Here is a 288,358-nt window from a genome sequence, read left to right as displayed (position 1 = left end):
GGCATCGCTCTGCAACAGCTGCATCATGAGGGTGCATAGCATTCCTCCCATGTAGGGCCAGCAGGTGCACTCAGCTAGACTGACCCAGCTCCCAAGAAAGAGCAGAAAGAGACCCTTGGCATAATTTAGCTGTGGGCAACCTGTAGTGTTTCCATCTGGGCAGGCCTGATTCCTTGCTCCGTGACCCAGACTGGAACAGCCTGCAGCAGGGGCTTGATTTATGGAAGAAAAGGGAATAATAATGCAGGACAATAGCAGGAAATGATTGTTTAATTAGCAGCTGACCCCTGGACAAACAGACATGTCTGCTCTCTGCCTGTGCCTAGTTTGGAACTACGTTCCATATGCAGTTGTGGGGGAGGGGAGGTGGCAGCCTGGTTATTCAGACTGACCATGGGTCTGGGGAGAAGGAGCTGGGAATTCAGGGGACTGCACAGTGCGCAGGGCCCTTCTTGCGCACGATCAGTGCAGAGCGAGGGCGGGAGCTTGCTTTTTCCGGCCCAGGCCATGCTGCTGCTTTCCAGATTCCTGAGGCACATACTGAGGCGACTGGGACGTTTACTCCCGTTGTCCAAATCTCGCTCCCAGCTGTGGGTTGTTACAGTAAACGCAGGAAGCCTGTGACAAGGTAAAGAGCCCTGATAAAGCCTTTTTGCCCTTGCCAGGAATCTACTGCTGCCTCCTGCACTGCCAGGCCGAGCACTGAGGAACTCATCCCACCTCCACCTTTGCCTCTGGGTCTTGTGCCTCAGCCACGTCTTTGTTTATCCCCCATGGGAGTACGGATGAGCCCGCTTCCTCTGCTGCAGTTTCTCTAGACACACATGCTGCTCTCTGTGGAGCACACTACAGCTACTCTGAGGCTCCTGTCCCAGGGGTTTGAACACCCAGTTGCAATGCAAAGACCTCAATTGTTTCCTGTTCTGGGCAGCAGGCTGAGAAAGCAGACACCAAACAGACCCTTGAAATATGTGTTAACTCCTTATGCTGAACAATCTATTCCACCTTGTATTTAGTTGTGGCACTCAAAGTACCTTTCCCAGACCTGAAGAAGAGCTTGGTGTAGCTCGAAAGTTTGTCTCTCTCCCCAACAGAAATTGGTCCAATAAAAAACATTACCTCATCCACCTGCTCTCTTTAAGAGAGAAGATGCCATTTGTGATGCCAGGAACTAGTCTGAGTCCTACCAAACTCATTTCACATAGGCCATCCAACAGCCATCAGATGCAAATGGCCACAGCATTGTCCTGCGTGTTAGTGCCGATTGAAGTCAAGGGACATTTGGTGTAAAAATCTCTGATGGGATACGGCCCACAGGCGGCTTTGAAGCACTGACCTAGGGATGAACCGATCAATATCTCCTCACCAGTCCCCTGAGCCAGCTCCTGCCAATCCCCTTTGGCACTTTACCAGCTCTCACACATTTTGGTGCTAGTGAAAGGATAGCTCCGGAGCCAGGGCTCCCATCCAAAAACAGGGCTGGTTTTCAGAGCAAACATTAGCCAGGGTTCCCGCTGGCTGGGAGCCGCTATGTCAAGGGTGCCATAATCCAACCCCTGTGTGTTTCACAGAGCTGGCTACGGGATTTCCAGGTGCCTCTGAGCCACTTCTCTGGAATCCGGCCAACGATCAACTGCAGAAGACCAGCCACGGCTGCCCTGATGAGCTCTTCAGGGCACAGAGACTGAGTTACTCATGATCCCGCTGGAAGTAGACAGTGAGTCAACACTGCCGCAAATGGCTTGAAACACACCCCGCTCTAAAGCAAACACTGGCTGTCCGGACTGGCATAGTAACGGTGCAGCATGAGCAGGGGCAGCTTGATCTGAGTGAAGTGGTGTGCTAAGCATTTCCTCCCATGGCTGGAGCTCTGTGGGCTAACAATAGTGGGTCTCCTCGCGTAGATCAGCTGCCACAGCTGTACCCACAGGGCTGTTCTCAGTGCTCTTGGCTTGTGTGTGTCACGTGCAAGTGCTGAACATGGAGGGAACTTTCAGAGAGACATAAACCTGTGACCGTGTGCCTGGCGAATGACGGCTGGCTTTGCAGGTGCTCTAGACTCAAGGAGGGGCAGCCATCATCTGGCTGCACGGCGCTGGGAAGCACATGGGAGGGATGTTGGCTAGCATGCCTGGCAGCATGAGAAGCTTCAGAGAGGGTGTTTCTGGGCAGGATGATTGTGGGGCTGTGACTCCAACACTCCTCCTCCCCACATGCCACCACTGCACCTCTGAAGTACTGGGCTTCCAATACTACGTTAAGACACCTATGCATTCCCCATATTCTGAGGCTGTTCAGTGGCCTGCCTGGGCCCCAGAGTAAATCAGAGCAGCCACAAGGCAGCTCTAACTTATGCTCTGCCTCCGGTGGGCCTCTGCATAACTGGGAATAAAGCCCTTTGTGTCTTACACAGGCATTGTGCCTTTAGGCTTTTCTGCTCAGGCACTGCACCTCCTCTCCCCTTCCCCTCCCCCCCTTACCCTCTGCTTCTTTCTGTGAGGAAGCATAATTCAGCCCTGCATTAGTAGATAAAGGCTTGGAGACAGGGAAGTCATTTACAGGTACGAGTTTCCTTGTGCAAAAGTCTCCGCCTCTAATAGGAATTACTGTACAGGATCCAACCATTGGTCCATCTAGTCCAGTATCTTGCTCCCCACAGCAGCCAATAGGGAATGCTTTAGGGTTTTACCCACACCCAGCTGTACCTGGGCTAAAAATTTCCTCCTGACCCCTGTAGGCTGCCCATGCCCTAAAGCCTGAGATCAGAGCGTCCTTATCATTTCTCCCCACTCCCTTGCCTCTTGTGTTTATGAACTGCCTTGGGATAGACAGACACAGGATGTTCTAGCTAATCAGCTCTTTGAACGCTTCTTGCTCTGCTGCCCTTAGCTGCTAAAGTTCCTTTATGGGCCTTTTCTCCACATCCTCCTAGAGCTGGGCTCAGCATGCAAGTTCCCGTTTCAAACTTCAGCACATCTTTATTTAAAGTACAAAGGACTGCAGGATCAGCCACTCAGGTGGGGATGCTGGGATCGGACAAGGCTCTGGCCACCCCCACCCCTTTATCCTAACACTTTTCCCCGTCACTTCCCTAGCACACACAAAGGGCCTTGTGGTTGGAGGCACAATGAGCCGAGAGGCAGGGACTGTTATTAGCATGACACATGACCAGCTGGGCACCATCCTGGGGCTCTAACATGTCATGAGCGTTGTTCCGTGCTCGGCACAGAGTACTGGAGAGACCTGGGGGAAGGGGCTGGGGGGAAAGGACAGTGAATCCAGCAGATGGCAGCCTCTCCCTCCCTACCTCCAGAGAGAAGGTCTGAGCAGATTTTCTGAAAACCGAAGCAGCGCAGGCAGGTCTATGCAGGACACAGGAAACGCCTTACCGCAGAGGAAAGATGGGGGGAGGTAAGTGAACAGGTGACAGTGAACCCAGCAAGCAGCCTTTCAGAGACGTAGTACAAACAAGCAGCTGGCTGTTCCCTCTCCTCTCCTTCACACACCCATTCCTGCAACAAGTTTGTTCTCTTGGGGACTCTTCTAGGGCCTGATCCTCAGCGGTGCTGCTGAGCACCCATCACTCTCACTGACTTCACAGATTCCCTGGGCCTGGTTCTCTTTGCCAGGCAGCCCCGTTGCAGCTACACCCACCTTCCCATCCCTTACCCTGGCAGAGCTGAGCAAAGGGGCCTGTGTGTACCTGAGAAGCAGGCCCAGCGTGTCTAGAGGGAGTACATGGAGTTAGAGCGATGTCAAACCAATGCACGGGAGATCCTATTTGGGCCCCCTGCGGTCCCTGGAGTTACTCATGAACACAGGCTCTCAGGATCACAGCCCTAGACAGGGACTGGCCCCCCACTTCCTGACCGCAGGGTGCAGCGTACGCCAGCTCTGCACCAAGAAATGGCTGGGGTCTAGGATTTGTATCAGGCAGTTTCAGTGCGTTGGGGCATTCACAGAATAACAGAAGAGCTGGGTCCTGCATCTCCTCACAACAGTTTTACCTCACTGACCAGCTTATTAAAGCAAGGTCGGGTCAGGGGGGCTGCTGAATTTGTTTTACAAAACACTCTCACTTACACTGTAGCTACGTGGAACCTAACCAACCCTAATCCTAATCTGAATAACACTGACCCTAATTCATATTAGCTATGGGCGGTGGGTATCATAGGCCAAGGAAGGCTAAACCTCTCTTAACCCAGGCTGTGGCCACACCCTAGCTCCCCCTCTCCCTCTAAACTGGCAGGGGCTCAGCTCGGGCCAGCAGCCTGGAGCTGGGGCTTGGCAGGGTGGCTCAGGGCTGGCCGGGGGTCAGGGCCAGAAGGTGGCCTGGGGGTCGGGGCTCCTCCGGCTGCAGTGGGCAGGGTGGGGGCTCAGGGCTCTGGCGGGTAAGGGGAGTAGAAGGGGCAGGGTAGGGGCAGGGCCAAGGAGCAGGGCCAGGGGGCTAGCCTTCCCGATGGGGGAGTTCACGCAATGCCCATGATAGTAGCCATTCACTGCCATGGAGTTACTCTAGATTTACATGGGTGTAGCCGAGTGCAGGATTTGGCTCAATTCCACACTCTGCCACCCTGAGCTCCCTGGCCAATGCCCAGCCAGAGCCATCCCTGCATTCTCTATTATGTGCAGCAGGTTTGGGGTTGTGTGTCTGCTGCTGCTTTTTATTGCGATATGAAGGAGGAGCGGCGAGTATCTGCACAAATGGGGCGTGTGGAGGGCAGTGTAGATTCCAGGGGGTGCCCGCCCCATTCTGAAGGAGAGATTTTCTTTTGGTATGAAGTAGCATAGCCATTCCCAGGCCTCAGATCTGCGTCTGTCATACGTGCATCTGTCAGTCCCTCAAGGACACCTGTTTCCGGCTAGTTGTAGCCCAGTCCAGGGCTTTTTTGACCAGCAAGCCCCTCTCAGCACCATATGTGGCTACTTCATGTCTTTCTATGTCAGGCTGGTTCCTCGGTGTAAACTGAATTGTGACCAAATTTGTGAATGACTCCAAAACTGGAGGGGTAGTGGCCACAACCTGGACATAGAATCAAAGTGTAGAGTGACCTAGAGAAGGGCTGGGGCTGCAGACGGTAGGACAGGGGTGGCCAACCTGTGGCTCCGGAGCCACATGCGGCTCTTCAGAAGTTAATATGCGGCTCCTTGTAGAGGCACCGACTCCAGGGCTGGAGCTACACGTGCCAACTTTCCAATGGGCCAGGGGGTGCTCACTGCTCAACCCCTGGCTCTGCCACAGGCCCTGCCCCCACTCCACCCCTCCCCCCCCCCCGAGCCTGCCGTGCCCTCGCTCCTCTTCCCTTCCCCCTGGAGCCTCCTGCATGCCACAAAACAGCTGGTCAGGAGGTGCGGGGAGGGAGAGGGAGGTGCTGCCGGTGGGTGGGAGGTGCTAGGAGCTGCAGTGGGGGCTGCTGACGAGTTACTGTGGCTCTTTGGCAATGTCCATTGGTAAATTCTGGCTCCTTCTCAGGCTCAGGTTGGCCACCCCTGCAGTAAGGGGAGGTTCAGTATGGTGAGGACAGAAGTCAGCAGGTGGCACAGTTACACATAGCCTTCAAAGTGTCTTTTCTTAGCTTGTGAGCAAATGTTTAGTCTCCGGAAGACACAGCACCAAGCAGCGGCACTAGTTACAACATGCTGCTCTTTGGTCAGGTTTTTTCTGCACCAATCCATGGCGAGAAGCTGTGGTGGGATGTAGAGAATTCACTCGCTGCTTTGTTCTCCATAGTTGGAGATAATTCCTGGGACAGGGCTGCTCCCTGGGAGCCAGGCATTGGTGCATGGGCTGAGATGTCTGAGACAGTTTGCTTGCATGCTGTTAGTGCTGTCTCCGTTCCAGGACTGGTGTATGGAGTATAGATAAAGCAATTACACTGAGTACACACCTACATGCCACCTCACTGATTTCTCCTCCATGGGAAACTGACCTGCAAGGCCCAGGAATTCTGCTACTACTTGGCAGAGGGTCAACAATGGTACCAAGATGGGGACCCTGGACTCAGAAGAAGGGGCAACAACCGTATTAATAAATGTGAAGTTCTAGGCTGCACCAAGGGAGAGAAAATAAACAGCAGATTCTGTGCAGCTCAGGATCAGGGGCAGCATGTAACTTTTGTGCCCCAGGATTTTGGGGCTGGCTGGGTACCAGTCTAGTCCCAGGTAAAATCTGCAGTTGGCCTCTGGCTCCAACAGGTCATTCTAGCAGCTGGGAATAGCCAGAGTGCAGAAGCGCCCCAGCACTGACAACCAAGCAGGAGGTGGCATAAAAGCCACTACACCTGCTCTGTGCTAGATCAAGGTGAAACAGCTCAAACCCCTCTTGCCTAATATTAACAATGGAGCCTGCCTGGATTCAGCCTCATCCCTAGAAGTTCTTAGGAAACACAAGTTGTTTCCCCCACTACAATAACTGCACTGTGTGTAAAGCACTTCAGTCTGGTAGGTTTCACATCCTTGCTCCCCACAGCCAGGGTCTTCCTATAACCCACCCAGCCCTGATAACTATAGAGCTCACAGGTATCTTTGCTAATGCCTTAAAATAACCTTCAATCAAATAACCTTCTCCATGAAGTGCAGTTTGTATTGAACATTGGGAGCTCTAGGTGTCGGACAGATCCATACTTAGGGGTAACCAGCATTCTGATGATATCAGCAGTGTTGTGTGCCTCAGAGTTACTGCTTTTTTGTGGGGGGGGGGATTGGCCCACTTAGAATGGAGCACCAAATGCCTGCCTTCTCCAAGGGCTACACCAACTGGCCCCTGGCATTTCTCTGCTTGAGAATTTATTTTTATTCTTGCAACAGTCTTCATAAGAGGTTCTTAGAATTCACTCAACTCTGCTATGGGACCATCCCCTACTATGGGAGCATCATGATAACTCCGCCTCTGAACTCTCAGAATCAGTGACACCCAAGGACTCATTTTAGGAGTGATGCATTATATGGTGCTGGTTAGTACTTGTATGTCACCACTGCTCACCTTTGCATAGAAACAGAATTCTCTACTATGTGTCATATTCCTAATACTTCTACAGTAAAAGGAGATTCTCCTGGTGCTCACATGATAGGGGCCTGTGTTGTCAGAGCTCTAACCCTGTTGCTGCCATGGAACTCTGTGTGATTATAGCATGACTGTGAATTCCTACATGATCATAGAAGTTCTACAGCATTGTGACACCCCAACAACCCATTTAGTCTAGGGGTGGGCAAACTTTTTGGCCCGAGGGCAACATCGGGGTGCAAAACTGTATGGAGGGCTGGGTAGGGAAGGCTGTGCCCCCAAACAGCCTGGCCCCCACCCCTGCCCCCTATTTACTCCCTCCCACTTCCAGTCCCCTAACTGCCCCCTCCTGGAACCCCCTGCTCCAAACTGCCCCCCCCCGGGATCCCACCCCCTGTCCAACCTCCCCGCTCCCTGTACCCTGACTGCCCTGACCTATCCACACCCCCACCTCCTGACAGGCCCCCCGGGACTCCCAACCCCTCCTGTTCCCAGACCTCTGACCGCCCCAGAACCTCCGCCCCATCCAACCACTCCCTGCTCCCTGTCCCCTGATGGCCCCCTGGGACCCCCTACTCAATCTCCCCACTGCCATGCGGACACCATCGCCACCCCCTTACCATGCCACTCAGAGCGGCAGGAGCTTGCAGCCCCACTGCCCATGCAGCGACGTGGCCGTGTGGGAGGGGGAATAATGGGGGAGGGGCCGGGGGCTAGCCTCCCCGCGCCAGGAGCTCAGGGGCCGTAGTTTGCCCACCTCTGATTTAGTCTGCTGGTTTTCTCCATCAATGACCGATGCCAGATGCTTTAGAAGAAGGCATAATACCCTGGTGAGAATTCCTGCCTGACCCCAGCTGCTGCTAAGTGTGACTGTTTGGATCACAGAAACCCCCTGGAGGTTGCCAACTGATGTGCCAGGACTACTTCTGCTCCTGCTTTCCTGCCCAGTCAGCTTAGGACTTCAGTGCCCTGCCTAGTTTGAGCCAGACCCGCTAGCCTGTTGCAAACCCAGGCCCAGATCTGAACCACATCCCCTAACAGATGTAGGCTTAACTGAAAGCAATTTAAGAAGTGTTCCTGCCTTTAATACTCAGATGCCCAACTCCCAATGGGGTGCAAACCCTAAATAAATCCGTTTTACCCTGTATAAAGCCCTCTATAACACTGATAGAGAGGTATGCACAGCTGCTGACCCCCCCCCCAGGTATTAATATATAATCCAGGTTAATTAATAAGTAAAAAGTGATTTTATTAAATACAGAAAGTAGGATTTAAGTGGTTCCAAGTAGTAAAAGACAGAACAAAAAGAAAAGGAGTACTGGTGGCACCTTAGAGACTAACCAATTTATTTGAGCATAAGCTTTCGTGAGCTACAGCTCACATGCCTACAGCTCACTTCATCGGATGCATGTGAGCTGTAGCTCACGAAAGCTTATGCTCAAATAAATTGGTTAGTCTCTAAGGTGCCACAAGTACTCCTTTTCTTTTTGCAAATACAGACTAACACGGCTGTTACTCTGAAACCAGACAGAACAAAGTGAATTAGCAAGCAAAATAAAATAGAACAAGCAAGTCTATGTCTAAGAAACTGAATACAGATAAAAACCTCACCAGTTCCAGTAAGCTTTCTTTTACAGACTAATCTCCTTCTAGTCTGGGTTCAGCAATCACTCACACCCTCTGTGATTACTGTCCTTTGTTCCAGTTTCTTTCAGGTACCTTTCAGGGTGGAGAGGCTCTCTCTTTAGCCATCTGAAGACAAAATGGAGGGGTCTCCCAGGGGTTTAAATACACTTTCTCTTTTGGGTGGAGACCCCCTCCTCTCTCCTATGCAAAGTCAGGCTACAAAATGGAGTTTTGGCGTCACCTGGGCAAGTCACATGTCCATGCATAACTGAGTTTCTTACCAGCCAAGCCACATTCCTGGGAAAGCTCAGATGTGGATTGCCATCTCCAAGTTCATTGTTGGCTTAAGGGCTTCTTGATGGGGCACTTACTGAGGATATAGTCCTTTCTCAGGAAGCTGACCAACTGCTTCTCTAAAACCTACTCAGAATCAAACAAGTATGCAGCCAATATTCATAACTTCTAATACAAAAATGATACATGCATACAAATAGGATTAATAGATTCAGTAGATCGTAACCTTTACAGAGATATGTTACATGGCATATGTAGCATAAAACACATTCTAGTTATGTCATATATACATTCATCAGTATATATCCATAAAGCCTTATGCAGGGCACCGTCACACCCTCCTCCTAAACTTACTACCTGAGACTTGGACGCTGTCCATGGCAGAGGCAGTACATGTAAAATCCCTGTTTGTCTTTGGTCACACTCCTTTTCAGTACCTTTAAACCATATGATGTCATTCATAAGTGTTCTAGCCAGTTTTGGGGTTCCTGGCCCTGGATGCCTGAAAACAGGTTGGGGTGTAGTATTGCTTACAGAATGCAGACAGCAATATCTGTTAAAGTGTAGGTGTCTTGGCATTTAGCCACCAATGCCATGAGGCGGTATGCCTCAGTTTCCCCTTCTACATAGCAGCATGGGCCTGTTATGCTTTTGCTGCTGTGCCAAGCTTCCAGTCCATTTATAAGTATAGGCTGAAAAGTAACATGCTTGTGGGGCTGTCTTGTCACCATCCCTAGCATGTTCAACAATTTCTCAGGGCACCGTCACAATGAGTTTATGCCCTGAGATAGGATGATCGAGAGCCCTTCTACTCTTATCAGCCAGCATGAATACCTTCTACACTTTCCACAGTATGCATCCTCACTAAAGCTTATGCTCAAATAAATTGGTTAGTCTCTAAGGTGCCACAAGTACTCCTTTTCTTTTTGCGAATACAGACTAACATGGCTGTTACTCTGAAACCTGTCATAAATACCATTGTTGTCCCTATTTCATATAAGCATCTGAGCCTTTTAACAAGTGTTATTAGGGTCTTTGCCTTGATAGTGTCCTGCAGTGGTGAGTTCTGTAGGTTTATGGTGCCCGTCTTGTCTTATTGCTTATAACTCTCACCTGCCTTTATCAAATCCTGGGTGTGCCACATCACAGCTGGTGGCTGTTGAGCAGCACAAGGCTACAGGTCAGGAGCAAAGAAACAAAAACTCTTTTCATACAAAATTCTTTTGTAATAAAGAAACGGGAAAGAAAGAGGATAAACACTGCTTGCACACAAGCCAGCTGCTTCTTAAAATAATTTGCTCCAAAGCATATCATGAGCCATCAGCTGCTCCTTTCCAAACACAAATCCCACCCTGCTCCTGGACGTGAGAAATAAGGGGAGGGAGGGGTGAGGTAAAACTCTTGAATAGCCCTGGGTGAGGAATGTGCTCCAGCATTTTATTGCAGGTTCACATTTGTCCAGGGTCCCCTCTGGAATCTTCAGAATGCAACTCTCCATTGCAGAAAAGAGCAGTTATTACTCAGTTTAGATACACCAGCAGCTGCTGAATGGGCCCAGTCTCTGCCACAGAATGGCAAACATTCTAGCATTCCCCAGAGGAATGAAACGGACATGCCCCCGACATTCTGGGAGGGGTATGAAACAGGCTGGAGGAAGCCTAGGCCTAAATAAGCATGAAGGTTGAATTCTCCTCTCACTGCAAGAAACCGTGATCCTTCTAGGACACTTAGGGCCCACAGCTGGAGGAATTTACCATGCTGGAGGGGAAAGGCACCTAAAGGTCCAATTCAGCCTTGCACAAGTAGAAGCAACTCTTCTGAAGTTACTGGAATTACACCTAGTACTTAACATCTTTCTTATCTGTATCTGTCCATCTAGGCTTTTATATTGCATTCGTTACTGGGTTACGTTTTGCCCAGAGTTTCTATTAACATCTTAAGGATCTTCTTACCATCCATGGACATTCAGTAACACACATTTAAGGGCAGGATACCTTTTAATCTCTGTCCACCCCTAAAATCTAGGGGAGCCTTCTGCATTCAGGAGTAGAAAATAGAGACCAGCACCCCATTGCAATCCAGAGGAACCTCCTGCTTCCAAGAATGGAGATTCCCCTCCAGGTTCTGGCATCCCTCTGATTCTGGGAGGAGATATCTCACAATGAAGGGGCTAGCAGAGACTGGAGGGGGAGGTGAGCTCCCACTGCAGTTTCTGCAGCTGGAGAAGGGGGAAAATTCAAGAGCCATTACTGCCTGTGTCAGCCTTAAAGAGACAGAAGCAAGGCAGAGGCTGCATGTTTCCTGCAGCCAAGCATCCTGTTGTCGTTCATACCCTGAGGTTGCTTTAACACTCCTGCTGCCTCCGCTCCATGTTAGAATCCATATTCCCTAGAACGGCCTCCTTCTCTGGGACCATATACACAGGGGCTTGAGCTCAGGAAAGGAAGAGATTTCATTTTCTAAATGGATCAAATAAATGTCCCCATCTTGTGTGGCTTCCTCAGTGAGATCTATTCAGTAGCAGCATAAAGGGATGGGAGTGGTGAGGTCTGAAAGGGACAAAGCATACACAGCTGTCTCCACTCTCCATGACGCTTTCCCAAGATCTAGGAAACAAACCCAAACAACAATGGAAACTAAAAGAAGTCACAGAAAATAACAGCCTGGAAGATTTGGGCAATTTTTCTGCAGAGGCAATACCAGCCCGGTATGGGAGCGGCAGCCACAGTATCCATGCTCGTGCATGATTCAGACCTTGTTTAAAGATCCTTCAGATCCAAAGATCTTCCTTGTTTTAGGATCTAAAGATCCTTCAGTGTGTGTGGGGGGAGAAGAGATGAAATTTTACACTCGTGCAATTCATTTTGATTCCATTACAAGAACAGCACCATGGGAAAAGTCCTATTGTATTCATCCTAACCACCTCTAAAGGACAGCGAAGTCACCAGCTCCCTTGGCAGCTTATTGTTATTAACTAACCTCCCTGGACAATGATCACCCTTTACCTGATATTCAGTTTACTATTTGCTCCCCCTCCTTCAGAGCCTCGCTTATTCCCCAGGAATCCACTGTTTTAGCCAGCTCCTTAAGAACTGCAGTGTGAATTGCATCAGGCCAATCTGTCTGAATTGATCTAAATCCTCTTTTAATCCCGCCAACCCCTTATTGATTATCCCTCATGCTGCCATCGACCAAGCCACAGTCAGATCTGTTGTGCTCAGCTTCCCAGCTCTGCTTCTGTCATCCTTTAGGCTGAACACTGAAGCAAGGTAGTGGGCAGTGATCAGTATTTCCACCTGTTTCATTCCCCTCTGTTATTTCCTTGATAAGTCCTCTTGTGTCCCTCTTACAACACAGCCGCAACACCTTTTCTCTTTGCAGTTACAGCTTTTGCTAACTCCGCTTTGTTTTGCTTTCTTGACCTCACCTCGCTGTGGCTTCATGTCTGTGTCATGTGATTTTTTCCTTTGGTCTTTATCAGATCTCTTAAAGCACCTGCTGTAAATAAAGAAAAACCCCACACACAGCAAACACCTACTGTTCTTTTTAACTGTTTGCCTGAAACAACCCGCCCTGTTAGCAGGGGTGGATTTTGCTGGGAAAGGGAAAAGAGGGGTCTGCTGACTCAGTGAAGCAAGTACCACATTACCCCACCTGGAAATGAGGGAGGGCAGAGGGGCTGCCAGGAAAGAGAGGACCTAGGGGGCAGGTTGAGCAGTCTGGAGGAAGGAACTGTAGGAGCATGTTTGAACTTGATAAACCATGTGGACTGTGCCTGGAGAGCAGGTTGGGAAGACACTTGCACACAGGCTTTTATTCGCCTCATTTTTCCAGACCAGGATGTGGAGATGTTTTGGGCTCTACCTTGGTTCTCAGTTCTTCCAGAAACTCCCCGCTCTCCTGTAATCCCTCATTTCGTCTCAGCCCATGAGAGCGTGACCTTTCTTTGGGCTGGCCATGGAAGGTAACCGCAGTGCAAGTGAGCACAGGCGGAGTGAGGTCTCCGTTTTTAGAAAGGAGAAGGTGGACAGAAGCAGCCTGGGGGAGTTGTTAAGGACCAATCCTGTGAGGTGCTGAGCGTCTCCTGCAAGGTGCTAACTGCTCTCGATGCGCTGTGACTTCCCAGGAAGCTGCAGGCACCAATTGCTCAGCACCTTGCAGGATCAAGCTCTACAGACTCCCCCATTCTGCCACTGCTCTCCTTCTGCTTTCTAAAAACTGAGAGCTCTATCAGCTTGTGGTCCCTTGCACTGAGGTTATCCGCAGCTTCCAGGCTCTCCCTCATTTCCTGCCTGCTGTTCGGTTTCCAGACAAAGACACATTTGTTCAACTAGAGCAATGGTTGAGAATAAATATCCATTAACTCAAATATTGCTTTGCTGGAGTAAAACAATTGGACAGCGGGAATTTCTAGTTACGATTCTACAAATTACCTTAACTCTGCCCCATATCCTCTGTGACCAACCCCTCCCTAGAAATACACCTCAACTGCAGCTGTTACAACTCGAGATGTATTTTAGACCACTGACTGCAACGAAAAGGAGAATGCATTCTCCAGACAGATGAACGCTCTTATCTCCACTATGAGGAAGTAGTTGTCCCCCAGGCTGGTGTGATGAAAGGGGGACTGAGAGTTCTGCAATCTGTGTGTGTTGAGGGGATCAGGCAAAGATGGGCTTATGGTCTGTACATGCAGGATGGGGCATGAATTTGGAAGTTATAGCATGATTCTAGCCCCTGTGGGGAGCCTGGATGGGTTCTCTGGCTTGCATAGAACACATATGGAAAACCAGATACAACGCACCATACTAAGAAGCTCTCACAACACCCCCTGAGAGATGTCCACCACCATTTCACAGGTGAAACTCCCGTACCACCTAACTGAGCCACAAGAGGGCTGCCAAGGGTGTAGGGTGGCAGAGAACCACCTAAAAACTGCATCAGACCCATTGCAAAGCCAGTCTGCAAGTTGGGTGAGAGCGTGCCCACAGCACAAGTCCTGGGAAACAGCTTCATACATCACCAAGGATGTGCATGGTGGGAGAGAGAGAAGCAGTGAAGCCCTGGTAAAGTAGGATCCTAGGTTTGCTGAGAGCAACCTGGCTACAGAGAACGTGTGTGGGCCAGGGAGGAAGGTGGTGCAGATTTTGTGGCCTCAGGGACACATCAGCTGCACAGGAGGTTTATCTGCAGGAGATGTTACAATCTGCAATTTATACAAACCTACAAGTCCCCCCTCCGTGAGCACAAACCCTGGGGAACCACATTCCTCCTCCCGCTCTCCCTCTGGTTTCACCACAGCAGCTTCAGTCCCAACATGCCTTGAGGAATTTGAAGGAGTGCTATTCTGGTCATGTTGCTTTTCAGTCCACTCCAAAGTGCCCGCTTTCCACTAACGGGAGCTGGACTATGCACTCCAGGACTGGTAACTGACCGTAACTGCTTAGTAGCATGACTGGTTTGTGTCCACACACAACATGGCTAATGTTGAGTTAATAGCTGTACAGTTAGTTGTGTGTCAGCCTGCCATCAGCCTACGCTGGCATTTGATTGGCATTTTGCAGCCAAGACAGCACACTGGTTTTTCCCCCCTACTCCATGTATCACTGGTGAGCCAATCCATCTAGTCCCAGCTCTCGGTGGGGCAGGGCCTCCTAGACTGCACTACACCACATTCTGCTAGCACCTCTGTGTACACACATCTTATCTCCCACTATGGGATAGCCACCCAGCTTTTCCCAGCATGCACTGAGAGACAGTATGGTAGGTACCGGTTCACAAACATGAATCAGCCACAGCTGTGAGGCAGAGAACTACGCTTTTTTGTAACCAATGTCACAAACTGGTAATTAAAGAACAATGGTATTTGTGTTGTGGACAACACCCATGCCTCTTAGGAGCGTGTGCAATGGCCATGGGCAGAGTGGGTGGAAGCACAGCTCAGCCTGCTCGAGTGGGACAATGAGGGGCAGTATTCTAAATATCCCTGCCCAGCACAGCAGAAAGCTGGAGTTGGATGTGTCTGCTGCAATCACAGATGGGAAAGTCTGCAAGTCTTAGACAGCAAGGGGAATCACAGGGCCTTTTTGATATCCCGGAATAATGAGGAGGGCTTCCCTCGGTCAGCGGCTTAGTGAGCAGCGCCAGGGAGAAGACCATGATCTGATCTCTGTGCCCACCTGTACAGGGTCCAAGAAGGGGGAGACCAATCCAAAGCTAACAGACATGTCCCTTCTACAAAGGGCCTCCAAGCCAGCCCCACCCAGCAGAACCCCTAGCTCACTTACTGCTCTACGGGAGGCAGGCCGATATCAGGTCAAAGAAGGAGCCACTTAACACAGCGCATAAGGTGCTTGAGCCAGACCTTACAATCAGAAAAACAGGCTCTGAGGCCCAAGTCAGGCTAGTGTCTTAGGGCCTGTATCAGCCAGCATAGCTCCCAACCAGCAGGGCTAAGTCCCTACTGAATTTCCTGTTCCTAGTTATATAGCCCAGCCCCAGGGCAGGGCAAGATTCCTTGATAGCCCCCAGGCTGGTTTGCCTGTAAGCACCAGACTGTCCCTTAAAGGGGTAGTACAGACCTTCACACCACCCATCCTGGGCTTTCGGACACAGCCTTTCTTTGCTTCTCTCCACACACACTCAGACACACTCTGTGGCCAGGAGGCCTGCCAGGAATCAGGGGTGAGGTCAAGCTGGGGTCCAAAGTCAAGCTGTAGTAGGATGAGAGTTGAAGCCTAGGGAAGGGTGCTGCGGACTGTTGGCTGGTGGGGATGTAGCTGCTCACCTGCAACACATACAGCCCTTGGGAGGCTGCAGCCCAGAACTGAAGTTCTGAGCCCAGCCTGGGTGGACTCTAGACTCAGTCCCTGAGGAAAAATTACCAAAGTGCCTGGGCTTGCAGATACGAACAGCTCCTCTCTCCAGGATGACAATATCAGTTTCCACCCCACTTAGCCTCCTACCCCTCCTATTGCTCACAGGCTGGGCCTTGCCTGTCTTCCGACAAAGGGAGTGCCCTGGAGACTTATGCCATACAGGGAATCAGGCGCAGCTCCCATTATCCTTCCCCGCAGTCCTTGAGCCTCCCCCCAGGCTGTATCATCCCCCCACTGCCAGAGAACAACACTGGGAAATATAGACACAAGCTTGTCCCTTTGACAATGCCTTATGCCACAGAGACCCATTGGTGCCAATGGGCAAAGGGTTCGCTGTTCTTTACAAGCAACACCTGTCTCAGCCCTGACACACTCAGTATACCTAACACACCACTTTCATTTAGCCATGAAGGGTAGCATGTGAGGGTTGTGCTGAAAGCTTGTAACTTATCAATACTCAATCACTGCGAGATGTGTGTACAGCTGATATTTAAGGAATAATGTAACTATATGGAAAACTATATGGGATTGAAGTTAAAGTAAGTCACCAGGGAATTGTATGTCTCGGTGACGGCCAATTCAAGTGGGAGGGAGTTCTCACCCCTTCCTGGTCGGCGGATGATGTAAGGTTAGTTGTTGTTCAATTGTCCAGCCTTTCCCAAGCCCAGAACAGTCAATGCAAACCATCAAAGAACACAGCAAACAATTGAAGCCACTTGGCTGTAAAAAGGACCAATCCAGCAGATCGCCCTGTCTATGAATAAAGACAAAAGACTGATTCAGTGTAGCACAGGGTGGAGAAGGCCTCTTGCACCCATTCACCGAGGAGACATCTGGCTGAGCGGAGGTGTTCCATGAAAGTTTGGATTCTTGTTCCTGGGAGGTCAGCCAGCTCTGCAACAGACTGAACTTTGGCAGGGTGTGAGGGAACCAACTTTATTAGCCAGGAAAGGGAACTGTTAATAGTGTGGGCCCTAGTTCGCGTTTTATGATTTTGTTTTGTATTGTGACTGTTTGTTTTCCATTATTCTCTCTCTTGTTTATAGAGGAACCGCTGTTCCTTCTTAAATAAACCTTCCTTAGCTCTATTATGAGTGCTCCTCGGCGTTTTGCATTATACAGGAGGGTGATTTAAGGCAAAACTGGTAAACTGGGGTACACTGCTCCCTTACGGGTAGAGGAGTTGGATTTCTGTGAGTAGCCAGTGTCAGGGCTGGTTATCACAGGGGAAATGCTTCAAAATGACTGGAGGACTGGAGTGCACCTGTTGTTAACCTGCAAGGGAAGATGGGGCTGGCATAGCCTGGAGGAGGCTGGCTAACAGGCTGGTGGTGTTGGAGAGCTGACTTTCCTGGCTAATAAAGTTGGTTTCCCCACACCCTGCCAAAGTTCAGTCTGTTGCAGAGCTGGCTGACCTCCCAGGAACAAGAATCCAAACTTTCATGGAACACCTCTGCCTCAGTGAATGGATGCAAGAGGCCTTCTCCACCCTGTGCTACACTGAATCAGTCTTTTGTCTTTATTCATAGACAGGGCGATCTGCTGGATTGGTCCTTTTTACAGCCAAGTGGCTTCAACTGTTTGCTGTTGTCTTTGATGGTTTGCATTGACTGTTCTGGGCTTGGGAAAGGCTGGACAATTGAACAACAACTAACCTTACATCATCCGCCGACCAGGAAGGGGTGACAACTCCCTCCCACTTGAATTGGCCGTCACCGAGACATATGGCTGGGAGGCCAACGGGCAAGTGTAAGTGGAGTCTCAAGGCCTGTCCCAGCTTGTTACAATGGGGGTTCTTAAGAACCATCACCCCCATTGTAACAAGCTGGGACAGGCTTTGAGACTCCACTTACACTTGCCCGTTGGCCTCCCAGCCATCTGTGCCTTTGTCCTTATTTAGCAAAAGAAAAGAAGCCAAGGGCCTTCTCTTCATCTGAATAGCAACAGGCAGAGACCCTGGGCTGGAGGGAGTCGAATCTGGGTTCAGTCAGTGTCAGGATTCCCCACATGCTGCTCCCGGCTCTTCAAGGTGGATCTCCCATCCTGCTGGGAGAAGAGAATCCTTCCCTTCCCCAAAGACCCGCCCTCCTGCACTGGGGGAACCACCTACTAGAGCAGAGTCAGGGCTGGCAGTTCCCATGGGGGCTGGGTTGATGCACTGAGCAGGATAGACAAGAGCTGGTTGGAAGTTCTGAATGAAGAGTCTTTGTTCAAAGCAGGAAAGGCTGGTTTCCCCGGGGATGCTTCAGGAGGATTTTCATTTTGAATCCACATTTTGACTTAAGAACATTTTGTGGCATTTGAAGTTGCATTAAAATGTCCCATGGGAAAACTGACCCTTTTTGTCACACTTGGCATTTTCAAGCTCCAAAATGTTGGTTTAGCTGGAGCTGCCTTTTTCCTTGGGGGACTTTCCAGCTGGAAAACCTCGACCAGCTCTAGCCTTGAGCAGGCCTGAGGATGCTATTTGAATGCAGACCCAGTGCCTAAACTAGAGTGGGCGGGATTCAACCTTGCTGACAAATTGCACTTCCCTGGTCTACTGTACTGATTGGGAGAGAGGAATTTTCCCACTGGGCAACCCAAGGTTCTTTCTACTGCCTGCCTTTGGTGGCTTTCTGTTCAACCACGGGCTCCGTGCTAGCTCCATTGACACAGGCTGCTCTGGAGATGTCCAGAAGAATAAGCAGCACCTCCCCCAGCTGCCCAAGCCATATGCTGTCCCCAGCCACCACTGCCCACTCCTGTGGCTGCTATGGTTGCTGCAGGTGTGTTCCTTCCACCCCACCCCACCCAAGTAAAAGATGCAGCTGCTTTCAACAGCTGCAACCTCCTCCACCCTAGCTGTCCCATGGTCACTAGGAGCCCGCCCCCAGAGTCTGCACCAGCAAAAGCTAGTGGCAGCTGTCTGCTGCTGGCTGCTTTCACTGTGACTGCAGGGGAGTTTTGCAGTGAGATCAGCGGGTCTGGACTCAAATAGCAGTTTCCTCGTAAAAATGGGGCAGGTTTTCAAACTGCACTTCTCCATTCAGTTTGGCTCATGAATTTGTGGTGATTTTCTTTCCTCCTGAGTGCACAGAGGCAGCTCCCAGCATGTCTGGCCTGTAGGTATGTTCCTTCCATGGGCAGCTTCCACCCTGTCTGCACCTCAGAGATTTCAGGCAATGGAATGCTCATGCTTGCACCTGCTTCCCCTTCCTTTCCTCCTGTTTTTATTCTATCTTGGTTCCTCCATCCTTCCCACTCAGCGCAGGACAAATACGCGTCTTCTTCCCTTATTCAGCTCTGGTGCTGCCAAATCGCCTTTCCTCGAAACATGCCCTGAGAAGAAGAAGTGTGCGCATTGCCTAGAGCCTAGGACTGGAGGTCAGGGCTCCTCCTGGGTTCTGCTTCTGGCACCAGCTTGCTGTGTCATGGTGAAAAGGTCATTACCCGCTCTGTGCCTCAGTTTCCCCATCTGTAAAATGGGTCTACCCACTTCTGGGGGGGATGAGTTTCCCTAAAACATCCACAGTGAAGGGTGCTAATTAAGATTATTATTATTATCCGCCATTGTATACAGAAATATAGTGGACAATGGTCACTGCCGGTGTGATTCCCCTAAAGTCAAGTTCATTACACTGGAAGGGACAAGCTGCATTTGAACAGCTGCAAGGCTTTCTGAATTCCCTTCCCCGTTGCTGTTCATCTCAGATATTTGCACATATATAGACACTCTCTTTCTGCCTATGACTCAGCCTCCTCCTTCCCTCTGTCCTTCAGACACCTTATAGTCCAGCCAGAGTTCACCGCATTGGAGCTTCACTGGATGAATCGGCCAGAAAGTAACCTCTGGCAATTTCAGGGGGCTTTGGTCTCCTGTATAACCAGTTGCTGCCTCATGGAGAAGGGAACAATATAAACAAGCCACCATTCCAGGTCGAATGTGTAGTGTGTAAGAATCCTCTCTATATACACCTACCTGTGTGACATGGGCTAGGTCCAGTTCTATTGGTCAGGGATCACCATCCCAAAACCTCCTGTCCCAGTGCCCCATGCTGCCATTCTCAGCGGAGGAGCCAAAGCTTGAAAACCGAAGCACACGCTCAGGCAAGAGGAGGCCCCCTGGGTCAGGGTGAAGCACAGGGTGGAGTGGGAGCATTGTACCCAGTCTTCACTGGGCTATCAATCCAGCACCTGGCACTGGCACTGAATTCACTCCCGAAATATTGTAAAATAAAATGAGTAGGACGGCTGCACAGGGAGCCCTGCTAAGGTGGCCTCCCCCTTCTCATCCTTTTCCCCCTCTCTGGCTCAGCCCAGCTCCCCTGTTTGCAGGAGATGCGCATCCTCACCAGGACACAGTCTTGAAGCAGCTTCCTGTGAGACCGTCTTTACTGCTCCTTCTCCACCATGTCCCCTCTGGAGATCTAGCAGCTTCTCCTTCCTTTGGGGCCAGGCATCACTCCCTCCTGAGAAGCACTGGAAGGAGATAAACTTCCTGCAGCAATGCTGATGATCCTGGCTGAACCTGTGCCCTGGGATAATTACCCCGGGATGGGCTTAGGCTGAGCCCCCCAGTTCGGCATGCCGAGCCCCCCCCAAAGCAGGCAGCCTCCTTTGGGAAAGGCAGGTGCTTCTCCAAAATGGAGGCAGTTGGCTGGAGGGTTAATGTGAGGAAAGTGGGGCTCGGTGAACTTCAGGTATCTGGAAACACGTGTGCTTCCCCAGGCTTTCATTCATTACAATCCAAGGACCTGCAAGTCGCTGGGGATGCTAGTGGAGAGCCTCCGTCTGGTCTAGGCGTCTGGGCTGCGCTCCGGCCTACTGTACAACACAGACACAGCTTCCCATTCTGTACCGCGGGGTCCAGGTGCCATTCTCTGCACTCCCCACCGGCTTATGACCACAGGAGAGTCATCCGCCTTCGCCCTCTTGCCAGAGTGAAAAGGGGAAGAAGGGCCAAGGCAGGGAGAATGCATTGAAATAAACGGCTTTTTTATAATGACTTTCCCCCCAATTGGTCAATAAACCCTCTTCTGGAGCTAGGGACGTTTCAGGGGCTGCATTGCAACATTGGTCTTTCTCTTTGTGCTCTGTTTCTCCGACACTCCTTTCTCTGCTTTTCTCACGCCTACTGCTTGCAGTCACTCTCCCTCTGCTCAGTAAAAATCACAGCCAGTGCCTCAAGAAAGGGATTAGAATGCCATTCACTCCCTAAACAGGCTTAATAAACCTCTCAGGCAGACCTCTCTCCACAATCAGCCATACGATGCAAAGACCATGTGGCCCTACTCCCAAAAGTGCCTAATCCCATCCAGGGGGGTTGGATCAATAGTTGGGTCCAGGTGAAGGAGGGATGAAGGAGGGGAGCAGGGATCCAGGGTGAAGGAGGGGAGCAGATGGGTTTATCACTAACCCTGGGTGTTTCTATGACACGCAGGCCCTTTGGTGGCTCACTCCTTTGTGTCAGCAGCTCTTGTCAGGCCTGACACACTCACTACACCTAACACACTGTTGGCATAATCAGTATCTAAAAGGTGTCATGTAAGGTATCATACACAAACTGGTAACACGTTGGTCCCCAAAATCAGTGTGTGGTGTACATCCAGGGTGTGTGCTAAGAGTTATAAATTTGAGCTAGAATTATCTTCTGAACGTAACTTGGCAAGAGGTGCCCAAGCCATGGCTGTCACAGACAAAGAACAGGGTTCCACTTGCTTGAATGTGTCTTCGATGTAATGAGGCAAGGGGGATGACCAAAGACAAAGCAAAGCACATTTATATGCAAGGTAAACAAAGCCACCAGGAGAGCCAGACTTAACACGCTCTAGGGAGGGAATGGAGACAGCACCTCCAGGGACACTTCCTGTCTCTTGGAGTAGGGTCAATGAATTTGGGAAGACAGCCTGGCGCCTACCTCTCTCCCCCAGCAGCTTGGGTCTGTACTTACTCTTCAAAAAATACATTGCAAAGATTCACTGGGCCTGCACCTCAAATGATAAGCTACTGAATCAACTGATCGTATACCACATCACTGTGTTATAAAAGAGCATTCATACAGTACAGTGTTTTATAAAAGTTGGTGACACCCCGGTGATTAATGTCCCTGTGAAATGGCTGCATTAACACTATTTGAGGAACTATGGATACTGCCTGATATTATGCTGCAAAGCCTGTGATCAAACACAGGGAGAAAGAGGGTTTTTCCCAGCCAGGAGGAAAAGTTGTTATCTACCTGTCTCCAGTGTAAATTAAGCACTATGGAATCGAAACAATGGAAGCCCTATTTACATAGGAATCAGCAGGGGGATGGGAAGTCAACAGAAAGGGAAGAAGAGAGGGAAACCTTCCTGCCGCTTGTAACAGGGTCAATGAATGTTGGGAGATATAAGCAGAAACAGAAAACCATTTTGGTCTCCGACAGTGGGCAGATACGAGAGGCCAGAGCTCTTGCATATCTGAGAAAAGCAGATCCTTCAGCCCAGGGGGTTGAAGTCTCTGGGAACTGAATATTGGTGAGCAACCTGCCTCGGCAAGGAACGTGCTGAAGTTACGTTTTAGCTGCAGAAGCGTATTTTTACTTGTGTGTGTTTGTCCCCCGTCTCCCTTTACTCCTTGCGCTTGGTATCACTTAAACCTCTGACGTTTTGTTTAATAAACTTGTTTTACATTCAATATAAACCACTGTGCTGTGATTACGTTAGTGTGTTTGGTCACCCCAGTTAGCTTAATAAACAGCTGTTACTGGGTCTTTAAAGGAGCAGCAAATGTAGTAACGTCCATGAGCGTTCCAGGAGAGAGCTGGATGCTGCAGGGAGGCACCTCTGGGGAAATTTGGGATTGGGAGGGTGTTGGTGGAAGGGCTGTGAGCCACGGCAGCCCAGTATTTAAGGCACCCCGAACTGCAGGATAGGCAGAGACACACTTCCTTACTTGGGTGACCAGATGTCCCGATTTTATAGGGACAGTCCTGATATTTGGTGCTTTGTCTTATATAGGTGCCAATTACCCCCCATCCCCTGTCCCAATTTTTCACCCTTGCTATCTGATCACACTAGCCCTTACTGCTCTGGATTGAACCCCAGAGTGTCACTGTTCCCCAACCCATGAATTAGCTATGGGGATTTGAGTGACAGGGCACAAAGTCATAATGTATTGTGGGAAGAGCGCTCCTCAAACTATCTCTTAAGTGAGGGCTCCTACTTTTCTTAAATTCCCAGCTGCAGACGGGGCAGTGGGGGTTGCTGCTCTTCTTCATATCTCCCAAGATCCATATCCTGACCCAGAGCTCTCTTCTCAGATCTCTGAGCAATAGGCAAGACTGGAATAGCAGGGCTGCACTCAGGACTTGATTAAATTTCCCCTCCCTGGTGCAGCTCTATCAGTGCTAGTGCTGATGGGACAGGCTTAGAAAGTCGAGCATAGGAGAGTCTCTAGGAATACATACCTCTTCCATGTAAGCCACGGAGACCACCCCCGTTACCCAGAGCTCAGACTTGAGTTTTGGGAGAACTGGGGCTGCTCCTCACTGCTCCCAGGAACTGCATCCAATGGACACCAAAGCCCAAATTTGCAGACACGTGTGAGCCCCTCCTCTGGAATGTGCAATGCCTATGCATACCTTGGCATCTAATGACCCATGGTCAGAGGTTAGGCAGCCTGAGGAAAACATGCCCCTTTGTCTGTGTAATTCTGCCTGCTGCAGGTAACTAGCTGGGCTCTCAAGAGAGCGAGGACAGCTCTAAGTTCGGGGAGATCGGGCTAGAAGCAGAGTGCTCTGCTCTATGTTCGATTCTGAGGAGTGTCTTTTTCTGGCCAGTTGGCTTCACCCGGCCTTGACCTTCGTCTCTGAGGACTGGGCCAGGCCAGGCAATGCAGCTGCTGCGTGTTTCCATATGCAGTCCCTGCTGCTGGAGAGATCTTCTAAAAAAAATGCTTTGAAGAGGAGAATAATTGTAGCAGTCTGTTTCTATTTTGGGTTCCTGGTGGGGAGGGCTCATTCATGGGCCCCAGCCGGGGACATCAGTGCGGGTCACTAGCGGATGAGGCAAAATACTCTGGGCAGTCAGAGGCGAGGATGTGCCCAGCTGGTCTGAGAGGGCACATCTCCACTGTAGAGAGAACCCAGCTTCCCCAGGACTGGCCAAGGCACACATGGAATTATGACTCCCTGGTTACTGGCCAGAGGGGTCTGCAAACTGGCAGCTGAACCCAGGTTCCTTGGATACTGTCCAGGGAGCTGGTTGACTCAAGATCCCCTATGTTTGCTGTCTGTGCTCTTTAGCAGATAGGCATCTGTCAAGGTTCCTTCCCCACTCTGAACTCTAGGGTACAGATGTGCGGACCTGCATGAAAACCTCCTAAGCTTATTTTTACGAGCTTAGGTTAAAACTTCCCCAAGGTACAAACTATTTTACCTTTTGCCCTTGGACTTATCGCTGCCACCGCCAAATGTCTAACTGGTATTATTAAGAAAGAGTCCGTTTGGAAACGTCTTTCCCCTCAAAATCCTCCCAAACTTTACACCCCCCTTTCCTGGGGAAGGCTTGATAAAAATTCTCACCAATTTGCATAGGTGACCACAGACCCAAAACCTGGGATCTTAAGAACAATGAAAAAGCATTCAGTTTCTTAAAAGAAGAATTTTAATGGAAGAAAAAGTAAAAAGAATCACCCCTGTAAAATCAGGATGGTAAATACCTTACAGGGTAATTAGATTCAAAACATAGAGAATCCCTCTAGGCAAAACCTTAAGTTACAAAAAGACACAAAAACAGGAATATCCATTCCATTCAGCACAGCTTATTTCCTCAGCCATTTAAAGAAATCAGAATCTAACGCATATCTAGCTAGATTACTTACTAAGTTCTAAGACTCCATTCCTGTTCTGTCCCCGGCAAAAGCATCACACAGACAGAGAGAGAGGCTTTGTTTCTCCCTCCCCCCAGCTTTTGAAAGTATCTTGTCTCCTCATTGGTCATTGTGGTCAGGTGCCAGCGAGGTTATCCTAGCTTCTTAACCTTTTACAGGTGAAAGGGTTTTTCCTCTGGCCAGGAGGGATTTTAAAGGTGTTTACCCTTCCCTTTATATTTATGACAGCATCCAGCCAAAACACCCTTTTTGCGATGATCCGGGGCTCTGGCCAGTGACCCAAGGGCCCTGAGTTGTTGTGGGGAGTGTTCTGTCACATGGGGATTGATCTGAGGCCTAGTTGGGACAGATTAAACCTTGGATATTGTCTAGGGAGCTCTACCGCCTGGGCCTGGAACCTGGGTCCCCTGGCTACTGTCTGGGGGCTTTAGCAACCCCTGTCTTGATGAAGGCAGAAGGACTCTGGATAGCAGCTGTAGGTGTCTGCGTTCTTTTTGCTTTTCTTCTCCCGCCTTCCGGTGCAATTCTGTTTACTGTCAATGCAGCTCCATGGTGCTGGGCAGTGCAGCCCGACTCTACGGTCTGTATGAAAGCTTGCACAGTCATGCCCAGCACAGCAGCCACGTTCCCGCCCAGGTTACATGAGGGGTCCGGAAAAGAGCCTACAAACACCTTTATAGCTGCAGGGGGTGGGGTGACTAATTATTATGTGTTAAAGAGGCCAACAGGGGGGTTGTCCAAAAAGGGCTGGGCTTGGTGGAGGGGCAGGGCTGCTTTGTTTTTCCACTGGAAATTCATGTCTTCTCTACCTCGGAAGACCGTAGGGTAGCTAGAGAATTAGTGAATGATGGTCTCAAGAGAGTGAAAGCTGAGCAGCTCAGAGGGAAAGAAATGTGGATTTGATAGCTTCTGTTTAACTCCCACACTCAGCGACCGCCTGGTCAGACGGGCCTCTCGTTTCAAAAGTAGCGCCCCCTGCAGCCAAGTGTGTGAAAACTGACTGTGTACAGCTGAGAAGAAGACTGCCAAGAAAAGCAGAGGAGTCCAGAAATGACACTCCTGATACTTCCACAGTAAAAAACATGCAGCAGAAAAAAACAGCTTAAAAGAAAAAACAAATCAATCCTTGTTCATGCATCACAGAGAAGGAGGAGATGCCCTAGCCTCCATTTTAAAGAACCCTCCTTTTCTTGTCACCTCGAACATGGCCGAGATGTGTGGGAAGGAATTGGATTGAAGTGGGAAGCATTTGGTGGCAGGCAGGACTCAGCTTTATATGTATTAAATGGACAGCAAGAAAAGGGGAGGGGACTAGTGAGGACTGTGAAACATTACATCCCCCTACAGCCATTCCAAAAGCACATCCCAGGAAGGAAAGCAAAAGCGCTCTCCTTCCTGCTAGAAGCCAGTGTCTAAGCCCCTCAAGAGGTTAGGAAACTCTCTGTAGAGGCTGGCAGTGTGAGGCTGCACTAGTACACCGGAGTGTGTGGATCTCACTGGATGCAGTGGCTGGCAGTGTGGCTCCTGGCACTAGCATAATGATGGAGCATGTGGATCTCACTGGATGCAGTGGCTGGCAGTGTGGAGCCTGGCACTAGCGTAATATTGGAGTGTGTGGATCTCACTGGATGCAGTGGCTGGCAGTGTGGAGCCTGGCACTAGCGTAATATTGGAGTGTGCGGATCTCACTGGATGCAGTGGCTGGCAGTGTGGAGCCTGGCACTAGCGTAATATTGGAGTGTGTGGATCTCACTGGATGCAGTGGCTGGCAGTGTGGAGCCTGGCACTAGCGTAATATTGGAGTGTGTGGATCTCACTGGATGCAGTGGCTGGCAGTGTGGAGCCTGGCACTAGTGTAATATTGGAGTGTGTGGGTTTCACTGGAAGCAGTGGCTGGCAGTGTGGAGCCTGGCACTAGTGTAATATTGGAGTGTGCGGATCTCACTGGATGCAGTGGCTGGCAGTGTGGAGCCTGGCACTAGCGTAATATTGGAGTGTGTGGATCTCACTGGATGCAGTGGCTGGCAGTGTGGAGCCTGGCACTAGTGTAATATTGGAGTGTGTGGGTTTCACTGGAAGCAGTGGCTGGCAGTGTGGAGCCTGGCACTAGCGTAATATTGGAGTGTGCGGATCTCACTGGATGCAGTGGCTGGCAGTGTGGAGCCTGGCACTAGTGTAATATTGGAGTGTGTGGATCTCACTGGATGCAGTGGCTGGCAGTGTGGAGCCTGGCACTAGTGTAATATTGGAGTGTGTGGGTTTCACTGGAAGCAGTGGCTGGCAATGTGAATCCTGGCACCAGCTTAATGATGGAGGATGTGGATCTCACTGGATGCGGTGGTTGGCAGTGTGGATTCTAGCACCAGTGTAATGATGGCGCGTGTAGGGCACACTGGACACAGTGTGGAGCTTCGCAGTAACGTGAGGGTTCTCCTGCACTCAGAAGTTGGCAGCGTGAAACCTGGCATAAGTTCCTGATGTATGTGTGGGTTTGCCCTCACAGGCTGGGCGTGGAGATCCTGGCTCTAGCAGCTGGGTGTGTGGATTTGTCACTAGGGACTGGGCTGATGAGGTGCCATTCCTCTACCAAAGAGGAAATTTTCCCATGTGGAGCTGTCACAGGAACTTGCTGGTGGTGGATGCAACTGTGCCTGTCTGCCCCTTGCCCTTCCTCCTTGGGGCTGTTGACAGGGTGAATGAAGCACTTGCCCAGCCGATTACGGAATGACATCACCTTGCTTTATTGTTGCAGACAGATGGGGCCCTCCCCCTTGGCGGGGTTGGGAGCTGCCTCTCAGCCCTAGAAACATGGCTGTGGCCAGGAATCGAGAGGGCCCGGCTGCCTGTGATCTCCACCTGGCCTGCTCCCTGGAGAAGCTGCCAACAGTGCCCACGCTGGTGGGCAGCACCCCGCCACCTGCCTCTCTGTTCAGGCATGCCTCCCAGCTGCATTTACCTGCCCAGCACTAGCTCTGCAATCCCTCCTGCCTCAGCACCACCTGGAGCTGCCCCACACCCCTGGCCCTGTCTGAGCCCACCAGGATGGCTGATCAGCCCTCTGACCCTGTGGTGCAGCCGGCATGTCCCAGTCACCCTGAACGGCAATGAGACACAAAGAGCTCTGGGGGAGCAGACTCTCCAAGGCCCTTCTATTCCCATCCCCCACTCTCTGCGCCCACACCTGTGCTGGGAGGGGCATCGCCCTGGTTCCCAGCACTGCTTGGCAGTGGCATATGGTGCTGCAGGTATGCACTGCAGGCGAGGCTGTGAGGCCGATTCTGCCATGTCACAGGGCTGGCTGTGGGGGAGGGGCTGCACAAAATTCATCACTCTGGGCCTGTGTCACAGCACAGGGGGCTGGCTGCGAGGGTCAGGAAAGGTTCTGTCCCTGTATCAGAGCCAGGAGGCCAGCTCTGCAGGCAGGGTCTTCACGCCTGGGCGGTCAAGTTCATCGTTCTTCCCCTGTGCTTCAGGGCTGGTTTCTCTCCCTGTGACCCAGCTCTGGAGCTGGCTCTGGGTGTGATCAAGCTCTGCAGAGCCTGGCTGGAAGGCTGATTATTCTCTGTGCTGCAGGGCTCTGTGTGGGAGCCTAACCTAGGCACACCTAGGTCATGCAAGTAGAGATGGGTTTAGACATGCCTGCATTCACTCAGCCTTCTGGGAGGTTGCACAGTGAACTTTGGAAAAGAGAGGCCAGAGGGGAGAGAGGAAAGGCAGGGCCAGGTGTGGTGTGTAAGAAGTCAGCCCCATCAGCTGTTGCTCTGGAGTCAGATCCTATTCACGCCTATAAGGATGTCAGATCGGCCTGGAACGCAGCATGGAGCAGGCTTCGGTAGCATTTCAAAGTGATGGGCTCACACATCTATTGTATTGGTTGTGCAGTCGGTGAGGTGAGCAGGGGATGCTAATGCTGGGAAGTGAGCTGGCTCTCAGCACCCAGCTGCTCCCACACAGAACAGCACGCTCTCCTGAGAACCTGGGAACTCAGCTCTGTAGAAAAGCTAGCCCCAATGGGGATGCCGAGCCCCTGAAATCTGGACTGTCCTCTGTGTCTAACGGCCCAGTGCAGATAGAGCGTTCTTTCCCCACACTGCAGGTGTAGCACGGGCAGTGCAAGAGCCCTCCTAACACACCTCAACATGGCCTATACGTCATCTATAGGGGTAGGGGGCGCCCAGTCACCAGCCAGCCAGGGGCGTCTCTGCTTAGCCTGTGAGATCCATTAGTGCCTGTTGTGGGGGTGGGGTTTGCCGACACCCGCTTCGGAGGTGTGGGACTGAGACCACCTGCTCATTTCACCACAGAGCTCCAGGCAGGAAGGAGTCACTGAGTGACTGTCAGCCACTAACAGAGCTGAACATGTGACCTCAAAGGCAAAGGCTTCCTGTCCCATCACGCACCCTCTGCCTCAGCCTATCACCTGGTGAACGAGTTTATCATTAATGAGTGTAGGCTGAATGGAGCTCTGCGCCATAACCTGAGACACATGGCTGTTTCAGGCCCCATCGGCACTGCAATTCTAACTGAGGCAGGGGACTTGCTTACCACACAGTTGTCCCCCGACCCAGCTGAAGCACAGCTACAGATGTTGCTAGTTGAATCCCAGTGATCAGGACAACCCAAGGTTATGGAGACGCAGTTTGTAATCCGTGTTATCACTGGGTCCTCTGACTTGGTAACAAAAGCAGCATAGACGGGGCCTTCATCATAAACGCAGCCCCCTCGTCCTATGGCTGAGGCTGTCTCTGATGCAAGATAAGTGCAGATGTGTGATGTGAGGTAAGATATGGTGCCTCCAGCCCGATCCCAATTCCCCTAACAGAGCTTCGTCACCAGGACTGGAGGCCCTGGGATAACCCCCGTGCTTAGGAACCAATGACCATGGTCTGACTTTGATATGGAATGGACAACCTGCTTCGTTGCTGTGCCTTCAAGAGGATGTGGGTCTCTATGTAAGAGCGGAGAATCAACCTGGAAAATATGCCCCTTGCCCAGCCACGTGGGTGTCCTCCCCTTCTCCCAAGTTGCATTTCACTTTGAGTTGATAGAAAAGAACCAGCAATCTGGCCTCCCCAGAAAGGTAAAGCACAACTCTGACTCACTTGTGCAATGAAGGGTGAGGGGGAAGTTTTATTAAGAGCAGTGGTTACTGGGTCTCATGCTTCACCTTGCTCACTTCCTCTTTTGCGAGGTCTTCCAAGCATGTGCAAAACCTTCGGTGCCTCCAGAGCCGGGTCAGCAGAGGAGGTTTGCACACTAGCAACAGCAAATCCAGAGAGGGTGCGAGTTCCTCTCCTGCATTATATTGGAGCCATTCCACATAGGGGAATTGCTGCGGGAGGAAAGATGGCCTCGTGGTTAGGAAGGTCAGGAGCTCTGCCAGCCTCCCTGTGACCTTGAGCAAGCTCCTTGAAGTTCTCTGCCTATCTCCCCAGCCTTAGAATGGGGATGACACTATTTACAGATCTCACAAAGGTCAGGCTAAAGTCATGGGCCCAGACCCTTGTCTGATATAAACTGGAGTAGCTCCATTGACTTCAACAGGGCTATGCTGATTGAACGCAGCTGAGGATCTGACTCTAGCATGTAAAGGGCTTTGTAATCCTGGGCAGTAAAAAAACACAGTATCATTGCTCTGTTGAGGCATCCACAGGAAGAAGGGTTATATGCACTCCCCTGTGCACTCAGAGATCTGCCTCCCCCTGCCTGGGGGCAGTACTGGGGGTCAAAGTGAAACAATATGGAAGCTCCTGGTGACTCACAGAGACTTAGGGTCAAATTCAGACCATGGTCAAACAGGTGCAGCTTTACTGGAGGCTGCGATCTCTTAACTCAGGTCTGAATTTGGTCCTTACCATTCGAGTACCCCAGTGTGGCACGACTAACAGCATCTACTCAGGAGTCGTTCAGTCAGGCTTAAGGGGCATCTCCAGAGCTGTATGTGGAGGCCAGGGCACAAATAAAAAGGGGGGCTGCAGGTCAGGATTGAGGGGCACTGGCGAGCGGTCTGGAGACTGGTAACAAAGTCTTGCTTTCTCTTTAGAATTAGGGAACGTGTTTTTGATAAATATGTATTAACGAGTCAGACAGATGGGGTAGGGGTGCTTTCTGCAAAGCCTCCGTTTGTAGATTTAAGTTCTGAACCAGTAACAACGTTTCTGACCTTTAAGACATAAGAACGGCCAAACTGGATCAGACCAATGGTCTATCTGGCCCAGTATCCTGTCTCCAACAGTGGCCAGTACTAGAGTTTAGTGGAGTTAAAGCTGGGTCTATGATTCTCTTTTCTGATCAGGCTGCACAGCATAGTTCTGTCTGCTTAATGCTTCCTATTTTTGCCAAATCACAGAGCATCTAAATGTGCAGGAGAAAAGCTACACCGTAGAAATGAAGTGAATTGATGCTAATGTGGTAGCTGACAACAATGGAGGTTTACTCTATTTTAAAGCTACGTCTGCAAAAAGGCAAGGGAGTCTGATTTTAAAGCAAGTGTATCTCTTCCTACAGGATCTGCTAACACAGATATGTGACAACCACCCCTGGTTAGTAGCGATCAAAGTCACAGAGAGATCCAGCATCACCAAAAGGAACCCAAACTAACGCCAACGGGAGAGTATTCATGACCCCAACCAGAATGGTCACAGCTACAAAGGAAGATTCCAGCCCAGGTTCAGGCCTTTCTTTGGTGGTCTTCTACTGCAGACGCACCTGGACATCAATGAGGAGCAGAAAAGCCACCACCTTCCTGCTCACCTTCCTAGAAAGGGAAGGTTAAAGTGAATGGTGATTAGCATGCACTTTGGCGTCAGAAGGGGACGACTGGCTTTAAGCAGCCAGGCCACATAGGTTCAGAAACCTAGGACCCCCCCTACTGCCCCAAAAGCACACAGAATTAATACAAGAGAGGCAGTCTGTGGCATCAACAGCAGCTCATAGCTCTCTGCAGTCTCCATGGCCAGGACTGTGTAAAGCTGAGTCTCAATGTACCTGATTTCTACATGGCTGCAATGTGGAGTCGCCACACACTGCGCTGTCCGTGGCTTTGCAAACTGTGCAGGAGTAGACTCAACTCCCAGCCAGCACTGGGCTTCTCTTTGCCCATGGTATCCAAGTGAAATCAAAATGAAGATCATGACCAGCCAAACCTTGCCTGATTGGTGTCTCAGTGTTCAAAAGCAGCCAATCACAGTACTTGATATCACCTATATCACCTACTCTGACTAAAATAACGAGGAGTCCTTGTGGCACCTTAGAGACTAACAAATTTATTTGGGCATAAGCTTTCGTGGGTTAGAATCCACTTCATCAGATGCATGGAGTGAAAACACAGGAGCAGGTATAAATACATGAAAGGATGGGGGATTGCTTTACTAAGTGTGACTACACGCTGTCCTTGATGATACATAGGCAACACCTCCCCCCACTAAGCACATCCTGTCAATGAAATAGCAAATCAAACCTGCAATGGCTATGCATCGCACCCCTAATTGTGACTAATGGCCCAGGAGATGCACATTCAATGCATCCCTGACATTGCAATCTTTAACCCTCACTTATTTTAATTCTCTGAAATGTGAAAGTAAAGATTCCAGCAGGGGAGCAAGAACAGATGCAAACATGCAGTTTTTGTGTATATAAGGATTCCTCCCTTCTAAATAAAGTTGCTAAGGAACTACATTGTAGCGGCCTAAGGAAGGGATGGGAAATCCCATTGAGTATTTACCTATTTGTGTTTCCATTGCTGTGTTTCCAGAGATGTTTTTTCAACCCTATCCCCCTGAAATGCTGGCTAACAGAGTTTTTGAGGTTTGTGCATCCTGGCTGGAGCATTTGGGGCATTGCCATTAGGCACATCCCAAGACCTGTTTTACACATCCATCTTGGCAGTGTTTCCAGGACTCGATTTTGTGGTTATTTCTGGTTGGAGTGACTCTAGGGTCACCAAGATCTTTCTGCTATGGAAGCTCCAGTGTCTGTTCGCTGTGCCTGGGATATACACCTGCACTTTTCAGAGGTACAAGCACTTGTGTGAAATGGACATAAGTGGTCTGATTAGCAAGACTAAGTTTCCTGCTAATTAACACCCTTTTGTTGATTTAGAAGCTCGCAGCACCACCAGTTTCTGAACCAGGGCTTATTTCCTGAGCTTGAAAGTTATTTGCCTCTGAGGCCATAGTGGATCATGGACTGTGGGAGTTACTGAGACTGGGGGTAGATCAGGCAAATGATACACTGAAAGGTGCTTGAAGAGGAACCACGCCAGCTCAAGAATCTCTGTGAACCCCTTCCACTCACTCACCTTCAGGTCTTTCAACACTGCTTCTACAGGGTAAGTTTAAAAGCAGCTATGCTGCATCTTTCCTATTTAGAAACATGCTTCATTAGAGTGGGAGTCAGCAACAGGCCAGCGTAGGTAGCAAGTTACTGAACTAGATGGACAAATTGTCCAAGAGCAGCATGGTAACTGCTTTCCCATACAGCTGACTAGGCTTTCTTACAGCCTTAGCCATGATCTGTGGTTGGCAATTAAAAGCATCCTAGAATCTTCTGGTCAGAAGATTCCTACATGGTGAATGGAGGTGCCTCTTTTCACCCACGCCTTGTGTGCACTAGCTTTTCTTTTTCTCCTTAAGTTCACCCATGGGTGGTAGCAACCAGCGGCACAGCTGGGAGCATGGACAGGAACACCAGCATACGCTTGTAGGGTGACCAATAGCGACTGAGTTGTCTTTAAGCACCATAAGAAACCTCAGAATATGGTAGACCTGCTCTGTACTCTCCACCAGGCAACAGTGTACTTGTAGACCTGCTCTGAACTTTCCACCAGGGGACAGCGGCAAAACACCAACCTCCACTCTATGTTATAGCCACAATTGCTGCTGCTGGTTGAGCTGCACCCATGGGAGGTTTGTAAATGCCAGTAGATGCACATCAATTAAACAGTCCTACACATGGGCTGGGAAGAGTCAAACCACCAGCTGACAGGCGATGTCAGAGCCCTGCTAGGGCTTGAGCTTCCCCACCGTCTGGGGACTTAAAACACAAATGTTTTATAAGGGCCTCAGAGTAGCTGCTGGAAGTCTCAGCAAGCGGCTCCCCCTTTCCCCCAGGCAAGCATTAGGGAAGACATTCTAAGACTAAAAGAACAGGAGGACTTGTGGCACCTTAGAGACTAACCCATTTATTTGAGCATAAGCGTTTGTGAGCTACAGCTCACACGATTGGCGCTTATGCTCAAATAAATGGGTTAGTCTCTAAGGTGCCACAAGTCCTCCTTTTCTTTTTGCGAATACAGACTAACACGGCTGCTACTCTGAAACCATTCTAAGACTATTGAATCAGACAGCAAAAGCAGATCAGAAGTTGTCCAGTGCTTATGTCTTACATTGGATGGAAGTGTTCTCTTTTGAGGGAGGCAGTACATTGTTTCTTAGACCCTTATTCCATCAGTTTATAGGTATTAAGATAGGGCAGAGAAAGCTCTTACTGAAAGAGTGCCCTACAGCCCTTTCCCCTCTTCCAGCTCACAGGAAAAGGAGAAGGGCAATTTGCTACACATTCACCCACACCCCCACCTGTGGGCAGCTACTGTCTCGTCTAGTTCTAGTCCAGTGTCAGCATGAATGAGGGGTATTTTACTAGTGTTTTAACCCTGCATCTACACTAGGACACCCAGACTTGGCAGAGCCAGTACTGCTGTGTAAAGGCTCACAAGTGCAGGCCACCGGAGATGGGCCCAAATCTTCCTATTGATTAGCGGTTTCATACAGAAAACAGCTGTAAGGTCACATACTAGGGAACAATTCTAAATCGGATCCACTGTACTGGTGCAGCTCTGAAGAGCCAGTTATGAAAGTCTTTAGAGTACAGATATCAGATACCCAGTCTGTGAGCACCAACCAACTCACTTCAGCAGCTTGGCCTACCTCTAGCTTTGTTAAACACCTATGCTTTTAACTCAAGAGCTTCCAGGCCTGCTACCCACCCCATCAAACAGGGGGAGAAGGAAGCCAATGCAACACTGATTCCCCTATTTGCTGACCCTGAAATACTAACAGCAAAATGTCCCCTGCTCCTTTTGCTGCCAGGGGCGTTTAATCCCTGAGGGCAGATGGTAACATCAGTATTTCATTGTGGCTCACAGGGTTAAGTGAGGGACACAAAGGAAACTGGGAGCTGCTGCAGACAGGAGGGAAAAAAGTAATGACCTAGTGCCATTTCCCTCCTACCTCTGCATCATTTGGTTTGCAGGGTGATCAGTAAGAGCATCCTATTTACATTAAGGCCTTGTACAACTGCATCCACCCCACAGGAGGGGGAGCAAGGATGAGGGCTGGATAGCTACACCAACTCTAGTATTGCATTCCTATGCAAGAGGAGCAGCATGGCAAGGACTTTTATTCTAGTGAAACTACATCCACATTAAGTGATGTGCTGCTATAAGTGGTGGTTAAAGTAATCTGACTCCTAAACAAGTTAGTTAGGCCATTCCACACACTGTTTAGGCCTGTTCTACAAGACTAGTTACTAGATAAAGGTCACATTCTCTTTGAACCTTGTGGAAGCTTCCTATTAACATCAGCAGAATATCCTTATGTTCATCTTAGCCCATGAAAAGGGAGCTCAGCCCTAGCCGGAGGGTGACCAATAGTGACAGTTGTCTTTAAGCACCATAAGAAACCCTCAGAATATGGTTGTAGGCTAGCTTTACAAGTCAAGATCAAGACCAGGGATGGGAACACCAGCATGGAAGTAGAGAGCAGACTTCTTTACTACATCTCCTGTCCAAGCTAGGTTGCAGCACCAACACCTCCTGACAGGTCAACAGCAAAACAAGCTGAAGGGCCAGGAAAGAAGCCTGGAGTTCTTAAGTAGGTCATTATATTTTTTTATTTTTATAATAAACTTTTCACTTTATTTCAAGGAAGACAAAAAAATTGCGAGTGAGGCTGCAGAAACACCATTTGTGAACAAATATGCCAGACAGACCCAGGTCAGTAGGCCAAATCAGAAGAATTTCACACACCATACCCTACCCATAGCAGAAGGGGGTCTGTACCCAGGAGCTCCCATAGCCCTCTGCTCCTCCCTCATTACATTAGAGCAAGATCAGTGCTGTAAACAGGAGGTGGCCAAGCAGAAAAGGTGGGGTTGGGTCAGGCTACTGATGGATTCTGAAAGGACCATGTTTCATCCCTCCACCTGCCAAAGCAGCTGGCTCAGTGGGACAGAGTTAGAAGTTGCAGCATTTCTCTATACAGGTACATGTAATTTAAAAAAAAAAAAAAAAACACAGATGATTTAATTCAAAGCAAAAAAATTAAGTGGTGGCTCTTCCTGCCAGGCCATCTCCCTCTATGATGACTTCACGGATTCCTTCTCCTGCTCGATAGCTGAAAGAGAAGAGAGTTCCATTAGCCTCTCTGCCTTAATGTAGCCCCTTCCTCAAGGGTTGGGGCAATACAGCATAGCTGCTCTGCCTGCAGAGACCGCCCATATTTGGATACCATCTCTACAGTTGCCAAGCCTGGACAGTGGGGTCACTACACTAGCACCTTACAGGTCAGGCTGAGGAGCATCCAAACCCTGGGCAAGCTTTGAGAGGTGTTGCATCAGTTGGTATGTACTAGGTTATATTTTCCCTAGTTTTAGAGATTTGAGTGTCTTTCCCCGATACCTATTTCCCTTCTCTCAACCCCCCCCCCTGCAAAGTCTGTGCTACAACAGAACATGTTTGCAAGAGAACATGAAGGGGACTATTCCTACTGAGAAAACTTTAAGACCCAGTTTTCATGGAGCGTCCATGACAAAGGACTGTTGCTACTGCCCAGGTCAAGTTGGAAAGGAGTCAGTCCTGAGAACTCACTGCTTTTCAGCTAATTCTCAACATAGTGAGATGGACTAGTGCCTGTCTGCAGAATGGAATGGAAGGGGAAGGGGAAGTGACTTGTCTAGACCATTCAGCCACTTCGACTTAGAGCACCAGCTCTTTGCACATAACAGTTAGGCAGCTCCCTACCTCACTATTGTATTTGTCATTTCAAAAGACCCCCATACAGCACAGTATAGTTACCTCAGCAAACATGCCTGAAAGACCTGAAAAGGTAAGCTTAAACAGCAGAGGGCAGTAAGAGCTAAAAACCCTCTTACTACTTAGTACTAAAAATGCATTTTAAAAAGGTACTGACAACTTCCCCCCAGCCAGAGGCATTTGTATCATTCTAGCTCTTGCTGAGGCTCAGATCCTATCTGCAGTATAAAACAAAAAACAGTATTTTTGACTGGAAGAAAAATCAGACCAAAATGCCTCAGTCTGCCAGATTCCTCAGTGATGAGATCAGTACAGGCACATTCGCTCCCACTTGACACTCCTACACAGCCAGAATTGGAAGTCTGTGTCACAACAAAATGCTATTAGGAGAACCATGTTTTGGAGTGCCAGACCAGGCTTTGGGCAGTTCTGCCAGTCCCCTTGCTTTAGAATAATTTCCTCTTCCCTTCTATCTGGATACCAGACCATTTAGACAGAGGCTCACATCACAAAAACTGAACTTCAATTCTGCTTCTTCTGTGAGCCAGAAGTATGGCCTGGCAAGTATAAGACCTTCATGAAGCACTGCCCTAGGCCCCAAGACTTAAAGCCTTCAGGAGAGGACCTGGAATTCATCACATGTTGCTGTAAGGAGTGGCATGGTCATCCATGCATACAAAGATTTAGGAACCACTTAACTGCTCAGCTAGCCCTGCCCCTACAGAAAGAGGGAACTGGATACTTACTCTCCTTTGAAGGGAGTGTGTTCTTCTCCTCCGTGTTGGTCTTTTTCAGCTTCTTCTTGTCAAATTTCTCAACTTCAGAGAGGTCTGGTTTGTCACACATTTTAGCTAAGTGAGTAAAATAAGCAAGTTACAACCCACCCCTGCAAGGGAAATCCCAGGCAGCATGTGCAAGTTACATGGCCAGAACCCTTTGGGGAGAGTGACCAGATGTAAGAGGATGACCTGCCTGGCTGATTGCTAACATACAAGAAACAACAGCTGTGTTAGTCTGTATTTGCAAAAAGAAAAAAGTACTTGTGGCACCTTTGAGACTAACAAATTTGAGCATAAGCTTTTGTGAGCTACAGCTCACTTCATCCACTGGATGCATCTGATGACACAGGGAAGAAAGAGCATCAGAATACGGACCCTGGACTTCAGAAAAGCAGACTGACTCCCTCAGGGAACTGATGGGCAGGATCCCCTGGGAGAACAACTGAGGGGGAAAGGAGTCCAGGAGAGCTGGCTGTATTCTAAAGAATCCTTATTGAAGTTACAGGGACAAACCATCCCGATGTGTAGAAAGAATAGTAAACATGACAGGTGACCAGCTTGGCTTAACACAAAAAAGAAGCTTACAAGAAGTGGGAGATTGGACAAGTGACCAGGGAAGAGTACAAAAATATTGCTCGGGGATGCAGGAATGAAATCAGGAAGGCCAAATCACACCTGGAGTTGCAGCTAGCAAGAGATGTTAAGAGTAACACGAAGAAGGGTTTCTTCAGGTATGTTAGCAACAAGAAGAAACTCAAGGAAAGTGTGGGCCCCTTATTGAATGAGGGAGGCAACCTAGTGACAGAGGATGTGGAAAAAGCCAATGTACTCAATGCTTTTTTTGCCTCTGTCTTCACGAACAAGGTCAGCTCCCAGACTGCTGCACTGGGCAGCACAGCATGGGGAGAAGGTGACCAGCCCTTTGTGGAGAAAGAAGTGGTTCGGGACTATTTAGAAAATCTGGATGAGCACGAGTCCATGGGGCCGGATGCGCTGTATCTGAGAGTGCTAAAGGAGTTGGCAGATGTGATTGCAGAGCCATTGGCCATTATCTTTGAAAACTCATGGCGATCGGGGGAAGTCCCGGACAACTGGAGAAAGGCTAATGTAGTGCCTATCTTTTAAAAAAGGGAAGGAGGATCCTGGGAACTATAGGCCAGTCAGCCTCACCTCAGTCCCCGGAAAAAAATCATGGAGCAGGTCCTCAAGGAATCGATTCTGAAGCACTCAGAGGAGAGGAAAGTGATCAGGAGCAGTCAGCATGGATCCACCAAGGGCAAGTCATGCCTGACTAATCTAATTGCCTTGTATGAAGAGATAACTGGCTCTGTGGAGGAGGGGAAAGCGGTGGACGTGTTGTTCCTTGACTTTAGCAAAGCTTTTGACACAGTCTCTCACAGTATTCTTGCCAGCAAGTTAAAGAAGTATGGGCTGGATGAATGGACTATAAGGTGGATAGAAAGTTGGCTAGATTGTCGGGCTCAACGGGTAGCGATCAATGGCTCCATGTCTAGTTGGCAGCTGGTATCAAGTGGAGTGCCCCAAGGGTCGGTCCTCGGGCCGGTTTTGTTCAATATCTTCATAAATGATCTGGAGGATGGTGTGGATTGCACCTTCAGCAAGTTTGCTGATGACACTAAACTGGGAGGAGAGGTAGATATGCTGGAGGGTAGGGATAGGATACAGAGGGACCTAGACAAATTGGAGGATTGGGCCAAAAGAAATCTGATGAGGTTCAACAAGGACAAGTGCAGTGTCCTGCACTTAGGATGGAAGAATCCCATGCACCGCTACAGACTAGGGACCAAATGGCTAGGCAGCAGTTCTGCAGAAAAGGACCTAGGGGTGACAGTGGATGAGAAGCTGGATACGAGTCAGCAGTGTGCCCTTGTTGCCAAGAAGGCCAGTGGCATTTTGGGATGTATAAGTAGGGGCACTGCCAGCAGATCAAGGGACATGATCGTTCCCTCTATTTGACATTGGTGAGGCCTCATCTGGAGTACTGTGTCCAGTTTTGGGCCCCACACTACAAGGATGTGGAAAAATTGGAAAACGTTCAGCGGAGGGCAACAAAAATGATTGGGGACTGGAACACATGACTTGTGAGGAAAGACTGAGGGAACTGGGATTGTTTAGTCTGCGGAAGAGAAGAATGAAGGAGGATTTGATAGCTGCTTTCAACTACCCAAAAGGGGGTTCCAAAGAGGATGGATCTAGACTGTTCTCAGTGGTAGCAGATGACAGAACAAGGAGTAATGGTCTCAAGTTGTAGTGGGGGAGGTTTATGTTGGATATTAGGAAAAACTTTTTCACTAGGAGGGTGGTGAAACAGTGGAATGCATTACCTAGGGAGATAGTGGAATCTCCTTCCTTTGAGGTTTTTAAGGTCAGGCTTGACAAAGCCCTGGCTGGGATGATTTAGTTGGGGACTGGTCCTGGTTTGAGCAGGGGGTTGGACTAGATGACCTCCTGAGGTCCCTTCCAACCCTGATATTCTATGATTTTAAGTGAGTGAGCTGTTTGCTCATCTCTAAGGTGCCACAAGTACTCCTTTTCTTTGTAAGGAAATAAAGCACTCAGAATTCAGCTCAGATGTCAAGCAGTGATAACGGATGGGCCTTTGAGGCAGCACAGCTAGCAAGGCCATGTGCGTTAGAACAGGGGTGGAGGAAAAGCCCACTAGGGAGTTTTATTTTAAAAAAGCCTGATCAGTATGAGAGACACACCCCAATTGATTTGGGTTGGGCACCAGAGCCCTGTCTCCTAGCTTGAAGTGATAGGCTCCTAAATACAAAGGAGATCTCCTAATAGTGAAGAACTACATTGTTCTGAGAAAGGAGCAGAGCCAGACCAGCATTATCCTTCCATCCATCAACACCTGCCTCTTCCCCAGCCCACATGGTAAAGAAGTAGATCCTTCCATCACCCACTACTCCCTCCAGTTTACACACGGAGAGAAAGCCAGCCAGGTGTCCCGTGCTCTCCATGTGCCTGAGCAATGCCGGCTCGGTCCCCCAGCCCAGTTTAGCGTCCCTCTGCCGAGCCCAGACCGGCCAACACCCAACATGCACACCCATTGTAAGGAGTAATGTGTCTCCATCAACGAACAAAAACCCCACTGCCCAGCTTCCCTCTCATTAGCCACGGCTGCAGCCGCCCAGCGAGGGACCCCAGAGACTCCGCGGTGCTCCACCGGGGGCAGTGGGGCGGAGCGCACCGCCCCCAGCGCAGGGAGCAGCGCTGTGGGGAGAGGGGCTTTAAACCCCCCCGATCCCCGGCGCGGGGCGTGCGGTAAAGCCCCTCCCCAGACTGCAGAGCCGGAGGACAATGGGGAGAGCAGGGCAGCGCGCTGGGAGGAGCCGAGACCCGCACAGGACGGAGGCTGGAGCTTCACCCCGTCCCGAGACCCTGCACGCGGCACCCCCGGGCGGGCGACCCCCACCCCGTTCACGGGACAGACGGTCCCGCAGCCCGCGCACCTGGGCTGCGGCCGCTCCCAGCCCTGGGCGCTTTGCCCACGGCAGGGTTGGGCGGTTCTCCGCCCAGTCACATGGAGACAGCTCCGCTGGGCTTCCCGCAGGGAACAGCGTCCCTCTTCCCCCCACCCCCAAGAGCCGGCTACACCCAGCAGCGCAACTGCCCCCATCTCCCAAAAACGGGGCGGCTCCACCAGAACCCCCGTCCATGCAACGGGAGCAGCCCCAGCAGCGGGGCATCTTCGCCAGGGTCCCCAGCGCACGCAACAGGCAGAAACAGCAGCTGCCGCCAACGCCCCACGCAAGGGGGCACCTCCAGCAGCACCCCGGGTGCATACAATGGGGGCTGCGCGCGGGCTGGCACGCCCCGTACCTGCTGTGCCGGCTGTAGCGCTCCCCTAGAATCTGCTGTAATCGCGCAGGTGTCTGCAGCTCTCCCGCGTGGGGTGGCTCCTTATATACTCCGGCTGCCGCCCGCTCCTGCCTCCCATTGGCTGGCCGCCCTTCCCGCCGCTCGGCATGCTGGGAAGTGTAGTTGGGTCTCGAGGCCCTCCCTTAGCCGCGCCGCGCCAGAGAACTACACCTCGCACGGCGCACCGCGGCGGGGGTAAAGCGCCCCTTCCTCCACTGTAGCTGAAGGCGTGGGGTGGCGGGCGCTGCGGAGAGAGAGCGGGGAGGGGGGCCAGGGCTGGCGCTGCAGCATGCATCTGAGGGTCTCCCTCCATCGGCTACACAATGGCTGGCTCTCCCCACGTGTGAGCGGGCCAGGGGGAGCCCCGAAAAGCAGCTCCATAGGGATGTCTGCTCTCGCCGCAGAGAGAGAATCGGAGACAGAGAGGCGGGCGCACCACTAGAGACAGATGGACTTTCGGACCGACTCGCGGAGAGGCTCACAGGCAGGGAGACAGACACGGAGGCACGCAGATACACATCGCCCTCGAGAGACAGATTCGGGCAAACGCAGACTGCAGCTCCCCTAGGATATTTTTGCTCCCATCGGCAGAGCTGAAATAGGGAGAAACGGTAGCAAAAATATGCTGGTGGGGCCATATGTCCATGCAGACAGGCGCTCAGATGCGCAAAGGCATGCAGACAGGCCGGGCTACAGGCGACACATGGGCAGACAGACTGTCCTATGCACGTACACAGACACACGCAAAGCAGCACTTCTGTACATAGGGCCTCTTTCCCAACCCTCCGAAATGCGAGTCCTTTCTCAGCCTGAGACAAAGCATGAGAAAATCCAGCCCTAAAGAAAATGCATGGAAGAGACTGAGGCTAGTGCTCTTGAATGGAATTGGCTGTGGGAGCCCTGCAGCGCCGCCCTCTCCAACAGAACAAATATACTGTACCTATCTTAGGTCAGACATGGTCCACTTTAGACTCTGCCCCAGCCTGTTTGTGGCCTGGATTTGAAGCCCTCCTGTGTGAGGACGCTAGGCCACAGCTAAGTGTAGGATGAGCTCATGGCCTTTTGCAGTGCCATGAAAGAGGCTCTCCAACCAGAGCTAAATTACACCATCTCCATCTCCTCACCAGTAAACCTTGGAAGCACAGCCCCTGCAGCAAAGGCGTTAGATAAGCAGGCAGCAGAGCTGGGCTTTTCTGGTGAAAGGTGCCCAATTTGGGAGAAAAAGAGCTCTGTGTTACATTAGGATTCAGTCATTCACTATGCTGGAGTGTGGGTAACAAGCACGTTTTTGCAAGACAGCGGGAGTTTTGAGCATGGGAGCAAGAACACCTCTGAGGAGGACCAAGAAAAGGGTGTGTCTCGCTGCAAGAGGACAAAGACTGTTCTTATTCTTTTCCCAGCAGCACCATCTAGTGACTGAAGCTCACGTGTAATGACACAAAGAAATGGGGCTAAATTCAGTATAAATGGACACAAATCAGATGTCAACAATTATAACATTCATAAACCAGTCGGAGAACACTTCAATTTCTCTGGTCACGCGATTACAGACATGAAAGTTGCGATATTACAACAGAAAAACTTCAAAACCAGACTCCAGCCAGAGACTGTTGAATTGGAATTCATTTGCAAATTGGATACAATTAACTTAGGCTTGAATAGAGACTGGGAGTGGCTAAGTCATTATGCAAGGTAACCTATTTCCCCTTGTTTTTTCCTACCCCCCCCCCAAGACCTTCTTGTTAAACCCTAGATTTATGCTGGAAATGGCCCACCTTGATTATCATACACATTGTAAGGAGAGGTTTCAGAGTAACAGCCGTGTTAGTCTGTATTCACAAAAAGAAAAGGAGTACTTGTGGCACCTTAGAGACTAACCAATTTATTTGAGCATGAGCTTTCGTGAGCTACAGCTCACTTCATCGGATGAAGTGAGCTGTAGCTCACGAAAGCTCATGCTCAAATAAATTGGTTAGTCTCTAAGGTGCCACAAGTACTCCTTTTCTTATTGTAAGGAGAGTGATCACTTTAGGTAAGCTATTCCCAGCAGGAGAGTGGGGTGGGGGGAGAGAAAACCTTTTGTAGTGGTAAACACCCATTTTTTCATGGTTTCTGTGTATAAGAACATCTTCTGTATTTTCCACAGTATGCATCCGATGAAGTGAGCTGTAGCTCACGAAAGCTTATGCTCAAATAAATTGGTTAGTCTCTAAGGTGCCACAAGTCCTCCTTTTCTTTTTGCGAATACAGACTAACACGGCTGTTACTCTGAAACCTGTCATTCAGCCCTAGGGTAACCCAAATGAAATCAGTTGAGTTGCACCAGGGAGGAATTTGGTCCATGCTTGGAAGGGGAACTGCAAAAGACATCTCTGTTTTTTAAGGGACTATCAACAACCATTATCCACGAAGGTTGTTTGCACAGAATGTCTGTCTAGGTCTGATTTCATCTCTGCCATTTGTTTTTGGTGAAAAAGAGGATGGCCGATATATTTCAGAGGCTGTGCTTGATCTAGAAGTAGATCTTGCTGCTTTTTCACCACGCTATAGTTCTAAGGTGCCTCAACTCCCTGAGTGGATATGAATCACTTACTTTGTGGGTGTCTGTTTCACTGCCTTGTTATTCCTATAGCCAGACCTAGCCATTTCCTTCCTTAGCTTCAGGCTCTTACTCCTCGTCCAACTGTCTTCTGACAACATGAATGATCCACTCCTATTGTGTATACAGTAGTTACAGAGAAAGTATTTATAGACTGCGCTCATCGCTCTCCTGAGAATTCCCTTTTCTAGACTCTATAAACATTCTTCCTTTCTCAGCTTTCAATCCGTGTACTGTAATTATTGTCCTTCCTTTTATATTTTGATAGGTACTGTATAAACTGGGGGGGTCCACACTTGCATGCTGTAAATTAAGGCAATTAAGGATGGGACCACTGCCTCCCTAACTCTGTCCAGCATGGGCAGCTTAATCATTGCATTGGCTCTTCTGAGATGCTGCTTAGGAGCATCATTTGGAAGGTTAGGCTTTTGAGCTGGAGATGTGGCCTGGGCAGTCAGCCAAGTCCCTTATGCACACTCTTCTGAATTCTGGGAAGAGATCTGAATAATTAAGAAACCATTTTGCATGGAATCGTCATGCTTCTTAGACATACAGCAACTATAATTTTCACACACTGACCTAAAGACCCTTTAAATCAGGGTGGACAGACTACGGCCCCTGGGCCAGATCCAGCCCGTGAGCCGTTTTAAGCTGGCCCGCGAGCTCCTGCTGGGAAGTGGGGTCCAGGGCTGCACCACATGGCTCGGCCCCACTCTGGTGCTCTGGCCGGGACGCTGGGTTGCGGGCTGCACCACGCAGCTCCCACAAGCTGCAACTCTGGCTCCTACGTGCTCCAAAGGCCTGCTCCGGTGCTCCAATGGGAGCTGCAAGGGGGTGCCTGCGGATGGGGCAACATGCAGAGCCGCCTGGCCACACCTTCACATAGGAGGTGGAAAAGGGATATGCCACTGCTTCCGGGAGCTGCTTGATGTAAGCGCTGCTCGGACCCTGCACCCCTGAGCCACTCCCCACACCCCAACCCCCTGCCCCAGCCCTGATCCCCCTCTCACGCTCCAAACCCCTCAGTCCCAGCCTGGAGCACCCTAAACCTCTCATCCCCAGACCCACCCCAAAGCCTGCAACCCCAGCCGGAACCTGCCCCCCTTCCCCAGCCCTGATTCCCCTCCTGCCCCCCGAACCCCTCAGTCTCAGCACCCTGCTACACCCCAAACTAATCCCCAGCCCCACTCCAGAGTCCACCCCCACAACCAGAGCTCTGACCCCCTCCGCCCCCAACCCCAATTTTGTGAGCATTCATGGCCTGCCATACAATTTCAATTCATCAGTGTGGCCCTTGGGCCATAAAGTTTGCCCACCCCTGCTTTAAATAGTGTGTGTAACAATGGCAGACAATTGCCCAGCATCTTGCCACAGGGATGTTCAGAGTAACAACAAATCAGACCACTGAAGTCCTTGTGTGCTTAACTCACTTCATTCTTCCAAGGTAAATTAAATTCCATGCTCTTTACCTGATCTTCAGGATGAGGGGATCTTCAGGATGAGATTTTAAGAAGAGAGTCTGCTGTGGATTGGCACTAAAGAACAGGACTGCCCTGGACCAAAATTTCCCTCCTCCCAGCTGCTGTGTCATATGTGGTATGCTGACTGTCATGCTCCACCTCAGAAAGGGCTGCATTTAAGTAGTGCTATACGCACAGTTTGTGAACCATGTTGGGATCCTCAGGGTGGGAAGGCCCTTTAAAAATGACAGTCTTCTTCTTTTTCTAATTGAATAGCTCATCTCTTTATTCTGCAATCCATTAAATCTTGATCTGGAAGCATCAAAAAGGCACTTCCCCAACTGACACCAAAAAGAAATCCCTCCCAGCATTTTATTATGCTGTCACAAAAAAATGGCAGAGGAGAGAAGCTGGGCAGTGAGTGACACCAACACCTGATGCTTCTCGGGGACTCTGCTGTTACCTAGATTTGTTTCCTGGCACATTACCAATTTAAAGCGAGGCTGTTTGAGGAAAAAAAAGGCCTATGTGAAAAACTAGTACCAGATTTGTGCATCAGTGGGAGGGTATCGGGTGTTGTGAGAGATGCTTCACCCTCCTGCCTGGCTGTGGATAGATTTGATTTTACAGGAGTGTTACTGCCACTGCTTTTCTGGGATTGGTTTGGTCCTAAAAAGAAAAACTCCCTCTGAAAGAGCAGGTAAATAGAGAGGGCTGATTACAATGCTCTGGCTTAAGCTGAAGAGAGAGAAGAATACAAGATTTTCAGGTGGACAATATAACAAAACTGTGAAAAGAGAGCTACCACATATTGTCCTGAGCACATGGGCCATATAAGAACCGTTAGGGGAAAGCATGCAAGGCAGGTTGTCAAATTCATATGGAAGTGAACTCTGGATTCCACATTTAAATGGGGCCATGGTATAAATTCAGGACATCACGTTGCCCTCAATCTACAGGGGATTGTCCTCTGATGTCACCAGAAGATCTGCACAGAGATCAAGAGGAGGGTCTGGCCTGTATGTAGTCATTAAACGGTTCGATATTGTTTATCCAGTTCCTTGCTGCATTCAGTATCACTTAGTGAGAGATTCTGTGCTCAGGTAGGCCACTATTACTTCTTCCCTTTGTTTCTCTTCCCCTTTCCCTCTCCTGTCTGTTCTTCCCTCTGCATTCCCTTCCTTGCAGAAGCTGCCACTCCCACCCCTTTTTCCAATGCCATCCCCTAAAACAACCAGCAATGGAAAGTTATGGTTAATGCTGAAGTGGTGATGACAGGCTGGAGAGCTGACTCCTCAACGAGGATGAGAGGGAGCAGAGAAGTGCATTCCTCTGAGGCATTGTTTTAGGCTGTCTTCAGACTCAGGCAGATAACTGGCCACTGCTTTACCCTCAAGTCACATTTGGAAAGTTCTCTCTGTAGCCCGGAGAACTACTAACTTACTTTATTTTTTGCAATGAACCCTTAGAATCTCCACAACCTGAGTATGCCATGCAGGCCACATAAATATAGCATGGGGAACACAAAGGGCTGGCTGCAGGACTAAACTCCCTAGTTCATTAGATTATAAACCCTCTCGTCCCAAACAATAGGCAACCATAGCTATAAATCAGTAGTCCTCCGCTGTAGGGTACTAGCACTTGTCTGGAGACAAGAATCACAACCCCGCTTTTCATTTGGTGTTCCTTTGCCAAAGTCAGTTTGTTCAGTCACTTGTGATGGCTCCTCCTGCAATAACCCAGAATGCTCCAGAAAGGAGGGCATTAGGAATTTTGTTAGAAGTCTTGTTTAGAAGAACCAAGTGCAATAATACAGAAGCAGTGTTATGTCATTTCAGGTGAAGAATGAAACATCCACTAAACCCATGAAGCACAGGGACTAGGGAACAGTGTCATCTTGTGGACTATACAGGAATCTAAACAGAAAATTGGCTAGAGATAGACAGAGGTTACAGCCTGAGTCAGTTACTGAATTGTGTCTCATCATCAGTGTGTTGATGTAATTGCTGAGTAAAAGTATCTCACCAACACCTGAGACTCTGGTGCAGATGTAAGTAGGTACCTACCTCTCACTGGGAATTGGGTGCTTAAATACCTTTGAGGATCTGGGCCACCCTGCTTTCTGTAGAAGAACAAAGATCATAATGATAGGCCAATTAGATATATTTGCCACTGACTTCATTAGAATTGCAGCTACTTGCATCTGAGCAGAATCTGATCTAAAGGATCTTGTTTTTAATCAGGCAAATAAAAAAAAATTTTGACATTGAATTACATCTCTGAGCAGAACAAGTTCTCATGCATCATCTGTCACATCTTCAGGGCATGCTCTGCCCTCCTGCGGGGTCATCTCCCCATTCGAGTGCTGCAGCAGGGCACAGCCTCATGCCGTCTCCCAGCCAACATGCACACAAGTTAAACAGAAGTTATGTCAGGATGGACACTGGCATGTAAGAAACCTCAGAGAGACAGAAAAAAGAACAAGGAGTCCTTGGGGCACCTTAGAGACCAACACATTTATTTGGGCATAAGCTTTAGTGGGCTAAAACCCACTTCATTAGATGCATGGAGTGGAAAATCATCAAATGCATGGAGTGTATTTTCCACTCCATGCATCTAATGAAGTGGGTTTTAGCCCACGAAAGCTTATACCCAAATAAAATGTGTTAGTCTCTAAGGTGCCCCAAGTACTTCTTGTTCTTTTTGCTCATACTGACTAACATGGCTACCACTCTGAAAAGAGGCGGAGAAATAACTCAGTGACACCCATCTGGAATCTCTGAGAGAGGAAGGAGTGGAACTGCGACAGGCCCACCACACCCACTCAGCAAGGGAGTCACCAATGTTGACTGATCAGTACTAGCAAAGGCTGTGACAGATCTAACAGCACCATGAGCACACATTGGCAGCTAGCAGAGGCAGATCACCCTCCACATATAGCAGTAGTGGTTCTGTCCCAAACCCAGTTTTGAACTCTGGAAGGATGCTTGCAGGATCATGAAAGCTTGCAGAACCCAGCTGTGACCATAACCTTCACCCCAACCTTCTCTGTAACTACATGAACTGAGAATGAAGACACACATGGCCTGAAATCCTGACCCCCAAATTCTCAATCTCATGGACTACAGTGGAACCAGGAATTCACCCAGGAGTCTAAATTGCCACTTCACAGAGATAAGCCAGAGAGTCCCAATTTTCTGCTTTGTGCTTCAGGTCAATCCAGTTGAAGTAGCCTGCCTTCTAGCAGCTCCACCAGCTTCTTCCTTTTATGAATAGCCAAACCTAAACTGCATGGCCTAGCTTCACCACCTCAGCCCACATTCCCCTGTTCTCTGTATCCTCAGTGTTGAACTAACCTGAGGCACAAGTGCAAATGCAAGGACAGAATTTGGCTTCTTTTAGCTCAGTTGGGTGCTTAATGAGTCATGAACATGCAGTAGTAGAGGGAAATTCTCTTATAGGAGGGACAGTGCATGTTTAATCCACAGATTGCAATAATATGGGAACACATTGCAATTCTGTAGCACTTTCCACCCACGCTCTCAAAGCGCTTTTAACAGGAAAATACTATGATCCCCATTTTTCAAGATGAGGCACAAGATATTAGATGTCTTTACGAGGTCACAGTGGCACAGCTCGGAACAGAACCCTGCTCACCTGACTCTCCATCCTGTGCTTAGACTACGAGAACACGGGCACCACCATAAATGTATCAGATCAGCCTTTTGCAGGCAGGGTTTGGCTCACTCCATGTAGCCACAGAAGCCAACACTCCAGATTCTTACAAGGCTGTTTAAGAAACCAACCAAGCAACTTTCTGATTGGTTAAGTCCCCTCCCTCCCAAAGTTGCTTCTTTGTCTTGAAAGTATGGCCTCCGAGCACGACTTTTGACCTGTAGGTTGGAGGTTTAGCTTGTTGTTAAAGTTTTATTGACTGTGAGCTTCAGGGTCTCTTTGTAAACAAGCGAAATCCCACTTAAAGTCCTCAGGGCTCTAAAGACATGACACTAGAAATGTCAGGGCCAGTGGTTCTCTGACCTCTCCCCTCACTCCACCCGGGACTTCTGCCCTGTGTTCTCTTTTAGGAAGTCATGAATGGCAGTGGTCAGACCCCAAGTCAGGCAGGACCTGAGGACAAGGAGGGAGCCGCCCCGGTAAAGAAGAGTCAGCTTCCTCCCGTGCGACTCCCAGACAGACCAAACAGACTGCCGGAGGCTGAGGAGATCCCTCCCCACAACCTGTGACTGCATGTTGGCAATGAGGACACTCAGAGGGTACAATGCCAGGCAAGTCACCGTTCCATTAATACTGCCAGACACCAGGGCAGGGAGCCAGCTAGGCAAGCCCCTTGCGGCCAGGCTATCACGGAGGGGATCCTTAAAAGAGAAGTACAGTGCGCTGCCCAGGCTGTTCCGCAGCAGGACGGGGCTGAGGCCACGGTAGTAGCCTACAACCAGCCTTTGCTTCAGATTATACGAGTTGAATTCCTGCAGGATGCTGCGGGTGTTTGGGAACCTGACATCTTTCCGTCCATCTTGCAGGACATTCTGGACCCGCTCAAAGGGGTTCAGGACTAAGGCCTCCACTGAGCCAGACAGGAATCCTGCTATCCACCGCTCCCCCAGTGTGCAAGGCTTAGAAGGGTTGCTGGTAAGGAGAAGGAGCAAGCTGTCATGGGTGCCAAACAACAGGGTTCCCTGGAGCGTCTTGGACAAGAGTGGTGGGAAGAGGCCCCGGTAGAAGCGGCGCATTCCCTCCTGGTGCAGTTGCTGTATGGCCTCCTGTATGGAAAAGGCATGGATCTGTTGGCGGAAGATGGTCTTGTAGATGGGGAAGGTCACAAGGGTGGAGAGGAAGCTGGAGACTGCTCCTACATTGTAACTCCTGGAGCTCCACCTTCTGTCTTCCTCCTCCCTCCTCTCAGAGTGTCCATGCTGCATCCTGGCCTTGTCCCCCATTCTGAGACCTCCTTTAGCCACTAGGATCAGGTAGAAAAAACCCATAAGAGTTTGTAAGAAGGTTATGGGGCAAGTGAGTCTGAGTCATTCGCCAGCTGGAAAGGTGCATTATTGTCTGGCTGACTAGTTTGTTCCTACCTATAACTAACTCACAAGAAATGACCCCGCCTTCAAACACTGACCCCAGGCCGCTTTGGAAGACTGACTGCCCTGTCCCTTGGTCAGTGGGAGGATTGATTTTTCTGTCTTTCCTCCACCATCCACCCTGTCTTACCCCAGCTCTCTGCTAACATGAGAGCTGCATTTTATCCCTCCTCTCCTATGGGATGAGCTCTAACGTTTCCTTATATACTTGTTTCGCCATGTTGGGGGCAAAGCTTTTGTATGTTTTTCCAGCAGAGCTGCCTCATGGCAGCAGCCTGCAGTCTCATAATGTACCTTTTGTTGCTTTCCCTTGTGTTTTTATGAGCAGCTGGAGCCAATCATCCCCAAGAGAGACACATCAATCCAGTGGTCCTTTCTGTGGAGGTCTGGTATCTTCTGTAGCTTGATAAGATTTTGCAGTGTGTCTATCCCAGATTACCACTGCTCCTGTACCAACTACATGTGGCTGCCTAGAATCACCTCCATCAAAACAGAGAGATTGAGCCTGGCAGTTTGTCCTGACAGAGCACCTGGTCTGGCTGAAGTCTATGCCAGTGCAGGAAACGAGAGACCTGAGTCTCCATGGAGCCGGGTACTTTACAGTCACTTCCCAGGGCACAATCTCTGTGCCAGGGAAGCTAAACATTCCTTCCCACTGAAGCTAATCCAGGCATCTAGGGCCTCATCCAAAGCCCACTGAAGCCTTTGGGGAACTTTTCCTTGGACTTCAATAGGATTTGGATCAGGCCTATAATTCCCAGCCTTTAGGATAGTGTTGCTCATTAGTTTGTGGGGAACATTGAGCAAATCCAGCACAGTGGCTGTGGAGGGCCACATGGCAGAACCACTGTGGTTCCATGGTGCAGGATAGGGGAATAGGCATTGGGTGTAGGGGCTCCTTCCACAGCAGCACTGGGTGACCTCCTCCTGAGCAGTCAAGTGGCAGGGCACAGGCATGGGCAGGGCAAACACCGCCCAACCCTTCAGCATAGGGGCAACGCTGCATTGCTGCCTCTCACATGGTAAGTGGAATGGGGTTTTACCCCATGCTGCCCACTGCAGTCCCACTGTTTCCTTGGGTGGAGAAAGACAGGTAGGGAATACAATGTCTCATCTTATACTTGGATTGGAAGCTCTTTGGGGCAGGGACTGTTTGTCCACTGCCTAGTACAATGAGGTCCTGGTTCATGCCTTAGGGTCCCAGGCGCTACTGCAATACAAATAATATGAAGAAAGTGGGATCTTATTTAAAGGCATTAAAAAAATACAAAACCACATCATGCAGCAGCTGCCACAGATTTCCGATCTAAGATGACATGTAAATACAATGAGCTCAGCATCATGGGCCCAACTCATCCCTACTGCAGCTCTATAGACGTCAATGGAGATTACCCCAGGATAGAATGTGGCTCAACGCAAACTTTCCTTCTGGCTGTGATGAAGCCCTGAGCAGCCTAAGAAAAAGGTTTTGGTGGTAATCACTTCCTCTAATCTTCTGAGAGCTTACCTAGAAGCTTCCTGCAGTGATGGGGTGAGTCTTATTCCACAGGGTACCTGTGTGCACTGAGCTGGGAAGCTGTTCCCAGCAGCCTTTTAGATCAGTCGTACTGAAACAGAGCTCCCCTCCTGCACAAATAACTCTTCAAACCGTGACTCCCCCAACCCCATCTCTTTTTATTTCCTTTCCACCTTGCCCAAGTTTTCAGAGATGACAACCCATCTCCAAGGTATCTCTGCTTTGAAGAGTCCCTGCCAAAATGTCAACTTCTGACTCAACAGCTCTGCTTCGTAGGAGTGGTCTGAGCCCCTTCTGCTCCCATTAGTGATAAAAACAAAACCTGACTGGTTGCCACTCTAGCAGTATGTAACTACATGAGTTCAACACCATGGGTCAAACTCTGCTGAAGTCAATGTAGGTCACCCCAGGGAGGAAGTTGGCTGAGTGCAAGCTCTCCAGCAAGGGCAGGGGGGAGATGCATTCCACACCTCTCCAGGATTATTCACCCATCCTGTTTTGGGGACCCAATTGTGCCATGACCCGTGTGGTACTCAGATACCACAGTGACACACTTAGGCCCTGTTCCTGCAAAGACAGCTGCACAACTTCACACACATGCAAACAGGCTCACTGAAGTTGGGTGAAGTCTTTGCCGGATGGGAGCACTCGGCAGAATCCCAGGGTGACAATGGGAGCAAACAGCTGTCACAGAGGGTACGCTTCCAATTGTACATTCAGGGCAGGGACTGTTGCTCTTCCCATCCACTCTCACTTATCAGCCTGCATCTCAGTTATCTCCTGGATGAAAACATAGTACAACCAAAGCCAAACTCCTGATCTTCCCTCTCAATCCATCTCCACTGCCTCTCCTCTGTTACTGATATCACTGCCACCATCCTCCCTGAGCCTGGATCCTCCTCCATTTCCCTACACAAGTTGGTCAAACCCAAATCCTGCTGCTTTCTCCTCCTCAGCATCTGTCTCACCTACCATATTACTTTTACACACAGACATGTGTGCACGCGCCTCCCTTCAGTTCATACAAAATGCAGCTGAACTCCTTTGATTATCTCTCCTCCAAATCCCTCCACTGGACCGTCCCCCATCTGCTTTTGCATCAAAGTTATACAAGCTGGAGGAGCTGACAAGAAGTTTAACTCTGCTCCCCCCTACTTATATGACTATGTCAGACTTCATGTTGCCCCCACGCCTTGCTCACCTGTTTGTCAGTTTCTTGCACATGAAGCCAATGTCATCGCAGGCTGGGGAGCGGCTGTACTTTCTTTCCTCTAGGAATTTTAGTGGGTATTCTAGCCCTACTGCTTCTTTAGGCTCCTAAATCCCTTTGAGTCTGGGCTTCTGGGCCTTCTCCGTCAAGGGCACCTAGGCATGGGGCAACCAAGTTTCCTGTCCATAAGGCCCATACCCTGTCCTTATTGAAGTCCCTCTTCAAAATCCCACTTCTGCAGTACAGCCTATGGGGAATCTTGGTAACCTATATATGAAGTCCATCTTTTTGTTCTCCCTTCTCTGTTGGTCTCACTCTGTCTTTAGACCAGGAGTTCCTTAGGCCAGGGATAGCCCCTTCTTCAGCGTCTAGAAAACACTAGCACATCACAGGCTGTATCACAAACAAATAGCGAATAAAAATGTGTGTTGACACTGCCCCAAATAATATCAGCTGAGGGTGCAGTCTTTAATCACCTGTGATGATGCAAAGAGCAAGTAGATTTTGTGACTGGGGTAGTAAGTTGATGCAGATCCCAGACTCAGTTGGTTGGACTACCAAATTAGGGGAAAAGAACCACACTATTTATAAACTGAGCAAATTTGATCCAGACTCAATGCCACACAATGAATACAGACCCCACACAATGCCATCCTAACCCCAGCCTTTTCAGAGGGTCACAGAACCAGTGTGGGGAGAAATTGGGGGAAGAGAAGGGGAAGTCAGATCCAGCAATCTTGGTGATCCCTTACAGTCTGATACCACTTTCAGAAGTGCCTTGATAAGAAACAGTTAATCTACATTGGACAAAAAAAAAAAAAAATATTCACATGAAGTAAATATCATCAAAGGCTGGGGATTCCTTCCTTTTCTCTAGGAATTTCAGATTGGGTATTCTAGTCCGACAGCTCTGCAAAAGGTTTGATTGGGGGCAGGAAAGCATAAACACCCTTATAATTGTATGCACTAAATTGCTAAGAGAAGAATGTGTTGATCAAAAAAACAAGGACTGATGAGGTTCACTTAGAACCATCCCTAGGAGGTTTGTTTAAAAAGGGTCAGAGGGGACTTCAGTTCTTTAAGCAATTAAAAAGGAAAACAATAGTACATCACTAAGCCAAGGGGAGGAGGCAGAAACCCCCTTTTAGAAATACTGTACCAATATTTTACCTTGTGTTTATCCTCCAGCTGCTCCTATTTTCCACATACACACATTCTCTCTCCCTCTTGGCTTGCTCTCAATTCATTCTCCTTTGCAGATGGTGAATAAGCTTTATTTTACGTTATGTCATTTGCAGCCCCTGAGAAATAGAGGACTAGGTTACCATATCCTCTTTCCACACAGAGACACCGCCCTGCCACAATCTCATTGGCTGCCCTCACTGCTATCTTCAGCATTAGCCAGGGACAGGCATGTTACAGCTCATCTACTTGGGTGCTTTAGGGACTGAGGCATCAGCAAGAATAGCCGCAAGATGTCAGTGAGTTAAGGATACTGGAGCACAGATGGCCAGTGGCTGCTCAGCAGTGCGGTCAGGGAGCAGCATGGAAACCATTATCTTACCTTGATTGTAGTGCATTAGTTCAGTCTCAGGGTTGCACAGATCTAGCACCATACTCTTCTTGTGTCAATTGTAGGCTGTGTTAGAGCTTGTGAGCCCCCCTTTCCAACAAAGCAAGAGTTTTGACAGTAATAAATGTGGTTGCAACTTGTTGGTTCTGTGGAGCATTAGCTGCTGAGGTCTGACCATCCAAAATCAGCCACTAATATAGAAAACTTTAAAACTAGCCCTTGAATTTGTTTTACTGGCCAAGCTTTTTCTGGGGGTGGGGTTTTATCAATTTCACAAGCCACTATTTTTGTGTCTGGACAGATGCAGGGTAATTTTGCTTTAAATGACAGCATTTCCGATTTCTTTAGCAGGAAGAACCACCTATGCTCTCATCTTCATGGTTCATTTCTGATGTTAATTTATAGCAATGGAAGCAAGATACCGACAGACAAGAAAAAATGGAAGCAATCTACATCTGAAATGAGAGCAAAGAACGACTGCGAATCATGTTAATAAATTAGATTCAAGTCTCAAGGGTTTCTCAGGGCTCAGACACATCGCACTAATGGGCAATTTCTAGGACCATCCAGTGAACAGAATTTCTTCCATGTGATCAGACATGGAATTGTGCTCTCCAGCCCTCTGCACATAGACCAGCAACTTTTTTAAATGAAAGGAGGGATTAACTATGGGGAGCACAAACCAATCACTTCAAATATTTCACTTTCTCCACATGCTGGGCACTGGAGAACTTATGTCAAACTTGCAACTTGATGTAAGAGTAGAGCGCAAAAGTATGGAGGGAAAATCTTCCATCAGTAGGGACTGAACTGATCACCCCTGAGAGGCGGCTTTTACAGCAGGTCAAACTTTCACATGTATTACAGCTTGGCATGAGCTCAATTTTCATTTACTTTGTTTGACTTGCTCCATGTGCTAGCTGAAAACGGTTAGGCTTTTGTTGATCCTGCACAATATTTTCCCTTTGCTGTAGGCTGAAGTCATCCTGTTAAATTTCAATAAACCACACTGGAGTCCAGAAAAATCAGCTGGTGTTCAAACAGATCTGCTCTCCTACCAAAAAGGAAGTAAGTAAGTAGCAAATTACATTGCTCTTGTGTAGACAGCTTTAGGTTTGCCTCATTCTGCAAAAATCAAACAGCAGGGATGCAAGAGTTTGGCCATTAGTGAGGTCACATTCTGGTTCAGACAGGGTTGTGAGAATAGGTATGTTTTCAGAGATGTGTTTTGTGTTGACTGTGCCTTTCACTCAGTTGTGCAGTTCATCTTTAGCACTTCCTAATTATAAAAATCTCTTAACTGCAGCTGAGTGCATCATTACTCATGGGTACAGGTAGTAATAGGCAGTGAAGAATTACAAGTTTCTGGCATTGCATGCTTAGCCCTGGTCTACACTAGGAGCTGAGGTCAAATTTAGCAGCATTAAATTTATTTAACCCTGCACCCGTCCACATGACGAAGCCCCCCCCCCCTTTTTTTTTTTTTTTGACTTAAAGGCCTCTTAAAATCAATTTCCTTACTCCACCCCCGACAAGGAGATTAGCGCTTAAATCGGCCTTGCCGGGTCAAATTTGAGGTACTGTGGACACAATTAGATGGTATTGGCCTCCAGGAGCTATCCCAGAGTGCTCTATTGTGAGCACTCTGGACAGCACTCTCAACTCAGATGCACTGGCCAGGTAGACAGGAAGAGGCCCGTGAACTTTTGAATTTCAATTTCCTGTTTGCATGGTCACATGCAGCTTGCCACGCTGGCCAGAGGTCATCAGCAGAGGTGACCATGATGGAGTCCCAGAATCGCAAAAGAGCTCCAGCATGGACCGAACGGGAGGTATGGGATCTGATCGCTGTATGGGGAGAGGAATCCGTGCTATCAGAACTCCATTCCAGTTTTCGAAATGCCAAAACATTTGTCAAACTCTCCCACGGGATAAAGGACAGAGGCCACAACAGAGACCGGAAGCAATGCCACGTGAAACTTAAGGAGCTGAGGCAAGCCTACCAGAAAACCAGAGAGGCAAACAGTGGCTCCGGGTCAGAGCCCCAAACATGCCGCTTCTATGACGAGCTGCATGCCATTTTAGGGGGTTCAGCCACCACTACCCCAGCTGTGTTGTTTGACTCCTTCAATAGAGATGGAGGCAACACAGAAGCAGGTTTTGGGGACGAGGAAGAGGATGATGATGAAGTTGTAGGTAGCTCACAGCAAGCAAGCAGAGAAACCGGTTTTCCCAACAGCCAGGAACTGTTTCTCACCCTGGACCTGGAGCCAGTACCCCCCGAACCCACCCAAGGCTGCCTCCTGGACCCGCCAGGCGGAGAAGGGACCTCTGGTGAGTGTACCTTTTAAAATACTATACATGGTTTAAAAGCAAGCATGTTTAATGATTAATTTGCCCTGGCATTTGCGGCTCTCCTGGATGTACTCCCAAAGCCTTTGCAAAAGGTTTCTGGGGAGGGCAGCCTTATTCCGTCCACCATGGTAGGACACTTTACCACTCCAGGCCAGTAGCACGTATTCAGGAATCATTGTAGAAGCATTGCGGTGTATGTTTGCTGGCATTCAAACAACATCCGTTCTTTATCTCTCTGTATTATCCTCAGGAGAGAGATATCATTCATGGTCACCTGGTTGAAATAGGGTGCTTTTCTTAAGGGGACACTCAGAGGTGCCCGTTCCTGCTGGGCTGTTTGCCTGTGGCTGAACAGAAATGTTCCCCGCTGTTAGCCACGGTGAGGGGTGAGGGGCTAGCCACGTGGTGGGGGGAGGTAAAATGCGACCTTGGAACGAAAGCACATGTGCTGTGTATGTAATGTTAACACAGTGAAAGAGTGTAGCCATTGTTCTAGAAAATGTGTCTTTTTAAATACTGGTTTTTTTTTCTCTCCACCAGCTGCATGTGTTTCAAGGATCACAGAATCTTCTCCTTCCCAGAGGCTAGTGAAGATTAGAAGGTGAAAAAAACGCACTCGCAATGAAATGGTCTCTGAGCTCATGCTGTCCTCCCACACTGACAGAGCACAGACGAATGCATAGAGGCAGACAATGTCAGACTGCAGGAAAGCACAAAATGACCAGGAGGAGAGGTGGCGGGCTGAAGCTGAAAGGTGGCTGCAGTGTGATGAGAGGAGGCAGGATTCAATGCTGAGGCTGCTGGAGGATCAAACCAATACGCTCCAGCATATGGTTGAGCTGCAGGAAAGGCAGCAGGAGCACAGACTGCCGCTACAGCCCCTGTGTAACCAACCGCCCTCCTCCAAGTTCCATAGCCTCCTCACCCAGACGCCCAAGAAAGTGGTGGTGGGGGCCTCCAGCCACTCCACCCCAGAGGATTGCCCAAGCAACAGACGGCTGGCATTCAATAAGTTTTAAAGTGCTGTGTGGCCTTGTCCTTCCCTCCTCCACCACCCTTCCCGGTGCTTCTCTCCTCCACCACCCCTCCTGGGCTACCTTGGCAGTTATCCCCCTATTTGTGTGATGAATGAATAAAGAATGCATGAATGTGAAGCAACAATGACTTTATTGCCTCTGCAAGTGGTGATCGAAGGGAGGAGGGGAGGGTGGTTAGCTTACAGGGAAGTAGAGTGAACCAAGGGGCAGGGGGCTTCATCAAGGAGAAACAAACAGAACTTTCACACCGTAGCCTGGCCAGTCATGAAACTGGTCTTCAAAGCTTCTCTGATGCGCACTGCGCCCTCCTGTGCTCTTCTAACTGCCCTGGTGTCTGGCTGCGCGTAACCAGCAGCTAGGCGATTTGCCTCAATCTCCCACCCCGCCATAAATGTCTCCCCCTTACTCTCACAGATATTGTGGAGCACACAGCAAGCAGTAATAACAGTGGGAATACTGGTTTCGCTGAGGTCTAAGTGAGTCAGTAAACTACGCCAGCGCGCTTTTAAATGTCCAAATGCACATTCTACCACCATTCTGCACTTGCCTGTAGTTGAACAGCTCCTGACTACTGTCCAGGCTGCCTGTGTATGGCTTCATGAGCCATGGCATTAAGGGGTAGGCTGGGTCCCCAAGGATAACTATAGGCATTTCAACATCCCCAACGGTTATTTTCTGGTCTGGGAATAAAGTCCCTTCCTGCAGCTTTTGAAGCAGACCACAGTTCCTGAAGATGCGAGCGTCATGTACCTTTCCCGGCCATCCCACATTGATGTTAGTGAAACGTCCCTTGTGATCCACCAGTGCTTGCAGCACTATTGAAAAGTACCCCTTGGGTTTATGTACTCGCCGGCTTGGTGCTCTGGTGCCAAGATAGGGTTATGGGTTCCGTCTATGGCCCCACCACAGTTCAGGAATCCCATTGCAGCAAAGCCATCCACTAGGACCTGCACATTTCCCAGGGTCACTACCCTTGATATCAGCAGATCTTTGATTGCGTTGGCTACTTGCATCACAGCAGCCCCCACAGTAGATTTGTCCACTCCAAATTGATATCCGACTGACCGGTAGCTGTCTGACATTGCAAGCTTCCACAGGGCTATTGTCACTTGCTTCTCAACTGTGAGGGCTGCTCTCATCTTGGTATTCTTGTGCCTCAGGGTAGGGGAAAGCAAGTCACAAAGTTCCATGAAAATGCCCTTACGCATGCGAAAGTTTCGCAACCACTGGGAATCGTCCCAGACCTGCAACACTATACGGTTCCACCAGTCTGTGCTTGTTTCCTGAGCCCAGAATCGGCGTTCCACCGCATGAACCTGCCCTATTAGCACCATAATGCCCACATTGCCAGGGCCCCTGCTTTGAGAGAAGTCTGTGTCCATGTCCTCATCACTCATGTCACTGCGCTGACATCGCCTACTCACCCGGTATCGCTTTGCCAGGTTCTGGTGCTACATATACTGCTGGATAATGCGTGTGGTGTTTAACGTGCTCCTAATTGCCAAAGTGATCTGAGCGGGCTCCATGCTTGCTGTGGTATGGCGTCTGCACAGAAAAAAGACGCGGAATGATTGTCTGCCATTGCCCTGATGGAGGGAGGGGTGACTGACGACATGGCTTACGGGTTGGCTTACAGGGAATTAAAATCAACAAAGGGGGTGGCTTTGCGAGAAACTGAATGGCCCCCTCAAGGATAGAACTCAAAACTGGGTTTAGCAGGCCATTGATTTCACAGAGGGAGGGAGGGAGGAGAAAAAGAATACAAAACAAATCTGGTCTATTTCTTGTTTTGAGCCATTTCATCTATCTTTATAGATCTTGCTGGCAGCAGACCGTGCAGCATGACCGCTAGCCATCATCAACACCTGGGTGCTCGGCAGAAGACGGTGCAGTATGATGACTACCCATCATCTTCTGCTAGCTGCAGGTTAAAAGACAGTGCATTGCTGGTAGGACTCAATTGCCATGAGACGAAACAAGGGAAATGACCTGGCTGAGTCACTCCCATGTTTGCCCAGGCGCCCGGTTAAAAGAGCACCCAGGACCACGTCGATGACTGCTACCAGTCATACTGCACTGTCTACTGCCAAAAGGCAATAAACTGCTGCCAGCACCAATGCAGTACCACGTCTGCCAGCACCCAGGAGACATACAGTGACAGTTAGTTGAGCGGGCTCCATGCTTGCCGTGGTATGGCGTCTGCACAGGTAACTCAAGAAAAAAGGCGCAAAACGATTGTCTGCCCTTGCTTTCACGGAGGGAGGGAGGGAGGGAACAGGGGCCTGACGATATGTACCCAGAACCACCCACAAAAATGTTTTAGCCCCATCAGGCACTGGGATTTCTACCCAGAATTCAAATGGGCGACAGAGACTGCAGGAACTGTGGGATATCCACCCACAGTGCAACGCTCTAGAAGTTGACGGTTGCCTCGGTACTGTGGACACACTCCGCCGACTACATACACTTCGAGCATTTGTGTGGGGACACACACAATCAACTGTATAAAAACACTTTCTACAAAACCGACTTCTATAAATTTGACCTAATTTCGTAGTGTAAGCATACCCTTATACTACAGGCTCCCCTTCTGTATATCACCACCTTCCAAAAGGCATCATTCTGCAACAAGATGTTCCCAGGAACCATATGGTAAAGACATGGAAGGCTGATGATGTTCAGTAAAGAACAGCATGTATGCACGTGGCATGTAGTTCACTTAGAGAACTGTCTGCTAAATTTGAAATATGCACCTTTCACATTCATTTAAGGGCTCAGACCACTATAGAGCCAATTAGGAACCAAGTGCAGGAAAAAGGGATTTAGTTTAGGCACAGAGCTCAATGTGCATTGAGCAGCGCTACTGCACTCAAACTAATGCAAGAGGGATTGGGAGAAGAGGTATTTAATTTCACTATAAGAATCATGGACATGCAAATCTATAGAGAGACATCTACACCTCTTAAATGCATCATCTGATTTTAGTCACCCAGAAGCAGCTGTTTCCCTTAAAGGTGTGACAACAAGAATGTCCTTCTAGAATAGGAATATATTATCTTTTGCATTTGAACAGGGAAACCCCAGGAAGCAATTGGGAATCTTGTCAATTATATCTAATTGCTCTCACTATAGGTCTCTGATGTATGGGAATCTTTTATCCAGTGGAGGCACACACCCATCCAAGCAATATCACCCACTATAGTTTTAACTAGGGCTGTCGATTAATCAGTTAACACCTGTGATTAACTGAAAACAAAATCAATTTTTTAACATAGAATACCCCTGGGCGGGGAGGGAGGCAGGAGCCCCATGTCCAGAGAGGGGCTGAAGCCCAGAGCCTCCAGTCTATATTTGAAAATATAGAAAACATCCAAAAGTATTTAAATAAATGGTATTCTATTATTGCTTAACAGTGAAACAGTTTAAAACTGATTAATTGCAATTAATATTTTTAATCGCTTGACAGCCCTATTTTTAATCAATATCTCCCTGTCAAATGGTGCTTTTCAGAGATGCTAAATCACTAAGTTCTACTATGCACAGTGAGACTGTCCAAAGCAGAATTGGTGTGCCTGTTAGCAATGGAGGGGGCAGGCAGTACATTTCAAGTAGCTTTTGGATTCTCCCAACTCCCCCCATAACATTTTTCATGTGAATCAGTGCCTTGTGCACTAAAGAAAGGTTCTTAATGTCACTACTATGACAGTCATGCAACTTACCTGTACCCTCATCTCTTTCCAAAGAAACCTGTGAAGCACACCATCTTAAAAAGGGGCTAGTGAACCATTTCAAATTCACTGTTATTTTAATCCAATTAATGTCATCACATAGCTGAGCGGTATTTAGACAGAACAAGTACTCAAGATACCATGATGGTATCATACTGCATGAATAGAACAGAAACTGCATTTAGCACCCAGAACTCAACTAGCTGAGCTACCATGTTTACTGAATTGCCTAAGATCAGATGTATCCGATATGAAACTAATGCATCCTCTAGCAAAGGTACCTGGCCTCTAAAGTTTCTTCCACACGAGTGGTATATTGCTAGTACAAAGGAACTGAAAGTTCTTCTGTCCTCCACCAACCTGTAGATGCTCAAGCTCTCAGTAACAGCACATACAGAGGCTCAATAGAACCATACTTGCTTTAAAAGCATTTACAAATTACAAAAAAAAAGTCTATGTAATTTATTTTTTTTTTAAACAAAAGTTTAATTCCTTCATTGAGGTTTTAGTTTAACACAAATGCTGCTGAAAATCCTCACACTGCTTTGATGTCCTTGCTCTTGACTTTTGATCACAATGTATTGGCAGTGAACCAGCAGGAGCTTCGAAGTAGGAGGCAGAAGTCCTGGATAGACCCTCAGTCGAGCTCAATGCAGGATGCAAAGCAAAGAAGCAAACATACACACTTTCCAGACAAACACAAACTTCTTATACAAAAAAAACAAAACAACCACTTCTTACACTGTAGGGTTTTAAGTTGCTGCAAGACAAAAATTCTAGGGAGGAGAGAGGGAAGTCTTACTTAAAAAAGGCACAATACCTAACTACTAAAAGAACCACTCCAAATCTAGACAGCCAGCTTTTTCCAGGTAGCTACACTTATCCCCCATCCATTAAATCCCTCACCTGACACTGGCTGTAGATACAAGTGACTCCAAATAACTTCCTTCCCTATCTCCAAAGTTAGACAAGACTGTTTATAAAAGCAAAATGCATACAAGAACCAGCTTGGTCTGCTACCCCGTAAGAGTCCAGGAAAGACCGGTTTAACCGCTTGTTGTGGGATGGTGCAACTACCATGCATTCAAGTTTTGGATGATGCCTATTCTACAGGCAGGAGCACTGGAGACAGCTCTAGGCTTGATTGTTTCTTCTCTTTCTACTTTAGGAAAGAGACTGCCTGGGGTTAAGTGTGACACTGAGAAAATGTCAATAAAACCTGCAGAGGGAACAAGTCTCACCTGACCTACTATCATTGAGCACCTTATATGAAGAACAGCTGGCTGACTCAGCCATTCATAGTACTTCCTAAGGCCTCCAAAGTCCTGCAGCCTACCTCTTCCTCCATTAACATTCCCAAGATTCCTTGAGTGGGGGGGAAGAGGATTTTGCAGAGATGGCCGATTCCGGTATCAGCCATGGCAAAGAGTAAAGGTGGGGTGCAAACGCTGCAACCAGAACAAAATACATCAGAAACTTCATGAGAAAAGGGGCTAAAATGTATGGAAATAAAACATCTAATAGGAAGTAACATATCAGCCCATGTTAATCTACTCCGCAGATACATGTCCAAGGAACATCCAGGCCAGTAAAGGGTCAGGAAGGCTAGACTCACTAATGAACTGGCAAAGGAGGGGAAAATTAGAGGGCAACAAGTTTCTTCAGTAGAACAATCTGAATTCAGGGTTTTAACACGCTGCACTCCAGGCTACAGGTCACAGATCCTTGATCTCCTTCCGGAAGAGGTAACTGCTATCCCACCCCGTAGCGCCTCACTTCTTGTCAGAAACCTCGTCAACATACAAGATTTCCTTATACCATCTCATTAAGGGCTTCTGTCAGGTACAGAATAAGTGATGTGGGTCAGCAATCCCTTGAACTCTTGCTGTAGTTCCAGGCCAGCATGTCCTTGGGAGTTCCACTTCCCATACAAAAAAATCCAGGTGTGCATGCAAAGTAGTCTAGCCTCCCCATAGACAAAATTTCCCCTCCAAAAATAGGTTGTGGTAATTGGCCATGTCAGTTCTGCTTTCCAGAGATCTGCAGTGCTGACTCAATACTACTGGAAGCTTAAACTATTGAGGAGACCACAGTGGGATGCTACTGGCAGGAGCCTGAGCATTACAGATGTGTGCCCCCCGCCCCACCCAGAACTGGGTTCAGACTCAGTGAGCCTGATGTGTACAGAGGAGGAGCTATGGGGAGCTGCACTGGAACAAGCAGAGTCTTCTAATAAACTTTATAATTAGCTGAACAACTTTTGGTTTTAAAAAAAGCCACACAAGCAGCAGCCAGCATCTGTTATAAAGGGACATGGCTGAATAGGTAGGAGACAGATTCCCCATTATGAGTCCTCCTGATGGCCTCTGCAAGGATCATTGAGATGTCAATCACCTGTAGGGGGGAAAAAGTATCAGTCACCTAGTGGAAGACTATGCAAGGACTTAGAGTGGCTGGGAAGCCATAAGGAATCTTCAAGGCACAAGCCCCATCATTACAAGATAACCATAAGCAGATCTGTAGCAGACTGTCAGATACAGGGAAAACAACAAAATCGCTAAACAAGCAGGCATGACAGGACACCACATTTCATATCACTCTGAAAGTCCTGGTGCAAACTGCTCCATTCTGCCTTTTCTAAGAGTGGGACAGGAATTGCTAGATAGAATCAGACTTGAGATCCATTTAGACTAGCATCCTATCTGACAGTGGCAGTGCCAGATGCTTCGGAGTAAGCTCTAAGAACCCTGCCGTAGGAAGATGTGGGGTAATCTGCCCTCTCACTAGGTCTCATCCTACTGTACAACGGTTAAAGAGATGGACTTAAACCCTGGAGCATGAGGCTTAAAAATGTTAGAATTTATTATGACAACTCTGGATACTCTTGAATTTTATGTTCTTGACCTCAACTTCATGTGACAATGAATTCCACAGTTTAGGGCTAGTTTACACTTGGAAATTTATCAAAATAGTTACTCCAGAATAACTACATGTGGATGCTCTTATTCCAGATTAAGTGTCTACATGGGGGTTTATACTGAAACAACTATCCTGGCATAACTATTCTGGACAGCTATTTTGGTAAATGTTCAACCGCAGGCACACCTAGAAGATGTTGAGTTAAGCAACTGAAAGTTCAAACTGTCCCACTGACAGGGATTTGCAAATGAGACAGGAGCTAAATAGATTTTAAAAATTCTAAGGAGCTTTTGAAAATGCCTTAAATTTTCTTGTCAATATAATCACAGTGCAATGGTGTTTGCTAGTGTTCACAGCAGGGCAAAGAGTTAGAAGTACTGACCTCTGCCACCAACTTGTCATATAAGCTTGGGGCAAACAAATAATGCCTCAATTCCTCGTCAATGAAAAGGGGTTAATACCAATCACACAGGGGCACTGGATTAATTGGTTGGTGTCTGTAAATTGCTTTGAGATCATCACATGGAAATGATAAAGATGGACAAACTATTGTAAACACCTGCATTCTCCAGAACCTTTTACTATTTGTGTAATACACAAAGCACTTCAGCTTTGCTTCATGGGCCTGTTGTGGGTCACCATGACTAATCCTAGTGGCTAACAGTAAGACATGCTGCAGGGTACACAATACAATACATTTGCCAGCATTCTATTCCATCTGTTTTAATTAATGTTTGTAAAATGCTTTGAACATTAAATTCTGTAAATGCTAAGAAACAATAAAAGGGACCCAAGAGGAGAAAAAAAATGGGGGTGTGCCCTTCTCCATCTGAAAGGCTTTTCAAGACTTTTTCCCTTTTCAAGTATCTGAAACAGAAAGTCCCAACCTCCCTGTTTTGCCAGGGTCTCCTTTGGAGGATGCACACGAGTGGATCAGGGATTCTGTGCTTAAAGGAAGGGCCAAAGCTGGGTGTTAGAATCTTTAAGATCCTCTCTTCCAACTGGTTGATGGCCTACCAAAAAATTAGATTCCCCTCAATCCGGTTTCACTTGCTTTGTATCGCATGCCACAAACCTAGTAACTTCTCTGTTTTCAGGAGAAACAGGTTAGGCAAGACCTGTTTCTAAAACAGAATGCAGAAAAGCTTTTAAAATGACTTTTCAGGCTTTTTCATGCTCTAGAGAAGGGAAAAAATGAGTTTGGCCCTTTGACTTTGCAGGTCACTTTTAAGAGGACTGAAGATATGCACCAACCCCAATACCCCTTCCCAAAAAGGAAAGCAAGCGGAAAACCTAAGCTACCATCCACTCCCCAACCCCCTCAAGCTCAAAAGTGAAGTAGCTCTTCACCTGGATTTTGGAGCAGTGCTTCATCTTGTCCTCCTGCGGTATTGTGTTTGTGACTACAACTGCCTCGAAACAGGCATTGTTGATCCGGGAAATGGCTGGCCCGGAAAAGATCCCATGAGTTAGGATGGCATAAACTTTGGTGGCTCCAGCTGATACAAGCCTAGAAGGGAACAAATATGACAGGGTCAAAAGGCAAGTTTTGCAAGGTAAGGGGTGGAAGAAGAGTGGGGGTTGGGTCCCCACAATGGGAAGGACCTACACTTGATGTTTCCCATTATGTTAACGGCTTGGTTGGAAGGTGCAGTCTCAGATCAAGGGAGATGCCAAGCCGTGGCATTAGGTGACCCACATAGGTTGAAGCAGTTTTACGAATCTAGTATATCCCAGGGTGCTCTTATGTAAGCAACCTGTGTATCTGAAGAACTTGGTCTTCAGCCTTGGGCTTTAAGACCAGATCTCCAGCCTTGGTAAGAAGTACTTCTACATGCAGTATTTAGACTGCCAGTGGCAAACACAAAGCTATCTGTGCAAAACATGAGGCTCTTGTACAGATCTGCTTCCTTTACAACCTATAAAATTAATTTGGAAGGTTTAAGATTTTTGCCAGGTCTTTTACATCAGAAATTCAGGGTCTAGAGTGACTGCAGAACTAGTGAAATGACAGAAGACAAAAGCCTTTTTTACACACATTTGTGCCATTAAAGGTGCATTTTTAAACCAGTACAAATCTGTATGTGGCCCTGAAAAATGGGCTGAGGAGTTGTACTCACTGTTTACTAACACTTATTTGACTCACAGTCCAAGACCCCGAACACATCATCGTTAGACATAACTCCATTACAAGTTAGTTATTTGCAATGTAGCAATTTAGGCTAGAACAAGTTTATATCATGCGCAGTTTACACCCAACCTCCTCACTCACTTGTCTGCAGCATGGCAGATGGTGCCACATGTGTCTGCCATGTCATCTACCAGAATGGCCACTCTGTCCTTCACGTCACCCACCAGCACCATCCGATCCACCTCATTAGCCTTCTTTCGCTCCTTGTGAATGAGGGCAAAGTCCACATTCAGCCGATCTGCAATGGATGTCACTCTGTGGAGAGAGCGTGTGAGGTTTCCAGATTGTGCTTACACTCCTCATGGAGGAAACTTTGGCAGGAGAAGGGAAAAACTGCTCCAAGACTACATAAATTGAGACTGAATGGACAGCAAATGGTCACAGCTTCCATTATATTGCTGTCCTTGACAAATTCAGAGAAGATGTGCTCTCTGCCTATTTTGAATATACCCTTGCCTTCAAAGCTGTGTGAAGGTGGGGCTACTTTCAAGATCAATTACCCTGAAGCCTCTGATCTGCTGTCCCCCAGCTGCAGGAGCTATATTAAGATGATGGAGCCTTCACGAATGCATTTTTTTGGGTCTGTCAAGAGCTTTAAATAGCGTGTTTTGCTGATAAGCCTCTAAAGTTTCAGCACCCAAGGGGAAATCACTTTAAATAACTGAAAGAAAGTGAACCTATTTAATGACCATACTGGCCCTGTCCCAGCATGTTTTTTTTTTTCTAAAAATTTCCAGTTGCTAACAGGCATAATTTCACTAGTCGTAGCAAAAGTGGGAAATTAAAAGGAAAAAGATAGCATAGAGATACCCAGAATGTAGCTAATTTGCTGCCCTGTAGAGAATAAACAAAACCAAGACCAACTGAGGAGGGTATAACAGAGAAGACATGCAATCTCTCCTCAATACTTGGTACTTATTAACAAGGATTTCAATGTCATCTCACTGCAATTCCCCCTCCGACTGTTTGCATATCACACATTTGTGAAGTGGTTAATTCTGCATGGCATAAGGTTACCTGGAGTTCTGCACAGGTACATGGACGAAGCACATAGTTACTAGGACATATATTCTTGAAGTCACAGACCTGAAATGTCACTATTTCTCTCCGAATACCAAGAGCTACCACTCCAGGTTACCAAAGTCTAATTAATGAGAAACCATGCTAGCAGCTACAACATCCCTCCACACACTAAACTTGTAATTGCTCCAGTCTATTGGGGGAGGAGCTTAAAAAAAAAGACAACTGGAAAGACAGAAGAGAAGAATGAAAGGAGAACACCAGGTAACTTTAGGTCAGAAAGTTACAGCTGATTGTTTGATTGCCTTTCCAAGACAGTTGTACATTTCTAAATGTAATTCAGGCTTTTTCTTCATTGTAAAAGGATTTACAACAAAACACAATATTTATCTTGCTGTAGAATCCTATGGGAAAACAAGGCAGTTATAGTGTTTAACATGAGATAGCCAACCAAGATCAGCACTATACACTACTCCCCGACCATGCCTGTGACTGACCTCGCTTGGTTTACCTGGCAGTAAAACTGAACTGCCTTGTTTCCACTATGTTTTTATAACCAGATAGCTGACCTCTATCCCACTGTAAAAACACCCCTTGTCGGTGAAGACAGTCTGAGTGTTAGTTTTATGTTAAATATAGGCAGTTCTCTCTGGACACTGCCATTGGACGCCAGCCATTACTCAGTGTTATGTAACACTAGTGCACTTAAGGCAGATTAATGAAATTAACTCTGATTAGGCCCAAGGTAACTCAATTATGTAATTTAGTTCTAGCCATCAAGGCATTTCTAATGTGCCTATCACTATGCTATCTAGGCATCTCAATGTAAAAGCTTTACACTTTAAGTAAACCAATTTCTAACTCAAGCAAATGTTTACAGAAGGAGCTATGGGACACCTGGAGCCCAGGACTTCTACATCTGCCCAATTAATCAGTTTCACTCCTCTTTCCTCCAGAAGGTCAAGTTGCAGACCCCCTAGTCCCCCAAGCCCAGGTTCCCTGCTGAGAACTTCAGTTACCCAAACTATCCTCTGGTTACTACTGATCCTGCAGCATGAAACATTGTGACTAGGTTCTAACAGGGACTTATAGCTCAGATAAATGTGCCTGGGATACATAAGGATTGGTGCTAAATGTTTCTGCACTTGAAAAATTCCTAGAGAACTGGAGGCTGCTCATTATATGGGGAGTTATGACCACTCTCCCTTTATGGCTAGATAGGAGGGAGACCAAAAGCTTTGTAACATGGGATCATAGTATGGAAAAGATTGAGACCCACTGATTTACATTCTAGAAGAATGACCGGTGCCACAGCTAGTGTGTAACTAAACAGAATTATATTTATCTTGTACATAGATTAGGTGTCTGAAATCTGTTATGGCCAATTGGCCTTTAGTGTCAATTAGTCAGATCAAACTGGTGTGTCACACCCATCATGGACACAGCAGGGCTTTAAACAGTTTAAATTAATTTTCTAATTTAAGTTTAGGGCTTCCGTCTTCTTCATACTGGAGTCTGGTTTGCAACCATTTCTGTATCTGCTGAAGATCAACCCCTCACATCGATATACTAGGCAGACCTTGCCTGCATGTGGAGTTGCATTAGTTTAACTAAAGGCATGATCTTAAACTGATTTAGTTAAATCTGTGCAACTCCGACTCTTAGGTCATGTCTACACTAGCAAGCTTACAGTGGCACAGCTGCACTGATCTAAGATAGCTTGCATGTCTGCTCTATGCTGATGGGAGACAGCTCTCCGGTCAACATAATAAAACCACCTAAAGGAGTGCTGGTAGCTATGTTGGTGAGAGAGCATCTCCCACTGACATAACGCTGTGCACGTGAGCACTTATGCCAGCAAAATGTATGTCGCTGGGTGTTGGAGGTGTCCTTTTCACACCCCTGAGCAACCTAAGTTTTGCCGACAAAAGTGGAAGCATACACATGGCCTTAGTTTAAGAGGCTTGTATGTCAGTTACACTTAAATAGAATCCTAATGGACTTCGATCAGTGTTTGTCAATCAGGAGATCACAGCATGTGTTTGGGGAGGGGGGAAGGTGGCAAGTGCAGGGCTGGCATGAAGATGTGGCAAGCAGAACAATTGCATGGGGCACCGTGAAGCTAAATTACATGCATGGGCATACTTGCTGAAGCATGTAACTTAGGAATTGCCCTGCTTGCCAGCCCATAATGCCCAGCACCAAGTATTATTTATAATTTATTTAATGGTATTTAAGGTAGGGGGAGTGTTGCATTTTTTAAGTCCAAAGGGGGCTGCCAGCACAAAAAGGTTGAGAAACACTGACTTAGATAAAATCAAAGTAAGCCTAGTTTAAACTGAGTCTGTGCCCACACAGTGGTTCTCATGGGTTTAACTAAATCCGTTAGCTAGATTTGTGCAAATTTTCATGTTTATATAAGGCGTCCAAGAGAAATTACCTTTGTCTATTCAGTTGGGGTATGGTGCTGATAGCTCATAACCTCCAGATTGTCAGACTCCGTGCAACCTCTGGCAAGCCACTTTACCTTTAGCCTGTGGGCGCATGCCACCCCATCTGCCAAATGGGGATACTTTCTTGCCTACTTCAAAGACATTGAAGAATGATCAGGGAAGAGGAAAACCTTGGCCACAAGACTTCAGAATGCAATGTGATTTATCTGGAAATCTTGTGCAAAGATTACAGCTAGTTGGTTTGGCATTCCAGATGCTGGCACTAACAAGCCACATCAGTAGTTTTACATGTAAGAGGTTAGTATATTTTGTGAATTCTAATGATAGCTAATGGTAAGATGAAGTGGATGTTCAAAACATCTGGCTGCACTGCAGCCATGCACTGCTGGGTTTGTAATTACTCTCTAACAAAGTGTTTGCGAAATGGGATGTTGGCAGTAAGCACTGAGGTTTGGGTATGATTTAGGGAAATATTCCAGAATTAGTTTAAGGACATATCCTTGTTCTATCATTTGTAGTTGCTGTGGAAAACATTACAAAGCAAAGAGATCACATTTTCAAAGAGTTGCACTAACGAGCACAGTGTCTCAATCTGCTACTACATTATAATGTAGCAGATGTTTTGAAGTTCCTGCCTGAAAACAAAGCTGCACTTACTTTTCCAATCCCTCCTTTCTAAACAATCATTCATGGGAAATTCCACTTTTACATGGAATATGCAACAACTTTACAGTTTGAGGAACAAGTATGGACTATGAAGTGTCTAAGCACTTATGTCTTAGACAAGTGTCTAATTCAGGAACCTATTTCAAGATTAGCCTTCTGTAAATTCTCTAGGAGAACATATCAGGCTACTTCAAGCCAACCGCCAAAAGGGGAATGTTGACTGTGGTTTTCGGGAAGCAGGTCTGAGTAGCAAACACTTCCAGATCTCAGAAGTTTTACACTGTTACCAAAAAACACAGATTACTAATTAAAATGGATGTGAAGATATACTACTGTCAACTAGTCTCAGTTCTGGTGCTTCTAATATCTCACCTCTTTGCTCCACCAGCATCTGGTGAAACAATAGTACAGTTCTTCCACTCTGCAATGTTCTCCTTGATCCACTTCAGTACAGCAGGCTCTGCATACAAGTTATCCACAGGGATATCAAAAAAACCCTGTGGTAAGACAAACAGGAGTAGATATACTCTGCATAACTGACAGTCAAATTCCAAAGATGGACCTGGCAGAGAGCAATAGAAGCCCTGAAAATAATCAGGCTTCCAGCCACTGCTTTTCATAGCACTATTATTCAAACTCTCCTTTCCACTTACATTAATAGAAGGGCAGTAATTTTCAGGATACACAGAATACTAATGCAAGAGACCATTGTCCTCCTCTATGGAGAGTGAGAGAGTCTAGGGGGTTAATGCTCACAGAAAACATGACACCCTTTTCCTCTTAAATTCTGTTATGCACTTCTGCTGATCAACATGAAACCAATCCCATGCTGGCAAGGACTTGATGTGGACATTAACAGCATCTATTAGCATAGCAGCTAGTTGTTTGGTTATAATATGGGCTTTAACATCGTTACTTACAACTGAGCAAACAAGGAAACAGTGCAAGGATTTTTGCACTGTTTTTTGTTAGTTTGTTTTTTAAATTGAGGGCTGGCCTCATGCTCAGGATGCAGCCAACTTCATGCTATCTCAGCAGAAGCTTCCAGGGAAACTTAGCAGAAGCTTCCAGGGAAACTTAGCAGAAGCTTCCAGGGAAACTTAGCAGGTTGCCCAAATTCCAAAAGATAGTCAATCCTGGCCTATCAGTGGGTGATGACTACATAGATTAATACTCGGAAAAATAGGCATCTCCTACATGTAAGAAACACAAACCCTACCTGCTCACCCCCTTTTTGGGCTCATGTTAAGACTCAATACCTGCATAGAGCAAGCTGAAACAGGGAAATATGAGCCACCTGCCCAGGTCTTCAAAGGCAATAGCTGCAAGGCGGAATATATTAAACTAGTGGGTCACACGTCACAGCTTCTGGAAACTAAGCTCACTGCACATACTGGGGGGAGGACGCGCCTTGCATCTCTGTATTCTCCTCACGAGTTTCTGGTGTGCCACCTTTCCATCCCATTGTATTTCAGGGACTCCCTGCATGCCAGAAGCTCTGTGCACCACCTATTCCTGCTCTGCCGCTACCAAGGACTCTGTTTCTCCTGTACTCCTCCCCATGCCATTGCCCCCCACCCCACCTGTACCAGGTGGTCCATGTGCTTTTCCAATCACCCCATGTCAGGGGTTATGTGCACCTCCATCTCCACCTTCCCCCACCACTAACTCTTTTCTGTCTGGGAAAGCTGCCTTTAAGGGTATCAACATTTTAAACTCTACTGGGCAGAGCTTTAAGTAGGTATTGTTAGGACAGAACATGTAATGGCACCATCAAGCAGTTCTTTGATCAGACAACAGACCTGGTTGAAGCTGCTGGCTCTGCTAACTCAGATGCCAGGGGCTCTGTGTGTTCCCCATTTGCCCCCTCCGGTTTTCCAATTTTCACATAAATCAACAGAATTCTGCCCCATCAGTGCCTAAAACATTCCCTGAAATGTTTGCATTTATCAGATGTGGCATTCAAAAGTTATTACATTATAACCAACCAGACATAGAAATACCTTCAAGTTGAGCGTAGGGCCTTAATTTGCTTGGTTAATCAAGAACAGCAGCAATCTTATTTAGAAGTGATCATGTGTCCTGCAACATAAACACTGCCTGCCATTGTCCTACTGGCCTACACCATTCCACGGGTAAGATCTGTGAGGCAGAAGTATCATCTGCTTGTCTACATCTGAAAAGTGTCATCTTCCCAAGTTTCAGTTCATACCTGAATCTGAGAAGCATGTAGGTCCATGGTGATGATGTGATCTGCACCTGCCACAGACAGCATGTTTGCGACCAACTTGGCAGAAATTGGGGCTCGACTCTAGTACAAGAAAAAGCCACGTTAATTTGGATGACAACAAACTCACTTGTGGGTTTAAAAGAAATAATACATTTCAGCCTCCCTCCCTGAAAGTCTGAAAATATACTTCAATTTTTACTTAAAACTGCCAAATTCTCACAAACACCCACACTTCATCCAGGGAGGAAAATAGTTTGGTAAGTTTCCAAAAGGAACAGACATTTATACGAATCAAGACAGCATGTGCAATTCCACTGATTAGGATAAAGGTTGGCATATGTCAAGATCAAAAAGTGATAAGCTATGTTAAAATAATTTCCCCCTGCCCTTCTCTTACACACTGCAGGTCTGCACAAATAGGCGAACCGAAGAGTTGCACACCTTCCTCTGAAGCACAGGCAGATGGCTAGAAACTAGATGGGCATATTCCTTTATGGAACTCCTGTTTGCACTACCTTGTCCTTTTTGTCCTGGCGAGCATAAGGAAAGCATGGGATGACTGCAGTGACGCGGCTAGCTGATGCGATCTTGCAGGCATTTATCATGATGAGAAGCTCCATCAGGTTGTCATTGATTTCACCACAGCCACTCTGCACAATGTAGACATCCTCCCCACGCACGCTCTCACCTATTTCCACACTAGGTGCAGGTGGAGATAAAAAACAAGTGAAATTAAAAGCATAAACCAAATACAATTTGGTAACAGCAAGCAGCCTGCATCAGCAATTTCCATGCAACTTAGTACCCTATCAACAAGACCCAACAGAAAGGCAGTTGCTTATTTGCGGTACAGTACATTTTGTTCATAGCAACCCAGATATAGTGTTAATAACTTCCAGTTAATAGCAACATTTTGCTGGGAGCAAATCCCATCCCTTAATATTAATGGGATAATATTATAATCTGATAATAATCAGATACCGGCAACAGTATGCCACAAAGCTCCACCTGATGGCAGGTTTGCAAGGCTGCCGCCAGGGAGGGAAGTGCTGGGACGTACCTTCCCTAGCTGCAGAGCCCCACAAACCTGCACTTCTTTCTGGGGCTGCATCCCCACAAACCTGCACAGGAGGTAAGTGGCTTAGGGCTGGGAAGGGAGGCTGCAAGCAGGGCAGTAGTAGGGAGGGGAGCTGCATGGTACCTCTCCAAGAGCTCTCCAGGGTGTGACATACCAAAGGGCAGCACCCAGGGAAGGAAGTGCTGGGAGGTCCTGAGCCCCAACTCCTGGAGAGTCCAGGGAGAGGTACAGTGCAGCCCCATGGGCCTCCAGCTCCCCGTAGAAAGCCCCAGTATCCAGGCTGAATTTCCCCTCCCCACAGGCAGGTTTGCAGGGCTGCAACCAGAGAAAGCCATCCCAGCACTCCCTTCCTGGCTACAAACCTGCCTTCTGCTTATTAGCAACAGCTTGCCAGCAAAACATTGCCATTGTCCATCAAAGGTCTGCTAATAGGCAGAATCTACTGTATTTTACATTGCTCATTTTGATTAAATATGCCACTTCAGCTGGTAGAGCAAAAGCCATCCAGCCTCTATTTTAGATCTCTATATAATGTACTCACACCCCCCGAAGAGTGCTTAAGTTCCTCCAAGTCAAACAGGAGAACCATTGAACACAATTTCACTCATACAAGGCTTCTTTTAAAAAAGGAAAAAGTGATGGCACATCAGCAAAACAAGCCCTGAGCCAAATTTTTAGAAGAGCCCACAGGGCAGGAAAACAACATTATAAGTCTAACATTTAAGAGCAATTTACTGGCATGAACAGAGAACCCTTCAACATCCTGTTCTTAGACAGCATTCAGGGTTAATTTCTTCATGGATATAATTCACAGTAATCCCTGCTGAAGGGATTCTGAATATACGCCAGAGGTCCTAGTGCCAGCAGCAAATGGCCAGACAGCTTTAGAAACATGTACAGAGAGGCCTGCCCCTGAAACAGAGGGGGAGATGAGGCAGTGGATTCTATATCAAACCTGAAGTCTGAAGAAGTGCTGTGTAAGGCCTTATGTAGCAACAGATTGCTCCAAAATGTTTCAACTGAGAGGACAATCCAGCAACACTGGAACTAGCTAGAAAGCCCACAATCCATGGAGGAAGAAATGGGGCAGTTTCCCCCTCATCTGTACTACATACATCAACATTCTGGAGGCAGCTTCACTTTGGACTATAGCCAATGACATTGGTTGTTACTAACAAGCAAGTGGTTGCAAGAGATTATGCGACTCATGCTGAGGTCAGTTTCATTTTACATGCAGTCTTGTTGTATACCCAGATTTTCATAAAAGGAATTAACCCGCCCATTTTCTTCCCTCACACATTTCTCAACTTCTTGTCTCCTCTTATATTTGTTGCTGTGAGCTATAAAATCAGGATCAGCTTCTCTTTTGTTAAAGCCCAAGAAGAACAGATTAGGCAGCCAATGTCACCTCTCCAGGTAAACACCCTAGTGACTGATGGGGAGGAAACAGCATCTGCTATTCGTATGCAGTCAGCATTATTTGCTAACATTAAGAACTTGACCAACAAGCTGGAAGGATAAGAGCGCTTGTGAAGTCAGTGTAATGATATGAGCTGTAGTTCAGTAAACAAACCCCCTCCTTTGCCAAGTTTTATCTAAGCCTCCTACCTGTTGGGTTCTTACTTACAGCCCGTATTCATGCAATAAAAACATATGTGCTGTTTTTCCCAATGTGTCTGTGTACTCTATTCTCATATACAGTCTGGAAAATATTTACAAGTCTTCTACTGCTGAAGCCCTTACAACAGGATCCTTGCAGGTAACCCTTTACTCTGGTTCGAGTATGTAGTAGGTGAGCACATAGTTATTTTGTGTTCTGTGAATATACATGATCCATGTTCTGTGAAGACACATGCCCATTTTATATTGTTCAGAAGCAATGCACATTTATAACTGCATGTTAGATCCATGGCTCCCTGAACTTACATGTGCTGTTTTCGAAAGAGATTAAGAATGATAAAGAATACAGCATGAAGGGCAATAGTAGATTTTATAGATTTGTAAAAAGTTAGATTTATAGTGCTTAGGAATTCACAGACTATTTTAAGTATCGATCTACACAGAAACTAAACTCAAAAGTTCTTTAGAGAGACCAGGTGGGTGAGGTAATATCTTATCAGACCAACTTCTGTTGGTGAAAGAGACAAGCTTTTGAGTTTACAGTAACCCGAAGAAGAGCTCTGTTTAAGCTTGACAGCTTGTCTCTTTCAACAACATAAGTTGGTCCAAAAACAGCTATTACCTCACCCTCCTTGTCTTTCTAATATCCTAGAACAACATAGCAAACAAAAGTTCACTATCTTGTCTGCAATCAGGGAAGCAGTTCACAGTTTGCTTCCTGAACTCTCAAGGTCTGCAGAGAGACTAAAGCAATAGCACAAGGATGAAAGCCTCACGTTACCTTCACGGGCTGCTAAGTGATCATAATAAGGCTTTAAATATCAACATTGACTCTTTCAGTGGTAATTGTATCAAGCTTTCAAAAAGAAAAGGAGTACTTGTGGCACCTTAGAGACTAACCAATTTATCTGAGCATAAGCTTTCGTGAGCTACAGCTCACTTGCTCAGATAAATTGGTTAGTCTCTAAGGTACCACAAGTACTCCTTTTCTTTTTGCAAATACAGACTAAGAGGGCTGTTACTCTGAAAGCTTTCAAAAGATGCTCTTCAGTGTGACTGGATGTACCAGCCACACCCTAATGGTCCTTTCATTTGGAAAATCATTTTCTAGTCCAAGTTTCAAGTTTTGAATGTCAATAATCTAGTCTTTGATAAGAAGGATCTTTACTGTACTTAGAAGTAAAAGCAATATTTATTTAATGCTACTTAGCTAGTGTCTTGGGGTTCCTACGGTGCTGCTTACAGTTTTTCTAGAAGCTTGGCAGAGCAATAGTTATGAGGCAGGACACCATTAAAAAATAAAAACTACTGAATATCTAGTATTCAGATTAGTGCATGGCAAAACAACCTCCAGATACAGTATCAAGATGCCCTATGGGAGAGATAAGGTGGGTAAGGTAATATCTTTTATTGAACCAACTTCTGCTGGTGTGACTAGCTTTCAAGCTACATAGAGCTCTTCCACAGTTTAGCCAGGCCAAGTGGGTACCAGGTTTCAGGTGGGTTTGTACATGGCATAGCTAAGACAAACCATTGCTGCCACAACCCATGCTTCCGCAGCTACACACACTGCTATTCGTAGTCACACTAGCTCAAGTACGTGTACACAAGCAGGAGAATCACATAAGAATGGCCATACAGGGTCAGACCAAAGGTCCATCTAGGCCAGTATCCTGTCTTCCAACAGTGGCCAATGCGAGGTGCTCCAGAGGGAATGAACAGAACAGGTAATCATCAAGTGATCCATTCCCAGCTTCTGGCAAACAGAGGCTAGGAACACCATCCCTGCCCATCCTGGCTAACAGCCATTGATGGTCCTATCCTCCATGAACTTATCGAGTTCTTTTTTGTACCTTGTTATAGTCTTGGCCTTCACAACATCCTCTGACAAGGAGTTCTACAGGTTGACTGTGCACTGTGTGAAAAAATACTTCCTTTTGTTTTAAACCTGCTGCCTATTAATTTCATTTGGTGACCCCTAGTTCTTGTATAATGACAGGTTTCAGAGTAACAGCTGTGTTAGCTGTTCCATACACTAATCACCATTATTTACCTCTCTCCATTCTGAGCACTGACCATTTATTCCTACCCTTTTGTTCCTATCTTTTAACCAGCTACCAATCCAAGAAAGGACCTTCCCTCTTATCCCATGACAGCTTACTTTGCTTAAGAGCCTTTGGTGAGGGACCCGGTCAAAGGCTTTCTGAAAATCTAAATACACTCTCTCTATATAGCTAACACACCCCTCGCTGTAAAGCTAAGTGTAAGTGTATGTAGTCTATTATAAAATATGCTCCTCTAGTATAATATGGCACCAACCACTCTGGCTTTTCAGTGGAAGCCACAGGAGGGGCAAGAACAGCTGTGAATAGTGTGGGTCCATTGTTTAACACCTGCACCTCCATCCAAGAGCTCTCAAATTATACAAGGTGCTCCACTGTTGTCAAACTTTATCTTCCACAAATTTAGCCTATTCTTCTGTGGCTTCCTTAGTTAAGACTTAAGAGCATCCACCCACCAAAGTCCTTTGAAAGAGCAACTTGTCAGCATGTCCACTCTGCGTTCACTTCCCCCTGGGAACTGCTTAGTCCAGTGGTTCTCAAACTTTTGTACTGGGGACCCCTTTCACATAGCAAGCCCCCCCCCCCAAATTAAAAACATGTTAAAACGTATTTAACACCATTATAACTGCTGGAGGGTTTGGGGTGGAGGCTGACAGCTTGTGACCCCCCTCACGTAATAACCGCGTGACCCCGTGAGGGATTACAGCCCCCAGTTTGAGAACCCCTGCTTTAGTCCCCAGTGCTTGCTCGGGGCTTCCCCGAGCAGCAGACCGTTGACCTGAGCTTTGCACTGCAGGAGCCGAGGCACTGCAGAGCTGTCTGCAGACTCGGGCAGAGTGAGCTACAACACTCCCCAAGAAAGCCAGACACTTTGTTTTGAAGCAGACCATGCAGATGGCCACGGCGGCGTCTCCTACTCTCAGCCAGCAGAGCAAACGTCCCAAGGCTACAGACCCCCCCCACACACACTCACACACGTCACAAGGACGTCCCCTCCTCCCACAAGGCACTAGGACTCCCACCCAGCAACTTCCGAAGGTCGCTGGGCCCCCGCCCAGCCCTACTCCCAGCAGTAGGAGCAGGTCTTGGGGATAGAGCGCCCCGCCCCGCGCCAGGCCGGACTCCATTTGCCGAGGCCGCGAGTCCCCGCAACGCACTACAACTCCCAACGGACCCCGCGCAGCGACCGCCCGCGCAGCCCTCAGAAGCGGTGCGCAGCGTGGCATGCCGGGAGTCGTAGTCTTCCCCGGCCCCCTCTCACCATGTCTCCTGGTTGCTGAACTTCTTGGTCACCACCTTGCCGAGCTCCAGGCCCAGGCGGTCGGCGATTTTCTGGGACAGATCTTGGTGCGAGCTGCCACTGAAGATCTTGATGTTGGGCATCGCGGCGGCGGCGGCGGCCTCCTCCCTCCGCCTCACACCGGGGCCGGGTTGGGATCCGGGCTCCAGTCGCCGCTCCCCACGGGGGTGCTGACGGGGACAGCACAAGAGACTAACGTGTGTCTACTTCGCCATCTTCCTCTTCCCGCCAGCCGCGCCTCCCTTTATAACTTCCCCAGCGACCACCAGCCCCCCCACGCCCCCCCGGCTCTCATTGGTCGGCAGGCGCGAAGGGGCGTAGTTAAAACGACCTTCCAGCGGGCAAAATAACCAGAAAAAAGTAGGTGGGGCTAGAGCACGCGCCAGGGCCTGGCGGGTGCTGGTCTGCACGCGGCCTCCCGCCCCCTACCTTTCTGACGCTAAACCACAGCCGACGCGATGCTGCCGGTTGATAACGGAGTGGCGGCGGGGCCGCGCGCTGTCTTTAAGCAGCGCGTGTCAGCTGAAGGGGAAGGGGCGGGGTTAGAGGCCAGCCAGCACCGGCGGCTGCGTAGCTTTGCGGCGTGTCAGCTCCCTGTGGATCGCGTGCGGAGGTGGATGGGGATTGGTTGTGGTAAAGCTTGCCTCACCTGCTATTGGGCAGTGAGGTGGCAGTGGGAGGAGCTTCTCCCCATAGTTCCAGGCCGCCGGGGTACGCGCTGGCTAACCAATTCCCCTATATGGGGTAGGTGGGTGGGCGAGCGTGCGGCCAGTCGGCCACGCTGCCCTCCTCGGCCAGTCCAGGGCGTGTGATAGCCTGCTCGCACCGACCCGCATTCGGGGGCCCGGAAAAGACTAGAGGCTTGCGTGATAGAGGGCGAGAGGCTGATAAATGCTCAGTAATACACATTGGAGAGCCTAACCCTGGCTGCACAGACACTGGTGGAGTCTGGGTTAGCTGTAGCCTGTCACCACTCAGGGATCTTGGCGCCATCCTGGCTAGTTCTCTGAAAATATCATCTCAATGTGCAGTGCCAGTCAAAAAAGCAAACAGAGCGTTAGGAACCATTAGGAAAGGGATAGATAATAAGACCAAAAATGTCATAATGTTGCTGTATAACTGGATGATGGTACAACCGCACCTTTATCTGGTGGCAGAGCTGGTCACCCCATCTCAAAAAAGATAGCTTAGAACTGAAAAAAGCCCAAAGACGGGCAACAAAAATGGTTAGGGTATGGAACAGCTTCCAAATGAGGAGAGATTAAAGTAAATGGGACTGTTGAGCTTGGAAAAGAGACAGTTAAGGGGGGTTATGAGAGCGATCTATAAAATGACTGGCGTGGAGAAAGTGAACAAGGAAGTGGTTATTTACCCCTTCATCTAACACATGAACCAGGGATCAGCTAATAAAATTAACAGGCTGTAGGTTTAAACCAAACATAAGGAAGTATTTCTTCACCCAACATACAGTCAACCTGTGGCACTTGTTGCCAAGGGATGCTGTGAATGCCAAAAGTATAACTGGGTTAAAAAATGAATTAAATAAGTTCATGGAGGATAGGTCCATCAATAGCTATTAGCCAAGATGGTCAGGGACACAACCCCATGCTCTGGGTGTCCGTAGGCCTCTGACTGCCAGAAGTTGTGACAGGATGACAGTGGATGGATCACTTGATAATTGCTCTGTTCATTCCCTCTGGAGCACCTGGCATTGGCCACTGTCAGAAGGCAGGCTACTACATTAGATAGACCATTGGTCTGACTCAGTATGCTATCTTTATGTTCTTATGGGCTGATGAGCCAAGTGGGAGACAAGTAGGGGTAGAAGGCCCAGGCAATAGAGGGTGAAAGGCCTGGGACACTGGTCATGGCAGGCAGGAGGGCAGTGGGGTAGGAGGCCTGGAAGACAGATGACAGGGACACTAGCTATGGCAGACGGGAGGACAGTAGGGTAGGAGGCCTGAACGATAGAGGGTGAGAGGGCTGGGATGATGGGCCATGGCAGGCGGGAGGGGCAGGGAGGAGGCCTGGGTGATGGTGACTGAGAGGGCAAGAGCCTTATGAAGTGACAGAGGTGAGTCCTCCAGCAGTCTCTCCATCAAGAGATGGTCCATATTGTGAGAGCGTTTGGTATAATGGGGCATTAGTTTTTTGCTTGGCTGGTTCACGAGATGATCAGGCTTTATAGCAGTTGCTCTGACCACTTTTTGACACAGCACAGCCCTCGAACCATATCTGGAAGTGAAGAGTGTCATTCCCATTAGTGCAGGGTGAAGCCCCCTGCCATCACCCAAGCTAGGCTCCAGGCCAGAAATCAGGTAGGCTGGGGTTAGTGAAAGCTTTACCACAACTGGCTGATGGAACTTATCTAGGGCATGGCTGTTTCAGGAAAATTACATCTCCCTACCTTATCACCATGGTGGAATTTGTCAGAGACTATGATTCAATGCCAGGCCCAGTGGAATGTAGCAGATCCCACAAATTTAGGGTTTCTTGGTGATTTGTTGTGCTTTCCACAGCAACTTGTTTTTTATTTAAAAAAAAAAAGTTGCTAACCTTTGTAATGCAGATGGATGCCCATACACCCCCACAGAATGCTGTGCATGGCCGAGCAATGGCTGAAGGAAAGATGGAAGCTCTACTGTCCTGTCACTCTTTCTCGTATTTATGTATTATTGTCAATATTTGAGACCAACTACCCAGTCCCCTGTGCACTTCAATGTGTTAACTTGAAAGGCTCATTGAGACTAAATGCTGACAGTATCAAGTTCTGGACAATTTTTGCAACATTCTTAAGGCTATAAGAAAGTTGTGCTTTTTTTTGGTTCAAAAGTTGCAGCCACAGTTTGTTGAAGTTGCAGTTTTGATGTGATCAGTTCTAGTACCATAAAAAAACAAACACACAAAAAATAGAAATGGGTGTCAGACATCCTGGCACTAGGCAGACACGCTTCTGGAGCCTGGGGTTCTTGTCTCAGGCGTCACCCATTCTTTTTCCTGAAGAATGAGGAGCTTCTTTTACCCCCACAAAGGGCATCAGCCTTGAGTGCACACCCATACGTAAGTGCCAGCACTTTCTTCGAAGTCATGCAGCCTACCTGCTAAAGCATGGCAGCAGCACAGAAGAGATGGTGCATCCTCTCTCAAAGGCAAACATGATGGAGGGGCAACTGGGCCAAATTTAAATGAGTGGTGTTGCAACCTGGTGCATGGGGTCGCAGTGTAACGCATGTGCCCAATAGGGAGATATCTCTTTAAGAGACCCATTGCAGGGAGGTAGGAGTGAGTTGTGTCTGGGTCATTGTTCCTATTGGGATCCAGGAAGTGCCCACTGCTAAAGGATCCCCCCCCAGCCTAAGAGTGGGGTCCACAGGACCTGGAAACCAAATAAGTATGGGGGACAACTAATGAAATAACAGGGACAGGAGTGCAGTCAAAGGGTCAAACGAAGGGAACCAGATGGCGACACCGAGCAGAGAACCCTGGAAAGTGCCCACTGCTCCTCGAAGGCATCAAGGGAGTCAGTGGATGCTGACCAGAGGAACTCTGCCTGGATACGTTAACGGACGGAGGATCGGAAATAGGCTCCACAATCACAGGCATAGGCGGCGAGTTATATGGGCTCGTGCAGCCCTGGCACCAGGAATATTCAGAGCCAGGGGCCCTGCTCCACCAACATTTGGAGCTGGGTCTCTCCCCTGGCCCTGCCTGGACTGGGCCCTAGCCCCCACCTGCTGGCCCCCCTCCCATGTGACTACCCCACAGCCCCAGAGCGCCTCGTGCTCCTCCCCGGAGCATACCTGCCTGTGTGCACAGTTGCCGGCTGCTGTTGCCTCTGGTAACAGGAGACCCAGCAGCAGTTTGAGGCAGGCAGCTGATTGCTGCACCAGGGAGGGGGAGGAGGCACCCATGTGCTGGGCAGCCCTCTCTCCCCCCACCAGGAGGGGACCTCACTCACCTGAGCAGCTCCTGGGGCTTTGGTGAGTATTTGATCCTGTGATCTGCCCCTCTCCCCCGCAGCCACCACTCCTGCCCCACACTGGGCAAGGGGCAGCCCCATCCCCCACCCCCAGTGAGGCTACGGTGAAGGGCAGCAGGCGAGGAAGGAAGCCACATGTGAGGGCAGTTCTCTCCCCCCTCTAGCACCCGCCACAGGGTATATGGGGTGGGGGCGATTCCTGAACCTGAGCAGCTGGGGCTTGGGTGAATTTTGTGACACCCTGCTCTCCCCCTGCCCCGCCCCGCAGCCACCACTCCTGCCCCACACTGGGCAAGGGGCAGCCCCACCCCCCACGCCCAGTGAGGCTATGGTCAGGGGCAGGGGTGAAAGTGAGCCGGCAGGGGCCGGTACTGCCTACCAGTAAGAACCCGCACCGGCCCATACCCAGTCCACAGTAAAGCGATGCCGCGGCAGCACTTTAATGTCCCTGCCCCTTTTGCCTCCCCTGTTGGCGGCCCTGCTGGTAGGGTCCGTACCAGCAGGGCTGCCGACGGAGGGGGGGGAAGGGGCAGCAATGTTAAAGCGCTGCCGCGGCAAAGGACCGTCCTTAAAGCGCTGCCACGGCAGCGCTTTAACGCCACCGCCCCTTCCCCCGTCGGCGGCCCTGCCGGTCGGGTCCGTCCCAGCAGGGCCGCCCACAGGGGAGGCAAAAGGGGCAGGGACATGAAAGCGCAGCCACAGCAGCGCTTTAAGGATGGTCCTTTGCCGCCGCGGTGCTTTAATGTTGCTGCGCCCCCGCGTTGGCGGGGCCGCAGCAAAGGACCCTGCAGCGCTGTAAGGTTCCTGCCCCTTTTGGCCGCCCCGGCTGCCGATGGGCAAAGGGAGCAGCTGCCCTGGGGCCGGCGATTTAAAAGGGACCGGGGCTCCGGACGCCGCTGCCGCTACAGGAGTAGCGGCGGCCGGAGCCCTGGGCCCTTTAAATCAACACGGGAGCCCTGGGGCTGCGCAGGCCAGCCGGACTGGAAGGGCTGGCTGGGGGGTGCTGACCCCAAGCCCCGCCACTTCCATCTGAGGCCCTGCCCCGTACCGGTAAGTGGCCTCAGTTACTCTCATCCCTGGTCAGGGGCAGCAGTATGGGAGGCCACAGACAATGGCAGCCACCACCACCCCCCCTTCAGTACCCACCATAGGGGAGGCGAGGGAGCTTCCTGGACCTGAGTGGGGCCCTAGGAGCATGTACAGAGGGAGTGTGCTGGGGGGCAGAGTGAGAGGAGGGGTCCCTCACCCGGAGTTCGCTGCTGCCGGAGGGGGGGAAGAGTCCTCTCTGACCCTAGCCCTGGGGCAGCCTGTCTGCACCCCAAGCTCCATGTCCCTAGCCCTGCCCCACCCCAGAGCCTGCGCCCCCAGCACCCCAACCCTGAGTCCCAGTCCTGAGCCCCCTGCTCAGTGTGAACCCCTCATCCCCAGCCCCACCCCAGAGCTCTCACCTGGGGGGAAAAACACGCAACTTAAAAATTTGGCAGTCAGTTTGGGGTATGATTGTGTTTAGCACAATACTTGATTATTTTACACCTTTTAAAGTATATAATTGGTTGTATGCAGGTGTTATGAAGTGGGAATGTTCTTAATGTTTTCTCTGGTTTCAGAGTAGCAGCTGTGTTAGTCTGTATCTGCAAAAAGAAAAGGAGGACTTGTGGCACCTTAGAGACTAACAAATTTATTTGAGCGTAAGCTTTCGTGAGCTACAGCTCACTTCATTGGATGAAGTGAGCTGTAGCTCACGAAAGCTTACGCTCAAATAAATTTGATAATGTTTTCTCTGACTACTTTGTGGGTGCCTCAGTTTCCTCTATGCACTTGTTAAGGATCTAGATGGTGGGATAAGGGTGTGTGATTGTTGTAGAGCCCTAGAGGGCCAGTGTGATGCTGTCTACATCTATACACTTTACTGGGTGTTTGGTTAATGAGTGTTTTGTTAATGAGTTAGCTGACTGACTAGCAGTGATTTCAGCAGAGGAAGAGTCTGCATGCATTCCAACGGAAGAGTCCTCCAAGCAGGTGGAGGAAAGATGTTGTTTTAGACTCAGCAGACTGTATAGATTTGGTGATCAAAGACTCTAACTGAGACGTAGGTGAACAAAACCTAAGTTTTTAGGAACTTTCAGTTTCTTCTTGTATTTTTGTGGAGACTGAACTCTTCAGATTTTAATTTGTTTTCTTTATTTACGTTTATGGATAACTGTGAAGGTAATGTCTGTGGATTATAAAATAGCCATGTCATGCTGTAAACATTAGATTATTATTTGTTTCTTTATAATAAGATTTTATAAAGTTATTGAATTAAATTCTTTTCTTTAGTTCCTTTGGGGACTTGAATGTGGGGAGGCTGACCCTGTGCAATCCTTGCTGAAAATCCTTAGAGACTGAACTCTGGGTCTCCAGCTACTTTCTGTGGGAGTTGGGTTGTTTTTTTTAAGGCACTGGAGACAGAAAATGAAGTGAACTCTAGCCGACCCAAAGGTTACAGCAGCACCACTCAGGTTTCCAGCAATTATAAAAAGTTGCTGTGTGTTGTTAAAAGTTGCAGTTTCACAACAAAATCCTGGCCTGCAATTTTTTTTCATTATGCTGTTCACACGTTTCACTGCAGGAAATGCCCTTTGCTCTCTGTTCTTTCACATCTTTCCTGCCAGGTTGTTAGTGCTTGGATCTCTTTGCCCTTTATTTCCATGGTGTTTTCTGTTGTTTCTCTCAGGCTTAGTCAGGTCTGGTCTACACTAAAAAGTTTTGTGGACAAGTCAACATGGTTTTCCATGTGTTCCCCCCCCTGCAGTGTAGCTGCAACTGCAGAGTGATTCTGTCAGCACCTTTGGGGAGGTGTGGCTATGCCAGCAGAAAATCCTTCTGATTGCTTATGCTCTATCTGCTGCCATAGCTATACCGGCAAAGTGTGGGTCGCGCAGACAAGTCCTTAATCTTTTCTTTGTATGAATCATGAGTCTGTCAATTTTTGAAAAGAATAGAAGCATTCACAGAATTCCAAGGCATAGTCAATGTGATAGACCTTACTGTAAAATGTATATTATGTAGTTAAGAAAAATTATCCCCATAAATAAAATTCCTTCCACTTTCCCTGAAAATTTCATTAACACTTTTGGCTATTTATTTTCCAGTAGGTTGCCCTTGGCCATATCCTGAGACTTATTTATACAAAATCAGGTTTGTTACTTGTGCCCCCTCCAAACCTGCGGTATTGTCTTTAACTTCTTGATCCATGTAAAAACCCATGTGGGTCTAATGCTAACAAGCTGTTTAATTTAATTTCTGTTTTTGTTATTTGGGTTATCACTTTTCTTCCTACACATTAGTATAACTATCTTCTTGAAAAACTCACAATCTCTGTGTTATTAAACCATGCAGATTTAAGGTAGGTTTGTGCTAAAAGTATCACCAAGTATTTAACAGTATATATACATACAAGAAATAAAAACCAATCCAAAGGGAATCATTTTCAAACTGTGGGCCCAATCTTGTAATCCTCATCCCAGTTATCTATTTGTAAATAACAAAGTGCTGCAATTAACTAGGGGTTGATGATGCTTTTCTCTGGAGGTTGAAAATTTAGCCAGAAAAGTTCCCTGTATTTCTTTATAGGACAGCCACTTTCCTTCCAACTATTCTGGCCAAATGTCTATTGCTGTCCCATTAGGAACGCAGTGTTGCCAATTCTCATGATTTTGTCACGAGTCATTGTTTTCCTTAAAGCGCCAGCTCTTGGAGTCAAGGGGATATATGATCATTTCAGCCTTCATTCTTACAGAAAAAATGAGCGTCTAGCCCTCATGGCGCTAGAGAAAGCTTCAGAATGTGACCTCAATGCACTCGAGGTTCAAAAAGAAGAAGACAAAGAAAAAGAACACCAAATCTATTATGTTTACATAATCTCATGATTTTAAAGACAGTCTCATGATTTTTGAACATTTGGAATTGGCAATATTGGGAACAGGAAATCCCATTTTGTGAAGGCCTCTAGCTGTGTTTCATTAAACCTATGTTCCATCAAGATCAAAAAGATATTAATTCCTCCACTTCCAAGATAGGCTGGAAATGGAAAGTGGGGCATCATACTGATCACGGTGTCTAGTAATTGTATGTTACTGCAGCAATTTACAGCATGCCTATGGTATACACAAAAGTGAGTGGATTAGATGGATCGGGGAATTGGTAAAGAGGAATAAAGCTCTTTAGTTTACTTGTTCTAATTTTGCCCAGGTTAGTGATAAAGACCATGGCTGTTTGGTGGCCCAAGTGAAATGAGTTGGGGTCTTCCAACTCTCTGGCAGACTTGTGTCCAAATCACAAAAACACCCCAATAATTGTCTTGAATTGGTCTCCTTGTTAGTCTCAGCAGGGAGGGAAAGATTGAATGGGCCATTGAGTCTCTGAACTCCTCTTGCTCCTATAATCCGTCCAGAACAGGGTTGAGACACATTGGTAATACGCTGCAGGGAAGCTTACGCTACTGACCTCAATACTCTACTTGCTCTGTGGACAAACAGCCTCCAATAGCCAGTGCTGTCACTCTAGCAACTTTCAGAAGATGTACCTGACACTGCAAAACCAGTTACGTTATTGCCTTTTCTGTCAGCCTTTGTTAGAAATACATTTTTTAAAAAAACCTCTCCGCTGTTGTTCTTCTGCTGTTGTTCTTTGGGCCTTTTACAGAGTATTCTACAATTTTTAAATAGTTTTTTAAACTGCCAGTTTAACTGTAATAGTTGGAAGCTTAGGTTTGTTTCCATCTCTGAACCATTTGCTTTAGCTGTGAGTTAAGTTCTAGCTGTTATCTTTCTCTCCTCCTGCACGCAGAAGCAGCATTCTTTTATGTCCATGCTGTGGGCTGCAGCCAGCCCCTTACCATTACTCCAGATTACTAGTGTCTGTGGTGGAAGAAGAAGGGTACCTCAGGTATACACTAGAGCAGGCAGACCATGACTCTGATTTATAGACCCCCGTCTTAGAATTCCCCTTACACAGAGTTTGTGGCATATCATTTCCATCAGTTTCCCTTTTGGATGGGATTTTCAGGAGTATGCATAGCCCAAAGACAGAATCTGACCCGTAATTCTTTAGGCCCACCTACACCAGCCTTTAGGAGGAAATCTCCCACCATTTCACCGGCATTGTGAAGCTCTATCAGTAATAGTAAGTGTTTGAGTGCTAGCTAGAAAAGGCTCTGTCAAGGCTGAATCCCCACTCTGTCACTCCGAGTGCAGAAAGTGGGGGCCCGCAAGGATTTTAAAAATTAATACTGGTCACTCCAGGCTTGTATTACACTCCCAAGGTTACAGCTTTTCTCTGACCTTGGCTTGGTACATGCTGCCACCACCCAAATGCAAAAAACCTCTTTGAACCGAGGAAGGAGCACTTGGGAATTCCTTCCTGTGGGGTACCCTCAAGCTCTTTCACCCCCCACCTCAGCGGGAAAGAGCTGAGAAAGAAAACAAAGGAAATTAGCTGTGGCTAGCAGCTAATCAAACAACATGCACAAACCTCTTGGGACACCAAAAATCCAATGCTGTTCTTAAAAAAGGTAAATTTTATTAAAAACAAAAAGAAAGAAAATGAACATAGGCTTTTGCTAGATTTTAAAAGAGCAATTCCAAAAACCAAGCACCCAAAATAGCTTTCCTAGGGGTTCAGCTTAAAGGTTACAAGCAAACAAAAGCATCTGGGGTTAGTACAGAGGAGATCCACAAGCCAAAATAAAAAATAAACCTGACTTTGTCTAACTAAACATTCACTATCCAAATAATTTCTTCTAGGTATGGAAAATGAACTTTCATACCTGGTTCAAGCCTTACACAACGTTGCTGCTCTGTGTCTCCTTCTCTGGAAAACAACAGACAAAGGGAAAGTTTATTTCCCAAATGTAAAAGTTCTAGCCTTCCCATTGGCTCTTTTGGTCACGTGCCCTCTCCTTTTTCTTTTACCTGTTGGTTTGTTAACGCTTTACAGATAAAGGAAGCAGAGAACAGACACCAAGAGGAATTTTACAGCTAACTGGCTGGCTGGGTGTTCATATACAGGGCTTAACCGCCCCCCACCCCTTCATTTATCACAAGATCCGTCACCCACCGAGTGTCTTAACTGCCATGATGCCTAGAACTGTGCTGAGCTGGCTGAGATAAATTGGTTGAGATGCCAGAAGCCAGTCTACCCTGTGCGTTAACTATAGCTATCACTGGTGACGCTTTATGGGATAACAATGGAGCAAATTTTAAGGAGAAAAAGCCTAGACACTCCCCCCCAGTATGTGTCAGGCTGCAACAAAATCTCAGTTACTTCCAAAGTAGTTGCTCATGAGCTTCCCCTCAGGTCGCCTGCACATTGGCAACATGGGCAGGAGCCTGGACTCAGAGGAATGAGATCCTTCTGAAGCTTATTGGTTTTTGGGTACTTTTGGATTAAGGCAGAGACAGGCCTAGACCCTAAATACTGCTGAGGACTTGGACAACAGTGCCTTTGAAATCCACTGGGCTACTTATTCAGTTGTGTTTGGTACTGGGAAGAAAGAAATAGTGCCTGGATTAGGCTGTAGTTATTAACCATTGGAGGTTAAGGATTGAATTACTGCCCACCGACGGATGATCTGAAAATACATATACTGTAAACCTCCTATTTTATTAAACCTGATTACATGGAGGTCCACGTAATCTGACATGTCTTTGTCTCATGGCCTGAAATTGAATTATTTAGGGAAGCCGTAGGTAGCACAGTTAGTGTTTTCACTCACCTAGTGATGTCAAGCAAGGCACTTAGCCCTTTGCTCTCATGGCACATTCCTGAGTACAACTGCCACTCAAGCCACTGTAATGCCATAGCGTAGATGCTGCCAATATTGATGGAAGGAGGTTGCCTGTCAATGTAGTTAATCCATCTCTCCGAGAGGTGATGGGTGGGTAGATGGAAGAATTCTATCTATGGTGGTCAGGGTGCAAAGTTTTTCACAGCCCTGAGCAATGTAGCTTTGTGAAACTAATTTTTAAGTAAAAAGAAAAGGAGGACTTGTGGCACGTTAGAGACTAACCAATTTATTTGTTAATAAATTGGTTAGTCTCTTAGGTGCCACAAGTACTCCTTTTCTTTTTGCGAATACAGACTAATACAGCTGCTACTCTGAAACCTAATTTTTAAGTGTAAATCAGCCCTCAGTTACCAACAGTCGCCTAATCAAGGATGTATTTTCATGCTGACTGTGTGTTGCTGACTGCTGTTTTTTCTGTTGTCTCTGAGCAGGAGCAATAGCCTGTAACAGACCATCTCTTATTGTAACTGAATTTTAACAACTCAGTTATATTTACTTTAAATACATGAATTCATGGTGCTGAATGTTGTCTATGAGGCTTATTGTCCATTTCCATAATGTTGTGAATTTCTGATTTTTAACTAGGTTTCTGGTACCTCGTGAAACCTTCCTAAAACTGGGGTTCTTCAGGGTAGCCAGTTTTGGGAGTGAGCTGCCCTTAAATTTGAAAGAGAATTTTAGTGCCCAGTCATTCTCTCCCAGCATTACTGACTCCAATTTATTCATAGGGATTTTTTTTTAGGGTAGCTCCTCTCTCCCCCACTATGACAGCCACTAGGGTTAAGTCAGAAGTTTCATGCTTTCAACCCTGTGCTGAGTGCATTCAACCACAATGCCCCTTCCTTTGTAAAGAAAATCAGTGAATCAAATCTAACCTAATCAAATTTGGCTCCAGAGGAGCTACAGTAGGAATTAATTTGACACACATTCTGCTCTCAGTTACAGCAGTGTGAATCTGAACTCCATGAAGTTATGCTGGATTTGCACTGGTGTATATTAGAATATAGATAGTCAGGTCTGCCTGTAAAGGCTTATACTTTAAGAATTTAGGTGTATTTTTATCACTTAACTAGTTATAGAGGTATAAAAACAAAGAATCAAAATAGTCTGCCTGTGTATGGGCCGTCTTTTACTAGGATAGTCTGAGGCCTTGTTCTTAGGCTGCTAAGGCCTTTGGTGAAGCAGCAGGGGCAGCCATAAACTGGGAAGTGTATGGTCACATCCTCACATTCCAAACCAGTTACCCTGAAATAAGGTGGTATTGGGCTGTTAGGAAGATGATCCTTTCCTGATAGTGCCCATCACCACCAGATAAAGAAACAGATCTTAAGATGGTTAAAGAAAACTTAGTTTGATAGCTGAAACCCTCATTTCTGTACTGTTTTATTTTTATGGCCCCCACTTTTTTATTGTTAATTTGTCTGGTTCTTTAATTGTTTCTGTCTGTTGTATAATTAATTTTGCCAGGTGTAAGTTAATTAGGATAGTGGGATATAATTGGTTAAAAAATTATGTTACAATATGTTAGGATTGGTTATTTAAATTTTAGTAAAATGATTGGTTAAGATATACCTGAGAATATTGCTGTATAAACTGGGGTAAAACAGGAAGTTGGGGGAAGGGAAAAGGGAATGGGGACACGAGGTAAACGCTCTGCTGAGTCAGAGCTGGGAAGGGGGACACGGGATTGTCATAAATATACAGCTATGGGTAGCATAAAATCCCTCCTTACCTATAAAGGGTTAAGAAACTCAGATAACCTGGTTGGCACCTGACCAGAAGGACCAATGGGGAAAGAAGATACTTTCAAATTGGGGTGGGGTGGGGGAGGCTTTGTTTGGTGCTCTGTGTGTGTTCTCCCCAGAGACAAAGGGAGAGACCAAGCAAATAATCCAGCTCCCACTGAAATGATACATCTAATATTACAGAAATAGTAAGTAATAGCAAGGAAATGCATTAGAATATCTTTTGTTTTAACTTGTGAATTGTCCCTGTGCTAAGAGGGAGGTTTATCCCTGTTTTTGTAACTTTAAAGTTTTGCTTGGAGGGGAAATCCTCTGTGTTTTGAATCTTTTTGTTACCCTGTAAAGTTATCTTCCATCCTGATTTTACAGAGGTGATTCTTTTATCTTTTTTAAAATAAATTCTTCTTTTAAGAATCAGATTGATTTTTTCATTGTTCTTAAGATCCAAAGGTGGGTCTGTGTTCACCTGTACCAATTGGTGAGGATATTATTCTCAAGCCTTCCCCAGGAAAGGCGGTGTAGGGCTTGGGGGAATATTTTGGGGGAATAGGACTCCAAGTGGTCCTTTCCCTGGTTCTTTGTCTAAATCACTTGGTGGTGGCAGCACACTGTTCAAGGACAAGGTGGAATTTAAGCCTTGGGAAAGTTTTTAACCTAAGCTGGTAAAAATAAGCTTAGGGGGTCTTGCATGCGGGTCCCCACATCTGTACCCCAGAGTTCAGAGTGGGGAAGGAACCTTGACAGGGTAAACACTCTGCGGTGTCAGAGCTGGGAAGGAGGACACAGGGTAAACACTCTGAGGCGTCAGAGCTGGAAACGGAACACTGGGGACCAATCGGCGTATAGAAATAAGACTGATTGGTGTGAAGGGCTTCGGAATATGCTTGCTTGGAAACTAACCCCAATAAACATCGCATTGTCTGCAATTCGGACTTTTGGTCTTCTGCTTTCTGCCTACGTGACAAGAACCAGGGGAGAGGGTGAAAGGAAACCCCTTTAACATCTTGGTGCCGTGACTCGGATGCATCACGTCAGACAGATGAGTGGCAACCCGGTAAGTCCCCCTCCACAACAATCCACGCAGCTGCTTGGAGGGGGTATGGCAGGCTCTCATGATGGTAGTTGTGGGTTCTGGCAAGTCGGTGTAATGGATTTTTTATGGAAGAATCAAGGCCCATTTCAGGTGCAGGGGTCAACCTGGGATGACATTAAAAAGGAAATGGGGGGCTGTCATAAATATAAAGGGAAGGGTAACCACCTTTCTGTATACAGTGCTATAAAATCCCTCCTGGCCAGAGGCAAAATCCTTTCACCTGTAAAGGGTTAAGAAGCTACAGTAACCTCACTGGCACCTGACCCAAAATGACCAATGAGGGGACAAGATACTTTCAAATCTGGAGGCGGGGGGGAAGGCTTTGCTCTGTCTGTGTGATACCTTTGCCAGGAACAGATCAAGGATACAAGCCCTCTAACCCCTGTAAAGTTAGTAAGTAACCTAGCTAGAAAATGCATTAGGTTTTCTTTGTTTTGGCTTATAAATTCGCTGTGCTGGAGGGAATGTGTATTCCTGTTTTTGTGCCTTTTTGTAACTTAAGGTTTTGCCTAGAGGGATTCTCTATGTTTTGAATCTGACTGCCTGTGAGATTATCTTCCATTCTAATCTTACAGAGTGTTTCTTTTATCTTTGTTTTGTTCTTCTAATAAAGTTCTGTTTTTTAAGAATCTGATTGGGTTCTTAGGGTCCTAAGAAACCCAAGCTGGTCTGTGTTCAACTTGTTTATTCTCAAGCCTCCCCAGGAAAGGGGGTGTAAGGGTTTGGGGGGATTGCTGGGGGAAGAGGAACTCCTCCAATGGTCCTTTTCCCTGGTTCTTTGTTAAAGCGCTTGGTAGTGGCAGCATACTGTTCAAGGACAAGGCAAAGTTTGTGCCTTGGGAAACTTTTTAACCTAAGCTGGTAAGAATAAGCTTAGGAGGTCTTTCATGCAGGTCCCCACATCTGTACCCCAGAGTTCAGAGTGGGGAAGGAACCCTGACAGGGGCAGCGTTAGGGGACCCAGAGGGATGGCGGCTTGCGGAGGAGCCCACCCTTGGTAAATGGGTAGCAGAAGGAGGCCCATGCCCATGGGGACAGGATGCCTTCCAGGGAAGGGAGGCACTTAAGTCCATTTGTAAGAGGTTTGAAGTAAAGGCAGCATTATGGCAAGCTGCCAGTAATCTTTCAAGTTTGGTGCTACTCCAGTGAAGGCTACTGGAGGATTGTAAATTAGACTTAGGGGTGGTTAAAGATGATTTGGCACAACAGAGTTTGGAGTCAAAAGCAAAGTTAACAGACCGTCTTAAGAGACAGGAGCTGGGACTTGGTCCTAGGGAACTGGAGGGAAAAAAAAGTTTCAAAGTGAAAAATGGCAGGGTTTGCAGGAGCGGGTAACAACCCCCACTCTTCTCCCAGAGCCAGGATAAAAACCTGGGGATAAGGGTTCCCAACTGTTTAAACTTAGGTAGCCCTACCCTTTGCTCAAAGCTAACTATATCCTTTTCTTCTTTTTCTTCTCCTCCTCCTCCTCCTCATTTTGCTTAATTTGCTGCTGTTAGCCTGTACTTTAAAATAACTTCTCAGGGTTAATTGGTTGCTTTCCCCCACTACCCCTCTCTCACACTTTTGTTTTTTCTGAAGTTTTAATGGAGGGTACTTTATATATTCATGTAAAATGTTTGTTTGGAAAAAGCATGCTGGAGTCCATTGAAATTTTTAGAGTAAAAGACGACCAAGGAGATAAAAGTTTTTTACTGCCTTTTTGAACAATCCCAAGGTGAAGACAGTACAGGGTAAAAGCCAGTTTGCAGAAATGAATACTACAGAGTCTGGGGGGAAGTAAACAAATAAGAGTTGTTGAAATGTTAAAAGGTAACGGTTGTGAAGATGTTAAAGAGTAACAATTTGAAAGAGTTTTTGGTTTGATAATAAAACCCAGTTATGTAAATGTAATTACTTGTGCAACTCGATACAGTCACATTGGGTGGAACCCTGGTAGTTAAATAAATTATACAAAGGGGTCAGGTGGCTACTACCACCGCTATGTTTTTGTCCCCAGGAGCCTTTATAGCTATTCTGAGGGAAAATGGGCCCTTTCCCTCAAAAATGGTCTGCAAAGGACTGCTGCAGGCAGCAGGCAGCCAGATACTCTGATCTATATTATTTGACTATTGGACGAGTTAATCAAAATCACTAAAGGAACGTAAGGGGTTTCTATTAACCTGACTGCCTCCGATTGTACAAGATGGAAGTGTAATCGGGGTACAGTTGTGTAAAAAGTAATGATAGCAGTGCAAGGAATGTTAAATAGAATATGTATGTATCTTTGTGTGTGTGTAAATATATATTGTGTAAATATGTGAAGTTTTAAGGACCTAAATCAACACTCCTGGTTTGTAAAACTCTTCTTTTGTAGGTTTAAAATAAATTGGTTTTATTTTGGTTTTAAATAATACCACTAAAAATCCATTCAAATCTTTCACTCAAAGTTGCAGAACTGACACTTTTTGCCAGACACAGGTAACCAGTTTTGTTTGGCTTTGGTATTTCACATTTAACCATGAAGGGTACCTCAATTCTTTTTATAAAGTTTAATATGTTTTAAAACATAAGACCAAAGTCATGGCTGTGGTGGGAGGCGGCCGGGGCCAGGGGATGTGGGGAGACATTCTGGATCTTTTTTCGTGTGTGCATAGGAAAAAAGAGAAGGAAAAGGGGAACAATGTTGGGAGTACTGAGCCTTGGGGTGGCTCTGGATGATAGGACTGTCGCTGTGGTGGGGGTGCATGAGAACTCTGTGAGCACAGGGAGGCAATAACACCTTGTGTGAAAGTTGATGTGGCTAATATAATGTTGTAGAGTTGAACTATGGAGGGGGTGTGCATTTTCCCAGAACTTGTGCAGTTTATATTGTAGAAAGGGTAAAAGAAATGCAAAGAAAACTGCTACTTAATTTAAATCCTATTAGGGCTCCATAAGGAGCCACAATAGGTTGTGTTTCTTTTTCAAATGGCTGTGTGTTTTGGAAGCAGGAGTTGAAAGTGGAAAGAAATCAAAACTCTGGTGGAAGTTAATTGTGTCCCTTTTAAGACAAAGTCTCTGAGCTGCTAATGGCTTTGGATCCAAAAGCGAGCCAGAAAGCCTCTGTGAATGCAAATTACCTAGCTGATAGGAGGAGAGAACTGCCCATAAATGGCAGCACAAAGGAGCTGCAAATAATAAGTATACCTGGTCAGCAAATAAGCTACTTGTAAGCAAGAAGACTCAAATTAAGACTTCCAGAGGAAGGTGAAAAAAGAAGTCAACCCTAAGAATAGGAGAAGGAATTGTTAACCCTAAGTAGAAAAAAATATACTTTTTGTGTGTGTATGCAGTGCTGAAATCTGACGACAGGTACAAAAGAAGTCTGCTTACATGCATGACATCTCTACGTTGTAATTCACCAAAACCCCTAGCATATAATTAAATTAAAGCCTATGCAAAGATTTCAAGAGGGTAATGAACATACTGGCCTCAAAGGCAAATTGTCCAAATGAAACGGATGGTATAACAAGATACTGAAAAACACCCACTGGTAATAGATTTGATGCTAATGTTGTTGTTAGTTTATATAGCGATAATGCTTCTCACCTATTACATGTGAATAAACTTAAAGCTAGGCACAGCAGAGAAACCATTATAAACGTGGCCTGCTGTACAAGAGGGGAAACTGAGGTACACCACCTCATGAATTTCATAAATGAACAGTGGGATAATTCACTGAACTAACTATAGAACAAAACAAGGACAGTGTGGAGGCAATCCTTCTGTTTTTCCTGCAATTAGCAAGGAGATTTGTAAAAGGCAATAATCTGTCCCCACCAGGGGGCTGGGAAATGTTTCTTTTGTTTTTCAGACACTCTACAAGCAAGCTGGTGCCAGTGGAAGAATAAGTCAGAGCACCATGGGTCTACTGTCGCAACAAAGATTGTGTTGTATGTTTGTGTTTTGTTGTTTTGGTGGATATTGTACAAGGAGGGTTAACACATAAAGCAGCAAAGGTCAACGCATTGTATGACCTGCCTGGGAAGCATGGTCTACCCAAGTTGGGAAATCAGGTGCAAATAAAAAGGCACAAAAAAAGGTGGGGTTAAGAAGGACGACGTATAAATTGTTACATGCATATTACAGGGGAACCTACAAAGGGGAACCCAAGAATTCCCTGGCCAGGAATGGAACAATCGTTGTTGCTAATCACAGTTGTAAACCCTGCCCAGATCCCGTGACATGAAGTGGCAAAAGGAGGGAACGCGTGGACTGCGACATCCCCAAGTTGTGGTAATAAGGCAGATAAGGACCTTAAGGATCTACCCGTAGAAAATTGTACCACTGATCCCCCCCGCATGGGAATCTGGCAGTGCTGGTATGTGGTGTACGGATTGGAAGGGAAGGGATCCTAATCTGGTGGAGAATATCAAATTTATCAGGAAATATTGCATGGTATTCCTTAAGATATGTCATGATCAATGACAGTGGAAAAAACAGTCATCTAGACATGTGGTTTGTTACAGAGGGCCCAAAAAACATATAACCCTCTGGTCTCCTGGAGTGTTTGGATTATGGCGTCCAACAATTAGGGTGTGATGTTACCATGTGTAATCATAATGGTCCCTGCATGGAGGAAAATCCCTGGACGTGCAATTATGTACACATCACACTGGGCATACAGTCTCCCCTGGGACACTGGGTATAACAATTTAACCGCTTTGCAGAATGTAACCCTACAGGTAATATGGATGCCAAGGTGGAAGAATCCTGATCTAAACTGGCTGCAGCCTGGAGCTGGAAATACTTCCGGATGGGTGAATGTGTGGGAGTGGGTGCAACCAGTGCTTTTCAACGTGGCTTTCCAGTACATAACATGGGTGGTTCACCCCAGAGAATGGTGGGTATTCCCCAACTGCAGTACATACACAGAAGAGTTGAGGCAACAATTGGTGGGTGAGGGGAACATACATGAAATAGTTGCTGAAAAAAGGATTTGTGGGCAGCAGCAAACACAGGGTTGGGAGTATAAAATCTGGGGGTCTGTTGGATTAACTAAGTAACTAATAAGCCAGAATGTAAGACTGCAGCAGCAAATCAATGAGCTACTGGCACAGCAAGTGTCTGCAGTCGCAATGGGATGAAAAAGGGCAGCAAAAGTGAACGTGCAGCTAACTCAGTGGACAGGAAACCTCGTGACATGGGTGGAGGATGGCTTCAAAAGGCTAACTTGGGAGGGGGAAGTGCGTATGGGGATACAAAATGCTCAACTCTGGGGCTAGCATCTGTGTAATCGTTACAGTGGTACCTTGGAATCGGACAGCTACGAAGATGGTCCCCATGAGCCCTATGGGAAAAATGAGAAAGGGAGGAGCTCGCTGGAAACCACTGGGAAATAGATGGGAAGGATGAAATGATGTAAAATGAACAATAATTCAGTTAAGTAATTGTCCAGAGAAAATATTTGAATGTGTCCCTCCTCAATGGCCATGGAGGGGCAGAATTAATGGCCTGTTGCAAATGCAGGCCATTATGGGTAATATGTATAGGGTGTTTGCTTGGCATGTACACACCACTTGGGGACACAACTGCACCAGCATCTGGCAAAGTTACACACATCTACACACTGCCATTGGGACTATGGTGCATAAATTAATCTGTGGAACTCATTGCTGTGCACAATCAAACCAGTGCATACTAGCCAATTCCATACCAAGTGGTCGAGCTGGTTTAAACAATACCCCATTTTTTGATAAATGTCCAGTGAACTCATGATATGGACAAAAGCATACGAAACCTGCAACTGCCAACAACTGGACGCATTTAAAATATACACTTCAGGATGGCATTACAGGGTTTTAACCCTGTCAAAGGAGGAGAAGCAGTGTTTTTGGTGGTGGCCAGGATGTTGGACTATACTACAGTGGTCAGGACTCTTGGTGTTGCTATAGATTATCATAGCAGCTGGTGTATTGTTAAGTATATTTGTGTTACGTTGTATATGGAAACAATCAAGAGGGGCCCAACCCTCTAAAGAACAGCCACTAATTATAACCTATAAGTAATGTAGTAACCCCTCCCCCACCACTGTACTAGGCAACCCAGACCCAACCTTCTTGGGCCCACGACAACGGGAAGTGTGGAACACTAATTGAAGTAGATGTAGTATATCCATACGAGAGAAGGTGCAGGACATGGTACTACACGAGGGGCGGTGGGACAGATGGAGCTTTGACACATTTCACCTTAATGCCTGGCCCTATCAGGAAATGTGTCGCCATACGTCCTATGCTTTTCCAGGGATACCTGGGCAGGAGGATCCCAAAAGAAAAAGAAAGGGATGGAGTGTTAGAATGTAGATATTCAGGCCTCTGTAGAGGCCTATACTTTAAGAACTTATTACTTAGCTAGTTATAGAGGTATAAAAACAAAGAATCAAAATCCTGTGCATGGGCCTTCTTTTACTAGGATAGTCTGAGGCCTTGTTCTTAGGCTGCTAAGGCCTTTGGCGAAGCAGCAGGGGCAGCCATAAGCTGGGAAGTGTATGGTCACATCCCCACATTCCAAACCAGTTACACTGAAATAAGGTGCTATTGGGCTGTTAGGAAGACAATCCTGTCCTGATAGTGCCCATCACCACCAGATAAAGAAACTGATGTTTAAGATGGTTAAAGAAAACTTAGCTTGATAGCATCCTCTCTGGCAAGAAATCACTTATCACTTGTGAAACCCTCATTTCTGTATTGTTTTATCCTTATGGCCCCCACTTTGTTATTGTTAATCTGCCTGGTACTCTAATTGTTTCTTTCTGCTGTATAATTAATTTTGCTAGATCTAAGTTAATTAGGGTAGTGGTTAATTGGTTAAAATTATGTTACAATATGTTAGGATTGGTTAAATTTCAGTAAAATGATTGGTTAAGGTATAGCTGAGAATATTACTATATAAACTGGGGTCAAACAGGAAGTAGGGGGAAGGCAAATTGGAATCATGTTTGCTAAGGGGAGGGAACGGGAACAAGGAATGGGGAACAGGGACACAGGTAAGGCTCTGCGGCATCAGTTGGGAAGGGGACATGGGGTAAATGCTCTACAGTGTCAGAGCTGGAAATGTAACACTGGGGAACGATCGGCATATACAGATAAGCCCGACTGGTGTGAAGGGCTTCGGAATATGCTTGATTGGAAACTAACCCCAATAAACAATACATTGTCTGCATTTTGGACTTCTGGTTGTCTGCTTTCTGTCTATGCGACAAGAACCGGGCGAAAGGGTGAAAGGAAACCCCTATAACAGTGTAACTCAGAGCAAAGCTTATCCACCATTAGTCACAGAAAAGGCATACTAGTGGGAAATAAATGCTATTTTCAAGCTTCCATTAAAAACACTGGGAGGTTAAAAGCCAACAATTAAAAAGTGCTTTGAGGAAGCACTTGATGGAGTCCCTTTGACCGTGCCCCTAATTATGTTTTCTAGTGTAACTGTTATGCTTAGCTACAATAATAATAATAATAAAACAGCTGGAGAAGAACTGACCTTTCTATGCAGTGTTCACTTACGCCAGATCTTCTGCAGGTTTCAGAGTAGCAGCCGTGTTAGTCTGTATCTGCAAAAAGAACAGGAGGACGTGTGGCGCCTTAGAGACTAACCAATTTATTTGAGCATGAGCTTTCGTGAGCTACAAGTACTCCTCAAGGTGCCACAAGTACTCCTTTTCTTTTTGCAGATCTTCTGCAGTTAGTACCAATGCCTTTTCCAATAGCCTGTTAAAACAATTCAATAGAGGGTGCTCTTCCCTCTGAGTCAGAACTGATGCAGGTTTCAGAGTAGCCGCCGTGTTAGTCTGTATCTGCGAAAAGAAAAGGAGGACCTGTGGCACCTTAGAGACGAACAAATTTATTTGAGCACAAGCTTTCGTGAGCTACAGCTCACTTCATTGGATGCATTCAGTAGAGGGAAAAAAAAATGCATTCATTTTCCACTGAATGCATCCGATGAAGTGAGCTGTAGCTCATGAAAGCTCGTGCTCAAATAAATTTGTTCGTCTCTAAGGTGCCACAAGTACTCCTTTTCTTAGAACTGATGCAGTGACCTATCAGAGTATTAGAGGAAGCTGTGTTGTTGGACAGGTGGCATCTTTCAGATGAGACATAAAAACAAGGTCCTGACCATTGGTGGCTATTAAAGAGCCCTTGGTATCTTTCACAAGGGTGTAATTCCAGTGATCTGATTACATTGCAATTTGGGTATGTCGTTACTATCACCCTCCCCTTTCACTTGCTTGGTTTCCTTCATTTTCTGACCCTAAAACCAGTGTGTAGTGTGGTGTTCTGTGTTGTAAACACTTACTGCTTTCCCTCCGGAGGTGGCTGCCTTTCAGTGGTGCGGATGTGGGCTTTGATGTTTGCAAACAGCACGGTGTGTAAATAATAATAATACATATTTCACAATCCTACAGATAAACACAAAGTGCGAGTTTGGATATTGAGATTAATATATTTAATCTTTCTTGTTTGTAAAACAAGACATAAATTTGTACATATATAATTTATATCTATATATATTTATATTTATTTATATATACTATATACAGACAATAAAAAAGTCTCCTCTCTGTTAGGCTGAGAGATTTATGGAGGAATGATATAGGCATGATGGGGAGCTCAAGGAAATTCTGCATTTCTTATTAGATAATGGATGGGGACAGCTCCGTTGGCCTTCAGGACTGTAACAGGCATCGTCTGCCATGGACTGAACTCTGCTTTGGCTATTCCACAGTATATTTTGCTACATGGTTCTTGAAAGCCGGAGGTGAGAGGTTGCTCTGTCCATATAGCGAGATCCTCCCTTCTTTGCAGATGACAATGGCCAAAGGCTGGTTGAAGCTGTGGGCCAGGGAATGTTATTGCACTAGGTAAAGGACACATGTTAAAAGCACATTGTGCATTTCCATAACTCGTATGAAAAACAAGAGATTTCAAATGTGTGTGTCTTATAAAAAAATAGAGATAAGAGGTGATTCATTAGATTGAGATCCCTAATCATCTCTACACTCTACAAGTGAGTGTGCATCTCCCTGCCGCCACCTGCCCTCATTAGCCAATCAAATTTCTCTTTCTGAGACTTGGCTGCATATGCTCTAAAACACAGCAGCACAGGGATCCCACCGTGGCCTGTTCTCCTCATGTGCGCATGAGGCAGAGTTGCAGGGTGGTTAGGGTGGATGCAGAAACTTGGGGTTTCCCCTCACCTCTGTTTTGGAGGAGAGGGAGGTGCACTGACACACCAGTTAAGGCGCTCCGATTTGTTAACAACAGACGCTAGGTTTGGGGGGTGTCGGGGATGATGGAAAGCAAGTAGGCACCATTTCACCACATGTCTGGAAGAAAAAAATCCAAAATGCTAAAAACGACTTCTCTTGGCAATCGATCCAGTGGCATAGTAAGAGAGAGTTCCCAGGATCTCCCCACCTTGAGCAGCAGGCAGGTGGGAATGACTGGCTCATGAGGTGGAACTCGTGTCTCACTTCCAGAACAACTCTTGAATTCCGACCACATGCTATAGGTGAAAGCCAGTTGGGTTTACTCTCTGCTGCTCACTCCCTAATGGACATTACCACACCGTCCCACAGGGCTGTGGAGAGAGGGTGAGGACTGAGCCTTCACAGTACCTGGAGAGATGGGTCAAGGAGGTCTATGCATAGCTGCTAGCCCAGCCTGTGGCTTGTTATAACTATGGAAACAGGCTGGGTTCCCCAGGTGTTCTTTAACTCAGCTATATCCATCCAGCTGAGGAAGAAGGAAAAGACACCCTGCTTGGGTGCATTAAGTTGTAACCCTGGGATGCTACCTTGCACTAGTGACCAGAGCAAGTGCATGCACACCTGGGCTGGCATTCTGAAATCTGCTAGGGCAACCCAACTCCCTGCATCAGGTCTATAGGATTCCCCCCACCTTGAGACTACTTCACTCCCTCTAACGTGGCCGTGGGGACTTTTATATTTAAGATCCCTTCTGCTGCTGAGGGCAGCACTTGTAGTCTGAGGGTCTCTGGAGGCGTAAGAGCTGTTTTCGTGGCAAGATGCTGGCTTGGATCCAAGCGGACTCGGACCCAAGTGCAGCTGGAGGGTCTCAGCTCAGTTCCTACTTACAGACTGGCCCAGTGAACCATGATAAAGTAAAAAGTGTCAGCTGTCTGCACAGGGGAGACCCAGACCCAAATTAGCAGGGGGCGTGAATTGCTACACCTCCCAGGTAAGGTCATTGACAAGACGGCATGGGAGAGCATGCAGAGTGGCCGCCTGGAGCCCACCTACAGGCTGGCAGACAGCTAACTATAGACTTAAGTTTCTCCTTCAAAGTCCACCAATGCAGCTAACACTCCACAGAGAAGTAAAGAATGTCTTTGCCCCTGCAGCCCCCGTTACAAACAGGCCTTCCCTGCAGGGACACACTCACTACAAGAACCACTGACACACAGCTTGGAATACGCTGGTTCCTTCGGTTCTGTAGCCAGCTTATTTATTGATCAGCGTCTTTAAGGAGCGCGTGAATGTGCTCATAACAGTTGCAACCGTGGCTGACTGGCGGGACTGCTGCTCTGCCGCCTGGTGGTGACTCAGCGTTCTGGCCGTCGACTCCTCCGCCGCCCTCAGTAAGAAGGTGTAATTCCGCACCACCTCCTCCACCTTGGTCAGCAGCTCTTGGCGCTGGGACTCTGAACGCACGATGTACACTAGCTTAACGAACGTCTCGATGAGGCTGCTCAGCACCTGGAAGCTGCTTGTGATTGCTGAGAGCATGTGCGTCGGGCTCTTGTCCACGGCTGCCACCCTGCGGCAGGATGCCCTGAATTCTTTGAACTTCAGGGCAAGCTCTTGCTTGTATTCGGCCAGCTGGGAGATGTAGGGTTTGCAATCCCGAACTTCAGGGCTCACCACACACTGCCTTAAGATGGTCAGGAGCTCATTAGTGTCCATCTGCACTGCCAGAAACCCATCTGGCAATGCATAAGCATGGCCTCGAAGGGCATGGACCTTAGCCAGGCTCCCCTCAAAGGTGGAGGTCCTTAAGTCTATCTCCTGGGTCTGGCTGTCTTCAGGGCTGCTGCAGGCAGTGGCATCCAGGACCTGAAGGGTCCTGCTCATTACCGGGACCATCTGATTGTCCAGCTTCATGCCTGGCAGGATCTGCATGGGGATGGAATAAGAGAGCTCATCCTTCTCACTCCCATCATCTGCCACGTCACACTTCCGATAGTAGAAGCAATACCGGATGGAGCAGCACTTCTTGTCCTCCATATCTTCCTCCGGCAGCTCAGCATGACTAGGGTACATCTCCTCCTGGATGGAGAAAGCCGCCGAGCCCTTCTGGTTCTTCTTCTCTTGTGCTATTTGAACGTAAGATGCGTCACCTGTTCTTGGGGATTCCTGGATCTTGCTCTTAGGCGCGGAGCTGTGGGCCCCGGGGTCACCCTCACTCTGCAAGCCTTTCTGCTTGGCTGGATAGGTGTCCTGGTAGATGTCAGAGGAGAGAGATGTTCGGTCAGTCTGGTCTATTTCGCTGACACTGTAGCGGCGCATCAGCTTCTTGTAGTGCGGTGCCCCCATGCACTCTCCCCGGGAGGTGCACGTTGTCAAGCAAGACATGCTATTCTCTGGATCTGACCGGTAGTCTCTGGACTCTAAGCTTGTGGATCGAATCCGCCTGCCCTTAGAAGGGCTGCTCATGCTTGTAAGCCTACCTGCTTCTGCCTGCTTCTGGTTGTCAGGGGTCTTCTCCCTCCCTCGCCTCTCCAGCTCCGGTGCGGCTATCTGGTTGGGGTGCGGTCTCACCCCTCTGCAGATCCGCTTGCAGTCGCAGCTGCGCCTCTGCTCCCTGGACATCCCTGGGACTTTCTGCACAGGGCTGCTCTTCAGCTGACAGCTGCAGCGCCCAGGCACAGAAGGGTGCAGGTATTCCGGTGGCGGGAGGTCACCTTTGGTCTTTGGCTTGAGCAGCTCTTCCAGGAATTCCAGCTCGTACTGTTTCACCTTCTGTAGCTGGGCCTGCCGCTCGTCCGTCTCCTTCTTCAGCCGTGTCGGGAAGGTCGCAGAAAACAGCTTCCTCAACCTGAAGTGGGCTTTCGGGGCTTTGGGTTTAGCTGGAACATCAGAGTCCTGCTGGGTCGCCTCCAAAACCTTTTCCGCTTTCTTGGAAGGCACAGTGCTAATCTGCAAGCCCTCAGATCTGGACACCAGCTGGATCTGCCCTTTGGGATCCTCGCTGGTGCTCCTGGTGGACGGAGGGTGCAGACTGCTATCCTCTGCTTTTAAGCTTTTGGCACAACTTTCATGCTGCATTTTCTCCCCTTGGCTTGCAGGACCAATATGTCTCTGGTACGCGGGGTTAGCAGCATCACCTTTTGCTTTCTGACCTGGCTCCCCACTTGCTGGCTTCCCTCCAGGGTCTCCGCTCACTTTCTGCAAGTAGCTCTTTGAAGGAAAAGTCTTGAGGTGCTGTCTTTCGCCACCCACAGGGGAGGGATGGAAAGCGTTGCCCCTACTGCCATGAGGCTCTTTCGGGCTCAGAGAGGCTTCACCTTGTGGCTGCGGTTGGCAGTCACACAAGGTCTCCACAGTTGGCTGACTCCCTTTAAATTTTAAATGCTTGCTACTGGAAGGCACACAGCTGCTGCACACACTGGCCTGCTTGTCTGCTTTAGGACTAGCCACCACAGCTGCCACTTGGGCAGGCGACCCTTTGCTGCTCACCACTTGCTGCAGAGCAGCTGAAATGGTCACTCCGCCCTTAGGATCCAGGGTTAGTTTAGGGCTCAGCCGGACCTCTTTGGGAATCTTCTCCCGTAGATCCTGCACCTGGTCCCTGCTCAAGGCAGCCGCAGCGTGCAGCGACACCTCAAAGGCTGCTTTCGAGTGGCTGGGGCCTTTGCATTCGGAGCCCGGCATTGTCACGCCCCTGTTCTTCTGCTCATTCAGCTGTGGTGAGTGCACTGGCTGGACAGCCAAAGTGTAACTCTGCTCTCCGGGCTGCTGCTCCTGCTTACTCCTGCTGCAAGCGAGGCTGGGGGTCTGGTTAGAGAAAGCTGACTTCAGGGAAGGGCCTGGCTCCTGGCGCCCCAGAAGGTATGGCGAGGTGAGGACGGCTTGGGCAGCACAGCTCTGGATTCGAAAGGGAAGGTCCTTCCTGGCGAGCAGGTTTTCTTTGTTGATGTGCTGGGCCAGGAAGTAGGCTGCATTCTGGTGCTGCTTCATGACCGAGACCATCTCCGAGACATCGGTTAGCTCTGAGGAGTTGGTTTCGTGGCCAGAGTCCAAGGAGGACTCGGGCGTGATGGCAGCCAGAACAATCAGACCTGAGAAAACACAAGAGGAACATGGGGACGTTATGCTCAGGTCTCACCGCTGCTTGGAGGAGACAGCAATGCAGAGGGGCAGGAGAGTCCCAAAGACGGCAGCATTTGCTGGGGGAAAGAGAATTTCAGCAGAGAAACCTCAGCTCCCTCCTCCCACCACCTCCAGAAGAAGCACAGCTGGGAGCTTGGAGAGGTCTTGACTGGCTCACCAGCTCTGGGCAATGCCTCTGTGAGTGAATGGGAATTAGTCCAGGCAAGTCTAACTGAGACTGATTGCCAGCTTCACTCTGGCTTGCTGTCTTAATTCAACAAGAGCATTTAACCTGGAAAGAGGCCCGGGGAAGGGTTCCAGCACTAGGAACAGTAGAGCCATAGGGAGTCATCTGATGCAATGAGGGAAACCTGGCAGTAACAACACTGCTGGAACGTGGAGGGGGATCTGTGAGAATTGGGGGAGGCCCGTGTTGCTGCCCACGCCCAGCAGGCCTTAGTGTGATCACCCTTTACTGAGTCTGAAGGAATCCAACTGACAACACATTTGCACTTAAAAGGGCAACCTGGCCAAGGTGGCTTACAGCTGCAGAATCTACCAGGGCAGGATAACCCGGTGAACGCCCAGGGCCAAATGTCTGACTTCAGCGGGGTTATGCCAGGGGTGAGTTTGTCCCACAGCGTTGATCTGGTGGCTCATCACTATCATTACTAACCAGCACACATCAGCCACATAGAGAGGCATGCTTTGGCTCTGCTTCGCCCAAAGGCAAAAGAGCTGCCTCGGGAGAGGCTGACTAAATGGTTTGTGCTTGGGGAAGGAGTGGGCCACTGATTTCCAAAGCAGCTGCACTCTCATGTCCCATGCACGAGGGGCACGGGTTGTAACAAAGCTTCCCAGAAACAGGCGCCGACTTTCCCAAATGCTGGGGGGTGCTCAACCCCGGCTCTGTCCCAGGCCCTATCCCCACTCCACCCCTTCCAAGGCCTCGCCCTGCCTCTTCCCACCCAGTTCTGCCCCCTTCCCCGAGCATGCCGTGTCCTTGCTCCTCCCCCCTCCCTCCCATGATCCCACCCCCCTCTCCCCGCGATCAGCTGTTTTGCGGTGTGCTTAAGGCTGGGAGGGAGGGAGAGGCACCGATTCGCGGGGCCCACTGGCAGGTAGGAGGCGCTGGGGGCTGAGGGGGAGCTGACAGGGGTGCTGCTGAGCATCCACCATTTTTTCCTCGTGGGAGCACCCACGGAGTCGGTGCCTATGGGTGCAGGGTAACCAGGATATTACTGCATACTGCCAGCTGGGATTTCCTTCCCTTCTTCATTATGAACAGTGAAGATGCTGCAGTGTACTGGAGACTGATGGCGTCATCTCTACAGGATACCCTGTCCCTGACATCAGCCTTGGTTGCGAGGGAAGTGGGTGTCTCAGGGAACTGATACGGGGTTATGGGGTCTTTCATTTCTAGGTGGCTGGTTCAAATTCACTGGTGACTGAAAGTCATCTGACAGCTGTTTGCTGGCTTGTGTGAAATCCGCATGGTCCCAGTCCAGTTCACAGCGGACAGGTGTCCCCATCACAACTGACACTGACTGCTGCTCTGAGGGAGGGCATGTGCTGCAGAGACTGAACTCTCCTTCCAGCCTGAGAGCGTGTCTGGGAAGGGGCTCTCTGGACTCACACTGGGCCTGCTTTGTGCACAGGCAGAGCTCTCAACCCAGCCCCTTTCTCAATTCCCTGGGGGAAGGGAGGGCAGCAGCACTGCGCCAGCTGTCACACCGTGCGGCCAGCAGCAGATCACGCTGAGTTTCTTTGAGGGGCTGTCAAAGCATGTTGGAGTACTGGCCATTTGGGCAGCATCCACTAGCTGTGCTGTTGTTGGTGACAGAGGTCACAGATCAGAGAGTCACTGAGACCGCCACCAACCCTGCACTGTCTGGAGCAAATTCCCCAAGTTTGCATGTAATCTTTCCAGCAGTGTGTTGAAGAACCTGCAGCTCTTACCCCACTTCCCCCTCCTCCAGGGCTGTCTCAGCAGCACCATGGAGGGTATAGCACAGAGAGCGGGGAGCCAGGATTGGGGGGCCCCTCACAGCTCAGGGCACACCCTGCATGTCGGAACGCTGCTCTGCAGGGCTTCCTTGTGGCCCAGCCCGCATGGCTTTTGGGGTGCAGGTGGCTGGGTGGATCCCAGCTGCAGGGAGGAAGCACGCCAGCCATGGGGACTGCTGTTGCTCTCCAGTTCAGACAGGAGGATTCCATCCTCCAGCACCCCAGAAGCTTCCCAGCACCTGCCTGGCTACTCCCGCTCTGCACTAGTTCCAGGATGGGGCTCTCGCTAAGGCCTGTGCTTCCAGAATCCCCTCCAAATATGAATCAAAACTCGGACAAAAGGAGGAGAGAGAGACGCGGAGGAGAGGAGAGAGAAAGGGAGGGGGAGACTCACCCCCAGATGGTACATGGAAGCACAAAAGCTTTGCCTACTCCACTACCTGCTGTCTGCTGTGGCTGGGGGTGCGGACAATCCTCCGAGGCAGCCAGAGCTTCCAGCGCCTGCAGGGTGGACACCAGGGCATCGTCCAGCTCCTGGGCGTGGTCTCGGACTGTCCGCGTCTGCACGCTGTCTATCAGCGTCACGGGGATCTCATCGTACAGGATGCCGCAGAGGTGCCGGCCCTGCTCCTGGCTCTGCGCGGCCGCCCTGCGCTTGGGGTCATCCTCATCAGAGCTATTATCTCGAAAGCCCGGAGGCGGGGCAGCAATAGCGGGGAGCAGGGCAGTGGTCTCGTCCTCTTCCTCATCGCTCCCCGGAGGCGGGAGGGACATCAAGTCCACTATGTTGTCGTGGGAGCTGGCAGGCTTGCCACCTTTCTGAGAGGCTAGCCGGCTCTTGAGTTTGGCTTTGCAGGAGTTACAGTAGAAGCGCATGGCGTCGTTCCTCATGTGGTTGTCCATGGTGTTGGCCCTTGCCCTACTTGCCTGGCGGTCCCGGTCAAGGCCATCCGGATTGTACTCATTGGCAACACCGTCATAGCCTTGGCCGGAGCTTTTGGAAGTGGGGTCGGATTTGGTCCTGGGCCTGGTTTCCTCAAAGAAGATCAGGTTTTCATTGATGTCTGTCCTGTTTTCTTGCTGCTTCCTCTGCTCCCGCATGTGCAGGTAACAAAAGCTGACGAGCTCTGAGTCCGACCCCTTGGGAACTCGAGGGCTGGATTCCCTAGGGCTGGAGGCAGCGCCACCCAAGAACCCGCTCTCTTTCTTTCCCGAGGGCCCCACTGCAGCCGGCCGGTGGATGTTGTGCGGGTTGATGTATTCTAAACCAAAACAACAATTATCATGTTAGAGCAGTGCCCATGAAAAGGAAGGGACAGTCAAAAAATCCATCATGCACCGTAGGGAGTCACCAACATTCACCTGCCTCCCGCTAGTCTACCTATTGCCTTAAAATCCTTGGGACACCACAGTGGGCATGAAACATGCAGCAGCACAAAGGGCACAATCTAGGTGGACACAGCTACTTGTTCTCCTTCAACACACCCACTTCCCAGCCCAGCTAAGCCAAGCCTAGCCCTCCCTCGCAGTGTGCCAAGAGCTTTTCCCAGCTCGGCTGATATGCTCTCCAGCAACACACCTGGTGCATTCCCCAGTCCAGCTACCGCAGTCTGCTGCCAGCTCTGTGGCACATTCACCAGTATTCAGTCGCGTAAGAGAATTTATATACAACGTCCAGTACATGCATAAAAGTATCATTTCTGTGCCAGGTAACAGCAACAGAAACAGGTGGGCAGCGACCCAGCAGAAAGGACCCTTTGACAAACTGCACAGTGATGTGTGCCGTGCTCATATGCTCTGTGGCTCACAGCAAGAACACCAGGTGCCTTAAGCAGAGTGCCAGATGTCTTCTACTTGAAAGAACCAGCTGGGACATTCAGCAGAACAGGAATTTCCCACCTAGATGCAGCAGCTAAAATTGCCAGCTTCATTCTAATGGTTTGTAGGTTTTAGGGCCAGAAAGACCAGTGTGATCATCTAGTCCAGGCCAGAGAACCCCACCCAGCAGTTCCTACATCCAGCCCAACAGTGTGTGGTGGAACTAGTTATCTGTTGGGAAGACATCTACTTTTTAATGTAAAGACTCCAAGTGATGGGGAATCTGCCACTTGGGATTCTACTCCACTGGTTAATTACCCTCACTGCTAAAAATTTGTGCCTTACAATCACCTTGAATTTGTCTAGCTCTGGCTTCCAGCCATTGGATCTTGCTGATCACAGAAATGTAGGGCTGGAAAGATCTCGAGCGGTCATCTAATCCAGCCCCCAGCGCTGAGGCAGGACCAAGGATACTAAGACCATCTAGACCAACTACAGCCCTCTAGCATCAGTAGTAAACATTATGTATGGAGTGTCCTCCACTCTCTGGCGATTTCTTTGTGCAAGGTGAGACATAAAGTCCAGGCCTTGTAGCGATTTCTGACTGCATTCGCAGCTGACCTGCACAGCTCTGCTGAGAACTAGTGCCAGGGACACAAGCTCCTTGTTACAAAGTATAAACAAAATCAAATAAATCCTTACTGAATTCATTAGCTCAGCAACTTGGGCAATTTGTCTCCCAATCTGCACATTTGTATTAAACTGTTCATCACCTGCAGTATAAAAACCGCAACAAGAATATATTTAAATGGAGACATCAGTGGCTAGGAGCTAAATTTGTATAGCTAAACAGCAACTCCTCCATCATGAACCCCTCTTTTCTTAGGAACTGCACGTCTCTGGGGACTTGGATGGGCGATGGAACTTTCACTGCCAGGTCACCAGTTCAAAGCCAGCTCCCTCGTCAGAAGGCTCAAGAGAGAGACTGAGGACCAAACAGGACATGGAGACTGAACTATTCCCTCCCTTCTAGAAGCGGGCAACCTCCAGGTCTAGGTTGAAGTGAACAGATGTGGTGAAACGCTGAAGTGACAAACTTGTCTGTGTGGGAGTGTGACCCATTGTACGGGAGGGACGAGCCCTCTGCTTTATCCCCTCCTCCACATCCCTACATCACAGCCACCTAACTTCTGCCTACATGGTAGTGAAGTGACCACACTGCAGAGTAGCGCAAGGCACTCCCTCTTCCCCCACCTCCTAGTCTCAGGCTGAGCACATTGTTGCACCTGCAGACCCCTCAGCAAGGGGCAAGCAGGAGGCTGGCTTCAGGAACTGAGCTCAGGGTACTTGCCTGGTACTACAGGGCACTAGTCACCTGCCCATGGCACAGAGCCAGAGCCCATTTGATTCAAGGGAAAGTTGGGGGCAAGGAGGGGACCTTTGCTGCATATCTGAATCCCTTCTGTGGGCCAGCTGTGTATGTTTCTGGGCTGTGGGGTAAGGAGGAGCTGGCAAACAGCTGAGCTATCAGCTGTCACCGTTAGTGTTAACACCAACTTTGAGAGGATTTTCACAGGGGAAGCACATGACCTGACTGCACAATTCTGCAGCAAAGTGTACTGGCTCCTGTCAAGGACAGCTGATCTGCGGGACGTCATCAAAGGGAGACAGATTTAACTGATAATACCAGCACATGATACCCTAAAAACAGCTAAGGTTCCCCAGGACACTTCAGTGGTCCCCAGGGAAGACAGATGTGCTCCTCTCCCAGGCAAAGAGTGGGAACCAGGGCTTGATTTTACAGTTCAGATTTGGGCACAGGCTGACTGCAGTCTGGAAATTCAGAGCCCAGGTAATATGTCTCACTCCGTGGGGGCTCTCTGACCCCTCCTGCAGAAACACATTCTCCTGAGGGAGTCTCACCTGTCTTTGTGGGCTAAATCCAACCCTTCTGTACCAAACCTGGGCAGCTGGGCTGGTGCATCGGGTTCCAGTGGGGCTGGAGGGGGAAAGAATTTCACCCTGCAGGCCACAGGCGCTCCTGTGTCACCATGCTACAGGGATAAATTGGCTGTTGGATCCAAACAGCCACCAATGCGTTGCCTCCCTCCACTTCTTTTCCTGTCCTACACCCCAAATCCAGCTGCATGAAGACACAGAGAGAGCTCCCCAACCCTGCCCCCAGGCAGTGTGGCACTGGGTCCTTTGTGGCTGCAGAGGAAGAGGCCGGATCTACCCTGACACATTTGTTTCAGTTACAGAATGGGATCCTGTGATGGGTATTGGCCCTTTAAGGTAGTGTCAACTGGCCCCATCTCAAATGGAGACATGAAACCCCATGTGCATCTTAGCGAAGAAGAATCTCCTTGCCTAGCTCATGCTTCTGCTTCTACACTCTGTATTGCCCCCTGCATAGGCCAAAATTTCCAAAAGTGACTGGTGATTTTGGGTGCCCAACATGAGTCCCCTTTAAAGGTGGCGTGATTTCCAGATGTGCTAAGCACACACCCCTGAAACCCAGGCCCCTCTAAGGTTCTCAGGTTGGACACCTCAAAATTAAGGCACCCAAAATCATGAGTCACTTTTGGGAATCTGGGCCACACACCTTCGGTTCTAATGCACAACAGCTGCAGTGCCAGAAGCCCTCAGCGCAGCTCCTCCAACACTCCCTGGAGGATGTCGGTGTGTCTGAATCTACATCTCTGCAGATCAGTAAAGGCAGCAGAAAAACATTCCCAAGTACAGTCCCTTTGTTCTGCACAGATGCTCAGGACAGCCTCCTCAGCGAAGAACCCTGCAAACTCATGCCAACTGTAGGATCGTGAGTCACAGCGTCTGCACATCATCTCTGCAGGGACATTGCAAGCTGGCCTGTGGGGATCCAGTGCTGATTTTTGCTGGTGGCACTAAGTCTTTATAAATGACAGGAATGTGCTGAGCCAGCTTAGATCTTCCATGTGGATTGGATATTATGATACTAAATGCTGCTTTGCGTGTGACCAGAGGTGGGGGTATAATTACTGATACCCTTTCACAGACAGAGGAACCAAGAGATTAAGAGATTTACCACGGGCACTCAGTGAGCCAGTGGTATACCCAGAGCTAGCACCTCTGTCTTCTGAAACCCAGCTTTCTCCTGCTAGCCAATGCTGCCTGCTGTGTAGAAAGGGCCCCTGTTGGTTTTGCTTCCATCCCAATGAAGAGGAGATTTCAGAAGGAATCCATCCTAACTGTGCTAAATAGCGGGGTAGGGGGCACAAAAACCAGAGGCTGAAACGTACCTGCCTTGGAAATTTGAGGAGGAGGCGGTGGCTGGCTGGACGGCCTAGAAAAGATCATCTTCTTCGTGTCCACCAAGAGGTGGCAGTAGCCTGCTATCAGGCAGGCAAAATTGGTGGCTTCGGGCCACTCCATCAGCAGCACCAGCGGCTGGAAAGGAAAAAGGGAAAAGCAAATAAAGGCAATGGGTTTCAGCTGATACACAAATGAAGCCAAGTGCACCGAAGGGGACTGTGTTTGTGGGTCCTACACTGGATTGTGTTCTTTCTAAGTGGGAGGGGAATGCTCCCCACTTCTCCCCCTCAGCCATGGCTCTGCCACACAACCAGATCCACAGAGAAGAAACCAGCGACCCAAGAAACATGACTCGGCTGTATCATGGGGTGAAAAAACACCGCTTCCTCTTCCTTATCCCCAAACAGAAAAACAAGGTACGAGATTTCACATAGCTCTAACTCTACCAACGCCACCCGGTGTTAAAACGAAGCCACCGGGACCTACAGGGGTCTGAAGAAATGTGAGCTTCCAGCAATGAAACTTCAGGAAGGGTGAATTATTAACTCCTCACCTGTGGCAGAGATTTACTGCTAACGATCTGGAAAATTAAATCTGTGCCTTAGGAGCAAGCGGTGTCATTTTGTTTAGGAGAAACATTGATTCTCATGCTATGAAAGGATTTTAATCCCTGCTTTAAGGGAAAGCTCAGACACAATCTCAGCTATTCTCTGTATAGAATATAGCCCCTGCAACTCTGATATGGTAAAATTGTCGCAATCACCATCCCACCCCCTGCACCACCATCATCCTGTTTTAGCCACACTAGGTAGAGGCCGTTGTTAAGAGTGGACTTTATTTCCACCTGCAAAGATAAGGCTTTGGATACACTGGGGATTTGCCCCAGTTCCTGCCATCAGTGGCCAGGCACGGCAAAGCTGAACCAGTTTAAACCCTTGGGGTAGACAGGCAGAATGGCTATTTGCACTGGCGCAGTTCAAGCTGCTCTGCTGATGCGATAGCGTGTGCCTGTATGTATTAGGGGTTTGCACAGGTGCAGCTGCAGTGTGGCTGGCCTTTGATGGCTGGACTCAGGGCAGACCCCCAGTCTGAAAGCCTATGAGTGCCCAGTCCATAGAAGTCAAATTCTCTAGAAGGGAGTGGTTCAAGGGGGTTAAATGTAAACAAACTGAGGCCAGTGCAAATGAGAGCCACACATCACTGTAAAAAGAACAGGAGGACTTGTGGCACCTTAAAGATTAACAAACGAATTTGAGCATAAGCTTTCATGAGCTACAGCTCACTTCATCGGATGCATTCAGTGGAAAATACAGTGGGGAGATTTATATACACAAAGAACATGAAACAATGGGTATTACCATACACTCTGTAACGAGAGTGATCAGGTAAAGTGAGCTATTACCAGCGGGGGGGGGGGGGAGAAGGGGGGAACCTTTTGTAGTGATAATCAAGGTGGGCCATTTCCAGCAGTTGACAAGAACGTGTGAGGAACAGTGGGGGGTGGGGTGGGGGTGGGAGAAATAAACATGGGGAAATAGTTTTATTTTGTGTGATGACACATCCACTCCCAGTCTTTATTCAAACCTAAGTTAATTGTATCCAGTTTGCAAATTAATTCCAATTCAGCAGTCTCTCGTTGGAGTCTGTTTTTGAAGTTTTTTTGTTGAAGAATTGCAACTTTTAGGTCTGTAATCAAGTGACCAAAGAGACTGAAGTGTTCTCCGACTGGTTTTTGAACATTATAATTCTTGACGTCTGATTTGTGTCCATTTATTCTTTTACGTAGAGACTGTACAGTTTGGCCAATGTACATGGCAAGCAATGCCCCTCTGCCAGATTTCTGCTGGAGGCTAATCCCTTTTCTCCATGCTGAAGACTTCCCAGGTGTTTGAAGTTGTCTGTCGAAGGAGGGAGCACTTGGTTTTTCCAGTCTGCAGCAAGAGTAATCTGAGAGCTAACAACAAGAAATGAAGTGATAAGACCTGACCGAGGCTGCAGAAGCAACTGTCAGCATCTGATGGTGCTAAGGGAGGGGATAAAATTCAATTCAAAGGCCAGATTCTGGGTTGTGTGCTGGTGGTGCAAAGGGCAGATTCTGGTCGGAGTGTCACAGAGTTTAAAGGCAGAAGGGACCCCCAGATCATCCAATCTGACCTCCTGTAACTCACAGGCCACCACCACCACCTGCACACTAAATCCAACAGCCGAAATTAGATCACAGTATTACAGTCCACAGGAGACATGACTTTTATGTGCCACAGGCAGAAAATTGGAAGGACCAAGGTACACCAGTGCCCAAGGCCCCTGCAATGGCAGGGAAACAATGAAGTGAGATATACCTAGATAATCCTGGCATGTGATTGGCACCCCACATGCTGCAGAGGAAGGTGACAAACCCCCATGGGCACTGCCAATCTGACCTGAGGGGAAATTCCTTCCTGACCCTCACTTATGGCGATCAGTTAGACCCTGACCACGTGAGCAAGAACCAGCCAGCCAAGCAATGGTCATAAATGGCTACTGGAGTAGTCCCCTTGTGGAAGAGAACTCCCTACTGGCAAAAATCTGATGGAGCCAGCTTCTGTACCAGCTGCCTGCCCACCCTTGCACAGCGGGAGTGGCAGAGCTCTAAGAGATGCCAGGGCTGGGTAACCAGCTCCCTGATGCCTCCTCACTCCTTTGCGGCAAGTGGAGCGGATGCAGTGAGAACCTAGCCTCAAGAATTTTTTCTACTAAAATCACAATATTTTGATTTTTGGACAATTCCACCATATGAATCAGACAGCCAGATTGTCCACGCTCTCTCCAATGCAAATCATTGTCAGAGAAGCCCGATCTGTATATTCTATCAGGAACGAAACAGGACTGGGTTCTGAGTGACTCTGCAATCAATGCAACTTGGCACTTTCTGCAGATATCTGAAAGCCAAAGGGCTGAACGTATGAGGATTACCAATGCTGAGTGTCCCTTGCCATGTCTCCAAGTGAGCACAGCTACTCAGTTTTTGTTTGGTAATTAGTAAGATGCGCATCCCAGCTGACTATAGCATTATTATTCTGCAAGCAAGAAGTCTTAATTCCAATTAGCATTACTAGCTTAGCATTACTGCTTTGTTATTCGGCAAAACACATTGCCTGATTAAACGATAATGACATTTAGGCAAATGACGGGTGCTAGTTTTGTTATACAATTGGTCAAGTGTGAAGGTTTTATTAGTGAAAATTAAATGACATTGTTAGTTGTACCACATCACACTTGATCCAGTTGCTTACCCCCTAACTGGGCTGGTAAAAGAAAAGAGAAGGTATTATGAATGAGAGACAAAGGAGGGGGTAAACCAAGATACTTTAAAATCCTATCAATCTAGGTCCATATGTTCCAAGCATGCAAGGAGAATGAGTTGTTAAAAAGATACTTGGTTATATTATATATTCCAAGCATGCAAGGAAAATGGGTTGTTAAAAAGAGACTTTGTTAAATCAGATTTGGGAATAAATGGGAAAAATTTCCACTCTGAATAGTCAGTTGTTCAATTTACAATCAATGTTGCTGGGGAATTTACTAGCTTTGAACAGCTTTCAGTTGAGCTGCTGAGTAATAATAATAAAGGAACTGAGCTGTGTTTTATGGCTTTGATTGTTTTCTCTTTGTGGATAACATGGATTTACCACGATGGGTTTAGAATCTCACTGTTTGGCAAAGACCTGTAAGGAACAGTGAGGGGTATTGTCAAAGACTGTTATTTCCCCCCCCAGGTATTCTATGTCTGGAAAATCAACTCTTCCGGATTATTGCAGGGCTTCCGGTATCCTAACTACTATTGTAATAATCAACAACACTTATACAGCCTGTGTTGTTCCACATAAACAAATCAGTGCCAGTGGTCTGCTGTAGTCCTCATGGCAGCTCATGTGGTATTACTGATCCTTTTATATAGGCATGCTCTTTTAGGTTTCAGTTCAGCAAAGCTTCAAGCACTTGCTTAAATCTTTCTCCAATCAGCAAAACACTTAAGTACATGCTTAATTTTAAGCATGTGCTTAAGTCTCATTGAAGTCAATGGAATGGAAGTACGTGTGTAAGTGCTTTGCTGAATAGGCTTAGATGCTTAATTGAGGCATATGGGATGTCTTGAGACAATTTGGTCAGTTTCTAATATGCATCATGTTGTGTGACATTCCCTTCTGGTGTTATCCAGACCGATGATCTGCTAGGTCACTCCAATCCTTGACTCTGGGAGCCAGCCTTACCCTGCTCTGCTGTGAGAACCCCCACTCCGGGGCTGTTCACGCACAGACTCTGGCATGTAAGCTGCTCCCAGCTACTTGCAAGCAAATGACACTAGCCAATATCTCCGGTCCCAGACACAACCCTAGGAACCTCCATCTTGCAGTGCCAGGTTGTGTCCACTGGACGCTGCAAGCTTCTATGAGTTTGTCAATTTAAAAAAGAAATTGATATGTACCTGGCTTGTTATCCCAAGGGAAGCCTCTGACATGCTTCAAACCAAACGCACTGCTTCAGGTAGAATAAACAAACAGATTTATTAACTATAAAGATAGATATTAAGTGATTATAAGTCAAAGCATAACAAGTCAGAGTGGTTACCAAAAGGAAATAAAATAAAAGCACGCAGTCTAAACTCTCAACCCTATTAGACTGCGCAACATCTAGATTAAGCAGTTTTTCTCACCCCACTGGATATTGCAGTCCTTAATATACAGATTTGTTCCTTAAACCTGGGCCAATCTTCTGTGTTGGAGTCCTGTCTTCTTCTCAGTGTCTTGGTTGCTTGCAGCATAGGTGGGGGCAGGAGAAGGGCCCAGGATGTGTCCACTCGGCCTGTTTTATACCCTCAGTCCATGTGCTTGTAGAACACAAGTCCACGCACGCCTGTGTGCATCGCTGAGTCCCTCCAAGCAAGGTTGAGCAATTCCCCTGGTGGGGCCTCATGCAGGTGAGTCATTGCATTGTTCCCTTGCTGGACAATGGCTGTTGATGGGTTGTTTGACACCTCGCCCAGGCGTTGGTTACTTTCCTTGCTGTTGCCTCTGGGGAACTAATATCTGGCTGATTCCCCAATTTACAGCATGTTTTAGTGACCACCATACAACACAATTCTCATAACTTCATATGCATTAATGATACACATCTATGGATAGAGAAATAACTTTCAGCAGATCATAACCTTTCCCCTGATAAGGCATGCTTTATAGGTAAGATCCCGATTATATGAAAATGAAGAATATGGGGGTTACAGTATGCTCCCCCAAGGTATAGAATGTCACAGTATGTCATGGGCATTTGTTTTCTGTTCTCCATGGCACAAGCTCCATGTGTCTTCATACTGGTGTATCTTGTCTCCATGCACATGAAATCCTCTCTCACCCTTAAACACTACTGCAAGATTGAGTGCTCATCTCCCTGGCTCCTATGCGAGGTTATTTCCTTCTAATGCCTGACCATTTCATTTTTACATTTCACATGTTGACCTTTCATGATGACTTGTTTCATATCTGCCATTTTCTGATCACTAACTGGCATGTTCTGGGTGCCCATTCTTTCACTGGGATCATTACTGTATCACGGCTGGAATCTCTTGACCACATATCACCAACAGATCTACCCTTCCCTGGATGATGCTCTCTGTGGATGTTTCAGAGTAGCAGCCGTGTTAGTCTGTATCCGCATAAAAAAAAGGAGGACTTGTGGCACCTTAGAGACTAACAAATGTATTTGAGCATAAGCTTTCTCGAGCTACAGCTCACTTCACTGGATGCATGCAGTGAAAAATACAGTGGGGAGATTTTATATACACAGAGATCATGAAACAATGGGTGTTACCATACACACTGTAACGAGCGTGATCAGGTAAAGTGAGCTATTACTGGCAGGAGAGAAAAAAAACCTTTTGTAGTGATAATCAAGGTGGGCCATTTCCAGCAGTTGACAAGAACGTGTGAGAAACAGTGGGGGGGGGGGAGGGTGTGGAAATAAACATGGGGAAATAGTTTTACTTTGTGTAATGACCCATCCACTCCCAGTCTTTATTCAAGCCTAATGTAATGGTGTCCAGTTTGCAAATTAATTCCAATTCAGCAGTCTCTCGTTGGAGTCTGTTTTTGAAGTTTTTTTGTTGAAGAATTGCCACTTTTAGGTCTGTAATCGAGTGACCAGAGAGATTGAAGTGTTCTCCAACTGGTTTTTGAATGTTATGGTTTTTGAATGTCAGCTTACTGGATCACTCTCATTACAGTTTCTTTCTGTGGATGTTGTTACTGAATTATTCATCTGCTTTCTGCCGTGCAGTGGCACCTTTTGGATGAATGTTGGGTCAAGAGAAACGAGGACACATTTAAAGGACCAATCCTATTCCTTTGAAAATTTCAAACTTTGTCTCAGCTGGATTTACACATTGCACCAGCTTAGTCCAGTCAAGATGTCAACATCCATCCAGACCCCAACTTACAAGTACACTATTGAGGCAAGGATATCTGATGCTTGAGAGCTCTTTACACTCACAGATAAAAGCACAATAAAATCCAGAGCGGCTGGAAACAGAATTGGCTGAATTTTTCCACATTTTGATTTTTCAATTAATTTTTATGTTGAAATTTCAAATTTTAATGAAAAAAAAAAGAGAACAAAAATTTTAAAGAAAATGTCCATTAACATTTTCCTATTTTTCAACCAGCACCATCAGGACATTAATATTAGACAAATTCACACAGGAAATATGGGACAGCTTTTTAGAACAGCTTCCCTAGGGATGTGGTGCATTCTTCATCACTCCATGTCTTTAAATCAAGATTAGATGTCTTGCTAAAGGTTATGCTGTAGCTCAATCAGAAGTGATAGGGCTTGATGGGAGAATCACTGGGAGAAATTCTCTGCCTGCCTTATGTCGGAGGTCTGGTTAGATGATCAAGATGGTCCCTTCTGGCTTTAAATCCATGAATAGGCATAACCACAATATGAACTTCAAGCTTAAGTATGTTATTTTTGTATCTGTTTCAGTGTACTTTACACTGTCCACTCATAGCCAGAGAGATGCCCATTCATGTGCTGCAATAGAACCTGAGGTCTGAATATACATAATTTACATTCTCTGGTTTATTTGACTTCTAGTGTCAAGTTCGTAGCTAATAATCTGAGCATCTGGGCCTAACGAGACTGTCAGTTCTTCACTGGTGCCTGACTTTTTTTCTCCTTAAGCATTATTAGCTCTGACTCTATCAACTCAAAGCTCATTGTGATCAGGAACATTATTTCTCTGTCATTTGTTGATCAGGAAAATTCCCAGCTTTGTTTGTATACAATCTGAAGGCCTTTGTAAAGTCATTCTGTTTATTCCAGTTTGATCAGCAACCCCTTTTGCAGACCAAATTTGGTCATCTGCTTAATTTCTGGCAGCTTCTGTCCAATTTCAGAGCCTTTGGGTTAGTACCCTGATGGGTATATAACTTTGAGTATCGTTCTCCACCTTGATTCCAGTGGCTGCTGATTTTAGCTGGGCTCCTGTTAGCTCATTAGCTCTAGCTATCTCCATAGCTTTTTCTAGGGAAAGCATGGCTCCTCCACAGGGAAGTTCCTCTCTTCTTTACACCAACAACGATACAGTCTCTCACAGTCTCATAGAGTGATATCATCTCTGTGATATCACTGTAATCTTACATTTTCTTACAGACTAGTCAAATGTTTCTCTGACTCCTTGCACTTTGCTGTGGAGTTTTGAACAATCAAAAACTGGGTTTGTTTTCGGCATAGCATATGCTTTATATTTATCAAAGCAAGTTCTCAGTGCTTTCCAATCTTCTGCACCGATGGAGCGGACCGCATGCTGAAAGTGCCTCTGCTTTTGCCCCTGTCCACAGTCTTGGATAGCTGCATTTGTTTCTTATTCAGATTGGCTTCATATGGTCCAGAAAATATCAGTTCCACAAGCTGTTTGGACCTTTATCCTGTTTCTGAATTGCTGCCCAATTCCAGTTCATTTTGAGTGCAGGAAAGCCAGCAATATCCACGGTGTTCTAGATGGCAGAGGAGTGTGTCTACTTCTGACACCACATATTGTTGGGTGCCTTGTTTTAATTAACTAGCAAGAGTCTGGTTAGCAGCATTTCCATCTGCTCCTCCCAACTAGAAGCCTAAGAAAAAAGTCTCAATCTTCCTCTCACTCTCTCCAGAAGGAAGGGTTTCAGCATGGTTCAGTGCAAATAAAACGAATGGATTCATGCAGTTTAGAATAGCAGATCCTGTTACTTATACACATATACCCTCCCCCCCCCCATCACCATTAGAAAGGCCTGTACATTGCATAACAGGAAGGTCTGTTTGATATCCGATTGCCTCCCTCCCAGTCTTTATAATTGTACCAGTAGCTCCTATAAAACAGATGTTGATGGCAATGTTTGTGAATAAACTCAGTCCACCTCTGCCCCAAAATGTTTTAAAGATCGATGCTAGTCCTGTCATGCAGGGGCATGGGTGTACGTGCACCAATGGCTAGAATCAGAACTGCTTCACTGTATGTCATAGGTGTGATACTGCTCGTGGAGAGTTTCCTTTACGGCAGCTGTTTTGAAGCCTTGCTTTGGGAGAAGCAGGGTCTGAGTTCCATCCCTGCTGCCACCGCGAAGCTCTGAGTGACCACGGTGAGCAGCACCATGACAATGGGGAAGGCCCAGATCTTGCACTACACCGCAGGAAGGCCTGGCTCCTCCATGTAGCAATGAGGATTGGCGAATCTTCAGCGGCTGCCAATCCAGCATCATTCTATTGACTTTTCTCCAGGATCTGGCCCAGCATTATTCTACCCACCAGGGAAGGTTCCTCAATGTGCACTGCAGTTATTCACCTGCTTTGTCACTTATATGAGGGAGGGGGCCCTGGGGGAGCAGGAGGGGAAGTGTCAGCCCAGTCAATGCAAGGATTAGAAAGCTACAGATTGTACTTGTAGAAAGGCCTTTTATTTCCATTACACACTGGAAGCAGCCCAAAGGCCCCTGCAAGACACTGAAATCAATAGCCAGATTCCAGGCACAATAGCAGCCAGAGATCTTTCTGAATTAATTTTTTTGTTGTTTTCCTTTGTAAAGTCCTGATCTGTGCTAAGTGCTGGCTGGCAGCAGGCCCTGCTGGGAGACATGAAATCGATTACCCTGATGCTTTTGATTGAACTGTGCTTGGCTAATCACCAGCTCCCATGCCACTTCTGCACCTCATCTTAGCGTCTCACTCAGACGTGCGCCTAAGCTGGGTATGACATGCAGTCCAGGTGGCAATTTCCACTGGGAAAAGATGGACCCTTTGAATCCACAGATGCCATTGTGAGGTTAGCCAGGTCCCAGGGGGCATCCTGGCTGCGTGCACAAATCTGACACCAGTGGAACAATTTTCATAGCGGGGGTGCTGAAGGCAGAAGCACGTATTTGGGTTTATTACTACTTCAAGCTACTGCCCCCCCAACACCCCTAGTTCCAGGACCAATGTAATTTTTAGAGGAGCACAGGAGGATGTCTCCACGAATATCAATAATAATAATAAAAAGCAACTAACTACAAGGTGGCTGTGTCACAAAAATAAATACAGCTGTAATGAGTCAAAACCCAGTGCAATGATTGCTTCAATAGAAAGGGATGGATTAATCACATCATGAGTGCAGTGAGAAAGGAAACGAATGTCAGATCTGAACTCAAAGAACAAGCCTTGGATCTAATCAGCTGTCTGTCTGCTTGATGCTCTTATTTTTAGGGCAACTACCACCCTTCCATGGAAAGCCTAGGCTCAGAGTTCCTTGGGATTAAACTAACCAGCCTCGCTACATCCTTTGCATTGGAAATTGGGCCTGGAATAAATCCCGCTGGGACTGTCATATGGATTTTTAAATGCTGCAATGAGATGGCACTAGTCTCATCTCTGTCTGGACTTTGATGACATTGTGTCCCCTCTTGACACTTGTATGTAGAAGAGATCTTGTATTCCTCAGCAAAAATAAAGAAAAAAACAACCACCAGGGAACTGTGCTAAACAGCCTCTGAGCTGCCTTTAACGGGACACTGTCACTTTAAAAGTCATGGCCCAGCCCCTGAGTGGCAGATGAGGAAGCAGCACTCAGTGCTGCTGAGAAAGGTGGCTGGTGAAAGTGGATTTAGGCCACTTTTTTATCGTGCTGATCCGGGGCCACCTGCACACTGGTGTGCCCACGACTCCAACAGGCCATTCTGGCATCTGGGGATTGCTGGGACCCAGGGATATCTTCATTAATGATCTGGAGAATGGTGTGGGTTGCACCCTCAGCAAGTTTGCAGATGACACTAAACTGGGAGGAGAGGTAGGTACGCTGGAGGGTAGGGATAGGATACAAAGGGACCTAGACAAATTAGGGGATTGGGCCAAAAGAAATCTGATGAGGTTCAACAAGGGCAAGTGCAGAGTCCTCCACGTAGCATGGAAGAATCCCATGCACTGCTACAGACTAGGGACCGAGTGGCTAGGCAGCAGTTCTGCAGAAAAGGGCCTAGGGGTTACAGTGGAGGAGAAGATGGATATGAGTCAACAGTGTGCCCTTGTTGCCAAGAAGGCTAACGGCATTTTGTGCTGTATAAGTAGGAGCATTGCCAGCAGAGCGAGGGAAGTGATTATTCTCCTCTATTCGGCACTGGTGAGGCCACACCTTTTTCTTTCTTTTTTTTTTTTTAAAGGTTAGGTTTGGAAGCGACCTCAGAAGGTCATCTAGTCCAACCCCCTGCTTGAAGCAGGACCAATCCCCACTTTTTGCCCCAGATCCCTAAATGGCCCCCTCAAGGATTGAACTCACAACCCTAGGTTTAGCAGGCCAATGCTCAAACCACTGAGTTATCCCTCCCCCCAATTGAGCTCTCTCTCACCTGGAGCATTGTGTCCAGTTTTGGTCCCCCAACTACACAAGGGATGTGGACAAACTGGAGAGAGTCCAGCAGAGGGCAAAAAAATGATTAGGGGGCTGGGGCACATGACTTATAAGGAGAGGCTGAGGGAACTGGGATCATTTAGTCTGCAGAAGAGAAGAATGAGGGGGGATTTGATAGCTGATTTCAACTACCCAAAGCGGGGTTCCAAAGAGGATGGAGCTAGGCTGTTCTCAGTGGTAGCTGACGACAGAACAAGGAGTAATGGTCTCAAGTTGCAGTGGGGGAAGTTTAGTTGGATATTAGGAAAAACTTTTTCACTAGGAGGGTGGTGAAGCACTGGGATGAGTTACCTAGGGAGGTGGTGGAATCTCCTTCCTTAGAGGTTTTTAAGGTCAAGCTTAACAAATGTGGCTGGGATGATTTAGTTGGAGATTGGTCCTGCTTTGAGCCGCGGGTTGGACTAGATGACCTCATGAGGTCCCTTCCAACCCTGACATTCTATGATGCTCCAGTCACCCCCCCTTTTCCACAGCCATGCACCCTATACTGTTGGCTGGCAGATGAGGTTGTTTGAGAGCCACTATGGCCATACCTCCCAGCTGAGGATGGTCCAGAGCAGGGGTCATTCACAGTGGCCATGCAAGTTGTGTGTTGCATCCTTAGGGTCTGATCCAATGCTCACTGAAGTCAATGGAGGGGAAACCCTGGCCCCAATGAAGACAGTAAGAGTTTTGCCACTGGCTACAGTAGGGCCAGGATGTCATCTCTGTTGACTTCAACGGGCACTGGCTTAGGCACTGTGTACACTTGAGAATCTGGCCCCTTATTTGCTTGGGCACTTGCAAAATCCTGACCTTTATCACACCACCATGCTATTTACTTTCCCCTGTGGTGTTTGCAGTACTAGGGGGAACATCACCAACATTGCAGGAACATCAGCAAACACCTACAGTAACAGGCATGATTGCAATGGTGCCTGCTGCTGCACGCTGGTTTACTTTTTGTTCTCTCCACTTGTCAGTTGAATTTCAGGTTCCCGTGCAGGGCACACTGCTGCAACGTGTGGATTGCAGAACCTGCATGCGAAGTTTGACATCTAAGCCAACCACTCCCCCCACATCCCCAGCTTTCACTAACGTTTACAAAAATAAACCATGGACACATTTTGATTTGTAAAACCTTAACACACCTAGCTAGACTGTGCTGTCTTTAACTCGGAAAGAGAGCCTGGGATATCAGAGAAGCTTGAGAGCAAAGCAATTATTTCATAGTGAATAATTTATTAGACAACATAGCTGCTACTTCTGCTCATGAACGATCTGTGAGTGGTTTCTGATATTCTCAAGCGTAACTGTAATCTGAAATTATTCACTGACATATTTCTGCAACTAACCCTTGGTTTGTAGTTGTGCATGAGCAGTTGTTATTAGAAGTCTGAGAAGCATTGGTTAGTTTTGGTTGGTCACATAAATCACATGATATGTGCCTGTTTCCTGATTGGATGAACTTTAACCCTTAGGATCAGGTTTGTAGGGCACCTGAGATTGATGTTTCAGAATTATACATGGCCTTTCTACACGGACCCTTTAATGGTCACTTTAAAAGTTGCTGTTTCCACAGTCACCTCAGTTGCTCAAATATCTGCCGAAAGTAATCGCAAAAGGGCCATGGACATAAACAAAGCAGATTCAGTTGTTTATTCAAGTGACTGTCCAGAGACGATTTTTTTAAGGTATTTACCCAGTGCTAGTAGATGCCTGTAGCTAATTAGGGGAATTCCTAGAGGAGAGAGCATCACAACCCGCCTATGCCTAAAATGAATATCTTTCACATGCCTTCCCTGCTGTTGTTATTCTGCAAAGCGCCTGCGGGTTTAGAAATGTGATGTGGATTCGACTCCAGGTCTCTAGGGGAAAAGGGCATTCTTAGAACACAGTCCCCTAATGGTTTAAAATCACAGAGGAAATGGATTTATTTGCATCCCGCTGTTTAGTCAGAACAGGGGAAGCTACAGGACAATAGAATAATTACAGAAAGCAGATTAGCACTTCAAGGTAATGATCTTTCTCCCTTTCCTTTTAGCCTGTCTCATCCATTGCAGTTCTGTCTAAAATTACCATATACCTCGTTCTGGGTCAGACACTCTGGCTTTGAATCCCTGTCTCTGCATGTGGATATAATTATGATAGGTGGCAACAGCCTCTCCTAGCACATTCCAGCCTTAAGATACAGGTGGACCCTGCTTGCCTGTACCAGTGGGATATCTTTCCCCTTTCCTCCTCTGAGGAACGGATGGGGGCATTTTCGGTGGCTTTGGGCAGCCATCTTGAATTTCACAAGAAGTCACAATTTGTGTATGAATTCACTGGGTGGGTGGAATTTCTACATGAGTACTGTTTTCACAGCAGGTGTGTGCGCTACATGGTAGGAACAAGGAATGGGTCTGCTTCTGTAGTTGAGAAAGACTTGGGACCTTATTCATAAAGTTATTTAAAGCTGAGGAGACTGTCTGGCTCAGAGGACTGGCAATGCCACACAGAGCATTTCCTGTCCAAGTAGCCAGTTTAAATTTGGGGGGTCAGCGAGTTACCAGGTGAGAGCTATTTGGGGGTCTCATTCTGGTTCACAGCAGAATGAATCAACATCACAAACTGCCATCGTATTTGTCATTCTTGTGGCCAGTCTCAGCTGAGCGGCTGAGGACTGAATGTGCCATAGACAAAGAACTACTCTCTCACCCCAACGGTAGCTGTTCCCTGCCTGGGTTGAAGCACACTGACAGGGGTGAACTGCGCGCTCTATCACTGAATGTTCAGTGTTTGTCTGTGGAGAGACAGAGGGCTTCGGTTTCAGGGCTGTTAATCTGGCATCTTTAAGGAGCACTGAATGCACACACACAAAACGAGGCTGCTTTGAATTCATCTGGCAGCTGGGAACACACTTCACGCCAGTGTATTACTGTCTTTCAAACGTTAATAACTAGTCAAAGACAAAAAGTCATTCAAAGGATGTTTATCATTCTATTATTGATGTATTAATGCCTTAATCTGCCCAAAAATGGAAGGGGCATGCATGCAAGGAAGAACCAGAAGGGTTATTCATGATGGAGATTAGGTATTTTTTTACATAGCAGGCATCACAGAAACCTAGTGGGATGATGCTCAGAAGTAGAATGGCCTGGGGTGCAATCCACAAAGACGAGGTAGGAGGATATGGATATACCACTACCTCTTCACCAGTATTTGCAACCGTGGCGAGACATAACTAGACAATGGAGAGTGTGGTGGTGGAATTATTTTGGTAAGAATCCAGAGGATGGAAGATCAAGGAGGTGGCATGACAGGTGGCATCTGCTACAGACTACCAGGACTGGACAAGAGCAAGAACCAACCTGTGGGGGACTCCAAACCACAGAATGCTGTATTTACCGGGGATTTTAACTGCTCAGACACCTGCTGAACAACAACTACAGCCAAACAGGCTTCATCAAAGAAGCTCCTGGGTTATATAGGTGGATGCTAAAGTAGAAACTCCAAGGAAAGGGGAAGTCATCATGGATCAGCTACTTCCTAAGAAACAGGAGCAGAGAGAATGAAAAGGAAGCTTGGAACCAGTCACCATGTACTACTTGAATTCAGCAGAGTAAGCAATGCGATCACCCAGGGCAGCAGCACAAGGGTGTCTAACTTCAGGAGGGCAGATTGTCAAGAATTACCAAGGCTGTGGGAGGAGATATTAAAATCCACCAGCAGAGAAGGCAGTTGGGGAATCCCAAACAAACCCATCATAATTCCAGCTCCACAGACTAGACTGGCTCTACATATACAAGATGCAAGAAAAGGGCTGCTGGGAGATCTGAGGTTAGAAGAACCTGACCCAGAGGTGGGGAGGAAACCACAGAAAGACACATAGAGTTCAGTTACTGTTCACAGAGGAAGGATCAACACATCAATAAAACTGGTGACTCAGTGCGAAAGGGGCAAAGGGCTCAGAGGAGCTTTTATAAATATCAAGGGGAAAATAAACTCTGTTATTTATTTTTTGCATTACTCGGTAATGCCCAGCCTCCCTAACTGAGATCAGAGCTCCATCGTGCTAGGTGGTGTTCAGAGGCATTGCAAGAGACAGTCCCGGCCCAAAGAGCTTAGAGGCTGACTAGACAAGGCAGAGAAAGGGTGGGAATGGGAACAGAGACACAGAGATATTAAGTAGCTTGGGATATTCATTGGCTCACTGCCTCTCAAACAGACTCATTCATAACTGAGAGAGGGAATGAAATTAAGCAGGGCTCAAAAATAGCTGAAAACCTGAACTGCTTTGGTTGGATGTTTTCTTTAAGAAGAAAAATAAAGAAAAGAAGATGGAAAAACATGGAAACCAGGAGTCCTTGTTAAAACAACAATTACCGATAAAGACCAGATGAGGGAACACTTGGAAAATCTGTCCTGATATCAATCGGCTAATCTGGATGACATGAATGCTAGGGTATCCAATGTCCACGGAAGTCAATGGGAGCATCTCCACAAAGGAAAATGAGTACTGGATCAGGCCTTAAAGGAATCAGCACACAAACCATCTCACCGACAATGAATTTTGAAAAGTTGTGGGAAAACCTAGGAAGTATCAGAAGACTGGCAAAAAGCAAACCTCATATTGAATTTCCGGAAAGGAAAAGAGAGTGATCCGAGAGATTACGAGCCTGTAAAGCTATTCATATGTAAATGAATAGAACAAATAAGCAACCTGGTACTACAGTGGAACCACGCGCAATAAACTGCACAGGTCTGTAAAGAAAAAGAGCACATCGGGCCAGATACACTTGATTGCTTTTGTGATACAGTTACAGAATTCGTAGAGGACAGGAAAGCAGAGGATGGGAACTACTTGTAGTTTAGGCAAACATTTGATACAGTGTCCTATAAAATCTCACTCCTCAATTAATTCAGACTACTTGGATTACGGACACGGGTATGTGAGCTGCAATCTGGCTGAAGGACCAGAAAGACGAGGTTATGGTAAAGAGCAAAGCATTGAGTATCCAGGGGGCAAGTTTTGAGCTGAGCGACCCAGGGATTGGTGTTACATTTGGTCTATATTTAATATGTTGACCTAGAAGAGGGAATAAGCAGCACATTGACGGATTTGGGAGATGATTCCAAATAGTGCATTTGTGAACACCTCTGTGGAGAGAGCATTCATACGAAGACACCTGGAGGTTTAGAAACAAGGACAAAAAAATAACAGCATGAGATTCAGTTTGAAAAACCTCAAGCTAATGCATCTAGTGGGGATGGAATGATGTGAACCAGAGATACACTTGCTTCCCTTTCACGGAGACATTGGCAGGAATTTAGAGGTATCTGTGGACAGCAAGTGAGACGTGAACTTGCAATGTAATTCAGCAGCAAGCAATGCCAATGCAGATTCGGGCTGCATACACAGAGGTCTCTCATCCCACAGCAGGGAGGTAACAATCCTACTCTCTCTATGGCTGTAGGGCTGGAATATTGCTTCAGTTCTGGGTTCCCTGTTACCAGAAGGATTGTGACAATTTAGAGGCAGATAAGAGGGCTGCTAGAGGAATGATCGGGGACAGTGGCAGACGGATGGGGAGAGATTAAAAGAGCTGCAGCCTGGCTGAGTGGCAACTGAAGAGGGATGACATGCTCACAGTCCACAGATCTCAGCAGGGTTTTCACACCAAGGAGACAGACCATCTGCTTTGAACAGTACATGGGGGCAGGGAGGAGAGACTCAGTCATGGGCTGATATTAAGAAAGGGAACCTTTGGCTGAGTATCCAGAACACTTCCTGACAGTGAGTTCCTGGAGAAGCGTCTTCCAGGGGAGGATGAAGATCCCAGCACTTGCGACTCTGCACCATGATGGGACACACCCCTAGTAAATGGAAACAGTCATCATGCACTGGCAAAGAGATGGGTCTCTTCTGCATCCAGCCCCTAGGATTCTGTGGAGATCACCTGTCTTTGCAGTTGCCAGGCTGGAGAAGCTGGCAAAGCCAACAGAGGCCGGTAGGCCTGGGAGGTGATGTTCTCAAAGCCGTTCCTTCCTACAGCCTTTCTTAAAGAGCATGGCTGCCTGCGGAGGAGAGGGGCTGACAGCCGGGGTTCAGTGTGGGCTAAAGCAGTGCCAGCTCCTGCCAGTTTGCCTCAGTCTCGATTGCAGCACCCCTGCTGCTCCCACTGGGCCCTCAAACAGCACTGTCAATGCTCTCCAGTCCTGACTGACACTTCTTCGGTTCAATTCGATGGGGCTGTACTGACATGCCAAGCTATTCCAGTGTTGCTGATGTGTAAGGAAGAGACAGACCCCTCAGGTACCTGCCAGAGGGGGTATGACCCACCCAGGATGCATCCATTTGTCATCCCTGTCTGTCCCTGATCTGGTGGCAGGACAGAATTCCCTGCTACTCATATCCTGAATCTCCACCCAGCTCACTAAATGTATCTCAGTCCCAACCTGCAACCCCTCATCTGGTCAAAGCATACACTATCACAGTAGCACTTAGGAACCCCGACCAAGACCAGAGCTCCATTGCTCCAGACGCTGTACAAACGCATAGCGAGCCACTCCCTACCCAAGGCAGCTTACACGCTAAGTGGACAAGACAGACGCAGGGGAAACAGTGACTAGCCCAAGGTCACCCAGCAGGCCAAAGGCAGAGACAGGACTAGAACCCAGGTCTCCTGACTCCCAGTCCAATGCACTCTCTACTTGGCCACCCCACTTCTCCAGTGGACAAGTGTCCAGGAGACATTAATGATGAGACCAACCAACACATCTGCACTCGTGCCCTAAATGCCATCTGAAGACAAGTCCTCAGAGGAACCCTGACCCACAGCCTCTGAGCCTCCTCGTGAACCTCCCTGCTAGCCCGTCTCCCAGCTGAAGACCACGACTCTTTCTGCACCTGCCATGGGAGGAACTTGTGCCTACCTTGGCATCCAGGATGCTGGTCTCCACTCGTGCCACACCCTGGTTTTCCCTGAACAGCTGGATCTTGCTGACCTTGCTGAACTCTGACAACACCGTGGTGAGGTTGGTCTTCAGGTCGATGACATGGCTGATACCATGGCGGGGGCCCACCAGGAGCATGGTGGCCGGCTGTTTCTCGTCCTGAGAGGGCGGCCACCCCAGCCGAATTGAAAGAGAGACAGACGTGTTAAAAAATGCCATGTGTCTGAACGTGAAAAGGCTGCCTGCCCAACCCCAGCTGAGCCCCGTTCCTTACACAGAGCCAAGCCTGTAGTCAAGACGTTATTTACTCGACTGGCTGAAGTCCACCCTGGATCTGGGCTAGGGGGAGGGGTCACAGCACCAGAGACACTTAGTGCAGAGCGGGGGGGGGGCAGCCAATGCTGAGAACACACCTGGAGCTTGCCAACAGTTTAATCCCTTTTCCGCAGTGTTGGGAACGGCACCTCGGAACAGCATGCAGGTTGCCAAGACTACTTAAAAATAAATAGCAGAATTGATTGTCTGCATGAAATATTCAGGCCTGTTGTCGAGCTACAGAAAAGTAAAAGCATGTTACAAAGACGGCTGGTTTTAAATCACCTCTGAGGAGGAGGAAGAGGAGGCCGGTGGAAGGGGAGGAGGGCGAGAGGGGTTGGGGAGGAATTTTATGGAACAATAAAGGAAAATAAGAAGCTGATCTCTGATTAACAATGGCAATCAGTATTGAGATGGCCCTTCCAGCCAGGACACAGGGTGCTAAACTGGAACGTGAAGGGAAAGCTACGGGTTGGACAAACACACACAGGAAAATAAAGATAAAGATTATATTATTATTGCCCTAATGCATATATTGCACCTCCATTGAGCCTTTCATCTGAGCATGTCAAAGTGCTTTATGAGCATTAACTCTCTGGGCCCCTCCTGGACATGCTAGGTCAGTATCCCTACCTTCATTTTACATTTGAGGAAACTGAGGCTCGGAGAGATGCAACTTGCCCAAGGATACGCAGCAAGTCAGTGTCAGAACCCAGGAATGGGATGCAGGAGACCTGACTCCCACTCCCCTGCTCTAATCCCTCAACCACACTGTGCTTAATATAGTCTGGATCTTTTTTTATGGAATGCTTGGAGCTGTTGGGATAGGCACTTTTGGAGTTTTTACATAATTATGAAGCAGCAAGTAAAAAACATGCTGCAGGAGACCAAACCAATGGGGAAGGAAGCAAGGTAAGAGGATGTTGTGAAAGCGGGGACAGTCTGTGTGGCAGGAAGGAACGATAGCAGATGGATGAAACTTACAACAGAATGGAGAGCCATGGATGGAAGGTGGCACAAGGGCCACTAGACATGGAGATGAGCCAGGTCCTATGAGCACATGGCCATGTGCTCATGGCAGGTCCTATGTGCTCATGGTTTGGCTGCATGGCCTTCATCCTGCAGTGGACAAAATGAGTCTGTGTTGATGAGGATGATTTTAATGGGGATGACGAGTAGAGTAAGGAGTGTACTCTGCCCAGGGAGATTATATCAGTGTAACAGCTTCTGAGACACTGCAGAGCAGTGGGCAGGCTGGGATTGCTAATCACAGAAATTTCAAGGCTGTAAGATCTATGCATCACAAAGACAGAACAGGGAACGTCTCCCGGGACTCAGTCCTCGATCAAGGATCCCTTCACATGCTTCCAGGCCTCACAGACACTCATGGAGGGGGAGGGAAAGATGAGATGTCCACGGGCCAACGACAGGACAGCCATTAAACTTTTACAGCTGCAAACAGAATTTCTATAGTGGAGCTGGAATTTAAGAGCACGGCTGAGGCCCTTTAAAATTAATTGGGTAGAAGATCATCTAATTAAACAACTACAGACACAAAGGTCTGGTATACTCATCTGGTATAAACTGGCACTGATTCACTGACTTCAACAATTCATCCCAGCTGAAGATCTGGCCTGTAGTCAGTGGAGACTCTGAAGGTTTTATGGGCAGACTAGTATTGTGATCTCATACCGGGGGAGTTCATTAGAATCTGAGAGACCTTGGGAAATGTCCTGTCATTTATTTGGAGATCATGGACACTTGTGCACATTTGTGCATGTGTGTGTGTGTGCATGCCAAAGGCCAGCTGCCAATTATGCGGCACCCTCAGAACCCATGAAGACCCACGCAAAATTATGAGGATGGTCTACTCTGTATCGTGCTGGAATTACCATACCAGTCCCACTGTGTTGAAGAGGACTCCTGCAAAGGTCGGAAGCTCATTCAAGATCCGCAGATACTGGAGCTTTGCCTGGGTTGTTGAAACCTGAGGAAATACATCAGTGTAACAAGGCAAAGACTCAAGAGACTGAAAAAGCTAAGGAGGATCCCGAAGGAGGAGTCAAGGAAGGTCCTCTTCAGAAGCTTGGGGAGTGCTTGGTGCACAGTTTTTGGCGGTTTAGAATTTGCCATTGTGCCTCAAATGATTCATGACATGGAGACATCCCCAGGTGATGTGGAGATGGCAGCTGTGCTCCCTTAACAACTGAAGGCAAGTAGCTGCTGTTGTTGGAAACAGATATTTTATTTTGCAGCGGGGCAGGCAAACGTCTAAAAGTTTATTGGCCCAGAGAAGGAGACTGTCCATTCAGACATGCAGGTACTTCTGTAAACCCTTAGAGGAAGATGTGTCCCTCTGGGATCTGCAGCTCCCGTGAGAAATGGCCTCCCTCACAGGAACTCCAGCAGTGGCAGGGGCTGGATGGGCAGACAGGCCCGTCTCCCGCCACACATCTGACTCTTGATGCCCTGAAGCACAAAATCGGAAAATAAACCTAAAGCCAAGTTTACTAAACTGGTGACTTTTTGGCCAAGTTTCAGGTTGGTTCTTAGTTTATCTGAACTGACTGTGCTCCACCACAATTTACTACTGTGAAATCCAGATCACCCTGGCAAATGGATTCATGACAGAGAGCAGGCTAGTGGGCTGTCACCCCCAGGGATTTACAACACACTGTAATGGACTTAAACATCAATTGCGTACAATAACACAAATCCCTGGCTAGCCATGCACACTAATAGCAAGTGAAAACATAAAAGCTCCTGCTGGCACATACCAGCTGCAGCACTCCCCACCCAGAACCCATGGTGGGGCTACGCTGGCTTCTGCTTACCTTGGTGCCACTGGGCGGCTGGTTCTGATGGGCCTTCAGCTGCTGAGAGAGAGATTTCCGAAGGCTCTTCTCTTTGATGAGCTGCAGAAGTGAAGGAGGCAGAAACGGCTCCAGCCCCCATTCCTTCCTGCAAGCAGAAATGACTTAGAAGAGAAGAGAGAGACCGGCAGGAGCTCAGAAGGGAGAGGAGAAGGTGACAGAGAATGGAGGGGAAGGAGGAGAACAAGACACATGGCGAGAACCTGAGGGCATGTGTGTGTGGGTGGGGAGCAGCTCTGAGACAGCAGTGGGCTTCCTCTAAGTCCTCTGGCTATCTTAGCAGGAAGTGGTCAGATGCAGATCCTACCGCTGGGGAGTTCTGGTGTAAGGGATGGGGATGGGAAGCAAGGCAGAGTTTCACTACAAGATACAAATATGGGGCCAAATTCAGCCCTGGTGTCAATGGGTGTAACTATTCTGAAGTCAATGGAGTCTCACCCAGTGACATCAGGTCTGAATTTGGACCCCAGTTTCTAACACTACTGCTGGTTTATAAAGACCCAGCCACATTTATAACCAAGTAAGCGTTGGTCCCTCACTTCACTACATCATTTTTGCTTCCAAACCAGTAAGTACCTCAAGTTCACTCCAGAGAGGCAAACAAATCCAGAGCTTATCCTTATTCCAAGTGACTGGAGAGACAGGAGGAGTTCTTTCCCGTCTACCATTATTACAATTGTGTATTATTTCTTATCTGTAGGTGCTTTACAGACAAGGTCTCTGCCCCACATGGCTCCCAATCAGGGCCCCTCTCCCGGTGTGACGTTAGCACAGACTTTGGTAGCTCATACGCTTCACTTCAGGCTGCATCAGGTGGGCTGGAGTTTTGGGCTCAGGAGGAATGGGTTCTTACTGCTGAGATGAGAAACCTCAGTCTGCCAAGGATTGGCTGCCTAGTGCATGTCCAGGATGATGGCTGGATTATTCCTCCCCTGCTCATATGGGATGGCACACATTCTGCCCTGCAATCTACCGCACAGGAGGAAGGGGAACATTTTGCAGGTTGACTATCGACCCCGGACCATGGCAAAGATGATTCCGAACTGCTGAGCACACAGCTTACGCTCTCCTCCCATCCACGCAATCTGCAGGCATTGCCAGTTGTGCTGCAGCTCCATCCTTCTGGCCATATTTGGCAGGATCTCAGGGAGCTGACTGGCAGGGTGCAAAGGATGGGAGTGGAGAGGCAGACGGGAGCTGGAAACAGGTGCTGGGACACTGAAGCACCCTCTTGCCAACAGAGGGAGCCAAAGCCATTGCTAAGCATCTACAAGGCACCACAAGCAGTGGAGAAGGCTGAACCTTGGCCGTTTTGGTCTGCTAGGGCTAAGAGAACGGTCTCTTTGGTCTCCCTTCAAAGAGTGCTGTATCCTTGGGGGTTGAACCAACCCTGATTTCAAAGCCACACTCAGAACTCAGTTTCAGCTAGCAAGAAAGGATTCTCTAGTGATTAGAGCTGGGAACCAGGACTCAGGAGATGTTTGGTCTACTTCTGGCTCTGACACTGACTCACTTTATGGCCTTGTCCAGGTCTCTTAACCCTTGTATGCCTCAATTTCTCCATATGTGAAAAGGGGATAATACCTACCTACCTCATAGGATGGGCAGGGCAGGACTGTGAAGGTTAATTCATTATTGATTGAAACATAATCTGGGAGCCTCAGATGGCCCAGGATAGGGAAATGCAAAGCATCGCTACCATTGTATGCTGGAATTATACAGCCCCATCAGGTCTGCCTGCTTTGGACACCAAGCTGTAAATCAGGAAATGGCCCCAGGTTCACATCAAACTTCCCCACCAGCCTGTGCTGGGTCTGGCGTTTGTAATGAAAGCAGACCCTTGATGGTTTCAGGCATCTCTTTGCAAATGTTCTGTGTGTCCCATTAACAGCGTTGTGCTGGGCCTGCTGCCAAACTCTTCCCATCAGCTGATTCTGACCTGCGTTCCAGCTTCACCCTACATCTCCTCACCCTGAAACATTCACCTGCAGAGTCCCAGTGACAAGGGGGGAGCCCTGGCCAGGTAATGACACGTGGCTGGGGAATCGGGGCAGGGCTGGGAAGGGGGGATTAGGAGAGTAGGACTCACTCCACAGTTTTGAGGGACACCTTCTGTGCAGGCCGGGTGGCAGAGACGGTGATGTAGATGTGGAGGGCAGCCAAACCCAGCAGCGTCTCTGGCTTGGGGTCCATCCCAAAGCGCTCCCTGATCACATCGTTGCGGCTCTGGGATAAGAGAGGAGACTGCTCAGAATCAAACTGGGGCTTGCCCCTTGGCCGCTTCATAAACACAACACCTGAGCATCCCAGTCCTGCTGCCAGACAGTTCTGCCTTGGGAAGGCAGCACACCGAACTGCGAGGCACAGGCCGGCTGCTCTGCAGACAGCAACGGTCTGGTTGGCTTCTCCTTCTACCATCTGCCACCTCAGCTGATCTGCCAGCCTTCATAGTATCTGACATCTCCACCAAACACAGGGGAGGAACACAACATTAAAGCCACCCGGAAACAGATTTACTGCTGGCAGGGCACTGCTGGCACTGGCAGGGCACTCCTGGCAGGAAGCTCACAGTGCCAGTGTTCTGAGTGTCACTGTCAGGACACAGCTGGCAAGAAGCTCACAGGCGCTGCCAGCAGGAAGCTCACACTGCCGGAGTTCTGAGTGGCACCGGCGGGGCAATGCAAAGCATGTTGGGTAATGCTGGGCCTGAAGTGAGCCGGAGAACAGCAATGAGGCTGTATGTCTATCGGCCACGGGTCTGACCTTCTGTCTGTGCTTCCCCCCACCTGGATGTACAGGTACTCAAACGCTGCTGGGTCTCGATGTAGCAGCTCCACCGGATCTTTGGGGAAGAAGCTCACACGAAAGAGGCATCGCATCCCCTGATAATGTGTCCTCTGCACCACCTGTCCCAGGGGGCGAACAAGAGCAGGTGAGGCAGGAAGCAAGAGTTCATGTCGTAAGGCAGCAGAGAGGGAAGCAGTCCTTTATCCAGCTCTGCAACCCATGCATTTCACAGCCCCCTTTCCCTGCCGTTCCCTGCCTGCTTTACCCACCCTGAAAATCGAGATCAGCCCAAACTGATACACTGGGGCACAATGCACCAAACTCTAGGGGAATTCAGAGCTGGATTGGAACTTCACAGCTCAGCCCATCTCTGCCAGGGTGGTCAGGCAGCCTCACTGAGAGGAGCTGACAGGATTCAGGGCCATTCCCGCAAGAAGCCATGGGGCTCTAGCAGAGTTATAGAGGCATTACAAGCCCAGTTTTGCAGGCACTTATAGACCAAGGTCATATCAACACCATAGATCAGATCCGATTAGACCAGACAGGTGCAGATGCAGGTACTAACATTCAGACCTCCTGCTACCTGACTGCACCCACAAACCAGGCAGTTAGAGGTCTACAATCGAGGATTTGTGCATGCAAAATTGGAGCTAAAATGGAAAGCCCTTTGGAAATGTGGCTTGCCATCTCTTAATCCTCTCCCGTGTGGGGGTGTCCCAGAGGGACACTGAGGATTCCCGGTTACACGAAGCCAGTGTTCGTGCAGCAGCCCGAATTATTATTACTCTTACTAAAGCTGTCCTTGAAGCCCCTGCCTTTTGCCAAGGAGAAACGGGTCGGGCTCTCCTTGCAAGCCATCAGAACTGCCCCTCAGTTGGCCAGAGAGGGCGCTGCAGAACAACGTGAGGCATACCCTCCCTATCATGGGGCTAAGGACACTGCTTCCTTTCACACCTTTCCCAACCTCACCCAGTCCAAGTATCAAGCCTGAGTCTCCCATGCAACTGGGCAGCCCCACAGGCCACTCAGTCAGCCCCTTTCCCCTGTCTTACTGATTCCAGTGCCTGCTGAAGTGCCAGTGGGAGCCTGACAAAGCCCTGGCTGGGATGATTTAACTGGGAATTGGTCCTGCTTTGAGCAGGGGGTTGGACTAGATGACCTTCTGGGGTCCCTTCCAACCCTGATATTCTATGATTCTATGATAGCTAAGGAGCTGCCAGTGGAAACCTTTCTTTGCTCCACGTGGCACTAAAAGAGTCTCCATTGCATCAGCTAACCAGAAAGTACAACTGCGAGTCTGAATGCTCTTCACCCCAGGGCCAGTGAGCCCCCAGGACAGGGGTGAAACCCACTGGGGAGGTGGGGGGAAAAGCCCGGGGACCCCAGGCTGGATGGACCTGCAGACTGGATTCCCCTCTCGCCCCAGCAGAAGCTCATCCCTCCGGGGCAGAATTAAAGCACATCACTTGTTTAGGTCTAACACTGTAAGGAACCATGCCTGGCAGTTATAACCAGCAGTCCTGGATTCATCTCCTGGCCACGTGTGAAGGCAGCTGCCTAGCTCTCCAATCCTCTGCCGGGGATGTTAGTTAACACTGGCCTCCCAACCCTCCCAGTCTTGGGGGCAAAAACAATCTCCACATTGCCATGGGAGAGTATATAACAGATAAATCACCAATTGTTCCTCTCCCTGGGCAGCTCCAACAGGGCCTCCCCAGAGCAGTGACTCCCCCAAGCAGAACTGATCCTCTGGGACCCTTTCCAGCGACTGATGGCACCAAACTGATTCCATCTTACACCTTCAGCCTAGGCCTGAGCTCCTTCCTCCTAGGTGGAAACCTCCCCACCCCCCGCCCTTATGGAGCCAGACCTGCTGCTGCAAATACAATGCTCAGCCTGGTGGCAGGTGTCCAGCCATGCAGCTCAGAAGCTTACGTGGGCCAGGGGCTGCTTGTCCTGGAGAAGGAGGAACTTGTGGCTCTGCTCTGGGCTGGAATACTCCAGGACCAGGGCAAAATGCTCGATGTATCTCAGGGAAAGGCGATCCTGTAGCGTCACCATCACGTCCTGGCAATGTAACCCAGAGAGAGACACAGGCAGGGTTACATGGGCTCATCTGGTAACGTCTGTATGCATGTTTGCAGGAGGTGCAAGAGCTGCTGTTCTGGGTATAACAGGGCGCTGTTATTATGCAGCTCAGCTCCATGTTACTTTCCATAGGTTACACCCTGGGAGAGCATTATCTGAGAGCTACTAGCTACACAGACCGTGGCCTGTTCAATAGCAATGTATTACTCTGCACCTAGCTCAAAGGGAGACTAAGGGAACCTCCCTTACGGCAACACTAAAGGAGCAATCCCTCATTGCGTTAGGGGACATCTCTTTGTAAAAGAGACCTCGGGATAGTCGACTACCCGTGGGAGGAGGGAACGCAGAGTATTAGATGAGCAGATGTAAATCACTGGCTGGTCAGTACTGTTACAACAGAAGGGATGTGTCTTTCCAACCAGGCTGCGCTAGGAATTAGGAGAACAGCCTGTTATTGTTAATGGGCTTTACAGGCTTAATAATAATCCACATTCCATGCTGCAAATGTACCCCCACCCCAGGCCAGCTGTGTACAAGGCATGTCAGACCTGGCTCTGATGAGCTATAGCTAGTGCCAGAGCAGGGACCATGAGGGTAGCACAACAGGGTGTGTAGCACAGTGCATGCCGATGGCCTGATTCAACAGCAAATCTTCTGTTGACCGGAACAGGTTCACCACTGGGCCCCAGAATAAAGGCGGAGGCTGGTGAAATGGGGGAGGGAGAGAAGAAGGAGTCACAGAAGAAGAGCAGAATTGTACCATGGAAAATACAGCACCCAGGGAGGGAAACATGCTATTTATTAGCTGGGGCCAGTGCATGGACAGCAGAGTGCTTTGTGCAAGGCCACAGGAGACTGGGAAACAGAACGAGCGAATGTGATAAGGGAAACCCAGAAGCCAAGGAAAGGCCCGTGGGATCAGAGGAGGGCTTGCACCTTGACGGTTGTTCGGCCATCAAACGTGAAAGACTTGATCTGCCCGTTCTCCAGGAAAACCTTCAATACATTGGGGATGAGGAGGAGAGCTTCCTTCTTCAACATCTCCTGGCAAACAGGGCCAGGGGAGGGGCGGATCCCCAATGGGTGCGAAACAGGGAAGGGATGCAGCAAAGAAAGGGGGCATTGAAATGAAGAGTACGGGAACAGGAGATGGGGGAAAAAGAGGGAGTGAACGGGGAGGCCCATGAAATGAAAGAGAGAGAGAGAGAGAGAGAGAGAATGTCAGTGATACACTGGTTACTGGAGCCTCTGCTCCTTCAGAATTATGCACTAAGAAAAGGCAAATTTCCCTTGAAAATACAGCATCTGCGTCGAGCTCTTAGAAAGCACAAGGGTTGAGAATTTCAGAGCTGTCTGATGGATTCACATACCTGAATCTCCCTTGATCCATCTCAGCCCCCAGCCCATCTCAAGCCGTACAGGAACCCATCTGTTGAAATGCGCACTCCATGCGGGCAGTGCAGCGAAGGATGATTTTATTTAGCAAGCAACGTTTGAATTAGATAATTACTTCACTGATTTGGCTTAAAAATAGAATTTGCTAGAAGCGCTTTAAGATTTATTTTTACTAGTGCTGCTTAACAAAATCTTTCTGCAATTAAGAGATGTCACTGGGATAAAACATTATCAAGGCATTACAGTCTCTCATGGCTACCCAGAAATACCCAGGCAAAATGGCCCCATTCACAGGCACAGTCTCAAAGCCCTTTGCACTGTGGTTTAAACCACACAACTCTTCATTAAAGTCAACTGGCAACCCCCACATAATGTTCTGAAAAACACCCTCCTGGTAGAAGCAAGAGACACTGATCTCACAGAAACCTTCTCTGCCAAGGATTCAGTTTCTCTGACACCAAATGCCTGATCTGGGTTACATCGTTTCCATGAGCATTCCGCCACGAAAATATCCTAACAGATCTGCTGCTGTTTGACTGGCTCAGAGGACAGACGTTCTGGGTGCTTCAGCTGATCAGAGCTAGACTTCTCTGTGCAAGCACAGCACACTTTTCAAGTGTCCTGTCTTGATAGGACTAAACAGGCCCGGGACCAACTTAAGTTTTTAGGATGTAAAAGGGAAAGAAATCTGGGTTTGTGCCCTTTTTTGATTCCTTATGAAGGAGGCTTGCGAGGTTAAAAAAAGTTTCACGCTCTTTACATTAGAAATCAGATCTTTTCTGTCCATTTTTTTGATCCCTGGGAGATTCTATGGATGACTGGAGAACTGGCAGATACTCAAGAAGTGAAACCTGACTATGGGGATATGGATTGTTTAAATCTCGTTATTTTTTGCTAACACCTGTTTAACTCAAATGCCTGATGAACACCTAGAAAGAAAGATCTGGTAAATCTCAAACACCTGCTGTTCTGCCACATAAGGGCAGAGACCTCGAAGGAGTTCTCCAGACAAGGTCAGGCTTAACACTAATGATATTTCTAATATATAAACAAGCAGGAAAAAAACAAAACATGCTCTTACCCACCACTAAACAAATATTAACCCATTACAAACATTAGGCCATGTCTGTATAATGCTGTCACCAATCATTACTACAACTAAAGAAAGAAGAGAAGCTCAGCTAACCCTGCCTGGTAGGCCTCCTCATGAATGTTGGTGTCTGTGCTTGCTCTCTTTGGGCTGTCTGGTCCTTAGGGTGCTAAACAGGCTGTTAGTGTACCTAAATAATAATCCATGTACTCAGTGCTTCTCTCTGAGCGATAGTCAGGTGCTCTGGGATCCTGTCAGAGGGCAGCATGCCGTAATCTGCACTGCACACACATGAATACAACCTGACATTCATCAAATGGGAGAGTCACTATCTGCTTCCCAGTGTGGGATATCCACAAGTGAAATCAGTAAATCTATGCATGTGTGAGGGGGATGGGAATCAGTGGAGTGATCCACAGCCTTGCACTCACTGCCCTGAGCCTCCTCCCAGTCTGCTTTGCTCTGCCGCAGGGCAGTTCCAAGGCCACACTCTGGCATGGACCAAAGCTACCCTGAGAGACAGACACCCTGCCCCTTCACTTGTGGCCTAATCAATCAGGGATACATATGAGATGTACATATTGGTCTATCCTTCCCGTTCATGGAGATCTACAAAGCAGCTGCATGTCCTTCACAAAAAGCTTATCTGGGACACAGGTGGACCTTACGACTAGATCGGATTCCTGCAGAGCACTGTGGATCACATGCCAGCCCTATTACCTGTACTCACAGATCCCTCTGTCACGACACACATCACAACCCTTTGTCCACTATATGTGAAGTTAGACGGACCACAGTCCATTGCTTACAAGCTGATTAGCCGAGGTCTCTCAGGCATCACCCCAGGAAGAGCCATCTTTCAGAGGAGCAGACTGACACCAGAAATATCCACATCAGTGCAACGGCAGAAAAAGAAGGAGCAGCACTTACTGGATCTGTCTCACCAACCGTGACCTGTTCTGAAAATCGGACCTTCACTGGATTGGACCTCAGTTTCGCTTTCTTGGCTGCACTGATGAAAGCAGATTTTGGGGACTGCAAAGAGAACACAGGGTGTTAAACATCTGTCCTTGCAGCTGGAGCTTGGGGAGGGGGAGAGAGAGACTCTCCTTGGAGGTGGTGCAAGAGAGAGGCAGAAGAGAAGCATTGATAACATTAGGTAACAGAACATATGCAGAAATTCTTGATGTTTTCACATGCCCTGCTGGAGAGACAGGCCCCTTAGGGAGCGCCACCACTCCAGTCCCATGGGAGAGTAGGCCTGGTGCTGGGGCAGGGATGGGCACAATCCACAGGGAGGGAAACAGCCATAAACTTCATTCTCAGTTTCCGGAGCATGTGGGGGAGTGGGGACAAGGACCTGCTAATGGCTGCCTAAATCAAAGCTCAGCTAGCATGCCTTGGGCTGCTCCACCCGACACAAACCTCACCTCTGTGTGACATGTCTATGGCACTGGTGGTAGCAAGGTGAGGCACACAGCATAGTGAATGGGAGCACTGGTACATGTTAGCAGTCATGGATCCATGCCTGCAGTGCACTCCCACTACCAGCTGGAGGCACTAACAACATGATGGGTGTCTATATCCCATCCACCTCCTCAAGCTGGGGTCACCACCACAACCCACTGAGTTTCCACCTGCCCGATGATAAAGAACCCTCAGGAACCTGTGTGGAGAGGGGAGGGGAGGTGCAAAGGCGCACTGGCAGAAGCAATGTATGAGTCTGCAAGCACCGGGTGGCAGCAGAGAAGACTGATTGAGGAAGAGAGTTGGAGCTTTTGGTTCAGAGTATCAGAGAAGTTCTGTTGAAGCCAGTGAGACTGCACTGATTGACACCAGCTGCAGATGTGGCTCTCCACCTCTAATTCACTGGTTCCTGAATACAGTCCAGGCTGCTAGTGAGTGAATCGCATTGCCCAATGATGGCCACGTGAAATGGCCCGGTGGTCTCATTCCAGTGCCTAGTGGTCAGGTGGCATCCTCACAAGCATCACCGTGGCACTAAAACCTCACAGGCTTAGCACACAGGCCACAGACCAGAGCTCAGCAATATTGTTTGCCAAAACCTTTTCCTGTAAAAAGTGCAGATTTTGGTTGACTGAAACATTTCACAAAATTGTGGTCATTTTGCCAAATTGTTTCGTTCGGGGGGGGGGGGGGTTTGAGCCCTAAAAATTCAGAAAAAACTGCAATGTTTCGGTTTTTTTATTCTAACCACTTTTCATTTAGAAACATACTTCAATGTTGTAAAAAAACCCCAAATGTTTAAAAATAGCTAAAAAATGAAATCAAATGCTTAGTTTAGACCCAAACAGATATTTTTTCAACTTTTCAGTTTGTCGAAAATTTCAAAAAAAAAACCACTCCAAAAAACAAACATTTTGGGTTGATCCCAAACTTTCCCCCACCCTGATTTTTTGGAACAGTCAGTGAAGCAAAAAAATAAAATAAAAATCAGTTATTGGCACAGCTCTCAGGCTGGACTAAGCCCTGGAGTGCTACTGATCCGTGTTGCCTTTACTGGTGGTCTCTCCTGGTCTGGAGTCAAACTGTCAGTGGTAGGGGACAGAAGTTTGCATTGCAACGGCCTGCGCAGGTTGGACTGATGTAAATCAAGGTGATTTAGATCACCACGTAGAAAACCTCAATTTAAATAATCTATTTTAATCAATTTTTCCATTTGCACGTCAGTTATTTCCAAAGAAATGTGCATTCTCATTCATTGATATAATCATTAAACATGTTGATTTACAACTAAATAGAGCCTTTACACTAGATTTGGTACATCTTTTTGCTACCTACAAGGATACACTATAACTATACACATTTATTTAAGCAATTATCTAGCTTAATATTTTCAGATTCTTATTATACATTTTTAGCCTGATAGAGTAAATAAGCAATATACTATATTCTATTTTTTCTCATGATTCAAGCTGTATTAGAATGGTAACTAGAATTTGATTAAATACACAACAGTATATAAAATTTATTTTTATTAAACAAACCAAGTCCTTAATATGCTGCTGTTGTGCCATATTTATAAAGCTTGATCTCAAAAGTTAGATGTTCCCCCCGATTCTTTCTTTATATAGAAAAACAGCCTTCAACTCAAAGTTTTCGACAGAGGCTCATGGATTCAGCTTATTCATTTTTTATTTAAATATTTTAAGAGATTATAATAAATTTAGGCTTTTAATATAATTTGTGTTAAATTCAGATTTCATTTTAAACAGGTTTATTTTTAAAAAGAAAAAGTGAAAATGTAAATGGCAAAATAAAAAAATCTGATTTAAATTAAAAAATCCAATTTAAATTAAAAAAATCCATTTTTAAATTTAAAAAAAATCATCGATTTTTATCCACCCTGGGAAGGCGCCCAGCACCGCTGCACCACTTTTCCCACAGGCTTCCACTTAAGGTGGCTCTTCTCCTCCCACCCCAGTCAGGCTTCCTGTGCTATCCCCTTACAGTGACTCCTGCTGGTGGAGGCTGGTCCTGCAGTAGCTATGTGCTCCCCAATGCTCAGCGCTCCTGAACGCCATTCAAGGCAGCTGTAGCCTGGCCGTAGGATGGGTCCATCCTTTCTAACTGCAATGAGTTTTGGCTTCAGATACGGTGCTGGAATATGTAAGTGCCTCCTGTGCTCTTACAAGCTACTCAGGGCAGACAGAGACCAGCCACTTGAAGAATGCTTTAAAAAGAAGGGCCCTTTCCCCTGCTCTCCTCAGGGACCACTAGGGCACAGGGAAGGTCCAGACAAGACACAGGAAAATACAGCACTGTCACCCTGGCAAAGGAACCACCAGGTTGGGATTTGCTGTTAGAGCCCACCAGGAGTTAAGAGTAAAATATCTTCCCTCTGGTATCACCAGTGGCTCCATAAAACACACCAGGCAGCCTGGGGACTGCTGTCGTCCCAGGGACTTTTTTATTTTTATTATTCCTTCTCATGGAGAGAGCGTTTCACAGCCTTACTAGCCAAAGGAGATGGGAGAGGGAGAGACAGCCAAGAGATCCTTACCCTCAGATGGACTGTTGGAGCCTGGAGAATATTCCTGGATTATTTTCTCCAACTGTAATAAATTCCAGTGAGTATGGAAGAGGTAATAGTGCTGAAAGCCGGGACTGGTGAGGGTGAGCAGGGTTGGATAAGCTTCCCCAGAGGGTTGTGCAATGCCCCTCAACCCTGACCTGCATTACCCACCCCCACTGTGCCAGTCCTGGGCTCCTACAGCCCAGCCAATGCCCCTCAATCCTGACCTGCAGAGCCCACCCCCGCTGTGCCAGTTCTGGGCTCCCCACGCTCAGCCAATTCATTCTGGCTGGCAGTACCCCTTGGTATCCTCTCCTGGGTCTCTATCGTGCACATCCTGCTGCTCTGACCAGATTGGATGATGAACTTCTTGGATTTGGACAAACATTTGTTGAGAACAAGGCTGAGCGTGTTCATCTGGGGCCATCACAGAACACGGAATCAAGTCTCCAAAGGAGAAACGCTAATGCTCTTACCCTGTGTGCTCACTGGCTCCCCACAAACTGCGCTTCTCTCTCAGAAGCCTCATCGTGACCTAGACGGAGCAGCCATGTGTTGTCTAGGTCACCTCTTAGTTCAATGGGCATCTGCATAGGCCTGGATTTCAGATCTCCCTGGCCCTGAAGCATTCTGTGTCTTCCCTGTCAGAGCTGGAGGCCCCTGTGTTCTAAGAGCATGGGGCTCCCGGATCTCACCTGGTGAGTCTGCAGCACAGTCAGGATGATGAAGTCCTTGGAACTCCTACAAGAGAAAGGACAGGAGGGAAGGTTAATGGACAGGTTTGCTCTCAGCTCCAGGACACAGGATGCATATGGAAACGATGGGATGAAAACACCACTTGGAAGAGCCTGGCTGAGAGTTCAGACAGCAAACTCTCTCCCCAGCCAGCGGCTCAGATTGTCTCGGTCTCCTAGAGCAGCTTTATGCGTCACATAATAAGTGTGCTGGCAGTGCCTCATACAGATGCTGCAAATGTCTCTGCCAGCTGGGGATGTTTGGATCTCTGTAGTTTCTTACTCTGCTATAGAGATATTATTGAATAGACTGTGTTAACTAGAGAATCACAGCTATTCCAGAGCCCAGTATGACTTGCTCTAATCAATCACACACAGCCCAGGTGGATAATTGTCTGAGGCGTGGCTCCTGGGTTTGGGCAGGGCTCAAATGAGTGAGGATTACTGGGGATCCCCCAAACCAGAGAGGGAGTGCTGAAATAAAGAGCCTCGTCTTAGCACCTGGGTCCTTTCCCAGCTGTGACACCAGAGCTGAGAGGACAGGCAAGCTGGTGGGGAAATGGGATAGGGTGAAGGGGCCAAGTTCCCCTCCCTCACCCCAGCCTGAATCACATCTCTCCTTCAGCTCTCTGCCTTTCATATTCCAGTCTTGGTCTTCTCCACAGAGCATGCAGGGACCCATTCCAGGTCTCAGGCCACTCCTGAGAGGGGTCCCTGGGTGAGCTTCATGCACAGCGGGGACTGAGTCTCATTTGTGTTCTGATCTATATAAAACTCCTGTGGCTCCGTAGCCCTCAGAGCTGGACGGGTGCCAGAAAGGGTTATGACTCAGGTGGACGAGCATGTGGTGTGGATGAAGGTTAATCAAAGAAACTTCCTGTCAGTGCCAGCCTTCAGTGGGGGTGAGCTTCCTCACAGCATTGCCCTACCCGTGCTAACTCAGACTCTGGCAGGGTGAGCTTCCTCACAGCAGTGCAGAGCCAGAGCTGACTCCAGCAGGGCCAATTTGATCACTGCAGTACCTGAACGTGGCTCCTGAGGCCTCAGCCATGCATATTCCATTGCAGCGGTGCCCAGATACTGCCAGTTATCAGGTCTCTTGGCTAGCGGTTCTGGGATCACCCCCTCCAGCCCTTTGAGAGACATAAGTGCTAACATCCCTTTCTGCCTGCCGTTTCCCCGGCACCCAGGATGAGGTAGGGGAGAAGTCTGTTACCTGACCAGGTCAATGAATCTCTCTCTGGAGGCTTCACTCACATCCTCATCATTTATGGCCACAATCTGGTCTCCTGCCAAGAGTTTATCCTCAGAGGGGCCTCCTGCCATGGAGAGGAGAGTAGGTGTTAGAGCCCCTGCCTGCAGCACGGAGCATTCCCTGTTTCAGTCGGGGGGGTGGGGGGGTGGGTGGGAAGTGAGCAGGGGAATGGGGCTCTGTGCTGCCCGGAACGAAAGGAGCAGGCCTCAGGCCCCGCCATTCTCAGAGCTCAGTGAAGGGGCTCTGTTCCCAGCTCAGCTGGCCCACACACAGCTCCCACTGGGATGAATGGCAGTGACTCATCTAATAACCCTCCTATGCGGCCTGCTCCTGCTGTTCAATGAGAAACCAGTGCCACGTAGAGGGGCCAGTTCCAGCTTCTCAAAGAACTGGGTTGGGAAGGCCAGGGGCCCAGTCACAGGCTGGGCTGAAACCCAGCCAGAGGAACTGGCTACGTGTCTACTGGTGCCCCAGAAAGACGGGATCTGTCTTCCCCAGTTACTTCTTCCTCCCTTCCTCCACCAACCCACTCAGTGTAGCCCATCCAGTGTTCCTGCTTGCAGCTCTACTGTAGCCACTTTCCTTCACCAGCCTACCCCAGAACCCTTTGCAATGGCAGCAACCCTGCTGCACACCATGGCAGTCTGCCCAGACGCTTCTGTAGGGCATGGCAGGGGACTTTGCAACTCCTGACTCAGCAACAGCAGAGACTCTTGGAAGGGGCCCTGGAGAAGAAAATGCCCCTGGGTCTGGACAAGGGGCAGGTAACCATGGCGCTGCCGGTGCCCATTTACAAGTGGCATGTTGTGTGCCCCCCATGTCCCCAGCTGCTCTCTGCTTTCCTCTTGTACTCCCCTCCTGGGTTCTGCTCTTTCCCCTCAGTGGATGCTCTCCGTCACTCCTCCTCACTCAGCTCAAAGCCTCTCGATCGCCCTGTTAGCCAGCATGGGCTGTGGCTGGCTTGCACAGGTCCTGGCTACCGCGGACCCTGTGGCTGCTGACAGGCAGCATGAGGCCCCCTTCCTCCCACTGCCCTCTCTCCACCACGGGCAAGGCACAGTGGGGCGCAGGACATGGAGTGGACGTGGTTGCTGTACTTCCAAGATCTCTCAGACACAATCCTGTCTGTCGCAGACTGTGTCTCTGAAGGCCCCTGCCTTCAACAGTCAATTCCCCGCAGCCTCTACCCCATTGTCAGCAACAGGCGAGAAAACAACAACACTCACACCCATCCCACCCAGCACTCCAGTGTCTGCCTCAGGGTGCGAGCCCCCAGCTCCCAGCCTGCAGCGCCCATACCCCAGGCAGGATGGCAGTATCATGCCAGCCAAGCAGCTCCCACTCCTTTGCCCATTCCTTGCTTCCCACTTGTTTGATCTGCTCCACTCTGGACAGTCCCTTTCCCTCAGGTGGCTGTGAGCCAAGCACATAGCCTGTGCCTACCTGCTGTTACCGAGCGCACCACCACTGGCCTCTCGCTGCCGGCCACGAAACCAAAGCCGTAGAGGGGGTCACGCTGGATTTTCACCTGTCGGAGAGCGTCTGAAGGCAGCTGACCACATTCCATATCATCACAGCTCTCCTCCTGCATCACATGACTGGACAAGGAGACAGGGCATGTAACAGAGTTGTATCCCAAACACAACCTGGCGACAACACAGGGCAGGGGGCTGGGAGCCAAAAGGCCACAGGGCACCAAGTCGTTATACTGACCTCCCTCAACCAGGCTTATTCTCCACCAACCTCATTCCACTAGGCAGAGGAGCCATGCTGCTTGCAGGAGTGCAGCTCTGACGTAGTGCAACCCCACGCGGGCTGTGCCTTCCCTCCTGAGGGAGTGTGCTTCACGTCTTAGGTGCCCCCAGCCAGGAAACAAGGGGGATCAAGGTTGGAATTTGAACCTCTGAAGGCCTGCTGGAAGTGCAGTGCCTCCTTTCTCCTTGGTGTCCCGCTCAGATTTGCTGAGTTTATGCATCCAAACGTTTTGTTTTCCACCCCCCAAACTGCAACTGCCGCCATCCCTCCCTGGGATCTGAACAGCCAGCTCTGTTCTGCCTGCCTCCTACATCACCATCAGAAATTAGGATTCTGCTGCTGGAATTTAGCTGACAATTTGGTTGATGATACCTGAGGCATCCAGCCCCAACTTTCAGAGCTGTACAGGCTCTGCAGCGCTCCTGGGAGCCAGTGCTTGTCTTTGTCTGCACAGTCAGCAACAAGGACTCAGAGATGCACAAGGAATGGATCTGTGATGTAAGGGGGTGCCAGGGTTCCCTCCCTACTCTGAACTCTGGCGTACAGATGTGGGGACCCGCATGAAAGACCCCTTAAGCTTATTTCTACCAGCTTAGGTTAAAAACTTCCTCAAGGCACAAATCCTTCCCTTGTCCTTGGATGGTATTGCTGCCACCACCAAGTGCTTTGGATAAAGGTTCAGGAAAAGGATCGCTTGGAGTTCCCATTTCCCCAAAATATCCCCCCAAGTCCCTTCACCCCCTTTCCTGGGGAGGCTTGAGAATAATATACCAACCAATTGCCTTTAATAAAAGTACAGACCAGACCCTTTATGTTTAGGACACTAAAATCAATCAGGTTCTTAAAAGAACTTTATGATAAAGGAAAAAGTAAAAGAAGCACCTCTGTAAAAATCAAGATGGAAGGTATTTTACAGGGTAAGAAAAAGATTTAAAAACACAGAGGATTCCCCTCTAGGCTCAACTTCAAAGTTACAAAAACATGAATAAACCTCCCTCTCAGCATAGGGAAAATTCACAAGCTAAAACAAAAGATTACCTAACACATTTCCTTGCTATTACTTACAATTTTTGTAAGTTTAGATGTATCATTTCAGTAGGAGCTGGGTTACCTGCTTAGTCTCTCTCTTTGTCCTGAGACAGAACAAAACAAAAAGCACAAACAAAACCTTCCCCGCCCCAACCCAGATTTGAAAGTATCTTCTTTCCCAGTTGGTCCTTCTGGTCAGGTGCCAACTAGGTTAATTGAACTGATTAACCCCTTACAGGTAAGTGATTCTGTACCTCTGGCCAGGAGGGATTTGATGTTACTGCATACAAAAAGGTTGTTACCCTTCCCTTTATATTTATGACGGGGGTCTGACAGTCACATCACCCTCCTTCCACCTTAACCCCACTGGAGTCAGACCTTTGCACACCATGTGACCTGGGGCACTGATTTCTGCATCATCTGTCCCATTTTGTGTCATGACCTAATCCCCTATGGTTTGCACCTTCTGCCATACTTTCAATACCATGCCCCCTGAAGCGAATGCCACGATACAAAACAAATACGTGATGACATCTATATTCTTCCCAGACCACTAATGCAAAGGATAACAATCTCATTGGTGTCTTGATTGCTGGAGTGTCTTGCTATGAAAAGGTGACTTTGGTGCACAATTGTATTGGAGACAGAGGATGGTCCAAGGCCAGAAGGGACCACTGTGACCATCTAGTCTGACCTCCTGTAAAACACAGGCCAGAGAACGACCCCACAATAATTCCCAGAGTAGATCTAGAAAAACATCCAGTCTTGATTTAATAATTGCCAGTGATGGAGAATCCACCACAACCCTTGGTAAATAGTTTCCAAGTGTCTGAAGGTGAGTGTTGCTTCTGTGCTGTTGGTTGAGTGTTCCCGTCCAGACTATTTAGTCTGCTAGATTCTTCCTGGCCTTTCGGCTACAAGTCAATTGTTCTCTCTCAGAAGTTTAGCATGTGATACGTTCTCTATCGACTCCAATCCATCTGCATTTCCAATGGCCTCCAGCACTTTGATATTTCAACACCAGATACAAAACTAAGGGTGACAGCACAGCATGGCTGAAACTAGAACTGAGCTCTTCGTTTGACGCTGCCTCCTCAGACGGGATTCATCACAGTAGTTCTCTTCCATGCGCAATGCTGCTGAGCTACGCTGCGTCTCCGTGATTAAGTTAGGATCCCCTGAATGAGACAATGACTCAACTCCAGCTCATTCTGATCTTCAGTAGTAGCATGTTGACCAGCTGGCTACCCTTTGCTGAGAAAGCTCTGACCCTTTGGCCAGAAGCCTCTGTCCTGATGGGAGCTAGTAGGTCTTTTAGATCCCCAACACCTACAGCCCATATCTGTGGATACCTTGGTATATAGCAAACCCAAGTGTACACCAATTAGCTGCTATATGTTATGTCTATGATACTATGTTAATAGCAATCATGCTGCATAGGTGCCGCAATTGCAATCTGTTGCTATTGTCCACATCAGTGATTTTCAACCTTTTCCACTGATTGATTTCAAACCATTCCAGGGCTCACTGCCCCTTCAGTCCCACCTCTTATGCTCAAATAAATGTGTTAGTCTCTAAGGTGCCACAAGGACTCCTGTTCTTTTTGCGGTTACAGACTAACACGGCTGCTGCTCTGAAACCTGGTAGGACACAGTGACACACATGATAAAAATAAGAACATATAAAGAAAACTGTTGAACAGAGGATGGGTCATGGCCTTCCCTGCAAATGGAGCCATCGTGCATACGTGCAGGTGAGCTCTCTGTGACATGCTCAGCACTCTCCTAGGCAGAGCATCCAGGAGGAGGGAGAGAGAAGGGAGGGTGTTCTGCAACTTTGCTATCAGTTCTCCTGCCTTCCCGGCGGAGTTCTGAAGCCTTAGAAAGAGGGAAAGAAAGAAAAAATGAAAAAAGGCCAGGGGTTGGGAGCGGGGAGAGCACCATTCCTCACCCCAGAGCACTGATTGGACTAAATAGGCCAAATTCACTGGAGCTGTAACTACTCTGAAGTCGTCAGGCTTGAATACGGCTCCCATATAAAATAGTCTCCATACCTAACAGCTGCTTGAAGAAGCACACCCCAATTTTATTGGGAAAAGCCCAGAAGCCAGCATACCCATTGTTCGTGTGCAGTTATTCCAAAGAGGGCGGGCTATATAGGGGCTGAATATATGGCTAGAGCTGCAGGGTCGTTGGCATGAGCCAGCTGTCACTCCACAAACCGAGTCTGCCATACTTTCATGCTCCTAGCAGCTGAGCTGGTTTGCAGCAATATGGAACATGCCAGGGAGGGGGAAAGGGATGGGCATGGTTGGGCTGGGCATGGTATTATTGCTTCAAATCATTAGCTTTTCATCCCTCAGGTGAACGATAAGGATACAACAGGTCAGGCCTGAGGGGCATTGACAGAGCTGTGGAGTTCAAGGACTGGAATAACAGTGGGTTGCAGGTCAGACCTGAGGGGCACTGACAGAGCTGTGGAAGGGCTCAGGTGTGGGACAGAGTAGCAGAAGGGGCTGCAGGTCAGATTTGCAGTACAGGGACAGAGCTGTGGAGGGAACGCTTGCACAGCCGCTTGCTCTATGGTAGCCCTGTGCCTGCCTCTACAGTAGCTTGTTATCAGCTTTGCTACTCTCATGAGCATTTAAAACAGAATCAAGCAATTTTAAAGGCAAGACAATTCGAAAGCAAAACATGGGCAGGTGAAATGCTCACTGAAAGCATCACAGCAGCTCCCGCTCAGCCTGACTCAACAGAAACTCCTGCTGTTGGGCGGCGTGTGTGTGTGTGTGGCCGGGGCAGGGGGAGGACTGTATTTACCAGCCTAGCCAGCATGTCTGAAAGCTTCTGTAGCCTGAGCCCTCCTCACTTCCCCCCCTTCCCAGACAACTCTACACTCCACCATATGAATCCCACTCTAGCTCTCTGCCATCTGAGACTGACAGACACAGTGCTCAGCTGGGCAGCAATATACAACCCCCAAGATACCAAAGCCCTTCAGGAGCATGGCTGAGTTTAGCCTGTTAGGTCCCCATTTTGCAGATAACAAAACCGAGGCACAGAGAGACCGAGCGCCTAGCTCACACAGCAAGTCAATGGCAGAGCCAGCAACAGGACCCAGGAGTCCTTGCTGCCAGTACTGTGCTTTGAGCACAGGACCATCCCCTTGTGTATTATCCCCGTGCGCTGCTCTTCTGAGGCTGCTGTTTGACGTAACTGCAGGGAAAGGCACGGGGGCACCTTTACTTTCTCTAAGCTGGTGGAATATAATGAGAAAACTCCTCTGTCTGTTTTGCTTTGGCAGTCGAGCTAGGATTTGCACAGCTGTGGTGCTGATAAAATACACCTCAGTCCCTGCCACAAACATGAGAAATGAACGTTGGGATCCCCCCACTCTGCTAGAACCACATGGCTCCTTTATCAGCAGATGTGAGCTGCAGTAAAATCCATTAAGATGCTAATCCCCGGTGCTATAAATCCAAGACTGCTAATCGCCTGGATGGGGCGCCCAGTCCAGCGCCAGCCTCAGCCCTGGAGACGGACTTTCTGGAGGTTCACAGGGGACAGGGACTGGCTGGCATCACCTGAGTGGAAGGACTGGCTCAGCAGCTTCTCAGCATTTTACCACCACTGGGGGGTGACAGCTGGTTTCAACGCCAGTCCAATAGCTGGCCCCCTATGACAGTCTGGAACCCTCTCCTGGGTGTTCCCCTAGCTTCCTCCATGCTCCAATACCCACTGGCCTCTGGGCCTGCTGGAATTCAGCACCCCTGCACCAGGCCACTGGGCAGGGAAAGCTTGTCCTGTAACACAACTATCTGTAAGCAGGGAATGATTCCAGGCTGCAGCATGGCCTAGACAAGGATTGTTCCTGTACCTCCTTGCCATTCCAGAAAGAGCGTGTTCTCATGGCTCTCTGACCAGGAGGAAGGCCACCTGGGGACTCTGCCTGGCTTTGCACAGACATCCTGCGGGATCTCAGATCGCTCACTGAGCTTCCGGTTCCCCAGCTGTACAATGGGAATAAATGTGACCTCCTGCACCGGCATGCTACGAGGGTTAATCTCTCCATGTCCGTAATGCACTTGAAGAGCCCTGAACGAAGGGCCTTAGAGACGGGCAGACCCCTATTAATCATCATTCTTATTATGAGACATCTTCAGAGCCTCCTTCCTACTGAGAATGGTGCTGCAGTTCCCCGAGAGCCCTGGGCTCACCCCTTTCATTCAGAGCTCCCACCGCAGATCAAATACCACTATCTCTGGTCCAGAGGTGAGCTCTGGACTGGGGCCTTGGGCTGTATGGTGCCCAGATGGGCTGGTCTTAGACGAGAGCTGGTCTTAGACTGCCTTCAATTCTCAGGCAGCAAACCATCAGCTCAACAAGTTAGCAGTACTCAGATTAAAGAACCCAATTTTGTTTAAAAAAAGGCCTAATTTCAGCTGTAATGCAGTCAGTCAGCCACCATGAAATGGAAGAAGGGAATAAAATGCATGCAACGCTGGATATTAACAATCATACGCCTTTCCCAGCGTCTTAAGCTGCCTCTCCTCTGATAAGACTTTGATGCAGCAGAAGAACTACAAGTGTAATTAATAATAAAGGACCAGCATGACTGAATCCAGTAGTTCTGCAGAAGCAGTAACATCTCACCAGCAAGGAAACAGGGTCTGCCAGAACCTCCATGCCAAATTGACCCCCTGCTAATAATCCTTCAACAATAATGTAGGAGAAGACAGTAGGGACAGGCACTGCCAGACTGGATAGGACCAATAGGCCACCTAGTCCAGTATCCTGCCTCCAAGAGGGGAGAGCCCAGACCTACCCCAGGAAGAATGTTTTACTGACCCCCAACAGAGGCCGGCTTATGCCCTGAAACAGGAGGGTTTATATCCCTTCTAAAATTCAAGTTTATTTGTTTAAATACTTCCTATACTAACTCTAGATAGTTTTGTTCTCTCTCTAAACGCCCAGTTGTTTTTTTGAGAGCTGCTAGGCTCCTGGGCAAAATGATATATTGTAGCAGTGAGTTCCACAGGCTAACTGTGTGAAAACAGTAGTTCCTTTCTCAGTTATGAATTGGTCATCTTTCAGTTGCATTGCCTGTCCCCCTTGTTCTAGGAGATGGGGGAAGAGAAGTCCTCAATCTCCCTCCTCTTTACCATTCATCAGTTGATATACTTTTATTATGTCCCCTCTTATCTGAGTCCTCTGTAAGGTAAACAGGCACAGTATGATAGTATTCCATTGCTTTGGGATGAGAGACAGCAGTAGTGCAAAACCATCCTGGCTAATTGGTTTTAACCTCAGCACAGCATCACAAAGGGCAGCAGGAACATCCTACTCCAGGACACAGGCCTGAATGAAACAAGGGGAAACCAGCAGTTTCCCCACCTGTATCCCATAGGAACACAGAGGATTTGCTCTACTAAATCAGTTCATTGTTCCACCAAACCCAGGCAGAGGGCAGAGTGAGTGGTTAATGACTGGCTGGCTGCATCTGCATTTCTCTGGGATCCCCCTTCAGCATCTGCCAAATTTAAGCTTACATTTAAAACCGAAAATATCTTCTGCCCCTTATGGTTGTTCAGGAAAGCTGAGCGTAACTCACTGCATTGCTGTCAGAGTCTGCAGGCAAGCAACCTGTAACAGCAGCTTGAAATGTCCCTATTCAGTGCAATGTGATGTTTATTCTGAAGCCTACTGATGACATTTTAGACAACAGCATTATTAACTATTTTAGTGATTATCAATTAGCAGAAATATCCAACTGCTCTGCTATTGCAGGGAGAGTTGTGTACAGAACCAGCGCCCAGCATGACCCTTGCCCTCAGTATCCTGCCCCCAGTTGGGGCTAATACCTGATATTCAGAGGAATAATGTCTTCTAATCTGGTTCTTATTCGGTACCAATAACCGTGGTGTCTGAACACCTCAGGGAACTCTAAGAAATGCTACCATAATGTACGTAGCTAATGGAGCTATGGTGTTTGAAGAAAATTCCTTCCTGACCCCTGCAAGTGTTGGATCATATTAAAGAAGTTTGAGTTTGATTCCCCATAGTTTAAATTCCAGGGTATTACTAATTCAGAGGTCTCTTGGTTTTTGGTACTGTTTCTCTCCCTCTATGTGTGAAGCTTGCAAGCTGCTAATTGCGTTAGTACATTCTAAGACAGAGTCTATTCTCAAAGCAATTCACACAGAGAGAGACTGAAAGCAATACTCTGTAACAACAGAAACAGCACCCAGAGACTCCCCGCCCTTTTGTTGTATTAACAATTGTGATTAAAATAGAGATAGAAGATGTATGTGGATGGATGCTTGGTGTGGATAATAACTGAATGATCAGGGAGGTGCCAGCCTAAGAATCCAGTGTCCAACGGAGGAAGAAGGCGTCAAGTGGAAATAACCAGAGGACCCCCGGAGGGCAGACTGGAATCCACCCAACAGCCTCAAGAATGGGAGAACCAAAGAACAAGATAACATCTAGCAGCACGGAGCCGTCAGGAATGTGCCATCTGCTGACTGATTCAGCAATAGCATGATGAAGCAATTCCCATAGACTGGCATAGGAAGAAATTCCTATAAAAATGGACTCTAGAAAGTGAGAACTTTGGGGTCTGATTCTGCAAACCAACTTCCAGAAGCATCAGATGAGCATCTGACAAGGCCCTGCTCCCTCCTCATGTCCAGGCCAGCTGGCCAGTGGCTTGGCATGAGCAACTCTAAGGCTGGTAACTATGATAACAACCTTGCAGAACCTCTGTGTGTGTGTGTATGAATGAATGAATGTGTGAATAAATATGAGATTGAATGGAATGTTATAACTATAACTAACTGCTTACTATGGTTCTTTCTGTATTCACAATAAATGTGGTATTTTGCCTTTTCCTCTTTAATACGATCCTGCTGGTTTTTATTTTATTAGTATAACACAAGTAATCAGCTGATGTTCTGAAGCATGAGGTTTGGTAATCCTCTTTATTGGTGATTAAAGCAGATCCAAGGAGGAAGGGGAGCTCAGCATTACTGGTGGCTGCCATACTGGGTTTCATCATCACACAGTGGTATATGAATGAGGACAAACGAAGAACTGTGTCTGGAAGGACACACATCCCTGAGCCACCACATAGTCAGCCAAGCAAAACTATATTCCTGCCCAGCTGCACACACTGATATCACTGGTCTTCCCCAGCCCCATTCGTACTGACTCGACAAGACTGGGAGTCTGGTTCTCCATTGCCCTGCACCTTGTGCAGTCTTTTGCAGCAGTGCAAACTGCGTGTGAATGATCACCATTTGGAGCATTTTACCAGAGCTGGGTAGGAAACATTTTTCACATCCTGTGAAAATTGTCAGTATTTTAGAAATTTTTCCTGACCCAAATTGGGATGAAAAGTTGAAAACTTCGAAAATGTTCATGAACCAAAAATCCCCCCCTCCCCAAAATGTGGTCCAGATCAGTCACAACGTTTTTTGAAACATTTTGGTTAGATATTGAATTTTTTCCCCTCACATTTTTAATGCTATCATTAGCTTAAATTTTGAAACAAAAAGGCAGTTCAAATCGGAAAACTGAAATTTTTCATTTAAAAAAATGTTGCAATAAGATATTTCAACAATTTAGAAACTTCAGAAATGTTTCAAGGTGAGAAATATGTCAAAGCCAACCCTTTCCCACAAAAGCGTTTCGGTTAGGATGAATTGGCATTTTTCAACAACAACAACAACAAAAGTTTGGTCAAAATATTCCCAATCAGCTCTGCACTAATGGAAATGTCTGTCCAAGGAGTTGGGCAGCAGTGAATCTGGCACTGGTGTAAAACCAGCTGTTAAGGAATGAAATACCCAGCATGGGTTACCCCTGTAAAATCCAGAAATATCCAGTGCGACTTCCTCCCATCTTTGATGATGTTAAAACATTTCAGAGGACAGATTTTATGCCAAATAAAAAAGCAGAGCCACCACATAGCTCATTGTGACTTGCCATTGACAGGTTATGTTTCATTAAATAAAATAAACAAGCATGCTACAAACTCAACAAAACAACTGGACCCCAAATTTACACACACACTTCCCATCAGAACACAGAAAAGCACGCCAAATACCAGCACTGTGGATATAAATTCAAAGCAGGCTAATGCATCCCTGATATAATAATAACTAGCTCTTATATAGCCTGTTTCATCAACGGATCTCAAAGTGCTTTATGAAGGAGATCAGTATCCCCCCCCCTTTTTTTTTTTACAGATAAGGAAACTGAGGCACAGAGAGGCAACTTGACCTTGTGCAAGGTCACCCAGCAGGCCAGAACTAGGAACAGAACTCAGGTCTTTTAGATCCCAGTCCAGCACTCCATCCATGCTTCCTCCCCAATCCATGCTTCCATATGGAACCCAGAAATATATGTGAGAGTCCTTGTCCCCCATCCAAACCCAGGTCTCCCAAAACCTCTCCTCCTACTCAGTCATGGCCACAGCTTCTAAATGAAACCCACCAGATTTTCTACGCAGCAATAAAGTACCATCACCACCTTTCTAGGTCTCTCAAGTCTGCTGTGCTTCCTTTTTGTTTCATTTCAGGCTGGATCAGACCCAAGGTCCATCTAGTTCAGTACCATGTCTCCACTAGTGGCCAGCACCAGCTCTTTTAGAGGAAGATGCACGAAACCCCTTGGTGGACAACTGTGGAACAACCTTCCAACAGAAGTTTCTTCCTGACCCCAGGAGCTAGTGATTGGGTCATTCCCTGACCATGAACATTTATAGCCCTTATACCTTTTGATCCTCTATGTAACTCTGGGTTCTCCCCGCAAGCCAGGAAGAGGAGAGGAAGCTATGCTCCCCTGTGCTCCCTTCACTTTGACTCCTGCTTGTTCCCGTAGCTTGCACAGCTCCCATGTTTAGCATTCATGGAACAAGCCAGCCCTTTTAAAAATCCAGACAAAGGACAGCTGGCGGGATTTCTCCATCACGTCATCTGCCAAGTGGGTAGCTTACCTCAGGTCCCAGCAAACATACAGCAGTTTTTCAGGGAAAGGCAGCTTCTGCCTCCTCTGACTGAGCTGAATTCTCCTCTGTGCTGCCCACTTAGGTAAGAAGAGAAATAGTCTTTCTCCTTGTGGAGGAGCCCTCAGTCTGTACTAGCTGCTTTCAGGTGGCACCTGCACTCCCTACCCGAGCCAGTAATGAGCTAAGTTCATCTTCTGCACGTATAGACCTCAGAGGGAACCTAGGACATCTCCTCAGATAGAGGGAAACCTCCTGATGGGACAAGATTTAATGCCCAGACAATACATCGCTTAGCAAATGCAACTGGGTCCCCTGCCTGTGTCACTGGGGAGAAGATGCATATCATGGGTCTGCCCCTGCTATGCCTTCCTCATGTGAGTAACCCTTACACAAGCATTTACATCATGTTCAATGGGGCTACTCACCTGAGTAAGATTCTCTCATGTGAATGAACCTTGCAAGGCCAGACTTCCTGTGCAAGCACACCAGCTTGTGGAGCTGCTGCACTTTCCTCCCCAGAGTCAGAATGGCCTGTGTCAGTTTGGTGCCAGAAATGGGCTCGGATGTCACACGCATGGGGTCCCGCAACCTCTCCCTCCACTTATTGGATCATGATGGGACACTCAGCCCACTGCATCCACCTGGTATTTCCTCCTTGCTGACCTGATCTCAAATTGGGAAAATGCTGTAGGAGCTGCCACGCTGTATCACACGATTGTCCATCTGGCCCAGCATCCTGCCTTTGGGAGCTGTGCTATGTGCTCACGAGCAAGCATGTGTTGTTTTTAGCTCTTCCTCTCAGGGGGGCAACAGCCATCTGGAGAGGGGCCTACGTCCTGCACCACCCATGTGTCCCCAGGTTCTGTCTGGCCTAGTAATTCCTGTGCCAAGCAATCTTGCCGGAAGTTTCTATTCTGCAAGTCATGGAAGCAACCTAACAGCCTGTTTAGGAGCTAATAAAGCACAGAGCCCTGCAGCAAGGAAGGGTCTGCCTCAGACTATACAGAAGGGTCCTATACCAGGATTTCCCCGGGGAAGGCTCAGCTTTGCCTGCTGTCCTGTTTCCCATAGTATATGCAGGGGCAATGCAATGTTGGGATGTTGCATTGTGACATGGTGCTGCTGCCCTGCCATGGTGACTGTTGCACAGATGTGTTACAGGACACAATTACATTCCCTGACACCTTGACTCCCAATGAAATCTGCGTCTGCACAGCGCTCTGAGAAGGTGAGTGCTTCATGCTCCGGGCATGCTAAGGATTTTTTTATTTTCCCGCTGGTGCGATGTGCTTACCACCAGCCCCTTGGAAGCTGTAACCAAACAAACCCCCAAACACCTCTCCAACCCTGTCAGAAAAGCACTGGGGTAAGCAGACAGGCCCTGCAACGTGCTCTGAAGATCAACAGGCTCAGGGCTTCGCTTGTCCACAGGCGGAATGAGTTCCAGAGGCAAGGGCCCTTCCCTGAACACTCTGACAGGAAATCCAGGGCCTGTCAGCAAAAGTGTCCAAGTTGATCGCAGCAGCAGGGCAAGGGCAGAGAGAGGCAAAGGCCAGGTCCCAGCTTGACACTGCCATAAACCCAGCAGAATCTGTCTTGGCAGATACCCTGGTGTAAGGAGCCCCCTGGGCTGGGAAGAACCGGGCCCAGGGCTCCACACTGCCTACTCTATAGCACATGGCATAGAGGCATGCTGAGTGAGGGGGTGTGACTGGGCACTGCTGTGCTCTGGTGATTCAGGGATGTGGGATGGTAGACTTAGTAGACTGCTTTGGCCCAACGTAAACAAGAGCAGGTCCGAGGCTTCTTTAATATACACCAGGGGCCAGGAAGGCCACCCAGCAAAGCCAAGAATGTGGGAGGCACAAAGGTGGCTTCAAGCCATCTTCCCCCATCCAGTTCTTGTGCTCAGCACAGCTCCCGATGATGGGAGAATGTGACCCATGGGACACAAAGCCCAAAACACACTGACCCCTACAAGGTGGGTGGCTGCTGACACTTTCCAAGAACAACCCAACCCTAACCACTCCTAGTATCAGGGTTATAATTACTGTCCTGCAGAGTACAGCTTGGAAGGTGCCAACCCTACTTACACCTGACCCTTCAGAGGAAGGAGAGACCTAGAGGTACCTGGACAGTCATATCACTGCACACGGCATAAAAAAAATCCTTCCTGTCCCTTGCTGGTGACCACCTTGTGCCCTGTAGCATGACAGCTGATCACCCCCTTGGCTTACCTCACTGAGCTGTGAGGCACTGATGGTCGTTACACTGTCTAGCCCCCTTCACATCCATCTGCAGCACTTACCGGTGGCCAGGCTGTTGCCGCATGTGACGAAGGATCCCCTTGTGGTTATTAAAGGAGCCACAGAGGCTTGTGACCTTTCCCGTCTAGCTGAGAGCTCTTCATTCACCTCTCCTTATTTAGCATCACAGATGGGGGAGCCATCTCTGATGCAGTAAGCAGCAGGGAAGATGGGGCCTGAATAACTGTTTGCCACAATCATATTTTGAATACGTCTGCCTTCCCCACCTAGCTCTTCTTCCCAAGCATTATTCACCTGCCTCCAGCACTAGATCCTCTCAAGAGGACAGTGTCACGCAGGAAAAGCAAGCTCCAGAGAGATTTATCACCTTGAATTTTTAAAATATCCTTCAAGTCTCAGAGCATAACTCAGGCCTGTGCATCCCAAGTGTTAGAAGCCAGATGCTGCCCCTTCAGTTCTGTGGAGTGCACGATGGCTGGTGAAGGAACTTTGGGAGACAGGCCTGTGTTGTGGGAAAGGGACAGTTACTAAAGCAGCGTTTCTCAAACTGGGGGTCCTGACCCAACAGGGGGTTGCAAGGCTATTGTAGGGGGGATTGTGAGATAGGCAGAGAGCGGCAGTTGCTGGCTGACTGCCCAACTCTGAAGGCAGCACCGCCACCAGCAGCAGCACAGAAGTAAGGGTGGCATAATACAATATTGCTGTAAACCCCCGCCCAGCTCTACCATCCCCTCGGCAGCGTCCTCTCCTTGGGAACTTGAAATACGGTAAGCCTACTTTACGCTTTTTGAAAGGCTTCAATGCCTTTGACTGGGATGCAGGGATGACTACGTGCTTAATTTAGTGCTATAAGTATGTACAATAATTTGCTATGACTTGGGGGGGGGAAGGGAGTGTCATCACAGCCTGAAATATTTTCAAAGGGGGGCGCAGCAAAAAGAGTTTGAGATTCCCTGTGCTAAAGGGAGACAGATACAGTTCCCCCTACTGCTTCATCATGGGACATTAACCCCAACATGGAAGCACTCCTCCCATGGGAGGGGAGAATGAGCTGCCATGACCATTCAGTACTAGGCTCCTCTAAACCTCTCTACCAATGGATCCTAACTCTGGCGTGAAGACCCCACCCTCTCTTGGGTAATGTAGCTTCCATGTTAGTATCTGAGAGCCTAGGATGATGAGTGTGGTGTAAATTCCAGATAAGATCAGACAGACATTACTTTAGTCTGGTCTTCCCCACACATTGCTTTACTTCACCCATGGGTAGGGCCTGACCAAATTCATGGTCCATTTTGATCAATTTCATGGTCATAGGATTTTAAAAATAATAAATTTCATGATTTCAGTTATTTAAATCTAAAATATCATGGTGTTGTAATTGTAGGGATCCAGACCCAAAAAGGAGTTGTCCAGTGGTTGCAAGGCTACTGTAGGGGAGGTTGTGGTACTGCTACCCTTACTTCTGCGCCTTCAAAGCTGGGCAGCTGGAGAGCAGCGGCTGCTGGCCGGGAGCCCAGCTCTGAAGACAGAGCCGTTGCCAGCAGCAGCACTGAAGTAAGGATGGCATGGTGTGGTATTGCCACCCTTACTTCTGCATGGCTGCCTGCAGAGCTGGGCCCTCAGTCAGCAGCTGCCACTCTCCGGCCACCCAGCTCTGAAGGCAGCAGCGCAGACATAAGGATGGGACGGGACAGTATTGCCACCCTTCTGTGGTACTGCTGGAGGGGCGCTGCCTTCAGAGCCAGGCGCCCGGCCAACAGCCGCTGCTCTCCTGCCACCCAGCTCTGAAGGCAGCGCAGAAGTCAGGTTGGCAACACTGCAACCTGCCCCCACACAAAAGAACCTTGCGACCCCCCCCGCAACTCCCTTTTGGGTCAGGACCCCCAATTTGATAAACACTGGTCTCCCCTGTGAAATCTGTATAGTATAGAGTAAAAGCACACAGGAGATTTCACGGGAAGAGACGAGATTTCACGGTCCATGATGCGTTTTTCATGGCTGTGAATTTGGTAGGGCCCAACCCATGGGAATACCTCTCCACCTCCTAAGCACAAGATGCACAGCAAAAATCTATAAATCAAAAATCTAAAAATCTTCTAAATCTATAGTAAAGGATTGAAATTCAGAGCTATTCCCCCCCCCCCTTCCCCCATAGTGCACACAGTGGTACAGTTACACCACTTACAACGATGAGGTACATTCTGCAGTTTCCTTACTGCGATAAGCCTACAGTCCTAGTAAGGTTCGGTTTTATCTGGTTATTTTTCATGCTGAGCCATTGTCTTTACTGGAAGAATAGCTGCAGGAACAGCAAACTATTAGATAATATTTGAGAAAACAAAATTTTTAACTCTCAGGCCAATGTGGGCAAGTTGCACCAGTTTAACTTAAAATGGTTTTTAAGCCCATCCAGTTACAACTGGTACAAACCCATGTGGAAACTCTTACTTCAGTCAAAGAAGGGCAACGTTGATAAATACAAAGCAACGCACATTGGAAAACATAATCTCAACTATACATACAAAATGATGGGGTCTAAATTAGCTGTTACCACTCAAGAAAGAGATCTTGGGAGTCATTGTGGATAGTTCTCTGAAAACATCCACTCAATGTGCAGCGGCAGTCAAAAATCATTAAGGAATCATTAAGAAAGAAATAGATAATAAGACAGAAAATATCATATTGCCTTTATATAAATCCATGGTACACCCACATCTTGAATACTGCATGGAGATGTGGTCACCCCATGTCAAAAAAGATATATTGGACTTGGAAAAGGTTCTGAAAAGGGCAACAAAAATGATTAAGGGTATGGAACAGCTTCCATATGAGTAAAGATTAATAAGACTGGGACTTTTCATCTTGCAGAAGAGACGACTAAGGAGGGATATAATAGAAGTCTATAAAATCATGACCGGTGTGCAGAAAGTAAATAAGGAAGTGTTATTTTCTCCTTCTCATAACACAACTAGGGGTCACCAAATGAAATTAATGGGCAACAGGTTTAAAACAAACAAAAGGAAGTATTTCTTCACATCGCACAGTCAACCTGTGGAACTCTTTGCCAGAGGATGTTGTGAAGGCCAAAACTGTAAGAGGGTTCAGAAAAGAACTAGATAAATTCATGGAGAATAGGTCCATCAATGGCTATTAGACAGGATGGGCAGGGATGCCTCTTTGCCAGAAGCTGAGAATGGGTGACAGGGAATGGATCACTTGATGATTACCTGTTCTGTTCATTCCCTATGGAGCACCTGGCATTGTCCACTGTTGGAAGACAGGATACTGAGCTAGACAGACCATTGGTCTGACCCTGTATGGTCGTTCTTATGTTCTTATTTTGGTTTGGTGTAAACTGTTCCCAGTCAACTGAAGCTAAACTGGAAAAGCCCCTCTTCAACCAGCGTCCACATAGGGGTTTGAACAGGTTTAAGTAAATTGGTTTACACCGTAGGTGCCACTTTCCCACGTAGCCAAGCCTTCCACTGTGAGTATTTGAACCAAAAACCTGGCTCTAAGAGTAACAGTCAGCCAACTGGGGAGCAGAAGCATCCCACGTAGCCAATCCAAACTAACCAGCACTTCGCACAGTTTGAATATGTGCACTGAACAGCTTGGGAAGAATAATTCCCTGAAAATATTCCACAAATTTCCATTAACATTAGTCAGTTACAAGCTGTTCAGGGACACTTTGCAAACAGAAAGGAGGCAAAGTTCACTTTAGAGCAGTATCTCTTCCAAGTTACACACCCAGTTCTGGTTCTTTTTTTGTTGCAATAAAGAACAAGCACAGAGTGTGCACTGGGCACGCATTGATTATTCATTTCTTTCACCCCATCATCACGTTGTCAATTGTCACCAGATTCAAACTCTGCCTTTGCCTCTTCCTACAGCTTCTAGACTCTCTCCTGCCAGGCTACTTCCCTCCAGGCTTTCCCTGCTCAGTTGCTTTGTCATGTGGGATAGGAGAACCATGTGCCTGTTCTGCATTGACCCTCCTTGGGTTGTTTGCTGTCTGGGCAGCAAGGCCCTGATCTAGCCAAGCACTCATGCATGTGAATGCTCCCATTGGCTTCAGTGGGAGCGGGCATGGGTTTAAAGCGAAGAACATGCTTAAGTGTGTTGCTGGATCAAGGCCACTCCACTTGACCAGGAGAACTGGTGAGGTCTGCCAATGGAATCTGTCCTGCTCTCCGGGGATTACCCGGAACTGGAGGGCTAAGAGAAGTGGCTCCATGAACATTACTCCGGAGAAGCCACCATTAAGGCTTATATTATCGTTATGAACTGGTGAGTTTGTATCAGTGCAACACTGCCCTCTGTGGGATGGAACCAGAACTGCTCCGCTGTGCATGTCTCAGGCCCTTTACCACCAGCAGCTAAGTGAGATTCCTCCGACTCTAGTCCATGTGGAAAGGGCTGCTGCTCTTGGAGATGGAGGCCAGAGCCTCAGAGGTGCCTAACTCCCACTGAAATCAAGAGAACCTGGGCCTGATTTCAAGTCCCACTGCAGCTGGTACCAAGGGTTTGCTACAATCAACCATGAAAAAGGGATCAAGAAGGGAGGTTACAGTGTCAGGGTAGAGGGCAGGCGTGCTAAGCAGTTGCAATGGCAGCTCATGCCCTTCTAGCTGTGCTTAGGGCGGGTGCCTATGTCTGCTGTGCATTTACCTGTCCCTGTTCAGTCTCATCCTGGGAGACCCAGTCTCATCAGGGGTGCTTCAAAATTCCCCTCAACTCCTTGCTTAATCTCTCTTATCAGAGACAAACAATGTGAGGGATTTTATTTACTGGCCATCTGCATTATCATTGCAGTAGAATGGCACGAGGCAACCGCCCTGACTTTGGGCAGGGTCTGGGACACTCCGGATGGGAAAAAAACAAACACCTCCACCCGCAGCTTCCATTCACGGACAATGGTCCAAATGCAGCCCCGGCCAAAGCAGGCACGCCTCCTGCTGACATCAAAAGGAGATGAATCCCATGGTGTCCCACATGAATCTGATCCACTCAGGATTGGTGCCTGAGAAGCCAGCGATGCTTTCCACACATGAGCTCACTAGTATAGTCTCAGGTTGCACCAATGCCTCCCCTTTCACACTCTCCTAGCTCCTGCTGGCTGGTAAAAACACATCTGTCTGTGCCACATTCTCCAGTACCTAGGACACATCTGTGGCCTGATGCTCTCTCCTGACTTAAATCCTCTAGTCATCTAGCCTGCATGGGCACTCAGGAGACAGTGTCCCAGGACAGGCTCAATGAGGAGGGCAGTACATGCCCTACAGTGGCTCTACCGATCATCACGTCTGCAGCGTCTCAGCAGCCACACCGCACTGGCTATGTTCCCAAATCCTGCCCCAGAACTCCAAGCCCTGCTCAGGCATACAGTGGGGATGCTCCCAGGGTGTTAAACAGCTCACAATAGAGCTGTCCTTACCAGAGGGAGGCTGGAAGCCGTCCATATCTCTAGGCCACAGAGGGAGCCTGAAAATGGCTTTCAGCACTGAAGGCACCGATTACAGAGCTAAGGCCCACAGTTTCTCCTTGCCCTCTGCTAGCACCTTCCATCCCAGCAGCTCAGTGCACACTACAAACCTTAATAATCTGGCATCACGGTGAGGCAAGTCAGCACTATTGCCAGGTTACACATGGGGAAACTGAGGCACGAATGGTTTGGTGACTTGCCCAAAGACAGTGACACACCTGAGTCTAGAACCCAGGAGTTCAGACTCCCAGTGTCCTGTTCTAGCTGCTAGGGCACACTCCTGCCCCATAACTGTTGGGAACATTTACCTCATGATGACCACGCAGCATAAAGCACACTGCTACCAACACCCAGGCACCACGAGATGCAGCAATGGGGTGGAATCAAATTCCCCTCAGATTTGTGCGGGGTGGAGATGACAAATCAGGAGCATGTCTCCCTCCATCCAGGAATCTGCTCCACCCAACAGGCACAGGGGGACCAACTGAGACCCACAGTAGTGTAAGCAGGTACCACTCCATGGACTCCATTAGAATTGTGCCTGCTTACACCACGTCTGAATTTGTCCCAGGCACATTGCAGCGGCGTGTCATGCTGCAGAGGAAAACACGTAAGGAGTGAGAGGACTGGTGGGCTTGGATCTCATAGGCCCCTGGGTGATAATGCCGTCGGTGCTGTGTCAAGGCTGAGGGCATGGTGCAGGGAGGGTCCTCTCTGCTAGCGAGCTGTGAGATACCCATGGGCCTGCTAGGAAACTTTGTCACGCAGAGAATGGCGCAGCAATAACCTTCCTCCCAGGTGTTCAGCAGGGAGGGGAGAAGTGGACAGACAGCAGGGATGGAGAGAGGAGGAGATGGAGAGGCACAGACAGAGTGATGGGGGAGAACAAGACACATAGGACACAGAGCAGGGCTGGATTCAGGTGATCCTGTGCCCTGGGCACACTATGGCTCATGGTTGCACCCTCCAAACCCATGCTATGGCCCCATCCAGCACTTCCAACGGCAGAAAGTCTGTCCCCTCCCATACAGCCAGAGACATCAGCATTGAGCCTCTTGCTTCTCCAAGGCGTGGCAGCAAAAGGGGTCCCCCACAAAAGGAGACAGGGGTAGTGGCAAAGAGCCTCCCAGCTCTGACCCTGATGCTGGGCTGTATCTGCTGGGGTGGGTAAGCCAGCCTGCTGCACCCTACTCTTCCAGCCACACTCAGACCCCTCCAGTGGGGTGGCCCCCCAACTCTTCCAGGTGTAGCTACCATCCTATTGGAGATGCATGGGGCAGCTGCCCCCTAGAGCGATCACATCAGGCTCTCTGCAGACTCAGGTAGAAAAAACTTTATTATTTTTCAGTGCAAATTAAGATTCTGATCACATCACATGAGTCCAGGAGCTGGGGTTCCTGGCACAGCCTATAGTGCCTTTGCCTTAATCTGGACTTGGCAGAAAGTGAGAAAGGGAGTGTGAAGCACACAGAGAGGGGAAGAGAAACCAGTGTAGAGTGTGGGTGCATCTGGACACTGGGCAGGGGCTGCAGACACCTGAGAAACCCTCAGCATCACAAGCCTTGGGAGCAGAGAGCCCAGTTTTACTGACTGCTAGCCGCAGACACACAAGACCACGCCAGGCCCTGATTTCTGTCCCTGATGCTGAACACTGGAAAACAAATCTTCCATGCTGTGGGAAATTATGACATTTCAAAATTTGTTTTGTTCCAAATCGGACCAAAACATTGACATTTTTCAGGGAATGGAAATGCCAAAAATGTTTGATTTGGAAATGTTGAATCATTTTGTTTCGCTATGGTAAAAACACTTTGTTTAGATAATGTCAAAACAAATACATTTCTTAATATGTCAGATACTATTAAAATGCTATTACAATTAATCATATCAACATTGAAACAAAAGGAAATGAACTGATAAAACGGAAATGAAACAAGAACATGAAAACCATTTGTTCTCAATTCAATCCTTTCCTGTCAAAAACGTCCCTGAAATCAACTTGTTCTCACATGATGTTTTCAAGTTCAACAAAACTGCATTTGCCAGTGGAAAACTGCTCCGTTGGAAACTGTACGCCCAGCTCTACTGAAAACCTACTAGCTGCCTTCCCTCCTCAGCCTGGAGCTGAGACAGACTAAGCAGATGCATGTTGCTCTGCATGGGAGCTCTGGGTCTGCCATACTCAACCAAGCGTCTCGCTCACCCTGCTCAGAGCCACCCAAGCACATGGGCTTGAGCTTGTGGAAAGGGTCCTGGCCCCAAGCCACCGAGGGAGAGGAGGGTGGGAAAGGGACTCCACGGGCAGCTCAGCTGGTGAAATCCTCTCCCCTTTGCTCTTCACAGCCCTCAGCCAGCCAGCCTGGGGAGGATTCTTACTATGAAAAATTACCTGGGGAAGTGCTAGAGCTGGCTCCTTCAGTTCGTCCCTGATAGCCTACCCGTCTCTGAGCCCATCCATCAAGCAGAGGTGGCAACCTGCATGGCCTGGCCCCAGGCGCCAGCCTGATGGATGGGGGCTCTAACCTCAGGCTATTTTAGACAGCAGAAAAAAAAACCCAGCATGTTCATCGAGGCTGGGTCTTTTTTCATCACGTTGGCACCCCTGGAAATGTTCTCAGAGCCAAGACAGGAGGAAGAGCCAGGGCAGAGAGACCTGCTGACATCCTGGCTGCCCCTTCTAGGGAGCCCAACTGCTGCTAACAACATAGCAGCCTCTTCTTCATTACAGACCCCTCTTGCTGCCTGGGGGTAGTGGTGCTGCTCCCTGGCATGAGGAGAAATGGACTGTGGAGCCCTGGGGCTAAGGGGCAGGACAGAAGAAGAGTCTCCATAACAAGGCATGGTCTCTGCATGGCAGCCTAGAGACCCTCAAGGGAAACCCCTGCCTCCTAATGCGGGTGGCAGCCAGGCAGGGACCCAGAAACAGTCCAGGGATTCTCAGGATCGAGCCCTGCTCTCCAGCCCTCCTGTCAGCAGTATACAGGGAGCTGCAGGAAAGGGCCCTTTCTGAACCACAGCTGATGGAGATGTGCAGCAGGCTCCCCAGCAGTCAATAGGGCTTTGCCAGATCACAACAGCTGAGGGTCAGGCCCGTGGAGTCCCTCAGGGGAAACTCCAGCTCCAAAAGACACATGCTGGCAGCATGGGGCTAAGGAGAGAGCCTCTCTCCTGGAACCAAGTATGGTAGCACAGAGTTGCCTGACAGAGACTCTCTCTCAAGCCTGGACACCAGGGGTGCTGGCACCTTTGGGTGAGACCCTGAATACTGAACATGGGTGGAGGTGTCATGCGGGCCCAGGGGAGAGACTCCAGATCCTGATCACAGAAGCTGGTGGGGCAGGGACCCACTGGGAAGATCCCCAGGCCTGAAGAGAGCTCCTCAAGAAGGAGTCCCATTCCCAAACTCAGGTGTCAGCTACACAGGGGCACTTTGGGGAGACACCCAAACATAGGGGTCAATGGCCAGGCTTCGTCCCTGCCAGGCAACTCAGAATTTCTATTTTCTAGGGGATCCACCAGGCAGGCTCTCCATCAGGCTTCCTATTAACCTGAGGCAGGAGTGCTTGGGCTCCTCCTGCTGTGCCAGGGTATGAATATGCTGCAACCGGGAGGTGGAACAAAAATCTGGCTTGAGTACTAGCAGCAGTGTAGCCATGGCAGCACAGGGGGCGTCAGCCCGCGTATGAATGTATGGCGCTAAGCAGGGCTGTATAGCTCGTGCTGCAGCAACTTCCCTGTTGTTGTTACTTGAGCTAATTTCAGTCAGCATGCAGTGCACAGGGCCTAAGGATATGTCTGCCTCCAGTGGGGAAGGCTTGGGGGCTGCTGCCGAATAGGAAGCAGGCTGCAAATATGCTACACAGCTCTGGCACACATCCCCGGCTTCAGAGGGGTATGGCAAGGCTGCCAATGGTTCCACACAACCTTGCCCAGGCCCCACTCTCTAAACCTCATTCTGAGCTGGAAAGGGTCCATCCTCCAGCATGCCCGCTCCTGGCTGGACTCCGCTTCTGGCCCCTCCATGGGAGGGGAAGAGCAGGACTGAGCACAGCAGGGCTGCATTTTCGTCTGTCTCGTTGCCTCCAGTGAACTCCCCAGTAACCGGATCAGCTATTTTCAGTGAAAAGTGTCTATTTCTTGGCAATCTCCCTGGAAGATGGAAGACTCTAAGAAGCTCAGGAGAGGATGTTCAGGCTGGGAAAATGGAATCATCAGAAGGAGCAGGAGCCCGTGGATGGATATTTAAAGGTGTCATCTCTTTTCTAATGGGCCCAATCCATGCACAGAACTCTCACTGACCTCCATGGGCATTTTGCATGTACAGATCTTGCAGGATTGCGGCCAAAGTTACTGATCCTGCCCCCCCAACCCTTCTTTTCTGCCCCAAACACCCCAAAGGTAAACAGAGCAGCTGAAATCCTGGCTCTCCCGCAGAACACAGTATGGCTCCCCCATCTGCCAGTCTGCACTCGGTGTTCTCCTTGCAATGCATGTGGGATCCAGAGTACGTGCGGCAGGAGAGCTGGGAAATAGCCAAGAACAATTTTTATAGAGAACACATGGCAGCACCAGCCTCCCGTCCTGGTCTCCATCTTGGATGGGAGCCCATAGGGGCCCTGTTATTTAGGCTCTAGAGGACTGATAGCTGGGGTGAGGCTAATTCCACAGAACAGTGCTGCCCTGATGCTGGCTGTGGTGAGGCAGGATAGGTGCCCTCATCAGAATATAGAATCCAGCCTCTTCCTCCCCAACTGGTGCCAAGAGAAATGGCAGCAGAACACCCCGCCCAAGGGAGCCGGATCACTCTGGAAGTTGCTCCCACAGACTCAACGAGTCACAAGGAGCTTACCCACTCTGCCTGTAGGGCTGTACAATGTGTAAGATGCTCACAATCTGATCTGGGTGCAAAGAATGATCTATTCCTAGGCCAGTGGGGAGCTGGACTGTCGCAGACGTCAGTGTTCCACGGAACAGCAATGGCTGCCCTTGCTGCTGGTGGGGGATCCAGGTACATCAGTTAACAGCTGGAGCAAGAGGAAGAGTCTAGAGCTGGGTTCTCAGCTGATGTGTCAGGGCGTGGGACCACCCAAGCCCTTCCCAGATTGCCACATCACCTGCCACATCACCGATCCAATTGGGCTGGCTCCTCCACCTCATAAGTGCACAGAGCTGTATGTATGAATAAAAACCACAAGTGCTGAGCCAGACTGGGAGCTTGATCCTGCACTGATGAGAGCACTGCTAGGCCCCTCCAGTTACTCCTGCCTCAGAGCAGAAGCAGAGGGGAAGTGAGGTCCGGTGGCTTTGACACTAGCATGGGAGGCATGAGACCTGGGTTCTATGCCTGTCTGTGTTACTGATTGGCCACAGGACCCTGGGCAAGGCACCTTCTCTCTCTCCGTACCTCCGCTGCACCCTCCCTCCATTTAGATCAGAAGCGCTTTGTAGCAGGGACTGTCTCTCCCTAAGTGCACAGTGGGACTTCTAGGGGCTACTACAACACAAAGAGTGGCCACAGAGAGGAGTCTGGGGCCTCAGCATGGTGGAGGTCGGATTTAGGTCAAACTTCCCTCAGTTGTGTCCTTGCTCCTCCCTTTCATTACCCTGCAACAAGGGCGAGGGAGTCGCTGTGGCTCAGAGTGGGGTTACAGCTACTCCTGAACCCTGCACTCACAGGCAGCCTCTGCTCATGCTCGCACTGGGCACAACCCCCCTTGTGCACCACGCAAGGACGGGGTGGGTCAAGCCTACTTGCTCTAAGAGTGTGTGTAGGGGTGGAGCCTGTATTGCTTAGAGCACCAAGAGACTGGGATCAGTTCTCAGGTCCTCAGCTAGCTCAGAAGACGTTACCTAACCTGGCTGAGCCTTAGCTTCCATCTGCAGTGAGGGTCTTGTGGCTAAAGCACTGGGCTAGTCCCCAGCTCAGCCGCTGAGTCAGTGTGTGACCATGAGGCGGTCACAGCTCCTCTCTGCCTCTGGCAAACTGGGAATAAGGCCACACGGGGTGCTGGAGGCAAGGCTGACCTTTCCAGGTCATTGAGGTCCTTGGCTGAGAGATGCTCCAGGAGTGCATAGGGCTATCGCCAGGAGAGCACATGTGGTGAGAACAGGATAGACAGAGGTCCTGAGAGGGAGGGGATACCATAAATCAGCTGATCTGGAGGGACCCACTCCTGTCTTTGGAAGACTGGTCCCTATTCCTCCACAATCTGCCCCTGATTGTATGCAACAGAACTGCCTGTATTTAAATAGAGCTGCAGCATGGCAGGAATAGAGGCTACTCAACTAACTGCATGCAAGAGGCACCCACCATTCTGAGCTTGGGCAGCACCCTACTGCCCCTCCCCTGCCCCCCAGACCATTGTCCCTACGGGGCTTGTCCTGAGGCTGTCCCCACGACACCTCCCGGATTTGCACTGAGTCACCGTTTGCTGGGCCACAAGACGCAGCAGCCTTCAAGCACCGGGTGACACAAGTCAGCTGCATAAACATACCCAGGCAAACTGGCCCCCAGAGGACCTGTCGGACAGGCTGACATTGATGCTCTGCCCTTCGCACCATCTACTTTATTTATCCCCTTCCTGCACAGGCTGGAATTTGGCTCCTGGATCCCCCGGTAGCTCTGAGTCCCAGTATCTTGCCCTACCACCCCTTCTGCTTTCTCCCCTTCTCTCGCCCTCTACCCCCTCATGGTTGGCACCATTTCCCTCAACAGCACCTCCTTCTGGGAGGAGACTGGCACAGCCGCACTGTCTCATCCCTCCTGCTAAGCGCCTTCCAGTAACCAAGCAGCTACAGTGACGTGAAGTTGGTCTAAGAGCACTCACCTGATGCCAACAGGGTAGCGCGTGCGTATGTGCTGGGGGAATGGTAGGCAGTATTTATCCTGCTGACAGGCAGCCTGGGTAGTGGTGGCGTTATGGACATGGCTGGGTAGCTTTCCTTAGAACTGGTCAGGGAAGGGCACTGTTTCCATTGCTCTGAGCTCCCCAGACAAGCTCTAGCTGGATTGCTCAGTGCACAAGAGCCTGACGTGTGTCCGGACATCCCACTTTGCTGCCTCCTCTTCCACCTGTTTTGCTCCCTCTCCAAGCCAAATTCAGTAAGTGAAACTCCATTTTGTGCAGCCACGGCTGACTCCCAAGTCCTCTTTTTAGCTCCCTTGTCCTATATCCTCCCCCATCGTCCCTCCCCAAATATATGCACTGAGGAGAAAAAAAGATGGATTCTAAAGCACCAGCCTCCAGTACCGGCCTAACAGACAGCTATCTGGCAGGGCAGATTTTCAGGGGACCTCCACTGCCATCTAGGCACCTGAACAAGTAGCCAGAGTCTCAAGCGCTGTGCATGCTGGGGACTGGGTTCTTTGGGAACTCTAGCTCCTGAGGCCGTCCACACAGTGAGGAGAAGCCAGCCCCCCTTCTAAAGTGCTGCATGCATTCCCAGAGGAACAGAGCTTTAACCAAGAGCAAGTACACTAAACTGGGAGGAGTGGTAGATACGCTGGAGGGTCGGGATAGGACACAGAGGGACCTAGACAAATTAGAGGATTGGACCAAAAGAAATCTGATGAGGTTCAACAAGGACAAGTGCAGAGTCCTGCACTTAGAACGGAAGAATCCCATGCACGGCTACAGACCGAATGGCTAGGCAGCAGTTCTGCAGAAAAGGACCTAGGGGTTACAGTGGACGAGAAGCTCGATATGAGTCAACAGTGTGCCCTTGTTGCCAAGAAGGCCAATGGCATTTTGGGATATATAAGTAGGGGCACTGCCAGCAGATCGAGGGACGTGATCGTTCCCCTCTATTCGACATTGGTGAGGCCTCATCTGGAGTACTGTGTCCAGTTTTGGGCCCCACACTACAAGAAGGATGTGGAAAAATTGGAAAATGTCCAGCGGAGGGCAACAAAAATAATTAGGGGACTGGAACACATGACTAATGAGGAAGGGCTGAGGGAACTGGGATTGTTTAGTCTGCGGAAGAGAAGAATGATTGGGGATTTGATAGCTGCTTTCAACTACCTGAAAGGGGGTTCCAAAGAGGATGGATCTAAACTGTTCTCTGTGGTAGCAGATGACAGAACAAGGAGTAATGGTCTCAAGTTGCAGTGGGGGAGGTTTATGTTGGATATTAGGAAAAACTTTTTCACTAGGAGGGTGGTGAAACACTGGAATGGGTTACCTAGGGAGGTGGTGGAATCTCCTTCCTTGGAGGTTTTTAAGGTCAGTCTTGACAAAGCCCTGGCTGGGATGATTTAGTTGGGGATTGGTCCTGCTTTGAGCAGGGGGTTGGACTAGATGACCTCCTGAGGTCCCTTCCAACCCTGATAGTCTATGATTCTACAGCAGGAACATAATGAATGAAGTAACAGGCACAAAAATAACCTCTCATTTTGATAAACGACCCAGCCCCCAGATTTATTCACCAGGAGAAGGGGCCGCGGCCTCTCAGGTAGGCACCCACAGTAGTAAATACTTGACAAACTAAACCACAGTGTGAAATGCCCTCTAGTGGTAGTTTAATTATAAAAAGAAAAGGAGTACTTGTGGCACCTTAGAGACTAACCAATTTATTTGAGCATAAGCTTTCGTGAGCTACAGCTCACTGCATCCGATGAAGTGAGCTGTAGCTCACGAAAGCTTATGCTCAAATAAATTGGTTAGTCTCTAAGGTGCCACAAGTACTCCTTTTCTTTTTGCGAATACAGACTAACACAGCTGTTACTCTGAAACCAGTTTAATTATAACATCACTTAGGACTGGAAATTGCCTTATGGCTCTGGGGTAGTGGTGTCTATTAAGGGGACGTGGGAGGGGCTGTGTTTTTGGAGAGTAGGCTGGTGGATTGAATGCTGCCCGGCCACAAGCTCTGTGATTCTTTGCTCCGGCGCGTGTAGCAGTCACCACAGGAATCCTCATCTCATGGAATGGTAGGTTCCCTTCTTTGGCGACTCTAGCACTGGTAAAGGCAATACCTTCCAGCAGCCATGGTTTGGCCACACGTTGGAACCCAGCCGAGCAACGTGCTGTCCATCCCTGCTGATGGGCCAGGACTCTGTGGCAGGCAACGGCTACAAGCGGCTGGCTCCCAGCTCTCTAACCACTTCTGCCCTGCTGTAGAAAGCACAGCTCTGGTGGCTGGTGCAGCGGGAGCCAGCTGCCTGCAGCAGAGAGGCAGCCAGCAGGGAGCGACTGCGGCTCTTTTTAATCTCCTGCCCAGCTGCAGCCGCAGGATAAGCATTCCCCCCACGGGCATGCCAATGTGCCCCCTTGACGGCTGAGAGGGGAGCTCAGTCTCCAGGGCCCACTCAGTCACTGGCCATTCCGTGAGACTGACAAGGAAGCCAGTCAGTGCCCACTGTACTGAGGGTGTTAGTGACGAGGCCAGGTGTCTTCCTAGAGACTTGACTGAGATCCACCAAACTTATCACACATAAAGCACCAAATGGACAGCAAATGGGAATGACCTTCAGTCACTGCTTCCTGGCCTGCATTCATCTCAGTAAGCCCATCCCCATGCCAGTTTGCCAAGCTAGTCAGAGCCTAGTTCTCGCCCCTTCCTAACTCTTGGTCATGCTTTACTACTTCCCTTTGCCAGCCAGCATCTCACCCTTCTCTAGGACAGCATAACACTAACGAACCTGCTTCAAGCGGAGCAGCAGGTCCACGGAAAGGAAGCGATGGCCAGAGAGAGTGAGCAGCATCTTAATAACACTGTGAGCAGCATCACATCTCATTGAAACATCATCTCCTGCCTGGGGCCAACATCACGGGCAAGTCTGCAATGCTCACAGCTCGGGGTGGCTGTGCTGGGGATCACATGCCCATGCATGGGTATGTCTGCCCCAGGGGACTGCACACCTGACTACATTACTACTACCGGGATTATAGGAGCACCAAGAGACCCTCACCTGAGATCAACACCCCACTGGGCCAGACACTATGTATTTGCACATAGGAAGAGACAGCTCTTGCCCTGAAGAGTCAGCACTCCAAACAGAGACAGAGAAAAGGTGGGAGGGGAAACTGAGGCACAGAGAGGGGCAGGGACTTGCCTAAGGTCACCCAGCAGCTCAGTGGCAGAACTGAGAATAGACCCAGGTTTCCAGAGTCCCAGCCCAGTGCTCTGTCCCCTGAACAGATGTTTGTATCTGTGTGTGTTAGACCAGCCTGCCCATTGGTGCGTGTGTGTTATAGCACATGGGTTGTATGTTCACATGCTACAGAACTGTCTGTGTGGGGCAGGGACACTCTCGTGCATGCATGTATCCAAGGACCCTGGGCATGACTGTATTCTAGGGATCAGTATCTCTATGCAGAAGCATATCAAAGACTCCATGCAGGGTGCTCATGTGCATGGATATATTTGTAAGAGCCCTGGGCATATGTGTGCAAGGGGTGGGGGTATGAGCTTAACACCATGTGTGTGCGCGGGTACAGGGGCTCTGTCTGTATCCAACGAAACCCGTCTGAATGCCTCTCGGAGAAGGGGGCTTGCCCGATTTGCAGATCCTTCCAATCAATGTTTTCCTATCAATGCGGGAGGCTCCCTGCATTTCTTCTCAGATTTGGAGAGGTTTCAGGTTTTTTGTTCTCCATAGTTAGATGTACAGAAGCACCGGATGAGAGTGAAACCCTTAGAGCTAAATTATGAATTATAAATTAGAGCCGTTATGCCTAAAAGGCTTACCCTTCCGTTCCATACACAAACAGAAAGCAGGGGGATGGATTACCATGGAACTAGCTGGGGAATCCTAGGACTGAATGGTCCCTGAGCCCAAATTCTTCTCACCCTTGCAGAGCGAGAAAGGCCTAAAGGGGACACTTTGACAGCCTGAATTCCCCCTGCCTCTGGAACAGAATGAGGTCTCCTGATGGAGCCATGAAGGGAAGCCCAGGACTGACTGGGCATGGGGAATGAAATCCCATCCTTGATTCAAACAGGGAGGTCTTGAGTGGGGCAAAGCTAGGTGCCTTGCGGGAGCAGGTATGGACAATACCAAGCCTCAGAAAGACAAACAGCTCACTCCCTCCTCCCAGCACCCTTCTTGCAATGAGCAGGAGGCAAAATCGGCATTTGATTCCCTCTGCTCCTTTTCCCCCTTCAGCATTTTGGAGTCTCTGTAATGCTGACAGGTTAAGTGGCCGACCATTTCATTAAGGACTTGATTTAGCTTCTCCCTCTCTCTCTCCCCCTCTCTGTGACTCCAATAAATCTGACTCTAATGAACAGGGACTAGTAGTGCTTTAAAAGAGATCGAGAGCTGCCACCGATCTGCCTGCGCGACAAACACACACACAGCGGAGAAGGGACACAGGGTATCTCACTGCAACATTCTAGCCATCACTGCTGCCAGGTCTCCCCCAGCCCTAGCCCCAGCCCCTCCCCTGGGCTCAGCGGAGATGGAAATATTTCCAAAACAAAGCCAAATATAATAAAAGCCAAGAGAGTCTTGTCTACTTACGAGCTGCTTCGTGGTGCATGATACTCACTGTCTGCTCCCTACAGCCGAGGCGGCTGGCGGGATACTTGACCTCTTCCTCTGTCCCCTCTCTTTGCCCAGCACGGACGGACCACGGCGTCTGTAGAAAGAGAAAGATCACCCCAGCCTTAGAAAATCAGCACCTGCTGTGACCAGAATCTTAAAGAAGCCAGCTGGCTCAGCCCCAGAACCACGGCAGGGAGCGAGCTGGTAAACACAGCCGCCTCTCGCTCGCTCTCAGATCAAGAAGCCGACACCGGGAGCTAGTACATTATACCCACCAAGGAGCAGTGACCTGCAGCTCACCAGTTTCTAGGTGGGGCTGGCAGCTAGACCCCAGGACTCACACTGTAGGCTTGTGGAGCAGGTGTCCCCTTCAAATTGTTTCTGCTGCTCTGTTTCCCCAATGGGGGGTGGGTTTGAGCTTGTTCTAACAAGAGGTGCATTAAAAGCCGGGGCTGGAATGGCTCAGTCAGAGACTTTGCCCTCTGGGCTGAAGATTTGAATTCAGCCCGGGGGAGGCAAGGACCAAAAGCCATGGCTGTTCGACGGCAATGTGAACTTGAGTTGGTAGGTCTCAACGCAGCCCCACGTGGGCAGGGGGCAGCAGCACAAAGGCCAATGAGCGAAAGGGTCGTGGAGACTGACCTGCCCTGGCACCCCCTATGGCAGAGGTGGGCAAAGTACAGCCCGTGTGCCATGTCCGTCCCGCGGGACCGTCCTGCCCGGCCCCTGAGGTTCCAGACAGGGAGTCTAGCCCCCAGCCCTTCCCTGCTGCCCCCTCTCCCCTGCAGCAATGCCGCCATGCGGGCAGCGCTTTGGCCCGCCACTCCTGTCGGGCAGCACGGCAGCGTGGCTGGCTCCAGCATGGTAAGGGGGCGGGGAGCGGGGGGGTTGGATAAGGGGCAGGGGGTCCTGAAGGGCAGTCGGGGACAGGAGCAAGGGGCAGTTGGATGGGGCAGAGGTTCTGGGAGGGGCAGTCAAGGGATGGGGAGCAGGGGGAGTTGGATAGGGGGTGGGGTCCCAGGGGGCAGTTAGGGTCAGGGGTGTGGATAGGAGTCGTGGCAGTCTGGGGACAAGGAGCGGGGAGGAGGGGGGGTTGGATGGGGTGGGGTCCCGGGGGTCCTGGGAGGGGGCGGTCAGGGGTGAAGGAGTAGGGGGGTTTGGATGGGTCAGGGGTTCTGAGTGGAGCAGGAAGTGGGAGTAGGTGGATAGGGGGCAGGGGCCAGGCTGTTTGGGGGGAGACAGCCTTCCCTACCAGGCCATCCATACAGTTGCACAACCCTGATGTGATCCTCAGGCCAAAAAGTTTGCCCACCCCTGCCCTATAGGATCCCTCCAAGCCAAGGCAGGGAGAGACTTGCAGTGCTGCTGCCTGCACTGTACCTGTCCTGGGACACACCACCCTGGAGCAGGTGCTGGCAGCAGCTTTCCACTCAGGAGATCTTTATGCAGTGGGAGGTGAGGAAAGCCCTTCCTCCGTGGGGCTACGGGACCGCACTGCCGATGAAGACATGAGCAGCAGCTTATGGGGGGAGGCACTGGGCTGCTTAAAGCAACATCTCCCATTACAAGAGTGGAAAAGGAGCGGCTGGAAGGAGCAGAGGCCACTGCTGCGGGGAAGGTCACACTGCATGACAGGCACTGCTATAACTGTGAGGCAGCTCACAATGCTCCGACAGGGCACTGCCTAGCCGGCTTCAGTGGGGCACTGCCACAGGGAAGCTCACACCGCCAGGGGCCCCGAGTCAGCTCTGTCAGGGCTCTGCCGCAGGGAAGCTCACACCGCGGGGGCCCCCTAGCTAGCTATGCCAGGGCACTGCCATGGGGAAGCTCACACCGCCAGGGGCCCCAAGTCAGCTCTGTCAGGGCTCTGCCGCAGGGAAGCTCACACCGCGGGGGCCCCCTAGCTAGCTATGCCAGGGCACTGCCATGGGGAAGCTCACACCGCTAAGAGCCCCTAGAGGGCTTCAGTGGGGCACTGACACAAGGTAAATATTTGTAACTGGCTTGATGTTGTGCTCTACAACAAGCACTTTTCTCTCTGGCAGGGGGAGGGTGAGAGATTTAGGGCAGGCCATCACCTCCTCACACATTATCCCAGTCTCCAGAGCCCAGACCTAATGGGGGAAGAGCCAGGAAGAAATACCGCAGGATTGGTGCGGCTGGGTACCTCAGATGGATCGAGCTTTGTCCAGTGTGTACGAATCACTGCTCCAAACCCTCAGGCTGCAGTCCTTGGCCATGTGAAATATAACTGAAAAAACCCATCATCCCTGCTCATGAATGCAAGTCAGTAGTGACCCTACTACCACGCCAGCTTCACAGAGGTCAGCATGGTGAAGAGCTGCTGCTCTGGGTCTGGGACAGCTGAAGGTCGTAGAGACTAGCTGGAGTGCTCTAAGCACTCCAGACCCACATCCTGCTTGTAACACCAGGGCCCCGCAGCATTGGGAAGGGAGCCGCTGCGATGGCTGCAGTTTTGCTCTTGCACTAACCAGGGCAGCCCAGGATCTGAAGCTCTGTGCAGAGAACAGCTGGAGCAGCTGCAGCTCTGATCCCTGCAGCAGCCAGAAGATGCCAGAAGCTGCAGTGCTCAGGGTGGGACAGCAGAGCATGCAAAGTTTTGAGCCTGAAGGCACTGGGGAATGCAGCCCTGGGCATGGCTGGGAAAGCTGGAAACATTGGCAGTTCCTGCCCAGTAACCACCAGATGTGCCCCAAACCTCTTCTATCAGGAGAATATAAACCCCATGAGTTAAAAAGGTAATTAAACATAGGGTTTGGGGTTTTTTTTATAATAAACCTCTTTAAAATTAAATTTAAAAATATGGCAACCTCTGTTAAAGCCTAAATTTATTATAATCTATTACAATAATTTAAATTAATTACAAAAAATACTATTAACCACTACATGCTTGCTGCTAAGTTTTAAAGAAAGCCAGACCACTGGACTGGGGGAAGTCACTGGGTATGTCCCTGGAACCAGTTTTTTGAAGTGCTAAACCAGCTTTTGAGAACAATAGCCTCTTCTGCAGGTGCAGAGAGAATAGTTTCTTAATTTCAGTTTATTCAGCTAGTTCAGATGAATGATTAGTTCTTTTAAACCAACTATGAATTGAAAAAGGAGGAAAGCTTGTTGTCCTCTTCCATTCTATAAACAACTAGCTGTGAGAGGAAGAGATCTATTAGTTCTAAAATCCTGAAGGACAGGGTCACCAGAAACAATCTGTTCAATTCATTCACTACAGATAGTATTTCCTTTGTTTAATAAATCAATTAGTTTTAAATGGAAAACAAAAACTTGTTTTGATAATTTTTTCCCCCTCTTATGTATCCAGCACTTAATAGTTTTAATTGAATAAAACTACCTTGAGATGCTATTTTTGGTGTATTTTTAATTGACTTTGAATTTCCACCCAAACAGAGCTTGACACAAATCCCAAGTAAAAACTGAATCATCTAGTAAATGAGAAATGCATCATTCACCATTTTCTAACATAAAAAAATTCAAAAATTCAGAATCTAAATGAAGGTAAGCTATATAATTGCTACAGTGTCTCCTCCTGGCTAGCAAAAAGAAGCACCATATTTAGGGTAAAGGACTATTTTTAGTTGCAAACAACATGTTTTAATGGTCACCAGCTAGTCAGAATCAACCATTCTTTAGGAAAATAATTAAGTACAAATGCAAAACATAATTAAAATAAATTATTTAAATCAAGGCTTCCTGCTTGCTGATTTAAGTCATGGTTTAAACTTGTGATTTAAATTGCTTTGATTTAAAAAAACAACCCATCCATACCTGGCAGAGCATTAAAGGATCTTACACTTAACACATCTGGTGTGTATAAGCAAGCTCTGTAGCCAGTCCACAGCTGGTACAGGACCATGAGGGAGAGTGCAAGGCTATATACTGACAGGTTTCAGAGTAACAGCCGTGTTAGTCTGTATTCGCAAAAAGAAAAGGAGTACTTGTGGCACCTTAGAGACTAACCAATTTATTTGAGCATGAGCTTTCGTGAGCTATAGCTCACTTCATCGGATGCATACCGTGGAAACTGCAGAAGACATTATATACACAGAGACCATGAAACAATACCTCCTCCCACCCCACTCTCCTGCTGGTAATAGCTTATCTAAAGTGGTCATCAAGTTGGGCCATTTCCAGCACAAATCCAGGTTTTCTCACCCTCCGCACCCCCACACACAAACTCACTCTCCTGCTGGTAATAGCCCATCCAAAGTGACCACTCTCTTTAAAATGTGTATGATAATCAAGGTGGGCCACCTCCAGCACAAATCCAGGTTCTCACCCCCCCCCACCCCTCTCCAAAAACCACACACACAGACTCACTCTCCTGCTGGTAATAGCTTATCCAAAGCGACCACTCTCCCTACAATGTGCATGATAATCAAGGTGGGCCATTTCCAGCATAAATCCAAGTTTAACCAGAATGTGGGGGGGGGTTAGAAAAAAACAAGGGGAAATAGGCTACCTTGCATAATGACTTAGCCACTCCCAGTCTCTATTTAAGCCTAAATTAATAGTATCCAATTTGCAAATGAATTCCAATTCAGCAGTTTCTCGCTGGAGTCTGGATTTGAAGTTTTTTTGTTGTAAGATAGCGACCTTCATGTCTGTGATTGCGTGACCAGAGAGATTGAAGCGTTCTCCGACTGGTCCATGAATGTCACAATTCTCGACATCTGATTTGTGTCCATTCACTCCTTTACGTAGAGATTGTCCAGTTTGACCAATGTACATGGCAGAGGGGCATCGCTGGCACATGACGGCATATATCACATTGGTGGACGTGCAGGTGAACAAGCCTCTGATAGTGTGGCTGATGTTATTAGGCCCTGTGATGGTGTCCCCTGAATAGATATGTGGGCACAGTTGGCAACGGGCTTTGTTGCAAGGATAGGTTCCTGGGCTAGTGGTTCTGTTGTGCGGTATGTGGTTGTTGGTGAGTATTTGCTTCAGGTTGCGGGGCTGTCTGTAGGCAAGGACTGGCCTGTCTCCCAAGATTTGTGAGAGTGTTGGGTCATCCTTCAGGATAGGTTGTAGATCCTTAATAATGCGTTGGAGGGTTAAACTTGGATTTATGCTGGAAATGGCCCACCTTGATTTTCATGCACATTGTAAGGAGAGTGGTCAGTTTGGATGAGCTATTGCCAGCAGGAGAGTGAGTTTGTGTGTGTGTGGGGGGGGGGTGGTGAGAAAACCTGGATTTGTCCTGGAAATGGCCCACCTTGATTATCATGCACATTGTAGGGAGAGTGGTCGCTTTGGATAAGCTATTACCAGCAGGAGAGTGAGTTTGTGTGTGTGGTTTTTGGAGGGAGGTGGGGGGGTGAGAAAACCTGGATTTGTGCTGGAGGTGGCCCACCTTGATTATCATACACATTTTAAAGAGAGTGGTCACTTTGGATGGGCTATTACCAGCAGGAGAGTGAGTTTGTGGGGGGGAGGGGGGGCGGAGGGTGAGAAAACCTGGATTTGTGCTGGAAATGGCCCAACTTGATGATCACTTTAGATAAGCTATTACCAGCAGGAGAGTGGGGTGGGAGGAGGTATTGTTTCATGGTCTCTGTGTATGTAATGTCTTCTGAAGTTTCCACGGTATGCATCTGATGAAGTGAGCTATAGCTCACGAAAGCTCATGCTCAAATAAATTGGTTAGTCTCTGAGGTGCCACAAGTACTCCTTTTCTTTTTAGGCTATATACTGAATGCCAAGCAAGAAACAACCATCTTGCCTCATGCCATCCGTGATTCTGAACATTACCAGATCCATCACACGGGCTCAAATGGAGAAGGACTTGGCATTTCTGGGCCTGCTGCCATGGACAGTGCCTAGAACGTGCCTTGGCTGTATTTTACACGTCCTAAAAATCAACAAAGCTGATGGCAAAAGGCAGAATCCACATGTCCCTTCCCCAGCAGGATGCTGCGAAAGGAAAAGTGCTCTGTAATTGCAAGACTCTTCCTCATTGCCAGATCTGCAATAAAACTTCACAGCCTTCTAGCACCTTCCATCCCGGAGGATCCAAAAGTGCTTCCCAGCTAGCACACTACCCTGTGCCTCGGACCACAGAATCCCCAAGCTCTTTACAGATGCTAATGAATTTTGCCCCCCTCCCTCCTGGGCCAGGTGGGGAAGCTGATAATCCCCCTTCACTGAAGCACAGATGGAGTGACTTGTCCAAACTCACACAGTGGCTCAGAGGTAAAGCCAGGAGCTAGAGTCTCATCTCAGCTACACCAGCATAAATCCACAACAGCTCCATTCCAGGCAACAGAATTACCCTGCTGTAAGCGAAATCAGCCCCCAGCCCCAGCAATCCTTGCCGCACGCACCTCAAGGACAGGAAGGCTACAGCCAGGCAGACAACATGCCGACAGCACCTGACACAGCAGTGGGGTGAGGAGGTGGCCAGGGACAAGGGACCAAATCCCTCCTCTCACAAGAAGCGTCTGGAATCGTAATCACTGCTACAGAGTGGATCAGGATGGAGGTCTCAGCCCAGAGACATGCACACAGTAAAGTGCACTACACTCAGTGGCCTGCCTTGGCTGGCACAGAGCCAAGTCAACCCCAGGTGTGTGGAGATTTCAAAGTGGATACGCTGGGCAGGGCCACCACTTAGAGCTCTCCACCCCCAAAGAGTCACCACTCCAACAGGAGGTCACCATCATGACAGTCAGTGGAGACCTGAGAAACACAACTCCTTATCTGAGTGCATGAGACATACAGGGGCCTTTCATATCCCCTTCCAGCACATTCCCAAGCCCCCCATTCAAACACTCAGCTGTATTTCCTTCTCAGTCAGAGGGCAGCACAGCTGAGGACAGACACTTCCCAGTTATGGAGATGGAGATCAGTGAACTCCCCCCCTGAAAACCAGAGCCAACCCTGGCAACTTCCCTGCCTCCCCTGGGTGGTGAACCACCGAGTCTCGTCAGCATCTCACGTTTGGCAGTCGAGTTACTCCTTATGATCCAAAGTGACAGTGAGGGCTCCGACGACATCGACTCGAGTAACATATATGACACGAGTTTGCTTGTGGCATTCTCGGAGGTGCTCACCACCATGGAACACCACTTTTGGGCTTGGGAAACAAGCACCGAGTGGTGGAATCACATCGTCATGCAAGTCTGGGATGACGAGCAGTGGCTGCAGAACTTTCAGATGAGAAAAGCCACTTTGATGGGACTGTGTGAGGAGCTCGTCCCCACCCTATGGCGCAAGGACACGAGATTGAGAGCTGCCCTTACGGTGGAGAAGTGGGTGGCTATTGCAGTCTGGAAGCTGGCAACTCCAGACAGCTACCAATCGGTCGCTAACCAGTTTGGAGTGGGGAAGTCGACCACTGGAATCGTGTTGATGCAAGTTTGCACGGCCATTAATCGCTCAGAAGAACCGTGACTCTGGGTAACGTGCATGACCTTGTGGATGGCTTCGCACAAATGGGTTTCCCTAACTGTGGAGGGGCGATAGATGGCACACATAGATGGCACCAGCCCACCTAGCCTCCGAGTACATTAATCAGAAGGGGTATTTCTCTATGGTTCTTCCAAGCTCTTGTGGATCACCGTGGGCCTTTCAGAAACATTAACACAGGCTGGCCCGGAAAGGTGCATGATGCACACATCTTTTGAAACACAGGCCTGTTCAGGAAGCTGCAAGCCGGGACCTTTTTCTTAGACCAGAAGATCACTGTAGGGGAAGTCGAAATGCCCATTGTGATCCTTGGAGACCCCACTTACCCTTTAATGCAATGGCTCATGAAACCCTACACAGGGAGCCTTGACAGCAGCAAGGAGTGGTTCAACAGGCTAAGCCGGTGCAGAATGACACTGGAGTGTGCTTTTGGACATTTAAAGGGCTGCTGACGCTCTCTGTATGGGAAGCTGGACCTGGCCGATGACAGCATCCCCATGGTCATATCCGCGTGCTTTACCCGCCATAACATTTGTGAAGGGAAGGGTGAACGATTCACTCAGGCATGGAACTCAGAGGTTCAACACCTGGAGGCTGACTTTGAACAGACAAAGAGCAGGGCTATTAGAGGGGCCCAACGCGGGGCTACAAGGATTAGGGATGCCTTGAGGGAGCAATTTGAGGCTGAAAGCCACCAGTAATGTCTGGTGCCCTGCACGGGAGTGAAGTGCAGTGGTTCCAATGTTAGTAGGAATCTGTGTTTGCTGTGCTGACTTGCAGTGCCTGTTTCTTTCCTGGGCTAAGGTATCTTTTACTTTATGCAATAATAAAGAATGTTTTCAAAGCCTAAAAATCCATTTATTGAAAAGAAACACAACTGCTTGGGAAACAAAGGGCAAGGGGTTGGGGTGGGGAACGGTACAATCACAGATTTGCATATGTCCTGTTATCATACTCAGCCTTCCTGTCTGGAGTGCTGTGCAATGAGTGCTGCACTTCAGGATGGCTATACTGCATGGAGATGGGGTTGAGTGCAGAGGGTAAGGCTCATAGTTTTCAGGGCTGGGTGGTGAAGCTACAAGTGTTGGAGGCAGCTGGTGGCAGTAAGAACCCAGATGTTGGGGAAAGTGGGTTGGAGGTGACATGGGGACACAAGGGAAAGAGTTTTGGGACAAGGGCTGCAGTCGGGGGGGGGAGGGGCGAGTGTGCGCAGTAGTGCTCTGCCTGCATGGCTATGAGCGTCTGGATAGAGTCCGCTTGGCGCTCCATCATGCTTATCAGCCAATCTGTGCTTTGGTGCCGGAGCACCGCGCTTTGGTGCCAGCGCTCCTCATTCTGCTGGTGGATCCTCCTTTCACTGTCCTGACACTCCTGCACTTTTTGATTTTCATTACTTGAACGCTGCATGACTTCATGCAACACGTCTTCCTCGCTTCTACGTGGCCTCTTTCTGATTCTTTGGAGTCTTTTGGCCGGTGATAACATGGACGGCTGAGATCTCAAGGTTGCATCTGTAAAGGCAAAATGCAACACTTAACAGAGGCAGCGTTGTTCACACCAGACAGAGCAATGATTCCCTCATACTTAAGGGCAAGCCCAGTCTACACAATAGCATAATTTGCCCATCCCAAAGCGAGCACACATAACCCACGGGAGCCCCAAAATGGTGAGCAATCACAGGGTCAAGCGTGACTGATTGTGTCATGGCTGTACTGTCCTCTGGGTTTCTGTGCCTTGGGGAGAGTCAATCTCGGCACCAGGCCCCTATATTGAACACTGTCCCCACATTTTCCACAGGAGTTCGTCTTGGAAGATATCTCGCTGCTGAGGGTGACCTGGGAAGCAAGGGAGGGTCTTCTACTGCAATGTGGCTTCCACCCTGGCCCATATGCCGCTTGCCTGTGTGCAGCAATGGTCCTCCTCCCCTCACGGCACAGTGGCGCGGACAAGTTAGCCTGACTGGGACAAGGACCACAGTAGAACTCCAGAGAAACCTGAGCAAGCCATTGCCCAAGTTCTGGCTGAGACCTTTGAAGAGATCACTGAGGCCGATTACCGCGATGTGAGAGAGCACATCAATGCCCTATTCTGCATCTAGGCCTAACCCTCCTAGCCCCAAGAGCCCACATCGAATAACTTCCTTCCCAAAATAAAAGCCGCTTACCGGGAACCTCCTCTAGTGTTTGTCCTTCCCCAAACACCAGCCGCCGCAACTGGCTACCTTCCTCCTGGCTTGAGAACAGCTCCTGGCTGCATGCATCTAGGGATTCCGGGGTGTCTTCCTCTGCCTCAGCACCCTCACTCCCGCTTTGCTCCTCCTCCTCCTGCCTTGTTGAACTGGGCTCTGAAGTGTCCATGGTGGTACTCGGAGTGGAGGTGGGGTCGGCCCCAAGTATCGCGTCCAGCTCTTTGTAGAAACGGCAGGTCGCAGGGGCAGCACCAGAGCAGCTGCTTGTCTCACGGGCTTTGTGGCAGGCATTCCACAGCTCCTTCACTTTAACCCTGCACTGCTGTGCATCCCACTCATGGCCCCTTTCCAGCATGGCCCTTGATATCTGCCTGAAGGTATCGTAATTCCTACGGCTGGAGCGCAGCTGGGACTGGACATCTTCCTCCTCCCCCCAAACACTGAAGAGGTCCAGCACCTCGCCATTGTTCCACACTGGGGATCTCCTGGCGTGTGGAGGCAATGTCACCTGGAAAGATTCGCTGAGAGCACTCCACGCCTAGCTGAGCAAACAGGAAGGGGATTTGCAAAATTCCCAGAGAATTTAAAGGGCGGGTCTGACGGTTAGTCACCTGAGGGCAGGGCAGTAGAGTTCAAATGATGACCAGAGTGGCTAGAGCAGGCATTGTGGGACACTTCCGGAGGCCGATCAGAGCGCACTAACAGACCAGGGGTCCACACTGGTGCTGCAGCACTCCACCGGGGGTGCACAAAACGTTATTCCACTCGCCAAGGTGGAGTACCAGGAGCGGACCAGCAGCCGAGTCAGAGCGCTCTATGTGCCTTGCCAGTGTGGACGGGTAGTGAGCTAGTGTGCCCGGGGCTCCTTTAATGTGCTCTAACTCACAAGTGTAGCCAAGCCCTCCATGGCTCTGTGGAGCCTGTATCCCAGCCCCTCCACATATATAATGGCGCTAGGGGCAGCCCCTGTGCGGGGCGGGCCTAGATCTGGCGCTCTTTTGCTGTTCCTGTTTCAGGACAAATACCATAAATATGGTCTACTAGAGCTGGGAACTTTCAGCAGGGCCTGACAAGGGCTCACTCAAACACTTCGGTGTGGGATTTTTAGGCACTGTTTTAAAGGCACTTTCTCCACCACCCCACAACTGCCACAAACTTCCTCTGTGACCTTGGGCAAGTAACTTAGGTGCCTACATCCCTTTGTGGATCTCTCTCTAACTGCCATTTTAGGTGCCTACCTCCAAAATTCTGATCCTCAGAACCCCCCGTTCAGCTGCCACCGAACCCTCTAGGCACCCAGGTTTCTGCCAATAGTGTCCCCATGGCATAAAAAAATAAATAAATAAATAAAAATCTGCCAGCAAGCATGTGCACAGCCTCAGTGCCTGTGCCCAGTGGAAACTCTCCAAGGCCACCTCCCCACACACCAGGCCCTGCACAGACACAGCCGGAGGAGCCGCCCCACCCCAACCTTTAGCTCAGTGGGTAGAGCACTCACCCAGACAAGCGATGGGGGTTCAACTCCACCCTCCGTCTGCCTGATTCGGAGCAGGGATTTGAACCCTCGACGTGACCCTCTAGCCCAGTGGTTAGGGTGTGGGAGGCCCCTGTCCCAGTGATTTAGTCATTTGTACAGAATGGAAAGAGTTCAGCAGGAGATGTTCAGAGACAGTGGTTAGGGCCCTCTCCTGACTTAACACCTCCCCGCCCCCCCAGCACGTCCTAATGGCTAGTGTAGGCAGCTCCCCATTCCACGATTGGCTTCTGTGGATCCCATTTTGAGACCTCTCCCCTGCCCCCACGTACAGTGGGGCCCAGCTCGAGGCTCTGGATTCCATGAGGTTGTAGGTCACCTAAAGCTGGCCTCAACGTGGCAGTGCCTAGGTCCCCTTTGTGAATCTCGCACTTTGCCTTTCACTGTCTTACAGGCAGGTCACTGAGAGTGGAAATACAGCACTGCCCTACCTTGCACAGGCCCACAGCCTCTCAGGTACACAAGTGCCTAACACCCTTGGCAGTTAGAGCCCTACATACTTTTGAGATCCAGGCTTCAGATATTACCATAATGGGGGGCTGAATCAGTACCTTCAAAAGACAACACACGGGATAAAAGAGAAGCAATACATAAGAGGATTATCAGAGATAAGAAGCAATACAATTTTGCACCACTTTGCATCTACTTTCCTTGCTTATTCGTTTGATATTTTAGCTGCATAGTGTGTGCTTTGCATGTAATGTATTCCATAAAGTGTACCGGCCTTGCGCTGTCGTTCAGTTAAGGTTGCTGCTGAACCTCTCAGCTTTGGCATTTCCTGACTTCTGTGATTTTTAACCTGTGCAACCTTCGTGTTGCATCGACGTGTCTTTTTGGCTTTATGTGAAATAAACACTGCATGCCACATCCTCGGCTAATTAGGGTTACCACCATTGACTTCAGAGCTGTGCTGGCCCGATATTAGGTTCGCCTTACACTTGTCACTGCAGTTAAGGGAAACTTTAGCCTCTACCCTTGATTCATGCTACCATTCAGCAAATACATACAAGGAATCAGTTACTTTGCTGTCTGGTCCAAACAAAGGGCTAATGAGATCATTTGTTTTTAGCCCTATCACCCCTGTGTAAGGGCTGGTGCGTATCTGGGTGGAACTGTATCTCAGAATCACAGTTCCTGAACTGCCTTTGCTTCTGGATGGTTGTAAACTGCTAGCAGCACTGACCAGTAACAGCTCATTACTCCGTTATTCGTCGATTCAGCTACGCAGGCTGGTGCATTGGGGTGGAGTCAAGGGTGGACTTGGGTGGAAATTCTGGCCAAGCAGCTCTTGCTTTCTTCTCCATGCTTCCCTGGTGATCCCGGAAGGTTGGGCAGGGATGGGGGTGACTAACTCCCTCTTGAACTCCTAGAGCAGTTGCAAAGGGCCAGACCATGATCAGCCCCGAAAACCATCTCACTGATTTCCATGGGGTCAGGATCTGGCAGCATTAAGCTAATGTGGATGGTCTCAGGAAGGAAGCCCTTGTCACAGACAGGTCTGTCCCTAGGGAGGGGTTGGACAGTCCCAAAGGCATTATTATTATTATAATATTACTGCCCTTGGAAAGGGTGTTGGCCAAGTAACAGATAACTATATCTGGAAATGTGAGTCACATGGATCTGAGACACCATGTGACAGCTACAGACTCTTCACCAGAAAAGGAGTTAGACCCCCATTTTGTATTTATCGTGGTTTGGGAAGGAATAGCCTATGAGCTGCTAGCAAGAGATCCCATTCCAGAGTTTCTGTGCCACTGATGATATCCAAGGGGACGTAGATTGCTGATTATGGCTGTTGGGTGCTGGATGAAAGGAGTCACATGGAGCTGGTGTGGGATGACGACAGACTGGGCGCCTGAGTGAGTGCCCGCTACTGGAGATACAAAGGCTGAGGCTGCTGGGAGAACAGGATTTTCCTATAAAGCCCTGGAGCTGGGCGTGGCTTGACCTGGCAGCACGAAGGACAGCTGGGGTAGGGAGTGTTAGGCAGACACTGTTTCTGAGCAGAAGGACCCTCCTATCTTTCTTGCCACGCTAAAGCCAGGACCTCCATACTAGCCTCACTCACACATACTGCCGCTCTGGCCGTACTTTGAGCCATGCTAGTCTGAGGCACATGTGGGCTCAGCCAGGGCTCTCCCTCACTATGCTCGAGCCAGCCTGGCTTGGGATGGGGGGCGAGCCTGCCAGAAGCACTGGGCAAGATAAACCTGACCTACAGCGAGGAGGGCTCAGGAAAGAGGCAAAGCACAAAACACTTGGTCACCATGAGGGGACTCACGGGATCCTGGCTAACAATGCCCCAGGACCAGCAGCTGCAATTGGGGGGCACATACAGTCAGAGGACATGAGGGAGCTAGGCCTGGTCTCACCAGGCTTCAGGAACCAACAGTGCACAAAGTAGGGGAGAGAGCTGGGTTTAATCTCCCTAGGACTGCCACCATATCACCTACCCTACCTAGCTCCAGACCAGCTGCTGCCTCACTCGGGTTGAATCTCCCAGGCCGGTTCAGTTACTGCAGTACCTCAGACCTCCAGCTAACTCACTAAAAGAAGAGCCCACTCTTTCTAGGGTATGCAAGTCTAAGACACAGGAGTCTCCCGGCTCAGGCTCGGCACAGCCGCTCCTTCTCGAGGTCAGCATGCTCTACAGATTTCCAACTTATATGTATATATATAATCTTACTATATGTTCCATTGTATGCATCCGATGAAGTGAGCTATAGCCCACGAAAGCTTATGCTCTAATAAATTGGTTAGTCTCTAAGGTGCCACAAGTCCTCCCTGTTCTTTTTCGGATACGGACTAACACGGCTGCTACTCTGAAACCAGACAACCTTCAGCTCACCTTCTAAGCTCTGCTCAGTCACTGCCTGCTCTCCATCATATAGCAACTCCCAGGGCTTCCTTCTTGCACAATGCCTTAAACTCTACAGGCCTCTGTTTTATGTCCACCCCAGCGCCTGACTTAGCCACATGACCTGCCTATCATGTGACTTTGCTCATTTCTTCCACCTGGGTAGGTGAGCTAAGAGTCACAGGTGGGGCCAGAACCATGTACTCTTAAAGGGCCAGCCATCCTGCTACAGGGACTCTGGTCAGCGGCCTCATATCGAATGTCACCGTGATGGAGATTCACTGTCCACATTAGTGAAGGGGCTTCCAAAAACGGAGGGCATGATTTTGACAAGGATGAGCCAGCTCAGGCAGCATTACTGTATGTAAAGGGTATTGAGCATTGCCGGGGACAACAACTGAGGTGGCGAGCGCAGACACACCCAGCCTGTGTGGAGAAGGAGGGGGGCTGAGAGGTTTTTGTAGCTAGTGATAGCTGAACAGAGCAGACACGAGTAAGTACAATACATGCCTGAGGACACTAGGGGGAGCTTGACGCCAGACTCAGCACCTAGGGAGGACCATTCACTGCTTAAAGGAAGAATCATCATTAAACTCCCTGGTGGTTTTCTTGCTTCAGCCAAAATACAAGAGAGGGGCACAACATGGCTTCATGCTGGGCTGGATGAGGGCACTGCAGGCTAGCTGGGGTGTGCAGTGACCCAGCAGGGCATGCTGGATTAGCTGTCAAAATGTCATTTTCTTATCACTAAGAACCACACCCTCAATGCCTTTGCAAAACACCAGACCCAGGCGCTCCCTTCACTTCTATTGAAAACTTGAACCCCCCGGCACAATACAGACATCACCCCAGCAACCCTCCTTACACTGTCCCTGGGGAGTGTCTGGGTACAGACAGGACTAATATACTATGTTTATACAGCACCTTTCACCCCAAAGGACGGTTTTACGAAGCCAGAACTGGAATTGCTAGCACCCCTCCTATTACAGAGAGCACCCGTGGATTTAGAAGCATGTCTACACTACAGCCTAAACCCGGGCTCAGACTAAGACTCAAGGCTAGTGGTCAGAATCTTTGTTTGACATCTTAACTAAAAAGCAGCGCCATGTCCCCTGATGCTAGCTTTAGTATCAGCTGTGCTATGGCTCCTATTGAGGCTTAACAACTACAGGATATTTTATTTAAACATTACAATAAGGATGGCCTGATGTAAACATCAGAGAGGAATAAATTTGTCTACTCATGGAGGGGAAGGACGGCTGGGTCTCAAGAGACTCAGGTTCAATTCCCTGCTCCAGCTGTGCAAGCATGTCACTTGGGAAACTGAGGCACAGAGAGGCTATCTGTAAAATGGGATTTTGCACCTCCCTCGCAGGGCTGCTGTGAGGATAAATACAGTGCAAAGATTGTGAGGTGCTCAGATACCATGGCGTTGTGGGCTCTATAAGCTACAGTCTGTTCTGTCCCCTGCAGTCCAGAGCCCTGCTTCCAAAATGGAACATGAACTTTGGTCTCTGCAACCCGATCCCTCACCCAACAATGACAGCACCATGCACCAATTTAAACAGAAGAGCACTATTCACTGATCTGCCTGCTGGGGACTGGGGGGAGTTGTCCCAGGCTGCCTTTAAAGCAAGCTGGGCTCCATCTTGCCCGTGACCTGGCAACCCAGGAATAATTAGTGACCCCAGCTGGCAGTTTTAGGGAGGTTTAATTATAGTAAGTGACCCGAGCTGTGGGAAGCACAGGTAGTTGGGGAATGCTGCTGGAGAGCTAGGGCTGTGCTCCTTTGAGAAGTGGTCTAATAGCCTTTGAGAAATTACCTGACAGCTTAGAAACTGCAGTTCGAGTTACAAGGGCCTGGGAAGGCCATGACATGAAGGGCAAAGAGCTAGAGAAGTAGCCAGCGAGGCTGAAGCTTCATGTTTAGCTGTGGATAACTGAAGAGAGACCACAGGGAGGAAGAACTGTGATGGTCTGCTGGGAGGCTGTGAAGAGAAAAGCAGGGGTCGAAATGGCAAAGCACTTAGACCCTGGCTAGCTACAGCAGGTTTAGTGGCACAGCTGTGGTGCTGCAGGAGTGCCAGTGTAGAATAGATCCTTCCTCCATCCATGGAAGAGGTTTTTCTGTCAATGGAGGTAGTTCTGCTCTCGGAGAGGCAGTGTTAGGCTCCCGACAAGGACCGTCAGGACCAAGGGTCAGAGCAGGTCAAACCTGAGGCTGAGAGGAGCAGAGGAGCTCAGTCAGGTTCCCGGCCAGGGCCAATGCCAAGGGTCAGAGTCTGAGTCAGGTTTCTGGGTCCAGATCAGCAGTCAAAATCCAAATCAAGGCAAGGTCACAGCCAGGAGCTCAAGAGCAGTAATAGCCCTGGCAACTACAGATCCACGCTGTTGCCTAGAATGCCCTTTGGGTTTACATAGGGAGCCAACCAGGAGCCACGAGACTGCTGCCTGTCAGAACTCTTCAGGCAGGACTTCCCATGGGCTGTGTCAGTGGGTCATGGGCAGTGGAGTGCAAGCTCCCTACAGCTCCTGGGGGGGTAGCAGTATGGGGATGCCTGCTGATGAGCAGCACTGCTAACCTGGTTTCTAGACCGCCTGGGCCTTGCAGCATTCCCCATGAATGAAGAATCTACTTTACTTGCCATGGTGGGGGAAGATGGGACTCATGGGTCTAATTCTCTCCTGGCTATGTGCACATAGGCAACTCCCCTTAATGTGGAGTGGAGTTCACATGTGTGTGAGTTGAAAGAGGAGTGCAGAGACAGTAAGGATAGAGGAACTACCCACACAGCTTGGGAAGCGGGCCCCAGGCATTAAGAAGCCGAGCAGTGGCATTAGGAATGGTCTTTTCTGCCTGATGCATTCACTTTTTGTGCAATTGACTCAGTAACTTCAGTTGTAGAAGTCTCTGAGCTGGGAGGCCGGCCCCTGCGCAGGCTGCCTCGGAAGGGCAGAGAAGAGCGGGCAGTGTGACCTGTGAAGGGGGGAAGCCTTTGACGAGAGCTGAACGAATGAGTTTGGTGGTGGGGTAGGGGTTTTGTCAGCTTCTGTGTAGCTCCAAGGGCAAGAGCACATGGGAAGAATCTATGGCTCAGGTTTTCCCTGCACAGAGGCTGCTTTATGCTATACCATCAATAGGGCATGGCCCTAAACTGGGTGCCTGGGGGAATTCTCTAGCGCACAATGCCAGCGTTGCCACTCCCTTCCCAGTGTGTGATGTAGGAAGGCGGTTGGGATTTCCATGCACCCTGGCTGCCACAACAGTCCACTGGGGCCATTGACAGCAGCTTCCTTCAGGCCAGGGCCAACTGGCGCGCGCTGGATAAACAACATATCGGCCAAGTATTGTGCTGCTCCACGTGTGACATCCTATGCAAACTACTGCATGATCTTATTTGCACAGAATTTTCACCAGGCCATAAACACAGCCTGTCCTGAGCAGTGGCAGAAGTAGTACATGAAGCATCACAAAACTAGGCAGTTGTGGCTTGGATAGTTGAGTGCTTGAAGGTGGAGCTGGGGAGGTGGGACTCTGAGCTGGAAACCGGAGAGAGGTGGGTGGGTCGGTGCTGGGGGCTCATGAGGTGTACTGAGGCTGCCGAGAGGCAGGGTGCTCCTATGGTAGGTGGCGCTGGGGCTCCCGGTGGGCAGCGGGCTCCTGGTTCTCTCAGATGTAACCAAAGACAGGCATATATACCTGTGAAACGCATGCCACTGCCTGTGTAATGCTAGCTACCTCACCTGCTTTCTGCCCACTGATCCACACCCCGCACCATTTGCCCAAACGTTCCAAACCCAAGAGCAGCTTCCAGACCTCCTGTGGGAGAAAGCTTTCCTCCTTTCAGGACCGGCGATATTCAGTCCTGCACTAGGTATTCAAACCTTAATCACCTGAAGGACCCAGGAGGGATCAATGAAGTTTAGTTAAGGTCCTGAAAGCAGGGCCGGCTCTACAGTTTTGGCTGCCCCAAGCAGTGGAAAAAAACCGGACACCAAAAGGAAGAAGCTGCTGCCGATTTGTCACTGTGACCGGAGGAACTGCCGCCCCTTTCGAACTGCCGCCCCAAGCACCTGCTTGGAACGCTGGGGCCTGGAGCCGGCCCTGCCTGAAAGATTCCCACCTCAGCTGCCTGGACCTCAGCGAACCTAGCTCAGAAAGAAGAGGGATTGGACTGAACTTGTGATTCTCAGCTGGGATTCCAACTCTTCCCAGCCTGATGCATAGGACACTAACCTGTCCCCGCTGCCTGTCTGGTGTCTACAGCTGTGTGGGGATGATCTAGAAGGGCAGAGACACATGAGCCTCACTTTTCAGCACCGACAGAAACAGCAGTGATGGTTCTGCAGCAGGGGAAAGGTTATTAAAGACTAACTCTGGCAATGCAAAAACCTGCCAATGGAGGCTGAGGGATGCCTTTTATTGGCTATACCCCAGGCTAGAATAACCTTACATGACATGAGGCAGCGTGGCACAGGAATGGTGCAAACCACCACCACCACAATGGTTTGGGACTAGCAGGAAGGGTGATTGAGGACACTTATCAGGATTGCACATACCTACAGCTAATGAGAGAGCCCACTGTTATGTTAGTTAGGACTGAAGAAAAAGCCCACCCCCAGAGAGCTAGAAACCCTCCTACTTCAGAACACAAATCAACCTCTAACTATTGGGAGGTAGGAAGCAACCTCCCCCTGCAGCTTACTTTGTAAGGCCTGAATTCAGCAAAGCACGTAAGCATGTGCTCATCCAAACGGTACTTAAGCACAGGCTTGAGTGCTTTGCTAAATCAGGGCCCTAATCGCTCACATGGCATTTCTTTAACCCTCCTTTGAAATAGCTGGTACTGGCCACTGTCAGAGATGGGATGTTATCAGTCAGATGGCATAGCAATGCTATCGCTGAATGCGTCCTGCCACAATGCCGGGGGATGGATGTGGAGCTACGCTAGATAGCTGGAGGATCTCTTTCAGGCCCAACAGTTCTGATTTTGATTGGCTTTCCTTTTAAGAGACAAATTATTCATCCATTATTGTTGCCTGACTTGTGTTCAGCTCATCGCGGGGAACAGACCAAGTGGGAAGATTCTTGGTCCTCAAGGATATTACTGAATCCAGACTTTTTCAAGCAGGAAAAATACTGAGCTTCTTTTGGGCCATCCTCCAGCCTCCTCTTCCCTCCCCTCTCCTGCTCAGAAAAATTATAGGGAGGGAGTCAACTGGGAAGTGAACACCAAGGGGGATGCTTAACTACCTGACGAGCTCAGACTGATTTGCACAGCAGGAATTTATTACGGCATATAAAGTTCAGAGAGTAGTTAAATAAGGGGAGTCAGAGTTACAGATCGTTTATATTCTATTATTGTGAGGGTCCAATCTGTCTGAATTCCTTCACAAATGGCAGGCTGGTCCCTCGCGCCTGGTGCGGCAAAGCCTTTTATAACAGCTTTAAAATTCAATCAAACTTTCTCTTTGGGTTTTTCCAAATCTTGGCTGTTTTATTCCAGATTTATGAGTAGCTATTTGCTAGGCTGACGGTCTTTTATCGGTTTTAAACCCATAAAGGATCAAAGTGATCATCTAATCTGACACCTTGCACAACACAGGCCATAGGAATTCCTCCAGGGATTGCTGCCTCTAGACAACGTGTGGTTGGCTGAGCTACACAGATACTTTAGACATATCCAGTCTGAATTATCTATTCCAAATAATGGCGAATTTCCCACCTCCCTTGGGAATATGGCCTGGTGGCTAGTTACTTACCCCTCACTGTTAAAACCTGGTATCTTATTTCCAGTTTGAACTTTGGTGACTCCACTTTCCAGCCACTGGATCTTGTTCTGTCTTTGGCTGATAAATTAAAAAGCCCTCTAGTATCAGATGCCTTCTCCCAGTGTAGGTATTTACAGATCACCATTCAATCTCCTCTACTGGGGAGGGCTGTAGGCTCAGGAAGTAGCCTAGCCCCTACAGCTGACTCCTCCTTGGGACAATGGGAGGGAATGCCAGACTCAGCCTCGGGCGTGGACCCTTCCTCTTGGTCCCTGCCTGGCCTCCAGCTCACTTGCAGGTCCAACCTGGATGCAGAAAGGGCCATTGACATCAATGGGCTTTGAGTTGGGCCCAAAACAAACAGCATGAATACAGTGGTATCACATGGCGGTGACCTCGTCCCCATTATTCCCCAAGGGTAGTGTGTCACCACCTACTGGCAGTATTCGAACATTTGCCAGAGAGAGGGATTTTGTCAGCATCATGCAGGAAGTGGTGTGGAGCAGGGGTACAATGGTAGGGGAGAGGAGTACACATGGATTTATGGGACACTCCCTAACACGTGCCTAGCTACTGCAGTGATGAACACTAGCTATGTAGATCAACACACCTAGGGCCTGCTTTGCAGAGATGCCAAACCCCCACAAGGCCTCTTTTAGTCCATGGGAGCTGCAGGTGCTCTGCACCTCACAAAAATCAGGCCACACATTTTTATTCTTGGTGCCTCAAGCCCACTCACCTGCTGGTGTAACTGCTGGCCATGGAGCAAAAAGTGTTTAATTTTACCATGCACCTGGAGGAGGTGGTCTATTTTTGCAAAAGACTAGCTGTCCTTCTGAAACCTTTCAGGCTTAGCCACTATCCCAGAGATGGTCAACATCAGCTGGGACATAGCTACAATGAACCCTCGCTGTTCTGGATGGGACCCTCCCCTTGACAGGACTATGGGGAGGTGATAAAAATAACGTTAGATCCTGTGTTTCAATCCTGCGGTTTATGGCACCTAATTTGAGTCTTTGAGACTTTGTAAAGTTCTTGAGCTGACTTCAGATAAAGCTGTTTTTTTTAAAGAATATGGCGTCTTCTGCCTGGCAATGATAGCGCTTCAAGCAGTTTTCTTAAAATCTCCTTTTAATCTGAACCCTTCCTGTGCTGTCAGAAGTTTCTTAAGCTAACGGGGCTGTGATAGGTTGAACCCTCCTCCTGGGGTGCCACCTGATGTGCTGGGGTCTCACTGAGCCCGCCCTTTCCACCAGCGTGGGTTTCCTCACCCTGTTCTTGCTGTGCTAGGTTCTCAAGCCTTCTCCAGCACACACACAGCTGCAGACACAGACTGAAATCAGCTGTGTGGGAGGACTTAGCTAGGGGAATGGCCAGCACTCACATGCACGCCTCCTTTGGGGTACAGAGCCAAAATAATATTGTCTTGAACTATATAGAGAACTGCACAACACAAGCTCATAAAAATCACCCCTCCCTCAATGTGAAGGGAGATATGCACAGCTTTTTTGTGCCCCCGCCCTGCGATATGAACGGCACAAACTGGGTTTTGGAATAAGCCAGAAATAAAAGTTTATCAACTACAAAAGGTAATTATAAGGGATAGTAAACAAAACAAAGCAGATTATCAAACAAATACAACAAGACACGCAACCTAAGCTTCATTCACTGAAGAAACAGATTACAACATGCAATTTCTCACCCTAAATGTTGTTTTAGGCAGGTTGCAGAGTTTCTGCAGCTTAGAATTCCAGTTATTTTTCTTTACAGACTAGACCCCGGTCTCAGCACGGACTCAGCCTTGGCCTTTCCCCAGCTTAGTTCCTTTGTCTCTTCAGGTGCTTTCAACAGTCTTCCTTCTTGGGCAGGGAGGCAATGGAGAAGAGTCCTGATTGACTTACTTCCCAGCCTTAAACAGAATTTACATAAGGCGGAAATCTTGTTTCCCAGTCTGACCCCACCCTCTCTTAATGGAAAAACACTGAAAGCCCAAGATGGGTGTCTAGTACCAGGTGACTCGACCACTTGACCCTGTAGTGTCGAGGCAGCAACACTGGGACCTTCTCAGGAAGGCAGGAGATTAGTATCTTCCAAGTCTTATTGTTCTTCCTAATGGCCCATTGAGGCTGATTTAGGCATTCCTCCAAGCACACACACAGTTGTAATTGTTACATAGTCAATATTCCTAATCTCAGATACAGAAATGATACATGCATACAAATTGGATAAACACATTCAGTAGATCATAACCTTTCCAGTGATGCCTCATGACTGATCTTGCATAAAACATATCTTAGTTATGCCATATTCATATCATGACAATATTTCTGTGAAGAATGCAGGGTCCAAGGTCACATGGGCAAAATAGATAATTGTTTATTAAATATATTATGATAGTGCCTGGGGATCCCAGTCAAGATCAGAGTGTAACATGCTTGGTGCTGTGCAATCAAAGAACAAGAGATAATCCCAGCTCCAGGAAAGATCTTACAAATGAACTAGACAAGACAAAGAAATAGACAAGAAATATATACTAGGCAAGCAGTGATAGGTAAGGCTACATTTTTAGTCACGGGTATTTTTAGTAAAAGTCATGGACAGGTCACAGGCACTAAACAAAAATTCACGGTCTGTGACCTGTCCATGACTTTTACTATATACCCCAACTAAAATTTGAGCTGGGAGGTCGTGGGTGCTCATGGGGAGGGTGGGGGTGGTGGTGGTCCAGGGGTGCCACAGGTGCTGGGGGATATGGACCAGGACCCTGCTGGTGCTGGGGGTGGGGAGTATGCCAGGACCCCTACTGGTTCTGGGGGGTAGTGAGTAGTGGTGTGTGGCCCGGGCTGCGGCCCCTGCTGGTGCTTGGGGGCCAGGACCCCTGCTGGTGCTGGGGGGCGGGGGAGGGTTGGCGGGGCTGGCAGGGGCTCCCTACCCAGCTCCAAGTGTCCTTGCAACTCTTAGGCAGCAGAAGGGCCAGGGGGCTCTACGTGATGCTCTCACCACAAGCCCCGGCTGCGCAGTTCCCATTGGCCAGAAACTGCAGCCAATGGGAGCTGCAGGGGCGGGGCCTGTGGGCACAGGCAGCATGTGGAGTCCCTTGGCCCCTCCTTTGCCTACAAGCTGCGGGGCCATGCCAGTGGGAGCTGGGGAGCCCCTCACCCTGAGGTAAGCGCCCCCTGGCACCCTCCAACCCCCTGCCCCTTCCCACACACCCAAACAGATGCTGCTGGCCCAGGGGCTGCCCATTCACAGAATCTGTGACCTCCATGACAGACTCGCAGTCGTAGAGATAGGCAACACCTCACAAGCTAATTATATGCCCCCTCCAGGAGAACCCAGTAATGAAGCTTTCATTGCTCATGTGGTATAGCTATTTAATGCACAATGGGGGATCCAGTAGAAAAGTTTAACCAGCCTGAGGGCAGCATGGTTGTATGACAAGAGGTAAGGCCATAGGATCAGCCCAAAGGAACGCCAAGAATAAATCCTTTATGACACCCAGTAGTTTATTCTGGATGTGGAACATATTTAACAAGAAAGCGATACAAGAGAGTTTTCTCATCAGTTTGTTCGTGGTATTATTCATACCCCTGCACCTGTGAAGCCAAACTCTCTTCACGCCAGGAGTGTGGCTGCATACGCCTTAGAGAGAGAAAAGTTATAACAAATATGCTTTAGAACCTCTTTAAAATGGCATAAAATAGATCTCCGCACATCAGGACATATCAACAGCTGGTGTAAATGGGCACAGCTCTGTCTCTTTTAATTGGTACGAGCTGGGGAACCATCCCAGCATCTCACCACATTAAGGTCTGCTATTGTGGGACCTATCAAGGCTAGAAGCAAGGAAATCTCTGAGATGCGTACCTACTGCAGAACTGAGTATCTCCGGTCCTGAAATGAGGAAAATTTCTTTCCACAGGAAGTCTGGAAGCTGCTCATGCGTTTGGAACGTTCGGGGAAATGGGGGGGGGGGGGATCAGTGGGCAGAAAGCAGGTGAGGTAGCTAGCATTACACAATCAATGGCATGCATTTCACAGGTATATATGTCTATCTTTAGTTACACCCATACACCTACGTTTTATACACACATTTATAAATTTAGTGCTGTATTGACAACCCTGAAGACAGCAGCTCTCTATTTATACACAGAACAAGGTCTGCATGTCTAGCTCAGGGGTGGGCAAACTACGGACCGGCGGCCACATCCAGCCCTCCAGACGTTTTAATTCCACCCTCAAGCTCCTGCCAGGAAGAGGGGTCTGGGGCTTGCCCTGCTCTGGCGCTCCAGCCTGGGAGCAGGGTCGGGGTCTTACCCCACTCTGCACCGCTCCCAGAAGCGGCATGTCCCCCTACAGCTCCTATGCATAGGGGCAGCCAGGGGGCTCCGCACGCTACCCTCGCCCCAAGCGCCGCCCCTGCAGCTCCCATTGGCCCAGAACCACAGCCAATGGGAGCTGCAGGGGCGGCACCTGCTGATAGGGCAGCGCGCAGAGCCGCCTGGCTGCACCTTCAGGTAGGAGCCGGAGAGGGGACATGCCGCTGTTTCTGGGAGCTGCTTGAGGTAAGCGCCACCCAGAGCCTTCATCCCTAATCCCCTCCCAAGTCCCAACCCCCTGTCCCAACCCTCATCCCCCTCCTGCCCTCTGAACCCCTCAGTCCCAGCCTGAAGCACCCTCCTGAACTCCAAACCCCTCATCCCCAGCCCCATCCCAGAGCCTGCACCCTCAGCCAGAGCCATCCTGCCCTCCCGCAACACAACCCACAATTTCATGAGCATTCATGGCCCGCCATACAATTTCCATACCCATATGTGGCCCTCGGACCAAAAAGTTTGCCCACCCCTGGTCTAGCTGTATGCACCGATATGTATTATACACACACAAATGCAGTACTGGTGAAAGGTGTGGAATTGACAATCCTGGAGGCAGAATCCAGCCCAGGAATCAGCAATGGAAGCTTCCCCTCCTAAACCTCTCTGGTAAGCTGCCAGCTGAAATGGTGCTGGGACACGAATCCCACTGGGAACTGAACAGAGCCCTTGGATCGAGCTGAGCAAATAAATGAGTTTTTAGCTTAGTGGCCGAACTGGGGGGGAAAAAGTCAGTTCACTTTGAACCAAAACAGAATTTTTTCGCTTTTCTTGCCAGAACAAAAAAAATGGGGGAAAAAAGTGTTTGGGTCAAAACAAAATGCTTCAAATGTTAATTCCAATCAACATTTTCGAAACAAAGTATTGAATCAAAATGACATTTGACATTTTTTGTTTCAAAAATGTCATATTTGCCAAACAGTACATTTTTATTTTTTCAAAACAAAATGTTTGACGTTTCTGAATTTATTATTTGGGCCAAAATTAGTCACAGAATTTGTTTGTGAATAGTTTTGGGTCTCTGAAAAATGCATTTTTTGACAAATTTACTATTTGCTAAAAATTCTTCTCCCGGATCCACCTATGAATTCATTTCACACCGGACACCAGACAGCTATCAGCTGCAATAATTTCTGGTCTCTGGTGACTCCGGCTGGAGTCAAATGTGCCATAGAATACCCCATTACCAGTGCCCTGGGTGAACGATCCAGACCTCAGCTGCTCTCTATTCACTACCTGGACTAACTCTACCCCCCCCCCCCACAAAGCATGCATGGCTTTCATTGGATTGCTCATATCCTAGGGCCAACTAACCCCATCTGCATTAACCGTTTTGACAGCATTAATAATTCACAGAGACACAAAGATAGTTTTAATAACAGACTAAATACTTAATAAATTATCAATGGAGAAGGTTTGGCCTCTCATCAGATGACGAAGAGCAAAATGCCGGAATGTTGTTAGCATGCTAGAAATGCTCGTCTCAACAGCTCCACCATGCTGAGACCATCCCATGTGCAGCTCTAGTTCTGCTGACAGCACCACCAGGCCCACGGGCCTGCATCTCTTTCCAACAGAATGCTGCCCCATTTGCTACAGAACCCATAAAGGATTTTTCAAACAAGGAACTGCAAATTGGCATCCTACTGGATGATTAATAATGCTCGCAGTAATTTACGCATCAAGTCTCATAGCAACTGATCTTAGCATTCCTGTTGCATAAGAATTTGATGATTTTCTGAGTTCCTGCAGACACTGTAGTAATTAGCTTGATCAGCCTATGCAAATCAGTATCTATTTGAATCCATCATTATTTAATCCGATATGCTCTGTATTTGCCTCATGAAGTTTTCAAACAGATCAGTCTTCTGGGTTTCAGGTATTAAAGACAACTGGAAAGCGGAATGGTGTCATTTGCATATGCAAATTATGTACCCTTGCATAAATCAGCATGAGATTCTGACAGCTAATGGGCAGTTTATAGAGTTCATTTCTCATATGCCAGTTGGTTTGGTTGCAGGGGAAAAAAGGAGTCCGGATCTAGAAAATGTCTCCTTTGGCAAATTGGCCTGGATTATATAATCAGATCATTCCTGTCATTTAGTGGTATTTATACCTCTGAATTCATACCACTTGCTTTTAGTGTCATTACATTCAAAGGGACAGCACCTGTCAGCCTATTTTGCATATGCAAATCAGTCTCATATGAGACTATTAGTTTTGTGAAGTCCAAACTGTAAAGGCAATGCCAATTTTCATACATTCCTGGGGAACATTTTATGTAATAGCTTATTAATTTGCCCCCAATGTCACTAGTTATGCTACTAATTGTCCTTTAGACCCCTGTAAAACAGCACAACCACCTTTCCCGGTGATCAAATGTGGGGTTCTCAGGAAACAAGTTGGGATTTAACATCAAATCCTCTAGCTCCCCCTAGCCTGCTCTGTCTGTATTGTAGATAACGAGTGCTTGGGGGCAGGGATTTTGTCCTGACATCGTTGTCTTGTAGAAGGCTCAGCACATTATCAGCATTTCATAATGCACAGTAACCAGCACTGACAATAGGATATCTCTGCAGGCACTGAACAGGCATCACCTGCATTTCAGTTCCTCTTACCACCAGAGGTGGTAGTTGAACAGCTGGAAACATTTGCATTTCTGTCCCTGGGAAGATGTGACGTGGAGGCCCACTGGTGGTTCACTACTCAACAGGCCTGACACACTCTTGTCATGATATAGACCCAAAAGGTGGCAGGTGAGATATCACTGCAAAACTCATAACTCACTAATATTCTTGCGTGGTGTATGCATGGGATGTATACAAAGAGTTATGGATATGTGCAAGAATGTAATTCTTAAAATGTGTCTGGCAAGCAATGCATAAGCCCAGTCTGCCCTAATCAAAGGAATGAATATTTGCTTGTCTGACCAGCCCGATCATCTGGCAGAGATAATGAAGGTATATTTACATAAAAGGTAAACAAAGCCATCAACCTAGCAAGCGAGGGAGATAGCCTCTTAGCTACAACCTCAAACGATAAGCAATTGAATCATTGATCGTATACAGCATCACTGTATTATAATAGGGTATTGAGTAAGGTCTTTTACGAACGGTGATTAGTATCATTGTGAAATGGCTGCGATAACACTGTGACGAATTATGGATGCTCCCCAAGATTAGGCTTTGAAGTCTGTGACCAAACACAAGGAGAAACAGGTTCTCTCCCACATAGGCACCAACTCCGTGGGTGTTCCAGGGCTGGAGCACCCATGGGGAAAATTGGTGAGTGCTCTGCACCCACCAGCAGCCAAGCTCCCCACCCCGCCCCACCTCACCTCTTCCCCCTCCCCGAGTGTGCTGCATCCCCACTTCTCTTCCCAGCACTTGTCCCCACAAAACAGCTGTTTTGCGGCATAATAAGCTCTAGGAGGGAAGGGGGAGGAGCAGGGATGCAGCATGCTCAGGGCAGGAGGCGGGGCTGAGGATTTGGGGAAGGGGTTGGAATGGGGGCAGGGCAGGGGCAGAGTTGAGGCGGGGCCAGGGGAAGATGGGGGTCGAGCACCCACTGGCGCCAGCAGAAGTTGGTGCCTATGCTCCCCCAACCAGGAGGGAAGGCAGCTATCCACCTGTCTCCTGTGTAAATTAAGCTTTATGGAATCAAAACAAGGGAAGCTCCATTTACATACGAAGCAGCAGAGGGATGGGAAGTCAACAGGAAGGGAGGAACAGCAGGAAGCTTTCTTGCTTCTTCTAACATGGTCAATGAGCTTTGGGAAGACAGCCTGGTGTCTACACCCCAGCAGGGGAGAGCAGCTTAGTCTGGGCGTACATTTCAAATACACGTCAGAGATTTACTGGGCTATGAAAAGAAAGGGGAGAGAACCCCATAGTTATCCATCACTTGGGGGCAGAAAAGATGAGAGGGGAGGCATGCAAGGTCATGTGCCCCCCCAGATTTGCTGTTTGACTTGTACTGAGTGTGCTAAAGCTGGCTGCCCTCATTCTGCCCCAGACACACACACAAACTATCAGGGGAACACGGTCACCTCTGCTTGGGGGGCTTCAGGTGCCAGAGCTCATGAAATTACAGGCTGTTGGGTCCTTCAGCCTAAGGGGTTGAAGTCTCTGGGAACTGGGTTTAGGTGAGAAACACGCTGAGGCAAGGATTGGAACATGCTGAAAATAAGTATTAGTCTGAGAAGCCTATTTTCACATGTGTGTGTGGCCCCCTTTCTATCTTTACTCCTTGTACTTGGTATCATTTAACCCTCCAATTTTTTGTTTAATAAACTTGTTTTGCTATAAACCAGGTCAGTGCTGTGATCAAAATACGTGTTTGTCAAACCCCAGTTAAATAAATAAGCTGCTGTTAAAAGAAAAGGAGGACTTGTGGCACCTTAGTGACTAACGCATTTATTTGCGCATAAGCTTTCGGGAGCTACAGCCCACTTCATCGGATGCATGCAATGCTTATGCTCAAATAAATTTGTTAGTCTCTAAGGTGCCACAAGTACTCCTTTTCTTTTTGCGGGTACAGACTAACACGGCTGTTACTCTGTAAGCTGCTGTTAGTGTCTCTTTTCAGAAAAGCAGCAAACTTAACTTGTGAGAGTGTTTCAGGAGGGGATTGGATGCTGCCGGGAGACATCTCTGGGGTTCACTGTTTGTAACCTGCTGAGCAAGGTTTGGAGGGCAGAGTCCTGAAGAGTTGGCTGGCAAAGCAGACAAGTGGGCAGGTCAGGGAGTTGCCATGCAGCTTAGCTGTAGCAAAATTCACTTGCTGGGGCTCAGAGGATAACACAGTAACTCCTGGTTCTGGGAACCCCAGCAGATTGTCACAGTGGCAGATAGTTTGGGGGAAATTCAGGACTGGGAGGGCATTGGAATCACCCTGCAAAGAGTAACGGGGCGGTAGAAGCCAGGGTGAGACCTGTAAGCTTCTATGGCTGGCTGGTGGTGGCAGGGCTGTCAGCCAGAGTAGCATAGCATTTAAAGCACCCTGCATTCCAGGGCAGATGGTGATAACCCCTTACTGGTCTGGTTGGAACCTCACAGCACCATAGAGGTCCTGGAATAATAACAATGCTCATCAGTTAGGGCCTGATCCAAAGCCCAGTGAAAGCAGTGGCAAGACAGCCACTGAAATCAGTGGCCTTTGGATCAAGCCCTTATATAGTATTCTGAAGCTGAAAAGGGCTATGGCTTCACATCTGTATACATGGGCCAGCTGGAAACACCTGTATTTCCACTCCTTGCCCCCCACCCCCCTCCGCCCCCACAGGGGCTCCAAGAACCATAGCTCTGGGCAGACTACAGAAGAAGTCTACATTCATCGCACACAGCCCTCACTGTCTTCTTTGCCTTTGTGTGTTCAGCTCCCTCCCACTTTATTATGTTGGGCAGCCCTATTAAAAGGAGCCTGGCCTACCCGGCTAACTTGTAAGCACTTGTTCCATCAGTCTCAGGGCTGGAGTCAATATTTCAGCTGGAGCAGGGAAGGTGAAGCCATGAAACAACCCATTTCCTTGCAGCTGCCAATTTCCCAGTGTTTAGAAGGCCAGGCTGGGGATAGATAGTCTGTCTAGTCTGCTGAAGCTACATGTGAAAAATGAGCTTTCTTAATGGAAAAAGCTGTCAGGAGGACGGCAGCATGCTCTCACCAGCTCCCCACAGCCATAACAAGGAGGTGGTGGGAGAAAGGGAAGCAAGAGAAAAGGAGACAGATCCCAAAGTCCTCAGAGGTGGACAGAGTGTGACCACTCCAGACGAACGCCAGCTCCTACCCGTTTTTGAGGAACTCCAGCTCATCTGAGACTGAGACTACACACAAGCGGGTTTTTTGACACATTCAATGAGGCTCCTACAGACTGAAAACAGGAGCCAAGTTTCAACCAAAGCCATTTCAAAACCAGATTGAAGCAAAGAGAACGTAGGAAATGACTAATGGAAAATAAAATCCTCCATTAAAAGGGAGCTGGGACAGAGATTCATAAAGCCCTCTCCCCTCCCTCCTTATCCCTTCACTCCTCCATCCCCATGTCTTTGACTTCTCCATCCAACCCTTCACTCCTCGTCCAGCCATGCCCATCTATGATCCACCTCTCTCCCTACTCACTCAGTGCCCTAAATGGGTAACCTCCTACGAGCCAGCCTGTCTCCCCAGCCTCCGCGCTGCCCTGTCCCAGAATGGAACTGACACCCCAGCCCTCACTGCATCATCCCCCCTCTAGTATCTGCATCTACTAACTGCACCCTTGACCCCATTGCTGTCTCCCTCCCAACTCAGTCCATGGTCAGTCTCCCCCTTAACATGCACGTCTTGGCTCCCAGTGGAGCTGTCCAGGGTGACCATTGCCAGCTGATGTCCCAGCCCTCACACATCATTGAAGGACAGTGAGAATCACAGGAGTCAGAGAGGGAAAAGCCCTGTCAGGTCATCGGTACTACTCTTCATCCACTGGGCGCTACTCCACATCAGCTCACTGTTGTGGGCCCCTGGATAAGCCACTCAAGCTTTTCTGTGCCTCAGCTTCCCTGTCAGTATCATGAGGATAATGATTCCTTCCCTTAAGGGATCCATTTGCTGATAATGGTACAGGGCTTGGAGAGAAGTCACTAGAAAAGAGCAAGGGCTACTGACAGGCCCCACCCCTCAAACCAGGAGAGACAATGTAACATTATTTCCTACCGTAAATTCCCCACTGGTTTGCCCACTCCTGTCTTAGAATAGGGTGGCTTCCCTAGGGAGACTGTCCCACAGATCTCACCACGAGGACATTTCTCCCTAAGATTCCGCCTCTGTTGCCTTTGTCTTAATTTCACCCCAGTCATGGACTCCATCCCTCAGCCCTAAGCAGACCATTACTCTCTCCCTATGGCCTGCTTGTCCCCTTGTCCCACTCAGCTCAATGGACCCCGATTCTCCATTGCCCTTCAGATTCCTTCACTGGCTCCCGCTGCTCTGGGTTTCAAATCCCAGCTCTTTTTCCTTGTCACGTTCCCGAGCCCCAGCCTGTATCTCCCACCTTGACTCCCTCCACATTCCCCTCCCCAGCTTCAGTCCACCAACAGCAGCTGCCACCCCCACCCCCATGGCACTCCACCACTCCCCCGCCTGGGTCTGCCTCCCTGGCAACACCCTCAGTGCATGGACCCCCCACCTCAGACCTATCGGCGAGCCAACTCACTCCACCCTCTTATCAGGGCTCACTTCTCCTGGGTCCTCTGGGAGTAGGGAGTTCCGAGTCCCTGAGTCACTGCCTGCTTTCATCATGGTCACCCACGACCCCCCAGCTTCTCCTCTCCTGCCTGTATACGACCCTCACTGGTTGAGTTAGGTCTGAATTTAAATCACATAAGATCTTCAAGGCAGGGCCTAATTTCTGTTCAGTACTATCATGCAGGGCCCAGTACTAAACCATACTTGGATAGATAATTTCAGCATAGAGCATAGCTTACTTCTGAGCACTTAAACCATAGATACAAAATACTTCACTGAAATGTGTGTAGACTGCTCCTTTGCTGCCTTCAATGCCATTTGGCCAAGCTAGGCTATTTCACTTCCTCTTTGCCCCTCCAGTGAGGGACTGGACCCTTCCAGGACCAGCAGCTGTTTATCTGAATGCTCCACCCACCCCCTCATGCTGATGAGACCCTGATCCCTATTTGACCACATGCACGCAAGGGGCTGGCACACGTGTCCCTGGTCATCTCCACTGCAGTGCCGCGCTCCTGACAGATGCCGCCTGCCAAGGGGAACAGAGACAAAAGGAGGGGAGTTAAAAGCTTGTTGAGATGGGATGTTAGCAGCTGACATGAGGCCGCTGCTGCTGTTTCTCCCCAACCTCATCAAAGCAGCTGTCAGCGCCTGTCTCGTTCCAGCTCCATGCCCCTCCAGACAGGATGGTAATTCATGGGCCTCGCTGTTTGTGTTCCTGGTTTGCTTCTTTCCAATATTCCAAACGTTTGTTAGCTGGCAGCCTCGCGGCTCTCGGAGCGGAAAACAGCACCAGAACAAACTCAGGCCCTACCTAACTGGAGAGAGACGCGCATCGTGACTGAACATATCCAAGTCCCCTTGTTGATCTGCCTGGGGCATGCTCAAGTCAAAGCTGCTGCTGGCTTGGGTATCAGGGGGTGGTGGCAGCAGGCTGCCCAGGTTTGCAAAACTGTGCAGATCCACTCACCTACTGACATAAAAAATGGACCTGTCCCTGTTCCTTTTCCCCCTCTGCTGCTGGGACTGGAACAAGAACCGGGGCCAGCCCCTTCATGGTGAATGCAAAAGCATGTTGTGTTGAGAAGTCACTTGGTGGGTGCCCGCTCATTGCCGACTGTGGATGATGGGGACCCAGCTGGCGTGACTGAGACTGGGAAGCAGCCAAGACAAAGGCCCCTGGAGTTGAGATTTCTGTCCCCATGAGGATCATTACTGGGCATGAAACTGGTGAAACAGTCCCAGGTTTCTCCTGCTCTAGCGGGCTTGAAGGATGTGAACATATCTTGGGCCAAATTCCTTCCTGCGGTAACTCCACTGAAGTCACAGCTGGGATCAGAACTCAGGAACTGAGCTGGCTGCAAACTTTTTGACAAAAGAGTTTCATTGGAAAATGCCAATTTGTGGAACCCAAAATGATTTGCAAAAATGCTTTTGGTTCAATGCATTTTCATCAAATCACAGTGAAACTGATATGAATCATGTCACTTTCACAAAGCAACTACCTGAGGAGCAGATTTGGTTTTGGAAGTGCTGTTTCAGAATCCAAGGGTTGCAGAAATTTTTTTTAAAACTCTGGCTTCAGTCCAAATCAGACATAATCCAAATTTTAAAAATGTTGAAATTTCCCAGGAACTATAAATTCTGAATTTCTGCTCGCTCCACTCGAGAGCATCTGGCGCTCTGTCACTTGCTAAGAAAACCAGCATTTCTAACCCCAAACTATGCCTATTTTGCTTTTTTCATCATCAGACCTCTGCTGTGTGGGATATAATATATGAATCAGGAGTGCTGGCTCTAAATTAGAGATTCCATTGTGGGCCTAGGGGGAGTGAGTGTGGGGTGAGTCTATCCAAACCAGCAATGGACCCGAGAAACAAAATTTAAATCCAAATCCAGACTTGCTTAAAGTTTGGTTCTGTTCAGACTCAGGTGTGTGGTTCAGGCCCATCTCTAATCCAGCCCAATGTGGTTTTAATGTGGCTATGATCTGTTCTGTTCAAACTGGTTATTCCTGAGGTCTGCCCCACAGCATCAGCCCATGAACAGCGTGCCTGCCAGCTGTTGATCAGCCACTGGGGAGGAGGTAACTCATTAACAGATTCACATGCACATGCCGGAGGCCATAAATGCTGCATGTGCATTGCATGTGCTCTGGCAGCTAAGACTCAATCTGGTGGTCTGTGAGTAGCACCTCCACCATGTAAGCCTGCCTTGCCTGAGCCAGCACAAGCTGTGCTGGGTATGTCCCTTTGAGAAGCCAGTCTCTGAAACTCTCAGAGGATGGCAAAGCCTCAGACCCACACAGACCTGGAGCTTGCAGCAACATCCCAGTGAAGCCAACCCAGCAGGATCAGTCTCCAGGGCTCTCTTAGGGTTTGTTTTTAATATCACCCCTAACTCTGAACTGATACGTGATCTCCCCACCTCCCCTTCCAAGCCCCTCAGAGAGAACATGTTCTAAGCAGTGATTAATGGGGACATAGGGATAGAATATCCTCAAGAGAAAATGCAAATGACGCCATGGTCGTGCTTGCTCCTTAAACACTAGGGAAGGAATTACCCACTCTGTCTGTTTACAATAAATGCTATAGTGAAGAAGCAAAAACCTGACAGCTCTGAAGAGGGAATGTCAGCGAGGGTTGTCCCAGGAGAACCTGTCAAACTGTCACCAGGCATTATCTTCAGCATATTACAGCATGGCACACTGAAACCTCCTGCACTAAGACGTGACAGCATCACCTCTGCTCTATCAAAGCACAATGTCTAGCAGCCCCTGGCACAGACACAGAACTGCAGCCCCTCTGCTAGATCACAGCACAGCAGCACCCAGGAATCTCCTACACCAAGACCTAGTGCACCATATACTCCTTTTAGCATCCAGCCCCAATGGGTGTCTCTCTCTCTCTGCCCATTTGCTTGGATTTCTCACAGGGCTGTGCTGTCCACGGCATGTCAATTGCATCAAACTGAAACACAGGCGGCTTAGGGCTTATCTCACTACTGCTTGCTCCTGTCGTTTTTGTGTTGCACGCCTGCTTGATCCCCATGCTTTCCCAGCACAGGGTGGCATTTGCCATGGGGCAGGGAAATGTCATTTGGGTTCCATTTCCAGGTGGTACTGGTGCTCAGTAAAAAGTGATGCTTTAACTTTATGAACCCGCCTTCCCCCTCCTAAGTATTGCAAGAGCAACAGGAAAGTTTAGATTTTGGCAAGCAAGGGGAAGAGTCCCACTCCTGCAGCCCTTCTCTGGACAGGCCCCACTGAACTGGATGAGAAGTGGAGAGGCTCTCCGGGAGACGCTACGACAACAGGCAGTGCAGTCCCTGCTCCAAGAGGCTGCCTGGTGCGCTTGCAGCAGTAGCTTTTGCAGTAGCAAAATGCCCTGGCATTTGCTCATCAATCTTGCAAATCCATTTAACTTTGGCTGGTATCTGTCAAGGAGTTGATTAAAAGCTGCACAAGCGGGCTTTGGCTCAGAGCTGCTATCGAGGGGTTTGGGGCATAAGCTGCTCAATGCTCGTCTCACACATACAATTCAAGTGATCACTCACCAGCTCCTGCTTCTCTGGGCTTATCCAGATAGGTATATTCCTACAGTATATGACTGTCCCGTCCCCAGGAACCCTCTGCCCCGCACTGGGAGGGGCTGGCTCTGTCTCCTCACCCACCCACCCAGCCCCTTCCCCATACTGGTACAGATCTGTCATTTAAGAAGAGAGAAACACATGTCCTGTCTCCTTCGCTGGATTAGAATAATAGAGACCTAGCAATGTAGGGCTGGAAGGGACCTCAGAAAGTCATCGAGTCGAGCCCCTGCACTGAGACAGGACCAAGGAAACCTGTTTGTGTAACATTCCTGCCTGGCATTTCCCATAGCCACTGGGTGAAAGTCTTTAAGGGGCACACTGGTCTTGGGCAGGCCCTCTGCACAGGGGAGTTTACCCATGATGCGGTTCCTGTGTTCACCTGGCACCAAGGGGCTGGCTTACTCATAGGTTTGGTAACAGCCTTCCACTTCTACATCATGGGCTCGAACCTGTGCAGGCCGAGAGGGGCTGGAAGTCATTATTGCTTCTGGGCAACTTACTGGAGATCTTGTAGGTCTCAGCCCAACTCCCAGTGGGCATCACAAAAACCATCACCAACTGGCACTCTTTGGATGGCTCAGGAGAGATACACCCAGGTCAGAAAGAAAAGGAGGACTTGTGGCACCTTAGAGACTAACAAATTTATTTGAGCATAAGCTTTCGCGAGCGACAGCTCACTTCATCAGACGCATTCAGTGGAATATACAGTGGGGAGATTTATATACACAGAGAACATGAAACAATGGGTGTTAGGGTACCTGCATGGTCCCACAGCATACCAACATTTTTATGGCTGACTTAGAACAACGCTTCCTCAGCTCTTGTCCCCTAATGCCCCTACTCTACTTGCGCTACACTGATGACATCTTCATCATCTGAACCCATGGAAAAGAAGCCCTTGAGGAATTCCACCATGATTTCAACAGTTTCCATCCCACCATCAACCTCAGCCTGGACCAGTCCACACAAGAGATCCACTTTCTGCACACTACAGTGCTAATAAGCGATAGTCACATAAACACCACCCTATACCGGAAACTTACTGACCACTATGCCTACCTACATGCCTCCAGCTTTCACCCAGACCACACCACACGATCCACGGTCTACAGCCAAGCTCTACGATACAACCACATTTGCGCCAACCCTTCAGACAGGGACAAACACCTACAAGATCTCTATCAAGTGTTCTTACACCTACAATACCCACCTGCTGAAGTGAAGAAACAGATTGACAGAGCCAGAAGAGTACCCAGAAGTTACCTACTACAGGATAGGCCCAACAAAGAAAATAACAGAACACCACTAGCCATCACCTTCAGCCCCCAACTAAAACCTCTCCAATGCATCATCAAGGATCTACAACCTATCCTGAAGGACGACCCATCACTCTCACAAATCTTGGGAGACAGGCCAGTCCTTGCTTACAGACAGCCCCCCAACCTGAAGCAAATACTCACCAGCAACCACACAACAGAACCACTAACCCAGGAACCTATCCTTGCAACAAAGCCTGTTGCCAACTGTGTCCACATATCTATTCAGGGGACACCATCATAGGACCTAATCACATCAGCCACATTATCAGAGGCTCGTTCACCTGCACATCTACCAACGTGATCTATGCCATCATGTGCCAGCAATTCCCCTCTGCCATGTACGTTGGCCAAATTGGACAGTCTCTATGTAAAAGAATAAATGGACACAAATCAGACGTCAAGAATTATAACGTTCAAAAACCAGTCGGAGAACACTTCATTTTCTTTGGTCACTCGATTACAGACCTAAAAGTGGCAATTCTTCAACAAAAAAACTTCAAAAACAGACTCCAACGAGAGACTGCTGAATTGGAATTAATTGGCAAACTGGATACAATTAACTTAGGCTTGAATAAAGACTGGGAGTGGATGGGTCATTACACAAAGTAAAACTATTTCCCCATGTTTGTTCCCTCCCCCACACCCATACTGTTCCTCAGACGTTCTTGTCAACTGCTGGAAATGGCCCACCTTGATAATCACTATAAAAGGTTTTTCTCCCCTGCTCTCCTGATGTTAATAGCTCACCTTATCTTAACACCCATTGTGTCATGTTCTCTGTGTATATAAATCTCCCCACTGTATTTTCCACTGAATGCATCCGATGAAGTGAGCTGTAGCTCACGAAAGCTTATGCTCTAATAAATTGGTTAGTCTCTAAGGTGCCACAAGTCCTCCTTTTCTTTTTGCGGATACAGACTAACACGGCTGCTACTCTGAAACCCAGGTCAGAGTGGGCCATGGAGGCTGAACTACTTTCTCAGTCCTTGAGGCAGTCCCCCCAGACAGAAGCACATTAGATGGAGTTTACACAGTGTTATGGCCTATACTGTTCTCAATCTATGAGCAAACAGAGGGCTTCCAACTCCACTGCTGTTAATCTGGCAGTTTTTGTGCCCACTCATTTCACGCAGTCACTCTCTCTCTCCCATGCACACGTACACTTTGTACATCCCAGATCACACAGAGGTGGATGAGAGGGAGGCTGGTTTTGGGATTAAGAGACTGGACTGGCACTCAGAAAATCTGGTCCAATTTCTACTCTGCCACAGACTGCCTCCATGATCTTGGGCCAGTCACTTAATCTCTGTGCCCCGTCTGATCTGTAACATGGAAATAACATTCCCTTTGTCTGTCTGTCATAAACTCTTTGGGGTAGGGACTGTCTTTTAGGGTATGTCTACACTGGAGTCAGAGGTGAGACTGCAGCACGTGTAGACATACCTCTGATCTAGTTATAATGTCCAGTTTTAAGTACAACAGGCCCCCAGGCACCTACGGTGTTACAAATAGCCAGACTGACACAGACTGCATTTCAGCCAGACCCAGGAATTGCTATGGGATTATCTCATCTTGGCACCTCTTCTAGTTTGGCCAGGAATTTCAGGATCAGTCTCAGGGGCCCTATCCAGAGCTGTTTGAATAGAGCCACTCCTGTCCCCTTCAGATGGTCAATCCTATTCCCAGTTCAGTGCTCAAATGCATGGAGCGAGAGCTCTGCTCACCAGAACTGCTCCTCCCACTTTTCAGATCACAATCCCTGTCTCCAACCCACAATACACCAAAAATCCTGAGCTAAGTCAGATGCACTCTTAGCACCTTCTGCTGCCCAGCTGTCCATTTCACCAGGAAACAGGAGTTATAAATCCCCCCAGCAAAGCAGCTACTGTCTAGACCACAGTCACAAATGAGCCCTGAAGAGCCACTGGGTGTCTGAACACAGAAGGAAGCAGCCTCTTGCTCTATGAAAATTCAGCCCCTTTTCCTGGGCTACAAACACAAAGAGATGGCAACTGCTTGCCACGAAAGGCAGGCTGGGTTTCAAGCCACACCATCACCACATCTGGGGAGTGCAGCGTGATGAATGTCACTGGAGGCAGGTGAGGCTCGGGGGGACCCAGTTCAGCACGGCACCAGGGGCTCAGCCAGGCAAGCTGGGTCCAGGCTGCTGGCAGGTAACTGGCCACTCTGCATGCTCAGTACAGATCTCGCCCCTACAGCTCTGCCTCTCCACTGCATCACTTACAGCTAATGAAACTGGGAGGGCGGAGGTCATCCCTCTAGGGGACTGCTGGGTCAGGGGATTGATCATGCCATACAAAGATTTGCTACAGCCATAAATAGGTCACAGGTTCCAGGCTAGCCATGGCTGGTCAAGAACGAGGTCATGACCACTCACTGTGAGGTGAGCGGATGGTTCCCATTCCTGCTCCAACACCCTGAGAGGCACCAGTTAGGCATGCCAGCAGAGGGCCCCAGGATGGTGTAGGCCATAGCGACTGAACAATCTTCTCACACACAGGAGCCGTTACTCTGGGTCAGGGCTAAAGCATGTTGGCAGGGCAGCGATGGAGGAAGTTGCACCACCAATGGCCACGCTGAATCTGTTCTGCCAAGGGCAGCTTTTGGTCTCCAGGGTTGCCAAAGCAGCACTAAATTCACTAAAAAACCCAGCCCCACCCTTCCCCCTTCTGGTGGCAGGCACATGGGTGTCCTTCCCTTTCATCTCGCTCATTTCAAGTGCTCCGCAGGGGACAGTCACTGTTAATTAGTAATGATAGTGGGATCCCTCAAGCATGAGCAGGGGTGACTCACCCCAGAAAAAGGAGGAGTTTTATTACAACGTACTCTGACAATGCAGTAGCTGGGCCAGTAGGCAGCATCTCCGAACCAAGATAAAGAGCGAGTTCCCTGTCTATGGACCTGTGTCCATTCCTGATACAGTGGAATGTTTCCCGTCAGCCTCATGGCTGCTTAACTTGCTGGCTCATTGCAGAGTGGAGTTTATGGAGTGGCAGAAAATAAGCTACAGCCATGCTAATTCTTTTGCCATGGGAGGAATGGGGAGAGATTGTAACTTAGGTCAAGTAAAGCTCCTAGAGGGGAACTGTGTTGGGGGGGGTGCTTTTGAGTCACTGCTGTTCTGTGTTCGCTCCCACCAGGAAACTAATTGTCCCCAGCGTGATTACAAAGGAGGAAGAAGAAACCTCTGACCCAATGTATCTGCTTGTTCTGGAACAGACTCCCACAGCGGCAGGAGCAGATTTACCCTTCGGAACCCACATCCTTATGGCTCCATGCCTGTCCATATGAAGAGGTCTATTCATTATGGATTGTGCTTGAATCGTTTCTGCCGTTAGTCTGACAAGCCATAATGATGCAAAGGGTAGTGTATTTAATGGATTGAGCACAAGATGCTCCTTAGTTTTAATCCCACTAGCACTGAATTGTATGGCCCTGCAAATACTGATGCTTAACTATCTACAGGGTTAGTTAACTTTTATACAGCACTATGACTATAGAAAGCATTATATAAGAACCAAGTAGTATTAGAAGCTTCAAGAGATAACTTGTGCTCAGAAGCCGGGGAAGAGATCTTCAAAAGTGCCTCAGGAACTTAAAAACACGAGTCCCATTGACACTGATCAGGACTTGTGCTCCTAAATCTCTTTGGTGCTTTTGACTCCCCCTTTGCTATTATGAGCAGAGGGTAACAGGGAGTCTCTTACGCCTATGGTTCTCAACCAGGGGTCCGAGGCTTCAGGGGATCTGCCAAGCAGGGCTGGCATTAGACTTGACGGGGCCAAGCGCAAAAAGCTGAAGCCCCACTGCATGGGGCTGAAGCCCAGGGCTCCAAGCCTCACCAAGGGCTGAAGCCGCAACCTGAGCAACTCATTTGGTGGTGTGGAGCCCTGTGCAACTGCCCCGCTTGCCACCCCCTAACGCTGGCCCTCGCTTTCATATGCGGAAAAACAGTTGTTGTAGCACAGGTGGGCCATGGAGTTTTTTTTGCAGTGATTCTCAACTTGCGGCCCAATCAGCACATGCTGATTGCAGTGATTCTCAACTTGCGGCCCATGTGACATCCTCAGGGCCATACAGGTAGTATTGGATGCGGCTCACAATGGTAAATAGGTTGAGAACCACTGTTATAGCATGTTGGGGGGTGGGGAGGGCCTCAGAAAGACAAAGGTTGAGAACTCCTGTATTAGAGTCTACAGGGTTACCCCAGACTCGGATTAGACCAGACCAAAGGACTGAACAGGAAAGTGCGATGATGACTTGCATCATTCAGTGGCTGCATGACAGAGGCCAAAAGATGTGGCCTGGCAGAAGAGACACCAAACACATGAATTTTCTGTAGTATCTGGCTGGTGAATCTTGCCCATATGCTCAGGGTTTAGCTGATCGCCATATTTGGGGTCGGGAAGGAATTTTTCATCCAGGGCAGATTGGAAGAGGCTCTGGAGGTTTTTCGCCTTCCTCTGTAGCATGGGGTACAGGTGACTTGCTGGAGGATTCTCTGCTCCTTGAAGTCTTTAAAACCATGATTTGAGGACTTCAATAGCTCAGACATAGGTGAGAGGTTTTTCGCAGGAGTGGGCGGGTGAAATTCTGTGGCCTGCGTTGTGCAGGAGGTCAGACTAGATGATCATAATGGTCCCTTCTGACCTTAGTATCTATGAATCTATGATGCTCTGGACTCATTATTAAGTGTGTACAGTGATAACTAGATCTGGGTGAGTGGTTTGAGATGAATAATTTATCTGATGAATTCTGCCTCCTTGCAAACTATCCACCAGCAGGTTGAGATTTTAGCAAACATGCTATTTGGAATCACTCACCAAGTTCAACAAATATTCCTCCACCTAGAGTTTGTTTACAAGAAGTTAAATTGTGAGGATTTAAGTCACATGACACTTCTGTTCCCTGATCAGATTCTTAGAATCAGATTTCCTACAATACTCACAAATTCAAGAGTTGCCTCCTTTGTATATTTTTCAAAATTCACTTAAAATTCTTTGTCCCCCCCCATCTCTCCCGCAACATTCCTGCCAGTGATCTCATTTGATAGCAGGGGTGTGAACACAGCTAAAAGTTATTTGTATTATGGTAGCATTTAGGGTACGTCTACACGGCACACTAAGTGTGGGCTGTGATTCAGGTTTGGGCTCAAGCCCCCATTCCGTCCACACACAAATCAGTCTGACTCAGGTCAGCAAGCACTCAAGACCTGGGTTCTACGGTCCTGGAAGGCGGGTGGGTCACAGCCTGAGTGCCACTGAGACTCAGGTCCAAGCCCTGTCATTTTGCAGTGTGGATGCAGGTAAAGACACACCAGAGTCAGGAGGTCTGTGTAGCGCAGTATGGATGTGTTAGCATGGCTGTGAGACCCCGGCCTAGCAACTGTAAACCCAGGTGTACAACTCTGTGTGGAAACACCAAGTCCAGTAACTTGGGTCCCATAGACCTGGGCTTAGTGTGTGGTGCAAACATACTCAAGACCCCAGCTGCCTTTGGGATCCCACCCTGCTGGATCCTGCACAAACACACAGTGAGAGAAAGCGCCTGCCCCAAAGAGATTTGTCTCAGATCCTCAAAGAATTAAGGATACTTAACTTCCACTAACATCAGTAGGGGCCTTAGTCTGACAATTTCTACATTGTTGCAGTCACACAAAGCTCCAAGTGGCCAGCATGCTGACAACATGCAGTTGCGTTCCAGTGTTATTAGTATGTAAGGTATATACACAGAATCTATACAGACAGAATTACATGTAAATCCTAAAGGAGCTGCAAAGATTCTGTAGAAAGAAAGATACCACACCATGTAAGGAGAACAATGACAAGATGCAGGCAGTGAGTAACTGTTAACAGTGCAGCCTCCAAACGGGAAGAAGCATTAAGTGGTTCCCACAGGCATCAGCTTTGGGATCTTAGCTCCTCAACATAATTCATTAGGGATCTGAATGTAAACTTCACGTGGATTAAATCTGAAGAGCATATCGAACGAACGGCGAGAGAGAGAGGAGGGATCACAGATTGAGTTGCCAAGATTTTGGGAGATAAACGAGATGAGATTTAATACAGATAGAATGTGAGGTAATATAGCTGGGGAGACATAATCAACACAGAAACAGGAGTGGAGTCTGCACACTGGTATGTGGTAATGCAGAAGCAAGACCTGGGGGTGAGAGCAGATAATAAATTGGATACAAATTCGCAAAGCAAAGTCATCTAGCAAAAGAGTAAAATGCCACTGTAGGGTGTGTATATGGAGGGAGCTCTTACAAACAAAAGGAGGTGTAACGAAGTGGGAAGGCCACTCAGAGTGCTGTGGGCAAATTCACCTCGTTTGTCACAAGAGCCAGCTAGCACAACCAAAGCTGCCTACAGCTCTAGATGGCGCTGCTAAGAGGGAATTTTGGTTTTCTATACCAATTATACTGTGTGCAGATTGTTATCCCATGCACCTAAGTCACACATCCCCAGGCTGGGTTGCACTTTGTTTCTTTCATGACAGGTTATGAACCCCCTGAGGAGCTCGTTACACTGAACCTGACAGTTTGTCTGGGCCAGGCTATAGTGAGAAACTGCAATGATTTAAAACCAAAACAGACTCAGCATCCCCCAAGTTAACTAGCATCAAACCCACAAGAGGCTCACCGAGCAGCAGAGACGGAGCTGCTCATCCTTGTCCCTTTGTCTCTGCTCACAGGCAGCACGCTGACAATTTGAGCTGAGCGACAAATTGATTTTTCATTTCATTGGCTGAGCTGATAAATCAAGAAAAACAAAAATTGGACATTTGGAGCTAAATGGATTTTTTTTCCTCCCCCTCACTAAAACAAAAAATTTCATTCGGGTCAAACCATTCTGACATTTCTGAAATATTTCCCCCCCCCCTTTTGTTATGGCTGAAACTATTCACAGAATTCGACCCAGATTTGCAATTAGTTTTAGTGCCCAGAAAAAATTGATTTTTTTGATAAATTTACTCTTTGCCAAAATTTAAAAAAAAAATAATCACCCATTTCTACTGATGGTCCACAAGAAATAGCCTCTCCTCAGTGCTTCATCAGTGAAAACATTCCCGTGGCTCATCTATCCATGTGTGCGTATTTTGCCAGACCTCTGCCGTGCATCTGAATAGCCAGAAACCAGCTGTTGCAAATACGAAGATGTCAGTCTCTGCTGTAGCAACATGAAGCCTGCACACCAAGTGAGTCCAGATGCTGGATGGAAGGCAGCTGGCAAAATGCAGTCATAGTGAGACAGCTCTGCCCTGAAGAGCTTGCATTCTAAACAAACAAAAGTTGGGGAAGGGAAACTGAGGCACAGAGAAGGGACGTGATTTGCCCAAGGTCACCCAGCTGGTCACTAGCAGAACTGGGATTAGAACCCAGATCTCTCGATTCCCAGTCCCATGCCCTATCTATTAGGGCAATCCGGAAAAATCTCAGAACTGCTTGCTTTGGTGCTCTTCCAGGCTGCATGAATAGCGTTAAGTGCGTATTCATATGAATGAAAGCGTCAGTGCCGACATAGCGCAAATAGCTCCCCAGAGCTCGTTTCTAGTGAGCGCCATTAGGAAGGATGAGGAAACCTACCAGCAGCAGAGCTGTGGTTCAGAGTGGGATTAGATTATGCCTCCTTTGGACATCCCCTCCTATTCTTGCCCCTGCATCAAAGACAGCATGAGCCATCGGAATACTGTGTGCTAATGTGTACTTTTTCAGTACTGGAACAATTACCACAAAATACGTATTATGCAAATACCTTGGTTACCAAAACGATGCTGCCTGCATGAAGAATAGCACAGATAAGAGCAGTTTGGAAAAAAAAAAAATCAATTTAGCCAAATGCTACATTACATTTCTTCCACGCACTAAGAGACAGATAGTCCCATCTTGGCCAGCTGGCCTTAAAGCGAATAAAAAACAAGCATCTAAAATAACAGAGGAGATGGAGGACAATGCTTTGCATTTATTCAGCACTTTTCATCAGAGGATCTCAGAGCCCTGTGAGGATAAGGGACATTCCTATTTTCGGGCTGGGGAATGGAGGCACAGAAAGACGAGTGACTGGCCCAAGGTCACCCAGCAATACGTTGGCAGAGATGAGGTTAGAATAGCACTCCCTGGCATAGGTGGCTAGCCCCCAGCCCCTTCCCTTCTGCCCGAGGCCCGCCCGCCCCGCTGGAGCCCAGAGCACCCCCACTGCGGCTGCTGGGCCTCCCTGCCCCAGCCTTGGGCTGCCTGAGCATCCCCAGCCCCAGATCACTGGGCGGGCCCAGCCCAACCCCGGCCCCAGAGCGCCAGCAGACAGCCCAGCCACAGTGCCCCCAGTCCCAAGCCTTGCAAGCACCGGTTCCAGCCGCCCCGAATCCCAGTGGCAGGCTGGCCCGCCCCAGACTGGGCCATGGAAGAGCAGGAACTGGAAGGAGGCAGGAGAGGGCCTGGAGGCGGAGCATGGGCAGGGCGATGATGGGCTGTTCGGGGAGGCTCAGCCTCCCCTAGCCTATGATACCTGCCGCACATACTCCCTGGACTCCTAGGTCTGTGCTGTAACCATAAGGTCATGCCACCTCCCCATTCACAAATAGAACCTAAATGTGTGGGACTGGGGGTGATCTGAAACCACTCTTGTCAGGTTAATAGGGAAGAGAAGGCCCTTTTGTTATCTTTTGAGAGAGGCAAAACAAAGAGTAATGGATCAGAACAAAATACAGACTAAACACATTTCCTAACGGTGATACATTTAGGACAGCAATGGACTATGCTGCCTAGTGGAGACAGTTGAGTTAGCAGCACTCAAAAATAGGTTAGATAAAAATCACAGGGGGATTAGCATTCTGGAGAAGGATGCTCTGTTGCAGTCAATGGTAGTGAATAGCTCTGACGGTCTTTTCCAGCCCTGCCACCTCCCATTCCATTGTGTGTATCTCCCTTTGCTGTTTTTCACATATCTACTGTGATTTCATTGACACGGCAGCAGCTACAAGATTACTAGAAGTTCAGTCATACCCCAAACCAAACCTCCTAGCCTCTCCCTCACTCCCAGTGCCTCCCCAGCTTTCTCCAAGTGCCATCAAAACCCATTTCAGTCCAATTCAAAGATCATTTTTCACGACAAGCTATACAGGTGTTGTCAGAATAGAAGGAAAAGTCAAGAGGTGGGTAGGACATCCCCTCCCAGAACAGGGTTACAGTCTTTTGGATTTGACCCTCTTTGTCTATTTGCCATTCCTGTTCATTTGGGGTCCAGAAGCAAGCTGCGACCTGGTGCCATGCCTTCTCAGCCAGGGTCAGGCACGATCTTGAAGACTTGTGGAACCAAATACAGCATTGTGTGTAATAGCAATGTAGTAAACAGACTGTCTCAGACACTACAGTGATAAGTGTGGTATAAGAACCTGAACAGAGTAGTGTAGGCCTGAGCTGACATTAGTAACTTACCTCATTTTTTAGTGGGCATGATTGGGAAATTGCTATGACAGCAGTATTCTAGAGTCAGGATGGCTAGCTAAGACCAGCAGGAACATCCTGGTATTAATAAACAAGCCTAAATATAAGAGATGGTAGAGGTCAGATTATCTATGGCCAAAGCATGCTGTGCAGGGATTGGTTCCTAACACGTAACCAAGCCAATCATGAAGCGTGTGATGTAATGTACAGTCACACAATCTGATGAGTAAATGTATACAAAGGAAGAGGTTTTCTGTATAATTTGGCATCTATGATGTATCCTGCATCCATTTCCTGCGTGTGAGTCTGATCAACTCAGCCTAGCTTTGCTGTGTGCCAGATACAGGGACCTAAGCGATGAGACTGGAATCGAACTGAGTTTTTGGGGAACCGCGTGGGAGAGGTTTTGGGGAAATAGATTAGAGAAGGTGAATGCTCTCCAGAGGGAGAGCATGCCAGAGCTGCCTGGAAATGCTGCCGTGATGGGAATGAGCCTGGGCTCAGACAGTGTGTATCCTAAAATGGGCTGTTAGAGGAGGGGACTCTGATGAATTGTTCGGGCCTGGCCTGATCACCAGAGCCTCCTAATGCACAAGGGAAGCCTGGACTGAGAGAGGCCCTTCAGCGATATCAGTTAAGCGTTGGCTCCACAGAGCCCATGAGCACTGTAATTTAACGTAGAGACCTTGGGTGTGAACAGCAATCCCCTCATTAAGTTAGTGCAGCCAGGCTGCGGAAAGCCAGGTGATTTTAAACTCCAAACCCCAAGAGGGTTGGTCCCTAGCTCCGTGATACCTTACCCGCGTTGTCACCATTGCTCACCCAGACACAAACATCCCTCTTGTGACATTTATCCTCCCTGGCGAGGGGAGATGGGATCACTCATGCCACAGTAAATGTCAGCAGACTTCAGCCACTGTCTGCTATTTCCTCTCCCAGAGAAATGAAGATGCAGTAAATAAATCAGCATGCTCTTCATATTATCCAGACGTTGCCTACCACACTAACATCTACCCACATAAGCTAGAATAGTACCACAGGCCTTGTCATACTAACGCTGGACTAAATAGCTCTGCTGGGCCAGTGTCTGGCTGCTGGCAGCAGCCATCAGCACAGGTGTCAGGGGAAGGTGCAAAGCCTCCAAAATGAACTATTTTACACTCCAGTGAAACAGATGGGCATCACCCCCATTTTATAGATGGGGGAACTGAATCACACAGAGGTCAAGTGCCTTACCCAAGACTTCATAAGAAATCAGTGGAAGATCCAGGCACAGAACCCAGCTGCTCTGACTTCCATTCACACCGGTTAAACCACACGATGGGCCGTCCCACTCCACATCTGGGGATCAGTCCTCCTCCCCCGTCTCATCGGACACGCCCCTCAAGCCTCTTTCCAGCACAGTCTGTTTACAAACACACACTCGGTATGGCCGATAAGCAGGATTCTGGCATCACACGTGTATGCAGACATGCACCATTCCAGTTCATGCTCACAGGCTCGCAGCCACTTTAGAAAAATGTTAACACAAATCAAATCAAATGGAGATCATCATTCAAGAAGAAATTGAAAATTTAGTGGAGCCTTTTCCAAATGATAGCCCTGCTGCAGAAAATGAAAGTGGAAAGTGCCTAGCAGAAGAGCAAATAACTACAAATTTGCCTGCTCAACCCGTGGCAGCAGCTGCCTTCACAAAACCCCAGCTTGTACGCATCCTAATGTTATTTCCAAAATAAAATTATCACCTAAATTACAAGACAGCTCTGCTGCTACAGAATCATCTCAGTGCTCAATTCCCAATGGGTTAGACAAGGGAGTTGCTTTCACTTGTTACTGCTTGCAGCTTTCCCCAGCTCTGACCACTTAAACAAGGAGATTGTCAGGTGAAGCTGTCTAAGAAGAAAACAAAAGAGCACTAGCAAAACATAATATGAATGTGTGTGTGTTTGTGCATGTCTATAGATATATATCGAGAGATCTGTAGACACACACATACACACTCCACCAATGCTGCCTGCTTTGAATGCCCACTTCTTCCTTTTTCTCGCAAGCATATCTGGGCTTTACCCCAGGTCACTGCTTACACACGGAGAAAAGCAACCAGTCAAAACTCCATAAAGCCACCTCTTTACCCTCCTTCAAAAAAACCTCACCTCTACCATAACGCATACAGAGAACTGCCATTCCATACCAACTGGGCAGTTGGTAACTTGTGATTATTGCCTAAGAATTGTGTCCATCTGATTATTTGTATTACTTCCCCTCGTCCACTCCTCACCCTGTCTGTATGTTCGTTTCCTCCACCAATTATGCTTTGTCTTTTAGTCTGCAAGCTCCCAAGGGCAGGGACGGCCATTTGCTATATGTTTGTACAGCATCTAGCACAATGGGGCCCAGAGTGGTTTGGCCTCTTGGCGCCACTGTAATATAACTGTTCAACACCCCCACCTGTAATATCTGCATTTGTTCAACTGAAACCTGGTGGTGAAGCCCAGAGCTTGGGCTAATGCAGGAGAAGTAGAAAGTGAAATTCAAAGATAAAGAGGAAGTGGAAATGACTGGACCTCTTCCATCTTCCAAGCTGAACAAGTTGCATTAAGTCACCAGAAAGCCTCAACAGGGACTGTTCCTTTGGCTTTGTAGAGCCCTTTCACTGCTAACGGCTGTTATTAACACCAGTTCAGGTCTTGTTTAACTGCCCTGTGTGTTTGCTGCTCAGAGCGCCTTTGTAAAAGTCTCATTGAGAGATGCTGCAGTATGCAGTAATATCCTTCCTCACCACTGAGAGTTTTAAAACGGCCTTAAAATTAATTCAAAACGAGCCAGTCTTAGAGTCCAAAGGAGCGTTGGGGCTTTGCTCACACAACCCCTCCAAGCTTTGTGAGCTCTGCAATCAGCAGGGCTTTGAACAGGAAGGAGCACGTACCCATAGCCCTGCAAGGCACATGGCAAACTCTGGGCCAGATAATCCTCTGGTGTAAGTGGGTGCAACTCCACTGACTTCCACAGATACCTGCTTACAACAGAGTTGCATTTAGCCCCAATCTGGTGTTTTGAGTCTCCTGGCTGTTAATGGATCTCTGGATGTGCTCAGGTCAGAGATGCAGAGGTGCTGAGTACCCACAGCTTCTAGGACTTTCAACTGGAATTTGGGTGTTCGTCAAGGCTGAAAATCAGCTCCTTGAGCTTCAAGATCATCCCCCCGGTGCCAGCTCACAGCAAGGGCCCCAAGCACACGTCTGGATGCAGAAGTCTCACTTGTTACCAGGTTGCCCTGGTCAGTGAGCCATATGGCTCTCTCTCTCTCTCAGGAATTCCTCCAGATCACTCACATGGTGCTGACATGGTACACCATCACCACTGTCTCAACAGCATGGCCAGGTGTAGCACTGAGCCTCCTGTTTGGGGACGGAAGGAGACAGATTTTTCATGCGCTTCCCAGGAATTCTGTTTCAGCTAATTCCTTTGGTTTATGAAGTACGGGGGGTGGGGGGGGGAAGGTGCTTATTATTGGCTATTTGGATCCCAGAGCCTCTCTTCCCCTAGGTGGCATGTCCGAGTAAGATCACGTCTGTCCCATGGAAAGCTAGATGAGGCTCCCTCCACCTCACTGATTGTCAGAACATTTAAAAAAGAAAAGGAGTACTTGTGGCACCTTAGAGACTAACCAATTTATTTGAGCATGAGCTTTCGTGAGCTACAGCACAAAGTGAGCTGTAGCTCACGAAAGCTCATGCTCAAATAAATTGGTTAGTCTCTAAGGTGCCACAAGTACTCCTTTTCTTTTTGCAAATACAGACTAACACGGCTGTTACTCTGAAACCAGAACATTTAAAGCAGACTGACAGACACTCACAGCCTCAGGGGTGCAAGAGACCAGACCCAGGGAATTACACCCAGACCTACACTCACCACAGGGACAAGTTCATTGAATACCATGACAGATCCCACCCTCCCCCGTGTTCCTGGCCAAGACTCCGGCACAGCAGAAGCACAATCAGCCTCCAGCAGGATCCATTCCAGGCTGGTGTGACAGGAGACCTGCTGCCTGTTGGAACAGGGGACAGGCAACTGTTAGTTAAAGTGCTAGGGAGCTGCCCAAGCAGCTGAGAAGTGTTCAGACAGCCAATGGCTCTTTACATTAATGCTGAGACCTAGTCCTCAGTTAGGCTCTTGGCTCTCCAAGGCAGTTATGCTGATTGATCTGTGGGGTGGGAAGTGTTTACATGAGGAGCAGGGACACTGTACACCATGTACAGCACATCACAGCCTTGTGAGCTCACATGCTGCAAGTGGATCACAACTGTTGTGGGGAGTGACGATGATCTACCCCCCGCCCCCCAGGGCCTAACATGCCTTCTGCGAGGTGCCATCAAGAGCACTCAGCTCCTGATAGGATTTGCTCCCTAGATATGAAGCACTGTCTAGGGGTTAAAGCATCCACCTAGGAGTTGGCAAAGGTGGGGTCTATTCCTGGCTCTCTGGCCTTAGGTAAGTCTGCCTCACTCTCCCTTTTGCCAATGGGGAAAACTCTGCCCAACTCCCTTTGGCAGCAGCTTGGAGATCAACAGATCTCATAGTGCTCTACAGTACTGCACTTCCCCTCCACTATTCACACTCAGCAAGATGCTTCTGTCTGCGAATGAGAACAGGGTATTGCCTCTCTGTACTGTGCTATCTTAACAACCTGCATCTTCTCCAGGGTACGTACGGATTTGTCACCCTAAAGAAGCTCCTCATCCCTCAAACCTTCCCCCGCAATAACCACCCAGTAAACATGCTGCAACCCGTACTTTCTGCTGCCCTAAGCACCAGCCAGCTCTCATAATATGGTGCAATCAGCCCTGCCTCTGTGGTGCCTAATTTGGACAGTGAGATGGCCCTAGGATTTTTGCTGCCTTTATGCAAATGGTAAAGTCCTCTCCATGCACAGCCCCCAGTCACTCATACACCAAATAACCACTAAACATTCTACTGCCCCTGGCTCAGGAGAGCACAGGGCCAGCCTTGCTGAGAAATGGATTTTCCACTTGCATACGGTAACATGAGTGTGACTGGAGAATGGCCAAGCTGAAAAGGGGACAAATCAGATTGTGTCTCTCTCATCTGCCATCTTCCCCAGCAAGAGCTGGCCCTGACACCATCAGCCCATAAGTTTCATACAATGATATGGCTTAATAGACTGAATATGGGCCTGAGAGCCAGGGATGCCGGAGTTCCAATCTGGCTACTTCTGCTGATTTGCTGTACAAACTTGGGTCACTCTCATTCAACCTCCCTGAGCCTCAGTTTCCCTACCTGTAAAATGGGGATAATGGTACCTCCCTCCACTTGCCCAGGGAGGGAGCTTTGTAAAGTTAATGAGTGGTGGCTGGGCAGTGACAGTACCTTAACGGGTGGTCTCCTGCATTTTTAGGCTGAAAGGAATGCCTTCTCCCTGAACGCCAGGCTGATAAAGACTGTGTCAGGGACTCTGCCAGGCTATTTAATCAGAATATACTTCTTCAGCGCACTTCACAGTGTGGCCTCCCCATCTCTATTTCCCCTTCATCCAGGCCTCTCCAAGAACTCCCTCAGTCTCCACTGACCTTCCCAGAACAATCCTTTAACCAGCCCTTCACGCCTTCTCCTCCGGCTGGCAACAGAGTTGATCAAAACACAGAACTCAACAGTCCCAAACCCACACAGAGTTTTTCAGCTCATTGCCCCTCCTCTAACTCTTGCTCGCAGCTTTTACCTTGCTAGGGCTTTGCAGGAGCCAAACTTGCTTCTTCCCCCAGTCACAGCTCCATACACTCTCCTCCTGCCTCTCACCCACCCCCTTCTCTGGAGCCTTTTCATACTGGAGTTACCAGATTCCCCCCAGGGTGGGGCTCATTGTGCAATCAGGGCTGGCTTAGGCCAAGTTCTCCAGGCCATGGGCAAGCCAGCCTGTTACACACAGGGACAGCTGTCAATGCTGATGTGCTATCCCCTACTGCAGAGAGCCCCATTGTCTCCCATTTGTCCCACTTCCCCACAGTCACACTTCCCCTACCGGCCCCTGCAGAGCTCCACTCCTCCATGTTGCCCGACAGAGCCAGCTGCAATTGTCTCGTGCTGCACCAGACAGCAGTGCCACGAACTGAGGGTGCTGCTCTAAAGGGAGGCAGGACACTGAACGGGAGAAAAGAGGATGAGGGAGTCCATCTCCGAGCCCCCTTTCCCTTAATGCTCCTTGGTGCTTCCCTTAATGCTAATTCACCCTTCCGGGAATCCCAGTCTGATGGACCTGGAACCTCTCTACAAAGCACAGGGAATTGGCCAAAGGAAGAAGCTGGAGAGCAGGGTTCATAACTACAGTATTGCAGCACTTCAGCTGCAAGCCTAGTGCACTCCCATCACAACAAAGGGGGGTGGAGAGGAGGAGAGTTGAAACACAAGCTGTCAGACACACGAAACTTGCAGCTTTGCTACAGAGGCAGCTGCTTCCTGTGGAAGGATAGATCTTCCAGAAGAGCTGGGCATTTCCCTTCTCTGGCTCTGGCGATGATCAATTCAGTTATGGTGAAAAAGGGCAATCCCCAGGTTGGGATTTGAATGGACTATCGCAGGTGTCCCCCAACCTGATACCATGTGTGTGAAAAGTTGGTAGGTCGTGAAGACCTCAAGGGAGGCAAAAAACCATAAGACTGTAAAGGTCAAACTCAAGCACTCCTTCTGCAAACGTTAGTAAAGATATTCTGAAAAAACTTATGAAAAATTCAATCAGCCTCTGATGATTTATTGGGCCACATTTGGAGACTGAATTCAATCATTAAAATATAAGATTTTAGTTGTGCTTTACACACATTTCTCAATGCAGCCTTCACTGCGCAGTCGTTTACAGACACATCCATAATGCTTTATGAATAAAAAGGTATTTCTTCCAATTTATGGCTTACTGTAAAATGCTGCTGCAATTTGGGAGGCATGGATGACAAAAGCATGTCCTGTTGTAGGAACAGCTCTGTAAGTATATTTAGCCCTTTGCTGGGATTTCTCAGTACACTTTGTTATATATTGTGACAAAGTTCCTCCTCTGCCTTGGTGGGTCCTGTGCTTTTTGGCAGATTTGCTCACCTCAGAGGTTCACAGCAGCCCTCAGTTTGGCCGCTTCTGCTAGAGGCTCAAGCCCACCATTCACTCAGCTAACCTCATCGCTGGCCAGCATAGGGGAAATGGAGAACAATCTCTGCAGTCTCACCTAGTGGGTCGGGGACAGGCCAGATCCCTTTCCAAATTAGACCTTCCCTTCTGGTATTGCTCACAGACCAGGTCAACGCCTCCTATGTCCAATCAGGAATTGGGGGAATGGGGGGAACCCAGGCCCACCCTCTACACCGGGTTCCAGCCCAGGGCCCTGTGGATAGCAGCTGTCTAGACCTCCTGTATCAGCTGTGTGACAGCTACAACTCCCTGAGCTACCTCCCGATGGCCTCCCCCCAGCACCTTCTTTAGCCTCACCACAGGATCTTCCTCCTGAAGCCTGATCATGCTTGTACACCTCAGCCCTCCAGCAGTACACCTTCTCACTCCCTGCTCCTGGTGCACACACACCCCTAACTGATGGGAGGTCCTTTTTAAACCAGGTGTCCTGATTAGTCTGCCTGCCATAATTGATTCTGGTATGTTCTTAATTGGCTCCAAGTGTTTTAATTAGCTTGCCTGTCTTAATTGGTTCTAGCAGGTTCCCGATTGCTCTAGTGCAGCCCCTGCTCTGGTCAGTCAGGGAACAGAAACCTGTTCATCCAGTGGCCGGTATATTTGCCTCTACCAGACTCCTGTACCCCACTGGTCTGGGTCTGTCACTATATATACATATGTATGTGTGGCTGGAGAGCACAAGTCACTCCACAGGTCAAAACACAAAGTTTGTAAAACCCAACAGCATTGTATATCTGTTTCCAGCCTAGCACTGCATGTGTCCCATTATCGGCTGGCTCATTCCCATTTCATCTACATGAGCCCACCCATCACAAGCACTTCTTTTGCGATGTTCCTGGATCCTGCAGTCATACTTGACTCCTATACAACATCCTTGGTGCTACAGAAGAGTGATTCTCAACCTTTCCAGACTACTGTACCCTTTCCAGGAGTCTGATTTGTCTTGCATGTCCTGGGATGTCAGGAGAAACATAACACGGTGCTCTGCCCCTGGAAGGGCCAGGGGGGCTGGAGCCAGCCAGCCCTGTATAATTATCAGACCCAACTGAGAAGGGGACAGGCGATCCCTATAAAGGACTGAGAGAGCTCGTTCCAAGTTTCATGTCACTTAAAAACTACTTGCTTACAAAATCACACACAAAAATACAAAAGTGTCACAGCACACTAGTACTGAAAAATTGCTCACTTTCTCATTTTTACCATAGAATTATACATCAGTTGGAAAATAAATACCGTACTTACATTTCAGTGTATAACGTATAGAATAGTACAAACATGTAATTGTCTGTATGAAATTTTAGTCTGTAATGACTTTGCTAGTGCTTTTCATGTAGCCGGTTGTAAATCTAGGCAAATATCTAGATGAGCTGATGTACCCCCGGAAGACCTCTGCATACCCCCAGGGGTACGCGTGCCCCTGGCTGAGAACCACTGCCATAAAATACACAAAATAAAGAAGGAAGGCGTCTGCCCCAAATCTCTTCTCTGTTTATCTATCCATCCATCATATTCCTAAGGCCCTGTGCAATGTCACTGCCCTGAGATGCAATGTCTCGACACAGTGTTGTTGAGACGGTATTCCTCCTGTTTGATCATATAGAATAGTGGCAAATGGCATAAATGCCAGCCAGGCTGGCTGGGTTGCGTATGTGACACAGTCCTCCCGAAGCTGTCCTTAGCAAAATGCTACAGTGCAGGAATCAAGCAGAGAAATAGACCCTGACCACACAGTCAATGTTAAACTTGCACAGCTCTCTGAGAGTCAGAGCTCCTAATACAGAGACTCTCGTGGACAGGGTAGAAGAGCAGCTGACACAGTCAGGAAGGGAACAGAAGAGTAGGACAAATTGGTTCCACACAGTTGTGATCAAGGTGAATAAAGGTAATAGCTCTCGGAGTGCATATGTTTGAACAGCAAGTTAACATGCAGAACCTGCCCTAAAACGGGAACAGCTTGGCTACTAGGAAACAGATACCCACACAGCTTGGCTTGGGTGGAACATGTATTCACAGAGGGCTACAATGGAATGCCACCATCATGGGGATGGGATGTCAGGAGAAAGATAACACGGTGCTCTGCCCCTGGAAGGGTCAGGGGGGCTGGAGCCAGCCGGCCCTTTACAATTATCAGACCCAACTGAGAAGGGGTCAGGCGATCCCTATAAAGGACTGAGAGAGCTCGTTCCAGCTGTGGGCACTGAAGCGAGGGACTATAGGGAAGGGTGCATCATCCTGGAGCTGGAAGGTGGGATTCCCAGCTTGAGGAGACAGACCCAAGCTAGTTCGGACTGAACTAGCGTGCTAAAAACAGAGTGTAACCGCCGTGGCACTGCTGGCGGGAGGGGCTCAGCCGCTCCAAGCACGACCCTGTCAGAGGTATGTACTTGGGCTGCTAGCGCCTCCGACCACTGTGCCTACACTGCTAATTCTAGCAATCAGAGCTAGCACAGGTGCGCCTCCTCCAGCTGGAAATCTCCAGCTCTAGTGTACCTGTACCTGGATGGGGACAGGAAGGAGCTTCTCTGAGCTCTGGGCAGTGGAACTGCTGGGCTCTGCCGCTTTGCCTATGTTTCATGTTTGAGCTATTAACTCGTGCCCTGATGGAAGGGCCTAAAAGAGTCTAAGCATGTGGCTACACTGAAGCTGGGACTCCCAGCTGGAGGGGAGATACACACGCTAGCTCTGATCCAGTTAGCAAGCTAAAAATAGAAGTGTAACCATGGCAGAAGGAGAGGTGGGAGAGGCTAGGCACCCCCAGTATGATCCCATCCAAGACCACAGGTGCATGCTCAGGGCTACTAGTCCCTCCCGCCCGAGGCACAGCCGTGGCCCCACTTGTTTTTAGTGTGCTTACTTCATCAGAGCAAGCGTGGATCTGTCTCCTCAAGCTGGAAATTAGACCTCCAGCTCTTATGTAGACAAACCCTAAGGTGTGATATTAGTCCTCTCTCCGTCCTGACGTACCCAGGGAATCACCAATGCCTATGGAGCCTGGTGGCCTCAGACAGTGCTAGGCAAGAATAACTCAGTGCAGATCAAAGTATCTAGCTCAAATCAAGTCAAGGAAACCTCCCCTGGGGAACTTACATTTGCCAGGTACCGAGCTAAGAGGATAACATTACTGCCAATCAACAGGGTCTGTTAGAATGGGAAATGATGGATCTTTGCTCTTCCCAGCAAACAAAGTTAAACAGTCAGACAAAAGTGCCCCTAGTGCTTGGATGCAAAGCCAGCAGACAATCGTCTAGAGAAAGATCGGAGAGGGCCAAATGGAATATTTAATTCAGGAATCCTGAAACAAAGGATTCTGAACAGAGCAGGATGTGCCAATGCTGGTAGAATGAAACTTACATTATCCTCCCTAATGTTTCTCTGCTACAGAATATTTTTTTCATGTAGTTGAATTAGAGATCTGACTGATATGAATATGTAACAACACTTGCTTTATTAATAGCATCTGCATTACCAGTTAGCTCCCTGCTATTGGCAGGGGATCTGGGACAACGTGTGGCTTGAACACTAGAGAGAAATGAATCCATAAAAGCAGTAGCAGTGGGTTCATCTAAATTTCTTTTCCTGGCGCCCTGGCCGGGATAACAGAAATACAGTGATCACTCATAGATTGCAACAGTGCTTTCTGTCTGCATCTGCAGCAGGCTTTAGAACTGCCTCAACATTTGAATAGTCCAAACATGCCACATAACCATCTGGAAACAGATTCACAGCAAGTCCCATAAAGGGAATGGGGGACAAGCCTCTCCTTGAGGAAGAGCTTTTTATACAGGTTTAACCTCCACAAATTGAAGCCCTGCGAGATTATAACATTAGGCACATCTTGGAGACATGGGATATAAACTCCCTTTTGTGTTTTGTTTTCTTCATTCCTCCTCCCTCCTGCCACCCTGGCCTTAAACGAAGATGAGATGACAAAGGAGATTGGACTGGACACGTTTCTTGTGTGCTATTTTAGCTAGCTTCATAAAAATACAACACTATTTTGTTAACATCAAGTGGGTAAGGGTGGACTGGACGATCACTACTTCTGGAAGTTACTGTCTGGAGTAACATCTAGAGACCCTGTCCAAGCCAGGCATAGAATCCAGGTCCCCTGAGACCCTGTCCAGTGTCCTATCCACGAGGCAACACTGCCTCACCAAAGCCTCTCTTCTGATTGTCTAGCTCCCCTAACTGGACAAAGGTCAGCCATCATGGCTGATTTCATTAGCTTTATCAGCAGCCTTGGGTACCACTGATAACACAGTGATGCTGATCCATTTGTGAGACCATGCAGGCAAGGGAGGAGGCTGTTCTTGGGAAGACTTTGGGGGGCGGGGGGCAGTGATTGTGGTTACCTGCTAAGCCATCCCAGGGGCCCACTCGTGCTGGTGTTGCAGGGCTCTCCATTCTGCCACCCTTCCTGTTCAACATGTAGGTGAAGCCCTGGATGAAACAGAGACCTTTGGGCTGCAACACATTCAGTATGTGGACACCACCTCCATGCTATGTCTCCTTTTCCAGGGGGTGCAGTCTCCTTGCTTTCCCAGCACCTGACCGGGCAGTTAGGTGGAGGACAGCAAGCTGCTCAAACTCAGCACAAAGAAGACAAGAGGGGATGTGAGTTGCAAAGGGAAAACCATTTGATGAACACAGAAAGATCCTGAGAACTCCAAGTATAGATGCAAGTTCCCCTTGCAAAGATGGACACAAAGGAAGGGCACATCGGAAGCCCTGCCCACTCTTGGATTCCCAGGTAGCAACAGTCGCTCAGGGCTTTTTAACCCATCTGTGGCTTGCTAAAAGGTTTCCTTGAGGATGCAGCCCTCACCACAATCAACTGCACTTTTGTCACTTCCAGGCTGGCCTGCTGCAGCGATGCCATTATGGGCTTGGTGAAACTTTGTTCTGGGTTGAGTTAAAATGTCACTGGAAGTGGGTGTGAATGCACCTCCCAATTAACATAACTGCCAGGATGAGCTAATGAGAAGTCCCCCTATTGAAGACAAGAAGGGGTTGTAAACCCACCCAGGAGTTTGGACAGATTGGGAGAGAGGCTTTGCTGAATAGTTAGAGAGAGAGAAGGAAGGTGTTGCACATTGAAACTGAGAACAGACAGAACAGAGAGACAGGCAGAAAGTCCAGCAGTAGCCTGTGATCAAAGTGCGAGCCTGGGATAAGCTAGAGAGAGAGCTTTAGGCTCTAGATGGCTAAAAAGGCTTAGGGCTGGAAACAAAGAAATTGCTCCTTTTGTTCTTGGCTCCTCCTGTGTTTGGAGAAGCAGGACTTGGTACATTCCTCTAAATAACCAAGATTGCATTTAAAAAATACCAGCCTATCAATTTCTACCTCCAACTGGAACATCCCCAGGGCTCCAAACTTTGACTAGCTTCTTAGGTAAAAAAAGGGGCAACAATATACCTGGGGCTACTTGTGAAGACCAACGTGTCCCACCGGCTTCAATCTGCTATAGCTACTGGATTGGTAGGAGAATGCTAAATTAACCAGCACAATTCCAGGTGCTGATGCTCATTTATGAAGCCCGAGTTGGTTTGGGAGCTGGCTGCCTTCAGCACTGCCTCTCTCCCTGTGCATCATTACATTAGCCTCAAAGTGGCTAAAGCACTTTTGCTGACAATCCCTAGATGGGGGCTGGGGAGACAGTATTTTTAGTGGAGGGTCTCTAGCTCCAAAACCCAGGTTTATTGACTTTCTGAGTGCAAGAAACACCTCCTTCATCAGACACTGGCTTGTCTATAGACTGTCACAGGTGTACGTATGAGTGATTGAGCCAGAACTGTCAGACTATCCAGAGTAAGGGATTATCTCCATTTGATGTTCCATATAATCTGGGTAATATGCCAAGACGCTACTGAGATGGAAACATTACAAACACACTCAGACAAATCACACTGTTAGCTAAGAAGAGTAAACTGGTGCCTGAATTGCATGCATGACTCCACCTCTACTGTGAGGCAGGACTCGCTGGAGGTTGCTGCTGCAATTGTGGGCATTGCACTGCTCCTGGGGGTTGAAGAAAGTCACTGGAGCAGAACATGCCCTAAAGATTGGGGTCTTCCGTCTATGTTAACTGGCCTGTATCATGAAATCTCAAGGCACGACATGCAACTAACTCGCACTCCGGGACCTCTGTTATTCATGGAGAATTCATTATTCAAGGACAGACCTGCTGCACTAGCTACCAGATGTGCAATTTCAGGGAGCAGGGACTTGCAATTTCAGGCAAGTCATACTGCAGGAACTTAAAGGGACAACAGAGCAAAACTGAATTCAAGTAAAGCCCCCTACATTTCCCCACAAAACTGCCCAGGCCTCTGCACCGGACAGGATGCCACAGGTTCATCTCCCCCTACTTTTAACGTCTCATTCAGACCCCAGCCAACCCCTTTGTTTCCTATACCCAGCGGCAGGACATGTTGTGCGGCAGGATACAGTTCTGAAGCGCACACCACAGTAAAATGCAGTGCCTTTCAGTGCCATGCAGGGTGAGGGCAGTCCGGGGCCAGGCAGGGCAATGCAGTGTGATTACAGCATAATGAGGCGCAGTAGAGCACACACCAGCGTCGGAGACTGCAGCACAGCTCGGGAGAGAACAGTTCTAGTGTCAGACAGTGCAGTATACAATAAGGTGCAGTAGAGGATGCAGACCAGTACATTGCACAACCGTTGCTGTGCAGCAAGAGCGAATTAGAATGCAGGGCAGCGCGAGGCAAGTTGTGCTGCAGAGACAGGTATTACCATGCGCTGGGGATGGAACACAGTACAACACGGTGCAGTACACACGACACAGTCAGAGTGAAAAGTTTGGTAAAGCAGAACCTTGGCTTGGTTTTTAATCCTATCTTGAGCACCACCCTACTGTGACTGGGCTCCACTGACCCAGAGCCTTTCCCGATAAAGAGGTTTCAAGCTCAGCCCTGCTTCAGATCAGGCCTGGTGGCACTGCTTAAGGATATGGGGATAGCTCAGCCTCCAGTGCTATCCACGTTCTTGGCCTCTCTGCCAATACTGCACCAGCGTCATAATGGTTTGAGACGCAGACCCCATCCCATGGGAACTGGACTGAGGTCACCAAACTCCTTTCATGGAGGCCACTGAACTGCCTGTTATGAAATGTGAGCTCTCAGGTTGCAACCCCATCAAGATTTACATGGTGGTGACCTCAAAAACTCCGTTTACAGAGGAGCAGGAACTGAGATACCTGTTATCTGAGAAAACGCACCCAACTGAGAGCCCCTCACACCAATACCTCCACAACGCCTTCCCTCTCTGGGACCTCCCCTCAACTGGTATCACCCAAACAACTGCCCCACTGGAGCAGGTATCCCTAAAAATGTCCCGGAACCACTGCAGGCAATTGGCCTCTTCTGGTGGTGCAACAGACGGACTGGTAGCCCTACTTCCAAGAGAGGGTGGGGAAGGGCAGTGGGGAGCTGGATACTGCTGGAACAGTCTGCCAGTTCCCAGAGTTAGTGCAGTATTAGTATTTGTTACCAAAATACCCTGTGCACAGCCCCCCGAGCCTTTGAAAAACCATCCCATTCCTCTCTGGAGTAGTTTTAGTACCAAGAAACTGACCCTGAACGTATCAGTATCCTCGGCCAGCACAGACATGTGCAAGGCATATGTAGCTATGAAATGGAGGCCTTTCGTTTATATACATTCAATTATTTCAGTTTCTAAGCACTCCCCGTGTGCAAAGACAGTTGCCATTTTGTTCAGAGTTGGTGCACCTTCTTAGAACATACACACACACACACACACACAGCCGTCTCTCATGGGGACTTTAACTTGGTTCTTTCTTGATGTTTTCCTTAATCTACAAGAAGAGCCATTTCAGACCACAGCGACGCCATGCTCTTTTCATGGAGAAATACCACCATGAGCACCCTTCACAGTAATATCAGCTCAGTCTCCCTTGCTTACAGCCTGGCAAAGCCTCACATTTCTCCCTGCCTCTTTGGCTGATGGACATCATGGCCATCCCGTTGGAATATATGGACAGTGAGGAGGGCACCGCAGGGCTCCTTTGATGGGTCTACCACTAGCCTGCTCAGAAAAATCAAAGCAACGGCTAATAAAGGTTCCTTTGTCCCACTCGAGGTGCCCATCCCACATGTTAACATACTCCCAGCCTTGCTGTCAACTTTCCAGATGAAGGCTCCATGCCAGGCCAGCTGCTCCTCTAGGGGGCACTGACGGCAGCAGCAGGATTTGCGGTAGGACACCTACAATTCATTAACCAGCCCAGCCAGCACTGTGGACAAGCACTTCCATAGTGAGCTAAGGAAGTGCTCTGCCTATATCGCTGTCCCACTTCCTGCTAGCAGAGGTGAGCATGGGGGTACAAGAGAGGCTAACACAGCAGGCGGCTCCCGTATAAGCAGCAAATCTGAATGCTGACAGTCAGGCAGTAACCAGGCCCTGTTATGGTGTCACCCTGTAGAAAGCCCAGTGGACAAGGAAAGGCCAACTTTGGCCATGGTGCCACACAAAGAGACCACTGCTCTCACTCAAATAGGGAATGCTGGCTCTGCCAGGCTGATGCCCCCTGGGCACCAGATGTGGCTCCCCAGCTGCGGGGGGTAGGTCAGACACAACACGTTCTGTGCCTTTAATAGCACAGGGCTCATCAGCTTGTCTGCATGCGTACATATCTATCAATATGAAACCAGGCTTCCCATGCAATCAATAATGCTGTTTAAGTGATAAATCTCACTATCGACTGGCTGCGGAAGCCAGCTTTTGATTAATTTAAAAGAGCGAGCAAGAACACCAAAGAGCTCGGAGTGTTTTTAAAATCATTGGGCATTAATCCACCCTGCTCGAGACATGCTGTGAAGACCGGATGTGGACGGACAGGAGCTTCTGTTTCCAAAGCTGCTCAGAACAGCTGGTGGAGTTGGCTCCACGCAAAGCCTGCAAGACTCCAATGCCCAGAGCGTCCCATTCCCCAGCCTACCAAGGCACTCGAAGTCCTGCCCTGCCCTGCCCTGGTGCACACCCTGGGAACTCCTCCCATCAGGAGCCAGGATGAAGGACAAAGAGAGAGGAAGGAAACAGGGCAAGGACAGAGCAGATGGGGAAGTAGAAATGCAGCCATGCTGGTGTGTGCAACAGAGCCACCACTGATGTAAATAAGCCTTGACCCAGCAGAGCGACACCAATCTATGCCAATTGAGGATCTGGCCCTGTGTGTGTGTGAAATCCCTGAAGAAGTCTTATTTGCTTAGACTTGAACCTTCGCACTGCAGCTTGAATTGATGCTCAAGAGCATGCCAAGCACCCAAATCTTTTTGGTTTCCACTGTAACTTAGGGCTGGCGAAAGCAGCTGGCTAATTGACATGCTGTGGAGACTGAATTCCCCTGTCCTCAGAACAGCTTCCCCCACACTGCCCTATCACGTGCCATGACCCTGGCCTAGAGGAGCCACCTCTGGGATGGGGGGAGGGGGGCAGCAGTCCCCGTTAGCTCTCACATGTTCTACTGAGGCTGCCAACGAGGGTGCTAATCGTGCTGTTTGGTCTTGTGATGGGGACACCCGTCTCCTAAGAACCTGACTAATGCCACCACCACTTTGCATGCACGTTGCCAACGAGCTGATGGTAACAGCTTTTCACCACTCCTGCACTGAACTGGATTTGAATGGGTGGCCTAGAGGTGTGAAGGACCATGGTAGGTTAGCTCCCCTTCTCTGCCTCCCACCTTCCAAACTCCCCAGCATTTGTTAAATGGAACTGGGGCAGGAGCAACTGGAACAGTTAGAGGACTGTCTCCCCTACAGGTGGTAAAGAGGGAGCAGGCGACTGTGTACAGTACAGCCAGACCATAGCTCCAATGAGTAACTGGACTACAAATGTGAAGAGCCTTCCCATAACTCCCAGACCTCTGGGGAGGCAACAGTACAATATCCAGTGATGAGGAGCTCCCAGACTTGAGTGCTAGTCTCAATTCTGTCATGACCAGCTGTGTCACCTTCTAGCTATAGGTTCTTTTCTGGCCCCCAGTGCTACAGTACCAAATACCGCACAATCTGTAGTGTACTGATCCTCATAGGAAGGCAGGGCAGTGTAACACCCCTATTTTACAGATGGGGAAACTGAGGCACAGGAAGATCTTGAGTCTTGTTCAGGGTCACACACAGCCCACGGCAGAACAGAGAATTGAATCCAGATCTCCCGAGTCCCAAGCAAGGGTTCTGACTACCCCATCATCCCTTTGAATCCCTCCTTAAGCCTCATCTCTTCAAGTGACCCCAACTCCCTTCTCTTCCTCAATAATCCGCACCCCAGCCTCACCAAGTCTGCTGCTCTGTGCCTTGTCTCATTCAGCCTGTCGGTTCCTCGGGGCAGGGAACAAGTCTCATGTATTTCTGGGAGAACCATGTATATTTATGGCATTGTATGAATGCTTTATAACAGCTGCGTAATCTTGCTGTGAGAAAGCTGGCTTTAACTACAGCTAACTCCCAGGGGGTGGTTGTGAGGCAAGATTAACTAATGCTTCCACTGAAAGCCAGGAGAGTTTGCCATTGATTTCAACAGAAGCAGCAGCAGGACTGGTGTTTGCAAAGCTCCATATAAGCAGTAGGAGATCTCTATTCCTCAACAGCCGAGGGTGAACAAAAAGCAAATGTGGAAAGCATTCCCTTGATCTTGATGCTCCTTTGATTTGCAACTGATTCTGGTGTCAATCTCTCAGGAATTTGGCAGCTAACCCTCTGAGCACGCTCCACGCACCTATCATACCCAGAAGGGCTCCTGAGATTGATCCAGGCGTGGCCTGCCATGGGTACCGGATAAGACAAGGCACCACTAATATCTGCCTTATCTTTAAATTCCATCCTGCTCTGAGATTTCTCACAGAAGTGGATTTGACCCTTTGCTTCTATGCATTATTCAAAAGGCCCGGCCTGGAACCAGCCCAGCTCACACATGAAGAAGTTTATCAGCGCCACAGATTTCTGAGTTTGTACAAAATGTTATCAACAGAGACAGAAAAGCCTCTTTCTCACTTGAGCCCAGCTCGGCCTCTTCCATTGCTAATTTAGAAGGTGGCACTTTTCTTCCCCAGCCATTTACCTCTGTCAAGAATCTGCCACCTGCTGGAGCCAGAGATAATCACTAAGCCCTGCACTTCTGCTCTGAAACGCAGCAGGTCGCAGCCTGGCTTAGGCCAGACACAGGCTCTAGGCCTTCATCACTTCCCTTCTCACTCTTCCTTTTCTCCTGTTCAGGACGCACAGGAAGTCGGGCTGAATCCAAGAGCTCCTTGCTGGAAACTGGAACTGATGGAGAAGAGGCCTAATTTTCTTATCAGCTGTGAAAGCCCGTTACTTTGCCCTCACCTTAGCATTGCCCATTCCTTCGTGAGTGGAAGTGCCCCCGGTGTTTGTGTTTGTGTCTGCTCTGCATGTCCACATTGCACAGCTCCCTTTCAATTCACCGTACTTTCTGAACACTTAAACAACGTTCACAGTTTGCTCTTGACGAAAAGGCTGAGTTGGTATCAGCTCCCTGACTAGGGGGCGCTGTTTGCCGGTTACTCAGGTTCCCAATCTTGGGGGCTCTGCTGGGTCGCCAACTGCACTGGTCACAGAGCACTATCATTCACACTCAACTGGGACATTTTCTTTTTGATGTGACATCCCAATGTCCCGTTGGATTATTCCCAAGAGCGCTACAGGGGGCTACACCCTGAGACCATGCCAAAGGCTCTGCCGGCTTAGAACACGGCAGCATCAGCACCTGATGTCCAAAAGCCCTGAGCATCCAATACTTCATATTCAGGTCAATAGGAGATGCTGAGTGCTCAACACTTTTGCAAGATCAGGCCACTTATTTAGCTCCTTAACACTGGACTCAGAAGCACAACTTCAGACACCCAGTTTTGAATATTTTGGCTCTAATGTGGATAAGGCTTCAGTGAGCAGAACCCTCTTTTATCACCATGTCTCAGCATGTTTAGCTAGCCTGGTGGTGAAAACGGGTCAAAGTGATACAGCCTAATCGACATCAGGGGTCCCAACAGTAGCAACACAAAGATTGCATCAATGGGGGAACAGAGGTAACTCGCTGCCAAGATTATTAAAACCATAACTACAAAGGAGAAGTAATGCAGGGCCAGCCACTGATCTCCTAATTCCTGTGATTTACACAATCTTCGGTTTTATTCATTAGATCCATTGCCTTTTCAAAAAAGAATTATTCCTCTAACCCAAGCTTGGGAGACCAGTGAGGGAGCCCAGGGCTGAAGAAACAGAGAATGAATTTCCACTCACCCTGGAGAAGGGGACGTTGTCAAATGGGAAGTCTGCAGAAAGCAACAGGAAACCAACTCCTCTCCCAGCACTGGCGAATCAAACTCGAGACATGCAGCAATGACAGTGTGCAAAATCCCAAGTGATCCAAATGCAATGCAATAAGGATAGCGCTTATGCAAGGATCTTGCCTCCCAGAGAAACTAAGCTGCAGTCTCTGCAGTGCAATAAACAACTTCCCAATCAAAGATCCTACTCCCTGAGCATCAAACAGTCCTCTCTCATGCGCATCAATCCCCCTGAGAATCAAACATTGGTCTTTCCAGCGCTAAAGGAGCTGCCAAGGAGAGTTACAGTTCCCTGGGAATCTACACTCTGAAGAAGGCTTTAAACCATCCCCATAGAAACTGAGCTACCATGGTTGCAGTGCAGTAGGTTTCACAAGATGGTCCCTTGATTATAAATTGCTCACCCCCCAGTGCACAATGCTGGCACAGCAGAAGCCAAGGGCCACTGACCAAAGCATTAAATGCATCAGCACTTTACCTTTGCTGTATAGATGCTCCCAAACCCACACATTTCAATTCAAAAGTGGGGAACACTTGCAAAGACAAGCACTGGCCCCTAATGAGCAAGTCTGCAGAGCTCACCCTTGGGGCAGCAGAGGAGCAGCAGCTGCAGAAGTTAAAAGTGACACCTGTTTTCCTAGAGAGGGATGAAATTCGGAGACCATCTGTGTGCATGCACACGTGGGGTCTCGGCACGCAGGCACAGGAATACACACACATTTTTGAGGGGGTGTGTGCGCACGTCCCAGCATGAGATGCAATTCGGAGCTGTTGGCATGCATGCATAGGGATGTGCATACATTTATGGAGTGTGCATTTGATACATTTCCAAGTTGCTATGGTGGGGCCCTAGCCTATGTGCTTGCACACCCCACTAGGAACACACTTCAACTTCCAGGACAGTGGTTTTGGGGGAGTCATTGTGTGTACGAGTGCACAGCCACTTCAGGGTGTGGCTTTGGAACACATAGGACTCTTCATTGCACCCTCTCTGTTCCAGCCAAGGGGCTAATACGCAGTGCTCTCCAGGCACAAAGCGACACACACGGTGCCCCAGACAGGGCACGCAGACATGTGTGTGTATTCTGGGGCCAGGAGTGCATAGGACTGGGCTGGGCTTTGAGTGTGTGTACAGAGCTGTGTATGTGCACAGAGGACTTTGTGCACTTGTAGGGATGGGAGTGTGCAGGTTGGGACAGAGGGTGCTGTGGGGCGGGGGGGTTGTGGGGCGAGGGCTGTGTGTGGATACAGAGGGGTGCGTGTGTGTACGTGGATTGAGGGTATAGGGATATACTATTTCTGTGTGTGCTTGGGTGTGTTCCTGGAAGGGAGTTGTGTAGTCTACCCCCCCCCCCACCCATGGCTGTTTGATCATCACAAACCAGGCAAGTCTGCACACCATGGCCATTACTCCTCACAGGTCTCCAAGCAAACCCCTCTCCCGCTGCGCGCCCACCCGACAGCCCTGTCATGAAAGCCGGGCAAACGCGCCGAGGGAAGCGCTTTGAACACAGCCGGCAAAGCCAGCAGCCCTGGGGCTGGGTGCAGCTGCAGAACTAGCCTCGGACTCCAAGCGAGGGGCTGGGGTGAGCCGGGCACGGCTGCTGGTCGCCCCCAATTCCTCCCCGCCCTCGGCCCTCCCCAGACCCGCCGCAGAGCTGCCCCCGGGAGCCGCGCGCCTTACCTTGGCTGGCGGCTGCCCCTCCCGTCCTTCCGCTCGGTGTCTTCTACTCCTCCCGCCTTCCCCGCCAGCAGCGCGGCCGGCCAGGGCTCAGCGCCGGGCAGCAGCAGGGCTGGGGAGGGAGCGGGCTGCCCCGGGAAGTTTCTGCCGGAGGTGCAGGCGGCTGGGAGCGACGCACGCAGGCTCCTGCCGTCTCCATCTCCGCGCTCCGCTCAGCCCCCCGGCTGCGGCGTGTCCATGCTGCGGCGCAGGGCCAGGCGGCCGGGCAGCGCGGAGGGAGGGGCGCGGGGCGCCGCTCTCGGGGCAGAGACAAAGCGGGGAAAGCCACCGGGCCCCGCCGCCCGCGAGGGGGTTAGACACGCACCGCGGCGGCGGCCCCCTCAGCCCCGAGCCACAGCGGCTCCCCAGCGAGCACCCCGCCGGCCCCCGACTCGCGCCCCGTGGCGGGAGCCCGGCACATAGCGCCTGGCCGGGACACCCGGCGGGCCCCCGACGGGAATGACAGCGGCAGCAGCGTGAGCGGGGGCGGGGCTGCGCCTCTCCTGAGACCCGCGGCTCGGCGCCGTGACCTTGGCTGGAGGCGCTGCGCCTGGGGAGCCCTCCTGCGCCGTGCGCCCTCCCCCGAGCGCCGCGGAGCCGGCCCCAGGGGGGCAGCCGGGTGGGAGAGGGGAAGGGGGCCGCACAGCCAGCGGTGCCCGGGGGTCGACGCAGATGGGGGGCGCAGAGCGGGTACTAAAGAGCTGCAGGGCCAAGCAACGCTCCAGCCTCCAGCAGCAGCCAGCCAGCCAGCTGCGCAGCCCAAATCGGGGGCCACCCTTTGCCCCACCACACCTCCGCCCTGCGGAGAAAGAGAGGGTGGGAGCTCTCCCAACCGCATGGGGCTCAGCCCAGGAGCTGCTGGACAGAAGGCAGGTGACCCTCCGGAGAGGACCCACCTGATGGGGGACTGCATAGTTGAGGTTGGTGCTGCTTGGAGCAGGGGGTTGGACTAGATGACCTCCTGAAGTCTCTTCCAATCCTAATCTTCTATGGTTCTGTGCACACCCAACAGCACCACATGTGTCCAACAGGCCTTCTCTGATTGCTGGGGTGTCCTGCCCCAGGGGCCACTCACAGCTCCGGGTTTCCTGCACTCCAGGGCTTGGGTCTTTGCGGCCCCCACCGTGGGGCTTTGCATTAGGACATTTCACCACCTGTCATGCTCACTCTGGTCCTGGTTCCAAGACTCAGGAGCAGGGTGCTCACTGAAGGATGGCAGGTGCTCTTTGAAGGCCATGGCAGGAAAACCCTGTCAGTGCAGCTCCACTCCACACCGAAGGAGCGAATTCTTATTCTGTTCATCACAAGTAATCCCCATGGATGAACTAATGCAAGTCCCTTTCAGCCAGATCCCAAGACCAGGGCCGTCCCTAGCCATTTTGGTGCCCTACATAGCCCCCCTGCGGGGGGAGGGGTGGCCCCAGGCCTCCACTTGTGGGGGAGAGGAGCAGGCTTGGGGCCGGGGGGAAACCGCCCTGCAGGGAGAGTGATAAGACAGTTAATTAATGAGAGAACCTAATGCAACCCTGAGCAGAAAAAAGGGAAAACGGAGACCAGAGATGTCCACCTAGCAATCTGCCTCTCATATCCCCCAACACTGGGGCCGAGAAAGGCAACGTCAGCACAGTGCTCCAGGCCACCTCCCCTGGCAATGTGGCCATGAAATACATGGAGAGGGGAGTTAAGAACCATGATGCTAACCAGGTGGTTGCTGTATGAAATACAGAGAACTGCAATGCCAGGATAGGAATCGCTGTGTGATGGGCCCTGGAAATGATGTCATGAAACACATGGGCACGGGGAAGCCACTCTGACGTGGCAGTCTCTGTACAACACCTGACGCACACTCACAAGATGTGCTATGCCAACATGACATGCAGTGTTCCCTGGCTATGCTGCCATGGAGCAAGCATGTGTGTGTGCAGAGGGGCACAGTGCACTGACTAACCCTTTCTGTTCTCCCGAGGTGAGAAAAGAAATGTTGACCATTTGCCCATCTGCCTAACTGCAAGCAGTAAAATGGTCACCCTGCAGGCTTCTTGGGAAGCTGGCACCGAAAAAGGCAAACAAGCCAAACCTGCAGGGTGAGAGGAGCAGAGGGGGTTACCTGGAAGCAGTCCCCTTGCACAGAGCACCCTCAGGGAGCCGAGGGAGCGAGAGACCGTGTGGAGAATGTGAGGTAACGTGCTCTGCTAATGTTATTTTATGTGTGCAGCTGTGGGACGAGAAGCCCGTGCTGGACATGAGATGTGGTGTCACATCTGAGGACTCCGCAAAGGCCCTTTCAGTTACCGGGAGGCACTGTGGGGTGTTCGTTCAGTCAGGTGAGGATGGCTGGAAGAGGAAGTTTTGGGGCTGGCGGGAAGGAGTTAGAAGGTCTCAGGCAGGGCCATCCTTACCCATACGCAAAGTACACAGCTGCGTAGGGCACCAGGAAATTTGGGGCACCTGCTCCACCCCTCTTCCCCATAGCCATGCCCCTGCTCCGCCCCATCTCTTCCCACCCCTGCTGTGCCCCAGCCCCACTCCACCCCCCTTCCCTTGAGGATGGCAGCAGGGGTCGGGTCTGCCCTGCACGCACTGGGCAGCGATAAGTGGAGGAACCTGGCCCCAGCCCACTCTGCTCCTCCGGCTCCCAGCCGCACCGCTGGTGAGTGCTGGGGGCCGGTTCCCCCCGTGTCCCCAAGCCTCAAGGCTGGGAGCCAGGGAAGCAGAACAGAGTGGGCTGGGGCCGGGGCCAGGGCACTCCACTTCCCGCCGCCCTCCACTTATCGCCCCCCAGTGAGTGCAGATGCAGCAGCCAGAGCACTTGTCTGAAAGACAGGATTGGGACTGGCAGAAGAACAGGCTCTCTGAGATCACCCATCAGGTCAGAAACACCACGTGACATTGTGAGTCCTACAGGTGCTGGGCATGCCAGCCCCTGACAATCCAATCCTTCCTTCAGCTTGCTTCCCAGTTACCCACATGCCCAAGGAGTCCAGATAATTGGGATCCTACCAGCTCATGATGCTGGTCCCATCTCCTACAGCCCTTCCCCTCATCGTCCCCTGTTGCATGGCCTGTCCTAGCTTCCATTCCCAGCAGGAGCCAAGAAGTGAAGAGATGCACGGACTTTTTTTTTAAGTTAACCAAATTCTTTCAGCCTTTTGGGAGGATTCAGCCTGAGCCAGCTCTTTAATTTTAGCCAGTCAGATAGCCCCCCACACCTCCACCCCCAGACACACCCAAACTGAAGAGTGTTTGCTAACAAAATCCACACCGGCCCTTGGTTTGTTGGTGAGCAGTGTCACCAGATATCATTGGGAGGCCTCTGCCAGCCCTGCTGGTGCACCTCTGTCCTACCTGCCTTAGCACCCCTCATTGGGCTATCAGTGTACAAAATTAAAGTCCACAAAGCCCAGAAGAAAACGGTGGGTTTAGTATTCCTTATTTCTATTCCAGCAGTACCTGCAACAGGATCCCACTATCCAAACCTTCCTGCCCCAGGTTGCGCACCCTTTAGAATGCAGACAGGACATAATCGGGGACAACAGAGGGAAAGGACAGGGAGAGTGGGGAAACAATGAGTTTTGTTACTCTTATTTTGCCCAGGAAGAAGACTGCAACTGGGGGTGTGTCTGTGTAGGATTGTTTTCTCTTTTAAAAGAGCATAGTCAATTCTGATTCGCATCATCCTCCTGCTACTCCATTCCTGCCCCCTGCTGAGACTTCATGATCTCAACTTGCAGATCCTCTAGTATTCCAGTCCTACCCTCCACTCCCCTCTCTCCTGACCCACAGCTGTTCCTATCTTGGGCCCGCATAGCCCTGCTACTGCATCACAGTCCTGGCCCTGCAGCCAGGGTCCAGTCATGTATCTTTCCCAAGCAGGCAGAAAACAAGGCAGCATTCTGTAGTGATTCTGCACAGAAACAAACGTTCAGGACTAAGATGGAGGACGAGCAAAGTCCTTCACTGCTGCCACAGGCAGGCTGTCGCTCCCGAGGTGACAGGCTTATGCAGTAGCCCCCAGCTTGCACTTTTTGTAAGTTTTGCTACAGGAATGTCCTGGACAGGCATGACTAAGCCCCTTTGAATTTGATTGTCTGCAGACACCGCAGATAGATTCGCCATTCAGAAAAAGAGAGATCCAGAGAGGCCTTGGAGGGACTGGTGTAAAACACTCTGAAAAAGGAGAAAGAGGAAGACAAATGGCTGGGGACCGGTAATGGGCCAAGCAGGGGGTTGGGCTTTGCCAGGCTAAACCCCAAATGTCAGGAACGGGCAGGTTCTGTATTCTGGGCAGTATTCTGTGTTCTCATAGCTTATCTGTGATTTCCCCCTCAAAATGTAACATGCCAAAGCCACTACCTGTGCACTTTCCCACCTACATCACCGGCTGGAATGGTGCCCAAGACAGAAGTGGGCAGAAGCCCTTACTAGTTGATGTGTAATGAGCGTGGTGGTTCTCAGGCCAGGTCCTCTTGGTCTGGGAATCAGAGAACTGGCTCTAATTGCAATCCCAGCAGAGGGGCCAAAGGGGGTGTGGACCTGATCACCCTTAGAAGCGGTCCCTAAAGCACCGCTCCACAAAGCAGCGTGGCGGGAGCATGCTCTGTGGCCCACGCTGTGTCTGCTCTGTGGAGAGGGAGGACTTTGGATCACCTTTCGCATGCACTAAACTCACTGAATAGAGAGAGATTTCCGTTAAAAAGCAGCTCAGTAGGTCACTGGACTTCGCTCAGCTGACAGCGGCGAGTGGGATCTAAGCCGGCACGTGGAGGAGCCTCACCTTTGCCATGCTGGCTTGGCAGGGGAGCCGAACTCCATTCTGCAGGGCCGCATGGGCTCCAGCCCCCTTGCAGCGGCATGCGGGGCAAGGCTATAATAATCATTCCATTAAGCAAAGAAAAATACAATCAGCCCACGCTACCCAGTGGGATGGGAGAACTAAACAGCTCTGTCAAGGACTGGGAAAGCAGCTGATGTAACTGCTGGCCTGGCTGGCTGAGAAAGGAGAAAGCAAGCACAAAAGGCAGAATGGAAATGGAAGGGGGACAGTGTCATCTTCCAAAGGATCTGTCCTCTCCTCCGCAGTTATGCTAAGAGGGCATTTTGAGATGCCCTGTTGCATGGGCTCTTAGAAGGGAGCAGGCAGCACATCAGGTATTTGTAGTCACCGAACTGCCTGGCTCGTGAGTCCTGGGAGTTTCCAAGCCTGCCTCCACATCGGCTCCTTGCACTCCCCCAGGGATCACAGGCAGGAGCCAAGGGCAGAAGCAGGACAAGCTCCGTGCAATGTTTTCGATCCACAAAACAAGCAATAACTGAGGGGGTTTCGAGCACATGCTGGTTGGCGTGTCAGCAGGGGAAGTGGGTGAAAATTTTCAGCTGAAACTTTTTTCAGTGAAAAATGCAGGTTTGACAAACTAGAAAAATGTACCAAATTCATGTCAGTTTCACGGAATTGTGTTTGTTGAAAATCAGTCCCCTCCCCCCCAAATAAATCTGAAAAAAATCTAAATGTTTCAAATCAACATTTTGAAATGTCCTTTAATTTTCTTAAAACAAAATCAAAAACGTTTACAAACGGTCCGAAATTACAAAACACTTTGATTCTCTTGAACCAGAACTTTTCCACTGACCCAAAATTAATCTTTACTTTTTGATTCTCTAAAAATTACCAAAAAAACCTGTCTTCTGGTCAACCTAAAACAATTTTTTTTCAATGTTTCAGACTTCCAGCGTACAGAAAAACCTAGATCTATATGCCCAGCTTTAGTCCGTGTCCTTTCCATGACTTCCAAATCTGGCCCAGGACTTAGGGCACTGTTTCCCAAATTGCGGGAAGGGTGTAGTTGTGGGAAAGATGTAGGCCCAGAGGCATTTCCCCCTGCACCCACCATGGTGCTGCTTCCCCTGGGCAGCAGGCAGTGGTGTGGGGTGGAGGATCTTGGCGGCAGCAGTGCAGGGGAAGCAGCTGAAGTCAGCGAGCACACAGTCAGCAGCCTGGTAGTGACCCCGGCAGCAGAGAGGGGTCTGCTGACCCTGCAGGAGGTGGCCAGGCTGGGAGAGCCAAGCATGGAGCTTGGGCTGAGAAGAGGAAGGGAAAGGAGGTGTAGGGGCTGGAGGGCTGGGAAGGGGAGGGGAGAGTAGGAGGTTGGAGGGTTGGAAGGGGAGGGGATGGGGCAGGGGTGGTCTGCCTTAGTAAAAAGTTTGGGTACCACTGCCTTACGGAGCCTTGGCATGGGTATAGATCCATTGACTGGTGATACTGGGCAGCACAGGTAAGTTGTGCCTAATCAGTGTGGGAGCTAATGGAGCCAGGGAAAAAACAGGGTCGGACTGTGTTCAGCAGATAAAGTGTCAGATAAAGAATCTCTTTCCCATTCATTATAACAGCATTCTCCTCGCCACCCCTGGGGCACATCAGGGAGCAGTACTGCAATATTCAAAGGCACATTCCCGCTTCCTTTCTCCCCCCCCCCCCGCCACCCCCCAAAAAATGAGGCATTGTAATGGCTGATATTCTCATTGAGACTTTCATCCCAAAGGGCTCTGCAGCACCTCACAAATCACACAGATACAAATCACTCCACACATCACTGCAATGTCCACTACTCCTGGATTGGAAACCAGCCACTGTTGAACAGCATATGGCAACGCTACACCCTAGACCAGTGGTTCTCAAAGCCAGTCCACCGCTTGTTCAGGGAAAGCACCTGGTGGGCCGGACCGGTTTGTTTACCTGCCGTGTCCGCAGGTTCGGCCAATCGTGGCTCCCACTGGCCACGGTTCGCCGCTCCAGGCCAATGGGGGCTGCAGGAAGTGGCATGGGCCAAGGGACGTGCTGGCTGCCCTTCCCGCAGTCCCCATTGGCCTGGAGTGGCGAACCACGGCCAGTGGGAGCCGTGATTGGCCGAACCTGCGGACGCGGCAGGTAAACAAACTGGTCCGGCCCACCAGGGGCTTTCCCTGAACAAGCGGCGGACCAGCTTTGAGAACCACTGCCCTAGACAACAACAAAGGCCAGGAATAAAGAGGAATACTGTACCCCTGACTGACAAGGGCTTCCTGCACTTAGCATCTATTTATGCAGGCCTTTTTCAGAGGGGGTGCGTGAAGACATGAGTGTGACACTGATACCAGCTCTTGCCAAGGCTTTAGGCCTCAGCTGAACACTGACAAATTCATTGCTGGAAGCCAGTCCAGCTGACCTGTGTGTTAGTATGGTAAGATGGGTATTGGATTTATAACAATGTGTGTAAGCTTTATGAAATGCTTGTTAGTCGTTACATGCATTAATCTCAGTTATAATATCTTTATCACATACTATAAGGTAATATTTAAGTTTTTGATTTATGACTGTAAAAAATGTTTGCTCTGAACCTGTGAATTCAGTCAGGAGGGAAGTCTCCTATCCATCAAGAAGGCTAAATGGGCCATTGTGGGACATCACAGTACAAAGACTTTGCTAATTGCCCCAGACACCTATGAAGAGGCTACATGCAAAAGGGCTCATCTTATCAGCTTGCATTCTGGAAGAAGGAAATAAAGATAGGGGACGTACTTAGATCTACTTACCCGGGTGTCTTCACTGTGGTAAGTCGACTGCTGACGCTCCCCCGTCAACTCCGCCTGCGCCTCTTGCTCTGGTGAAGTACCGGAGTCAACAGGAGAATGCTCAGTAGTCAATTTATTGCGTCTTCACTAGATGCGATAAATCGACACCTGGTGGGTTGATTGCTCCAGAGGTAAGTGTAGACATGCCCTCTCTGGACTCTCACAGGGCCAGAGCTATGAAACAAAAGCAGTGATCCACAGAGTCAAATTTGGGCTTGCCCTAAAAGACATTCAGAGCTGACAGATTGCTACAACTCTGTCACCTTTTGGAATCATAGACTGTGACTCATTTGTGTATATATGTTGCCTGCTTTAACCTTTAAATTTCTCTCACTTCTTTTCCCCAGTTAATAAATCCTTAGTTAGTTTACTATAGGATTGGCTACAAGTGTTGTCTTTGGTGTGAGATCTGAGGTACAAATTGACCTGGGGTGAGTGACTGGTCTCTTGGGACCGGAAGCAACTGACATCTTGTGTGATCTTTGGAGTATTTCAGGCATGTCTACACTGGCAGAGATACAGCGCCGCTCAGAGAGCGCTGAAGGGAAACCACTGCTGTGTGTTCACACTGTCAGCTGCCTGCGCAATAGCATGTTCACACTTGTATTCAGAGCGGTGCACTCTGGGGAGCTATCCCACAGAGCATCTCTTCCTCTTCTGCCGCTAAGTGTTGTGGGAAGATGGAGGTGTTGTGGGGCATCCTGGGTCCTGTGCCAATGCCCCATGATGCATTGCTTTGCATCCCAGCAATCCCTGTGCTTCCGTCCGCATTTGGCGCCGTCTTTCAACAGTTTGTGTCCTGCGCGCTCTGCCCTGCCTCTTCAGTCTGCAGGAATGGATCTCGAGCTGTTGACCAGTGTGCTGCTCTCTCTGACCGACGTGTCACGAGTGGCAGTGGAGTTATTTCTTAAACTACAAAGACCAGAGGAGTGCGACATTGATCTCGCCACACGTACTAGCTTGTGGCATTCATGCAGGTGCTGACCACAGTGGAACACCGCTTTTGGGCTCGGGAAACAAGCTCTGAGTGGTGGGATCACATTATCATGAACATCGGGGATGATGAGCAGTGGCTGCAGAACTTCGGATGAGGAAAGCCACATTCATGTAACTGTGTGATGAGCTCGCCCCAGCTCTGCGGCGCAAGGACACAAGAATGAGAGCTGCCCTGTCATCGGGGAAGTGTGTGGCAATTGCACTGTGGAAGCTGGCTTCTCCAGACTGATACCAATCGGTCGCTAACCAGTTCGGAGTGGGAAAGTTGACCATTGGACTCGTGTTGACGGAAGTGTGCAGGGCCATTAATCGCATCCTGCTCTGAAAGACCATGACTCTGGGCAACGTGTGTGACATTGTGGATGGCTTTGCACAATTGGGCTTCCCTAACTGCAGAGGGGCAATCGATGTCACGTATATTCCAATTCTGGCACCAGACCACCTAGCCACCAAGTACATAAATCGCAAGGGGTATTTCTCAATGGTTCTCCAGGCACTTGTGGATCATCGTTGGCGTTTCACAGACATTAACGCAGGCTGGTCCGGAAAGGTGCATGACCTCACACATCTTTGGAACACTGGCCTGTTCAGGAAGCTGCAAGCAGGGACTTTCTTCCCGGACTAGAAGATCACCATAGGGGAAGTCGAAATGCCCATTGTGATCCTGGGAGACTCCGCCTACCCCTTAATGCCGTGGCTTATGAAGCCATATACGGGGCAACTTGACAGCAGCAAGGAGCGGTTCAACAACAGGCTGAGCAAGTGCAGAATGACTGTTGAGTGTGCTTTTGGCTATTTAAAGGCCCGCTGGTGCTGCCTCTATGGGAAGCTGGACCTGGCCAATGACAATATTCCTGTGCTTATAGCTGCATGCTGTACACGCCATAATATTTGTGAAGGAAAGGGTGAAAGCTTCACTCAGGGCAGGACCGCTGAGGCTCAGTGCCTGGAGGCTGAGTTTGAACAGCCAGAGATCAGGGCTATTAGAGGGGTGCAGCATGGGGCCATAAGGATCAGGGATGCCTTCAGGCAGCAATTTGAAGCTGAAAGCCACTAATATCTGTTGCTATGCTCAGAAGTTCTTTGCTTGTAATGCTAGGAGATGATTGTGATTGGGGCAGACGATGCAATTTGAAGGTTTAACATAATTGTCTGCTGCTTTGCAGGGCTTTGTTTGCTTTCAATTAATAGAATAAAATTTGCTTTCAAACCAACACAATTCTTTTATTAAAAAAACAAACAAACAACCGGAGGAGAGAGTCAAACAAAAACAAAAAAACATCTGCAGCGAGGGGGATGGGGGAAGAGAAGGGGTCCCAGGATGGTTACAGATTTGTGTATGTCCAGGGATCATATCCAACCTTCTCGTTTGGAGTACAATGCAGCAGGTACTGTACTTCCACAGGACCTTCTGTAGAGGGATGGGTGTTGAGTGCAGTGGGTTGTGGGAGTCTGCAGTACTGGACTGTGATGGGGGAGGAGTGGAATGCCATGGATATAGACTGGAGCCAGGAGTTTGATAAGAGTGTGCTGGCTTTGTCTGGGGGGAGCCTGGGAAAAAGTTTTGAGACAGCGGCTGAAGGGGAGGGCAGGTGCAGAGCTGCTTGGTTTGCCTTGCTAATATTGCCTGGAGCGTGTCTGCTTGGCGCTCCATAACGTTTAAGAGCTTCTCCGTGGCTTCATTCTGGTGCACCATGTTCTCCTTTTGGTCCCTCTTCTCACTGTCCCGCCACTTCTTCAATTCCTGTTTCTCAGCGGCAGAGTGTATCATAACATCACGCAGAAAGTCCTCCTTAGTTCTTCGTGGCCGCTTTCTAATTCTGCGCAGCCTTTCAGCTGCCAGTTACAAAGAGAGAGACTGGGCTCCCAAGGTCATCTCTGTGAAGCTTAAATGCAACATTTTACAGAAGCAGTATTGTTTGCAACATACAGAGTGCTGATTCAGTGATTTAAAACACAGCCAGGACTCACACACCTGTCACTAACTGGCTGACCCCAGGCAAGCACACATGAGCCACAAGACCCCCAAAATGGTGACTAGCCACAGGGGCAGGGACTCTTCCTGGACCCTGCTGTACACTGGGCATGTAGCTCTGGGGTGGAGCCAGCACTGTAAGGGGGGAGGGAGGGCTGATAATCATTTCTGTCCCCACATTTTCCACCGGTTGTGATCATTATGGAAGATATCTTGCTGCTGAGGGTGAGCAGGGAATTGAGGGAGGGTCTTCTCTAAGACTGCAACTTCCACCCTGGCTCTTATACAGTTCACCTGTGTGCAACAATGGTCTCCCGCACCTCCCTCCATGATGGCATAGTGGTGTGTGAAAGTTACTGTTAATGGGGCCAGAAACAAAGCAGCTCTGCCAAAGAGCCTGCGGCAGCGGATTGCCCAATATCTCCATGAGAGTTTCCTGGAGATCTCTGAGGCAGATTCCTGTGAAGTGAGGGAGTCAATCAACAGCCTGTTCCGCTGCTCAGACTAGGCATGCGGCGGGAGACAAGCCTGCTTTCTGCAACCCTCCTGGCCCCAACAACTCGCTTCAGCGATTCCCAAAATCAGATCCACTTACCAGGGGCCTCCTCTCCTGTTTGCACTTCGCCAACATCTGACAGCTGCGACTGGCCAGCCTTCTCCGGGGTAAAGAAGAGCTCCTGGCTGCATGCATCTCTGACCTCCTAGTCATCCTCTGCCTCTGGGTCTCCCTCCACATCCTCGTCCAAGATTTCCTCCTCCTGGCTCGGTCCACTCTCGACTGGCACACGAGCCACTGGAGTATCCACAGTGGTCTTCTCAGTGGAGGTGGGGTCGCCACCGAGTATTGCGTCCAGCTCTTTGTAGAACTGGCAGCTTGTGGATGCAGCACCGGAGCAGCGGTTTGCCTCCCACTCCTTGTGGTAGGCGTTCCTCAACTCCTTCACTTTGACCCTGCACTGCAGTGTGTCCCAGTCATGGCCCCTTTCTGTCACGCATCATGAAATCTGTCCGTAGGTATCATAATTCCTATGGCTGGAGTGCAGCTGGGACTGGACAGCCTCCTCTCCCCAAATGCTGATGAAGTCCAGCAGCTCGGCATTGCTTCAAGCAGGGGATCACCTGGTGCATGGAGCAGGCGTGGCCACCTGGAAAGATGCGCTGAGACTACTGCACGCATCGCCAAGCAAACAGGAAGGGGACTTTCAAAATGCCAAAGGAATTTACGGGGTGGGGATGACGGTTGGTCACCTGAGGGCAGGGCAGTAGAATTCAAACCGATGGCCAGAGAGGTGAGAACAGGCATTGTGGGTGGGACACCTCCCTGTTGGAGGCCAATGGCAGCGCTGTAATCACCACGGTGTCTACACGGGCACCGCAGCAGTCTACCCCCGGTGCAGAAAGCTGAATGTCTCTTGTTGGGGTGGTTTTTTAAAGCACTGCAACTGCGGAGTTTCTGCACACTGAATGGCTTGGCAGTGTGTACACCTCAGGACTTACAACACAGGAAGCTGCTTTACTGCTCAGAAACTTGCCAGTGTAGACAGGGCCTTAGTCCAGCTTGCTTGGGTGGCAAGATAGTCCCCTTGAGCATTTCAGTCTGTCTGTGACTCCATGGTAAAGCTGTTATAGTGCTTTAGGAGTTCACACTTTTTCCTGGGTTGGTGAAATCTAATTATAGAACATACAACCAGTTTGGGGTCTCTGCCCTGCATTGTGACAGTCTGCCCTGAGGTTGGCACTCACAGTCTTAAGCCACTCCAGACAGTGTGGCAGTGAGGATTTGAAATAGGTTGGATGAGGGGGTTTAGAAGGGGTTGGGAGGTTCAGCCACAGTAGGTGTTTGGTGGGGGTGGGGAGGGCAAGTTTCCATGATGCAAATGTGATCACTGTACATGTTTAATATACATACAACTGACCCATTTTTAAAATTCCTTCTGATTTCAGATACTGTAAAGATTTCAAAGATATTCCCTATTCTGAACACGGGGACTTCTGCTAGAACCTGTGATCCCTCTAAAGTCAGAAGGAACTTTAAAATTGCACCTCCTGTCTAGGTGCTTAGAGATTTGTTCATAGCAAGCCCAGTGCAATTCAAAGAATATGGAAACAAGCAAGTATTATCTGGGTATTTTTGATAAAATGATCAGCAGTGAAATAGTTAACCAAAATCAACATTAGGATTCAGAGTCAACACCCAGTTATTATGAATGGAGACAGGAGTTGGCAACTCTCAGAGCTGTTTAAGATCTGTCAGTCTGTCCCAAGAAGTCTGCACTATGATGAGTGACTGGAGATTTTCTTCACAACTGGAAGAGCTAGAAACACCATTTAAAATCAATTAAATCTTAATTTCTGCAGAAAACAACAAGGCTTCCAGAGAAGGGACCCTGGGTCCCTGAATGCCATGGCTAAGGTGTTTCATAGTCACATCTGCACCAGATGGCAGCTTTGGCATTGTCTAGACTAAGGTAAAAGGTTCTTTTCCCCAAGCGAGTTAAACTAGCTGGGTTGAGCTTGAAAACCCTTCTTAACTCTGTTCTGTACATTTAATACCGTCAGCTTGATTTTAGCATCTGAAGTTAAAACCTAAGCTCCCTGCTAGACTTTAACCTGCCCAGCCAAGCATGGGCTACAGATTGCTTTCTCTGGACTAGAGTTTCAGGCGTTAGATCAAGTTCGATAGCACACTCCATATTTAAACCATGGGCTAGACAAAGCTATAGACATGGTGCATATCTTTCCATTCACTGCCCAAGTGAGACAGAACTACATAGCCCTCTCTTGTTCTCACCTGAACCACTCACCTGACCAACACCAGCAATGAAAGACTTGCTAAGCCACAAGTATTGCTCTATGCACTAAGAGACATGGCCACATGTTCACAATCCACAGCCATCCTCCACCTCCCTCTTCCCAGCCCCAGTGGGATCCCCAGCTCCCAGATTCATTTCAGCTGCCTCATGCTTGATTTTAAATGGGATGACTGCTCTGACCATTGAGATGACCCCTGTAGGCAGAGACTCCCCAATTGTACCTGTGCTTCATCCCCCTCCCCTCGTCCTGTTACCTTGCCCCCCACCTCCATCTGTCTGTTCAACCACCTGTCACAATCCCAGACTCAGCTCTCCGGTGCAGGTTTTTGCTTTGCTTGTTTGTACAGCACCGAGCACAATGGGGCCCTGATCCCTGACTAAGCATCTAGGCACTACTGTAGTTTGACAATAACAACCAGCACCTAAACTGGCCCCACTGTTCTGGAGGGTCTGATCACTCACAGATTTTCAGGCCAGAAGGGACCATTCTGATCTTCTGGGCTGACCTACTGCCTAGCACTGGCCATAAAATATCACCCAGGAATTCCCCCACCAAGACTGTAACTCCCTTCTCTCAGAGAGAGGATGGGGTGAGTTGAGGTGACATGGGGGGGTTCAAGGACCCTGCCCAGCCCACACAGGGAGACAGGCGGTGACATGCCGTGTGACAGTTATACAATGCGTAGATCTGTGTGGGCTGCGGGGACCAGTTGCTGTGGGTTTTCTGTCCCTCCTTAGAGAGAGCTTAATCTAGCTCTGAATAGATTCCTTGATATACTTTGCAGCTTAGGGCCACTCCTCTCAGCACAGCAGACTGCATCAGCAGGGAGCACAAACCCACAGCCTTCCCAAGACTGCTATGGGCAATGTAGGGAGGGCACAGCTGGGGAGTTACCAGCTGGCTAGTCAGGAGGAACTGGTTCTCAGAAAGGCACTGGAGGGCTTGTAATGGCGTCTCATGGAAGCATGTACCCCACAGGTTTCAGAGTAAGAGCCATGTTAGTCTGTATTCGCAAAAAGAAAAGGAGGACTTGTGGCACCTTAGAGACTAGCCCATTTATTCGAGCATGAGCTTTCATGAGCTGTAGCTCACGAAAGCTTATGCTCAAATAAATTGGTTAGTCTCGAAGGTGCCACATGTACCCCACAGTTACCTGGATCACATGCAGAAGATGCTCATCACAGCCCTGCTTCAAGGACAGAAGTGTTTCTGTCATACACAGTGACCCCAGGGCTCCCGGCCAGAATCCAGCTCAACATTTTCCTACTTATTTTCAAGACCCACATGAACTTGCCTCCCCCACCTCCTCACCCTCACCCCCCTGATCCTCCCAGCCTCACCTTGCCCCTGCCCCCGCCTCCCCCAGTTAGCAGCAGTCAGTTAGGAACCGGTTCAAACTAAACCAATATAAGCCATTCAAACAGAACATCCACACAGCAGATTACATCAGTTTAACCAACCCGGTGCAAGTTTGTGTGTTGACCAGACTTAATTTGCCGTAGAGCCCTGAGCATTTTGGCAGGGGAGGGGTTGGGGGTGGGATGATTTATAAGTAAAAGTGACTGTTCTATTACCTGGAATGATCTTTTGCTCCACTGAACAGATCTCTGTTAGCTCGCCGGACCATGGACTGTTTGTGTACTGGATTTGTAGCACACAGAGGCAGCATACTGCAATGCAAATCATACAAGGCCTTATCTACACACAAAAGTTGTACTGCCTTCGATGCAGTGGTCCAGTTAGAGTAGCACAACCCCTCTAGTGAGGATGCAGTTATATCGGTGTAAAAGTGCTCAAGCCATGTCTAGATGATAAACTTTTGCCAGCATCGCTGCGTCAGTCAGGGGTGTGATGAGGAGTGGCCAGTGTGATCGCCATAGCTGTGCCAGCAAAAGCCCCTAGTGCAGATACAGCTTATCCTGGCAAAGCTGTGCTCTGATCAGTACAGTTTAGGCAGCCCAAGAATCACCTCTATAGCTAGAGCCTTCCTAGTGCAGACATGGGCATATACTGGCATAGCTGCTCCTGCACAGGAAATTATACCGAGATAAGGCATCTTTACATAGGAAAACTGGTATAACTGTATCTGTTAAAAAATTCGACTCGCTAATTGACAGTGCGCAGCCAACACCTAAGCTATATAGTATCTATCAACACACAGATACATTAGACTTCAAAGCAAAATAACCTGTCCCCCACTGCCTGGGGAGGGGACATTCCCCATGCTGCTTCCTAGCCCCTTGCTACTCCTTTTGAATCGGCAGCTGCTGCGGCAATCTCTCTGAGCCCCAGACTCACAGCGTCACGGGCATGGCATTTCCACCATGCCTACCTTGCTACCACAGCAAGGGCTGTGCTGGGTGAAGAGGAGGAGACATGTAATGGTCCTTTGTTCCCAGCTGCAGCAGCAATTAAAGAGTGAAGGAACCTGACAAACGGCCCCTTGGAGACATCAGGCTTCCCAGCTAGTGAACCAAGCAACTCTTTACTGGAGTAAATTAGCCCATTTACGCAAAGCTGTTCCCCCTCAAAATTAACTGCAAGGGGGAGAGTCATTCAAAAGGTAAATGCCTGACTAACTGGACCCGTTGCCATGGTTATAATTCATTTCCCCTCCAGGCTACAATAAAGCAAAGGCCTGACTTCTCTGCAGGCTGGAGCCCTGTCACACCCTCCCAGGCCTGGGCTACACACACAAGTTGGCCTGCTTGAGCTACAGCAGTAGATTTAAAAAGTGGACACTTATACCAGTGTAAATGTGTGGATACCTATATGGTTTATTCCCATATAGCTAGATCAGTATACAGCACCTTTATACCAGTATACCTGCATCCACACTGGGGATAAACCAGCGTAATGGTACTGGTGGTAAAAGAAAGTCACCCAGCCAACCAACAGTTACACCAAACAAAACCTCTGTAGACTGGGCCTTAGAGACTCCTTTCGTGTGAGAGTTGAAGAGCTGTCTGTCCACTTGTCAAGGGAGAGTTGAAGTGACAGCTCTTGAGCCCTGTCTAATGACCCCCAAACGATACTTGTAAATCTGAGCCTGGCCTCTTGGCATCACTCATTACAGAGATTCCCCAGAGGCAGTCTACTGGGATGGGCTCTCGCCTCTTCTGTTCCACCTTTCATCTCCTGTTCCCCCTCCTCTTTCTGTTCTGTCCTTTCCCCTATTTGTCCCACACTCCCACTGCTCCTCATTGCCATTTATTAGTAGGAAAACAAAAGCTGTTGGCTCTTGAGGGGAAAATGAGTTGCTTTGATTCTGCCATTGAAGAGAGAAGGAGATATTTGTTAAAGAGCCTTTGACAGTTCCAGGAAACTCCAAAAAGCTGGTTGTATGGGAACAAAGCTATTTGTAGTTTGCATTTCCTGTCTCTCTTTCACATTCATTAAGAGTAAAGGACACTGTACCTGGAAACAAGACTTATGACTTACTAAGAAACCTGCTACTCCAACTAACCTGCATCTGAACCCAGTCCTCGGTCTGTAACAAAATAGTTCCCCACCCCCCATCCCATGCTGGAGCAGGTTGTAATAACACAGAGGTGATACAGACACAGTTTAGGGCAGGGGGTAGATGTTCTGACTGAAGAGTAAAGCAGAATCAGCAGCTCAGAGATGCCACTGCATCCTCTCTGCTAGATCACAGCACAGCCCCCAGGAACCACTAGCCCAGAGACGCCACTGCATCCTCTCTGTTGTATCACAGCACTGCACCCAGTGACACCCGGCACTGAGATACCACTGCATCCCCTCTACTGTATCACAGCACAGCCCCCAGTGACACCCAGCACTGAGATATCACTGCAACCCTTCTGCTGTATCACAGCACAGCCCCCAGTGACCCCCAGCACTGAGACACCACTGCAACCCCTCTGCTGTATCACAGCACAGCCCCCAGTGACACCCAGCACTGAGATACCACTGCATCCCCTCTGCTGTATCACAGCACTGCACCCAGTGACACCCAGCACTGAGATACCACTGCAACCCCTCTGCTGGATCACAGCACAGCCCCCAGTGACCCCCAGCACTGAGACACCACTGCATCCCCTCTGCTGGATCACAGCACAGCCCCCAGTGACCCCCAGCACTGAGACACCACTGCATCCCCTCTGCTGGATCACAGCACTGCATTCAGTGACACCTGGCACTGAGACACCACTGCATCCCCTCTGCTGTATCACAGCACAGCACCCTGTGACACGCAGCACTAAGGTCTTGTCTCCATGACCAATTAGTTCAGGGCAAGCTGGCATGTGATTGTACCCTGCACTAGTCTGCCCTGGACTAACTGTCCATGTCGATGCCCACTAACAAGTTCGTTAATGCGCAGGGAGCTAGTCCTATTTCACAGAGAACTAGCTCAAAGCACATTAACAAACTCTTACTGTGCATCAGCGGGGTCCCCAAGGACGGTTAATCCATGGCAGGCTAGTACGGGCTAGATTCTCACACCAGCGTGCCGTGAACTAATTGCTTGGGTACACAAGCCCTGAGACTGCATCGCCTCCCATGCGCTAGGGCGTGGCACCCAGGAGATATTTCTATTCCGGTCCCCAGAGCTGGGGTTCTTCTCCAGTGCTCGCCACCCCTGTGTTGCACGTGGGGACCTCCACCACCAACACGCCCGTGCATCACCTGCACTAGGTGGCCGGACAGCACCTGGGGACCCCCTGTTCTAACGCGCCTTTGCCACAGCTATGCTATATGCTCTCGGGCACTGACGGCTGCAAGCGTGGCAGGGCATTCCCGAGGCCGGTGCTGAATTAGCATGAAAAGCACGTTCCCCCCCTCAGTCGCCGGCAGTCAATTACCTTCCCTCTGGCAGGCTCTTGATTCATTGCCCTTTTCCCGGCACCCTGCTATTGGGTGAGCGAGCAGCGGCGTTACACCTTCCCCCCCACGCCCCCGCGTTCCCTCGCTGTCTCCTCGTCCAAACACAGCCGGCTGCCGCTATTTTAAGCTCCCAGGGACGTGGGTCTTTTTTCTTAATGGCACACGCGTGGTATGAAGCGCGCTCAGGCTGATCACTGTAACCATCCTTCCGTGCACGGAGCTGCCGGGCGGCTGCAGTTTTAAACGCAGATTTACTGTGAACTCGGCGCAGGAGTGACAGGAGCAGACGCCGAAACGCTCTGTCACAGAACGGGTAGGGCATGGCTAGGGCCCCCCGAGGGGGTCTTTCCAGCCAATCTGGGGCGGCCAACAGGTGAGAGGACAGTCTCCGCAGCCTGCTCCTTCCCCGGCTGCGCCAAGGAGATTGCAGCCCGGGTGCCCATTGGCGCCGGGTGCGATGGCGCGCGCTGACCTCAGCAGCGCCGGTGCGCTGGGAACCGGACTCTTTCCACAGAGGCCACCAGGCAGGTGTCACATCCCGGCTCTTACTCACTGCCTGCCCGGGCGCGACTTGAACCCGCGGCTTTATTGACAGCCCCCATTAACAGCCGCTGTAACGCCCGGGGAAGGGACCGAGGAGGATTTACTGTTCTCCTTCCTCCTGCACACCCGTTCCCGCTCTGCCTCCGGCTCAGCCGCTCTCCACTTCCCAGGGATAAGGATCGCAGATCGCAGCGCACAAGGCTGGCTGGGGAGCCGGGTGAGGAGGGGAAGGATGAGGCATGACTGACCAGCCTGCCTTGCCGAGAAGAGGAGTGAAGAACAGTCAAGTGACAGCTTGGTTCTGGCCTCCTTGCGAACAGCAGCACTTCTAGGCAGGACCATGAGAGCCACTGGTCTGAGAACATCATGGGCGGGCTCCTGCCCCGCATGCTGGTGGCACAAACTGTGGATCCAGCTGCAAAAGGACTCCCCATGCCTCGGAAATCTCTGGGTGGTGTAGACTAGAGCTGCTCCTATACCATGCCCCTATGGGTCAGCAGTGCAAGGGGTCGGGGGGCAGTGGCTGGGTAAAGGGGGCCACCATAGTGAGCCCTTGCACCATAGTGATCCCACACTGATGGAATGGCCCCTGGCTGGGATACATTGTTCGCTGGGAGCTTCTGGGTGCCCAGCAAGTCTGAAAAATCAGGCCATTTATTTTGGTGCCTAAACATGGATCTAGGAGCCATTGGGCTTGCCTACATAACAAGGCACTGTGCAGCAAGCTGGGATGGGAACCCGCAGCACACCAGCTTGCTGCCCGGTAACGTCCTGGGTGGACACGGCTGCAGCGCAGGAGCTGCACCCTGGGTAGCGTGGTGAGTTAGTGCACAGCAAGCTGGTGCACTGTAGATTCACACCCTGGTTCACCACGCAGTCACTCACCGGGCAGACAAGCCCTAGTGTCAGGCCCCTGGTTCTGGGCCTTCCTACACATGAGCTAAGCATCCCCCACGTCTCTGCCAGGCAGCTGTGTTACGATGCCATTCCCCGGGTGGGATGGGAGCCTAGTTGGGTTAAGCAACTTGCCCCACGAGGATCCAATTTACATTGTGAAGGGAGGGGCACATAAGCAGGGGCAGGCAGCATGGGGGAAGCTTCCCTGGCTGCTGCCATACTGTACCCACTGGGTGGGCAGACAGTGGACTTTGGGCCAGTTTTTTGTCAATCTGGCAGCACTGCACGCACTCAAGCATTGATCTTTAAAGGAAAACAAAGTAATCCCAAGCCCCGTGTTTCCACTTTATGGCCTGTGTCACCAATGAATGCAGCTGCTGATGTTCAGCGGGGGCAGCTCAGAGAGCCTTGGGTTCTATTCCTTGCTTTGCCAGGGGCAGTCCAGCAATGTAGGCCAAGAGCAATGACCCAGATGCCATGCAGGGCTGGCAGCCAGAGTGCCTCCACTGCCAGAAGGTCAGAGCCACAGCTGGGATCTATGGGAGGGAGTGCGGCCCAGGGGGCTGGGCAGCGGGCTGGAGGTCTACACTCAGCCGTGGACTCCCTGTGTGACCTGGAGCCAATCACTTCACCTCCCTGTGCATTCATTTCCCTGTCTATAAAATGGATATGATGATCCTTGTCCAGCTCAGTGAAGTGTGTGTGTATGTGGAGGGGGATCTCTGGTTGCATAATAGCTGGGGATTATTACTGGTTTGTGGAATAAGCCCTGGGGCAGATTCATGCCTGTGCCATTGCAGGAACAGAGGGAGGCCTCTTGTGCCTCGTACTCTTCAGAGCTGCAGCATCAGTACAGCCCAGGGAGAAGGCTACTTGCACCTCAAGCAGCCCAGACCCCGTCCTCCTCCACCAGCCCACTCCCACTCTGCCCATGGCCTGGCCTGGCCCACCTCCTGCCCTCTATGAAGGCAGCATGGACTCAACCTGGTGTAAGAGATGCCTACGGGGCGTTCCCTGGGCTGGGTAGGCCCTTTGCACCAGCCTCGTTAGCCCCCCGTGGCCATAATGGTGAATCAGGCTCATAGTTCTTCGAGAGCTGGGCAAAGAGATGGCGTGTTTACATCAACATGCCCCCCCGCCTCCCCCCTTGCAAAGCTGCCCTAACTTCACAACACAAGAGCGGTGCAACTTCAGTATGTCGAGCGCAATCATAGCCAGAGCAGTGCGGTGCCCATCTCAAAATAGCTACTTCTCACTGAACAGATCTGCTTCCTGTGGCTCCTCTCCTTCCAGCTGCTGACTTGACTGGTGCAAACACACTTTTGCTCTTGGTAGCCCCGCTGAGCTTGGGAAGAGAGAGCTGAATTCTCCTCTGCCTCATGCACCGACCGGTGGATCTCGGCCTGAGGTTGATGAGGAAGCCAGACAAAACACAGCTGGGTTTGCAAGATCCCAGGTTGACTTGTTGAGCTGCCAACGCTGCAATGTCAGCTCTCTCTTAACACAGAGCCACAATAAATACAACACTTTGCCCCTTAGAGGATCTCAGCAGCTTCATTAACACTAATGAATTAAGCCTCCCAACAGCCAGGTGAGGCAGGAAAGCATAATTACTCCCACAGAGGCAAAAAGACTGAAGAGACTTGCTCAAGGTCATGCAGGAAGTTAAAGGCAGAGCTAAGAACAGGCCTGTGCTTAAAGCCACATCAGTTGTCCCTTTTGATGCTGAAATGAGAGAGAGACTAAATCCCATGGAGACCCTTCATCAAGGTGCCCAGAACCACACTCGAAGTTTAATGCTGTTTCATTCATCCTGTTTCTGTGGAGTTTCGCACCATCAATTTTTTACGACATGAAACTAAGCCCATTTTGTATAGGTCACCCTGCTGATCGGAGTCAGAGGGAAAACTCACTGCCCTCCTTCAGTCACACCTCATGACAATGGGCTTTTGCAATCGCATTGCCTTGGAGGCTGCAGACAGGAGGAGAGACTCAGGAATGGCTTGCTGGCCCAGCGGAAAGATAAATAAAGAATGAAGTGTCGCCCTGGCAGATTGCAGCTCTTTAATCACTCCTCGGAGGGTGCCTTCTTTGCAGCTTTGCTGGGCCCATTGGTCTCATTCAAGATTTTTCAATCACCACAATAGAGTGAAATGTTATTTACTGCCTTCATCTTGGGTTCATAAAACAATCACTAGCACAGAGCAGGCCTCTTCCCTTCCCCCTCCTTTGCTAAAAGGAGCAGTTTGACTGCTTCCGCCACAGCATAAATAAAGAATAAAGACTTGCTTTGGGAGAAAGGGTTTAATTAAGGTGTGTGGTGGGGGGTGTGAGGGGGGCGAGGTCGAGCCCCTGATCTCCAAAAGGGCAGAGCGGAAAGAGGAGCATTTCAGAGGAGGATGATTACAGAGGGATGAAAAGGCTTCCTGAAGAGGAGAGACTGGAGAAGTGACGACTGCTTGGTGTAGAGGAATGGTGAATAAGGCAGAGGTAAACAAAATAATGAACAGAGGAGACTGGGGGGAATCCTCCAAATCACCCTCTCTCTCATAACACTAGAGCAACAAGCCAGCTGGTGAAACTGACAGGATGTGAAACAGGAGCTGGTCCAAGAGGTGAATATAGCTGAACTGTTCAGTGATAGCGACCATAATATAATTTACTCCTGACGGAATTCTGCGCTGATGCCGGGGCGCAGAATTCATATGGCCCCTGTATTTCTGTGCCCCTGTGCACAAAAATGCAAAAGAAATCTGCCGGGGGACACGCGTCTCTTCCCTGGCAGACCAGGCAGCGCGTCTGTTCCAGAGGGCCTGGAGCAGCTTCAGAGACGCAAATCACTGTGCGGGGAGGGGGGCTCGGCATGCGTGCCTGCAGGGGAGATGTCGATCACTGTCAGGGGAGGGGGCTGGCCAACAGGCCAGAGAGACTCTGTCCCTCTTTCTTGATACCGCAGCTCCAGGGGCAGGAAGGAGGGTAGATCTTTTTGTTATGCAGGAGGAAGGCTCTGTCCCCGAGGCAGAAGTGCAGCACCCTGACTGCCTAGTAAAATGTAATTTCTTGAGAACTGAAAAAAACACAATTAAATATTAGTATCATGTTACTGAAAACTGTTTTGAAGTTAAAGAAAATAGCTTTTGTAAGAATAAACAAACACCCACACTTTGTTAATGTTGCTGTTGATGGTTACTTGATCTCATTCTTTGAGGCAGAAATGTAGCAACCTGTTTGCACAGTAACATTGTTAATTATTCTAGTGTTAGTTAATTCTTCCCAATCTAAGTCAATTTCATAGAATCATAGAATCATAGAATATCAGGGTTGGAAGGGACCCCAGAAGGTCATCTAGTCCAACCCCCTGCTCGAAGCAGGACCAATTCCCAGTTAAATCATCCCAGCCAGGGCTTTGTCAAGCCTGACCTTAAAAACCTCTAAGGAAGGAGATTCTACCACCTCCCTAGGTAACGCATTCCAGTGTTTCACCACCCTCTTAGTGAAAAAGTTTTTCCTAATATCCAATCTAAACCTCCCCCACTGCAACTTGAGACCATTACTCCTCGTTCTGTCATCTGCTACCATTGAGAACAGTCTAGAGCCATCCTCTTTGGAACCCCCTTTCAGGTAGTTGAAAGCAGCTATCAAATCCCCCCTCATTCTTCTCTTCTGCAGGCTAAACAATCCCAGCTCCCTCAGCCTCTCCTCATAACTCATGTGTTCCAGTCCCCTAATCATTTTTGTTGCCCTTCGCTGGACTCTCTCCAATTTATCCACATCCTTCTTGAAGTGTGGGGCCCAAAACTGGACACAGTACTCCAGATGAGGCCTCACCAATGTCGAATAGAGGGGAACGATCACGTCCCTCGATCTGCTCGCTATGCCCCTACTTATACATCCCAAAATGCCATTGGCCTTCTTGGCAACAAGGGCACACTGCTGACTCATATCCAGCTTCTCGTCCACTGTCACCCCTAGGTCCTTTTCCGCAGAACTGCTGCCTAGCCATTCGGTCCCTAGTCTGTAGCTGTGCATTGGGTTCTTCCGTCTTAAGTGCAGGACCCTGCACTTATCCTTATTGAACCTCATCAGATTTCTTTTGGCCCAATCCTCCAATTTGTCTAGGTCCTTCTGTATCCTATCCCTCCCCTCCAGCGTATCTACCACTCCTGCCAGTTTAGTATCATCTGCAAATTTGCTGAGAGTGCAATCCACACCATCCTCCAGATCATTTATGAAGATACTGAACAAAACCGGCCCCAGGACCGACCCTTGGGGCACTCCACTTGATACCGGCTGCCAACTAGACATGGAGCCATTGATCACTATCAATTTATGTTTCTCCCAGAAACATAAAAACCTGTAGAAGTTTTAAGGCCCCTACATTGCCAGAGTGAAGTAAAGCCTTATAAATAACAGAAAGGGAATCAGCTAGGAAGATCTAGGCGCTGTCTCACTTTTTTCCTGTGCCAAAGTGGCACAAATGGGGTTAGATTTTTACTTACCCATTAAAAAAAATAAAAAGACTTTTGAGGGCAAATAAAACATTTACCAAGCAGTCAATAAAACATCAGGACAATCAGAACCAAGCACTTCCCAAAGTACCCAGCTAGGTCCAGGACAATGATCAGCAAAACTGTTTGACTTTCATGTGTGAAAGTCTGAGCAATTTAAAATGACATTCTCCTTTTTTCCCCTGTTTGGTGATCTGTAATGTAATTTAAAGGAAAATCCAGGATTATAACTGGAATGCAGGGTATTAGTTACCAAGTATTTGTAACTTAACTTTCATGTGTTTAGGAAATGCTGAATAGTTATTGTGACTTTTTTCTGTATTGTAGTTTAAATAACTGACCAAACAATTGAAACTGATGTGATAATATTGCATTATTTTGACAAATAAAATTTGCAGAAATTTTAATTTTTTTGGAGCAGAATCCCCCAGGAATAATAATTAAATTTAATATCCATGTAGGGGGGGAAAATATCAAAGAAGCCCATCAGAGTCACATTTCACTTCAAAAAGGGGAACTACACAAAAATGAGGAAGCTGGTTAAATGGAAATTAAAAAGAACACTCAGAAGAGTAAAATGCCTGCAAGCTGCATAGAAACTTTTTGAAAATGCCATAATAGAGGCTCAAATTAAACATATGTCCCCAAATAAATAAATAAATAACGCCAATAACAGGACTAAAAAAAATGACACTATGGCTAAACAACAGATTAAAATAGGCAGTTCGAGACAAAAAGACACCCTTTAAAAATTGGAAGTCAAATCCTACTGAGGAAAATAGAAAGACGCATAAACTCTGGCAAAGCAAGTGTAAAAGTATAATTAGGAAGGCCAATAAAGCATGCGACAAGTGTAATGGGGTTCACCCACCACTGTGGCACCTCCTGCTGGCTGTCCTGGGGATTAGTTCTGTTCGCCAGTATGCCCTCCGCTGGTGGTGCCTCACTGCCATCACTCCTGCTCTAGGACCCACGTCTCTCCAAGGCCTGCAGCATCATCTTCAGAGACACAGACCTCCAGCCGTGCCACACACTGTGCTGCAGTCCGCTGTTCAGCCACTTCCCTTAGTGGCTACTGCAGTGATTTGTCTGGCCACTTCCTCATGGCCCCAGCATCCTCTTTGCCCTTGCCTCAGGGCCTTAGCATGGAAACCCCAGCAGCCAGCCAGGAGCTGACTCTCACTCTCCCTGCTCTGTCCAGTTGTTGGCAGTTCTCTCAGCCTCCAGAGACACAGTCTGTCCTCCCTAGGCTCCCAACAGAGAACTGCCCTCCTCTGCCCTGCAGCTCCCTTTTAAGATGGGCCTGCTTGGCCCTGATTGGCTGCGCCCTTCAGCCCTTCTCTATTGGCTACCTCCTGAACAGCCTCCCTAGGGCTCTATTATTCCCTTAGAGCCCAGTATGGGGCAGGTGCCTCCCTCACAACGAGCAACTAGCCAAAGACACAAAACTGAATGGCAAATTTTTTTCTAAATACACCAGAAGCAGGAAGTTTGCCAAACAATCTGTGGGACCACTGGATGATCGAGGTGCTGAAGGAGCACTCAAGGGACACAAGGCTGCATAGGTGCTGGAACTAGGGGTGCTGGGGTGCTACCGCACCCCCAGCTTGAAGTATTAAGAACAACCCAAATACATGGATTCTGGTTTCAACAGCCCCACTATGAAAATTGTTCCAGACCACTGCAAGACTGGTGTGGAGAAGCTCAATGAAGTCTTTGCATCAGTCTTCTCTGTGGAGGATGTGAGGGAGATTCCCATGCCTGAGCCATTGTTCTTAGGTGACAAATCTGAGGAACTATCCCAGATTGAGGTGTCAATAGAAGAGGTTTTGAAATAAATTGATAAATTGAACAGTAATAAGTCACCAGGACAAGATGTTATTCATCCAAGAGTTCTGAAGGAACTCAAATATGAAATTGCAGAGCTACTAACTGTGGTATGTAACCTACCACTTAAAACAGTCTCTGTACCAGATGACTGGAGGATAGCTAATGTATCATCAAGTTTTTAAAAGGCTCCAGAGGAAATCTTGGCAATTACAGGCCAGTAAGCCTGACTTCAGTACCAGCACATTGGTTGAAACTATAGTAAAGAACAAAATTATCAGACATATAGATGAACACAATTTGTTGGGGAAGAGTCAACACCACTTTTGTAAAAGGAAATGATGCCCCACCAATCCATTAGAAATCTTTGTCTGGGCAACAAAAATGTGGATAAGGGTGACCCAGTGGATATAGTGTACTTAAAGGTCCTTAACCAAAGGCTCTTAAGCAAAGTAAGCAGTCATGGGATAAGAGCGAAGGTCCTCTCATGGATCAGTAAGTGGTTAAAGACAGGAAACCGAGGGTAGGAATCAATGGTCATTTTTCAGAACGGAGAGAGGTAAATCATGGGGTCCCCCAAGGATCTGTACTCAGGCCAGTGCTGTTCAACATATCCATAAATGATCTGGAAAAGAGGGTAAACAGTGAGGTGGCAAAGTTTGCAGATGATACACAATTATTGAAGATAGTTAAGTCCAAAGCAGACTGTGAAGAGTTGCAAAGGGATCTCACTAAACTGGGTGACTAGGCAACAAAGTGGCAGATGAAGTTCAATGTTGGTAAATGCAAAATAATGCACATTGGAAAACATAATCCCAACTATATACACAAAATGAGGGGTCTAAATTAGCTGTTAGCACTGAAAAAAAAAAGATCTTGGAGTCATTGTGGATAGATCTCTGAAAACATCCACTCAATGTGCAGCAGCAGTCAAAAAAGCGAACAGAATGCTGGGAATCATTAGGAAAGGGATAGATAAAACAGAAACTAACATAATCCCCTTATATAAATCCATGGTACATTCACACCTTGAATACTGCATGTAGAAGTAGTTGCCCAAAAGGTAAAAAAGGGTATATTAGAATTGGAAAAGGTACAGAGAAGGGCAACAAAATGATTAGGAGAATGGAACAACTTCCATGAGGAGAAATTAAGAAGACTGGAACTGTTCAGCTTGGAAGAGAGACGACTAAGGGGGGATATGATAAAGGTCTATAAAATCATGACTGGTGTGGAGAAAGCGAATAAGGAAACATTATTTATCCCTTCACATAATAACAAGGACCAGGGATCACCCTATGAATTTAACAGGCAGCAGGTTTAAAACATAAAAAAGGAAATACTTCTTCACACAACGCACAGTCAACCTGTTGAACTTATTGCCAAGGGATGTTCTGAAGGCCAAACTTGTAACTGGGTTCAAAAAAGTACTAAATACATTCATGGAGGATAGGCCCATCAATGGCTATTCACCAAGATGGTCAGGGATGCAACTCCATGCTCTGTGTGTCCTTAAGCCTCTGATGATCACAAGCTGGGACTGGACGACAGCGGATGGATCAGTCGGTAATTGCCCTGTTCTGTTCATTCAATTGGAGGCATCTGCCATCAGCCACTGTCAGAAGACAGGATACTGGGCTAGATGGACCATTGGTCTGATCCTGTATGGCCGTTCTTATATTCTTACAAAAGTGCAAATTTTAAACTGATCAGAGGAAATATTTTTCCACACAATGTATGATTAGCCTGGGGAGCTTGCTGACACAGGATTTGATTTAGGGCTTAAAGAAGGATTAGACATTTTCACAGATAACATCACTGGCAGCTGAATAGCTAGGTGAAATATTTTTGAGTGATGCACCATCATGCTTCAGGTCATAAGCTAAGCACTAGCTGCTTATGGGTCAGGAAGAAAGTCCACCTTCCCTTATAGGCATGTTATTGCATAATTGTTCATTACCGTGGAATTTGCATCTGTTGGAAACTGTGCACAAGACAAGACAGAACTTTGGTCTAATCTTCCCTGGCAATTCTTATGTTCCTAATGGGTGTAAAACCACTTGCTCTCCAAAGGCGTCACATGAACACAGCGAGTAACAGTCATGCAGCTGGTACTCTTGTCAGCTGTGTTCATCTGCAGGAAAGGGGAGACCCTCTCTGGGTTTTACGTCAGGCCAAGGCCACTGTATGAGGTCAATCAGTATTCAGCCACACTCCTGCCCCCTCTGTTACTACAAGCTGCATGCCGCACTTCATGGAAAGCACCCTGCAGTAGTGGACTCTGCTTATGCAGCTGCCCCCTTCCTTCCAATCTCAGCAGATCCCTCTCTGCAGCTTAGTCCATCTCTGCTCTCCTCCTCTCTTCAGCCCTGACCATGGAGGAAATCTTAGCCTCTTTGAGTGCAATAATGCACTTTAAAGAAGCCCCAAGTCAGGCCATTCCTTGCCATGGGATTAGCAAAGCTCGCCAGCTCAGGACACTCCCAGCTAGCTAACACCAGAGTGGTAGGCCATGTCTACCACTTATGTCAGCAAAATTTATGTCACCCAGGGGCACTGCCCTGAGTGATGTAAATTTCACCAGCATAAATGGTAGTGTGCACAGTGCTTTGTTGGCAGAAGAGCTGTTACCGCTGCTCCTTTTGGTGGTTTAATTATGTCGATGGGAGAGCCCTCTCCCATTAGCATAGAGCAGCTAAGCAAGAGATCTTACAGAGGCACAGCTGCATTGGTGCTGCTGTAAGCTCTCGAGTGTAGACATGGCCTTAGTGAAGTATCTTGAATCTTGGTAACCACATAAGCCCCTGGCTCCGCTCCCTGGATTGGTCAGGTGCTGGCTGCTAACTTGACTTAGTGCCCAAGACTCCACCTGCCCATAGCAACCTGGGAGTCTGTGGGAAACAGATTGGGTCTTACTATCATTTCCATGTTTCTGAAATTGTTATTTCCCCCTTTTTCTTCAGTGAGTTTAATTTTGCCCTAACTGAGCTAATCTGTGGCTTGGAGATGGATTTGGCAGCTGACGGTTGCTGCAAAAAACACAGCTGCCTTCCCAGAAGTGACCTCAAATCTGCTGCTGGTCATTCACCCTGTGGAAAGCTCAGGCTAGAACACAACACTGTGGCAGATTCAGTCCTGCAGGGAGGGGTTCTGCAGGCTTCCCTGAAGAAAGCCTTGCCTATAAGCACTAAGCCTTTTATAAAGAATGCGGCTTCGTGATCTGGCTCCACCCGTAACTCTGGTGGGGCACAGAGACACTTCAGGGCAGCTGTAGAGGCAGGTCTGGTTAGCTGCGTAGCGTTGAAGCTGTGGCAGGGGTAACTAGAGGTGTTGGGAGCAGGGCTATTTGCATAAGCAGAGCTAAGTATTACCACGGTGCAGTGGTGAGGCCACTGCATAAGGATTCTGGAAACCTGCGGCCTGTTCCCAGCACTGCTGCTCTTTGACTTTTGGCAAGTTGCTTTCTTTGTTCCCTTCCCAGCCTTTGCCGATTTAGAACCTATGCTCTTCAGGGTGGGGGCAGTCTCTGACTAAACTTAGAGCTACAGTTAGGGTTCCTATGGGTAGGGCTCCCTGCCCTAAGGTTTGGGTTGCAATGGGTAGGGGACTTAGAGCTATGTTTTGGGTTGCTATGGGTAGGGTTGGTGAAGTGAGAGTTAGGCTTGCCATGGGTAGTGCTCCCCACCCTAGGGTTAGGCTTGCCATGGGTAGTGCTCCCCACCCTAGGGTTAGGCTTGCCATGGGTAGTGCTCCCCACCCTAGGGTTAGGCTTGACATGGGTAGTGCTCCCCACCCTAGGGTTAGGCTTGCCATGGGTAGGTTTCTTGGAGCTAGGGTTAGTTGAGGGTTGCTATGGGTAGGGCTCTGCACCCTGGGGTTAGGGTTGCAATGGGTATGGTGCTTGGAGCAAGGGTTAGGGTTGCTATGGGTAGGGCTCCCCATCCTAGGGTTTGGGTTGCTACGGGTAGGGTTGCCCACCCTAGAGTTAGGGTTGGAATGGGTAGGTTCCTTGGAGCTAGGGCTTCACACCCAAGTGTTATGGTTGTTATGTGTAGGGGACTTGGAGCTAGGGTTAGGGTTGCTATGGGTATGGCATTTGGAGGTAGGGTCAGGATTGCTATGGGTAAGGCTCCCCATCTAGGGTTAGAACTGCTATGGGTAGGGCTGCCTGCCCTAGGGTTAGGGTTGCTAGGGATTGGTTACTTGGAGCTCGGGTTAGGGTTGCTATGAATAGGGCTCCCCACCCTAGTGGTATGGCTGCTATGTGTAGGGTACTTGGAGCTAGTATTAGGGCTGCTATGGAAACAGGGCTTCCCATCCTAGTGTTTGGATGGCTACGGGTAGAGCTCCCCATCCTAGGGTTAGGGTTGGAATGGGTTAGGGTTAGGGTTAGGGTTAGGGTTAGGGTTGGAATGGGTAGGTTTCTTGGAGCTCAGGTTAGGGTTCCTGTGGGTAGGGCTCCACACCCTAGTGTTATGGCTGCTATGGGTAGGATTGTTGGCGCTAGGGTTGGGGTTGCTATGGGTAGGATTGTTGGCGCTAGGGTTATGGTTGCTATGGGTAGGATTGTTGGCGCTAGGGTTATGGTTGCTATGGGTAGGATTGTTGGAGCTAGGGTTGGGGTTGCTATGGGTAGGATTGTTGGCGCTAGGGTTGGGGTTGCTATGGGTAGGATTGTTGGCGCTAGGGTTATGGTTGCTATGGGTAGGATTGTTGGAGCTAGGGTTGGGGTTGCTATGGGTAGGATTGTTGGCGCTAGGGTTATGGTTGCTATGGGTATGGCATTTGGAGGTAGGGTCAGGATTGCTATGGGTAGGGCTCCCCATCTAGGGTTAGGGTTGGAATGGGTTAGGGTTAGGGTTAGGGTTGGAATGGGTAGGTTTCTTGGAGCTCAGGTTAGGGTTCCTGTGGGTAGGGCTCCACACCCTAGTGTTATGGCTGCTATGGGTAGGATTGTTGGCGCTAGGGTTGGGGTTGCTATGGGTAGGATTGTTGGCGCTAGGGTTATGGTTGCTATGGGTAGGATTGTTGGCGCTAGGGTTATGGTTGCTATGGGTAGGATTGTTGGAGCTAGGGTTGGGGTTGCTATGGGTAGGATTGTTGGCGCTAGGGTTGGGGTTGCTATGGGTAGGATTGTTGGCGCTAGGGTTATGGTTGCTATGGGTAGGATTGTTGGAGCTAGGGTTGGGGTTGCTATGGGTAGGATTGTTGGCGCTAGGGTTATGGTTGCTATGGGTATGGCATTTGGAGGTAGGGTCAGGATTGCTATGGGTAGGGCTCCCCATCTAGGGTTAGGGTTGCTATGTGTATGGTACTGGGAGCTAGAGACAGGGTTGCTATGGATAGGGCTCCCCCCTAGGGTTAGCTTCTCTTTGGGTAGGGTCCTTGGAGGTAGGGTTAGGGTTGCTATGGGTAGTTGTATGACACTTTGCACAGTGGAGTCCTGATTATAGCTGGTTAGAGATTTGTAACATTCTTCTCAGTTTACGTGAGGATGAAAGCGAGACCGTTCTGTATTCTTCAAGTGTGACCCAGCTCTGAATAGGCACACCTCTGGGACGCAGGTGTCAGGCTGTCTAGAGTGGCTCATGAGCATGAGTACTAGCCTCAAGGCAGACTGTGAAGAATCAAGGCAGAAACACGAACTGGTTGTGAGTTCTATACTGAGATTTCACCTACCGTGTATCAAGTGTGAATTCCTCGAGCACCAGAACAGCCTTAAAATGGAGTCCGAGACATTAGCTCCGATCTATTTTGCCACCCAGGCAAGTCTGCCTTTGTGATAGATGGTCCCTTATGCCAAAAATCACAATAATATTCAGGTCACTCCCAGTCCCAAAGGACCAGTCACTCACTCCAGATCTCACACCAAAGGCAATGCCTGTACCCAATCCTATAATAAACTAACTAAAGGTTTATTAACCAGGAAAAAGAAATAAGCGAGTTATTCACAGCGTTAAAGCAGGTAAGCAGACACACATGAATTACAGTCTTAGGCTCCAAAAGGTAACAAGCTGCTGTAATATGCAAGCTCTACAAGTCCGTTAGGGCTAACCCAAACTGCTGGGGATCCCTTGCTTATGCTTAGAAATCTTCACCCTGAAGAGTTCAAGCAGCACAGGGATAGCCAGGTCTTCTTCACAAGGATTTGTATTCCCGCTTTAACATCTCTTAATAATACTGACATAGAGGCGAGCCAGAATGGTTTCCAGCTATGCATCTGTCAGTGTGCAGTGAGGGCAGGTCTACACTTAAAACGCTGCAGCTGCATTGGTGCAGCTGCACCACAGTAGCATTTCAGTGAAGACACTACTCGGCCAATAGGAGAGCTTCTCCTGTCGCCATAGTTAATCCATCTCCACGAGAGGCGGTAGCTATATCGACAGGAGAAGCCCTCTCCTCCACTGTGCTGTCTTCACCGGTGGTTAGGTTGGTACAACTGCATCAGTCGGTGGGGGGAGGGAGGATATTTTACAACCCTGAGCACTGTAGTTATACTGATGTAAGTTTGTAGTGTAGACCTGGCCTGAGGCCTAGGGACTTTGGTGTGAGTTGGCACTGCTCTGCCAGCGTCCCAGTGATAAACCTAGGTTTAAGTCCTGGCTCTGCATTGGTTGGAACAGGGAGCTGAATCGAGGTCTCTCACCTCCAGGGGACCTGTCCCAACCACCATGGTCTGAGCTATTCTGGAATCTCTCTCATTTTGATCAGAAAGTCCCTCCTGGACCTGAGAAACCTTCCCTACCAATCAGCATTTTCTGATGAAAAACCATTTCATCAAATATTCCCAGCTCTAGCCTGGATCTTGGTCAGGTTCTCTGGACACCATGAGTCCCAACAAGAGCTGGGGACCAGGGATTTCTGCTATCTCAGCTGAAGACACCTTGCAACCTGCAACCATCTAGGGCCCCATCTGTATCACAATTACAACTGGGTCACGAGACCCACTATAGCTTGGGTAAAAGCTCTGATTCACACTGGATTAACGGCATCTTGGTCACCAGAGTAACACTCTAATTTGTGCAGGTAGTTTAGCTGGTTACATTATGTCTACATGGCAATAGTGTTGTACCTGGGTCCAGTGACTCAGTTGTAGCTGGAGTGTGTAAGAGGTCTAGGAGGCTAATGGAGACACTTGCTTCTCGGTGAAATTGATTTGTGATTGTGCCCGACTGCAGGTCTGGTTATTGTTTACCACCCTGTCATGTGTCAGTCCCATACAAGTGAAGACAGCATCGCCTGAACACTCATGGCCTCAAAAGGAGCCCAGATCAGGCCAGACCCTGCCACCATATTGATAACGTCGCTCCTTCCAAAGGCAGCATCCTTGTTCCAAGACAGTCCCTGGTGGTCAGGCTGCTTGTGCCCTGGCTGACCAGGGCAGGGTGGGATTGAGCCTTGGGCAGACAGAGATCTGGCAGGCCCAGGAGGCAGCGCTAAGTAAAAGTGAAATATATGCAGTGGGGGAAATATTGAACAGGAGGCAACGAAGCAGAGCAAAAGCAACGTAACCTCAATTTCCCTTCCCCATGCTCTGCGCTCAGTCACTGGGCCAGAGCAGAGTAGCGGAATGCGGAGATTGATGGGCTGGAGATGGGATGTCAGAGAAGTAATAACAGGTGTTAGCTGAGATGGCAGGAGTGGGAGGGGGAGGGAAGAGAGAGGGAGGAAGGTGTTAAATTCAGCATCCATCACTCTATGCTGGGAAGAAGTTGCCCAGTAAGGGTATAGAAGTAAGCAGCCAGAGCAGACAGGAGCAGAGCTAGCAGAAGCCAGATCACCTAGTCAGCAGCCAGTGTTACAGCCTTGAGACAGGCTCAGCATCTCCCTCTCTCTTCGCACTCACACACAGAGGTACTGTGTGGTACCACACTCCTGCTTCCAGCCCCCAAATCTGCAAGGCCAGGCATTGCCCGGGGGGAGGGCACATGGGGATCAGATTGCCATGAAGAAGGGGGAAGGATTTCACTGCCCCAGTGACTACCATGAATCACATTCACTTTGATTCCTTCCCCTTTCATATGAACTTAGTGATCCAGCTTAGCACCCTAGAGTGTGAAGTCTTCTGTCCCCAGAAGGGGCACTAGCTATGCTAGCTTTCTCCGTGCTGGCTCACCTCTGACCTCCAGGCATCCCCGCCTTGGCTTGAGAGTCACTGCCCTTCAGATCTCAATGCCACGTAACTGCAATGCCCACATCTGTTCACAAGGAAGTGGCTGGAGACCACAAACACATTCTAGGTAAGCCATGGGAGGGAGGATGCTAGTCCACTGCTGACCAGAGCTGGATCAGAGCTGACAACTTGGAGAGAAGAAGCACCGCAGCCTGTGGTCGACCTGAACTGCCCCTCTCCCACCCCCCGCTGTTCATTTCACGGTGGCTGGAACGTTCAGTCCATTTCACACAGTTTTTTAGTTGCTAGTCTGGGTTTGCTGCTCAGTGTGACAGAGCTGAGCACTTGAGCCGAGGGACTCTGTGATGTAAACAGGACGGAGAGCCCACGTGTGGCTATTTACCCTGGACTCATGGGGAATAGAACTGAGCAACGCTTTTCACTGAAACTTTTCTTTCGATGCAAAATGGCTTGTTGTCCAAAATGGAAATTTTCACTGTGGTCAAAATTTTCCCATTTTTCATCAAAAAACCAGAAACAAAATGTTTTTGGTAAAAATTTTCTGGTTTCAGTTTTAAAAAAAACAAAAGTATGTACCACAAACCAAACCTTTCCCCACTCCAGTTTTCACTGAAAAAAATCATAAAAATTTCCTGTGAAAAACGCTTGGCATTTTTCAATGACCCGAATGTTGAACCCCAAAGGCTGTGTGACTCCCCGAGGGGGAGGAGTGTGGTCTGAGCTCCTCTTCCTCACATAGCTACTACCACAACAGACCCACTCTGTGGCCTAGTGGTTGTGCACTGGACTGGGGTACAGGACAGCTGAGTTCTATTCTTAGCTCCACAATAGGTCTGCAGGGTGACTATGGCCAAGTCACTTCCCTGCCTGTGTCTCAGTTTCCCCTGGAATGACATGAGGATAAGGATCCTGACCTCAACTGTAAAGTGCTTCGAGATCTACTGATAAGAACTCCGGATTAGTATAATTCAGGCTGCTCAGAGCCATGACTTGGCTACCCTGTGTGCTCTTGCGATCCCGAGGGAGAGGGAGGGCCCAGAGAGCATTAGGTCTGAATTCTATCCTGGTTAATGTCACAATGACTAGGAGGGTCATTTATCTTCAAATCATATGACTGGAGTCAGGCAATAAAGTCTGCCAGACCCTTATTCCATGCTGCACCCCAGTAGGTGGGAACACAGGGAGGTGTTAGCTTGACAGTCAGCATCTTTCCTGGGTCTTCTCCATAGACAGCACTGGACTGGGGATCAGATTGTGTCAGGTAACTACAGGCAGCCATTTGTATGGAAGGAGATACCCAAGGAACATCTGTCTCTAGAGAGCGATGCATGGGGATCCTAGGGAAATGCAGAGGGACAATCTACTCCAGTCTTACAGAGCATCTGGGATGGGATCGTCCCCATAGCTGGTATGGAGGATGAGTACCTGGGTACAGTAGTAAGCCAAGTGACCAGCAGTGTAGTGAGATCAAGATATTTCATGGGACCTGTCCATGTATCCCAGAGAAAAGGGAAAGAGTCTTTTCATGGGACCTTCCTAAAGGGCAAGGTGATGCTGGAACCCTAGCCCACGCTGCAGTAAAGCAGCCAGCTCTGCCTCCTCAATAGACGCACTGAAAGCAGTGCATGGAAAAGCTCTCTTGTCCCAGACAATACAACCTCCTAGTACTGGAAGCCAGACAGCTACAGATCCATGCTGGCTGCTGGAAGGGACCCTAGATCCAAGCCCTGGGAGGTGAAAATCCTGAACTGGATTTCTCTGCGCAGCTAGAATGGAGCCTCAGTGCAGCCCCATTGAACAACTCAAGGACTGGCCAGGTCTCAAGAGATCCACTACAGCTGAATTCTGTCTATGGCCACAATGGGGATGAATCCCTACAGGCAAATATGACCCACAGCCCTTCCATCTCTAGACTGGGGACCAGCCTCAGTCACTGCCCTGCACCAGTGCAAAAAGCAGCTTGACCTGCCCGTGCCGGGAAATGCACCAATGAGGGATGGAGTGGGCAGGACGGTAGCAATCCCAGACTACCTCGGTACAAACCAAGATCCTATCCATCACTCTTTCTAGTTCTGGCACAAAATCAAAGCCTTTTCTGGCAGTTCATGCCACCTTATTATCTCATCTGGCTGCTCTGATGTCCCGCAATACCTTCCCTTAGGCACGCAGGGCAACAAGGAAAAGAAATTGATCAGTGAAGCTGAGACAGTGGATGATTGAGGGAGTGAGAGCAGCCTTCGAGCTGCTCCGCTCCCTGATAAAACTCGTCTGCTGAGCATGATAAATACCCACTTGTGTGGGGGGCAGGGAACAGGCATGGAAGGGTCCCTTAGGAACATGCCCTGTCCCAGAGAAGTCAGGTGAGAAACTAAGAGAGGAAAAGAGAGGAGCACAGTAGAGAGGGCTCTCCCATCTGCACATGTCCTGGGGACTGATTCCTGGGCTTCCCACCCTGCTCCAGCTGTGAAGCACCGGTGCCGCCCTGGTGGGGATGTCAGGTCTCTGTGCTGAGTTAGTATTTTCAGGATGCTTGGACTGAGGAATGGGCTGCGTGAATGCTATGGTAAGGAGGGACTCCAAGTGCACCCAAGCTTCCAACCACTCCTAGCTGGGTCTGGTTTGGTTCACCTTCTACAGTGGCTACCTACAGACCAGAAGGCTTCCAGTTGGAGGCTTGGCTGCAGTAATATGCAGGAGGTGTGCACACAGCCGGTCTAGGTACCAGGCAGGGGGCTCTGTTAATTGGCTGTGTCCACTCTAGTGTCTGTCCCTGTGTTCATGTACCCCTGAGCCTCCTGCCAAACAGGCTGCTAACTAAAACGGAAGAGACACCACCAGAAAAAAATATATTTCCAAGGTTGAAATATTAACTGCTGGGGGGTGAGAGGGAAGTCCAGCCCTCCTCCTTGCTCTGGAGCCCTGGCACCACTGGGGCACTGCTTCAGAGAAGATCACTGACAGGGCGTGGCTTCACAAACCAGGTATCACACAATGAAATTAACAGGCAGCAGGTTTAAAATTAACATAAGGAAGTACTTCAGCCAACGCACAGTCAATCTGTGGAAGTCATTGCTGGGGGATGTTGTGAAGTCCAAACGCATAACAGGGTTTAAAAAAGAATTAGCTAAGTTCATGGAGGATAGGGCCATCTTTATTTCTATTATCTCAGCCCAAACCTTAAACAAGAGAAAGCTGGTATTCCAAGAGTCACTACACATTTAGCACAAACAACTCTTCTTTCTCATCATCTCATTCTTTTCGGTCATATGCTTTGGGCCTATTGCTCAGGCTAACATCCAAGCTCAATATAAAGCCATAGATCACTCAGGTACAATGCAGGCCTATGTTCCTACAGCCTCACTCTCCATACCCGCTGTGTGCAAGGGAATGCCGATCGGCCGCGACCTCCCTGCCCCCTTCCCCAGGGGAGCCAGTAATGGAACTGCTTCCTCCCTTGCTCCCACATCACCCCATTCTGGGAATCCCTCACTTTGTCTCTTGTTTTAGGGCAGGGGTTCTCAAACTGGGGGTTGGGACCGCTCAGGGGGTTGTGAGGTTATTACATTGGCGGGGGGGAGGGGTTGCAAGCTGTCAGCCTCAACCCCAAACCCCGCTTTGCTTCCAGCATTTATAATGGTGTTAAATATATTAAAAAAGTGTTTTTAATTTATGAGGGGGGTCGCACTCAGAGGTTTGCTATGTGAAAGGGGTCACCAGTACAAAGATTTGAGAACCACTGTTTTAGCGTAAGCTGCGTGATGTGTGACAGGTCAATGGCATATAAACCAGCTGCCCCTTCATATTAAGCATACGGTGAAAAAAGTTCCTCCTCTACCTTGGTGGGTCTTGCGCTTACTGGCAGATTTGCTCGCCTTGGAGCTTCATGGCAGCCCTCAGTTTGGCCATTTTCGTGAACCCACAGTCCAGGTCAACTCCTCCTGTGTCTGACCAGGAGTTGGGAGGTTTGGGGGGAATCCGGGCCTGCCCTCTATTCCGGGTTCCAGCCCCGGGCCCTGTGGAATGCAGCTGTCTAGAGTGCCTCCTGGAACAGCTGTGCGACAGCTACAGCTCCCTGGGCTACTTCCCCATGGCCTCCTCCCAACCCCTTCTTTATCGTCACCATAGGACTTTCCTCCTGGTGTCTGATAATGCTTGTACTCCTCAGTCCTCCAACAGTCCACGTTCTCACTCTCAGCTCCTAGTGCCTCTTGCTCCCAGCTGCTTACACACGCACCACAAACTGAAGTGAGCTCCTTTTTAAACCCAGGTGCCCTGATTAGCCTGCCTTAATTGATTCTAGCAGCTTCTTGATTGGCTGCAGGTGTTCTAATCAGCCTGTCTGTCTTAACTGTCTCCAGAAGGTTCCTGATTGTTCTGGAACCTTCCCTGTTACCTTACCCAGGGAAAAGGGACCTACTTAACCTGGGGCTAATATATCTGCCTTCTATTACTCTCCTGTAGCCATCTGGTCTGACCCTGTCACAATACGGAGAGGTGGAAAAGAAACATGAGGGATTGCTTTGCTATCACCAAACAGCTAATGGCTTGTGGCACAGACAGGCCCTGCCCTCAGAAACAATTCCACTGACAGTGCCTGCATTTCGCTCTCTCATCATAGGGACACTAGCAGGAAAACAAGTGTTCAGAGTAGATGTAAAGGTGAAACCACGAGCAGCGCATCAAGCAACTCTTTTCAAACACCCAACTGCAGAGAGCTCTCTTGTAAAGAGGGCCCCATTCCTCTCAGCCTGCCTGCTACCTCCGCTCATCCTCACCGCACACTGCAGTTCTGGGTTACACCAGTGAGAGACAGACCTGCTCTCTAACCAGCCAAAGGCCCTGGGGTTTGGAGCCGGGGTTTGGTTCAGCCCTTTGTAGAGATAAGGCCCAGCTGCAGGATTCAGGTTCTTGCCTCTTTCCCTCACCCCCCTAAGTTCAGGAGCGTTTAGGCCCAAGGGGTGTGTTGGGCCCTTCTCTAATCATACCAGCAGAGGGATGTAGCTGTGGCTGAGGAGCAGCTGAACCCAGGAGACATAGGGTATTGTCTCCGCTGCTGAATTAGCCTGGGGTCTTAGCCTCACCTGGCTCCCATCCACATACACAATCTGCTCAGCTGAGTTCAGCGGTGATTTCAACCCAGGCTAGCTGGCCCAGCAGGAGGTGTGGGTTAGAGCCTGGGTGTCCCTTTTACTTGGGCTGGAACCTGCCTACTTTGCAGGGAGGATGCAGGCTAAGTCACTCAAGTGCAGCTAGGCTAGTCCTCCCAGACCTTTCCACAATTCCCTCCTTCCCCTCCTCAAGTGCACAGGAGGACAGACCAATTTTCCCACAATTCACTGGGAAAGAATCTCAGAGCAGCTCAATGCACTGAAACCCAGAGACCCATGGACTACACCCCCAGAAGTGCTAGTGATGCACACAGGTAGGAACACACACCAGTCAGGTTGCTGTAACTCGGCCACAGCTTTGCAGTGCGGCTGCTCACGCCCAGGCTAGGCCAAGCCAGATCCCAGCCCTGGCTGCCGATCACCCAAGTTGAAGACGTACATGTGGATGGCATCTGTGTTTCTCTACTAGTGAAGAGGATGGGAATTGAACCAGCAACCACAGTGACACGAAAGAGAAGCAGAACTGTTTCTAAAAAGCCTCAGCCGAATTTCTGCTAGATGGGGACAGCCCCTGCTCCCAGGAATTACCAAGAACGAATAGGGCTTGTTGGCTATACATTTTCTATGAGATGTGAACAGGGTTTGAAAGTAATGGCAGTGACCAGGAATAAACTCATTAAAAACACAGCCCCCAGTCTCCAGCCCCGCGCTTGACATATGGAGCTGATAAAATGCAGGAGTAGAGGGAGGTGATAAAATCAGCTAGTAAATTAACCAGGAGGCATTGCCAAGGGGAGAGTGCATGTTACAACTCACAGCAAAGAGAGGAGCTAAACCAGCAACACCTGCTGCAAGGGTCCCAGGAAGAAACAGGAGCCAGTAAACAATCCCTATCGCAGGCATCACAAGGTCCCAGGGAGCGGAAACGTTACTCCAGCCACTTGAAGTTATTCACACACGAGGCGGTTTCCAGTGCCCATTGTCCCTGGTGGTTGGGCTCATGGAGATGCTAAGAGGTCTCCTCCCACAGGTGAAGGCACAGTTCTTTGAGATCAACAGGCACTGAAGGACGAGGGTCTCCAATGCGTGCGAGATGCTGTAGCGGTTTGTTACCAGCAGCCATCCCCCCACCTTGGGATGTTCCTCTCCCTGGCTCCAGCCAGGCATTTGAGTTTTAAAATACAGGAAAGGTGAAGCTGCGGCACCCGCTCCACAGTCCTGTGTCAAACCTTCCCCCAGTGCAATCATCAGAGTTTGCTGGAGGCAGGCGTGTTGGAGGCACACCAAGCTCAGGCTGAGGGGAAGAAGGGTCTTGTGGTGAAGGCATTGACCTGTGACTCAGGGGAGCTAGATTCAGGTCTTGGCTCTGCCGCAGATTTCCTAGGTGTCCTTGGACAAGTCACTTGATTTCTCTGTGCCTCAGATCCCTGCCAGTCAAATGGGTATATTTAGACTGTAAGCTCTTCAAGGCAAGGACAGACTGTCTCTTGCTATAGGTACGTACAGCTCCTGGCACTATGGATCCTCTCTGTACTGCCATCGCATAAATAATAATAAAGGGCGGAGGGGGGGAAGGTCTGTTGTGAGACAATGGCAAACGACTCCTCTCCCTACTCCTGTGAGAAATGGAAACCAGGAGCTGGCCAAGGCCATTGTGCCAATGAAAGTCTGGGCTGCAAGCTTACCTTATCAGTGCAATGAACCTGTTGCCCAGACCTAAAGGTTCCCAGTGCCCTGGCATCTGAGGGGTTAATGGTTGGTGCCATTGTTTCATAATGGGCCCTTCCATGTTACAAGACCATCTTGCTTTGATCAGGTTTTCAGTAGACAAGTGGAACATTGGTTACGGGAATGTTAATTAAGAGACTGCATCATCCAGAACTGACCTGAGGCTGAGCTCTATCTGCTCTGATGGGGCAGGCTAAGTAATAAAATGCTCCTGCATCTTTAATGTAGTGAGGATACAGGCCAAGCAGGGCCTTTTAAAAAACCAATAACCACCTAGATACTCCTGTAAGTGTGGAAGGGCCCATGATGGAAATAGCTGCTCAATCATTAATCCCTTGGATTTCTGGGCTCTGGGAACCTTTATGAAAACTGAAGGTCTAGGCCAGTTGTTCTCAAAGCCGGTCCGCCGCTTGTTCAGGGAAAGCCCCTGGCACGCCAGGCCAGTTTGTTTACCTGCTGCATCCACAGGTTCGGCCAATCACAGCTCTCACTGGCTGCGGTTCGCCACTCCAGGCCAATGGGGGCTGCGGGAAGGGCGCCCAGCACATCCCTCGGCCCGCGCCGCTTCCCGTAGCCCCCCATTAGCCTGGAGCGGCGAACCGCGGCCAGTGGGAGCCGCGATCGGCTGAACCTGCGGACGCGGCAGGTAAACAAAGCGGCCCGGCCCGCCAGGGGCTTTCCCTGAAGAAGCGGCAGACCAGCTTTGAGAACCACTGGTCTAGGCGAGCAGGTTCATTGCACAGAGTGAAGTGCTGGATAACCCTTCTGCAGTTGTTTCCTGCATTTCCAGAGAGTTTCAACTCTGGGGGTGGGTGGTTAATTGCTCCATTATTCCACTCAGGGTACTTAGTCCCCATTTACTCCTGGTACCATGGTGTCTAGTGATCACTCGGAGCATAAGGTGCTTGCAAGAGCTCTGCTTTATTCTGTGTCTGATTCCAACTGGTTGTGCACAAGAACTTCACAATGCCTCGCCCAGGCTCTCTGTCTGGAAAGCTCAGTCCTTGAAGGCACAGGAGCATCAGTGAGAGCTGCCCCTGTGCAGTGCGGTTCTGTATCAGGGCTCCCTGTTGTCTCCTTGTTGCTCCACCAGGTGGAGCTCAGACAGAGTGTAGGAACCTGCCGTTAGCCTTTACCTCAACAGGTTCCCAACAGCTTCCGGCCAAATCCTCCATCTCACCCCCAAGCATGAACAAACAGGGCAGGGGCTTCTGCAGCAGCCAGGGCGGGTTGGAACTCTTCTCCCTCTCTGTGGTGTAGTTACAGGCTGCAGCACACCACAGTGATGGGTGGTGGGTGGTGAGTCTGC

The 288,358-nt window shown here is 49.0% G+C and overlaps 4 protein-coding genes across 10 annotated transcripts; all 4 read right to left on the bottom strand.

Annotated features, from left to right (window-relative positions):
* Nucleotides 1–35,526: 35,526 nt before the first annotated feature.
* LOC140917600 (thymosin beta-15A homolog) lies at nucleotides 35,527–41,417 on the bottom strand. Its single transcript, XM_073360775.2, has 3 exons — nucleotides 41,314–41,417; nucleotides 37,432–37,536; nucleotides 35,527–36,047 (listed from the first exon to the last, which is right to left on the bottom strand). Exons 2-3 carry the CDS (start codon nucleotides 37,529–37,531, stop codon nucleotides 36,010–36,012), a joined length of 138 nt encoding a protein of 45 aa, XP_073216876.1. The 5' UTR covers nucleotides 37,532–37,536; nucleotides 41,314–41,417; the 3' UTR covers nucleotides 35,527–36,009.
* Nucleotides 41,418–48,944: 7,527 nt separating this feature from the next.
* On the bottom strand, nucleotides 48,945–54,560 carry SLC25A53 (solute carrier family 25 member 53). The gene is made up of 2 exons (XM_073358837.1): nucleotides 54,410–54,560; nucleotides 48,945–50,389 (listed from the first exon to the last, which is right to left on the bottom strand). The coding sequence occupies exon 2, from the start codon at nucleotides 50,367–50,369 to the stop codon at nucleotides 49,458–49,460; it is 912 nt and encodes a 303-aa protein (XP_073214938.1). The 5' UTR covers nucleotides 50,370–50,389; nucleotides 54,410–54,560; the 3' UTR covers nucleotides 48,945–49,457.
* Nucleotides 54,561–61,990: 7,430 nt separating this feature from the next.
* On the bottom strand, nucleotides 61,991–80,016 carry PRPS1 (phosphoribosyl pyrophosphate synthetase 1). Of its 2 annotated transcripts, XM_073360774.2 has the most exons (8): nucleotides 79,902–80,016; nucleotides 79,434–79,642; nucleotides 73,927–74,110; nucleotides 73,394–73,492; nucleotides 71,554–71,678; nucleotides 67,124–67,297; nucleotides 66,202–66,361; nucleotides 61,991–64,326 (listed from the first exon to the last, which is right to left on the bottom strand). In XM_073360774.2, exons 2-8 carry the CDS (start codon nucleotides 79,553–79,555, stop codon nucleotides 64,234–64,236), a joined length of 957 nt encoding a protein of 318 aa, XP_073216875.1. In that variant the 5' UTR covers nucleotides 79,556–79,642; nucleotides 79,902–80,016; the 3' UTR covers nucleotides 61,991–64,233. The 2 variants fall into 2 exon arrangements, with proteins under 2 accessions (XP_073216875.1, XP_073216873.1); XM_073360772.2 differs by having other exon boundaries at nucleotides 79,434–80,016.
* A 23,546-nt stretch (nucleotides 80,017–103,562) lies between these two features.
* Nucleotides 103,563–246,227, bottom strand: FRMPD3 (FERM and PDZ domain containing 3). Of its 6 annotated transcripts, none has more exons than XM_073360770.2 (16): nucleotides 246,034–246,227; nucleotides 179,068–179,157; nucleotides 149,471–149,625; nucleotides 147,989–148,091; nucleotides 146,734–146,779; nucleotides 142,933–143,037; nucleotides 140,454–140,561; nucleotides 139,365–139,496; nucleotides 137,429–137,548; nucleotides 136,732–136,868; nucleotides 134,604–134,730; nucleotides 133,667–133,756; nucleotides 131,434–131,613; nucleotides 113,573–113,720; nucleotides 108,914–109,735; nucleotides 103,563–106,435 (listed from the first exon to the last, which is right to left on the bottom strand). In XM_073360770.2, the coding sequence occupies exons 3-16, from the start codon at nucleotides 149,616–149,618 to the stop codon at nucleotides 103,599–103,601; spliced, it is 5,103 nt and encodes a 1,700-aa protein (XP_073216871.1). In that variant the 5' UTR covers nucleotides 149,619–149,625; nucleotides 179,068–179,157; nucleotides 246,034–246,227; the 3' UTR covers nucleotides 103,563–103,598. The 6 variants fall into 6 exon arrangements, with proteins under 6 accessions (XP_073216871.1, XP_073216864.1, XP_073216866.1 ...); XM_073360763.2 differs by lacking the exon at nucleotides 246,034–246,227 and adding an exon at nucleotides 179,405–179,504; XM_073360765.2 differs by lacking the exon at nucleotides 246,034–246,227 and having other exon boundaries at nucleotides 179,040–179,265.
* Nucleotides 246,228–288,358: the final 42,131 nt, after the last annotated feature.

Source organism: Lepidochelys kempii, chromosome 9 (assembly GCF_965140285.1).
Source record: "Lepidochelys kempii isolate rLepKem1 chromosome 9, rLepKem1.hap1, whole genome shotgun sequence".
Lineage (NCBI taxonomy): Eukaryota > Metazoa > Chordata > Testudines > Cheloniidae > Lepidochelys > Lepidochelys kempii.
This window is presented reverse-complemented; position numbering and strand designations above follow the sequence as displayed.

Excerpts from the sequence above, each read along its gene's own strand:
- FRMPD3 (XM_073360770.2), bottom strand. The coding sequence starts at position 149,618 with ATGCAGGAGGAGAGCTGTGATGATATGGAATGTGGTCAGCTGCCTTCA. Across the intron at positions 131,614-133,666 it reads TCTTCAACACAGTGGGACTG|GACGAGAAACAGCCGGCCAC; the intron begins GTATGGTAATTC and ends CCGCCCTCTCAG. Across the intron at positions 113,721-131,433 it reads CCAGCATCCTGGATGCCAAG|CCGCTGGTGCTGCTGATGGA; the intron begins GTAGGCACAAGT and ends TTTCCTTTCCAG.
- SLC25A53 (XM_073358837.1), bottom strand. The coding sequence starts at position 50,369 with ATGGGGGACAAGGCCAGGATGCAGCATGGACACTCTGAGAGGAGGGAG.
- PRPS1 (XM_073360772.2), bottom strand. The coding sequence starts at position 79,555 with ATGCCCAACATCAAGATCTTCAGTGGCAGCTCGCACCAAGATCTGTCC. Across the intron at positions 73,493-73,926 it reads GCCAGGACAAAAAGGACAAG|AGTCGAGCCCCAATTTCTGC; the intron begins GTAGTGCAAACA and ends TTCTTGTACTAG. Across the intron at positions 71,679-73,393 it reads TACATGCTTCTCAGATTCAG|GGTTTTTTTGATATCCCTGT; the intron begins GTATGAACTGAA and ends GTCTTACCACAG.
- LOC140917600 (XM_073360775.2), bottom strand. The coding sequence starts at position 37,531 with ATGTGTGACAAACCAGACCTCTCTGAAGTTGAGAAATTTGACAAGAAG. Across the intron at positions 36,048-37,431 it reads CACACTCCCTTCAAAGGAGA|CTATCGAGCAGGAGAAGGAA; the intron begins GTAAGTATCCAG and ends CTTCTCTTTCAG.